Source organism: Anabrus simplex, chromosome 2 (genome assembly GCF_040414725.1).
Source record: "Anabrus simplex isolate iqAnaSimp1 chromosome 2, ASM4041472v1, whole genome shotgun sequence".
Lineage (NCBI taxonomy): Eukaryota > Metazoa > Arthropoda > Insecta > Orthoptera > Tettigoniidae > Anabrus > Anabrus simplex.
Window position 1 is genome coordinate 1,143,289,250 of NC_090266.1, and position 245,195 is coordinate 1,143,534,444.

General features: G+C 40.9%; 1 protein-coding gene across 1 annotated transcript; it reads left to right on the forward strand.

The window, feature by feature from the left end:
• Window positions 1–62,578: 62,578 nt before the first annotated feature.
• On the forward strand, window positions 62,579–184,767 carry LOC136863810 (uncharacterized). The gene is made up of 12 exons (XM_068226099.1): window positions 62,579–62,793; window positions 167,745–167,952; window positions 168,929–169,076; window positions 169,941–170,152; window positions 171,353–172,001; window positions 172,141–172,502; window positions 175,771–176,562; window positions 178,921–179,098; window positions 180,329–180,446; window positions 181,549–181,855; window positions 183,059–183,190; window positions 184,307–184,767. Exons 1-12 carry the CDS (start codon window positions 62,579–62,581, stop codon window positions 184,466–184,468), a joined length of 3,483 nt encoding a protein of 1,160 aa, XP_068082200.1. The 3' UTR covers window positions 184,469–184,767.
• Window positions 184,768–245,195: the final 60,428 nt, after the last annotated feature.

A 245,195-nucleotide genomic window follows, 5' to 3' on the forward strand; every position in this document is an offset into this window, starting at 1 on the left:
GTAAACGGCCCGAAACACAAACAGAATGGAGGCGAGCTGCGCTCCGAGATAATGAACAGCTAAAAAAACCTAAGGGGCTCTAGGCCGATGAAACAGGGGCTATTCCCAAACTACTGAGGTGACTCGTATAAGGTTAAATTAATTAATTACGAAAAGGAAGAAAAACTGTTACAAAACGTAGTCACCTCAAATTAAGATGAAGGGGAGCTCGAGAGGGTAATTAACTCTCTATCCCCGATTTACAGTTAAAGATTTTATGAAGATTTTACATTAGCCGGAAGAAGTTACATTTTAGAAAAGCTGGTTACAGAACTAAAGAGTCGGACCTTTCCCTCGGGTTAAACTGCGGAGTTAGCAAGAAAGAAAGAAAGAAAGAAAGAAAGAAAGAAAGAAAGAAAGAAAGAAAGAAAGAAAGAAAGATGTTATGTGGCCATTACTTTGTAGATGTACTAGCTGCCGACGAAAGAGGCCGCCCGCCTCCTGCTAAGTACACACACACACACACTCAGATGGACGTTGATCAATTGGCCAAAAAAACGTCAAAAGCCGCAGTTTATAAACCCTCAGGGAAGGTTCGAGTTCATTCAAGACTACACCAGCCACACCCACTCAATTTAATTGGTCAGTTCAAAAGGTAACACTCAAAATCGAACTAGAAACCTGTGATAGGTGGAAAATTAATTGCAGAAATTAGGGATTGGCTAGAATCAATACTGGCGGAAAGAAAAAAATAAATATTGCCAACCCAAAAATAAATGAACATCAATTAGTTAAAAAAAACTAGAAATACATAACTTCTTTAAATTATAGGTTCTTTCACTTCGCAACCAGGTTGCATGATCATAGTTTTTAGTGGTGTCATCTGTGGAGGAATGTCCAAACTTCTTGATGGATGTCAAACAAAACAAGTAGAAATTCACTCAGGTTAGGAAACTGCAAAATAACAAAATTACTCAATCTTCTGACATCTTCTGATTAAAGTTCCAAGTTGGTGTAGTTTCAGTTTCACTGTTTCACCAATAGAGGAGTTCATTTAGACGCTAGCTTTGAATGCGCGGCGTTGAGGTTTACCTCCCGGTACACCTCACACAGACGGCCTCACCTGCTATGCTGTACAAGGGCCTTCTAGGGGAATGGGAAGATCGGAAGGGATAGACAAGGAAGAGGGAAGGAAGCGGCCGTGGCCTTAAGTTAGGCACCATCCCGATATTTTCCTGGAGGAGAAGTGGGAAACTACGGAAAAGCACTCCGAGGAAGACTGAGGTGGGAATCGAACCCCCTCTACTCAGTTGACCTACCGAGGCTGAGTGAACCCCGTTCCAGCTCACGTACCACTTTTCAAATTGCGTGGCAGAGCCGGGAATCGAACCCAGGCCTCCGGGGGTGGCAGCTTATCACACTAACCACTGCATCACAGAGGCGGACATGAGCAGAAAATAACAACAATAATAATAACCGTCGTCAGACACTTGAAATATGGTACTACCGTAAAATGTGCCAGAGATAAAAATCTATCTCCCAAGTTCTTGAAAGAATAAAAACCTTCGGAATGGATGCCTTGCATCTTGGTGTCAAACGATGAGCCATTCAGAATCAATGCCAACTATAGAGGAGGGCTTCGCTGAAGGAAGGCAATCAGGAGAAAGGCCTAGAAATTCCCCGTTGAAAAAATAATGCGAAATGTCTTTGAAGAAATGTTCAAGTCACTGAAAGGAAACATAATAAATTGGATGGCCTGGAGAGGTGCATCAACTAATCAGTCTTAAGACAACAAAACAATGAACTAAACAGTATTTATTGTGCCTACCCGATGCTACTATGGCCTCTCTCAAATACCGGTACTAATGACACGATGAGGAGGACATTTGATGTCGTCTGTATTGCTCGCACACGGCCAGGATTCATAGGCACTAAAACAGTTATATATAGGCAGTGACAATAGCTAAAATATTCACGTAAATAGGCACCATCGTGTAAAATAGGCAACTAAATAGGCATGAAAACATACTTATAATTTAATACTACACTGAATGACTTCTTCTTCCAACGCTTTTCCCACAACTGTGGGGCTTCGTGTGCGAAATGCGTCACAAGTACGTGAATTTGGCCCTGTTTTAAGTCCGGATGCCTTTCCTGACGCCAACCCTATATGGAGGGATGTAATTACTATTGCGTGTTTATGTGGTGGTTGGTAGAGTGGTGAGTTGTCTGAATTTGAAGAGGAGAGTGTTGGAACAAACACAAACACCCAGTCACCGAGCCAGGAAAATTAATCAGACGCGCTTAAAAAACCCCACCCGGCCACAAATCGAACCCGGGATCCTCTGAACCGGAGGCCTCAATGCTAACCATTCAGTCAAAGAGTCGGACAGTACACCCACAGACTGAATGAATGAAAACCTACAACCTGTTTTCTAGTCATTGAACGGGCCAGGGATGAAATGAATGAAGCCTCCATCTTGCGGCGAGGATAGGAATTGTGCCAGCTCTGAGGCCTATCGCACTCCTCTGGGGCAATGATTAATGATTGGCAGGTGAAATGAAATGGTAGTGGAGAGTGTTGCTGGAATGAAAGAAGTCAGGGAAAACCGAAGTACGCGGAGAGAAACCTGTCCCGCCTCCACTTAGTCCTGCACAAATCTCACATGGAGTAACCGGGATTTGAGCCACGGAACCGAGAGGTGAGAGGCCAACGGAGCCACGGAGGCACCCACTCAAAGACTATGGAAGGAATGTATAGCTGACAAATTTTCATTATTTCCAGGTAACAGTCGTGGTGGAATTGCAGTATAAAAAATGAGCATGTTATGAGACTAAAATCACACGACCACTTTCACCGAAGTTCATTTTAGGACGGTGTTATACAAAAATAGGTTAACCAACAAACGTAGGACGTCTACAATACAAACGCTCAGTGACTCATACTCCTGTTTAGGTCGGATTTCATATTTAATTAAATTTAGCCTATAACAAATGTTTTAACATTTGAGTTTCATTTTTGTGAATATTTGCGTTTGAAAGTGTTCGCGACTATTACAAGAGAGTACTAAGGAGTATCGTAAAGTTCTAATTATCACTCGGAAGTTTTTATGGTATATTGATGAAATTTTGTCAGTGTTGTCATTGGCCCTTGAGTGCATGATGCTTAGAAAATCAGCTCATTGTGTCCTTACTTTCTTTTACAGTTATTGCCAATAGTGACTGAAGTGTAAGATGGAGCCTTAATTACGGTACAGCTTCGAATTTTGCGCCTGGTGTGCAAATGGGAAGCCACGGAAAACCATCTTCAGGGCTGCCGACAGTGGGGTTCGAACCCACTATCTCCCGAATGTAAGCTCACAGCAGCGCGTCCCTAACCGCAAGGCCAACTCGTTGGGTTTAATATATTTATTTATCAGATATTGTACTACGAGTTTAATTGTGGCTGAGAAATGATATTATGGATGCGGACATTTTCTCACAGAACTGGAGTGTTTATCGCAGAGACACGACAGGAACGACAGGAAGGATGGGGGGGGGGGGGTATTCATACTGGTGAAATAAGATTTTTTTTCTAGTGGCTGTACGTCGCACCGACTCAGATAGGTCTTATGTCGACGATCGGTAGAAAAGGGCTAGGAGTGTGAAGGAAGCGACCGTCCTCTTAATGAAGGTACAGCCCTAGCATTTGCCTGGTGTGAAAATGGGAAACCATGAAACCATCTTCAGAGCTGCCGACAGTGAGGTGCGAACCCCCTATCTCCCGAATGCAAGATGGTAGCTACGTGAACCAAACCGTGCTGCCACTTGCTCGGTAGAACCTTACTAAATAATGTTATTGGCTTTATGGCTTTCTAACTACTTTTACGGTTTTCAGGGGAGCCGAGGTGCAGGAATTTTGCCCTGCGAGAGTTCCATTATATGTAAGTAAATCTACCGGCACGAGGCTGACGTATTTCAGCACCTTCAAATACTACCGGACTGAGCCAGGGTCAAACCTGCCAATTCGAACTTAGAAAGCTAGCGCCTTAACCATCTGAGCCACTCAGTCCGTCAGTACATTATTATTATTATTATTATTATTATTATTATTATTATTATTATTATTATTATTATTATTATTAGTAGTAGTAGTAGTAGTAGTAGTAGTAGTATGTCCGACTCTGCGGTGGTTAGTGTGATTTGCTGCCATCCCCGTAGGTCCGCGTTCGATTCCCGGCCTGGTCAGGGATTTTTACCTGGACCTGAGGGCTGGTTCGAGGTCCACTCAGCCTACGTGATTAGAATTGAGGAGCTAACTGACGGTGAGATAGCGGCTCCGCTCTCGAAAGCCAAGAATAACGGCCGAGAGGATTCGTCGTGCTGACCACACGACACCTCGCAATCTACAGGCCTTCGGGCTGAGCAGCGGTCGCTTGGCAGGCCAAGGCCCTTCAAGGGCTGTAGTGCCATGGGAAAAGAAATATATAATTTCATTTTAAATGTTTTTAATATTAAAAAGAGTTTCAGAATTCCGACTGATATATTGATAAAGTATTGTAAATTCCAGGAAATTCATTAAGAATATTTAACATGCAATTATTTATTATAGAAAAATTCTACTAAGAGGAGATCGCTCGAACCCTGAGCTATTGACCACGAGGTTCAATGTTCCTTGAATGGAACAGTTCTCGATATCAATTTGCTGAGGGACAGATTCGATCTCACTCCCGTGTTGCAGATGTCTGATGTTGAATTCTCTCATTCTGTCCTCAGACCTTGTCTCCAGGAGCCACTCGGCAACGCTGGCTGCTGCTCTCTGACCTTCACCTGCTTTCAAAACACCCGAGCACACCCCGCTCTTCCTGCGTCTTCAAGAAGAGAAGATGCGACTGATGGCTCTAAACATGATATACGGTATTCAGTTTCTCGTTACTCATCACGGAGTACAGAATGCCAGATTGACAGATACAAATGGTCTTTTATTTTTACGTCGCACCGACACAGATAGGTCTTATGGCGACGATGGGACAAGCAAGGGCTGGGAGTGGGGAGGAAGCGGCCGTGGCCTTAATTAAGATGCGAAAATAAGAAACCACGGAAAACCTTCTTCAGGGCTGCCGACATTGGTGTTTGAACCTACTATCTCCCGAATACTGGATACTGGCCGCACGTAAGCGACTGCAGCTATCGAGCTCGGTCAAATGGTCTTTAGCAGACTGATGGATTCAGATTAAGTAGAACGAACTTTTAATGCTGAAGACATTTCTTAGCCGACAAAGTGGGGAGTCCCCATACTACGAAAAACGTAAAATTAGCTATTTCCTCAATTGTGCCGAAAGTTGAAGGGCTAAGGGCACGAAAAGGTTTCAAATTATGAGTCTAAAAAAAACAAATTCCGAAAATCACTTCTAGTCTGAATGCAGGTAGGGAAAACTGCTTAAAATCGCTTCTTTCTTTACTCATTTCCTTTTTTATTCAAATCCTAGAAAAATTAACTTATATACAAAATTCTTTCTGTAATGTGTTCCTTGGTTCAATACCATCAGGCGCTTTTTTATTTTTTGAAAAATGTCCACACCGAATGTAGTTATAAGAGCTTAAGTGAAACTCTGCATTGACTCACATTAATGCTCGTAGTGGTAGAAAAAGGCTAACTAATAATCTATTAGACCTTGGCAGGTTCGATCCTGGCTCAGTCCGGTGGTATTTGAAGGTGCTCAAATACGTCAGCCTCGTGTCGGTAGATTTACTGGCACGTAAAAGAACTCCTGCGGGACTAAATTCCGGCACCTCGGCGTCTCCGAAAACCGTATAAGAGTAGTTAGTGGGACGTAAAACAAATAACATTATTATTATTATTAATCTAATAGACCGGATAAGGATGATTAAGAAAAGGATTGTAATTTTTATGAATAAATAAAGGATATTATCTCATACTTTATTATATTTTTTTACCTAAAAGTCGTAGCTCATATCCCTAGGATGTTTTCAACATTGAGTTGCTGGCCTGAAAGGCTAGAACTGTGGACTTTTTCCATGTGTAACAGACAGTTCCTCCGTCCTCACTCCAGTCCAGTCAAAAATATATCAAAGTCTACAAGACCTAGGAAGCTACAACTTTGCATGAAGGTAGCAGCAATAGGTATTTGATGGATGACTGAAAATTCTCACGGTGTTCAAAGAAAAAGACGAGGTGGAAGGGTGTTGTTTGAAAAGTTGATATTGCAAAAAGAGTCCTTTCCATTATCGGAAATAATATTCATATCTTGTATTTGACATTGGAATCAACAGTTCATTTGAAGGGGAGGGGTTTAAAGAAGTTTAAAATGTGGCAATTTCCGCAAATCTTACACACTTGTTCAATATCTAGTTTGTGCTTGTCGCGTACTATTTTTACACAAAGTCCTTACACTTGTATATTTTTTCTTTCACGCTATAATGTAGGATCTACCTGAGCACAGGGCGAGAGGCCTGACGCAGGACACGAAGACTTACAGGACATCGCCATCGAGCGCGTCCTAATCCACATCCACCAAGATATTTCTTAAATGATCCACAACGATGGTCATCAGTCGATGCCAGGTCAGGACAGAAAGGTTCAGTATCCCTCAATAATAGCTACGTGTAACAACTCACGTGCGTAGTTGGCCAGTCGTTATCGTGCAGCAATATGACTCGTATTCACAGCAACTCAGGTCGCTCCTTTACGATTTTTTTAAGGTGTTCATGTGCTTTTAGAGACAGAAATCTGACCACACTACGCATCTCAGTGTTCAACCATTTTCCGCCAGCCGTGTCATCTTACAGCTGATGTTCGTTCAGTGCTACGGTATCGTATGGTATGGTGTAATGGCCATGAAGAAAATCGCTGGTATAATTACTCTGGTTTTACGGTAAATACGAGTAGAAGATTTGTAATACCACAGTGAATATTTTCCAAAATTGCTAGGTCTTTTCAAAAAATACCTTGTCTCTCAAATGAAATTGGCAGTTCTACTTACAGCAATTTTAGCTGTAAAAAGCAATGACAATTCTTGTTCTCACCCCAAAGTGGTGCAGCTTTTTTCAGGCACACCCCCTATGTAGATGATCTGTATGTGCCGTTTTAACCACACACCAAACCTTCTGAATTTCCTGGAGTAACTGGAGCCGAACCCAGGTTCTCAAGGACGGCAGCTAATGGGGGTAACCGTTACACTACGGAGGTGGACAATGTTAGCTGGTGTGAGCTTGCATTCGGGAGATGGTGGGTTCGAATCCCACCGTCGGCAGCCACGAAAATGGTTTTCATTAATTCCCATTTTTCACTCCAGGCAAATGCTGAAGCTATACCTTAATTCATCCTTGCACCACCGAAACCCTTCGATTTGTTAGCGCGACATTAAACCACTAGGAAAGAAAAAAAATAGCTGTGAATACTTGTGATATGAGGTGCTTTTTTAATATTGTATGACATCAGCTACCGTGTGGAGCATTTTGTTTTGACACCAGTTCGGGCTGCTTGCGTGTCAATTTTGACGTTTCCTTTTACTCTACAAGATGTCAGAGCAATGGATATTTGGAGTTTTAGTTCATTTTATCAGTAAACACCAATTGCCCGACTCCTTGGCTGAATGGTGGTGGCAGCTAATCACACTTAACCACTACACAACAGAGGTAGACTTCGTATTCCTTAAATTTAAAATACTCTACTGTACTCTTTCTTTTTACTGAACAGAGTGTTTAAATATGTACCTTGACTGATTTCATAAGTTATTTTATACTCGACGATGCCGAAATATAAATATTGAAAATGGAAACCTACAACCTGTTTCCCAGTCAATGACCGGGTCAGGGATGGGATGAATGAAGCCCCCAACTTGCGGCGAGGATAGGAACTGTGCCGGCTGCCGAAGCCTGTCGCACTCCTCTGGGGCAATGATTAATGACTGACAGATGAAATGAAATGATATTGGAGAGTGTTGCTGGAATGAAAGATGACAGAGAAAACCAAAATACCCGGAGAAAAACCTGTCCCGCCTCCGCTTTGTCCAGCACAAATCTCACATGGAGTGACCGGAATATGAGCCACGGAACTCAGCGGCGAAAGGCCGGCGCGCTGCCGCCTGAGCCACGGAGGCTAATAATAATAATAATAATAATAATAATAATAATAATAATAATAATAATAATAATAATAATAATAATAATAATAATAATATTTGTTGACAGCCCTGAAGGTGGTTTCATGTTCCCAAACAGGTAAATGCGCGGGCAGTACCTCAATTAAACCCACGGCTTCTCTCTCAGTTCTCTCCTACTCTTTTCCAACGTTGCCGAAAACATGAAGAAATTATTATGATGTTAAGCAAGGAACAGACGAAATGCGATCTGTTCCAAGTTCCTTCAATGTATGTGGCTTTTAAGACATCAGATTGCGATAATTTTGACATGAAAATGTGCTCCTTAGCACGCAAATTAAGTATGCTAATACTCTTGACTGCGCCGCGATTCGATCCTGCAACATTGAACTTGCAGCCGGTCCTCCCACAGAAGAGAAAGGTGTGCAATCAGCACATAGATGGCCACTCTCCCGAGACAATACTTTTCTTATCCTGGGCTTTCAGTTCAATAGAATGAAGGAGGATAATTTCACTTTCTTGCATTCACTTACGCCACTACCCGCCTCCGTAGCGTAACGGCTAGTGTTACTGTATTAGCTGCCGTCCTCGGGGGCCCGGTTTCGATTCCCGGTACTGGCAGGAGGACTGGTGCGTTACGTGGTTGAAATGGTACATGCAGCTCACCTCCATTGGGGGTGTGCCTGAAAAGAGTTGACCGAGCTCGATAGCTGCAGTCGTTCAAGTGCAGCCAGTATCCAGTATTCGGGAGATAGTGGGTTCGAACCCCACTGTCGGCAGCCCTGAAGATGGTTTTCCGTGGTTTCCCATTTTCACGCCAGGCAATTTTTTTTTTGCTAGGGGCTTTACGTCGCACCGACACAGATAGGTCTTATGGCGACGAGACGCCACGCGCCAGGCAAATGCTGGGGCTGTACCGTAATTAAGGCCACGGCCGTTTCCTTCCCATTCCTAGGCCTTTCCTATCCCATCGTTGCCATAAGACCTATCTGTGTCGGTGCGACGTAAAGCAAATAGAAAAAAATTAATAAAAAATTATTTGGTATCATGTCATTTATAATTCTTCGCAGTTGTGTTAATACGAGACTGTGAACTATTAGACTTAATCAAAGCATTTTTTGGATTCTGGTTTTACCACATCCATTTTGTGAGCAGTGCGTTTTTCCGTATTCCTCAATAATGTTTCTGGAGTAGATCTTGTCGTTTCAAGAAATGGTTTTTCATTGTTTTCTTTCTATTTACACTTAATGTTTTTCATAGAACTTCGTTTTTTTCGAACGAGTCGTGCGGCGCAGGAACAGGCCCCCGGTTCGATTCCCGGCTAGTCCAGGGATCCTAATTCTGAACTAGGTCTAAGGGCTAGAACGGGATACTTTCAGCCTCGCGAGATCAACTGAGGAGCTGTCTGATATGAGAGGAAACGGACCGATCACGAAAGCCATGCAATACTGAACAGGATGTTGCAACGCTGACCAGGTGGTTCTTCAAAATCTGCAGGCTATATGGCTAGGCTACAGCTGTCTTGGTAGGCCAAGTTCATTAATAAGGTGTAGTACAGCACGTTTGATTCTTGTCTGTTCAGCTGCAGCAATATGCCAAGAAACAATTATTAAATTTAGTGTGAAAGGACTCCGCAGTATATTGTATTGTATAACTGCAAACAGTGGCGTATGCTGGGTTCAAGATGTAGGCTACCACTAGACTTAAGGTAAAGAAAAAGTCACCTCCGTGCAGGCCATGAAGGCCCTTGGAGGAGTGGAAGGTAAAGGCTTCCACCATTGTTAACCGCGGCACGTGATGGGGTAGAGGGATTAGCTCTACGCCCGGCCGCCTTTGCCCCCAGAAATTAACCTGGTACTCATTTTTGGTGGAGGCTGAGTGAACCTCAGGTCCATGTGCACCTCCGGAAGTGGAAAGCTCGTTTCTTAAATTTTACGACTTCCTGACGGGGATTCGAACCCGCGTCCTTCCGGGAGAACCGAGCACGCCTTTACCGCCTCGGCCAGGCAGCCCCTACCACTAGACTTAGGGTACCACATTTCTGTGGTTGGTTTAGTGAACGTCAAACCTTAAGCGTTTTGAGCAGCAGCCAGTAGCCAACGGAGAAGCCTGCTGTGTTGTGAAGGCTGCTTCACAAGCTACTGCCCTGGCCTCTGCTACTGTCAATACTCAACACCTGATCAGTGGAGATGATAGTCTAAAGGTTAACAAATTAAAGTCTGGCTTTATGGCTAAATGGGTAGAATGCTTGCCATTGGTTCGATGATCTCGGTTCAATTATGAGATTCAACCCCCTCGTACTTTTTATTCACCTAGCTTGGGGAATGGGCATTTATGATGTCGTCGCCATTCATTTTATCCTCATTAGTTCGCCACCAAGCATATATAGAAGCCATGCACCATTATTATTATTATTATTATTATTATTATTATTATTATTATTATTATTATTATTATTATTATTATTATTATTTTGCTATTTGATTTACGTCGCACCGACACAGACACGTCTCATGGCGACGATGGGATAGGGAAGGCCTAGGAGTGGGATGGAAGCGGCCGTGGCCTTAATGAATGTACAGCCCCAGCATTTGCCTGGTGTGAAAATGGGAAACCACGGAAAACCATCTTCAGGGCTGCCGACAGTGGGATTCGAACCCACTATCTCTCGGATGCAAGCTCACAGCTGCGCGACTCTAACTGCACGGCCAACTCGCCCGGTGTTGTGTTATTGTTATTATTATTATTATTATTATTATTATTATTATTATTATTATTATTATTATTATTATTATTATTATTATTTAATACATTTTTTAATTTTTTTTTACAGCGGTCGACCCATCGTTCACAGGTTTATTAGCTTCCTCGGGAGATCAGTGGTAGTGTCCGACCCGTGTTCACGGGTTCGATTCCAGTCAACAAAAGAGAACACTAAACCTGAAAGATTGCATTTCATTTTAGCAGATCTATCTATAAGAAGAAAACTATATTACTGCTATAACAGCAGCCCTGTGGTGTCTTTCTACAAGGGTGTAGAAGTAAACAGGAGTGAAATACCAGCACTCTGTTATCTATGTAATTAAGTCAGAAGTATGATGTGAGGAAGTATATACGATAACGAACACATGGTTGTTCGTTAGCAGTGGCGATCTGATGGAACGAAGCACCTATCGGACATTCAGCAGGAAGCCGCGCGAGATGAGTCGAGGGGGGAGGGACGCAGAGACTGGGCTGCAATATCAGTCTCCGACGTCTTGATCTCAGAAATACGTGCGATGTTCCTTCTCACTGCTTTGAAGTTTTGTAAATGGAACAATGTGTCAGATGCTTACATTATAATGTGCTTTAGATTTTCATCGTTCTCGTGTGAGGTTTGGGCTTCACCTATAGACTTGATAGCCCTCAGTATACGGCATTGACTGCAACTACTTTGCTCACCATGTATAATTATACTGGTTCTACTTGAACTAAATGAAATATACTTACAATAATCTGAAATGTCCATAAGTTGGGTGCCAGAGTTCACCAAACCGGATCGGTCGAATTTACATAGAGCATGATCATTTTCTCTTCTCTCCCAGGTCGTGTATATGAAGTTGTGTGCTGGTACATCCACTACGGGCCTTACCTAATCCTCTGAAAACGATTAAATGGGTTGGAACTACACGAAGAATATCTACCTGAAATAAAACCTTCGTCCGCCTCTGTGGTGTGGTGGTTGGTGTGATTAGCTGCGCCCCCGGAGGCCCGGGTTCGATTCTCGGCTCTGCCACGAAATTTGAAAAGTGGTACGAGGGCTGGGACGGGGTCCACTCAGCCTCGGGAGGCCAAATGAGTAGAGGTGGGTTCGACTCCCACCTCAGCCATCCTAGAAGTGGTTTTCCGTGGTTTCCCACTCCTCCTCCAGGCAAATGCCGGGATGGGACCTAACTTAAGGCCACGGCCGCTTCCTTCCCTCTTCCTTGTCTGTCCCTTACAATCTTCCCATCCCCCACCAAGGCCCCTGTTCAGCATAGCAGGTGAGGCCGCCTGGGCGCGGTACTGGTCATACTCCCCAGTTGTATCCCCAACCCAATGTCTCACGCTCCAGGACACTGCCCTTGAGGCGGTAGAGGTGAGATCCCTCGCTGAGTTCTTAGGAAAAACCAACCCTGGAGGGTAAACAGATTAAGAAAGAAAGAAATAAAACCTTTACAATGGCTTGGAATAAACTAGCTTTATTCCACCATGACATATTCCATGAAGATCTGCTTCATCAAACTTTTTTTTACAATTTGCTTTACGTCACATCAAGACAGATAGGTCTTATGGCGACGATGGGATATGAAAGGGCTACGGACGGGAAGAATGTGACCGTTGCCTTAATTAAGGTAGAGTCCCAGCATTTGCCTGGTGTGGAAATGGAAAGCCACGGAAAATATTCTTCAGGGCTGCCGACAGTCGGGGTTGGAACCCACTATCTACCGAGTGCAAGCTGAGAGTTACGTGATGCAAACCGCTCAGCCACTCGCTCGGTGCTGTTAATTCTAATGAGGGAAACAGAGAGCAGGGAGGATTGGAAGAAATGATACTTAGGAATTATCAATCTGTCCCCATACTCAGCATGCTACCAGACGTTTTTTCGGGGGGGGGGGGGAGGGGGCGAAGCCCGCTCCCTCCGCGTGACCATCGACTCAATCTACATGGCCTCCGACATGCTATTATTTCTAAGAAGAAAGAGATAGCAGGGAAGATGGGAAATGATACAAGGAGTATCTGCCTGTTTCCATGTCAGACACGTTACCAGGCGAGGTTGTGTTGGTTGGATAGTATTAAATTATGGTATTGAAGGGTCAGGGAAAAACCACATAGGCAGAAAAGAGAAATAGCCTACATGTAAAACCTGACATCTTGTGATAGCACATGCAAGGATGTGGGCTGGAAAAGTCCAGTGGTAGTGTTAGTTGGGAATAGGTATCATGCACAAGTTATAAGCCTATTCCTCGCCATTCCATCTGCCAGGGGATCAGTCCGTCTGGGCACTGCCGTGACTAGCGCGGGCCTTGCCGGCTGCGGAGCCATGCGTCGAGTGCCACAGCGCCACCTCCTTGGGGTCCCTGGTACCCAGTCTCCGATTCCGGAGAATGAGGCCAAGCCCGCCGAGGCGGGGCCTCCTGGAAGGGGGTGGGTCATGACGCCGGGCCTCCTTCCTCTCTGCCCGCGCCATGGCCCGGTAAACGGGGCACCTGCGATGGGAGGCCGGGTGGCCCCCCGCGCAGTTCGCGCACACCGGCGCCTCCTTAAGTGCTGCGCAGGCCGTGTAGTGGTGATCACCATCACAACGGTTGCACTTCACTTGGAGCCCACACCTCTCCTGCCGGTGGCCCCACCTCAAACAGCGGAAACACTGCAAGAGATGTTGAGGGGGACGTTTTGATCTCACCTGACTGCCGCTACCCACTGAGGTCCTCTTCTGATTGGCTCCTCGGTAGACTGCTGACCTGGTAGCAGTCCTGCGTTGCGGCTGGGCGGCCCTCTCCTGATGGGCCTGACTGCCGCCACCCGCTGAGGTCCTCTCCTGATTGGCTCCTCGGTAGACTGCTGTCCTGGGAGCAGTCCTGGTTTGCGGCTGGGCGGCCCTCTCCTGGTGGGCCGGCGTCTTCTTCTTCCTGGTCCGGGAGCGGCGTCTTCTTCCCGGGGGTTCACTTCTTGGCAGGGGAAGAGGTCTCGTCCTGGTGGCCCTCCTCCCGGCCTGGCGACCTCGAGGTAGCGGGTGGCCCCGCTGCATCGCCGTCCTCTCCCAGCTCCAGGCTGGCGGTGGTGGCGTCGGTCGGTGCTAACACTCGACTCCATTCCCTGTCCTGTGGGGCACACATCGATGTCTGCAGCTCGACAGACACGCTGGCAGGCTGGACCTGGATTGCAGCCTCCGAACGCCATGGGGCGTCCTCCTCCACTGATGTGCTGGCTGCCATCAGCCGTCAGGGGCGTCTTCCTGGATTGCGCCCTGGTGATGCTACCAGACAGATAAGGTGATGGGTTTACATAGTTGTGGAATCAGGCAGTAAGGGCCAGGGAAAAACTAAATAGGCGGAAATAGAAAGATCCCTGAAGGTAAAACCTGGCATTTTGTATATAGCACATGCACATCTGGGTCTCCACGGGGTCTCTCCAATCCCGGAGAATAAAGCCACGCCCGTCGAGGCGTGGGCCTAAAGGTGGTGGTGGGCACATGGTGGCGAGCCTCCTTCGTCTCTGCCCGTGACCTGTAAACAAAGCAAACTGCGATGAGAGACCGAGTGGCTTCCCACAAAGATATCGCACACAGCCGCCTCTCTAGGTGCCGAGCAAAGCTACGTGCTGGTGGTGGTGGTGGTCACCAGAACAGCAGTTACAGTTTACCGGGAGCTCACAGCTAACCCGACGGTGGCCTCACCTCATACAGCAGAAACACTGCAAGAGCTGTTGAGGGGAACATTTGGATCTCGCCTTATTGCTGCTTCCTGTTGAGGTCCTCTCCTGATTTGTTCCTCATTCGACTGCCACACTGGGTGCAGTTGTGGTTTGCCCCCCTCTTCTGGGTGGCTTGATTCTGGGGGCGACCTCTTATTGGTAACGGTGGTGGAGCATCGTTGTGGTAGTGCTCTTATTTATAGCCCTGGTGCCACGAGGGCACGGGATGTGCTACTGTAGCTTCTTCTTCCTCTTCATCTGATTGGCGACGACAGTGGGAGCTGGCGACCTGATATGATCTCTGTCCTGTTGGGCACATTCAGGTGTCTGCGTTGTGAAGGTGGCACTGACAGACAGAGAGGACGGGGTAGCAGCCTCGGAACGCCAAAGGGCGCCCCCCTCCATCTCCGTGCTGCGGTCCTTAGTCCGTGACGCCGCGCGTCGCTCCATCGCAACGCCTTGATATGTACCCGTCCGGCTCGATGCTCGCGTTCGTGTCCTCCATGATTGTCGACCTACTTGTGTCTCTGCCTCCTGGTAGTCTGCATGGCGGTCATCATCGTCTTTGGCTTGGTGACAGCTGGCGTATCTGGTTCTCCGCCCGCGCCGGTCAGTTGGTCTGTCTGTATGTCGCTGTATTTTCTGCAACAGAGTGTCTTACCTTTGGCTGGAATCCTGATGGTCTGAATCTGCTTGAAGTTTTTTTCGTAGCGTTCGAAATCGTTGGGTTCAACTGGGCGAATGTTTAAGTCCCATGCCAAAAAATCCTCGATGTCCTGGGAGGGGTCTGCGGCATTGGAGTGGATATGTAAGAACAACATATGCCTGATTTTGTTGTCCCTCAGAGATCCTTCCCCCGTCGTCTGGAGCTTATTGTAGTATTCTAGTAGCGCTGGGTTACCCAGGTAGGCGTACCGGACTGCAGCCATCACATTCATGGAGTGAAACAACTTATTTTTTCTTCCTCGGTGGGCTCCCTGTCGCCTGAAAATACTGTTAATATTAATCCTGAAAGAGAAGTAGTACCGAAAAGTACTAGACAATGCTCGTGATTGTACTTAGAAGTACAGGAAGTCCAGGTTGTACTAATAAGTACACTGACACATCGCCCTGATGACGAGGGGGGAGTGGGGGGGGGGGCGGACCGAAAGGTACTTTCACAACTCCTCCCTCGACCATAGACCACCAGACCTCCAGTCAATAGAATCTCCCCATGAACGGAGAGCGCATCTCAATTTCCCAGTGTTGTCACTCATGATTCATCGAACTTCTCGGGTTACAGCTAGACTTGATAAATACAAACAATATCTACCATGACGAAATTTACAGCTTGTATTTAACATACGAAGTGAATAATTCAGCACAGAATATATGTTGAGTGCTCATCCCGGAGGCTGGTTTGGACCTCAACAGCTCAACTAAAGAGGTGTACTAGAGAAATGATGAGTAAGGCAGTTTCCCGCTGCTTTCCTCATTGAGCCAAAAATGTTGCTATTACATCTCAGTCTGCCAAGCCCGCTGAAATATCCGCACCAACCAATCCTATGAGCAACATTTTCACACCATTTATACCATTTGCCTGGGGGACAAGTGGGAAAACACGGAAAACGACTTCGAGGGTGGCTGAGGTGGGAATCTAACCCGCCTCTACTCAGTTAACCACTACACCACAGAGGTAGACATGAAGGTTTATGCCACCTAAAAATCTGGGCCCTAATTGTGAACGATGTGATCTGAGTTTTAACTGAGTCTTGAACAGTGATACTTTTCGTCATTCTGCCAATAGAAAGGAAGTAAGTAACATTTCCTTTCAAAATAACGCTGTGTCAGTGGAAATGTAACAGGCCTTTCACCTTCCCTCAACTCTCACGTGAGGTTGTTTACTCTCAGCGGTGTGAGTGAGCGGCCTTGCACAGATCGTTCGTTGTTGTTTTTGTTATTCCTAGTGTATGCGATGTCTGACTGAACCCCCACTTGTTCGTCAAGAACTAACTTGTTCCTGGCACTGTACTATATTCTGCCCAAAGAATGGGAAATATCGTCGGCTGACGTAGCTCATACACTAAGCGCACTGGTATTCAAAGTGTGGAGTGGTACACGGAGTCGTCTCAAGCGGAGTCGTCTCAAGGAGTAGGCAAATTTATCGTAGCTTCTAACTGTTTTCAGTAAGCTGTTCAAAAAAGAGCCTGCTCGTTTTCAATAAAATATTGTTTTCATTTAGGGCCGGTTGCATAAAAATCGCTAACTGTAGTTCAGTTTTGATCGAAGATCGGAAATGAACTTCGTTCTTTTCTCTGTGTGAGTTGTATAACACTAATCTGAGATCACTGAACCAAGTTCAATTTTGATCTAAGGTCGACGAAACAGAGTTGACAACATCGCTAAACAAGAGAGATAATTGCGATTGTATCGAACATGCGATTTAGATAGAAACGATCGACAATTCTCGACGCCATTCGACATTCATTTGTCTGCGATACGTGAACAAAGCCGCAAAATGGAGAATAAAGATGAGGAACAAGAAGACGCATACTGCAAATTTTAAGAAAGAGGAAAAAGATATGTCCTTCTTACTTCACCCTCTTCAGCAGGCATCTTGATGAATTGAGGTTTTAGAGCTGCAATCTCTCTAGTGACTTTGTGTATAGTCCTACTTGCAGTTCCTTTATTTACATTGAATACATCTCCAATTACTATTTAGAAGCTTCCAGTTGCGTAAAATCTTAGTGTGAGAAGGATCATGAACATTGAATTCAGTGCATGATTTCGTTTAGTTTGTGTCCTTAATTGTAGATGTAATCTTTGTTCTAGTTCTTCAACTACACGTTTTCCTAATCGAAACCGTATTTTAAATTGTCGATCATTTAGTTCTAATAAGGGATTCCTTCTATGTTGAAACACGCGAGGAGCTCTTTGGAGTTCAAACTCTCCATTCTCAGATGAAACGTCAGAGTAATCTGAAATCTGAAAATAGCATAACCTATAGGCCCTAAGCATAAAACAGTGGAGAACAAACAACTTGTTAATAGTAGGATTATTGTTCAAATAATTACAATTAGCATTACTTGCCATTTTACTTTAATCAACAGTAGGCCTATTTATTATTTTCTTTTTATTATGTTATAGACACCTAAACAGATTTATTTCTCACAAAAATAATAATTATATTCCTTCTGCTGAACTTAGTTCAACCAGGTTAATCTGAGAAAATTCACCAGTCAGATTTGATCTTCCATCAAGAAGACATGATCTTGGATTAATGTTTATACAACCAAAATTCTAAGTTCAGCTTGACTGGAGATCAGTTTCAGGTGGTTGAACTTAGATTAACTTTTATGCAACCGGCCCTTAGTGTTTTTATCTACCACTGCACAGTCTCTCCTTTCCGAACTATTATTTCTCAAATATGCGTCAGTGTATATCTCCCATTGACTAGGTACGTAAAAATGCTTACTTAATACTGCATTGTTCTGTTTAATTTTTTTGTTTCGAAATCAATTCATTCACTTATAATTTTTCATCAGTAGTGTAGGCCCTATATAGTACAATAGTAATTGTTGCATTAATAATACTCGTATACATATCGTTGCTAGGCAACTAAAACTTCGGGTATTTCCACTCACGAGAACGCCACGTTTCTCCATCTGTCTTGTGAAGGCTTGTCGCGTTGCCTGAGAAGGAAACAGAAGACTCCAATGGTCGAATAATTGGGCTGTATATACAAGAACATGTCCTGACTGACTGAATTACTGACTGACGGATTCATCATCACCGAGCCAAAACTACTGAACATAAAGAAATGAAATTTTGAGGATACATTTATATTACAATGTAGGTGCTCACTAAGGGACGATTTTTCTGATATTACATCGCTAAGGGGGTGAAAAGGGGGATGAATTTTTAAAATGAGTGTATCTAGACTATATCTCAAAAACTTAACAGTTTAAAGACGTGATAATTGGTATTTGGAATCTTCTTTAAAAATAAGGAAACGCGTATTTTGTTTGTTTTCGAAAAACCCTCTTAAGGGGTGTGAAAAAGGTGAAAAAGGGGTTGAGTACCTTTTTTTTTCTTTTTGCTAGGGGCTTTACGTCGCACCGACACAGATAGGTCTTATGGCGACGATGGGATAGGAAAGGCTTAGGAGTTGGAAGGAAGCGGCCGTGGCCTTAATTAAGGTACAGCCCCAGCATTTGCCTGGTGTGAAAATGGGAAACCACGGAAAACCATTTTCAGGGCTGCCGATAGTGGGATTCGAACCTATTATCTCCCGGATGCAAGCTCACAGCCGCGCGCCTCTACGCGCACGGCCAACTCGCCCGGTTTGAGTACCTTTTATGAGGATACTATTATCTCAAGAAATGAAGATGTTACAGTCTTGAAAATTGATATTTGAAATCTTCTTTAAAAACAAAGAAACACGTATTTTTTTAAAATCTTCTTAAGAGGGGATAAACAGGAGCCACAAAGGGGGTGAATTTTTAATATGAGTATATCTACGATATATTTTAAAAAACGTAACATGTTACACATGTGAAAATTGGTACTTGGAATATCCTGTAAAAGTAAAGGAACACGCATAATTTGTTTCCTGAAAATCCGCTTAAGGGGAAGTGTTAAATAGGGTGAATTTTTAAAATTAGCAATCTGTAGTATATCTCAAAAACTTAACATATTACAGAAGTGAAAATAGGTATTTTTCATGTCATTTAAAATAAATTAACTCGTATTTTTTGTTTTCGGAAAAACCGCTAGGTGGTGGGGGGGAGGTCAAATGACTGAAAAAGTGTTGAATTATTTTATTAGGATGCTGGTATCTCCAAAATTGAAGATGATATACAGACGTGAAAATTGGTATTTGGAATCTCCTTTAAAAACACGTTTTTTGGGGAAAAAACACTTAAGGGGGTTAACATTGAAAAAAGGGGTTGAATTACTTTTGTTATGATACTGGTATCTCCAAAACTGAAGATATTACAGAACTGAAAATTGGTATTTGGAATCTCCTTTAAAAATAAAGAAACATGTATTTTTGTTTTCGAAAAATTCACTTACGGAGCTTGTAAAAAGGACTGAAAATGAGTTGAAACCATTTTATGATGATACTTATATCTCAAAAACTGAAGATGTTACAGGCATGAAAATTTGTATTTGGAATCTTCCTTAAAAATAAAGAAACACGTATTCTTTAGTTTTCGAAAAATCCACTTAAGGGGGTGGGGTGGATGAAAAGAACTAAAGAAGGTGTTGTATTATTTTTATGCGGATACTTATATATCAAATACTGAAGATGTTACAGACGTGAAAATTATTATTTAGATCTCCTGTAAAAGTAAAGGAATGCGCATAATTTGTTTTCTGATAATCCACTTAAGGGTAAGTGTTAATGGGGGTAATTTTTAAAATGAGCATATCTACAGTATGTCAAAAAGTTACCACATATTACAGACATGAAAATTGGTATTTTCAATCTGTTTTAAAAATAAAGTAACACGTATTTTTTAGTTTTCGGAAAAAGCATCTAAAGGGCGGGGGTAAAATGACTGAAAAAGTGTTGAATGATTTTTATTGGTATGCTGGTATCTCTAAAACTGAAGATATTACAGACGTGAAAACTGGTATTTGGAATCTCCTTTAAAAATAAAGAAACACATATTTTTTGTTTTCTGAAAAACACTTAAGGGGGAAAATGACTGAAAAAGTGTTGAATTATTTTTATTAGGATGCTGGTAAGCCTATCTCCAAAACTGAGGACATTACAGACGTGAAAATTGGTATTTGGAATCTCGTTTAAAAATTATGAAACACATATTTTTTGTTTTCTGAAAAACACTTAAGGGGGATAATGACTGAAAAGGTGTTGAATTATTTTTATTTCGATGCTGGTATCTCCAAAACTGAAGATATTACAGACGTGAAAATTGGTATTTAGAATCTCCTTTAAAAATAAATAAACACGTATTTTTTGTTTTCGGAAAAAACACTTAAGGGGAGGGTAAATATGACTAAAAAGGGGTTGAATTATTTTTAATAGGATACTGGTATCTCCAAAACTGGAGATATTACAGACGTAAAAATTGATATTTGGAATATCCTTTAAAAATAAACACGTATTTTTGTTTTCAGAAAACTCACTTAAGGGGGCTGTAGAAAAGGGCTGGAAAGTGAGTTGAACTCTTTTCATGAGGAAACTCATATCTCAAAACTGAAGATGTTACAGACATGAACATTTTTACTTGGAATCTTCTTTAAAAATAAAGAAAACGGTATTCCTTTAGCTATATATCAACTACTGAAGACGTTACAGACGTGAAAATTGGTATCTGGATCTCCTGTAAAAGTAAAGGAACACGCATAATTTGTTTTCTGAAAATCCACTTAATAGCAAGTGTTAAAGGGGGTGAATTTTTAAAATGAGCATATCTACAGTATAACAGAAAATCTTACCACATATTACAGACATGAAAAATAATCATTTTAATCTCTTTTAAGAATAAAGTAACACGTATTTTTTGTTTCTAGAAAAACAATTAAGGGGTGGAGGTTGTAGAAAGGACTGTAAAAGTGGACGATTTCTTTTTATGAGGATACATATATCTCAATTACCGAAGATGACACAGACTGAAAATTTGTGTCTGGAATCTCCTTTTTTAAGAAAAGAAACACGTATTCTTGTGTTTTCGGAAATCCAATTAAGGGGGAGATAAATGAATTGAAAAATTAGTTGAATTATTTGTTTGAGGATACTTATACCTCGAAAACGAAAGATGTTACGGACGAGAAAATTGGTATTTGAAATCTCCTTTAAGAATAAGGACACACGTATTTTGTGGCGGCGGGGGTGCGTGGAATCAACTTAAGGGAGTGTAAAAGGAGTTGAATTATTTTTATGAGGATACAAATAAGAAGTGGACTTAAACCAGTACACCCCTAAGGGGGTTTGGTCTGGGGGTGAGATATGATAACAAAAAAATGTATTTATATGAAACCATTTGAATTATGATGTTAAAATTCCAAATGATATGCTAGGCGTTAAATAACAGAAGTTTGAAACAAATTTAACCGCTCAGAGAGTTAAATTGGGTTTAAGATCCGAAAACAAATATATTAATTCCTTCCTCCGAAACGGTTTAACGTACGAAGATACAATTCCAATTCCAAATCCTAGATGTAGGTAGGTAAGGGTTATTCTGCCTCCGCAGAGGTGTTCGTGAGCCGGAGTTTACGTGCGGTAGGGTGGCCAGTTCCTTTCCGCTCCTCCATTCCCTTACCCCCATCAACAGCGCGTGGCAACCTATCCAAATCCTGACCACGCCCAATGTTGCTTAACTTCGGAGATCTCACGGGATCCGGTGTTTCAACACGGCTACGGCCGTTGGGATCCTAGATGTGAAATAGGAAATATTTTTAACGTTCCAACCCTTAAGTGTTAAATGAGGTTAGCTCCGTAAACGAAATTATTTATCCCTCCAAAACTGTTTTATGTACAAAGTTGTAATTTTACAAGAAGGGTGTTCTGTTATGTCCTAGGTGTAAAATATCGTATACTTCTAAATATTTTTCTCCTAAGGGGTCTAGATGTTTGTTGACCCTCCGAAACCCTTTCAGGCAATAACTTATTTTTTAATGAAAGTTGGTCTTCAATACTCTAGATCAGGGATGGCGAACCTTTTCCAGCTAGTGTGCCATTTTAAGTCTGTTTTATTATTCTCAACTCTTTACTGTGCCACTTGTTATTTTCTCTTAAGGAATGGTTACAAACCCAACTCCCCCGGTATGACTTCCTATTTAATATACACTGACTGAGCAAATGTCATGGGATAGCAGGTGTGTTGTCTGAGCACCACACGCTCCCTGTGCCAGCGGCAGTTGTATAGGAGACCTTGTGAGCTGTGACTGCGCATGTGACAGGTGTAACATGGAACGTCGTCGTGACCTGACACCGTTCAAACGGGGTAAGGTGGTCGGTGCCCGATTGATGGGAAGTGCGATTTCGGAAGTGGTGCGGGAATTCGGCTTCACACGATCAACCGTGTCCAGGGTGTTTCATGAATGGTTGAATGCGAGTGTCACCGTCCACAACAGACGAACGACCGGCCGTCCAGCCACCCTCGATGACCATGATTGGCGACATCTGAGACGGATTGTCAATAGTGACAGACGGGCAACCGTGTAACAAATCACGGCTCAGTTCAACACAGGCCGTGCTAGACATGTCTCCCAGCGGACAATCCGTAGGAACATGGGTTCTATGGGGTATGGGAGCCGGCGCCGCACACGGGTGCCACGGTTAACCCAATGTCATCGGGCACAACGACGCGCATTTGTCGCCAATCACCAGGTATGGACACTGGAACAATGGCGTAACGTGATATGGTCGGACGAATGACGATTTCAACTGCACCAGGCCGATTGGAGGCACCGTGTATGGCGCAGGCCACATGAAGCGATGGATCCCGCCTGCCTCGAAGGTGTGGTCCAGGGCGCTGGTGTCTCTGTTATGGCCTGGGGTGCATTTTCCTGGTATGGAATGGGCCCCCCTAGTTATTCTGGAAGAGACTTTGAATGGTACGCGGTATGTTGAGCTGCTCGGAGACCATCTCCACCCATTTTTGGCCTTCCAGCGCCAGATGGTTCTGCGGTGTTTCAAGATGATAACGCGCCGTCACATCGCTCCCACGTCGCCCGGGAATGGTTCCAGGAACATGCAGCGGAGGTCCAATGACTGCCATGGCCACCCAGGAGCCCTGATATGAACCCTATCGAGCATATCTGGGATCTCCTGGAACGCAGGCTCCGTGCCATGGATCCTGCACCCACGAACAGACCAGCATTGGCGGCCGCTCTGCAAACGATTTGGTGTCAGCTGCGTCCAGAGGACTACCAGGGACTTGTCGACTCACTTCCACTGCGTCTCACTGCAGTTCGCAGGGCCAGAGGAGGCCCCACACGCTATTAGGTGACTATCCCATGACATTTGCTAAGTCAGTGTATATCTTGTAAACACATTTGATTGAATGTTTCGTGGTTGTATTTTTCAAATACATCAAAAATACATTTTTATGTATTTGGAGAACACCTAATATTACTTGTAAAAATATATAATAAGCTCCCATTGAACACACCTCGTCATTAAATATTTTTAGATATAACAATTCAAAATACTAATATTGCTAATGAACTTTAAGTGAAATATCGTTCTCATATTTAGTACCCATGTCATTTATATTAGGTTCATAACTTCTTGTCTTCAATAACACACAAGAAGCACTTTGGTCTGGACCAAGACGGCTTCTAACTGTTGACTTTACAACATTCATTGCAGAAAATAGCTGTTCGCTGGCATATGATGACCCAAACAAAGTATGTAACCATCTCCGAATATTTTAGTGGGAGGCTGTCCCATTGTTCACGTGTTAAGTTATCTGGCTTCTGGAGAGATTATTCACCATCAACAGCACAGTCTATTTTCACCCATGCTTCACCACGTTGTAGGAATTAGTTCACCCACGTACTGCTTTCTTCGCATTTAATCACCTCCAGTTCTAAAAGGTCAGTAAAAAATTGACCTTAATGTCACTCATTTGTGCAATATCAGGTTTTGTAATAAAGTGCAATGTTTTCTTCAAATCTCGAAATTGGGAAAACCTCTTGGAAATTTTTGTTTTGAATTTGTGAGACGACCACATAATTCTTACAAATAGTTTTGTACCTTCAACAGTTTAATTGATTTGCAAAATTTGAGATCAGTTCAAGTTGTACTTTAAATGAAGGGAAATAATTAAATTTCTTTGTTTCAACAACCCTGACGAATACACGATTTCCCTGAAATGATTTTATGATCTCAAACAATCTATCTGCAGTACGTCCCTTTCCGTGCAGCTTCATATTCATATCAATGCATACTGCTGTAAAATCACGGAGAAACATTCATTTGCACAGCCAAATAGGGTCCGCGAGTTCTGGGAATTCTTCGTGCTTTCCTATCATGAAGAAGGGAATTTCGTTCAAGAGCTCGACAAGCCTCTGGATGACTTGCCCACGACTCAGCCAGCGAACATTACTTCGTGTAACATTTTCAAGAATTGGCGATTATTTAGTTCACGTGCAGGTATGAAGTTAACAATTTTAGTTACCACCGAGAGTTCTCTTTCAAATGACTGCATACCTTCTTTCACACATGGTGTAACATGCGATGGAACTGTAAAATAGGGTGTTTACATTTTTCTTTAAGAAATTGCACAAACCCTTTATGAATACCCACCATACTTGAGGCTAATCTGTAAGTCAAACCCCATAAGTTCTTATTTCACATCCTACATTATATCTTTACCTATTGTCGTATTTCGTAAACTCAACAATTTAACTAATTCCTCCCTCCCCTCATCATATTTCCACAAGGAAATCAGACAAAAACAGCAATCCTTTCTTCGAAGGGCACATACGTGCTTTCATCAAGACATACTGAATACATCTGGGAGTTATTCGAATCAGCTTTCAAATGATCTGAAACACCTTTACTCATTATTCTACCCTTGACAGTATTTCGACTGGCTGGCATTTCTTTAATTCTGTTAATTATTTGCTGTTTGTTAGGAAAGTCTTCAATTAATGTATCGGACGTCAATAAGAAAGTCTCTTTCAAGAACTCACCGGCAAAAATCAGCTTCCCATGCTCTGATATGGAGTGAGACAGATGGAAACAACCACACTGATATTTTTCCTTGGTCTGAAAGATGATACAAAACAATTGGTTCGATTTTCTGTGAAACGAGCTCTCTTCTTTCTTCATTTGGCATGGAACGAACATTTAAATGATTCGTCCCGAAATGGCGCTTTAGGCCTACATTAAATGTGTGGGACACGACGGTTTTCAGGAACAGGCAACACAAAGCTTGATTGCTTCCTTCTAGCACTCTGAATTCCGTTGTCTACTGTTCTTGAAGAATCCGGTCACTACTTTTGTTAATCTTCTGTTTTTTCGGCACCGAAAACATGTTTGTGAGGTCCGTATACAAACGATATTCAATAAACAGTAACACACAACGAATAATTACGCGCGCTATTGGGTACCACAAACAAGTTAAACTTCACTCACCGACTAACTGACGGCCAGGTTTTCGATATTTACTTCTTACACGTGAAACACTATGGCTATATGAACCATGAGATGTTGTATAGTCTGTAGCACAAGACGCATATAATAACCGTAATATCTTCATGTGGCGTGTCACCTAGTGACGCGCGTGATATAGGTTCGCCATCCCTGCTCTAGATGTTAATAAATAGTTAAAAACATTCACAACTTAAAAGTATTCATTCTTCAATTACTGTACGATGAACAAAATCAAAATTTCACAGGTTCGTCGCTTTTACATCCCAGAATTTAAATAAGATAGGGTATAAAACATTCAAATTCTTCCGTATGGGGTTCAAATGAGTGTTAGATCAGAAAATAAATAATCATTCCCCCAAAAACTTTTGACGTACGAACTGAGGGGGTATTTTACAAGCTTAGCTGACAGTGGACTCTCCAAAATGTAAAACATTCAATAAATATTTTCAGTTCAAAGCCGTAGCGAAGCACGGGTATCTTGCTTGTCTATATATATAAAAGAACATGTCCTGACTGACTGACTGACTGACTAACTAACTGACTGACTGACTAACTGATTGACTGACAGATTCATCATCGCCGAGCCAAAACTACTGGACATAATGAAATTAAATTTTGAGGATACATTTATATTACAATGTAGGTGCTCGCTAAGGGAGGATTTTTTGATGTTCCGTCGCTAAGGGGGGTGAAAAGGGGGGTGAATTTTTAAAATGAGTGTATCTATATCTCAAAACTTCAAAAGTTTACAGATGTAAAAATTGGTATTTAGAATCTCCTTTAAAAATAAAGACACTCGTATTTTTTGTTTTCGGAAAATTCCACTAGGAGGGGTGAAAAAGGGTGAAAAATGGGTTGAATGCCTTTAATGAGGATACTTATATCTCAGAAACTGAAGATATTACAGACTTTAAAATTGGTATTTGAAACCTCCTTAAAAATAAAGAAACATATATTTTGTTTTTTGTTTGGGGAAAATCCAATTAATGGGGGTTAAACAAGAGTGACAAATGGGGTGAATTTTTAGAAAGACTATATGTAAGTATATCTCAGAAACGTAAAATGTTACAGACGTAATAATTGGTTTTTGGAATCTGCTGTAAATGTAAAGAAACATAGGTGATTCGTTTCGGAAACTCCACATAAAGGGAACTAAAAAGGGGGCGGAACCTTAAAATGAGCATGCCTACAGTATATCTCAAAAACTTAACATGTTACAGAAGTGAAAATGGCATTTTTATCTCTATATAAAATAAATAAACGTATTTTTTTGTTTTTGGAAACACAACTTGAGTGGGAGTAAAAAATGACTGAAATGGGGTTGAATTATTTTTATTACGATACTGACATCTCAAAATTTTTAGATGTTACAGACGTTAAATTTGGTGTTTGGAATCTCCTTTAAAAATAAAGAAATACGTACTTTTTGTTTTCGGAAACCCACTTTAAGAGGGGGGGGGGGAAATTGAAAAATTAGTTGAAATATTTGTATGAAGATACTATTATCTCAAAAACGGAAGATGTTGCAGACGTGAAAATTGGTATTTAGAATCTGCTTTAAAAGTAAAGAAACACGAATTCCCTTGATTTCGGAAAATCCAATTAAGTGGGTGGGTGAACGAATTGAATAATTAATTCAATTAATTGTATGAGGATACTTACATCTAATAGAAACTCAAGTTGTTACAGACGTGAAATTGATATTTGGATCTCCTTTTAAACAAAGAAAAACGCATTTTGGGGGGAAAATCATCTCTGTTTGCGGGGAAAAAGGAGTTAAATTCCTTTTATGAGGACACATATCTCAAAAACTGAAGATTTTACAGTTGTGATAATTGGTATTTAAAAGATCCTTTACTAATAAAGAAACAAGTATTTCCCCCAGAAAATTCACTTAAGGGGGGGAGGAGTGAAAGGAAGTGAAAAAAGTGAATCTTTCGTTTTTGAGATAATAGTATCTTCATACAAATAATTCATTTAATTTTTCAATTCCCCCCCCCCTTAAAGTGGATTTCCGAAAACATAAAGTATGTATTTCTTTATTTTTAAAGGAGATTCCAAACACCATTTTCAACATCTGTAACATCTAAAAATTTTGAGATGTCAGTATCCTAATAAAAAATAATTCAACCCCATCTCAGTCATTTTTACCCCCACTCAAGCAGTGTTTCCAAAAAAATGCATGTTTCTTTATTTTATATAGAGATAAAATGCCATTTTCACTTCTGTAACATGTTAAGTTTTTGAGATATACTGTGGACATGCTCATTTTAAGGTTCCGTCCCCTTTTTAGTTCCCCTTATGTGGAGTTTCCGAAAACGAATCACCTATGTTTCTTTACTTTTACAGCAGAATCCAAATACCAATTTTTACGTCTGTAACATTTTAAGTTTCTGAGATATACTTATATATATAGTCTTTCTAAAATTCACCCCATTTGTCACTCTTGTTTAATCCCATAAATTGGATTTTCCCCAAACAAAAAACAAAATACATGTTTCTTTATTTTTAAAGGAGGTTCCAAATACAAATACATATGTTAAGGTCTGTAATATCTACCGTTTCTGAGATATAAGTATCCTCATTAAAGGCATTCAACCCATTTTTCACCCTTTTTCACCCCTCCTAGTGGAATTTTCCGAAAACAAAAAATACGAGTGTCTTTATTTTTAAAGGAGATTATAAATACCAATTTTTACATCTGTAAACTTTTGAAGTTTTGAGATATAGATATACTCATTTTAAAAATTCACCCCCTTTTTCATCCCCTTAGCGACGGAACATCCAAAAATCCTCCCTTAGCGAGCACCTACATTATAATATAAATGTATCCTCAAAATTTATTTTCATTATGTCCAGTAGTTTTGGCTCGGCGATGATGAATCTGTCAGTCAGTCAGTCAGGACATGTTCTTTTATATATATAGACAAGCAACCTCTATAAACGTTATTTCGAAGGAGTTACGAGGTTTCCTTTGCCCAGAGACGATTACATATAATACATTATTGCTATAATTGGGGAACAAGGTGTTGTAGTAACTTAGTTGCTTGCCTGTTATCCCAGCGACAGTGGTTTGTTTCCTTGTGTTGCTGCGGTGGGATTTGCAGTTGAAAATGCCGTGGTATGACGAAGGGCATGCGACTTTAAATCCCCGGCCACATCTATTTCACCGGGCAAGTTGGCCATGCTGTTAGGGGCGCGCGTCTGTGAGCTTGCATCCGGAAGATAGTGAGTTCGAATCCCACTGTAGGCAGCCCTGAAGATTTTCCCCATGGTTTTCCATTTTCACACCAGGAACATGCTGGGGGATATACCTTAATTAAGGCCACGGCCTTTCCTATCCCATCGTCGCCATAAGACCTGTCTGTGTCGGTGCGACGTAAAGCCACTAGTAAAAATAAAACAACAACATCTGTCTCATGACTCAGCGCGCGCAGGGACCCTGAGCAAGCGGCTGAAGCTGCGGAAGATGATGATGATGATGATTACAGTTAGTATTACTTTGCATCCAGCAACAGTAATTTATTATTTCTGGTATAATCGCAATATACTCGTACTTCGGGGCTACGCAGGTAATACAATTGGATTTTGGGGGTTCGCCAGTGAAAAACTTTGAACACCACTGCACTAATGTGTTAGCCTCGTAAATGAAATTCTCTCAATCTGTTGGTTCGAATCCATCCTAGGACATGGATGCATGTTCTGTCTCTCGTGCGTGTCTGATATGACATATTTATAATCATTGCTAGTGAAAATGATCCATTTATATGCATATGTAAATTTTAATAGGAGAAAAAATGGAAAATAAAAATTTAGATTATTCGATGGCTAATAGGCATCGGCCGGCCCCGTGGTGTGGTGGTAGCGTTTCTGCCTTTTACCCGGAGGCCCCGGGTTTGATTCCTGGCGACGTCAGGGAATTTTTTCCTGCATCTGAGGGCTGATTCGAGGTCCACTCAACCTATGTGTTTACAATAGGGGAGCCGAGAGGATTCGTCGTGCCGACCACAGGACACCTCGTAATGTACAGGCCTTCGGTCTAAGCAGCGGGCGCTTGGTAGGCCATGGCCCTTCGGGGCTGTTGCGCCATGGCGTTTTGCTTTCAGTAGGCATCGACTCCAGAGCCAAAAATAAAAATAAAATATTTTAAAAATAGGGACGTGAAAATCGTAGAGGCTGAGATGGTATATAGTTTTTTCCTCCTGAGCAGCCGAATTCGTATCCCGATCGATCCCGGTTTGCAATATTCACCCGAAAAATCGCATGTCGTCAGGAAGATCATTCAACCATAAACCCCCGGCTAGATCCCAAAATCCGTGCGCGTAGAGGCGCGCGGCTGTGAGCTTGCATCCGGGAGATAGTAGGTTCGAATCCCACTATCGGCAGCCCTGAAAATGGTTTTCCGTGGTTTCCCATTTTCACACCAGGCAAATGCTGGGGCTGTACCTTAATTAAGGCCACGGCCGCTTCCTTCCAACTCCTAGGCCTTTCCTATCCCATCGTCGCCATAAGACCTATCTGTGTCGGTGCGACGTAAAGCCCCTAGCAAAAAAAAAAAGATCCCAAAATACCGGGCGAGATGGCCGTGCGGTTAGAAGCGCGCAGCTGTGAGCTTGCATCCGGGAGATAGTGGGTTCGAATCCCACAATAGGCAGCCCCGAAGATGGTTTTCCGTGGTTTCCCATTTTCACACCAGGCAAATGCTGGAGCTGTACCTTAATTAAGGCCACGGCCGCTTCCTTCCAACTTCTAGCTCTTTCTTATCCCATCATCACCATAAGACCTGTCTGTGTCGGTGCGACGTAAAGCCACTAGCAAAAAAATGATCCTAAAATGCCGACTGAGTGGCTCGGACGGTCGAGGCGCTGGCCTTCTGAACCCAACTAGGCTCAGTCCGGTGGTATTTGAAGGTGCTGAAATACGTCAGCCTCGTGTCGGTACATTTACTGGCACGTAAAAGAACTCCTGCTGGACTAAATTCCGGCACCTCGGCGTCTCCGGACACCGTATTTTCATAGAACAGGCAGTATAGAAAATCAAAGAGGAATTTGGAAGCAGAATCACAATCCAAGGAGAGGAAATCAAAACCCTGAGGTTTGCCGAAGATATTGTTATTTTATTTGACTCTGCAAAAGATCTCGAGAAGTTGCTGAATGGTATGGACAGAGTCTTGGGGAAGGAGCACAAGTTGAAAATAAATAAGCTCAAAACAAAAGTAATGGAGTGTAGTCGAACGAAGGCAGGTGATGCAGGAAATATTAGATTAGGAAATGAAGTCTTAAAGGAAGCAGATGGATATTGTTACTTGGGTAGTAAAATAACTAATGATGCCAGAAGTAAGGACATAAAATGCAGACTAGCACAAGGAAGGAAGAGCTTTCTCAAGAAAAGAAATTTGCTCACTTCAAACATTGATATAGGAATTAGAGAGATGTTTCTGAAGACTTTCATCTGGAGCGTGGCATTGTATGGAAGTGAAACATGGACGATAACCAGCTCAGAAAAAGGGAGGGGTGACAAGCATGAAAATACGGGACACTTTGACTGCCGTTCATTATTAGGCCCTGTTTAAGATTAGAATGTCTTAGCACGAGCCACAGACCTCATAAAATGTACCATTCAGTTTAGAAAACCGGTAATTATTATTATTATTATTATTATTATTATTATTATTATTATTATTATTATTATTATTATTATTATTATTAAAATGGAAATTCCAGTACATACCAAAAACATCCTGTTGCAGAAAAAGAACTATGTTCACTATGCAGAATTATAAGTTGCCATTTTTACATTTTATACACGTGTCTTACTGCTTTATCCCCTGTCGAAGGGGGTGTTAGAATAACACCCACGGTATCCCCTGCTTGTCGTAAGAGGGAACTAAAGAGGCACCTGTGGCTCTTAACTGGGGAGCGTGGGTTGGCAACCATGGGGGTACTTGGCGAAGTCCTGACATTGCTTCCATTTACTTGTGCCAGGCTCATCATTTTCATCTATCCTATCCGACCTCCCTTGGTCAACTCTTGTTCTTTTCCGACCCCGACGTATTAGGTATCGTTGCCCATGGGGGGTCTTTCATTTTCACGCCCTTCGTTGCCCTTGTCTTTATTTGGCCAATATCTTCAATTTTCGAAGTGTCGGACCCTTTCCATTTTCCCCTCTGATTGGTGTTAATAGAGGATGGTTGCCCAGTTGTACTTCCTCTTAAAACAAAAATCACCACTACCACTCCACCACCATCACCACCACGACCACCACGACCACCACCACCACCACCATTTCACTGGCTTGTTAAATTTAGTGCCAACCAAACAAACTGCACACAAGGAGAAATATGCGTCAGAGCTTTGTGGTAAATGGCGTTTAAACACGGTATTTTTAAATATACGGGACGGTTTAGGAAGAAACGAGACGATATGCGTCCCGAATATTTTTGAAGGGACAAGGGTACTCCTTAAAAAAAATATGGGACAATCTCGTAAAATAAGGGACGTCTGGTCACCTTAGCAGTAAGGAGACGAGCTGCTAGACTAAAAGGGATGTTCGGAGCTGTCAGTGGAGAGATGACGTGGAATGGCATTAGTAGATGAATAAGGTTGAGGTAGGAAAGATCACAATATGAAGATAAATTCGGGAATTCAAGAGGACAAATTAGGGCATATATTTATCTGTATGAAGAGGAATTAGCGACTGTAATAATTTGAGTAGGGAAATGTTCGGTACATCTCCAGTTTCTTTGAAATCATTTAGGAAAAGACTGGGTACATAATAATTGATAGGGGTCTTAGCCCTAAGTGCAGATCGATGGCGATTGATGATAGGACCCGCCAATTTGAACTCAGAAGGCCCGCGCTCTACCAACTGAGCTGCTAGGACTACGGAAGTAAACGGCCGTGGCCTAATTCAGATACAGTCACAGTATTTGTCTGGTATGGAAATGGGGAACCACGGGAAATCATCTTTAGCACTGGTGACAGTAGGGTTCGAATCCACAACCTCCCGAATGCAAATTTACGATTAAACGGCACTCGCCGTTACGTGGAATCCGAACAATTAGGACGCCTTTTACGTTACTACGTTTTATAATAACCTCCATAAGCGTGCGTATATGCACGCATATCATAAAAGCGATCGTAGTCAAAATTAAGTGGTTAGAAACCAGACCAAAATCCTGAGTGTGGATTTTTTCCTAGAGAATTTCACTACGTACACCACAATAGGACTTATCCCATCCAAGCGCAAATACATAACAGGTGATCAGACAATATTTGCACACAATGTCGGCCCTTCCCCTGCAATTACAGTGATTTAATTGCTAACTTTCTCCACTCCACCTTGATCACGGAGGGATGTACTGCGGTAGATGGCTCTGCTGCATTCTAATGTTCATACGACTGAGCTCGTGAAATGAGGGCATGGTAGTAAAAGTGATGTGGTCCGTGCACCCACGAGCTGCCCACAACTTCTCAGAAAACTCAGCTCTTGATAGCTCACCTGGGATATCAATATCGTGACCAAAGCCACGGGACTTCCAGATTGATTGATTGATTCATTCATTCATTGATTCATTCATTCATTCTTTCATTCATTTATCCTGATAAGATTAAAGCCAGGTGGCCTTCTCATACATCTAACCAGTTTAATGAAATATTAACACCAAGTTGTTCACGACTATATTTGTATATGCCTACATTATAATAACACGTTAACTGAAATGAAACCTATAAATAAACATGAATATGGTGTCTTACCTACTATCCAATTTACAATGATTATTCATAACAAAATAATAATTAATAGTATAAAATAAGTAATTATTGGTCCGCCACTGTGGCGTAGATGTTAGTGTGATTAGCTGCCACCCCCGGACGCCCGGGTTCGATTTCCGGCTCTGCCACGACATTTGATAGTGGTACGAGGGCTGGAACGGAATCCACTCAGCCTCGGGAGGTCAACTATGTAGAGGGAGGTTCGATTCCCACCTCAGCCGTCCTCGAAGTGGATTTCCGAGGTTTCCCACATCTCCTCCAGGCAAATGCCGGGATGGTACCTAAATTAAGGCCACGGTCGCTTTCCTTCCCTCTTCCTTGTCTATCCCTTCCGATCTTCCCATCTCTTAACAAGGCCCCTATTCAACATAGCAGGTGGGGCCGCCTAAGCGAGATACTGCTCCTCCTCCCCAGTAGTATCCGTCCGACCCAGGCCACTGCCCTTGAGGCGGTAGACGTGGGATCCCTCACTGAGACCGAATTAAAAACCAACCCTGGAGGGTAAACAGATTAAGAAGGAAAGAAAGAATTAAAGTAATTATTGAGTAAGTAATTAATAACTGAATTATTTATACATAACAAAATGTTACAAAAAATAAACAAAGCTATTTGAATTATGACTGAGTAAGGATTTAACAGTTATACTAATAAATAAATAAATAAATAAATAAATAAATAAATAAATAAATAAATAAATAAATAAATAAATAAATGTAAAATAGAAATAGTAATAATTCATAAGCAATGTGAAATAAGCAATTAAGTAATTGATAACTGAATTGTTTATAACTAAATAAACAGAAGCACACCTATCAAAATCATGATTTACTTTAATTTAACAAAAGTCAGGGAGTTACATTAGGAGGATATGTTATCCTTATTCCTGGGATGATTCAAGTATACTGTACAGTCGCTAAAAAAAATGAGTGAGCGTGTTATATTGTATAAGTTTCTCGCATGTACACATTTCACAGAAACAATTGAATCTATTGATATACAGTAATGTGTTTTTGTGGGTGTCCACAGTGATTGTATCCATATGGCTCCCTTCCTTGGTGGGTCGGGGATTTAAACTTTTGTAATAAATTCTGTGAAATATTCTCTTTCTTTTTGTTTGTTTGTTTGTTTGTTTGTTTGTTTGTTTGTTTGTTTGTTTGTTTGTTACTTGTTTAACGTCGCACTTACACAGCGAAAGTTTCCGGCGACGATAGGCCAAGAATGGGCTAGGACTGGGAAGGTAGCGACAGTGGCCTTAATTAAATTCAGCGCGGTGTGAAAATAGGAAACCACGGTAAACCATCTTCCGGGCTGCCGACGGTACGATTTGAACCAACCATCCCCCGAATGCAAGCCCATAGCTGTGAGGCCCTAACCACAAGGCCAACTCGCTCGGTCTGCAAAATAATAATAATAATAATAATAATAATAATAATAATAATAATAATAATAATAATAATAATGGGGCTACCAGGACATACAGCTAGTAGTGGAGTTATAATGCTATGTGAAGATACAATCAATCAATCAATCAATCAATCAATCAATCAATCAATCAATCAATCAATCAATCAATCAATCAATCAATCAATCGATCGATCAATCAATCAATCAATCAATCAATCAATCAATCACCACCGATCTGCATTTAGGGCAGTCGCCCAGGTGGCAGATTCCCTAGCTGTTATTTACCTAGTCTTTTCTTAAATAATTGCAAAGAATTTGGATATTTATTGAACATCCCCCTTGGTAAATTATTCCAGTTCCTAACTCCTCTTCCTATACACGAATATTTGCCTTTGCCCCAATTTGTTCTCTTGAATTCCAACTTTATCTTCATAGTGTGATCTTTCCTAGTTTTAAAAACACCACTCAGATTTCTTCGTCCATTAATGTCATTCCATGCCATCTCTTCACTGACAGTTCGTAACATACCACTTAGTCGAGCAGCTCGTCTCTTTTCTACCAAGTCTTCCCAGCCAAACTTCCCAACATTTTCGTAACGCTACTCTTTTTTCGGAAATCACTCAGAACAAATCGAGCTCCTTTTCTTTGGATTTTTTCCAGTTCTCGAATCAAGTAATCCTAGTAATGGTCCCATACACTGGGAACATACTCTAGTTGGGGTCTTACCAGAGACTTCTATGTCCTCTTCTTTACATCCTTACTACAACCCCTAAATAACCTCATAACCACATGCAGAGATCTGTACCCTTTATTTACAATACCGTTTATGTGATTACCCCAATGAAGCTCTTTCCTTATACTACGTATTAACACCTAGGTACTTACAATGATCCCGATAAGGAACTTTCACCCCACCAACGCAGTAATTAAAACTGAGAGGACTTTTCCAATCTGATATATTGAACCCATAATTCTACGGTGAGAAAATATTTTTTTCTCTCAATATTTATTTGATATCAAGAAACTACTTTTATGTTTGAGGGCAGCCATGTTGCGCTCCTAAGAGCCCCGATGTCGCGTGGGAAGGATCTCACGGCAAGCTCGTGAAATACCGGGACACCTCGGTGGAACTCGAGTGCCCGACAATTCTTTAAATTCATGGAATTCTATACAACGAGGGATTTTGGCAATACAGTAAATAAAGAAATAAATAAGCTAAATTATTCGTACACCCTGCGTGAAGACAGAGCCCCCAGGGAAAAACATAAATGCAGTTAAGCCTAAGTACATGTTAGTGTATCAGATCAGTGAACTAGCTACACGTGCCAAGGTCAGGGGATGAAGAAAACGCGCGAAACGCACGGGCAAAAAAATAATTTATTTCCCCTGTTGTGAGTGTAGTAAAATTATAAGATTAACATCTAAAATAAGTGCAAGCCTGTCCGGAGGTCTGGGACAAGTCTCATCAAAATTGGTCTATTAGACGCAAAATTAGCAGATTACGCAATCAAGCCTCATAGTGGGGATAGCGTCCCTTCTGAGATTATAAAAGAAACACCCCACCGTAGATTTTTCAGTGTCGATCTGGAACTTGAAGCCGCGGGAGCTTGTGCCCGTCGTCATTGGAAATTCGCGCCAGATTGATCGACAAATAATTAAATACATGTCCGTAGCTAAGGTCCACATACTCGGGTAAGAAGAGAAAGTGATTGGAAAAGTTCTGAACGTTTGCCGACGAACTAGGAAAGTGTAGGCTGGTTGAAATATACACAGCAGGTTTTTATTTATATCATCTCATGTACGCTTGAAAGTGAAGAGGGTTTGGGGAAGCTATTCAGAGTAGTTCTGCTCCCTTTATCTGTTGAACACCTGTTTATTGGAGTAACGGAGAGAGACAACTCTGGGAACGAGTCAGACAGTCATAGCCGACTGCAGAACGAGGGAAGTCGTGGTGCAAATTACAGAGAAAGTGCCTGATTTATGTGGTAATTTTAATATCGTGTGTGAGAAGGGTAGTGTTTGTATGAGTGAGATTTTGGAAATGAAAATGTTATCTGTGAAAATGTACGGCTACGCCCTAGGTCTGCTGGTGACGATGTGACCAGAATGCTGGGAATGGTGCCATGTGCAGGTCTGTCTATATTTATATTATGTCGTAGTTAGTTTTAATTGTTCTGTCCCAACAAAATTTTCAAGATGATTGTCGGGTTGATATTCGTAATTATCAGGCGAAAGGTGTTGTAATTTTTGGTCAGCGTGTGAAAATTTCAGTGTGTAAATTTCATGTCAAGAACGGTAAAATGCGACGTTTAAATTTTGGTGTTAAATGTTCGATGAGATAGTGTCCAAAACGTGGATTTTTGGAAAGTTATAAGTGTAAATTAGTCGTGGCGAATATCTTAATCTCAAATGTCAGTTGAATTCAGAAATGTTTGTCGATAATAATAATAATAATGTCTACCGCGGGATAAAGAAATTTTTCTATGTCAAAATTGCATTTAACCAGTATATTTTTTTTACAAGGATCGCAGGTATATTTAGATAATTTCGGCGAAATTTGATAGAGTTACCGTTATTAATGGGAAGGAAATTTTGAGACATCGTGTATATCAATGATACGAAAAGTCGCTGTGTGCTCTTGGATTCTCGAGGTCTGAAAGTCGTAATAATAGTAAAGTAAGAGATGTGTTTAATAATGGTTGTTGTTTTCACCAGCGGATTGAATTATGAAAAAGGGTCTTGGAAATATAAGAGAAAGGGATTGAGAGCGACGAATTTATATGTATGTGGAGATGAGAGAGATAGATGAAATGAAGCTTGGATTTTAAGTGATACCGCTGGAATAAAGCGAGGAGAAGGAGTTTGAGACAAGCTATATTTTTGCACAGGAAGTATTTAGGAAACAGGCTGTGTTGAGGCAGGCTGTATTGTTTTCCGCAATCAATCCGAATTTGAGACGACTACTGTGTGAAGCACCGTAAATTTATAGAAAGATCCCAAGTGAAAACGATTCTAGTAAAAGGTTAAAATCTTGGTAGTAAACGTCCAGTGATTTTGTTACGTAAAGCCTGTATGAATATTAAAATGATGCGACCTCAAGGATAAAAGAGCACTTTGGACACACGGTTGGTGTTGTATTGAATTTGTTCACTGGATAGGTCATTGATAAAAATAGTTGGAAGTGACGATAGGCGATTTGTGAGTTTCGAATGCGGTAGTGATGATTATTATTTTGAAGGCATCCACTAAATGGTAAACGTGTGTTGGGAATTTTCATTTGCTTCCCTAAAACTTCAGTGCACAGGCTGAGATTGTGTTCGAGGTGGAGAATCGTTCGTCACGTATATTTATTTTTGAGTTCACGTATTGTAATGAGGTAGAGACTTACTGTATTTTTTTCGACTTGCATTCGTTTGATAGTAAGAGACGTTGGTTCCGTCGTGCGTTATTTGTCTGACCAGATTTAGTATTAAATGTCAGAGTTGTTTGAAATTGCTAGTTCGCCTGATATGTTAAGGGATGCGTGGTACGACCCACTTTGACGCCCGACGATAGATTTAGGACGTCACATGTTATCCTTGGTGTCACGGATGATGAGACGTCCTAGTTCACGCCCGACGATAGAATTTGGAAGGTGTCATGTATATAGTGATTAGTGTTAGGATGTACAGATTTCAAGTGAGCCCGACGATAGGTCTGGGATGGCAGCTGTACACACTCAAGTCTCAGATTAGATGTTTATTTTTTTTTTTGAAGTGGCCTGGACGAAGGTAGCATCTACAGTATGATATGATTTATGAAGAGGGTCTGTGCGTATCCTTGAGATAACGGGACCGCTATCAGTGAATGAGGGTTGCCCAAATATTGGACCTCGACCTGATGGAGATTTAATATTTTTACTGTGATTCTCCGTGCGTGTTAAGCTTTAATGACTTCGAGATGTTAATTTATTTTTACGGACTTAATTGTTTTATCGTTTTGACGTCCGTTTCGTTTGATAGTGTGCATATTGACACTCAGTGTATTAGTGTGAGACTTGAGTTGCGAATGCGGTTTCGATTCGTCAGCCAGCAACACTATTTTATTTTCAATCCTTGTTGTATTTTCATTTTATTCCTAGTTAAATTTAATTAAGTAATCACTTTACAAGTAGTGTGTTGGGACAGACAATAAATAGATAGATCTGTATGGGTAGCATTGTTTGTCAAGGGACAGAATTCCTTAAAGTTGTAGTAAATTTTAGCGTGGACTGGTAAATTTTATTAAGCATAACAAACCCATTTCTAACCTGAAAATCGGTTCGCTAATAATATTTTTCAAGTGTCTTTCCACTTTTTAATTAACTTCAGTGTTTGGCATTTCTTCTAAATGCATGATTAGTAAGTGTTTCCTGCATTTCGCAGTTTTGTTCCTTTAGAACGACATAACGTAAGATCCTCATGGATCATGTTGTTGTTGGTTCCTTCCGAACAGCTGTTTTGGGTGATGCACATTTAGCATCGGGATTACCTTATCACTTAAGGGTGTCATGAATGACAAATACATGGTGGAATTTTATTTCAATTGTAAATGATGCTGTTAATTCGTAGTGAACACCATGCTTTCACATAATATTTCGCAACCTATCCAAAGCAACTGATAGTCAGTTTGGTTCGATTAAGGGTCCATTCGGCGGGTGTTCCGTATCCGTTAAGGGTATTCGACTGGTGGATAACCTTAATTGAGAGAAAATCAGGCGTTCTACTTGTTGAAAGTCAGATTTTCCACGGATCGTGTGGATTAACTCTCAGTTGTCGTTTGGAATCATAGGTGCCCGGTTTTCAGGTCTTCCCTTTTTCAATTTTTCAGTTTCGCTGTCCACTAATATATTAACTTCTCCGAAGCAACTCTTCGATATTGTAAGAAACAAATCAACGTTATGTAATGTGACTGTGTTTGAAACATTCAAAAATCAATAATTTATAATTTTTTTAATTTCAAGAATGCATATTAAATTAATAATGTTATCGTGCTATTTTCAATTTAATAAAAGTTAGTAAGCACATTTTTCTCCTCATTTCAAGTAGTTAGGCTCTCTTCTGAACCCCATCGTTTGGTTAAGATCGTGACCGAATTTATTCCCGCAACGACCCATGATTTAAGAGTTCTAGATTGTTCTACTGTAGCAGCCGTGGCCGACCAACGATGGAATGGTAAGTTCAAGGGTTGAATATGTTGCTGGAATATTACAAGTTGAGCTTCAGTGTAATAACCTTTACCAAACCCGTGCTGCCTTCTATCTAACCAGTTATTAATTTCGTAAACATGTCTAATATAATCAGAAAGAATGCTTTCCCAAAGCTTACATGTAACACATGTCAAACTGACTGGCCTGTAATTTTCGGCTTTAGGTTTATCACCCATTCCTTTATACAAGGGGCTACTATAGCAACTCTCCATTCATTTGGTATAGCTCCTTCATGCAAGCAGTAATCAAATAAGTACTTCAGATATGGTCCTATATCCCAACCTATTGTCTTTAGTATATCCCCCGAAATATTATCAATTCCAGCTGCTTTACTAGTTTTCAACTTTTGTATCTTATTGTAAAATAATGTCTTTGTTATCGTAGGTATTTTTCAATACTTCGTTAGTAACCTCTTCTATCTGGGCATTCTCCTTGTAATTAACAGATATGGCTAGATAGGTAATAAAATATTGGTTAAAAATTAAGGAGGGGGAAAGGGGAGGGAAATGTCGAATTTAGCATACCAACATCTGCTAAGATATTTCAATGGCGGTTACTGGCTAATGGGAGTAGAAAGTATGCTAGGCAGAATAGGTATGTTGGAATAAATAAACCAAGAACGAAGATAAGAAGATGAGTAAGAATGTAACTATTAGAGTGAAGGCTATCGATAAGCAGATAGATGATTATGGCAGAATGTAAGACCTAAAGAATGTTATTAGAATTCTGCAAAATTATCCAAAGTTTGTCAAGAAAGAAAGAAAGGCTTACGAGTAGAGAAATATGAGGTATGGGGTGGTAGATGTTTGGTGTAAAAAGAACAAGGGTCAAAGAGAGAAACATGACGAAAATCGTTGTTTGTTATGTGGAGAAACAAAGGAATAGACATATCTATTGAGATTATGTGGGGAGACAGACTCTCGTTTAGGGTCAAATATAAAACAAAAATGTAAAGAGAGAAATAATTCCTTACAATTATAAAATTATTAGATAAAGAATGCATCACACAGGGAAGAACAGCAAAATGTTCCTGTATTACATAATATATGGCAGAAATCATGAAGATAATATAAGACAAGCATCAACTTACCCAGTGAAGGGTAGGATACATGATTGTCCTAGAATATATAACACAGTATAACATGCAGGACAAAACAAGGAAACGTGTGACTACTTGTAGAATGGATAAATACACTGTTAGGTATAAGTATAATATGTAATGTAGTAATAGACAGATAGTTGTAACAAGGACAGTGTAATGCATCTGTCAAACAAATTGATTCAATAAATGGATTCTGGAGATGCGGAACTAGTGGATGGGAGTATTTTATTCTATTCGACTAGCTGGGTGTTCCACTGCCGTTTGAAAATGTTGCATATAAGCCCAGCCTAGTTTTTCACCTTTAATGTTATGTGACTAAAGTTACTAAGGACGAACACGCGTTTCTTTTGTTGGTAGTAATTATCCGTATTAACTTACCAAACTACGACTCCGTCTATTTGACAATTATGATGTCAATGTTGCAACAATGTCACCAGCGATGTTTAAGGAGAATTTTGCATATAACCTGGCAAGACGGACGCACAAATGTGAGCGTACTTGAAGAGGCACACACCGCCAGTATAGAAGCCATGGTTTCATGACGTCAGCTACGATGGACAGGGTATGTAATACGCATGCCCGACAATCGCATTACCAAGCAAGTGTTTTACTCTGAGTTAACAGTGGGTAAACGTTGTTTGGGAGGTCAGAGCAAGCGATTTAAGGATGTAATTAAGGCTAACATGAAGTTGTGCCTCATTGATGTCAACAACTGGGAGACCTTAGCCCTCAACCGTTCATCCTGGAGATCTTTAGTTCATCGCGGCACACTACTTTTCGAAGAAAACCGTAAGCGAATAGCGAATGATAAGAGGCAACGAAGGAAGGAAAAAGAACGGAAAAGGAGAACAACGGCTTCTCCACCTGGGATTATCTACCATCTCTGCGAAAAGTTCGCTGCATCCCGTATTGGGCTGTTCAGTCACCTACGGACTCGAAGATGAAGAAGAATTCTGATTGGAAGACCAACCTACTCGCTTTCGATGGTTTGCCGCTGTATTGTACCATAGTGTTTCCGCTGCAGATGACCACTGGCGTATGCCAACAAATTTTCCCCTCTATCAAATAAGTCATCCATGACCTGCTGTCGCCCAGGTGGCTGAATTAAAAAGAACTTGGAAATTTATCGAACACTCCCTTTGATAAATTATTCCAATCCCTTATTCCTCGTCCTATAAATGAAAATTCAACCTAATTTGTCCTCTTGAATTAAAACTTTGTCTTCATAGTTTGATCTTTCCAACTTTTAAACGCTCCACCCACTGTTACTCCTATACTAATATCATTCCACGCCATTTCACCACTGACAGCGTGGAACATACCGCTTGGTCGAGCAGCTTGTATCCTTACTACCAAGTCTTCCCAGCCTAAGGTGTGCAAACACTTTCCTGACCCTACAGTGCATAGTGATTCATAAGTGAATCGTACGATTTTCAACTTTGTTGCTTTAACCTGTTATTGTATGTAATTTTAAGGTACCCATGATACAGCTTCAACTGTACAGCAAAACCAGTACATATACCAGTGATGCTTTGCTTTTTATATACATAACAGGCGACAAAACAGTCCTACAACCAAAGGTACTCCTTCCACACCCTCCACATCCATGCGTACCAACCGCCGTTTATTTTACGTGGGCCCTCGCCATCACGCAGGCTTCAGGAGTACCTCTGGCTAAACCTCAGACATTACCGACCGACGGTCGTGCAAATATACTTGCGCCTTGCAATACGTACCCATGGGCAGTAGGCAGTAATGATCGGCCTTTGAATGGTAAAAGCTTAGCGAAAAATTGCGAAATATCGTATATATATTCCATTGTGGCAAAGCACAACACAATGAGTGTTAAGGTATTAGCCCCACTTAAGAATTGTTTGTAAGTCTAAAAGACATTGAACGCAATTTGAAACTTAACGCTTGAAATTTTCGTCACCAAACGGAAATGAAAACGAATTCATGCAATAAAGGGCTAACACTACTCTTGTCGGAAATCGCCAAGAACAAGTGTTGATTTCCTTTGGATCTTCTCCAGTTCTCGTATCAAGTAATCCGGCTGTGGGTCCCATTTATACTGGAACCATACTCTAATTGGGATCAGTACAATATAAGGTAACTTAGGGAGATCCCGACATGATGGAGAACTCGACACTTTTAAGCTTAGCGCCTCTGGTAACCACAGTACTGCATAGGTCAAACTTGCAACTACAATTACTGGAGCCGTATGGTTTTGTGCTCGTGGTCATCCTGTTAGCTGAAGATTATCGCTATAAATACAAGGCGTATGAATAATTGAAGGTGAGTAAGTAAGTGATATATGATTTAAAAGTAACTTGCTGTAATACGATGAGTAGATTGTGTAACGAAATAGGTAGATATGCGATACTTTTAAGATAATGTTTTAGGTTAGGCGCACAAAGCAAGTTTCGGAGAAGCGGTCATGTCATTTACAAATCGCCAAACCTTCAGCTTGGTAAGTGTTGCGACCTCTTGCCTGCCAATGAAACTCGGGGAAATGTAGACACGACAAGCTGGGATACAATTTTGGGGACAGGGTTTAATGGTGCGTTAATACTACAGTTTAGTAGGAGTAATAAATGATGACAATGTAGTGTATTCGGATATTTATAATATTTTTGCAATGCGATATTTTTATAATAATGTTTGTCGTGTTAAGTTAAACTGAAATTACGAAGGTTGGAGACTGATGATAAAGTAAAAGTTTCGCATTAATAGTTTTGCATCCAAATCGTTATAGGTGGAGGATGCCACGGATATATGTGTACAAAGGTCTGCTTTGACGATGGAATGCAGAAGATATGGTTGCTGCTATTAAGGACGTGAAAGAAAATGGAACTACTTTAGCAACAGCTGCGAAGTATTTCAATATTGCAAGGAATTCACTCAGATCCAGAATACTATCTGGTATATCTATCAATAGGAAACTGGAAAAAGGAGCAACAATTGACAAAGCTACATAGGACCATTTAGTCAACCATATTTTTCATCTCGATTCTAAGGGGTTTGGTCGAACAGTGACCGACTTACGAGAACTGTCTTTTAGGTTCACTCAGAGGAATGGTGTTCAGAAGCATATTTAAAAAACAAAAGGCAATGTTTGGATATGACTGGGTTTTCCAAGAGCCGGGTAATATTTTCAATGCCAATGGAACTGGTGTTCAGCTCATATTTAAAGCAGGGAAGATTATCAGTGAAAAAGGAAAGAAAAACGTGTTTCACAGCACCACGGCAGAAAAGGAATCTACGCTAACAGTAATGGTGTGTGCTAATGCTATTGGATATGATATCCCACCCTTTGTTATAATGAAAGGGGTAAGGCAAAGATACACTCAAAAGGAATGCCCAGTGGATCAGTTGTTAAAATGTCCGAATCAGTGTATATGACCATTGAGGTATTTTCATTATTCCTTGATCACCTAAACCGTTACAAACCTCGGGGCAGGATTCGGTTGATAATCAACGGACACTCAAGGCACTGCAAAGATCCGGATGTGCTTGATCAGGCATCAGCTTTATGAATAGAGATGCGTTACTTCCCCCTCCCCCCCCCCCCCCAACCGCCACGGTGACTTCACAGGATTATCGGGAAAATTTACAGAATAGGAAACGCGAAAATGAAAAGAATCCTTCAAATCGAAGGACAACAACGAGAACTCGGCGTGCGCAACGAGGAAGCTAGTTTCTCAAGCAGCCTTCTTTGCTCTGAGAATTACTACGCGGTATGTGACGACAACTGTAATGAGGCATGGGTCCAATGTAGTGGGGAATGAACGAAATGGTTCCACGAGATGTGTGTTGAAAACGGAAACGATGAACAGTTTATATGTACCCACTGTGTACAATAGTTATGTAACTACTCTGAGGTCCTACCTAGTGCCAGGTTCTCCCTAAGTGCGGGAGAAGTGGACATTATTGCATTCTTTCTTTATTTGATAATTTAACATGTTATGAAATATTATTTTCTGCCATAAATAATAGAAAACATAAACTAACCGTGTACAAAATCACCACGGAAATAATTGAAATATTTTACAAATAAAACATGATCAAAATTACAGGTTTTTGCTTAGCGTGTCGAGATATCCCTAAATTACTATAATTATTAAATTAATGTAGTAATGGTCCACCTTTCAATACTATAATATGAAATATTCTAAATTACATTAATTAGGGACCAGTTTCGGCCGGGGCTGGCCATCTTCAGCCTTAATGTAAAACATCTAATAACTAAACAAATGTACATGCACACAATTGACATAAAACAAATGAAACAAATATATACAAATTGACATTAAAAACTGGGATGAAATTATGATTTTCAAATTCTGGCCACGGCCGCTTCCTTCCCTGTCCTATCGTCGCCATAAGACCTACCTATGTCGGTGCGACGTAAAGCAACTGGCAAAAAAAAAGAAGTTTTAACCAGTGTACATTATTCTGTTCCCACCAAACGATGGCCAAATATTGCAATATACACGGTGGTGGCGCTTACCATTATGTTCCTCCGAGCAGTTATCTGCATTGTCATAACTGGAATAATCAAAATTAGAATGATTTTATCCAACTCTTCAATTCGCAGAGTACAGTGGACATGGAATAAACGCTGAGAAAATGGGATCTCATTTTAATCATAACGTTGAAATTACTCCCACAATTTAAAAGAGCAAAATTCCGTCTTCCCCCCGACAGTCCTCCAATTGCATCAAGTTTAGTCGACGACTCCGGATTGACCGTTTGGAATTTAGGGACTTCTATCAACATTGAATGATCTACCACTCACGGTTGGCACCACTGACTGATCAAAACGTTCAATCTTGAGCGGTCCATAAACCATAATTTCGTAGTAAGAAATGTGGTTAGATTTGAATGAACCATGTAAAAGTTATCTTCGTGACGATCAAATTTCGGGCGTTTATTGATTAAGGAATGACGTAATTGGAATAATCTATAACTGCGAGATCTTCAGTCTTTCAAAAGTAATGAAGGATTAATCAAAGTAGAAAATACCTGATAAAGGTAACGCTTAATAAGAGTTATACCTGAAAATAAATAATTTAATTTAAAAATTACATTTTTAATTTGTACTACTACTTTTTATTTTACGAATTCATGACTATTATGAACAACTCTAAATATATTTATGCTAAAATACTGTGAACATCTTCCTAATAATTATTGAAATGTTTGAACATATCTTAATTATGTACTCCTATTGTGTCTCCTCTCTCCTCACTGGTCCAGCTAGGACTGAAATGTGTCGTCTCTGGCGTATCCCCAGCTAGCTTTCCGTTACGTCATGCTCAGGTGACGTCATCAGCTTTCGCGGAAGTGTACTTGTAGATTATTATTATGAATATGATTATTATTGTTGTAGTTGTTGTATCTTAAATTGTTTTGAAATCATTTAATGGATGTTTCATGGATTAGTGAATTAAAAATTTATAGCCTACAGTTTAATGGATTTTGAATTGTTCTGCTTAAATATTATGTGATTTAATTTAGTAGGTTGAAGAAGAATGGAACATGCAAAAATCTGGTTTTTGCAAGCCAGAATTTAATTATTAGTATAACGTTCATTAATGGAATAACGAATTAGAAGTCACCGAGTTGAGACATAAGTTTCAGTAGTTTATTTCATGGCTGGCGGTACGGATTTAATTCACATATGTTAAAGTACTTTCATGTTATCTATCCCTGTCATTTACACAGAGTGTCTCTCTCTTTCTCTTTCCCACACACCTGTAGCAATTCACAAGGTTACTTTCTCATTTACAACTAGAGTTATGAACAATGTGACCTACAGTCTACACGTGATTTTCTTACTCTCTTGTGGCTGAAATAGCGCGTTTTAATAGGAGAAAGTAGATAAAATATATATATGTTTTGCTTCTGGTTTAAAGTCTCAGCAACTCACATATTTTTGGGGAATGTGAAACCACGGAAACTGTGTAAAAGGTTGCCGGCGGCAGGTTTCAAACCCACGATCTCCAAAATACAAGCTTGCAAGCTCACAGCTACACGCCGATTCACTCATTAGACGATGATGACGGTGTTGTTGATGATGATGGTGTTTTTGATTATGATGATGATGATGATGATGATGATGATGATGACTATTATTATTAAGATGAAGAGTAATATTATTGGTTCTACGTCCTACCAACTACTTTTTGGGTTTTCGGAGACGCGGAGGTGCCGATATTTTGTTCCGCGGGAGTTATTTTACGTGCCGGGATATCTAGCGACACGAGGTGACGTATTTGAGCACCTTCAAATACCACCGGACTGATTATTATTATTATTATTATTATTATTATTATTATTATTATTATTATTATTATGCTACTTGCTTTTCGTCGCACCGACACAGATAAGTCTTATGGTGACGAGCTCAGGAAGCCAGTGCCTTAACTGCCTGAGCCTCTCAGCCCGGCAATTATTATTATTATTATTATTATTATTATTATTATTATTATTATTATTATTATTATTATTAGCCCACCTGGTGGCCATGATCGTCAAGACGTTGAAGTCTAAACGGTCTGACACCGTGGTTAGCCGGATCGAGTCCCGTTGGTCGAAAACATTTTCACCATCAGAATGTTGGCTGGCAGGGTAGGGGAGGTGGTGGTATACAATTTCTAATCACTAAATTGCGTGCCAAAAAACTGGATTAAATTCCAAACCTCTCTGCAATGCTCACATGGAGTGAAGGCACATGACGCTGTTGATGGTGATTCGTCCGTCGGATGGGGACGTCAGGACTTGAGCAGACCGCTTGGTGCCAATCGACAGGAGTAGGCTATGTGCCGGCACCGGGCTCCACCCTCTCCCTTCCTACTTTCATATATCACGTCATTCATTTCAACTCATTAACTCCTCTGATGAGATTGACGTCAGGAAGGGCAACCCGTCATAAAAATCCGCCACGGCAGATTCATCTCACTTCATACCCAACCCCGTAGAGAAACGGGACAAGGAATGGTAAAACATTATTATTATTATTCTTATTATTATTATTATTATTATTATTATTATTATTATTATTATTATTATTATTATTATTATTATTATTATTATTATTATTATTATTATTATTATGCTATTTGCTTTTTGTCGCACCGTCACAGAGAAGACTTATGGCGACGATCGGATAGAAAAGGCCTAGGAGTAGGAAGGAAGCGGCCGTGGTCTTAATTAAGGTACAGCCCCAGCATTCGCCTGGTATGAAAGTGGGAAACCACGGAAAACCATCTTCAGGGCTTCCGACAAAAATTATTATTATTATTATTATTATTATTATTATTATTATTATTATTAGTATTAGTATTAGTATTAGTATTATTGTTACGGCGATACCGTGGTGGACAGAGGTGTAATAAGGTGCGGGCATTAATGGGTGAATAGGGAGAAGATCAAATTTTAATTTAGAACTTTAACAATTGGAATTTTATTTCTTCCCTTTTTTCTTTTCTTTTCTTTTCTTTTCTTTTCTTTTCTTTTCTTTTCTTTTCTTTTCTTTTCTTTTCAGTTCCAATAACAATGGACTAGATCAGGTTAGCTCATGGGCTTAAAACAATTTCGGAAAAACAATCAGACAACAACGATTTAACAAATGAGCTCGAAGCTCTCAAGTTACAAATATTACAAGAGCACCACTGCTCCCTTCAATAAATCCTCAAGGAGACTGAGCTCCAGAATGTACTACATTTACACGGAGCGTCCTTACTTCTCATACTTAACTAGAAGACCATTCTCCAAAATTTACAAATTCCAAGCCTCTCCAATACACAATTTAACTTTTACAAAACAAACAGTATTCACTATATTATCTGCTCAACGGTCAAATTTACGTAGGAAATAGAATAATAGTAGTTAACTTTAACAGGGCTAATAAGTTCCTATTCTACATGGCATTAGTGAAAAAAGAAAAGGTTAAAGTTATTGGCCGAAAATCAAAATGTTAGTAGGCGAACACTTGCACTCCTTTGAAATACACCAGAACATAATTAAAAACCCTATGTGGGCTTATGACCCGACGATACAGAGGCTAAGCCTATACTACGGAGGTGACTAGATAGAGAGAAAATTTAAATTACAAAAGGAAGAGATAAATTTTAAAGTTTACGAAGTCATATTCACCTCAATACCAAGTTGAAAGGGAAAGAAGGAGGGTCCCCACTATGTTTAAAGTTTTACATGGACAGAGTTACACCAAGAACGGATTTTGAGAACTTCCCCTCAAACTAGCTTTCTGAGACTATTACATGATTAAAAGATGTCTGCCATTACCTTGAGCTGGTGGACCTTCCGGAGATGGACGAGGCAAGCCCTCCCCTGCCTCCTCTACGAACACACTCTACTGCTGGAGTGAACCAATCGAAAGACAATATGGCCCGCAAGGTCACAGCTTCTATAGCGGAGAGGAAGGTTCCAGAAACCTCTGCGCCGAAGCCCTGGACACACCCACAATTCTTATTAGTAAATTTAAAAAAATACAAAAATTCATGATTTGTTGATTAAATAAATGTACAAAATTCCCTATTGGCTACAAGTTTAAACGAGCGAGAGGAGATAGAAGTGTTAGAAACCTTAGAACACCAAAAACAATCTACAAACAATTCAGTTTAGGAAACCTCGACACACAAAATTACTTTGAAAATTGATTCTTCATTCTTACAACAGACAGTATAGACATATGACGATAAACATCCAAACTTCTTCCACTAGCAGGTTCAGAGTTTATGTTACAGATGGCACTTGATTTAAATGATCGGAGCGGGTGTACCTCCGGTACAATTATTATTATTATTATTATTATTATTATTATTATTATTATTTTAGGTGTCTTTGCTCTGCTTATCCCAGTTATTTCTGGGGTCGCTGGAGCCACCCAGGCTCATTTTGGGTTTGGCCGGGGTTTAAAGGCTGGATGCCCTTCCTGATGTCACGTGATTTTCTTTAGATGAAAATCTCAAACCAGAATCGACCGGGGTTCGAACCTCAACCTCCTGGGTAGGGAGTCTGCAACGAAGTCACCGAGTTGATTAGGTCAACCATTATTATTATTATATATATATATATTGCGAATGAGCCCATTAGGACTACGCAAAGTACTTAGAGACAGGCATTTGCCTTTCTTTGTGCCCACACTTCCTTCATTCGTTTGCTGTGTGCTTCTTTTCTCTCTTGAGACCATGTTGTTCCGGTCTTCTTCTTTGGTTTTTCCTCTTGGTCAACTTGCCACTTATGAACTTTGGTTCTGAAGATAACCCGGCTTTGGATGTCTTCAGGTGTAATTCCTGCCAGTTTGAGATCTGTTTTAATTTCGCCAATCCATTTTATTGTGTTCGTTTTAGCTTTACTTCGGTTTTCATAAAATTCAACTATTTGCTTGGTAAGTCTATCTGGGTTCATCCTTTTTATATGTCCAAAGAATCTTAATCTGCGTTTTCTGATGTCGCTGTGAATGTTAGAAAATTGTTTGATTTCCTGTTTCCCTCTAAGGCGGTACTGTTCATCTACGAGTTTTGGGCCTAAAATTTTTCTAATGATCTTGCGTTCCTTTTTCTGAATATTTTCTAGATCAGTTTTCCTGTTCAAAATTAGTGTCTCTGATCCATAGAGGCATTCTGGTTTTATAACTGTATTATAGTGTCTTAGTTTAGCATGCTTGGAGAGACACTTTTTGTTATAGATATTTTGGGTGAGTCTATACGCAGTTTCCATTTTTTGGCATCTAACTTCATTGGCTTTTGTTTCCATTCCATTCTCCTGAATTATTTCACCGAGATATTTGAATTGCTGGACCCGTTTTATTTTGCCATATTTTGTCTCCATGAATTTAGGGGCTTCTTTGCTGCAGGTCATGTATTCAGTTTTTTCAAACGATATTTGGAGGCCGACTTTTTCCGCTGTTTCTTTCAGGAGTTCGATCTGGTTTATGGCTGTTGAAACGTCACGAGTTAAGATTGCCAGATCGTCCGCAAATGCCAGGCAGTCTACTGCTAATTTGCCCCTACCAAGAGTGATTGGTTGGTCAATCTTGAGGGCAGACTTCTGTTTGCGCCATTCCTGTATTACCTTTTCAAGGACGCAGTTGAAGAGTAGTGGAGAGAGCCCATCTCCCTGTCTTACTCCTGTTTTGATCGGAAAAGGGTCTGAGATTTCCCCCATGAATTTAACCTTAGATTTTGTGTCTGTCAATGTCTCTTTTACAATTGCGAGTGTTTTCCGGTCTAGACCCTGTTCTTTTAATATCTGAAACAGTGATTGACGATCAACTGAATCATAGGCCTTTTTGAAATCAACAAAAGTACAAACTACATTTTTGCTACAAATTCTCTGATGCCTTAGGATTAACTTTAGGTTCAAAATTTGCTCTGGACATGAACGGCCTGGTCTGAAACCTGCTTGATATTCTCCAATTTTTGGTTCTAGTTGCTGTTGGGCTCTATCGAGAAGGCACTGAGATAAAATTTTGTAGGCAACAGATACCAATGAGATTCCTCTGTAGTTATTTACATCTGTTCTGTCTCCTTTCTTATGTAAAGGATGAATTAGTGCACTTTTCCAATCTTCTGGAATTTGTTCTGTTTCCCAAATCTCTTGGATGATACCGGTGAATTCTTTTATAGTATTTGGGCCTGCTGATTTGAGAATTTCTGCTATGATCCCATCCTCACCTGCAGCTTTATTCATTTTAAGTCGTTTTATCTGTCTGGTAATTTCTTCTTCATCCGGTGGTACTGAATTTGGGTTTGTGAAGTCAGGTTCCTGCGGTGGAAATCTTTGTGTTGGCTCTGGGCAGTTAAGCAGTTCTTCAAAATACCTTGCAAGTTCGGTGCAGTTTTCTTGATTGTTCAGTGCAAATTGCCCATTTACTTTCTTAAAGCAAAGGTTTTGTGGCTGATACCCTGTTAGCTTTGTTTTGAAGTTCTTGTAGAAATTTCGTGTGTGGTTTTTTTCGAAGTCCTTTTCAATTTCCAGTAGTTGATCTTTCTCGAATTTCCTTTTGGTCTGTCGGATTAATTTCGCTGCCTCTTTCCTGACTGCCAAAAACATTTTGTGATTCTTATCGGTCTTTTTGCTGTTCCACTTATTGTATGCATTCTGCCGGGATTGGATGGCTTGTTCACAGTCTGCGTTCCACCAAGGGTGTTTTTTCTTTTCTGCAGAGGAATCAGTGTTTGTGCTGTTTCAATTAGTTTGGTCTTGAGTTGCTGCCAATTGTTGGACTGCTTTTTCTCTAATTCTTCGGTGAGAGATGGCTGGATCCGACTGGTATCAAATTTCGGAATTATTTGCTTCCTTCTTCTGAACCTTTGGGGTATCAACTGTAGTTTGACTCTTGTCAGATAGTGGTCTGAGTCTATGTTTGCACCCTTCCTTACTTGGACATTCATAATTTCTCTGTGGTTTGGGTACGAAATTGCCACGTGGTCAATTTGAAACTCGCCCAAGAGGGAGTTGGGTGATCTCCATGTCATTTGTTTAGAAGGTTTCTTCCTGAAGTGAGTCGACATGACTTTAAGGTTGAATGCCCTGCAGAATTCGACTAATCTCCGTCCATTTTGGTTCGTCCATTTATGTGCTGGGAATTTTCCAACTGTTTTCCTGTATTTCCTTTCCTTGCCTAGCTGAGCGTTGAAATCTCCTAACAGAATTTTGACGTGGTTTTGAGGAATTTTTGATGCTGTTTCTTCTAGTATTTCCCAGGATTTGTCTACCTTCTCGCGATCTGTTTTATTGTCTTCATTGACTGGCATATGTGCATTGATCAGTGTGTATGATTATTATTATTATTATTATTATTATTATTATTATTATTATTATTATTATTATTATTAAACATTCTGAATGATGGTATGGACATGTTGTGATAAGAGAAGATAGATCGGTTACTAAGAGAGCTCTCCGGTACAACCCACAAGCAAATCGACCACGCGGCCGAACGCTGGCATGATCGTCTGAAGGAAGACGTGAAGATCGTGGGTGCCAGACTTGAAAGGTCCAAACAGAGAATGGTGTGAAAATTGGCGGACCCAGCAGTATCGCCGGAAAAACGTTAGGAAGAAGAAACGTATATGTTCTAAAAAAAGAACTGGTTGGGTTATTTAATCTTTCCTATGGGGAGTCAAGAATGAAATTTTGAACTTCTACAATTTAGTTTACTGATTGTGACACTTATAAAAGTGAAATAATCACGAAAATCAGCAGGCTCATTTGCACGTCTGTGGGCCAAATTACATGATTCTAGCTGCCATGTAAGTATGGAAAAAGTGAAAGGAATATGTAGAGACTGTACTCAAATTTCAGCCTAATCAAAGTTTCTAAACCAGTCTAAGGTGTATTCGGTGGGGATACGATAAAAGGTCAAAGAACCAAAATTGTAGATCGTCTCATCCTCGGTGCGCCTGCCAAGTTTCATGACTGGAGCCGTCTGCTAGGTTGGCAAAATAATTTCTCACCTTGTGAAAAACGCACAAAATTTCCTCTAGATCGAAACATTTACCTGTATCTATGGTATAAATAGCCGAGATACGAGAAAATGTCATAGAACCAAACACGTAGACCACAAAAAATAGCCGTCTGGTGGTGCAATCCCTTTGTTTCACCACAGTAATTTTCTAAATGACCACTTCTAACGAAGAGCAACTGGGGATTTGGGGGCGAAGCAAATGCAAAAGCCCCACGTAACTCTAGAGTTGATTTCTTAATTGGTTGCAAAGTTATTGGCAGGTATCTTTTTCATATGTTGCATGGAAAATTCTTCTTGCGGTACACTTTTAAATTTTTGGCCTATAATTGGGCGGACTTGTCGAAAATACTGATATATTTAAGAACAATTCCGGGTTTTGCAGTCAGGTATAAACTATTGGAGATACACCCATGTTCATAAAAAACATAACACCTTGAAAGACTAGAGATAGGAAGTTCATATTCAAAGAACATGTTCATTAGAGTAGAACGCAGCCCAGAAGGCGGTTTGAAGAGGGTTGCGCAGTAACATTCGCGCGCTTTGTAGTATGACGTGTTTTCCGCTGAGCCAATAGAATCATTTCAGTAAGAGGTGCCTGTTTGTGCGGGTCACGAGTGAATGTTTCGAGTTTTATTTGTAAATATCATAAAAAACGAATTTAGGGAATTATTTGCGTGTGTACGATAGATCCAGGAAGAACAAAAAGACAAGTATTCCGTCGACAGGCGAGGAAAATATTAAAGTGTATTTGTATTTGGTAAGCATGCAGCAGCAGGCGTTCATAGGCGGAGAAGGTGAGAAACGCCATGTTGCCACGTTTTAAAAGAAGACAGCACTCGCGTGTGGTATCAGCCTGCAAACAGTACAGAGGATAAAACGAGCTTCGGAAATAAAAATAATGCGGTGTTCAGGTCGCCAGAGAAGAACCCTTAGAGGAAGAAGCCAGTGACGGTCCTCGATGATTTCATTAAAAATGTTCTGCGTACAACAAAATTTGATATGTATAAAAACAGCGAATATCCTACGGCATTGAAACTGGACCGTCCATTTACCTTCCTTAATATCTCGAAAATTTTCCTCAACACTTTCGCGGGGTTTGATGTTAAAAATTAATTTGGACTTTTAGAAAACGTTTAAGCCCACAAAAATATAGGTCTTCGCTTTGGAATTCAAGATATAACTGGATGAAAAATGTTTACACATTCATGTTGTTATGCTCTCTGCCCTTCGCCTTTCATTTCTCTCACCTTACATTTACTTTCCTTAATATCTCGAAAATTTTCCTCAACACTTTCGCGGGGTTTGATGTTAAAAATTAATTTGGACTTTTAGGAAACGTTTAAGCCCACGAAAAATATAGGTCATCGCTTTGGAATTCAAGATATAACTGGATGAAAACATGTTTACACATTAATGCTGTTATGCTCTCTGCCCTTCGCCTACATTTCTCTCAACTTCCATTTAACTTCTTTAATATCTCGAAAATTACCCTCAACACTTTCTCGGGGTTTGATGTTAAAAATTAATTTGGATTTTCAGGAAACTTTTAAGCCAAAAAAATATAGGTCATCGCTTTGGAATTAAAGATATAACTGGATGAAAAAATGTTTACACATACATGCTGTTATGAGTAGCCACAATGGCATCACCGCACCTCATACTTCTGTCTCTCTCTGCGCAAGGAAACCGCTTCCGGGCTGCGTTCTACTCTAGTATGTTCTGGCGAAATGATTAGCATTTCAGTCACCTAGGTTCAGCATGTGTCCTGTTGCCTAGTAGACACTGGGTCTTCCATGGGCACTGATAACGTGTTCAATGCGTGATGGCATCGATGCGTATAGGGCGCGAATTGCGTTCTGGGGTACAGCCATCCATGCTGCATTCACCTGGTTCCACAGTTCATCTTTGGTGGTTGGCATTGGGTCACAGCTCCGCACTCGTTGTTTCACCATATCCCACATATTTTCGATTGGCGACAAGTCCGGTGATCGGGCAGGCCATGGCAACAGTCTGACATCCTGTTACAACAAGAAGGCACGTGTTCGTGCAATAGCATGTGGTCGCGCATTGTCGTGCTGAAATATGGCGACCGGGTTGTCGTGCAGAAGGGGTATAGCTACGGGTCGCAGGATGTCATTCACGTAGGCCAAACTGGTCACAGTGCCCTGGACACGCACCAACTGTGACTTGTGGTTGTACCCAATAGCACCCCCCCCATAAGGCCTTGAGTTGGCGCTGTATGTCTTGTGCGAATGCAGCCAATGTGATGCCGCTCACCCTGTCTCCGGCATTACAAAATGCAGCCATCATTTTCAAACAAACAGAACCTGGATTCATTCGAAAACACAATCTGCTGCCATTCCTGTCCCTAGTGACGTCGTTTCATACACAATTGCAGTCTAGCATATTTATGCACATTAATCAGAGGTAGGCGAAGAAGTGGACGATGCGCCGGTAACCCAGAGCGTAATAAACGGCGACGGACTCTCACTCTTGATAGTGTACGAAGTGTTAAACTGTTCCACTGTTGTGCCAGACGCGAGGAGGACTTTAAACCTGAAGGCCGACATGGTACAAATGCTAATGTTTTCTTCAGAACATACTAATGCACATGTCCTGTGAATATGAACTTCCTATCTCTATTCTTTCAAGGTGTACTGGTTTTTATGATCATGAGAGTATTTTTTTCAAATTTTCATTATTCACTCAATAGGCAAAAATCTAGTTTCGTACTGTTTCAGAAGTAAACAAATGAATGATGTCCACAACCTGTTTGAAAGTAAACAAATGAATGATGTCCACAACCTGTTTCCAGTCATTTGACCGGATCAGGAATGGAATGAAATGAAATGAAGTCCCCTACTAGCGGCGAGGATAGGAATTGTGCTGGCTGCAGAAGCCTGTCGCACTCCTCTGGGGCAATGATTAATGAGTGATTAATGAAGTGTTATTGGAAAGTGTTGCTGGAATGAAAGATGACAGGGAAAACCGGAGTACCCGGAGATAAACCTGTCCGGCCTCCGCTTTGTCCAGCACAAATCTCATATGGAGAGAAAATGATTTGAACTACGGAACCCAGAGGTGAGAGGCCGACGCGCTACCGCTTTAAATCCCGTATTTAGAGATCTAAAATGGCGTTAGAGAAAACTTTTTTTTTGCTAGGGGCTTTACGTCGCACCGACACAGATAGGTCTTATGGCGACGATGGGATAGGAAAGGCCTAGGAGTTGGAAGGAAGCGGCCGTGGCCTTAATTAAAGTACAGCCCCAGCATTCGCCTGGTGTGAAAATGGGAAACCACGGAAAACCATTTTCAGGGCTGCCGATAGTGGGATTCGAACCTACTATCTCCCGGATGCAAGCTCACAGCCGCACGCCTCTACGCGCACGGCCAACTCGCCCGGTTTAGAGAAAACTGATGACGGGATTTGAAAGAGAAAGTATTAGGGGATTTTGTTATAAGGTTAGACGGAAATACATGGATATGATTAGTGAGAAGTTTCGAACAGTAGACAGTAAGCAGGTTCAGGATATAGAAAGTGAATGGGTGGCATACAGGGATGCTGTAGTAGAAACAGCAAGGGAATGCCTAGGAACAACTGTGTGTAAAGATGGGAAAAGGCGAACATCTTGGTGGAATGATGAAGTGAGAGCAGCTTGTAAACGTAAAAAGAAGGCTTATCAGAAATGGCTCCAAACAAGGGCCGAGACAGACAGGGATTAGACGTAGATGAAAGAAACAGAGCGAAACAAATAGTTGTTGAATCCAAAAAGAAGTCGTGGGAAGATTTTGGTAACAACCCGGAAAGGCTAGGTCAAGCAGCAGGGAAACCTTTCTGGACAGTAATAAAGAATCTTAGGAAGGGAGGGAAAAAGGAAATGAACAGTGTTTTGAGTAATTCAGGTGAACTCATAATAGATCCCAGGGAATCACTGGACAGGTGGAGGGAATATTTTGAACATCTTCTCAATGTAAAAGGAAATCATCCTGGTGGTGTTGTGAACAGCCAAGCTCATGGGGAGGAGGAAAATGATGTTGGTGAAATTATGCTTGAGGAAATGGAAAGGATGATAAATAAACTCCATTGTCATAAGGCAGCAGGAATAGATGAAATTAGACCTGAAATGGTGAAGTATAGTGGGAAGGCAGGGATGATATGGCTTCATAGAGTAGTAAAATTAGCATGGAGTGTTGGTAAGGTACCTTCAGATTGGGCAAAAGCAGTAATTGCACCTATCTATAAGCAAGGAAACAGGAAGGATTGCAACAACTATCGAGGTATGTCACTGATTAGTATACCAGGCAAAGTATTCACTGGCATCTTGGAATGGAGGGTGCGATCAGTCGTTGAGAGGAAGCTGGATGAAAACCAGTGTGGTTTCAGACCACAGAAAGGCTGTCAGGATCAGATTTTCAGTATGCGCCAGGTAATTGAAAAATGCTACGAGAAGAATAGGCAGATGTGTTTATGTTTCGTAGATCTAAAGAAAGCATATGACAGGATACCGAGGGAAAATATGTTCGCCATACTGGGGGACTATGGAATTAAAGGCAGATTATTAAAAGCAATCAAAGGCATTTATGTTGACAAATGGGCTTCAGTGAGAATGGATGGTAGAATGAGTTCTTGGTTCAGGGTACTTACAGGGGTTAGACAAGGCTGTAATCTTTCACCTTTGCTGTTTATAGTTTACATGGATCATCTGCTGAAAGGTATAAAATGGCAGGGAGGGATTCAGTTAGGTGGAAATGTAGTAAGCAGTCTGGCCTATGCTGACGACTTGGTCTTAATGGCAGATTGTGCCGAAAGCCTACAGTCTAACATCGTGGAACTTGAAAATAGGTGCAGTGAGTATGGTATGAAAATTAGCCTCTCGAAGACTAAAATGATGTCAGTAGGTAAGAAATTCAACAGAATTGAATGTCAGATTGGTGATACAAAGCTAGAACAGGTTGATAATTTCAAGTATTTAGGTTGTGTGTTCTCCAGGATGGTAATATAGTAAGCGAGATTGAATCAAGGTGTCGTAAAGCTAATGCAGTGAGCTTGCAGCTGCGATCAACAGTATTCTGTAAGAAGGAAGTCAGCTCCCAGACGAAACTATCTTTACATCGGTCTGTTTTCAGACCAACTTTGCTTTACGGGAGTGAAAGCTGGGTGGACTCAGGATATCTTATTCATAAGTTAGAAGTAACAGACATGAAAGTAGCAAGAATGATTGCTGGTACAAAAAGGTGGGAACAATGGCAGGAGGGTAATCGGAATGAGGAGATAAAGGCTAATTTAGGAATGAACTCGATGGATGAAGCTGTACGCACAAACCGGCTTCGATGGTGGGGTCGTGTGAGGCGAATGGAGGAGGATAGGTTACCGAGGAGAATAATGGACTCTGCTATGTAGGGTAAGAGAAGTAGAGGTAGACCAAGACGACGATGGTTAGACTCGGTTTCTAACGATTTAAAGATAAGAGGTATAGAACTAAATGAGGCCACGACACTAGTTTCAAACCGAGGATTGTGGCGACGTTTAGTAAATTCACAGAGGCTTGCAGACTGAACGCTGAAAGGCATAACAGTCTATACTGATAATGTAATGTATGTATGTATGTATGTAAAATTAAAATTCAAAATTCTATTTTTTCGTCAAACACCGGAACATTTCAGTCACGACTCCCCGAAATGAATTTGTGATAGAAAATTAGTGGTCTCCCTTTTATACTGTGCCTGTACTGCGCTGGGTGCACCGCAAAGTATTACTTTCAGCATAGATAGATAACGGAGGAACTGTAAGTATATCGACTACTGGACAAAGTGAAGAAAATCACAATATAAGTAGTTCCTCATGAACAGACATCGTACGGCAAAGAGGACCATCACCTCAAAGAATATGGGTTTCGGGTAAAGAATGGGAAGGGTCATGAAAGGCGGGAGAAATACGTCATTTCTAAGGTCCTGTAATCTGGTACAAGTGGAGGCCGAGCGAGGACAGGCACAATGATGGAAGAGAGGAGACTCACGGCAGTAAGTGGAAGCTAGAGCTCCGTGTCACCAAACCAACTTCTCAAATTACATCCATTTTTCCTTATGCATATTCGAATTGAAGACCTCTTCGGAATAAGGATGTAACCAGTGAGTTTTTGAAAAGTGAGATTTCATTGGAAATGTGGTGTATCATCACGCTTGTATGCTCTGGTGTCATCTTATGTGTTACGTCTGAACTTCAAGCTGGTTCACAGCCAGCAGTATTTTGTCCTCCGTGGTGTAAGGATGAAACATAAGTCAAGATGGTGGATAGTGCTCGTGTTGGTTCATCGCCAGGCGTAATACCCGTAGATCATTTTAAAAATGCCCATAGACAAAATCACATCTATATTTTGAAATATGTTCTTGACATGTGACTGTTGTTAATTTTTTATTACACTAATATTATTTGTTATCATTTTTGTTCCAAGTGCATGTACAGGCTTTTTCTTTCATTTTATACAAACATAAGACATACTTGAAGATTATTTTTCATTGCATTACTTCCAATTCATACATTATTTTTAAAATCTTATAAAAATAAAATATTCTTAGTAGAAGAACTCTTTTGTACACTTGCATATGCAATTGGAAGTAGTGTAGACTCTCCTTGACCGACAATACTCTGCTGCTCCGCATCATGACGTCAAGATCATCCTTGGTCACATGAACGTGAAGTTTGGGGAGGGAGTAGGTGTTCAGACCAGCGATAGGGAAAGAGAGCACACACCCAGAGAGCAATGACAACGGCCTCAGACTAGTGGACTTTGCCATCGACCATCAGATGAGCAATAGCAGCACTCACATTCCGCAGAAGTGGATCCATACGGCAACATGGAAGTCCCCTGACGGCGAGACAAATAAACCAGACCGACCACATCCTCATCAACCGGAGACATAGATCGGATGTTATGGATGTGAGAACGAGGAGTGGTACAGACCTCGACTCGGATCACTATTAGGTTGTCATGAAATACAGAAAACGCATAAACAACATCAGGAAAGCTCACGTCCCGAATGCGAGGAGGTTAGATGTCGGAGTCTTGAAGAATAACGGTGCCATCAAGGATGAGTGCAGAGAGATGGTCCGAGCCAATCTTGTACATCAGAGGGAGATACAAGAAGGTATTACTGTAGAAAATCTATGAGGAGCAATTCAGAACGCCATCATGTACGCGGCGACAGAATTTGTAGGGTTCTAAGAACCAAGGGTAAGATCGGAGTTGTTCGCTGCGGAATAAGAAGAGCCCATCCAAAGGAGAGCAAGGGACAAGACCTTACAAAGACCGACCAAGTCAACAGAAGAAGACTACCCATGTCGAGGGTAGAAGCAAAGAGGGTGCTCCATAGGAAGAAAAGACAGCGAGAGCAGCTCAAAGCCATCGAGGATCAGTATAATAAGAAGGAAGTTTGGGCCATATTCCAGGGAACAAGGTGAATCAAGAATAGGTTCGAGCCCAGAACATCATACTGCAAGGACAAGAAGGGTCTTTTGGTCGGAGAGGAGGAGATCTTGTCACGATGGACGGATCACTTCGAAGAGCTTCTGAACACTGAGTAGGCAGAAACAAGTGTGGCTGATCAGGTGACAGCTGGACACCCACCGACTGAGAACGAGCATGAGCCAGTCCCCGAAGTGACGTGGAAGGAGGTGAAGGAGGCGAACAACTTCAGGCGCAATAACAGAGCGACAGAAGATGACGGCCTACCAGCAGAGCTGATGGAGGGAAGAGCCTGGAGATAGCATGCACGCCCTAATCCGATCTGTATGGGAGAGCGAGGAGATGCCAAGGTACTGGAGTTCGGTCCTTATCTTTCCCTTCTACAAGACAGGTGACAAGGCGGTGTGCAGCAACTACCGAAGAATCTCATTACTCAGCATGGCCTACAAGATCTTTTCAAAGGTGCTGGCTAGGTGACTCGAGCCCTTTGCAGAGAGGCAGCTGGGAGAGTATCAGTGTGCATTTTGGCGCAACATATCAACAACAGACCACATACTAACCCTACGGCTCATCCTTGAAAAGTGTTATGAATACAACGTCAACATGAACCAGCTACTAGGAGGATACGATAATGTGGACAGGTCAAGTTTGCGACAGGTGTTGGAAGAGATGCAGGTTCCGATGAAGATCACCAACCTTGTCCTGATGACTGAGAAGTACCAGAAGCAAAGTGAAGATCCAGGGCCAGTTCTCCAGCGAGTTCGAAGTACAGAGAAGGTTAAGGCAAGGCGGCGCATTGTCAACCATTCTGTTTAACCTCTGTCTGGAGCATGTTATGCGACGAATACCATTGAACCCAGGTGGTACCAGTTGCAACATAACTCCTCCAGTACCTGGCCTTCGCGGACGATGTTGTCCTACTCGGGAGAAGTACGAACTACCTGACGGAAGCTCTGCAGCACATGAGTGAGGGATCATAACATCTAGGCTCACAGATCAAAAACAACAAAACCATGTACATGGTGAACACCCAAGACAAAACAATATTTCACGGCGTGAGAGGCCTGGAATTTGCAGGTAAAGCCTACGAGAGAGTGGCGAAGTTTAAGTACCTGGGAGCCCTCATGACTGAGGACAACATGGTCAGCGAGGAGATAAAGGCTAGGGTGGCAGCTGGGCACAGGTGTTACTTCGCCTTCCAGAAGTTTCCCAAGACTGAAACGCTGCCCAGAAGATTGAAACTCACCATTTACAGGTGTCCTGTATGCATGCGATACGTGGACCCTAAACGAGTGCGACAAGAACTTTCTACGGGTGTGGGAGAGGAAGACCTTGAGGAAGATTTTCGGCATGGTTCACGATGACTGAAAGTGGCGCATCAGGGCCAACGAAAAAGTCTATGCCCTGCATGCTGACCTCGAGATAGTTACAGAGGCCAAAAAGAAGAGACTTCTGTATCTCGGCCACATAGTAAGGATGGACCAGGACCGATCAACGAAGGTGATCCTTAACCAACATCATGGCGGCCAACGAAGGCGGGGGGAGACCAAGGACAAGATGGCTGGACAGCGTCTCGAGAGATATGGAGTTGTAAGGGATCCAGGGCTGGAGAAGGAGAGCTCTGGACCGAAAGGAGTGGGCGAGTGCTATTGGAGAGACCAGGGTCCTTCATGGGCTGTAGCACCAGGAGAGTGAGTGGAGTCAGTGAGTGAGTGAGTGAGTGTATACCATGAAATGAAAACCTACAACCTGTTTTCCAGTCTTTGACCGGGTCAGGGATGTAATTAATGAATCAAATATATGCTGTTATTACGATGGGGTCGCCACTCCCAAAATGATTTATATTAATGAGTGATAGATGCTATGAAATGAGTATGGAGAGTGTTGCTGGAATGAATGATGACAGGGAAAACCGGAGTACCCGGAGAAAAACCTGTCCTGCCTCCGCTTTGTCCAGCACAAATCTCACATGGAGTGTCCGGGATTTGAACCACCGTATCCAGCGGTGAGAGGCCGACGCGCTGCCGTCTGAGCAACGGCGGCTTTCATATACCATGAAATAAACCCCAAAAATAATTTTCCTCTCTCTTGAAAAATTACTGATTTGTTGGTTACATCCTTATTCTGGGGAGGACTTCAATTATTATTAGTAATACGTTATTGCTCGTAAAGGGGCTGCGTGGCAGAGGCGGTAAATGTGTGGTTACCTCATGAACGCAGGTTCGATTTCCCATCCAGTAGTTGAGAGATTTTGGAGACGGGAATTCCACAGTTGGAGAGGGATTAACTCAGTCTGTTCCAGAAATGAGTACCGGGCTAAGATGACCGGGCATAGAACTAAGCATACTTTTCCGCTTGCCGCCGAAGTTACGGACAGTGCAAACCTTTGCCTTCCCAGGGGCGTAACGTTAGGGCCTGTAGGGCCTGCAATGCAGGCGGGCCCGGGCCTTTTAGGGGCCCCGCAGACTTCTCGCTAAAAAATAAAAATAATATATTTCTAGCCTAATATCACACTGCACGTAAATGATCAGGGCGGTTTTGTACTATCAGTCGAAGTTTTTAAAATGTTTTTTCACAATTCGTAAATAGAGGATATGCCACTTGGTTGCATCTTCAGCAGTTTATTGTAATGAGTGTAAACAATGCTTCCTTGCCTTTGCGCAATACCGCGACACGCTTCTCACAAACGACCTGCACCAAATTATTGAAAAATAATTACAGCAATGATAATTGATACCAAAATATCGTATTCCAATCAGAAAATGATAATTTTTGATGTGTAGTGAACGTGAGATCGTATTATGTACAAATTTTGCTGAGCATTTAACATATGTCACTCATTTATTCAAAAACAATGTATAATGCCAATACGAAGTTGGTGTAGTAGCAGTCACTCAACTGAGTATAATAATAATAATAATAATAATAATAATAATAATAATAATAATAATAATAATAATAATAATAATAATAATAGACTAGTCTTATCAATTGTGCGGTTAGATATTTTTCAAACTTTATTTGAACAGTCTTTTAACATTTAATTTTGTTCGTATATTTTTATGTATTGTAATCGAATCAAGTATTATAACTAAGACTTCGATGTCGCCTACAGAGTGTATTTCTGTAGTTACTGAAAAATGTAACCAATTTAAGTTAAGTACGAACAGGTAAGTGTCGCATGATTGGCAATTCAGTAGCTCAGCCGTTAAACCACAGTGAGTAAAACAAAACCAATTCAACATCATTTAATAATAATCTTATAATAACAAATAATGCCTTTGTTTGTATAACTTGACAATATATTACATTACTTCTACCTCTTATAATTAAAGTTATATTAGTTATTCAAAGGTTCCATTTGATTTGAGGGGGGGCCGATTGTTTTATTTTAGCAGGCGGGCCAGTTTCGCTGTGCCTTCCATTCCTCCAGGGGCCTTCAAAGATGGCTCCTTTACTGCTTCTGAACAGACAGAAATTTCATTAATTTTCCTCCTTGAATTCGGATCTTGTCAGTCATGTATGCAGCCATAACAATAAATCTCAAACTAGGCCACCAACCTACGCCTCTTTTAACCTATGTGAGCAGCGTTGGAGTTTTAACATACCTAGAACTACTGTATTTTCTTAGAATGTCGATGAACTTCGAACAGAATGTCTAGCATAATTTAGAGATGCTTTCATTCCCACGTCATTTTTACGTTCAAGTTGAAAGGTGATGAAAGGATGTAGCACAAGCTCACCATGTCTTATACCAAACCGTTCTCTGCCTGCTGTACCGCTGAGATATTCGAGTACTTCACGTCATATCGCTTCCTATTAAGAAATTCGTCACCAGTTCCGCTTTAATCACTTTCTCTTCGACCCACAAAACAGCAGTACGCAAGACATGTCGCAGAGTATGACACAATGAGTACTGGGAAGATCTTACTGGTTCATATCATTTAAGTCACAGAAAGAATAGACTACATTTCAGACAGAGTTCGATCTCCGACTATGAAGTACTAGCTGTCCATGTGAAATGAGGAACAACTATTAAAGCAAACCTTCCTATATAATAACAATGTTCTTAAACATAAAAAGAAAATAGTAGATCTTGTTTCTCAAGCATATTTTGGAACGAGTTTTATGTACGGAGTTTTCAATAATATTCACAAGTAATCAGAAAAATAGAACTTGATTCATAAATATTTTGAAGGAATGTTTTATGTACCAAGCTATTAAAATAATCACAAGTAAAAAAAATAGAACTTGCTTCATAAATACATTTTCTTAATAAATGTACTATTACTGCTTATTGTTCATCTCATGATACGAAATGTGAAAAGCTCTACCACCGGATGTACCACCTGAACAGTCTACATTGGGAAATGTAGTTAATCAAATTTTTTGATATAAAACCATCTACCACCTTCTCCAGTTTTAACGCCTTAGCCGCCTCCGAAGGCTACCAAACTCCGTGTTTTAAGGGCACTTAACATCTGGGAAATGAATTTGGGGGGGGGGGAGGAATGACACTCTGCCCCCTCAGATAATTTTTGGAGGAACAGAAAACGCCTTGCCCCCCCCCCACCCCAAGTCGGCGCCACTGATTTTGGAAGTAATGCCATCTATACTCCGCACGGCCTTACTTCTAAATTGAAGTTTCGCAAAACAAATGAGCATCGCCTTCCCTCTGTTGCCAGCACGCTACGCCTGCGAGAACAGCTGATGCAATATGACCGCGGTAAACAGCCCTTTTAAATTGTAATACATACTCAGAAAAACGAATGAATATGGATTGACAACAAATTCACAAGAACTACACATTCTAACAATATCTGGCACTATAAGAGAATATATTATTAACAATAAAAGAGAATGAGGAAATAATACATCACTAACGGCTAATGGCTGGCACAGAAAGGAGGTTATGGCCTATAAAGGGAACAATCTACTGATCTCAGAGTCACTGGAACCCTCCAACAATATGAAAAACACACTAAATATTGAAGGAAAATGCAAAAGATCGCGAACCGTACCGAATACCACACACGCTGAGCGAGATAGGTTAACCACGTGGCAAATGTAAATATTAGAGTTGGCAACTGGGTTTCGAGATCGTGCTCTGCCGATATAAATCGATATGAATGGCAGCTTGGGATTGGTTGGATGTCTATGCTTCAGCGCATAACCACCAGACAGAGCCAAAATCTGATAAAACGTCAATTTAGAAGTAGAGCCGTACGGAATATAGAAGAGATAAGTGGAGAGAATTCCTATTTAGCGACTCTATATGTCAATAGCTAGCTCATGTTTCGTAAGTAGCGCGAATCGAACAGATCAGTCCTCAGCCGGTAAATGAAGCATGGTTGAATAAATAAGATTTTTTCGAGGAGTACTTATTCGATTCGATTTTCAAAATAATCATGGTGCTGTATTTGTAATGTTTGTAGATTTAAGGCCGTGTGTACAAAATAGTGTGGTACCGTTCAAAAAAGCGAAGTCAGTACCATGATCTCAGAGAAAATATTAACGTCATGACACAGTACCTTAAGTGCGATTATTAGCCCTTTGGTACCATTACAGAAAGTGAAAACAAAATGTCAATATCTTTAACCGTTCGCGAGTTATTTGAGGTGGACAGCATTGCAGAATAACCATGTAGGCCTATATGGGAGGAATCTCGTATTAAGTTCATAAATGTATTATTTTTTGTCATTTTAATTTTAAACCTACTTTAAGTACTGTAAATGATTGGTATCCCGGAGACACGACACGGGTAATCACAATCCGTTTGTTAATTTATTGCTCATCATGTTAACAACATTTTCGCTATGCATTATTAAAATTTCAAATTATAAATGTGAATATTATTTTTCCTCACTTCTAATATCCCGAATCTTTCTAAAAATACTACCTGACATTGTCATCATATCAACTAGAAGTATTTACACACTGGCCGCCCGCGACTAAAGAGCGACCGTGACGATAATCATATGCTCGTGCTTCCTGTAACTGAATCACAGGTAAAAGTCACAGATATTTTTATGTCACAGTTCGCCGGTCATAGGTAACTTTGAAATATCATTTAAGTTCATCTCTATTTGTAAAGTTTTAAAGTTGTCGAGATGGAAATGGTATATCTTTGAACCGAGTACAACTTCATAGCGGTAAATTTAAAGTTTATATTGCTCTTCTAAGTTACAGTTTACATTTATAAAGATGATTATCAGTGGTAATATGCTCCGTAATTTATATTATTGGTTATTTGCACAATTTTTATGATGTAATATAATTTTAGTCCGCCTCTGTGGTGTAGTGGTTAGTGTGATTAGCTGCCACCCCCAAAGGCCGGGGTTCGATTCCCGGCTCTGCCACGAAATTCGAAAAGTGGTACGAGGGCTGTTCATCATAGCAGGTGAGGCCGCCTGGACGAGGTACTGGTCATCCTCCCCAGTTGTATCCCTCGCAACTTTAAACAAAGACCCTCCGATGAGGGTGGGCGGCATCTGCCATGTGTAGGTAAATGCGTGCTGTTGTGGTGGAGGATAACGTAAGGCTTCGATCACATTGGAGGCACGCTTGTGCAAGTAATTTGGTGGCGCGCGCGTGCGCAAGCGTGCACATGTAAACAAAATCTGCAGGAGAGCGACAGAAACAAGTGGTGACTTGTCCATCGCCGCTCACACTGCCCGCCACAAGCAAGTGCACGCTTGCGCAAGCTTGATCCGACTCCACTTCGAAAAAAATTGTTTTGTAGTTGCAAGCGTGCGTGATCTCAGTTGATTTCTGACCTTCGAGGCTTCTCTTCAGGTGATACACACTTTCGGAAATTAGATTGCTTCCTTATTCTAGGTGTAATTTTGTCCAGTATATAGTAGAAAGTGTCTGGTATCATTCTGAACTATTCAAAAAACTTATCAGGCTGTCTAAGCAAATCGTTGAATATTCGTGCATACTCTCCATCTTCCTCTCTGTCCAAAAAATACTCGTTCACCCACTCTTCCCTGATTTCCTGCTCATCCAAAAATAAAAACTTTAAAACACCATTTTACAAAACAATGTCCTCATCGCCTGACATCTCCATTTCGACTGACCTGTTTATAATAATTAACTTGCACCTGCTTGCATTTAGTGTGAGCACATTGTTGTTCACGCCAGCTTGCGCACGCGCGCGCCACCAAATTACTTGCACAAGCGTGCCTCCAACGTGATAGAAGCCTTATGTGTGGTGTGTGAGTTGCAGGGATGTTGGGACAACACAGAGCCATTGGAATTAACCAATGAAGGTTAAAATCCCCGACCCGGCCGGGACCCTGTGAACAACAAACGAGTCAGACACCACTAATGAATGAATAATTCCAAATCAGCGTTTCTTTTTTTCTAAAGTGTTCGAAATACTCTGACCTCTTTCCGGTTGAGAGCATGAATGAAAACCTACAACCTGTTTTCCAGTCAATGACCAGGTCAGGGATGGGATGAATGAAACCCCCCACTTGCGGCGAGGATAGGAATTGTGCCGGCTGCCGAGGTCTGTCGCACTCCTCTGGGGCAATGAATAATGACTGACAGATGAAATGAAATGGAATGAAAGATGACAGGGAAAACCGTAGTACCCGGGGGAAAATCTGTCCCGCCTCCGCTTTGTCCAGCACAAATCTCACATGATTTGACCGGGATTTGAACCACGGTATCCAGCGGTGAGAAGCCGGCGCGCTGCCGCCTGAGCCACGGAGGCTACTTCCGGCTGAGAGCATGTACTGTAGGTTTAAATTTCTGCTGCATTGCAGCGGATATATGTTCCAATACATTACGTTTCCTTATGTATACTGATAGTATAAATTGCCATCTCTTCACTGATATGAATGTTGACATCATCTGGTGAGAATTCTTATAATTCTTTCAACGCCTTGAAACCTCTTAGGAATCGGTTTTACTTAATCCGCTGTCACTTTGATATACGGCATTGCGTGGCGCAGGAGGAGGCCCGGGTTCGATTCCCGGCTCTGCCATAAAATTTGAAAAAGTGGTACGAGGGCTGGAACGGGGTTCACTCAGTCTCGGGAGGTCAACTGAGTAGAGGTAGGTTCAATTCCCACGTCAGCCATCCTGGAAGTGGTTTTCCGTGGTTTCCCCACTTCTCTTCCAGGCAAATGCAGGGATGGTACCTAGCTTAAGGCCACGGCCGCTTCCTCCCCTCTTCCTTGTCTATCCCTTGCAATCTTCCCATCCTTCCGCAAGGCCCCTGTTCAGCATAGCAGGTGAGGCCGCCTGGGCGAGGTACTGGTCATCCTCCCCAGTTGTATCCCCGACCCAGAGTCTGAAGCTCCAGGACACTGCCCTTGAGGCGGTAGAGGCGGGATCCCTCGCTGAGTCCGAGGGAAAAACCGACCCTGGAGGGTAAGCAGATACAGAAGAAGAAAAAGAATGTAAACTGCATTCTATTTAGTCCCACCTGTAAACATTTGAAAATAATTTGAGCTAAACTCTTGCAACAGTGAATTTTTAAAGAGATCGCTGCATTCTCTTAGTGCTCACATCTGAACCACCTCCGTCCGCTGTTTAATTAAATGCCAACATAAAACCAATTTTCCAAAGAACCACTTTAAGACATATGATGCATAAACTATAACGGAGTTGATCTTGGCTGCTAATAGTTCGTAATTCTTCACCGCCTCTAGTGTAATTGCTTACCAGTCAACTGAGTCTAGTGAAGGTTAGTGGTTGTCTTTCAGCGTATATAAATTCTAGTGTGGATTTCTTATAATGTTTTTTTAAAGGAAAGTATGTACTTTCTGTTACTGTACAGTTCTGAATTATTACGTACTCGTATGTGACCGACCAGTCAAACGTGCGTGATTCAGAATTTATGAGGCATATGATGATGATGATGATGATGATGATGATGATGATGATGCTTGTTGTTTAAAGGGGCCTAACAGCGAAGGTCATCGGCCCATGTGGCATATGCATGGCTGCCAAAGTTTTTCTATGTGTTTGTATGAGATACATTCATTTTTACCGAAAAGTATGTAATTTGTAGAATATGACTATCTGATATATATTTGTCTGCTAGAACCTGTTACCCTCATGTATGTATTTATTTTTCTCTAGAGAGTCGACTGATTGTGTCGCAAAGAGTTAATAAAGGGGGTTTCTGTCATATTACGCGCTATTTCCTTTGGTTGTGACATTCAAGAACTTGCACTGAAGAATAATATTACTGCAAAGAAACTGCTGAGTTATACGTATTTTCGTATAACAACGCCAGCAACTGTTTACAAAGTTTTGATACCGGACCATCAGCAGTCAGCAGCTTAACAATTTTACTACCATTCGGACAATTGTCTGAAGATGTCCAGAGTCTTAGACACATAGAATTCAGAAAATGTCGATCGGAATATTCGATGAAAAGTTCAAGAGTAAGTACAAACACTGACATACTCCATAATTTATTGGTATCTGATTACTTCGTTAATGCCAGAAAAAAATTCAGACGAAAAATACTGGATCATGAATGTAAGGAATTGTTAGGGGTATCAGATCAACCATCTACTTCTGTAAACACTAACCAAGAAAACACGAGTTCAGACCATCATCGTTTCACACAATATTCAAGTGACCATGAAAGTAATAAAGTGACAGTCCTGTTTCGGAACATGCATCGAAATCTAGGTTCATGATTAACAGGCGCGCCGACTTGGGGTAATTACTGAGGGGCATGATTAACACGAACACAGGCATGTGAAATGAGGAACAACTATTAATGCAAACAAGCCTACATATTAACAATATTCACAGACAAACAGAAAAAACAGAACAATACTAGAGCTTGTCTCTCAAATATACTGTACTTTTGAACGAGTCTTATATACGGAGTTTTAAATAATGTTCACCACAAGTAAACAGAAGAATAGAACTTGATTCACAAATAAATAATTTGGAATGTTTTATGTACGAAGCAATCAAAAATAATCACAAGTAAAAAAATTAGAACTTGCTTCATAAATACTTTTTTTTCTTAATAAACGTCCTATTACTGTATATTATGTATTTCATGTACCCTCTGAACAGTCTCCATTGGGAAATGTAGTTCTCGGAAGGAATGCCCTCTTTCTAACCTTATTTCCTGATATAAAACCATCTACAAACTTCTCCAGATTTTACACCTTAGCAGCCTCCGAAGACTACCAAATTCCACATTTTAAGGGGACTTAACATCTGGGATCTGGGATCTGGGATCTGGGATCTGGGTGCAAAATAGCATTCTGCCTCCCTAAGATTATTTTGGGGGGTGGACAGTAAACGGCTTGCGCTCCCAAAGTCGGCGCCACTGTGATTAATTATACTTATATTTTAGTTTACTTAAGTTTAGATTAATATTATGACGGGGCGGGAACCAAGATCCCATCAATACAAATGTTATTGTGTAGTATTTTAGCCGCTCCAGAGATAAAGAATACATAAATGTGTAGCTGCTAACAATTTCATTGACTCATTTTTGTTTCATTGCATAAAATAATATTATCGCGCTAGATCACAATCCTGGACGTGTTGAATGAAACTCCTCACATAATACACAAAAGTTAGAGGCAAATGCCACAACCGCAGCCATAACGGGCTTACTAATAAAAATACAACGTAGATCTCAGAGGAATAAGCTGGGGTAAGGTCACGGAGAAATCTCTCATTCCCAGAGCCTTTTCTCCATATGGTTCGCTGAGAAAGCAGCTTCACAGGAATGTGCGTGGAGGCGAAATGAAACTTCTCAGTATCCATGGCGTTCAACTTTCCAAACTTCAGTATCACATTTGGAGATGGAGGGTAGTTTTGATCTTAGGTTCGTAGACAGTTGGGATATTTCCTCCACGCAGCGATGACGGGTCGCGGAGTAGAAAGATGGGATCTGCTAACATTTGTCTAATACAGGTGCAAATATGCTACGTTACATGCGACATTATTATTATTATTATTATTATTATTATTATTATTATTATTATTATTATTATTATTATTATTATTATTATTATTATTTAATCGGTCTGCCGTCCAGGGTTGGCTTTTCCCTCGGACTTAGAGAGGGATTCCGCCTCTACCGCCTCAACGGTAGTGCCCTGGAGCGTGAGACATTTGGTCAGGGATACAACTGGGGTGGAGGAGCAGTACCTCGCAAAGGGGGTCTCACCTGCTATACTGAACAGAAGGCTTGTGGGGGATGGAACTACTGAAAGGGATAGGCAAGGAAGAAGGAAGGAAGCGACCGTGGCCTTAAGTTAAGTACCATCCCGACATTTGCCTGGAGAAGAAGTGGAGGAAACCATTTCGAGGTTGGCTGAGGCGGGAATCGAACCCCTTCTACTCAGTTCACCTCTCGAGGCTGAGTGGACCCCGTTCCAGTCCTCATACCAAATTTAAAATTTCGTGGCAGAGCCGGGAACCGAACCCGGGCCTCCGGCGGTGGCAGTTAATCACACTAACCACTACACCACAGAGGCGGGCATGAGGCGATATATTGGAGAAAATAAATTGCCGTGATACACGATACCACATTTATGTGAAATTTGTGCTGATGTAAACTGAGTTTGGAGAGGTTTTCACTGGAATCTGTGGTTTCCTGTTCAATTTAATTTTTGTAAAACTTAATTTACTGTCACTGATCTTGAAAGGTGCAACAGGCCTCACTAGCCGGCATTTTCATTAATTTGGTACTAGCTGGGACTTCATTATCTGCCGTGTATTTGACTTTCGGTTCACCTGGAAGGACTTGGGTTCGATTGCCCGTCAGGAAGTCATAAAATTAAAAAAACGATATGTCAACTTCCGGAGGTGCACATGGCCCTGAGGTTCACTCAGCCTATACCAAAAATGAGTTCCAGGTCAATTCCTGGGGGCAGAGGTGGCCGGGCATAGAGCTAACACCTCTACCCCATCAAGAGCTGAGGTTACGTATAGTGGAAGTCTTTACCTTCCACCCCTCCAAGGGCCTTAATGGCCTGTACGGAGATAATTTTGCTTCGATTTTGCTTGTTTTGGCATTTGACTTGAATCAGGTTAAGTAGGTTTTTAATAATGTTCCTTTCTTGTCAGTTCTAACTACTAATAGTCTTAGGTTGTTGGCACGTTTACTAGACTAGACGGTAGGGTTCACTCGCAGGCTGACGTCATCTGGACCCACTGCCGGGCTTGCAGTGAACACGATCCATTGTAATTGTACGTTTCTATTAATGATTTACATGTTTTTATTTAACCACTTGCTTAATATTTTTCACTTTTGTCAAATATATTTGTCAGATGTTATGTGTAGATAATTGTGTTGTAATTTATTTCAGTATTTTGCAGAACCTTACAAGTAATATAATAACACTGTGCTTAACACGAACTATTCCAGTAGCTTTCTCAGTACTAAATAATCTTTCGCCATGCAAATAAAGTATTTACGGATCGGTTTTCGTATTTTCTATCCATCCAGTGATTTTAGAACGATTTTATACACAGTTTTACTTCTAAAACCAGTTGATAAAATTAAAGGAACATGACCAATCGCACGGGAAGTTTTTACCGTTGTTTTGGCGGATTGTTGGTGTTAAGTAGTGTTGTAAACACTTAATATTATATTTATGTATAAGTAATCATTTATAAATGTGTATTGGCCGGTGGAATGTCGGTAAAAAGCCTCTGAAGAAACGTCAACTTTTTTCATCTGGACAGTTTTTGCTGTTTACCACATCGCCTGCATTACGGCTTAAAATTAATGATTTAATTCGCTGCGATACAATGGTAAGGAGAGGATGGTCATAAAAGCGACCATTTCCTCAGATATGGGAAAAGTAGCTCTCAATTATGTCCTGGTTACATTTGGCCGCCATTACGTAAGTATAGCCTTCTGATTTTAAACTCTTAAATAGACCACGAAGGCTATTTATAGACATTAGAAAACTTCTTGAAAAGAAGGAGTTTGTTTTTGCCAATTATTCTCATGGTGAAAATTAATTCGAATAATTTGTTGCTCTATACAATTCCTATGGGCACTTTTTGAGCTGTTTGTACCACACACGGAGGCAAGGGAGTTTAGAACGTCAAATCCATTATTAATCGTGATTACAGTCTCTCCTACATAGCTGAGCTCTGGGAAGTTACGGCACAGTTAGTGATAACTGATCAGCGGCTTTCCGTACATTTTGCCCCTCCGTTCCAGTCACAAGAATATGATTCATTGAAAGCTTATGTGCATGTTATAGGTGTTCGCCCTCACTTTGCATTTCGATTGATTTTGTAAATACTTCTTTTGTAACCCATTGTCCACCTTCGGAGTTGATATCCTTCAACAAGAAGGTGATTCCGCAGTAATTTAAGTACCGAGCTCGATAGCTGCAGTCGTTTAAGTGCGGCCAGTATCCAGTATTCGGGAGATCGTGGGTTCGAACCCCACTGTCGGCAGCCCTGAAGATGGTTTTCCGTGGTTTCCCATTTTCACACCAGGCAAATGCTGGGGCTGTACCTTAATTAAGGCCACGGCCGCTTCCTTCCACTCCTAGCCCCTTCCTCCCTCATCGTCGCCATAAGACCTATCCGTGTCGGTGCGACGTAAAGCAAATAATAAAAAAAAGTAATTTAAGTGCATGAGGCACATCGCAAAAAATAATAATGATAATAATAATAATCTTTGCTTAAAGGATTTTCCAGCGACGGTTGGTCCCACGAAATATTCAGATCAGTCATACATGTCCTATTTGAAGGTCCCATGTAACATACAAACTACTCTAACTTTAAATTCGGTGCTTTCTTCTTCTTCTTAATCTGCTTACACTCCAGGTTTGGCTTTTCGCTCGGACTCAGCGAGGGATCCCACCTCTACCACCTCAAGGGCAGTGTCCTGCTGCGTGAGACATTGGGTCGGAGATACAACTGGGGAGAATGACCAGTACCTCGCCCAGGCGGCCTCACCTGCTATGCTGAACAGGGGCCTTGGTGGGGGATGGGAAGAATGGAAAGGATAGGCAAGGAAGAGAGAAGGAAGCGGCCGTGGCCTTAAGTTAGGTACCATCCCGGCATTTGCCTGGAGGAGAAGTAGGAAACCACGGAAAACCACTTCCAGGATGGCTGAGGTGGGAATCGAAGCCACCTCTACTCAGTTGACCTCCCGAGGCTGAGTGGACCTCGTTCCTGCCCTCGTACCACTTTTCAAATTTCGTGGCAGACCCGGGAATCGAACCCGGGCCTCCGAGGGTGGCAGCTAATCACACTAACCACTACACCACAGAGGCGGACTCGGTGCTTTCTACGACATGAATTACCTCTGCTAACAGTTCTCTTGACATCGCTGTATCAATGTTGTAGTAGATAGATTGCATCCACTTTTGAGCTAAACTTCTTATTACAATGACTTGGACATTACCATGGGGTCCTCTAATCATTTCTTCATTTTGATCGAAGCACAAGTAATTTAACCTTCATTTCATCAAAGCTGAATAGAACATCTCTTTCAAAATTAAAAATACTTGATTGTGTTTTTAAGATATTAATGCTCAACTAAATGAATCCAGGAGAAATAAAAAAAACTGTCTTAGCCATCGCTTGATTGTGATTTCGCTAGGAAGAGGGTAATTAATCACGTCTCTAACAAAACACGGTGATTTATATGATATAGACCGTAAGGTGACCGCCTTAGCAATATCCTCAGACGACCAGCTTGAGCATCTGCCTTCTACTAAAGCTTGCTGTTGACTCTTAGAAAAAGTACCCTCAAAAACTTGAACATTATTTTTGAATTTTATTATCTCGGTATTAGCTGCACTAAGACGGTCCTGAAAATCCTTATTTTGCCGTTTTAAGTCACAATTTTATAGTCTAATTAACTCCAATTCTGCAGTCTTACATTACCTATGGCGCGACGGCCCGTTTTCGGGTCATGGCCTCCCCAGTTGCTCTCCGCCAAACTTGTCGATCTCGTACAGCTACTCTCCAATTCCGGATCTTGAGGATATGTGCTGCGTCCTGATGTACACCATCTTCCCATCTGTTACGTGGCCTTCCCACAGGCCTTCCTCCTCCAAAGTCTCCTAAGAATACCTTCTTTGGGATTCGGTGTTCTTCCATCCTAATTAGATGACCTGCCCATTTAAGTCTCTTCATTCGAATGGCATGCGACAGGGGTGCCTCCCCATACAGGGAATATAGTTCATTGTTATATCTAATTCTCCACTCCCCTTGTACGCATAGGGGTCCATAAATTCTCCTCAGGATTTTCCTTTCGAAGGAATCTATCTTCTCCACGGCTTTCTTTGGGAGGGTCCACGTATCACTTCCATACATCACTATACTGCGAATTAGGGTTTTGTGTAGCATAACTTTTAAGCTCTGATTTATATCTCTACTTCTGAAAAGTCCAATTCTGCAGTCACTTCATCAATTTTCTCATCACAGAAACATTGATGTTTACTTTTGTTATCTAATTCCTTCCTCAAGATTGCATTATTAACATTTTCTGCTTCAACTGGTGCCTGCGATTGTAAAATTTGCCGTATCTCCTAACGATCATTTGCTTTTGTGCCCTTATTTCACGATCTTTACAGGACTGGCTCGCTAAATCATTGCTATTCGGTGGCAAATTCAAGCGTGGTGCTGCGTCAGGCCTTAAATCACGACTAATTGGAAGGTTTTTTAACTCTGTCTTCAAGTCCCTTATGTAGTCCGAGTCGTCGAAGTGTACAGAGCGCACACGAGCATTCTCAACAGTAAACGATCCAGCCCGTTTACAGGCATTAATCCACTTTCATTTAATGTCACTGTTCTTTGGAAAACGATGAAATGTAATGTCTAAGTCGTTCTGGTGTCTATCGTGGTTAGAGCAACCGGCCACAGCACAACACACCATGGCACAGCACAGCACAGAAAAATTAAACTCTTACACTGTTGTGAAGGTAAACACCATCACTAGACTAAACTCAGCTGGTCAACACAAAATGCATTCTTGTTAGTTTTCCGTTGCTTAATTATATGTTTCATTTCTTATTAGTGAATGTTTCTTTATTCTTTAATTTGATCACTCGTGATATTAATTTCAAGATACAATATATTGAACGGCCAAAACAGCCCAGTTTAGGTATAGAGTTTTCTCTCATGAATGTGTGGTGAGCAGGACAAATAATAGCTTTCAATAAGGGATATGATGTAAATACAGTACGTCATGAAGTACAAAATATTCGCCATCTTCTTATTCTTATTCTTCGTGGGGTCGATGACTCGATGTTTGGTCCCTAAAGAAAACAACAATCATAATCAACTTCTTATTGTTCTTCTTCTTCTAGCCAGTCCCTCCCTAATCTTATAATCCGCTCTCCAATATTCATCCTGTTCAATGCTCTCCTCTTTTCACCCTCTCATTTTAAGCATCTTCAAATCTGTCTCAGCATCATCCAACCATCGCAGCTTCGGCCTCCTCATACTCCTACTTTCATAAGGTTTCTGAATGTCACTTTCTTGTCATAAGGATCGTCTTCCATTCTGACAGCGTTCCAAGCTCATCCTAGCAGCGAGAACTTTATGGAAGTTCCGACGTCGTGCTCTGTATAAATAGGTATTCTATTGCATAGTTATGAAATCCTCCAAATTCCATTTTTTTGGACTTCAGTCCAAAGACCTTTCTTAAGCATTGTGCAGCTGGCCTTTGATCACAGGGGTTCCGGGTTCGATTCCCGGCAGGGCCGGAAATGTTAACCATCATTGGTTAATTCTGCTAGCACGGGGGCTGGGTGTATGTGTTGTCTTCATCGTCATTTCATCCTCATCACGACGCGCAGGTCGCGTACGAGCGCCAAATCAAAAAACCTGCACCGGGTGAGCCGAACATGTCCTCGGACACTCCCGGCACTAAAAGCCATACGCCATTTCATTTCTGAAGGATTATTTGATCCTGAAACGATTAAGAGGGGAGTCCCGCAAGACAGCATTATTTGACCCAGAGTGAATGAAGTTAACCTACTCACCCTGTTTGACCTTTATGTTTTCTTGGGTACGTATACAAATGGTATAAGTAAAGAACTGGGATCACAGACAAGGCTCTTTTGCAGATGATCTGTAGTAATCAATAAGTTAAAGGATTAAAAGCGACTGCAAAAAAGACCTCGACAGTATTGTGATATGGGGAGCAGATAATGGTATTTTGGATAAAGGGATGAAATGTCAGGTTATTTCACCAAGAGAAAAAGTCCTCTCAGTGTTAATTACTGTGTTGGTGGGGATGACTAACTCACGGGGATCATTGTAACATTTTAGGTGTTAATATAAGGAAAGCCGGGCTGAGTGGCTCAGACGGTTAAGGCGCTGGCCTTCTAACCCCAACTTGGCAGGTACGATCCTGGCTCAGTCCGGTGGTATTTGAAGGTGCTCAAATACGACAGCCCCGTGTCGGTAGATTTACTGGCACGTAAAAGAACTCCTGCGGGACTAAATTCCGGCACCTCGGCGTCTCCGAAGACCTTAAAGTAGTTAGTGGGACGTAAAGATAACATTATTATTATTTTTATTATTATTATGATTATTATGATTATTATTATTATTATTATTATTATTATTATTATTATTATTATTATTATTGTTACCGTATTTTTGTGGTAGGTAGAGGTGAAAGAAGGTGCGGGGGTGAACAGGTCTCAAGCTACGAAATTAAAGTTAATTTAAAATTTAACAAGGTTATATTTTCTTTCCAAAATTCAGAAAAAACACGAATGGCAGGTACAGAGTAGCAAGGTAACAAATTACAAGTACAGTATTCACAAGATTTGGGCTTCGAGCCCCTACCTCACAATTCTTGGGCAATTAGCCCAACTTTACCCCAAAACAGTTTTCAACAGAGCGGCAGAAAACCCCATTCATGCCCAGGAGCACTTGCTCCAAATTACACAGTAAGGCCTCCTTGAGGCGCGCAGAAAACAAAATTTTCAAGAAAGAGCAACTTGCTCTCAAAATTTAAGCCTGTCAAAGGCCACACCAAATTCCACCTTCAAGCTGTCCTCTAAGGACACATACACAGGGGTAAAATACCCAACCTACTGAGGTCTATTAAGTGAGAAAAAGGTTAATTACATGACCTCTAAAATAACAATTTGAGAGGAGGCGATCTGCACTCCTAATACATTTTGTTAAAAACCTAATCTGGCTCTAGGCCGCTAATGCAAGGGCTAATCCCATACTACGGAGGTGACTTTAGAAAAGAACAATTTACATTACATTAAGGAAGAATCGGTTGTGAGAAATAAGTTCACCTCAAAACAATATGAGTGGGAGCTCGAGAGGGTTAAGCACTCTCTATCCCAATATGTAGCTTAAAAGAGAATAGATACTAAAAGTCTTTACATTTTAGGGAAAAGTTACATGGTGGAAAAGCTTCGGACCCGCCCCGAGAGTTAAACTGCTGAGCTAGCAAGAAAAGAAGTTATTATACGGCCATTACCTGGTTGTTGAACTGCTGTCCGAAGAAAGAGGCGCTTCCCGCCCCCTGCTATGTACTTTACACACTGAAAGATGGTAGAGAAGTGGCGCAGAGACCCTAAAATCAGCAGTTTATATACTCTCGCGGAAAGTTCGAGGCGTTTCAGGAAAGGAAACACCCGCCCACAATCATTTATTGGTTAGGGTTAAGCAGCGTATCCAATTTGAAGAAGAAACCCCTTATTGGTCGTAAATGAATTAAGGAAATTCGGGATTGGCTAAATTCAAAACAAGGGGAAAGAAAGGGGAATAAAGCCAACTTAAACAATACCAGAAAGAAATTTAACAAGAAACAAACTTTTGACATGAAAATTTCTCCAAAAAACAGTTCTTTCACCTTGCACTAGGGTGCGCTATTGTAGTTCTTCAGTAGTGTCCTCTAGAAGAGAAAGTTCACACTTCTTACTACAAGCAAAACAAAAATACGTCGAAAACGACCCGGTTCAGAAACTTCAAAATTTCCAAGTAGTGACATCTTCTGGGTAACTTGAAAATTAATACATTAGATAAAGTTCGGACTTCCTCCAGCAGAGGATCTTCAACTGGCGCAAAGTTTGAATTAGCGGCGTGGAGGTGTACCGCCCGGTACAGACCTCCCCCCCCCCCCAAAAAAGTTCCTCCAAGGGGTAACACAGAGGAACATAAACTTTGTTTCAAAATAAGTTCCAAGTTATGATCTTGATATAGACGTTAATTGCAGAAGCATTTATAAAATTTACTAAATTTGGTTTGATCAGTTTCAAAATTCTTGTAGTAACTGTTGAAGTAATGTCTTTATGTTTGTAGAAGTTGAATTCAGAAGGAAAATTTTAGTTTTTTAAGGTTGATGAAAAATTTACTAAGTCCACCAGATATTGCAGGAAATCCAAAAAAAGGTAGTAACGTTGAACTGGAATGTTCATGTAGCTGATTAAATATTTTCAAGGTTGATTAAGTTGGATGGCCAGACCGGCCGCTGCAGCTTGTGTCCAGATGAGGCCGCTCGGACCCCTCAAGTACCCTGAGATACCGCTCGCCCGCACTATGGGAGGAGTAGTGGTGTTGAAGCAAGCCGCGCCCGCGGTGAACATATACAGGCTGCGGGCCGGTAGCAGATCGTGCGCCGCACATCAGCCTTGGCCGGGAGGAGGGCTCCGGCTCGCCGTACACAGGTTGGCCTCGCTGGAGTAGAGGGGGCCCTTCCTCTATCCCAGTCGCGGCACAGCGCCGCGCGGCTGCGGGGGCACTGAAACATTAAAGCTCGACGGCAGAATTTTGTTGAACCAGAATGATAGTAGGGTACATTCATTGTGGTGAGGTTGAGGGGCCAGCGGCGTGGAGAAATTCTTTTCATAAGCAAGCCACTGTGTGAAGTGGAGCAGGAGACGGGAGCGTGGTAATGGCCGTGGCAACGACAGGATGGCAGTTTAACGGTTCGGGGAAGGTTTTACAAAAATGCTTACATATAAAACAAAATATTATAGAAGGGGCAGAAGGCCTTAAAAGTGAAAACCTCAAACAAACAAAAATATATAACCTTCATATTCCTTTCAAGATTATATGAAGCAAGTTAGCACAGAAATTATACAGGTTTTACCTGCGACAGGTGAACCCTAAATATCCTCTCGGTGGCTGGATTACTTAATAACAACGTAACCGGCGTAAGGAAATCGAGAATGATACACGGCCCATGAAATCTGGGGGCAAGCTTGCCCGCGGGAACGAAATTCTTGACCATCACTTGGTCGCCTACCTTCAAATTGGTGGGTCTCCGTCCACGATCATATCTTTCCCTAACCTTTTCATGAGATACTTTAAGATTGGCTTTAGCCTTCTTCCAAAGATCTTTAATGTTGTCCGGGTCTATTGTCTCCGGTAGAATGTCACTCAGAGACCAGAGGTTAGAGAGCGGCGTGTTGGGAACAAACTTGAACATCAAAGACGCTGGAGTAAATTTATGTGATTCATGAACCGCCGAATTCAAAGCAAAAGCTAACTAATGCAGGGACGTGTCCCACCTGGAATGATCTTCATGATGATAGGCAATAAGCGCGGACCTGAGATTACGATTAACCCGTTCAGCCAGAGATGGTTGAGGGTAATAAGCAGAAGTCGTCACATGAGAGATGGACAAGTCAAAACAGAATTTACGAAAAAGATTTGTTGTGAACGCCTTAGCATTATCAGACACAATATATTGGCACGGACCAAAAGAAGCAAAAATAGAATTTAGGCAAGTAATGGTGGACTGAGCGGAACCCAGCTTAGTCGGAAATAACCAGGAAAATCTTGTAAAACCATCTACACATACAAAGATGAACTTGTTGGCATTTCCCTTTGACTGAGGGAAGGGTCCTACATAATCAATATACAGGCGTTCCATGGGGCGCGAAGCCTGATGCGAAGACAAAAGGCCTACCTTGGTGGACATGGTGGGTTTACTAAGCAAACAAGATTTACAAGCTTTTACTAGTTCACGGATTTCACCGTCCATACCCTTCCAGATGAACCTTTCACGAATCTTTTCACGAGTTTTAAAGATTCCAAGATGCCCCCCTAATGGGGTCTCATGATAGTACTTGAAGATCATAGGCACAAGAACAGCTGGAACGACAACCTTCATCATCTTATCATGCCTCGAAGGGCAACATAGAACACCATTCCTCAGTACATAAGGGACAACATGTCCCCCAGAAGAAAGGGTTTCCATTACCGGAGCCAGCGTCGGATCTTCACGTTGGTATCTCTCGATATACCTAAAGAGCATGGGAGCATCTGTTAAGATGGCATTAACCTCAGATAGTATGGACTCGGGAGGAGATGAATTATCGACCGGTTCATGGGTCTCGACGTCGTTGGAAAACATACGGCTGAGTCCATCAGCAACAACATTTTCGGTACCTCTGATATGCCTGACATCGAATTGGAAGGCAGAAATACGGATGGCCCAACGGGCTATGCGACCAGTACGACGCGGCCTACCTAAGACCCAGCTTAAGGCTTGATTATCTGTCTCCAGGTCGAATTTGACATGTTCCAGATAGAGACGGAACTTTTCTAAGGCAAATAAGACTGCCAAACCTTCGAGCTCATAGATGGAATACTTGGCTTCTTGAGCCGATAGAGTCCTAGATGCATAGGCGATGGGTCGCCTCCCTAATTCAGTCTCTTGAAGAAGGATTGCTGCTACTGCTGACGACGACGCGTCAGTTTGGACGATGAATTTCTTTGAGAAATCAGGCATAGCAAGGACAGGGGCATTACAGAGAGCTAATTTAAGATCTTCAAAAGCGGCTTGTTGAGAAGGTCCCCACTCGAATTTGATGCCTTTCCTACGAAGAAGGATTAAGGGCGCCGCTCTATTAGCGAAGTTAGGAATAAACTTCCTGAAGAAATTCACCATACCAATGAACCTGGCGATACCTTTAATGTCCTTGGGAGGTTTAAAATCACGGATGGCCTGTGTTCTAGAATGATCGACTGCAACACCATCGGGTGACACAATATGCCCTAGGAATGACATAGAGGGCTTAGCAAAGGCAACCTTGGACAACTTGACAGTTAACCCCGCCTTACGAAGGCGATTGAGAACTTCTCGCAGATGATCTAGATGTTCTTCAAAGGTCTCCGAAAATACGACGACATCATCCAAGTAGTGATACAAGTACTCAAATTTGATGTCGGAGAAGACCCTATCTAGCAGCCTAGTGAGTACAGCTGCTCCCGTGGGGAGCCCGAAAGGCACGCGGTTGTATTCGTATAAATTCCAATCCGTGGCAAACGCTGTAAGATGTTTAGACTCTTCGGCAAGTGGAATTTGATTATAGGCCTGATTCAAGTCCAAGATAGTAAAGAACTTGGCCTTACGAAACCATGAAAAACAAGAATGAAGGTCAGGAAGGGGCACAGATTGTAACACCACCTTCCGATTGAGAGCCCTATAATCAATGACAGGCCTGAAGCCCCCTTGGGGTTTCGGGACTAGAAAAATAGGTGAAGAATACGCCGACTTAGAGGGCCTAATAATACCATCCTTCAACATCTGATCGATGATTTCTTTCAGAGCCTTCATTTTAGGTGGAGATAGCCTATATGGCGGAAAACGGACAGGAATCGAATCCGTGACCTCAATTTTGTATTCAATAAGGTCAGTAACACCAAGAGTATCAGAGAACACCTCTGGAAACGACTGACACAACTTACGAATACTATCAGCCTGCTCCTCAGGTAGATGTCTAAGGTCTAACAACATCTCATCCTGGGTAGGCGAAATAGATGAACATAATGCAGAATTACTTTTTAACAAGGGGATTTTACAATTGGAAGCAAATTTGAATGTGCACGACTTACTCTGAAGATCGAGCACAAGACCAGAGTGAGAAATGAAGTCCGCTCCCAAGATGATGGGGCAAGACAAGTGCTTAGCCACAAACAGTTTGATTTTCCATGTAAATTTAAAAATACGAATTTTGACCTGTAAAGAACCTGGAATTTCTAATGGAGATGAATTAGCCGAAACATATTGGATCGAAGAGGAACAATAGTCAGGAAGTTTACAAACAGATTTCAATTTTGCATACCATTCAGCCGAAATAATAGAACAAACACTGCCTGAATCTAATAGAGCTGTTATAGGCTCATTATTTAACTCAATTTTGAGAAAGGGGACCGGTGCGGGGGTATCCGCCGCAATCCTAAGACACTCTTTGGGGCATTCAAAAGATGGATTTGCAGATTGAACGTTCCCTGAATCTTCGATCTGTTTACCAGGGGCTGAGCCTCGGAAAGATGGATTAGTCGACTCAGCCGAAGCCACTAGTCATTTTTTATTATTGGCATTGGTGGAATTTGCACCAGAGGTTGAGCAGGAGGGGGTGCTATTTGAATTTGGGCAATTCTTGGTGATATGTGAGAAAGCCCCACATTTAAAACAGCCTTGTGATAAACCAGCTCCATTATTTGCTCTACTAGTTTTGACCAATGGACATTTATTGCGAAGATGGTCAGGCGACCCGCAAGCATAACATTTACGGGGTGTGACTGGTCGGCGAGGTGGAGGCCGAGTATTACTAAACGAAGGAGGGGGTTCTTTCGCGACACGCAAGGAATCGGCGTATCTAACTCCTTCCGCTGAGACGGCCAATGCTTCAAGTTCAGAGAAGGTTTGCGGGCACGCCGCGAAACACAAATATGACCTATAAGATGGTGAAATGCCTTCCACAATAGCTTGTAATATCTGATCCTCAGGGAAGTGAAGCGCAGACACCCTAGTATAGAACTTAATGTCTTGTATGAAATCAGCCAGATTTTCATCCAATCTCTGTACTCGATAATAGTACTTCTGAATCAGAGATGACCTCACGCGAGCAGGAATAAAATTTGCAAGTAGATGTGCATGAAAATCTTCAATAGATGACTGTTCGGCAATGGCTCTTACTATTTTATCTGAGAGAATACCGATTGCATAGGGATAGATGATTTGCAAAATCTGACATGGAGAAAGAGAAAAAACAAGGGCATGATCCTGAAATTCAACTAAAAATCTTAAGAATGAAATTACTTCACTGGTGGTATTAACAGAAAACTTAGAGATGTCTCTGAGCAACATTGCTAATGGATGAGGCAAGCTGCTGAATCCAGGTGACATCGTAGGTAAAGGTTTAAGTGGCAAGGACGTTAATTCAGAACGTACATTATTCAACGAGGTTCGGCGTTCAAACTCGTTGTCCAATGGGGCAGAGGTTGTTTGAGCTGCAACGGTTTTCCTATTGACTTCTCCCTTAGGAGGCTCTTCCTCGCTACCTACATTCACCGTAGCGGGTTGATCAGTTTTGGGAGGAACTTCCCCAGTTAACAATTGAGTGACCTTACTAGATAATTCAGAAATATTTTCAAGCACCGTACTAGCTTCCTTCCTCTGAACGTCATTCAACTTTAGCGACAACAGATCGTTAACTCTATTTGAAAAATGAAATAGCCTGGCTTGCACACGCTTAATTTGATTAGGAGAAGGATCATTTTCGTCAAAAAAACTAACTACAGATGCTAGCCCAGTAATATTCTCGATGATCGTGGAAAGAGAGTCGTCAATTTCTTTCTCTCCCAAAGTGAGGATGGAAATGGGCAAATAAAGGGACTCTCTAAGCTTGTTTGTGTCTACTGCAACCGTGCCTCCAGATTGCACATTTCTAATAGTCAATTCATAGATCAACTCCTCCTTGCGCAAATAGTTAAGATGGAGAACATCGCGAGGGCCGGGCATGATGACAGAACAATTTTGAAACAGAAAAAATCAAAAAATTCCAGCAACTGAGAAAATTGTTAGAGTTCGAATCAAAGCAATGTTTAGCCGTCAAAAGGGGCTAAATTGAGACCCATTCAACCACGCTCTGCTACCACTTGTTACCGTATTTTTGTGGTAGGTAGAGGTGAAAGAAGGTGCGGGGGTGAACAGGTCTCAAGCTACGAAATTAAAGTTAATTTAAAATTTAACAAGGTTATATTTTCTTTCCAAAATTCAGAAAAAACACGAATGGCAGGTACAGAGTAGCAAGGTAACAAATTACAAGTACAGTATTCACAAGATTTGGGCTTCGAGCCCCTACCTCACAATTCTTGGGCAATTAGCCCAACTTTACCCCAAAACAGTTTTCAACAGAGCGGCAGAAAACCCCATTCATGCCCAGGAGCACTTGCTCCAAATTACACAGTAAGGCCTCCTTGAGGCGCGCAGAAAACAAAATTTTCAAGAAAGAGCAACTTGCTCTCAAAATTTAAGCCTGTCAAAGGCCACACCAAATTCCACCTTCAAGCTGTCCTCTAAGGACACATACACAGGGGTAAAATACCCAACCTACTGAGGTCTATTAAGTGAGAAAAAGGTTAATTACATGACCTCTAAAATAACAATTTGAGAGGAGGCGATCTGCACTCCTAATACATTTTGTTAAAAACCTAATCTGGCTCTAGGCCGCTAATGCAAGGGCTAATCCCATACTACGGAGGTGACTTTAGAAAAGAACAATTTACATTACATTAAGGAAGAATCGGTTGTGAGAAATAAGTTCACCTCAAAACAATATGAGTGGGAGCTCGAGAGGGTTAAGCACTCTCTATCCCAATATGTAGCTTAAAAGAGAATAGATACTAAAAGTCTTTACATTTTAGGGAAAAGTTACATGGTGGAAAAGCTTCGGACCCGCCCCGAGAGTTAAACTGCTGAGCTAGCAAGAAAAGAAGTTATTATACGGCCATTACCTGGTTGTTGAACTGCTGTCCGAAGAAAGAGGCGCTTCCCGCCCCCTGCTATGTACTTTACACACTGAAAGATGGTAGAGAAGTGGCGCAGAGACCCTAAAATCAGCAGTTTATATACTCTCGCGGAAAGTTCGAGGCGTTTCAGGAAAGGAAACACCCGCCCACAATCATTTATTGGTTAGGGTTAAGCAGCGTATCCAATTTGAAGAAGAAACCCCTTATTGGTCGTAAATGAATTAAGGAAATTCGGGATTGGCTAAATTCAAAACAAGGGGAAAGAAAGGGGAATAAAGCCAACTTAAACAATACCAGAAAGAAATTTAACAAGAAACAAACTTTTGACATGAAAATTTCTCCAAAAAACAGTTCTTTCACCTTGCACTAGGGTGCGCTATTGTAGTTCTTCAGTAGTGTCCTCTAGAAGAGAAAGTTCACACTTCTTACTACAAGCAAAACAAAAATACGTCGAAAACGACCCGGTTCAGAAACTTCAAAATTTCCAAGTAGTGACATCTTCTGGGTAACTTGAAAATTAATACATTAGATAAAGTTCGGACTTCCTCCAGCAGAGGATCTTCAACTGGCGCAAAGTTTGAATTAGCGGCGTGGAGGTGTACCGCCCGGTACAGACCTCCCCCCCCCAAAAAAAAGTTCCTCCAAGGGGTAACACAGAGGAACATAAACTTTGTTTCAAAATAAGTTCCAAGTTATGATCTTGATATAGACGTTAATTGCAGAAGCATTTATAAAATTTACTAAATTTGGTTTGATCCAGTTTCAAAATTCTTGTAGTAACTGTTGAAGTAATGTCTTTATGTTTTTAGAAGTTGAATTCAGAAGGAAAATTTTAGTTTTTTAAGGTTGATGAAAAATTTACTAAGTCCACCAGATATTGCAGGAAATCCAAAAAAAAGTAGTAACGTTGAACTGGAATGTTCATGTAGCTGATTAAATATTTTCAAGGTTGATTAAGTTGGATGGCCAGACCGGCCGCTGCAGCTTGTGTCCAGATGAGGCCGCTCGGACCCCTCAAGTACCCTGAGATACCGCTCGCCCGCACTATGGGAGGAGTAGTGGTGTTGAAGCACGCCGCGCCCGCGGTGAACATATACAGGCTGCGGGCCGGTAGCAGATCGTGCGCCGCACATCAGCCTTGGCCGGGAGGAGGGCTCCGGCTCGCCGTACACAGGTTGGCCTCGCTGGAGTAGAGGGGGCCCTTCCTCTATCCCAGTCGCGGCACAGCGCCGCGCGGCTGCGGGGGCACTGAAACATTAAAGCTCGACGGCAGAATTTTGTTGAACCAGAATGATAGTAGGGTACATTCATTGTGGTGAGGTTGAGGGGCCAGCGGCGTGGAGAAATTCTTTTCATAAGCAAGCCACTGTGTGAAGTGGAGCAGGAGACGGGAGCGTGGTAATGGCCGTGGCAACGACAGGATGGCAGTTTAACGGTTCGGGGAAGGTTTTACAAAAATGCTTACATATAAAACAAAATATTATAGAAGGGGCAGAAGGCCTTAAAAGTGAAAACCTCAAACAAACAAAAATATATAACCTTCATATTCCTTTCAAGATTATATGAAGCAAGTTAGCACAGAAATTATACAGGTTTTACCTGCGACAGGTGAACCCTAAATATCCTCTCGGTGGCTGGATTACTTAATAACAACGTAACCGGCGTAAGGAAATCGAGAATGATACACGGCCCATGAAATCTGGGGGCAAGCTTGCCCGCGGGAACGAAATTCTTGACCATCACTTGGTCGCCTACCTTCAAATTGGTGGGTCTCCGTCCACGATCATATCTTTCCCTAACCTTTTCATGAGACACTATAAGATTGGCTTTAGCCTTCTTCCAAAGATCTTTAATGTTGTCCGGGTCTATTGTCTCCGGTAGAATGTCACTCAGAGACCAGAGGTTAGAGAGCGGCGTGTTGGGAACAAACTTGAACATCAAAGACGCTGGAGTAAATTTATGTGATTCATGAACCGCCGAATTCAAAGCAAAAGCTAACCAATGCAGGGACGTGTCCCACCTGGAATGATCTTCATGATGATAGGCAATAAGCGCGGACCTGAGATTACGATTAACCCGTTCAGCCAGAGATGGTTGAGGGTAATAAGCAGAAGTCGTCACATGAGAGATGGACAAGTCAAAACAGAATTTACGAAAAAGATTTGATGTGAACGCCTTAGCATTATCAGACACAATATATTGGCACGGACCAAAAGAAGCAAAAATAGAATTTAGGCAAGTAATGGTGGACTGAGCGGAACCCAGCTTAGTCGGAAATAACCAGGAAAATCTTGTAAAACCATCTACACATACAAAGATGAACTTGTTGGCATTTCCCTTTGACTGAGGGAAGGGTCCTACATAATCAATATACAGGCGTTCCATGGGGCGCGAAGCCTGATGCGAAGACAAAAGGCCTACCTTGGTGGACATGGTGGGTTTACTAAGCAAACAAGATTTACAAGCTTTTACTAGTTCACGGATTTCACCGTCCATACCCTTCCAGATGAACCTTTCACGAATCTTTTCACGAGTTTTAAAGATTCCAAGATGCCCCCCTAATGGGGTCTCATGATAGTACTTGAAGATCATAGGCACAAGAACAGCTGGAACGACAACCTTCATCATCTTATCATGCCTCGAAGGGCAACATAGAACACCATTCCTCAGTACATAAGGGACAACATGTCCCCCAGAAGAAAGGGTTTCCATTATGGAGCCAGCGTCGGATCTTCACGTTGGTATCTCTCGATATACCTAAAGAGCATTGGAGCATCTGTTAAGATGGCATTAACCTCAGATAGTATGGACTCGGGAGGAGATGAATTATCGACCGGTTCATGGGTCTCGACGTCGTTGGAAAACATACGGCTGAGTCCATCAGCAACAACATTTTCGGTACCTCTGATATGCCTGACATCGAATTGGAAGGCAGAAATACGGATGGCCCAACGGGCTATGCGACCAGTACGACGCGGCCTACCTAAGACCCAGCTTAAGGCTTGATTATCTGTCTCCAGGTCGAATTTGACATGTTCCAGATAGAGACGGAACTTTTCTAAGGCAAATAAGACTGCCAAACCTTCGAGCTCATAGATGGAATACTTGGCTTCTTGAGCCGATAGAGTCCTAGATGCATAGGCGATGGGTCGCCTCCCTAATTCAGTCTCTTGAAGAAGGATTGCTGCTACTGCTGACGACGACGCGTCAGTTTGGACGATGAATTTCTTTGAGAAATCAGGCATAGCAAGGACAGGGGCATTACAGAGAGCTAATTTAAGATCTTCAAAAGCGGCTTGTTGAGAAGGTCCCCACTCGAATTTGATGCCTTTCCTACGAAGAAGGATTAAGGGCGCCGCTCTATTAGCGAAGTTAGGAATAAACTTCCTGAAGAAATTCACCATACCAATGAACCTGGCGATACCTTTAATGTCCTTGGGAGGTTTAAAATCACGGATGGCCTGTGTTCTAGAATGATCGACTGCAACACCATCGGGTGACACAATATGCCCTAGGAATGACATAGAGGGCTTAGCAAAGGCAACCTTGGACAACTTGACAGTTAACCCCGCCTTACGAAGGCGATTGAGAACTTCTCGCAGATGATCTAGATGTTCTTCAAAGGTCTCCGAAAATACGACGACATCATCCAAGTAGTGATACAAGTACTCAAATTTGATGTCGGAGAAGACCCTATCTAGCAGCCTAGTGAGTACAGCTGCTCCCGTGGGGAGCCCGAAAGGCACGCGGTTGTATTCGTATAAATTCCAATCCGTGGCAAACGCTGTAAGATGTTTAGACTCTTCGGCAAGTGGAATTTGATTATAGGCCTGATTCAAGTCCAAGATAGTAAAGAACTTGGCCTTACGAAACCATGAAAAACAAGAATGAAGGTCAGGAAGGGGCACAGATTGTAACACCACCTTCCGATTGAGAGCCCTATAATCAATGACAGGCCTGAAGCCCCCTTGGGGTTTCGGGACTAGAAAAATAGGTGAAGAATACGCCGACTTAGAGGGCCTAATAATACCATCCTTCAACATCTGATCGATGATTTCTTTCAGAGCCTTCATTTTAGGTGGAGATAGCCTATATGGCGGAAAACGGACAGGAATCGAATCCGTGACCTCAATTTTGTATTCAATAAGGTCAGTAACACCAAGAGTATCAGAGAACACCTCTGGAAACGACTGACACAACTTACGAATACTATCAGCCTGCTCCTCAGGTAGATGTCTAAGGTCTAACAACATCTCATCCTGGGTAGGCGAAATAGATGAACATAATGCAGAATTACTTTTTAACAAGGGGATTTTACAATTGGAAGCAAATTTGAATGTGCACGACTTACTCTGAAGATCGAGCACAAGACCAGAGTGAGAAATGAAGTCCGCTCCCAAGATGATGGGGCAAGACAAGTGCTTAGCCACAAACAGTTTGATTTTCCATGTAAATTTAAAAATACGAATTTTGACCTGTAAAGAACCTGGAATTTCTAATGGAGATGAATTAGCCGAAACATATTGGATCGAAGAGGAACAATAGTCAGGAAGTTTACAAACAGATTTCAATTTTGCATACCATTCAGCCGAAATAATAGAACAAACACTGCCTGAATCTAATAGAGCTGTTATAGGCTCATTATTTAACTCAATTTTGAGAAAGGGGACCGGTGCGGGGGTATCCGCCGCAATCCTAAGACACTCTTTGGGGCATTCAAAAGATGGATTTGCAGATTGAACGTTCCCTGAATCTTCGATCTGTTTACCAGGGGCTGAGCCTCGGAAAGATGGATTAGTCGACTCAGCCGAAGCCACTAGTCATTTTTTATTATTGGCATTGGTGGAATTTGCACCAGAGGTTGAGCAGGAGGGGGTGCTATTTGAATTTGGGCAATTCTTGGTGATATGTGAGAAAGCCCCACATTTAAAACAGCCTTGTGATAAACCAGCTCCATTATTTGCTCTACTAGTTTTGACCAATGGACATTTATTGCGAAGATGGTCAGGCGACCCGCAAGCATAACATTTACGGGGTGTGACTGGTCGGCGAGGTGGAGGCCGAGTATTACTAAACGAAGGAGGGGGTTCTTTCGCGACACGCAAGGAATCGGCGTATCTAACTCCTTCCGCTGAGACGGCCAATGCTTCAAGTTCAGAGAAGGTTTGCGGGCACGCCGCGAAACACAAATATGACCTATAAGATGGTGAAATGCCTTCCACAATAGCTTGTAATATCTGATCCTCAGGGAAGTGAAGCGCAAACACCCTAGTATAGAACTTAATGTCTTGTATGAAATCAGCCAGATTTTCATCCAATCTCTGTACTCGATAATAGTACTTCTGAATCAGAGATGACCTCACGCGAGCAGGAATAAAATTTGCAAGTAGATGTGCATGAAAATCTTCAATAGATGACTGTTCGGCAATGGCTCTTACTATTTTATCTGAGAGAATACCGATTGCATAGGGATAGATGATTTGCAAAATCTGACATGGAGAAAGAGAAAAAACAAGGGCATGATCCTGAAATTCAACTAAAAATCTTAAGAATGAAATTACTTCACTGGTGGTATTAACAGAAAACTTAGAGATGTCTCTGAGCAACATTGCTAATGGATGAGGCAAGCTGCTGAATCCAGGTGACATCGTAGGTAAAGGTTTAAGTGGCAAGGACGTTAATTCAGAACGTACATTATTCAACGAGGTTCGGCGTTCAAACTCGTTGTCCAATGGGGCAGAGGTTGTTTGAGCTGCAACGGTTTTCCTATTGACTTCTCCCTTAGGAGGCTCTTCCTCGCTACCTACATTCACCGTAGCGGGTTGATCAGTTTTGGGAGGAACTTCCCCAGTTAACAATTGAGTGACCTTACTAGATAATTCAGAAATATTTTCAAGCACCGTACTAGCTTCCTTCCTCTGAACGTCATTCAACTTTAGCGACAACAGATCGTTAACTCTATTTGAAAAATGAAATAGCCTGGCTTGCACACGCTTAATTTGATTAGGAGAAGGATCATTTTCGTCAAAAAAAACTAACTACAGATGCTAGCCCAGTAATATTCTCGATGATCGTGGAAAGAGAGTCGTCAATTTCTTTCTCTCCCAAAGTGAGGATGGAAATGGGCAAATAAAGGGACTCTCTAAGCTTGTTTGTGTCTACTGCAACCGTGTCTCCAGATTGCACATTTCTAATAGTCAATTCATAGATCAACTCCTCCTTGCGCAAATAGTTAAGATGGAGAACATCGCGAGGGCCGGGCATGATGACAGAACAATTTTGAAACAGAAAAAATCAAAAAATTCCAGCAACTGAGAAAATTGTTAGAGTTCGAAATCAAAGCAATGTTTAGCCGTGAAAAGGGGCTAAATTGAGACCCATTCAACCACGCTCTGCTACCACTTGTTACCGTATTTTTGTGGTAGGTAGAGGTGAAAGAAGGTGCGGGGGTGAACAGGTCTCAAGCTACGAAATTAAAGTTAATTTAAAATTTAACAAGGTTATATTTTCTTTCCAAAATTCAGAAAAAACACGAATGGCAGGTACAGAGTAGCAAGGTAACAAATTACAAGTACAGTATTCACAAGATTTGGGCTTCGAGCCCCTACCTCACAATTCTTGGGCAATTAGCCCAACTTTACCCCAAAACAGTTTTCAACAGAGCGGCAGAAAACCCCATTCATGCCCAGGAGCACTTGCTCCAAATTACACAGTAAGGCCTCCTTGAGGCGCGCAGAAAACAAAATTTTCAAGAAAGAGCAACTTGCTCTCAAAATTTAAGCCTGTCAAAGGCCACACCAAATTCCACCTTCAAGCTGTCCTCTAAGGACACATACACAGGGGTAAAATACCCAACCTACTGAGGTCTATTAAGTGAGAAAAAGGTTAATTACATGACCTCTAAAATAACAATTTGAGAGGAGGCGATCTGCACTCCTAATACATTTTGTTAAAAACCTAATCTGGCTCTAGGCCGCTAATGCAAGGGCTAATCCCATACTACGGAGGTGACTTTAGAAAAGAACAATTTACATTACATTAAGGAAGAATCGGTTGTGAGAAATAAGTTCACCTCAAAACAATATGAGTGGGAGCTCGAGAGGGTTAAGCACTCTCTATCCCAATATGTAGCTTAAAAGAGAATAGATACTAAAAGTCTTTACATTTTAGGGAAAAGTTACATGGTGGAAAAGCTTCGGACCCGCCCCGAGAGTTAAACTGCTGAGCTAGCAAGAAAGGAAGTTATTATACGGCCATTACCTGGTTGTTGAACTGCTGTCCGAAGAAAGAGGCGCTTCCCGCCCCCTGCTATGTACTTTACACACTGAAAGATGGTAGAGAAGTGGCGCAGAGACCCTAAAATCAGCAGTTTATATACTCTCGCGGAAAGTTCGAGGCGTTTCAGGAAAGGAAACACCCGCCCACAATCATTTATTGGTTAGGGTTAAGCAGCGTATCCAATTTGAAGAAGAAACCCCTTATTGGTCGTAAATGAATTAAGGAAATTCGGGATTGGCTAAATTCAAAACAAGGGGAAAGAAAGGGGAATAAAGCCAACTTAAACAATACCAGAAAGAAATTTAACAAGAAACAAACTTTTGACATGAAAATTTCTCCAAAAAACAGTTCTTTCACCTTGCACTAGGGTGCGCTATTGTAGTTCTTCAGTAGTGTCCTCTAGAAGAGAAAGTTCACACTTCTTACTACAAGCAAAACAAAAATACGTCGAAAACGACCCGGTTCAGAAACTTCAAAATTTCCAAGTAGTGACATCTTCTGGGTAACTTGAAAATTAATACATTAGATAAAGTTCGGACTTCCTCCAGCAGAGGATCTTCAACTGGCGCAAAGTTTGAATTAGCGGCGTGGAGGTGTACCGCCCGGTACAATTATTATTATTATTATTATTATTATTATTATTATTATTATTATTATTATTATTATTATTATTATTATTATTATTATAAGGAAAGATCTCATTGGGGGTAATCACATCCCCAATTAGAGTATGGTTCCAGTATATGGGACCCACAAAGGATTACTTTGTATGAGAACTGGAAAAGATCCAAAGGAAAGGAGCACCATTTTTGTTCTGTGTGATTTACAAAAATGTTGCAAAGTTTGTGCTAGGAAGACTTGGGAGTAAGGAGACGAGTAGCTCGACTAATTGGTATGTTCGGAGTTGTCAGCGGAGAGATGGCGTGGAATGACATTAGTAGACGAATAAGCTTGACTAGGAAAGATTATAATATGAAAGTAAAGCTGGAATTCAAGAGGACAGATTGGGGAAAATTTCATTATAGGAAGAGGAGTTTGGGACTGGGATAATTTATCAATGGAGATAGATCTCCAACTTCTTACAAATCATTTAACAAAAGACTAGGTAAACAATTCGTAGGTAATCTGCCACCTGGGCGACACCCCTAAATGCAGGTCAGTGATGATTGATTGATTGATTGATTGATTGATTGATTGATTGATTGATTGATTGATTGATTGATTGATTGATTGATTGATTGATTATCTTCTTCTCGAAAATTCGAAGGTATTGCTCATGAACAAAATCTTCTTATTCCTCTTATACTTCTTAAGCTTTTCCCTGGCGATGATGAGTGCGAGTTGTATCACACACACACACACCTGCGCACGCGTGCGTGGAATTGACCCTGTTTCACTGGAGGATGTCCTTTTAACACCAACCTTATTCGCAGGGACGTATTCAACTAGTATGTTTTTCTGTGGTGGTTGGGTTGGCAGTACGATGCGTGTTAAGACGACACAAACGTTGTCTAGCTCCATGGTTGGCCTTAGATTCTCGGGGCCCCGAGTTTGATCCCCGGCCAGGTCGGGGGATTTTAACCTTAAACGGTTAATTCTCTTGACTCGGGGACTGGAAGATCGTGCTTTCCAGAGCAACATTTCTGCAACTCACATAACATATACAGCACACTGACACACAGTTCCCCATGCACGGTAGATGTCACCCACCCTCACTGGATGGTCTACACCAGGCTACCAATAGCCACAAGAAATTATTATTAACTTATTATTATAACACAAACATTCAGTCAGAGGAAGTAACGAGACGCGACTAAAATTCTCGACCTAGTGGGAATCGAACTAGTAAAGGTTGAAAGTTATCCAGACTCTGTCCATCAACTGTAAATATCAAGTCTTGAACAACTGAATTAGAGATAGCTGCCGTCGCGTCCTGGGGAAATTGCACTGTATTCGGCCGGCATAGTATAACAGCGAGGTCACCAGGCTTCGTGCAGGACAGCATGAGTAAACTGGCAATAGGATTGGTAAGCCACGAGACCTCAGCGCATTGTTCGCGGCTAGATTGTGGGCACCAGACTCATCTCTGAAGTTTTGCAGGCACTGTGCTTTTCAAGGGCCATCGTATCGAGAGTGAGCCGCGAGTACCACCGCCGCCACTGTCAACGGTCGTGGTGTACGACTTGTTGACAACGGATCGTACGAGCGGATAGACGAACCAAGTGCAGCAATCACTCGACAATTCAATGCCGGAAAACAACGTCCTGTGAGCAGCCATATCTTCCAGAACTATCTCCTTGCCATGGCGTACAGAAGCAAGCGTCCCACAAGGGTACTTCTGGTCAACACCCGTCACAAGGCACAACGACTGACATGGGCAAAGGAACACGGCCGTTGGACGCTCGGCGCTTGGTAAAAGGTCGCCCGGACAGGTTAGTCGAGGTATCAGTTGGTACATGCTGATAGCCGAGTACGAGTGTGTCGTCAACCACATGAGACAATGGATGTATCTTGCCAGCTGAGTACAGTTCGGCATGAACTGTTAACGTGGGACACTGGCACATCTGACAACCTTCACCGGTGAGCATTATAGATCATGTTTACCTCCAGTATCCTGCAGGTGACCTGTACCCACAGCAAGACCCATCGCTCCCGAAATGTGACTGACTGGTTCGCCACGGATGTGAAGATGCGTGCCCGGGTCCCGAGGAATCCCGATCTCAACTCCATTGAGCACAACAGGGATGTTGTCGAGAGGGATGTGAAGTGACCTGGACATTGCTCCGCACAATCTTCGTGGATTATGGGAGGCTGTGCAACGATCATGAATCAGTGTGGCTCCCCGACGTTTGCAATACCTTGTGGAGTATTTGCCACGCCGCAGCGCCGCAGTGTTCAAGGCTAAAGAGGGTGCTACAAGCTACTGACCAGTACCTCATAACTGTGAATTACATCGGGAAGAATAGCTTCTTTTTTTATTTTAAAAGGTATGTCTCCCTGCTGTCAGTCCTTGATGGATACAGTACTTTTGCATCCATCCCTTGGCACAGGCCAGAGCAAAGTGTGGCTTCCCACTGAAGTCTCAGTCTCATCCATGGCTGTGACGATATGGAAGCTGCTGGGGTACGGGTGGTGCTGAGTAATGACATTCAGAGCACAACCCGTACGTCTGAGTGTCATGAAACGTGTTGCTCATAGGACTAGTTGTGCTGCAATGGCCTAGTGAGGAAAGCAATGGCAAACTACCTCACGCCTCGTCTTGCTTAGTACGCCTCATTTTGGTGCTGGTATTGGGTTTTTTGGCTTTCCTGTAGCTGCATAGCCTTTGGTGGTGCTATTTGAGGATCCAACCAGCCTCTGGGGTGATGACCTAACAGACAACATAACAATAACATGTATGTGGCGAAAGGAAATAAGAAAAAACAAGCATTAACGAAAGTAATTAAAGATAAGGATAAGAAGGATAAGAGACATGCTTGTCTTAGAATATACCGTATTACATTCAGGACAAAAAGAAAAAAATGGTGGGGGTAATAACTGAAGAAATATACAACTAGTAGGTTAAAGATAATATTAAACGTAGTAATGTATAAATTGTTACTTGTTGTGTCATTACTTTTTTCCTTATTTTAATTATTAAAGTGCAGTTGAATTGAAGAGAACATTCATTCATCTATGAAACTCTCTCCCCAGTTGGTGGTTATCCGTGTCTGGGAGAAAGGCCTTGCAATCCAGTCCATTCATTCATGCACTCAGTCATTCATCCATTCATTTGGCAGTCAGTATTTCATTCATTCGTAAAAGATTGTTTAATTTAGTCCATCAAGTCATTCACTCAATCGATCATGAATGCTCTCTACCCAGTTAGTGGCTATCCGTGCCGGGTGAGAAGAGTGTTAATCATTCAATTATGAAATCATCCATTCACTAATTCATGCAGTCATTCACTCATTTAATTCAGTTACAATGTGTATTGTAATTGTAATTGTAAGCACTAAATACGCTAGAGAAGGGGAAAATACATGTTGCCCTAGACCAGGGAAGGGAAACCTTTTCCGACTACCGTGTCAAGTAAGGTCTTGTTTATTGCTCTTTACTGTCTAGTGTGCCATCGGTTATTTTGATTTAAAATCATCTGAAAGGCCCTCATTTCACTTCGTTTAGGTATTAGATTGCATTACATATACATCCATTCGAGTGAATGTTTCATTTTATTTTGCAAAAATCACTGAAAATTGCATTTTTTTTAAAAACAGGTAAATTTTATGTCCACCTCTGTGGCGTAGTGGTTAGTGTGATTAGCTGCCATCCCCGGAGGCCCGGGTTCGATTCCCAGCTCTGCCACGAAATTTGAAAAGTGGTACGAGGGCTGGAACGGGGTCCACTCAGCCTCGGGAGGTCAACTGAGTAGAGGTGGGTTCGATTCCCATCTCAGCCAACCTCGAAATGGTTTTCCGTGCTTTCCCCACTTCTCCCCCAGGCAAATGCTGGGATGGTACCTAACTTAAAACCACGGCCGCTTCCTTCCCTCTTTCTTGTCTATCCCTTCCTATCGTCCCATCCCCCACCAAGGCCCCTGTTCAGCATAGCTGGTGAGGCCGCCTGGGCGAGGTACTGGTCATCCTCCTCAGTTGTATCCCCCGATCCAATGTCTGAAGCTCCAGGACACTGCCCATGAGGCGGTAGAGGGGGGTCCCTCGCAGAGTCCGAGGAAAAAACCGACCTTGGAGGGTAAGCAGATTAAGAAAGCAAGGTGAATTTTATGAATAATATATTTTTGCTTTAACCTAATAAAATGTGTGAAAAATATGGCCATAGAATTAATTGTGACATAGTTCTTGATTAATTTTATTAAAGCGTAATGTTAAAATAGGCTATGTTCGCAGATTTTTGACCTGTTTATTACATGTTAAAACATTAAAAAGTATTAGTATATTGTGCGGTGTGCTACAGAAATCATGTTCGCTTGTTTTTTTTTTAATTTTGTGTGGCTATTTCTAGCCAGGTGCAGCCCTTGTAAGGCAGACCCCCTTCCCCCGCCGATGAGTGTGGGCGGCATCTGCCATGTGTAGGTAACTGCGTGTTATTGTGGTGGAGGATAGTGTTATGTGTCGTTTGCAGGGATGTTCGGGACAGCACAAACACCCAGTCCCCGAGCCAAGGGACTTAACCATTTGAGGTCAAAATCTCCGACACGGCCGGGAATCGAACCCGAGACCCCTGTGACCAAAGGCAAGCACGCTAACCATTTAGCCATGGTCCCATGGAGCATTACATGTTCGCTTGTCACCTAGTAGCACGCGTGTCAGAGGTTCGCCATCCCTGCCCTAGACTATCTAACATAGTTAACGTCTGGTACAAAATAAATTATATTTAGTGTAGTTATAGTCAAATGGTTGTAAGAAGGAGAATGTAATGCATGTATCGAATTAGTGAACTGCAATAAACGAATGCTCTCTGCTCAGTTTCAGACGGTCCGGAACTACGGGATGGGAGTATTCTATTCTATACTATTCTATAACTGATACATCAGTAACAGTAAAGTACGAAGGAATGAAAGCAATCTCCTTCTCTTTTAGACATTTACAAATTATTTGGGCTTGGCACTACAGCCGGATTTGACCCAGTTTTCCGGCCGGATGCCCTTCCTGATGCGAAACTTATTGGAGGAATGTGTTCACTACTGCGTGTTTCAGTGGTGATTGGTAGCAAACGACGATCACAGTCCGCCTCTGTGGTGTAGTGGTTAGTGTGATTAGCTGCCACCCTCGGAGGTCCGGGTTCGATTCCCGGTTCTGCCACGAAATTTGAAAAGTGGTACGAGGGCTGGAACGGGATCCACTCAGCCTCGGGAGGTCAAGTGAGTAGAAGGGGGTTCGATTCCCTCCTCAGCCATCCTGGAAGTGGTTTTCCGTGGTTTCCCACTTCTCCTCCAGGCAAATGCCAGGATGGTACCTAACTTAAGGCCACGGCCGCTTCCTTCTATCTTCCTTGTCTATCCCTTCCAATCTTCCCATCCCCCATAAGGCCCCTGTTCAGCATAGCAGGTGAGGCCGCCTGGGCGAGGTACTGGTCGTCCTCCCCAGTTTCATCCCCTGACCCAGAGGCGGTAGAGGTTGGATCCCTCGCTGAGTCCGAGGGAAAAACCGACCCTGGAGGGTAAACAGATTAAGAAGAAGAAAAAGACGATCACAGACACCCAGACCTCGAATGAAAGAAATTAACCAAACGTGCCGAAAATCACTGACCCGATCGGGAATTGTACCCAGGGCCCTCTGAAGAAGACCACCACGCTGACCACTCAGCTAGGAAGCCCGAAAGCAATAGATTGTCATTATAACCGTACAATGCTTCACTGATACTAATCCATAGAGAGAAAATATTGTACTCCTTGAGGTAAGGGTAAGCGTCCTCGCTTTCGTAACTCGGACTATGACAAGTGTCAGTAATGCAATACATGGTAACCTTACCCGCAATGAATCACGTCTATTGTGAAGGAGGCGGCGCTAAACGAACGCGATGAGGCTCGAATAAGAATAAAGAAATGGTCGCGTGTGTTGGAGGGAAGGTTGAGGAGAAAGTGTGGCAAGTGTGGCGTAACCATCAACATCCGGTCCGCACTACCGCCTCTTCAGAGGCTCGGAGTTTCTCCACGAAAACAAGCCTTTGGTTACGCTTCCTCCCTGTGACGTGCCTTCAACCTCGCCTCAGCTTGAAACATATCATACACATAACGAGCCATGCGTAGCGAAGTTCGTTATGTGCTCATCTCTTATGCTCAAGGTAACAGATCGAATTCCGGCCCAGGTGGATAACATTCATGAATATTTGAATGCAAGAGAGCTGTGTGGGTACATTCACTAGTTAAAGTTGTGCCCCTGTACCTCTGAAGTCTTCTCCCTTGACCAAGCGAGTCGGCCGTGTGGTTAGGGTCACTTAACTGCGAGCTTGCATTCGTGAAACCCCACTGTCGGTAGCCCTGAAGATGGTATCCCGTGGTTTCCTCTTTTCACACCGTAATTAAGGCCACGGTCGCTTCCTTCCCACTCCAGCCCTTTCCCTTCTCATCGTCACCATAACAGTAGCGTAGCCGGGATCGGTCGATGGGCGGGGTTTAATGATAGAACACAATGAAGGTGCTTGTGCGTGTGCCGTGCACGCATGCAAGGCTTGTCGTTATAAGGACACGGATACAAGTGAATTATGTTATATTTTGACTGCAGTACACTACAAAATCTTACATTAAAATACAAAACAAGAACAATTCGATCAAGGTCAACAGTTTTACAGTCCGGCTCCATGGCTAAATGGTTAGCGTGCTGGCCTTTGGTCACAGCGGTCCCGGATTCGATTCCCGGCAGGGTCGGGAATTTTAACCATAATTGGTTAATTCCCCTGACACGGGGCTTGGCTGTATGTTTCATCATAACTTCATCCTCATCACAACGCGCAGGTCGCCTATGGGAGTCAAATCAAAAGACCTGCACCTGGCAAGCCGAAGTCTTCGGACGCATCCCGGCACTAAAAGCCATACGCCATTTCCATTTCAACTGTCTTACAGTGAATGGTATGTTCAGTTTATTAAAAAAATCCAACTTTCGAGGCTTCTTAAAAAATATATTCATCAGATCTGTTGGTTCTACAAGTATGTTTCTGAATGTCTATTTAGTTTATTGTTTATTGTGAGCTTCTGTTTATTTTCTTTTTGTAAAATTTCCATGGTGGACTAACCCCCCCCCCCCCCAACTTTCCTCCGCCCTTGCACCATAAGACCTATCTTTGATGCCGCGACGTAAAGCAAATTGTAATAAAAATAAAATGAAAATCCACAGCCTGTTTCCTGTTATTCAATCGGGTCAGGAATGCAATGAATGAAACACCATCTAGCGGTGAGGATGTGAATTGTGCCGGCTGCCGTATCCCGTCGCACTCCTCTGGGGTAATGATTAATGACTGACAGATGAAATGAAATGATACTGGAGAGCCTTCCTGGAGTTAGAGATGACAGGGAAAACTGGAGTACCCGGAGAAAAACGTGTCCCGCATTCGCTTTGTCTAACACAAATCTCACATGGAATGACCGGGATTTGTACCACGGAACCCAGTGGTGAGAGACCGACGCACTGCCGCCTGAGCCATGGAAGCTCAATAAAAATAAATATTCTCCCTTGGCTGAATGGTCAGCGTACTGACCTTCGGTTCAGAGAACTCAGGGTTCGATTCCGAGCAAAATCGGGGATTTTAACAGCGTTTGGTTAATGCTTCTGGCTCGGGGACTGTGTGTTTGTGTTCGTCTTAATGCACTTCTCTTCATGTACATAGATGATGATGCTTGTTGTTTAAAGGGGCCTAACATCTAAGGTCATCGGCCCCCATATACATACAACATATCACACCACCAACAACTACCGAAACACGCAATAGTGAATACATCCCTCCACATAGGATTGGGGTTAGGAAGTGCATTCAACCGTAAAACTGAGCCAAGTCCTCACGTAGCGCCGCCCCAAACATTTGGGATCAGGCTAGGAAGATTAGAATTCATTTTAATTACATCCATTCCTTTCTTTCTTTCTTTCTTTCTTTCTTTCTTTCTTTCTTAATCCATTGACCCTCCAGGGTCGGTTTTTTCCTCGGACTCAGCGGGGAATCCCACCTCTACCGCCTCAAGGGCAGTGTCCTAGAGCGTGAGATATGGGGTCAGGGGATACAACTGGGGAAGAGAACTAGGACCTCGCCCAGGCGGCCTCACCTGCTATGCTGAACAGGGCCTTGCGGGGAGATGGGAAGATCGGAAGGAATAGACAAGGAAGAGGGAAGGAAGCGGCCGTGGCCTTAAGTTAGGTACCATCCCGGCATTTGCCTGGAGGAGAAGTGGGAAACCACGGAAAACCACTTCGAGGATGGCTGAGGTGGGAATCGAACCCGCCTCTACTCAGTTGACCTCCCGAGGCTGAGTGAACCCCGTTAAACTTTTCAAATTTTATGGCAGAGCCGGGAATCGAACCCGGTCTTCCGGGGGTGACAGCTAATCACACTAACCACTACACCACAAAGGCGGACAATACTGAACCCTTGGGAGGTAAGGTCATGGGTTCATATTAATGCTAATATCCCAAAATTAAGTATTATTATGTCATTTAGCGGTCGTGAAAGCCTACGTTTTAATTATTATGTTTGCACTTTATTATTTTTACTGTTGTTTAATATACATTTTAATATTTGTTTTATGTCGCACCAGGGGGGAAGCCAAGGGGGGCATACTGAATTTTTACAAAAGAAAATGAACAGAAACTGACAATATACAAGTGAAAGTCGACTCAATGGATTGACTTTTGTGAACATCACAGAGACACAATTTGTAAAACCAACAGATATCTCGAATCTATTTTCTAAGAAGTCTCGAAAGTTTTATTTTAGATTGTAATCTGAACACACAATTCGCTGTAAAACCGTTGACCTTGATCATTTTTTTCTTTTTCTGTATTTTAACGTAAGATTTTGTTGTGTGGTGCAATCTGAATATCACTTGTATCACTGTCGCTATAAAGACACTCATGTATGCGCGCACCACACCCGCGCAAACACCTTCGTCATGTTCTATCATAATTTTGCAACTCTAACCCGAGGTCTTACGGTGACGATGGGATAGGAAAGGGCTACGACTAGGAAGGAAAAGACCGTGGCCTTAATTAATGTACAGTCCCAGCATTTGCTTGGTGTGAAAATGGGAAACCTCGGAAAACCCTCCTCAGGGCCAAAGTGGGATTCGAGCCCACCTTTTCCCGAACGTAAGCTCACAGCCACGTGACTAAACCGCGCAGCCAACACGCTCAGTTTCACAATTATTATTCTTTTGTCCGGCTCCATGGCCAAATGGTTAGCGTGTTCGCCTTTGGTCACAGGAGTCCCGAGTTCAATTCTCGGCAGGGTCGGGAAATTTAACCATAATTGCTTAATTTCGTTGACACGGGAGCTGGGTGCATGTGTCGTCTCCATCATCATTTCAACCTCATCATGACGCGCAGGTCGCCTACGGAGGTCAAATCTAAAGACCTGCACCTGGCGAGCCGAACATGTCCTCGGACACTCCCGGCACTAAAAGCCGTACGCCATTTCATTATATTACATTTTACTCTTCTTTTTTATAAGTTGATTTATTTCGCAAGATAGGTTTTATGGCAACGATGGGACAGAACATGGCTAGGAGTGGGAAGGAAGCGGCCGTGGCCTTAATTAAGGTACAACCCCAGCATTTTCCTGGCGTGAAAATGGAGAATCACGTAAAAGCATCTTCACGGCTGCCGACGGTGTGATTCGAACCCACTATTTCCCGAATGCAAGCTTACAGCTACGGGACCCTAAGCACGCAGCCAACTCGCTAATCCGTGTATTGTTTGTGTTTATTGATCATCAAGAATAGAAAGCCGGGCTGAGTGGCTCATTCGGTAGAGCGCTGGCCTTCTGACCCCAACTTGGTAGGTTCGATCATGGGCTCAGTCCGGTGGTATTTGAAGGTACTCAGATACGTCAGTCCTGTGTCAGTAGATTTACTAGCACGTGAAAGAACTTCTGCGGATTAAATTCCGGCACCTCGGTGTCTCCGAAAATCGTAAAAAGTAGTTGGTGGGACGTAAAATAAATAGCAATAAAATAATTATTAATAACATAAACACCGGGCGAGTTGGCTGTGCAGTTAGGAGCATGCAGCTGTGAATTCGCATCCGGGAGATACTGGGTTCGAACCCCACTGTCGGCAGCCCTGAGAATTGTTTTCCGTGGCTTCCCATTTTCACATCAGGCAAACGCTGGGGCTGTACCTTAATTAAGGCCACGGCCGCTTCTTTCCTATTCCTAGGCCTTTCCTGTCCCACCGTCGCCATAAGACCTATCTGTGTCAATACGAAGTAAAGCAAAAAAAACCCTTAATATACAGTCTTTGTCAACAGACATTTCCTTCATACTAACAAGTTGGAGATAGTGGGGAGATCGATCGAAGTCGGTCTCAGGGATAAAAAATAAGGTAGTGAGCCTTAGAGGTTGCCCCAAGATGTTGTTGGCTGTTATTTTAAGGCTTTAAGAAAACAGAAAAGTTCACAGACACCATTAGAAGAAAAAAGCTTAAAATTCTATGGTCACCTGATGAGGATGGATAACAATAGGCTAAAAAAGAAAATACTAAATCTCGCAGTATATCTAAAAAATCACAGCAACTAGCTTACAGAAATAAACAAAGATCTTCACGAAACTGGTATAAATGAAGAAATCTTGCAAGACAGAAAAAATTCAGAAATCTCATAAACAAACACATATTTGCTGATCAACCTAGACAAGCTACAGCATGGACGGAAGAACGCATAAAGAAGAATAGCGAAAGTTTGAAGAGATTTTGGAAAGACGAGAAGGAACGTTGTGCTAATTGAGTTCACACGCACTCCTTAGTTGGGCATAACGAATAAAAAAAAGCAGTCTTTGCTAAAAGGAAGTTGAAAAGTAAACATAATAAACAGCAAACATTATAAAATTCTTCTTGTTCTTCTTCTTCTTTATCTGCTTACCCTCCTTCGGTTTTTCCCTCGGACTCAGCGAGGGATCCCACCTCTTACGCCTCAAGGGCAGTGTCCTGGGGCTTCAGACTCTGGGTCGGGGGATACAACAGGGAAGGATGACCAGTACCTCGCCCAGGCGGCCTCACCTGCTTTGCTGAACAGGGGCTTTGCGGGGGGATGGGAAGATTTTAAGGGATAGACAAGGAAGAAAGAAGGAAGCGGCCGTTGCCATCCACGCATTTGCCTGGAGGAGAAGTGGGAAACCACGAAAAACCACTTCGAGGATGGCTGAGGTGGGAATCGAACCCCCCTTCTACTCAGTTGACCTTCCGAGGCTGAGTGGACCCCGTTCCAGCCCTCGTACCACTCTTCAAATTTCGTGCTAGAGCCGAGAAACGTACCCGGGCCTCCGGGGATGGCAGTTAATCACGCTAACCACGACACCACAGAGGCGGACTCGCTACGATGTGTTTGTTGCTGATTTCTCGGTTGCCATCGAATACGTGTAATGCCTGCACTGTACGAACATCACTGAGGCGGCGTGTTCAGGCGATGGTGGACATTTTGAGCACTTCTTGTTTTAGAATGCAGTGTCCCTGCTAGTACACCAACATGGTGACAGCTATTCGACATGGGATGTGCCAGGTAACACTATTACCAAGGTGATGAACGATTCCCTGGATCTTGGGTACCCTGATATTATCAAACCAGAAGAAAACAAAGTGATGAACTACAATGTCTTAAGCCCCTGAAACCGATCAACAGTAACATTACAATGACTGTTGTTAGTTGTGGTGTGACCTGTTTCTTCAGCTGCCAGTCATCCCCACTGGATGCCATAACAGTTTTTACAAAATGAACCAGTCAACTATGGGAAAGATAGTAAATCACTCAGCGCAGGGAATAACAAGATAAGCCCCCAAAAAATTAAGTACTCAGAGAAAGCATTTTTTAAACAATATGAAATCACCGATTCATCAAATGTTATCAAACCGTTCTGCGATATATGAAACAGTTTTCTAAATAATATTTTTTTGTTTTATTTTGTTTTTTATTTGATCATTTATCTGCTGTAGCTCGTGAATGAAACAGACGTGTCCTATATTGTTCTTACTTTCGTTTTTCTTTTGATAGGTCTTATGGCGACGATGGTATAGGAAAGGCGTAGGGGTAGGAAGGAAGCGGCCGTGACCTTGATTAAGGTACAGCCCCAGGTTTTGCCTGGTGTGAAAATGGGTAAACCACAGAAAACCATCTTCAGGATTGCCGACAGCGGGGTTCGAACCCACTATCTCTGCGCGCCCCTAAGCGCACGGCCAACTCGCCCGGTGTTCTTTCTTTCTTTCTTTCTTTCTTTCTTTCTTAATCTGTTTACCGTCCAGGGTTCGTTTTTCGCTTTGACTCAGCGAGGGATCCCACCTCTACAACCTCAAGGGCAGTGCTCTGGAGTGTGTGAGTTTGGGTCGGGGGATACGACTAGGGTGGAGGACCAGTACCTCGCCCAGGCGGCCTCGCCTGCTATGTTGAACAGGGGCTTTGTATGGGGGTAGGAAGATCGGAAGGAATAGACATGGAAGAGCGAAGTTGGCGGCCGTGGCCTTAAGTTAGGTACCAACCCGGAATTTGTCTGGAGGAGAAGTGGGAAACCACGGAAAGCCACTTATAGTCTAGCCGAGGTGGGAATCGAACCCACCTCTACTCACTTGACCTCCCGAGGCAGAGTGGACCCCGTTCCAGCTCTCGTACCACTTTTCAAATTTCGTGACAGAGCCGGGAATCGAACCCGGGTTTCCGGGGGTGGCAGCTAATCACGCTAACCACTACACCACAGAGGTGAACTTGTCCTATATTGACCAGGCATTATCCTTTTATGTGGACCAGTCGAAACCAGAGTGATTTAAGTGAAATTTATGTATTGTTAGTAAGATTTAATAGTTCTCTTTAATAGAAGTAGCTGTGTAAACTCACTTGCCAATAAATGATTTCTTTCTTAATCTGCTTACCCTTCAGGGTTGGCTTTTCCCTCAGACTCATCGAGGGATCCCACCTCTAGCACTTCAAGGGCCGTGCCCTGGAGCGTGAGACATTGGGTCGGGGGATACAACTGGGGAGGATGACCACGACCACTACCTCGCCCAGGCGGCCTCACCTGCTATGCTGAACAGGGGGCTTGGTGGGGGGATGGGGAGAGTGGAAGGGATAGCCAAGAAAGAGGAAAGGAAGCGGCCGTGGCCTTAAGTTAGGTACCATCCCGGCATTTGCCTGGAGGAGAAGTGGGAAACCACGGAAAACCATTTCTAGGATGGCTGAGGTGGGAATCGAACGTACCTCTACTCAGTTGACCTCCCGAGGCTGAGTTGACCCCGTTCCAGCCCTCGTACCACTTTCCAAATTTCGTGACAGAGCCGGGAATCGAAGCCGGGCCTCCGGGGGTGGAAGCTAATCACACTAACCACTACACCACAGAGGCGGACAATAAATTATTTACAAGATAATAATGTCCACGTTCACAGCAACCACTGAATATGTATTACACATAAGACAAACTGACTTATCTGGTTGAGGCTACTTTCATTAACAATATTCAGAATATTAACAAGATAACTCAACTTATCTGCTTCTTATCGGGGACTGTTTTGTATTCCTCAAGTAAAATTTGCCTCTTTCTTCAATATTATGACCTTGTTAGTGTCAAAGGACAGAGAGCATTGACCTTAGTAGGTTACTGCAAAAATGTAAAAAAAAAAAAAGAACAACGAAAATTTGACTTATATGGTTTTTCCCCAGGATGAGTGAAATAATAACACCCCATCAACTATCATCGGTTTGAAGCGACGCCAGTGAGTCTGGATTCTGAATTACAGAAAAGCGCCCTCTCCTGGACACCTCATATACTAAACGTAAAAAATAAAATCTCTGTCTTGGTTGGTATCATTGGCAAGATTAAGTACCTACTAACAATTGACACTCTTCGTCTAATTTATTTCACAATGATACAATCTCGACTTTCTTACTTGTGTTTCATTTGGGGCAAAGCAACACAAAATAACTTAAATACTTTGGAGGTCTTACAAAACAGGGTTATTAGATTTATGTATGGATTTCATCAACTATATTCTCGAAATAAAATGTACTCTGAAACAAATATATTACCTCTTAAGAAATTAATCTCATTAAACGCATCACTTCTTATTCATAAAGTATTGCATAATAAAATGTTCACCAACTCTGAATTTCCTAAAGTCAATGACATCCATTCATATAAGACAAGGCAAAAAAATAAATTACATGTTCATCAAAATTATACAACAAGGTTGGCACCAAGGGAGTGCAACACTTACTAATATCTGAATATAACAGCATTCCTGACAATATAGCAATCATCTCTAAAACCGTGCCATTTCGTTAGGCACTATAAATGTGTAACAGTTATTTCTCTGATATTTTCATTTCCAAATCTTAAAAGTCAAAAAGTTGTTCCTCCTGTATTGTTACTCTGATAATAATACACTTAATATAATCCTGTCAATTAGGTAAATTGTGATACTTAAAGTATATGTAAAACCACTGTTATTACTCTTTCACTTTTAGACCTTATGCGTTAATCCGCCATTGTTGTGATTATCTATGTATTGTTCCTCTTGACAGAGCTCTTGCTCTCTGGAACCCTATTTATCAATCAAATAAAAAAAATACTTCAAATACCAACCAGCTGCGGTGATCCCTGAACCTCGAGCACAGAAGGCGAGAGCCTAACCTACTACGCTACCCAGGTGGCCGTGTTTAAAATCAACCGAGGCTGTGTATCAGATAAAAGTGTCCGGCTCCATGGCTAAATGATTAGCGTGCTGGCCTTTGGCCACAAGGGTCCCGGGTTCGATTCCCGGCAGGGTCGGGAATTTTAACCATCATTGGTTAATTTCTCTGGCACGGGGCTGGGTGTATGTGTTATCTTCATCATCATTTCATCTTCATCACGACGCGCAGGTCACCTACGGGTGTCAAATCAAAAGACTTGCATCTGGCGAGCCGAACATGTCCTCGGACACTCCCGGCACTAAAAGCCATCCGCCATTTCATTTCATCAGATAAAAGGTAAACTAGTGTCCTCTTATTCCTCGATGCGTTGCAACTCTTTTCTAACCACATACCAGCCCTCTTGCCAAGTTTAAAGCTCTGACGGTAGAATACTGGGAAACGAACCCATGCCACCGTGGACGCCAGCCAACAGCGTTAAACTTTAAAGTGTGGAGGTGGATTGTACACCATCTGCTGAAGATAAAGAGTGAAATTATAGAAATTCACTTTCTAGGCCAGCCCAGAAGGGGATTCGAATCCAGGTCAACTGGGTGGGAAAGTGGTCAACTGAATTTATGACCTTGGCTAATAATAATAATGATAATAATAATAATAATAATAATAATAATAATAATAACACCTCGTATTTAACAATTTAGTCCGCCTCTGTGGTGTAGTGGTTAACGTGATTAGCCACCACTCCCGGAGGCCCGGCTACGCCACGAAATTTGAAAAGTGGTACGAGGTACGAGGGCTAGAACGGAACCCATTCATCCTCGGGTGGTCAACTGAGTAGAGGTGGGTTTGATTCCCACCTCAGCCATCCTCAATGTGGTTTTCCGTGGTTTCCCACTTCTCCTCCAGGCGAATGCCGGGATGGCCACGGCCCCTTTCTTCCCTCTTCCTTGTGTATCCCTTCCAATCTTCCCTTCCCTCCACAAGGCCTCTGTTCAGCATAGCAGGTGAGGCAGCCTGGTCGAGGTACTGGTCCTCCTTTCCAGTTGTATCCCCTACCCAAAGTCTCACGCTCCAATACACTGCCCTTGATACGGTAGAGTGGGATCCCTCGCTAAGTCCGAGGGAAAACCAACCCTGGAGGGTAAACAGATTAAGAAAGAAAGAAAGAAAGAAAGAAAGAAAGAAAGAAATAATTTAACACACATTTAACGATGGACTTTAAGAGACGCCAATGAGCCGGAATATGATTCAACAAAGGGAATATGAAAATTAAAAATAGAAAAATTTACGTACATAGATTTTCATTCCATAACGAAGTGTACATTTTTCTGATTAAATTGATGTATATTTGATTAAAAACTCCTTCCAGCATAGCGGGCGAGGTACTTGTCCTCCTTCCCAGTTGTATCCTCCGACCCAGAAACGAGTTTTTTATATCTACTGACAAGGAGGTACCACGGTCTGTATATCAACGATTTATCTGCGTTTTGAAGATATAAAAGGATGCTTCCAATGGTTTAAAGTGATATATAAGCTAGTTTATTGCACCAATAACCCCCGTTTTAGAGATGTTCACGATTACTGAAAATTATGTCGTCATGTCAAGCAGCTATTAGGAAACAACGTTACGTCTGTGTGTTACACCAGGTGAGCGATAAGGAACAGAAATCATAATTTACTGTCCCGGATTCGAAACCCGTTGACCACGAGCATTTTTTGTCTTTAATTTTTATAATGTGTTCGCCTCTGTGGTGTAGTGGTTAGTGTGATTAGCTGCCACCCCCGGAGGCCCGGGTTCGATTCCAAGTTCTGCCACGAAATTTGAAAAGTGGTACGAGGGCTGGAACGGGGTCCACTCAGCCTCGGGAGGTCAACTGACTAGAGGGGGGTTTGATTCCCTCCTCAGCCATCCTTGAAGTGGTTTTCCGTGGTTTCCCACTTCTCCTCCAAGCAAATGCCAGGATGGTACCTAACTTAAGGCCACGGCCGCTTGTTTCCCTCTTCCTTGCCTATCCCTTCCAATCTTCCCATCCCTGCACAAGGACCCTGTTCAGCATAGCAGGTGAAGCCGTCTGGGCGAGGTACTGGTCGTTCTCCCCAGTGGTATCCTCCGACCCAAAGTCTGACGCTCCAGGACACTGTCCTTGAGGCGGTAGAGGTGGGATCCCACGTTGAGTCCGAGGAAAAACCAACCCTGGACGGCAAACGGATTGAGAAGAAGAAGAAGAAGAAGACGAAGAAGAAGAAGAAGAAGAAGACACCGTAGCGTAGCGGTCACCTGGGAAGACGGTATTAAAACCCCTTCCCTGATGAAGTTTTTACTTTGACTGATGCTCTCAAGCCGGTTTTAAGCCACGTACAAGTTTGACAACATCGCTTCGCAAAGCCCATTTAGATTCCCCGCGGAGCGATCTGATTGGCTAACATCAGCAGCTCATAAAAATGACAACGGTGTGAGATATCCAATTATTTTTTTTCAAATTACGCTGATCAACAAAAATGACTTTCCGTGGATATCTTGGTATCCAACACGCGTTCTAAGACAACTGAGACATGTTGATTCAAAATATGCAAACCATTTCTCTATATCACCCACCGGTCTTGAGATTTAGGACATCAAGCATTTACATATGTTTAACATTGTATCAAGGAAACCAACTCGCAGACAGAAGTTTCACTAGAGCATTGATTGCTACATGGTGTGCTAATGGACATGGCTTTAGCTAACAAGGAGAGGCCAGACCCTGCGTCCAACCGATTTCAACGAGCTTCAATGTAAGTACGTGTTGGGGGACACTCAACAGAAGCTCGTGTAGAAGGGTTTAGATGAGCTTGCATCCGGGAGATAGGGGGTTCGAATCCCACTGTCGGCAGCCCTGAAGATGGTTTTCTGCGGTATCCCACTTTCACACCAGGCAAATGCTGGGGCTGTACCTTAATTAATGCCACGGCCGCTTCCTTCCAACTAGTCCTTTCCTATCCCATCGTCGCCATAAGACCTATCTGTGTCGGTGCGACGTAAAACCACTAGCAAAAAAAAAGGAAGGGTTTAGGTCATTACGCTCTCAATTCGAAAAGAATTGAGGTCAAATATCATGATGCAGGATCCACTTCGGATGAAGTGGAAGTGATAGAACACTAAAGGGCGAGCAATTTTTATTTAAACATGTCAGGACCGCAACCTAATAATTTCCAAAAAAATATGAATCCGCGATTCCAATGCTACGCATATATACCTGGAGAGTTAAAATTGCAATGAACGGGAGCGGTGGCCAATTGGTCACCGTATATACTTGCGAACGTCGACGGTACGAGTTCGAGTCTTGTCGCAGTTGTATTTTTTGTACAGGTCACTTTACGTCTTACCGACACAGATATGTCTTATGGTCTTGTGAGAATGTTTAGATTTATATTCACTTCAGGTAGACAATTCAGTGTATGGTAACTGTATGATTAAGAAATAAAAACTGAAATGGCGTATGGCTTTTAGTGCCGGGAGTGTCCGAGGACATATTCAGCTCGCCAGGTGCAGGTCTTTTGATTTGACACCCGTAGGCGACCTGTGCGTCGTGATGAGGATGTAATGATGATGAAGACGACACATACACCCAGCCCCCGTGTCAGAGAAATTAACCAATGGTGGTTAAAATTCCCGACCCTGCCGGCAATTGAATCCGGGACCCCTGTGACCAAACGCCAGCACGCTAACCATTTAGCCATGGAGCGGGACAACGGATTAAGAAAGAAAAAAAGACGGCAAAACTATCGGCTAATGTTATTTACATAGATAAATGCACACAATGACACACTACTCAGGTTGTTGCACAGATAGGAGACTCAGTAAGTGCACAATGCAGCTCAAGCCGCTAACACCAACAATCTGTGAACTCACTTAACAGCCCACCGTTGTTTGAGTTAAGGAGACAGTTTTCACGATTACCAGCCCAGTTAGTCACTTTCCTGTGGATGAATCATGAGGTTTGAGAGGATTGGAACACCGGGTTATCAGTCCCTCGTATGGTGTGAAGTCAGTTTGAAAACCTATATAATCCAGTCTCATGGATATGCAATTTAGACAGAAAGAAGGAAGGATATTGAGAGCATTTCGCATTTCCAGAAACTGAAAAAAAATGAACCGCATAAAATAATTTGAATTATTATGTCTGATGGTTGGATCAAACAGCCGGTCTCTTATCCGGAGGTTCCGGGTTCGATTATCTGTAGGGTCTGGATGATTTTACAAGGATCTGAGGGCTGGCTCGAGATCCATCTAGCCCAGGTGAGAACAATTAAGCAACTATTTTACATTGAGATAGCAGCCCCGGTCTAGAAAGCCAAGAAAACGGCCGAGAGGATTCGTCGCTCTGTGACCACGCGTTACAATAGGGTTATCCTGAACTAGTACCAATAGGACAGCGCGCGTGTACTACTCGGACTTCGCCATTCCACCTTCATTTTTTTCAGGGCCGGGTTACTGTTGTGTGCCATTGTGCAAAAACCGAGGCATGTCATTTTCGTTCTATCAGTTTCCAAAATATGTGAAACTTAGAAAACAGTGGATACCTTCAATCAGAAGGAAGAATCTTAAATTGAGGCAGATTACGAAGAATGATAGAGTCTGTTCAGCACTTTTTAGGAGCGATGATTATAGAACGACGTTATTAGGTACGTAGATAAGTATATAAACGATTACTAGTACGCCTATAGGCTATTTAACGTTAAATGTGTTAAAGTGTGTGTAGAGGTACATGCTACTTGCAGTTATATTATCGTTCGAATGACTATGAATATTTTGATTTTGTAGGTGAAAGGTCGCGGTTGAAATTACATGCAGTGCCATCTGTATTTCCCTGGACTCCTGACACCGGCTCAGATGTAAAGATGAGAGAGGTTAGGGCACGTAACAGAGGAAAGAAGGAGGATGATCTGATGACAAGGCAAGACACAGCTGTGCTTCTGGACACCAATGACTTACCTATAGCAGCGTTTGAAGAGTGTCAGTCATCTAGTGTTAATGAAAATATGAACCTTCCATTATCAAGCGGTGCCGGTAACTTATTTAGGGATGTTGCATGCCAAACCAAAGACAGTGTACTTGATATTGAAAGACTTCTAACAATATCTGGTGCAGTGCAACTCTTCACAGGTTTTGACAACAGAGATCATTTTTATTTAGTGTTTCAAGCCCTGGGAAGGGGTAGATTTAGTCTGCAGATATTTCCAATTTCACCAGAATACTGTTTCTTTTTAACAGTGATGAAATTGAGAATGGCCAAAACAGATAAGGAACTTGCATATGATTTTGGTTTAAATGTAATAACAGTAGGGCTATTTTTTTCTGTATGGATAAATTTTATGTACTGCCAGTTCAAAGAATTAAATATTTGGGTTGATCAGAAGACTGTGAGGGAAAACTCCTCTATGGAATTTAAGAAGCAATATCCTAACACAAGAGTAATTTTAGACTGTACTGAAATTCCAATAATGAAGCCTAAGTGTTCTAGTGCCCAGCAGGAAACATTTTCTACGTACAAAAACTGTAACACTGTGAAGGTACTGATTGGAATAAATCCATCAGGATTTGTGTGTTTCATATCAGATGCATATGGTGGATCAGTTTCAGACAGGCAGTTGTTCATAAAATCTAATATTATTGACTTGTTGGAAGAGGGTGACTCAGTAATGGTTGACCGAGGATTTCAAATTCAAGACCTACTTTGCTCAAAGGTAGTAAGTGTAAATATTCCACCCTTCTTGAAAGGGAAAAGGCAGTTCTCCACCATGGAAAATACCATGACAAGGAGAATTGCTTCCAAAAGAATACACATTGAAAGGGCTATAGGCTTAGAGAAAACATACAAAATTCTACAAACAAAGCTTCACATAAGCAAAGTTACTCTGTCAGGTAGGATTACTTTTGTATGTTACATGTTGTGCAATTTCAGGAGATCAATCATGTGATAGCTAGTATGTATATATTTACAATAAAATGAAGCCTACTAAAGCAAAACATGGTAGGTAGACTACTGTATATTATGTTAAAAGTGAGCAGTTACTGGAAGCATGATATAAAAACAATCTTAATTGTTCATTTATACCAAAGGCTCATGGAACTAGTTCTCCATTAAAGCTCGAATAAAGTACTCATAGTAAAATTTCTCAAGCTGTGGTAGCATTTCTTGAATAAACTCCTCGTTCCTCTCGATGTTTATGATTACCATATCAACAGCTGTGTAGACAGAAAAACTACAGAACTGTCTATTAGTGATAAACAACTGTCCTTGCACTTCAAAATAATAGTTATGTGACTGCTTTAAATGTATGCCATCTTTGTCCTCAATTAAATAAGGTGCAATACTGGCAGATACTTTGTCATATTCATGGCTTGGCACATCTTTCAGTTCCAGCACTCTGTCATTCCCAATGAGTCCATCACAACTTGCTGCTAGATAGTTTTTGGTGCAATGAATAATCAACCCACATTTGGATACACTATGATCTGTAATTTCTTCATACCTCCTCCTTGCCAGACATTCCTTATCCAAACCCCACTTCATAAATTTATTTTGGTATTGACTAACTGCAATTGTTGTATGGGCCAAAGTTTTGGCATCTTTAGTGTGGCATATTCTACAAAGTAACTTGCAGTTAGCCTGTACTTCCTTTCCTTGTACCATAGTGCACATCTGGATTGCCCTCTTGTTTCCCTTTCTATATCTTTTATGGAATCCTCAGAGACAGACACTAACTCAGATAAATAATTTGAGTTTGTGTCTGTTCCATAAAAATGATCATGTGGAACAGACAAGATGTTAACATTTGATTTGGGAAGTGATGAAAAATAAGACAGTTTCATTCCTGAATTTTCAATTAAATGTCTCACATATGATTCATAAACTTCCTCGTTTCTGTGTGAAGTTGGTCTTGGATCAAAACATAACCGTGAACCTGTTGCTATGGGCAGATTTGACACTTTTACGGGACTTCCATGTACTTTCCTTTTTCGTGCAGGCTGGTGAAATGTTTGTAAAACGTCAGTTGGTGTTTCTGAACATTTTATCAAACCAGTTTTGCTGAAGGATTCAAGGGCATAACAAAGGGTAGCAGTATGCATACAACAGGCTTTGGGTCCAATACCTGCTACACACTCACAACTTACTGCTAGAATGCCACAACCACAGCGATCTAGTATCAACTTAACAGTGTACTCTTTGTTTTTGGTGAATTGTGATCTCACAGAAGACAGTACAAATACCCTATCGCTCTCAAACACACACTTAATGATGTTAATGAACTTTTCATTAAATAAATTATATCCGGCATCACATAACGACTTGTAATTCTTCACTGGAGCTCCATCGATCTCGGATTTTCTGAAAACGAAGTAGTCCATCAAGTGAATATGTGATAATTTTACATGAGGCAGAAAGGAGATTGATAAATCTTTAAAGTTCATGTCACTTAGAAATATAGGCCTACTGGTAACCCTATTTTCTGTTGGTGTCTCCGTTGTCCCATGTATTCCCATTTTCATATAAGCCCGCAATCTAAAAAGAACAAACATTCATAGATAATTATAGTACCAGTGTGTACGGTACTGATTATATCACTGTATTTATTATTTAAAATACCTTCGCACAGACAGCGTGTAAAACATCTCTATCGTACCTTTGACAAAGCTCTTGTTTATTACCACCAACTCTCCCTCCTCGCTTCCTCAACTCTTCTTTTAAAGTGATCATATTCATTTTATCTATGTTCGGATAAATATTAAATACGGCACTATTGGCATCATCCATATTCTCATTCATAACTTTACTATGCATATCCTAGGCCTAATCACGTACTACATGTATTGAAAAGCAATCTCATTCTAGTCCGAGTAGTACATTCATGCCATCTAGCGGCAAAAGTTTTCATAGGATAACCCTATTGTAATCTGCAGGACTTCGAGCTGAGCAGCGGTCGCTTGGTACACCAATGTCCATCGGGGGTGTGATGATATGGGGTTTGTTTTTTCTTTGGTTACATCAACCAAGAACCGAGCTCATGGGGAGGAGGAAAATGATGTTGGTGAAATTACGCTTGAAGAAGTGGAAAGGATGGTAAATAAACTTCAGAGAATGGATGAAATTAGACCTGAAATTGTGAAGTATAGTGGGAAGGCAGGTATGAAATGGCTTCATAGAGTAGTAAGATTAGCATGGAGTGTTGGTATGGTACCTTCAGATTGGACAAAAGCAGTAATTGCACTTATCTATAAGCAAGGGAACAGGAAGGATTGCAACAACTATCGAGGTATCTCATTGATTAGTATACCAGGCAAAGTATCCACTGGCATCTTGGAAGGGAGGGTGCGACCAGTGGTTGAGAAGAAATTGGATGAAAACCAGTGTGGTTTCAGACCACAGAGGGGCTGTCAGGATCAGATTTTCAATAAGCGCAAGGTAATTGAAAAATTCTACAAGAGGAATAGACAGTTATGTTTATGTTTCATAGATCTAGAGAAAGCATATGACAGGGTACCGAGGGAAAAGATGTTCACCATATGGGGGACTATAGGATTAAGTGTAGATTATTAAAATCAATCAAAGGTATTTATGTTGACAATTGGGCTGCAGTGAGAATTGATGGTAGAATGAGTTCCTGGTTCAGGATACTTACAGGGGTTAGACAAGGCTGTAAACTTTCACCCTTGCTGTTAATAGTTTACATGGATCATCTGCTGAAAGGTATACAGTGGCAGGGAGCGATTCAGTTAAGTGAAAATGTAGTAAGCTGTCTGGCCTATGCTGACGACTTGGTCTTAATGGAAGATTGTGCCGAAAGAATGCAGTCTAATATTTTGGAATTTGAAAATAAGTACAATGAGTATTGTATATAAATGAGCCTTTCGAAGACTAAATTGATGCCAGTAAGCAAGAAATTCAACAGCATTGAATGTCAGATTGGTGATACAAAGCTGGAACGGGTAGATAATTTCAAATATTTAGGATGTGTGTTCTCCCAGGATGGTAATATAGTAAGTGAGATTGAATCGAGGTGCAGTAAAGCTAATGCAGTAAGCTCGCACTTGCGATCAACAGTATTCTGTAAGAAGGAAGTCAGCTCCCGGACGAAACTGTCTTTACATCGGTGTGTTTTCGGACCAACTTTGCTTTACGGGAGCGAAAGCTGGGTGGACTCAGGATATCTCATTCATAAGTTAGAAGTAACAGACATGAAAGTAGCGAGAATGATTGCTGGTACAAACAGGTGGGAATAATGGCAGGAGGGTACTCGGAATAAGGAGATAATGGGTAAGTTAGGAATGCACTCGATGGATGAAGCTGTACGCATAAACCGGCTTCGGTGGTGGGGTCATGGGAGGCGAATGGAGGAGAATAATGGACTCTTATTGAAGGTAAGAGAAGTAGAGGTAGACCAAGACGACGACGGGTAGACTCAGTTTCTAACGATTAAAAGATAAGAGGTACGGTATAGAACTACATGAGGCCACAGCACTAGTTGCAAATAGAGGCTTGTGGCGTCGTTTAGTAAATTCAAAGAGGCTTGCAGACTGAACGCTAGTTATTTGCTTTACGTCGCACCGACACAGATAGATCTTATGGCGACGACGTGACAGGAAAGGGCTAGGAGTGGGAAGGAAGCGGCCGTGGTCTTAATTAAGGTACAGCCCCAGCATTTGCCTGGTGTGTAAATGGGAAACCACGGAAAACCATTTTCAGGGCTGCCGACAGCGGGGTTCGAACCTACTATCTCCCGAATACTGGATACTGGCCGCACTTAAGCGACTGCAGCTATCGAGCTCGGTCAGACTGAACACTGAAAGGCATAATGGTCTATAATGATGTATGTATGTATTTATGTATGTATGTATGTATGTATGTATGCATGTATCAAATACATTGCATCCGGGAGATAGTGGGTTCGAATCCCACTGTCGGCAGCCCTGAAGATGGTTTTCCGTGGTTTCCCATTTTCACACCAGGCAAATGCTGGGGCTATACCTTAATTAACGCCACGGTCGCTTCCTTCCAACTCCTAGCCCTTTCCTGTCCCATCGTCACCATAAGACCTATCTGTGTCGGTGCGACGTAAAGCCACTAGCAAAAGAAAACATCAAACACACTTGAGTGCAGAATCCTTGGGTGATCCTGGAAACATCGGAAATTTGGAGCGGGAAGGGTAACAAGAAAATCAGGACAAAACTAGTACAACAGAGTTACAGTAAGTACTGTACTCAGACGGTAGTAACTGGCGAGTTCCACCCCGACTTAGTCCATTGGTATTTGAAAGTGCTCCAATACGCAAGTCTCGTGTCGGCAGATTTATTGGGACGTAAAATAACTACTGTGGTACGAGACTGAGGCAGCTCGGTGTCCCCAAAACCTGAACAAGTACAACAATTATTATTATTATTATTATTATTATTATTATTATTATTATCATAACAAGGACACCAAATGTAACAAAACCTAGATATCCCAGGTAAAGTACTAGAACAAAACTAGTATATGAGAGGTAAAAGACTGGAGCAAAACTAAGATATCACCGAGCGAGTTGGCTGTGCGGTTAGGGTCGCATAGCTGTGAGCTTTCATTAGGGAGATACTGGGTTTGAACTCCACTGTCGGCAGCCCTGAAATTGTTTTTCCATGGTTTTCACTTTTCACACCAGGCAAATGCTAGAGTTGTACCTTAATTAAGGCCACGGCCCCTTCCATCCCACTCCCAGCCCCTTCCTGCCATCGTCGCCATAAGACGTACAATACCTGTGTCGGTGAGACGTACAGCAAGAAACAAAACAAAAACTAAGATACCAGAGGTAAATAACTAGAACAACTCTAAGATACCAGAGGTAAAGAACTGGAACAAAACTAACATACCAGAGGTAAAGAACTAGAACAAAACCAAGATATTTTATTTAATTTATTATGCCTTTGTAGGTGGCGAAGTTAGGGCTCTTGGCCCTCTCTTACACTTAACCACTGTAGTGATACATCACTGAGAGCAGAGTTTGAGTACATAATATTATATAGTAAATAATAACCTACACAAAAATACATTACACTTTTCTAACTCACATTCATTCGATCTTCCAGTCATACAAGTTACGTCAGCTGCATTCAGCAGGTAGTCTCGGCAAGCAGTCTTAAAATTTAAGTAATGAGGTGGAATTTCTGACACTGACAGGCAAGGAATTCCAAAGTCTAGAACCCGCCACAACAAAGGAATTGTTGTACATAGAGGATCGGTGAACAGGAATAGAAAGGGAGGAACCAGAGCGGGTATTACTGCAGTGAAAGGAGGACAAATACTTAAGCTGGGATGAAATGTATAGTGGTCTGTCTTCAGAGAGCAGTCTGTATATCTGTATCAGTATGTAATACGTTTGTCGTTTGTCAGGTTTCAGCCATGAAATAGTGTGATAGTATGGGGTGACATGTGTATCATAACTTAGACTATATATAAATCTAAGGCAACAATTTAGCGCTCGCTGAAGTTTCGAAGTCTGTTCTTTTGTTGCGTCTACCAGAATGACGTCACAGTAGTCGAGGACGGGAAGCACTAGCATTTGTATGAGTTGGACTCTCACATTACAAGGTAAAATATCGCTGTTTCTTTTAACCGAATGAAGTATCGAAACTATTTTTTACACACATTCTTAATATATTCAGACCAATTTAAAGTTTCGTTCATTGTCACTCCAAGATTTCTCACAGTTTGGCTGAATGGAATAACTCTACCATTCAGTATAACTGGAGGAATAGTTTCGTATCTTAGTGTGGCCAACAATTTTTGAGAGCCAATAATGATTGCTTGTGTCTTGGAGGGGTTAAGAAGGAGGGAATTTTTCAAGGAGTAAGCATTAAGTCGCTGAAGGTCAGCATTGATGCCTGTAATGGCATGAGGCAAATCAGAGGTCTTACAGTGACAGTAAATTTGTAAGTCGTCCGCATAAAGACGGTAGCTACAATTCTTTAAATTAGATGAAATGTCGTTTATGTACAAGATAAAGAGCAATGGGCCCAAAACACTACCCTGCGGCGGGCCTTCCTTCCAGGTTAGCCAGTGAGAGTTTTGATCAAGAGTTATAATTCGTTGCGTGCGATTTTTGAGGTACGATGAAAAGAAATTAATAGTTCGTTGATAGAAGTAGTAAGATTGCATCTTGTTTAATAGAGTCTGGATATTTATGGTGTCAAATGCGCTACTGAAATCGAGGAGAGTAAGTATTGTCACCAGTCTTTGGTCCATTGCGTGCCGTATGTCATCAGTCACTTTAAGCAGGGCAGTTGCTGTGCTGTGTCTTTCTTGAAGCCAGATTGCAATGGGTCTAGGAGAGAATGGTTGTTTAAGTATTCCAAAAACAGATATCAGAGGTAAAGAACTGGAACAAAACTAAGATATCAGAGGTAAAGAACTAGAACAAATCTAAGATATCAGAGGTAAAGAACTGGAACAGAACTAAGATACCAGAGGTAAATGAAATGAAATGGCATATGGCTTTTAGTGCCTGGAGTGTCCGAGGACATGTTCGGCTCTCCAGGTGCAGGTCTTGTGATTTGACTCCCATAGGCGACCTGCGTGTCGTGATGAGGGTGAAATGATGATGCAGACGACACATACACCCAGCCCCCGTGTCAGCGAAATTAAAAATCTCGACCCTGCCAGAAATCGAACCCGGGACTCCTGTGACCAAAGGCCAGCAGCCTAACCATTTAGGCATGGAGCCGGAAGATACCAAAGGTAAATAACTAGAACAAATCTAAGGTACCAGAAGTGGAGAACTAGAACAAATCTAAGGTACCAGAGGTAAAGAACCAGAACAAAACTAAGATATCAGAGGTAAAGAACTGGAACAAAATTAAGATACACCGAGCTCGATAGCTGCAGTCGCTTAAGTGTGGCCAGTATCCAGTAATCGGGTGATAGTGGGTTCGAACCCCACTGTCGGCAGCCCTGAAGATGGTTTTCCGTGGTTTCCCATTTTCACACCAGGAAAATGCTGGGGCTGTACCTTAATTAAGGCCACGGCCGCTTCCTTCAGATTCCTAGGCCTTTCCTATCCCATCGTCGCCAAAAGACCTATCTGTGTCGGTGCGACGTAAAGCAAGTAGCAGCAAAACTAAGATACCAGAGGTAAAGAACTAGAATAAATTTTAAGTACCAGAGGTAAAGAACAAGAACAAAACTAAGATACCAGAGGTAAAGAACTGGCACAAAACTAAGATATCACAGGTAAAGAACTGGAACAAAACTAAGATACCAGAAGTAAAAAACTAGAACAGATCTAAGGTACCAGAGGTAAAGAACCAGAACAACACTAAGATATCAGAGGTAAAGAATTGAAACAAAACTAAGATACCAGAGGTAAAAAAAATAGAACAGATCTATTTTACCAGAGGTAAAGAACTAGAACAAATCTAAGTTACCAGAACTAGAACAAATCTAAGATACCAGAGGTAAAGAAACAGAACTAATCTAAGACATCCGAGGTAAAGAACTGGAACAATCTAAGGTACCAGAGGTAAAGAACTAGAATAAAACTAAGATATCATGGGTAAAGAACTGGAACAAAACTAAGATACCAGAGGTAAAAAACTAGAACAGATCTAAGGTGCCAGAGGTAAAGAACCAGAACAAAACTAAGATACCAAGGTAGAGAATTGGAACAAAACTAAGATAACAGACGTGAAGAACTAGAACAAATCTAAGTTACCAGAGGTAAGGAACTAGAACAAATCAAAGTTACCAGAGGTAAAGAACTAGAACAAATCTAAGATACCAGAGGTAAAGAAACAGAACTAATCGAAGATATCAGAGGTAAAGAACTGGAACAAAACTAAGGTACCAGAGGTAAAGAACTAGAACAAAACTAAGATACCAGAGGTAAAGAAACAGAACTAATCTAAAATATCAGAGGTAAAGAACTGGAACAAATCTAAGGTACCAGAGGTAAAGAACAAGAACAAAACTAAGATACCAGAGGTAACGAACAAGAACAAAACTAAGATAACAGAGGTAAAGAACAAGAAAAGAACTAGGAGACCAGAGGTAAAGAAACAGAACTAATATAAGATATCAGACGTAAACAACAAGAAAAAACTAAGATACCAGAGGTATAATAAATAATAATAATTTCGTCTGACTATTTCTAGCCGAATGCAGCCCTTGTAAGGCAGACCCTCCGAAGAGGGTCTGCGGCATCTGCCATGTGTAGGTAACTGCGTGTTACTGTGGTGGAGGGTAGTGTCATGTGTGGTTTGTGAGTTGCAAGAATGTTGGGGACAGCACAATCACCCAGCCCCCGAGCCATTGGAATTAACCAATGAAGGTTAAAAGCCCCGACCCGGCCGGGAATCGAACCCGGGACCCTTTGAACCGAAGGCCAGTACGCTGACCATACAGCCAACGAGCCGGCCGATACCAGAGGTAAAGAACGAGAACAAATCTAATGTACCAGAGGTGAAGAACAAGAACAAAACTAAGATACCAATGGTAAAGAACTGGCACAAAACCAAGATATCAGAGGTAAAGAACTGGAACAAAACTAAGATACCAAAGGTAAAGGACTAGAACAACTCTAAGATACCAGAGGTAAAGAACTGGAACAGAACTAAGATACCAGAGGTAAATGAAATGAAATGGCGTATGGCTTTTAGTGCCGGGAGTGTCCGAGGACAGGTTTGGCTCGCTAGGTGTAGGTCTTTTGATTTGACTCCCATAGGCGACCTGCGCGTCGTGATGAGGGTGAAATGATGAGGAAGACGACACATACACCCAGCCCCCGTGTCAGCGAAATTAACCAATGATGGTTAAAATTCTCGACCCTGCCGGAAATCGAACCCGGGATTCCTGTGACCAAAGGCCAGAAGCCTAACCATTTAGGCATGGAGCCGGACGATACCAGAGGCAAAGAACTAGAACAAATCTAAGATACGAGTGGTAAAGAGCCAGAACAAAACTAAGATATCAGAGGTAAAGAACTGAAACAAATCTAAGTTATCAGACGTAAAGAACTAGAACAAAACTAAGATACCAAAGGTAAAGGACTAGAACAACTCTAAGATATCAGAGGTAAAGCACCTGAACAAATCTAAGATATCAGAGGTAAAGAACTGGAACAAAACTAAGATAACAGAGGTAAAGAACTAGAACAAATCTAAGATATCGGAGCTAAAGAACTAGAACAAATCTAAGGTACCAGAGGTAAAAACTAGAACAAATCTAATGTACCAGAGGTAAAGAACTAGAACAAATCTAAGATATCAGAGCTAAAGAACTAGAACAAATCTAAGGTACCAGAGCTAAAGAACTAGAACAAAACTAAGATACCTGAGGTAAAGAACTGGAACAAAACTAACATATCAGAGGTAAAGAACTAGAACAAATCTAAGGTACCAGAGGTTAGGAACCAGAACAAAACTAAGATATCAGAGCTAAAGAACTAGAACAAATCTAAGGTACCAGAGGCAAAGAACCAGAAAAAAAACTAAGATATCAGAGGTAAAGAACTAGAACAAATCTAAGTTACCAGAGGTAAAGAAACAGAACTAATCTAAGATGTCAGAGGTAAAGAACTGGAACAAATCTAAGGTACCAGAGGTAAAGAACTAGAACAAAACTAAGATACCTGAGGTAAAGAAACAGAACTAATCTAAGATATCAGACGTAAAGAACAAGAAAAAAACTAAGATACCAGAGGTATGATAAATAATAATAATAATTTCGTCTGGCTACTTCTAGCCGAATGCAGCCCTTGTAAGGCAGACCCTCCGATGAGGGTGGGCGGCATCTGCCATGTGTAGGTAATTGCGTGTTACTGTGGTGGAGGGTAGTGTTATGTATGGTTTGTGAGTTGCAGGAATGTTGGGGACAGCACAACAACCCAGCCCCCGAGCCATTGGGATTAACCAATGAAGGTTAAAATTCCCGACCCGGCCGGGAATCAAACCCGCGACTCTCTGAACCGAAGGCCAGTACGCTGACCATACAGCCAACGAGCCGGACGATACCAGAGGTAAAAAACCAGAACAAATCTAATGTACCAGACGTAAAGAACAAGAACAAATCTAAGATACCAAAGGTAAAGAACTGGCACAAAACGAAGATATCAGAAGTAAAGAACTGGAACAAAACTAAGATACCAAAGCTAAAGGACTAGAACAACTCTAAGACACCAGAGGTAAAGAACTGCAACAAATCTAAGGTACCAGAGGTAAAGAACTAGAACAAAACTAAGATACCAAAGGTAAAGGACTAGAACAAATCTAATATATCAGAGCTAAAGAACTAGAACAAATCTAAGGTACCAGAGGTAAAAAACTAGAACAAATCTATTGTACCAGAGGTAAAGAACTAGAACAAATCTAAGATATCAGAGCTAAAGAACTAGAACAAATCTAAGGTACCAGAGGTAAAGAACTAGAACAAATCTAAGGTACCAGAGGTTAAGAACCAGAACAAAACTATCAGAGCTAAAGAACTAGAACAAATCTAAGGTACCAGAGGTAAAGAACCAGAACAAAACTAAGATATCAGAGGTAAAGAACTAGAACAAATCTAAGTTACCAGAGGTAAAGAAACAGAACTAATCTAAGATATCAGAGGTAAAGAACTGGAACAAATCTAAGGTACCAGAGGTAAAGAACAAGAACAAAACGAAGATACCAGAGGTAAAGAAACAGAACTAATATAAGATATCAGACGTAAAGAACAAGAAAAAAACTAAGATACCAGAGGTATGATAAATAATAATAATAATTTCGTCTGGCTACTTCTAGCCGAATGCAGCCCTTGTAAGGCAGACCCTCCGAAGAGGGTGGGCGGCATCTGCCATGTGTAGGTAATTGCGTGTTACTGTGGTGGATGGTAGTGTTATGTATGGTTTGTGAGTTGCAGGAATGTTGGAGACAGCACAACAACCCAGCTCCCGAGCCATTGGGATTAACCAATGAAGGTTAAAATTCCCGACCCGGCCGGGAATCAAACCCGCGACTCTCTGAACCGAAGGCCAGTACACTGATCATACAGCCAACGAGCCGAACGATACCAGAGGTAAAGAACTAGAACAAATCTAATGTACCAGAGGTAAAGAACAAGAACAAATCTAAGATACCAAAGGTAAAGAACTGGCACAAAACTAAGATATCAGAGGTAAAGAACTGGAACAAAACTAAGATACCAAAGCTAAAGGACTAGAACAACTCTAAGACACCAGAGGTAAAGAACTGCAACAAATCTAAGGTACCAGAGGTAAAGAACTAGAACAAAACTAAGATACCAAAGGTAAAGGACTAGAACTACTCTAAGATACCAGAGGTAAAGCACTGGAACAAATCTCAGATATCAGAGGTAAAGAACTGGCACAAAACTAAGATATCAGTGGTAAAGAAATATAACAAAACTAAGATACCAAAAGTAAAGGACTAGAACAACTCTAAGATATCACAGGTGAAGAACCAGAACAAAACTAACATACCAGAGGTAAGGAACTAGAACAAATCTAAGATATCAGAGGTAAAGAACTGAAACAAAACTAAGATATCACAGGTAAAGAACTAAAACAAATCTAAGATATCAGAGGTAAAGAACTGGAACAGAACTAAGATACCAGATGTAAATGAAATGAAATGGCGTATGGCTTTTAGTGCCGGGAGTGTCCGAGGACATGTTCGGCTTGCCAGGTGTAGGTCTTTTGATTTGACTCCCGTAGGCGACCTGCGCGTCGTGATGAGGGTGAAATGATGATGAAGACGACACATACACCGAGCCCCCGTGTCAGCGAAATTAACCAATGATGGTTAAAATTCTCGACCCTGCCGGAAATCGAACCCGGGATTCCTGTGACCAAAGGCCAGAAGCCTAACCATTTAGGCATGGAGCCGGACGATACCAGAGGCAAAGAACTAGAACAAATCTAAGATACGAGTGGTAAAGAGCCAGAACAAAACTAAGATATCAGAGGTAAAGAACTGAAACAAATCTAAGTTATCAGAGGTAAAGAACTAGAACAAAACTAAGATACCAAAGGTAAAGGACTAGAACAACTCTAAGATATCATAGGTAAAGCACCTGAACAAATCTAAGATATCAGAGGTAAAGAACTGGAACAAAACTAAGATAACAGAGGTAAAGAACTAGAACAAAACTAAGATATCAGAGGTAAAGAACTAGAACAAATATAAGTTACCAGAGGTAAAGAAATAGAACAAATGTAAGTTACCAGAGGTGTAGAACTAGAACGAATCTAAGTTACCAGAGGTAAAGAAATAAAACAAATCTAAGTTACCAGAGGTAAAGAACTGGAACAAATCTAAGGTACCAGAGGTAAAGAACTAGAACAAAACTAAGATACCAGAGGTAAAGAAACAGAACTACTCTAAGATATCACAGGTAAAGAACTGGAACAAATCTAAGGTACCAGAGTTAAAGAAATAGAACAAAACTAAGATACCAGAGGTAAAGAACTAGAACAAATCTAAGGTACCAGAGGTAAAGAACAAGAACAAAACTAAGATACCAGAGGTAAAGAACTGGCATAAAACTAAGATATCAGAGGTAAAGAACTAGAACAAAACTAAAATACCAGAGGTAAAGAACTAGAACAAATCTAAGATATCAGATGTGAAGAACTAGAACAAATCTAGGATACCAGAGGTAAAGAACTAGAACAAATCTAAGGTAACAAAGGTAAAGAACTAGAACAAATTTAAGGTACCAGAAGTAAAGAACTGGAACAAAACTGAGATACCAGAGGTAAAGAACTAGAACAAAAGTAAGATACCAGAGGGAAGAACTAGAACATAACTAAGATACCAAAGGTAAAGAAATAGAACAAATCTAAGATATCAAGAGTAAAGAACTAGAACAAATCTAAGATACCAGAGGGAAGAACTAGAAGAAAACTAGGATACCAGAGATAAAGAACTGGTACAAAACTAAGATGCCAGAGGTAAATAGAGCCAAAATAGTACTTCAGAGGTAAAGAACTAAAACGCATCAAAATTACCAATGACTTTAAAGTATGCTCTGGCTGGAAGGTTCCATCCAATCGCCTATCGTCTTCCTCCATACGAAATGTATTGAATTGTAACTATCAGATTATCCTAGCAAGCAATGCCTTAGAATAAATTCTAATCGGAGCCAGCAAAAGTGAGTCCACACTGAATGAGCCGGCAAGAACACCGATCTTCTCTTCACCATTACGTGACTTCCTCCCTCCCCGTCCAACAAGCGAGCACTGCTATTTTCACAGCGACTTCACATCGTATAGCTGAAGTAATCAACTCTCGCTTATATAGTGGTGAATTCGGAGCGGATCATGAAAGACAGGTCCATAAGGACAATAGACCCGCAGCAATGGCTACTCAGGAACGTTCAGGACAATTTAAATACGTGTATGTTTGAGTCGTACCCTTTCAAAACACATGCTGTTAACGAAATTACATTTAACTGTTGGCCAAGTTTTGTTGTGACTACCTTTGGTTGTGCTGTTGAACTGAACAGACACAGTTTATTGTTTGTTGGTCGTCATCTTTGTAGAAATGCATTAATATATGTTACCTTCAATGTTTCCATATGACCGTAGCTATCAGCTTGCATTCGGGAGATAGTGGGTTTGAACACCACTGTACGGCAGCCCTGAAGATGGTTTTTCCGTGGTTTTCCATTTTCACACCGGGCAAATGCTGGGGCTGTACCTTAATTAAGGCCACGGTAGCTTACTTCTCAGTCCTAGTCCTTTCCTATCCCATCGTGCGTATCTTCTCAGAACTCACGAGCACCAAAATTCACTAAATGCAAGAAGAAGATAAGTAAGAGTAAGGTTTCTTTACCTGGGCCAGTCTCAAAACTCAGGAGCCGGGTCAGTTCTTCTTTGAAAATATAAACCCCACCCTACCCACATAACAACTTCAGAAATTCGAAAATGGAATCGGAATTGTGCGAAAAGGTCCATTGTTAGCGCCAGCCGGATGTGTGTGCCCTCTTTCAATTGGCACCTCTCTTATCAAGAGGTGGGCCTGTCGTGTAGACTCGCACAAATACACGTGGCTGGGGGTTGAGAAACCCACGGACATGAGGTACACCTTGGTGGGCTGTTTCACTTAAAACGCTATTGTCACTTGCAATTATAACTTTACCGACACACGCGGGTGACAGTCTTTTATGACAAAACTCTACTATTTCGTCCTGTCTTTTTTCTCTCTGCTTATAAAACCTATAACCGTCGTACATTAAGTTTGGCTAACCCTTTTTCGAAGTAATGAATTCCATGTTGTGCACTGCCCGATGACACCAAGCAGAATAACTTAGTAAAGATCAGTGTTATACTTGGAAAATTTGGTCTGTGGTAGGGTGACAATTCCTGTTAACAATACATGGGATATCCCATTCTAAACATGGGTGGACAAACATGGGTTGAAGGGCAGCGTGAGTCATTGCATGCACCTGCTCTCCGGAGTCGTGAATTTTGGGACTCATTGGAATATCAGTTTATCTACTTGTTTGTAGTCGTGAGTTTTGATACTATTTTCTACTAATTTTAGCTCGTGAATTTGGAGACTCTTGAGTTTTGAGACGTAAACCCCATCGTCACCATAAGACCTATGTGTGTCGGTGCGACGTAAAGCAAATTGTTTCCATATGAATGTATTACATCTTGCTTACAGAGGGGGTAATTTACTACATTTCTCTGTTTCTTTGAAAAAAGTAAAAAGAAATACTGGGCTGTCGTTGATGATGATGATGATGATGATGATTGTTCTTTAAAGGGGCGAAAGATCTAGGTCATCGGCCCCTAGGGGCTGTCATTCAGTACACTGTCTCTGTAATTGCACAATTCATGTAGTCAGTGGTTTGCTTATTTGTTAAGAAGACTTCCAGTTCTTTGTGATCAATTCATAGTTTCTAAGTTACGCATTTCTATAAACTATTTGTATATTATTGACGATGTTTTAAGCATAAGGAGTATTCACCTTGTAAATTCTCTGTCACTATAGCGAAACTACAACAGGTTCCGATTTCTATTGAGTACGTGTGGACGCTGGCCAGATTCCGACATCGATAGTGAGGAATACATTTCACTTCCGGATATGTGTCACGCCAAATGTTAATGTTGCTGATGATTCTGTAAGATTCCTCAGTCTGCCAAAACTAAGTTTGAATAAATACATTTATAAAGTATCTGGAAAAGAAAATACATGGCAACAGAATTATGCCTGAAAAAAGAAACAACTTAATTCTTTCTCAGCTATAATTTTGTTATCATGTGTTTTCTTTTGCAGATACAGCAAATTCTCGATTATCCGGGGTAATCACCGGACAAATTCGCATGGATAGCTGAAAACACGGATAGTACAATTTTGTGCATTTTAATGCACAACGAAACTTTTAATAATACAGAACATACAATACAGTTTGAAAATGCAATAATGTCATACAATTAACACATTCAACAACCACTTTTATCAATAAAGTAGACCAATATAAAAATTACATACAACGTCTAATTCGAGTTTCTGTTTGCTAATTTTAATGTCTCTTACTGTCTGAACACCAATCCTATAATCATTCGCTAATTTCTTTACCGTTTCTCCTTTCTCGAACTTGTCAGTTAATTCAAGCTTTTCTTTTAAAGTTAAAAGCACTTTCTTTCACTTCGTAGCCATGACTGCTATCACAGAACACCAACAAAGAACTGCTATACTGTACATCGCTTAGTGTTTAGTTTTTTAACAAAGCATGCCATCAACATACTTGAAGTCGAGAGCGCACTCGAATTTCATGCGCACACTTCGCATTATTCAATATGCCGTGACATATATTATTATTATTATTATTATTATTATTATTATTATTATTATTATTATTATTATTATTATTATTATTATTATTATTATTATTATTATTATTATTATTATTATTATTATTCGTTGGGGCCATCTAGGACTACGTTAAGTCTTGTTGAATTTGGCAGTTTACTTCACTTTCTTTTGAACCCAGAATTCCCTCATTCTCCGTGAGTGGGCCAGCTTGCGTTCCTCTGTCCAGGCAGTACCTTGTCTTCTTTTCGGTTGTTTGTCTCGGTTTAGCCCATTCGTCAGTGTCTTTTTGCGGAATAGATTTCTATTGAAGGCGTCTTCGGGTTTGGCATTTTGGTTTGGAGTCGAAAAGTGAAAGATGTGTTTAGTCAGCCTGTTTCCGTCCATTAGTTTGAGATGACCGTAATACCGTGCCTGTCTCTTACGGATTGTTTCTGTAATTTTCTCTATTTTACTGTACACTTGTTTGTTAACCCGTTTGGGCTGCGGGTTAGAATTCACCCACGGTAACCTCTGCCTGTCGTAAAAGGCGACTTAAAGGGGACCGAGCGGCCGCCGGTATGAGTGGCCCCCTCAATGTCGTCAACAGCCTCCTCCGAGGGTGGAAAAACGAATTGAGGTCAGGGCACTCTCTTGTCCTTGGGGTGAGAAATTGCCCCTAAAAGCGGATGAACCTATACATATTGGTCAACGGCATAGAATGGAGAAGGCAACGGGAAACCACTCCATTAAAGATCCTAAGGATATCCCAAGTAGAATGCAACCATGGAAGCTGACATTAATGAGAAAACGTTAATTACTGATCATGGATTTCGGAACCCAGGATCTGGCAGGAGAGGTAAGAGGGCTTCTCAGGTCATTAGCAAGCGAAACCCCTCTAAAACCGCCATGAAGATGGGAATATGGAATGTACGTACGCTATTGAAAGCGGGAAAACTGGATGAAGTGAAAGACCAGATGAGGAAGAATGAGATAGATATATTAGGTATGTGTGAGACAAGATGGGAAGGAAATGGAGACTTCTACAGTGATGAGTTTAGAGTAATTTATAGCGGTGGAGAGAAAAGAGGAAAGAATGGAGTGGCAGTTATAATAAGAGGAAAATGGTCAAATAATGTTTGCAGTACCTACCATGTCAGCGACCGGTTAATGATGGTGAAAATTAATAGTGCACCTGCGGACTTAGTAATAATTCAGACATATTTCCCAACATCGGCTCATGACTTGGAAGAAGTGGAGACTATGTATGAAGATATTGAAGAACTATTAAAACTAACTAAAGAAAAAGATAATGTCGCAATAATGGGCGATTTTAATGCAATAGTGGGATCCCATACAGGCAATAAGACAGTAGGAAATTTTGGTCTGGGGGAAACAAATGAAAGAGGTGAAACTTTGTTAGATTTCTGCAGTCAACATAATATGGTTATTACAAACACATTATTTGAAGTTCCTCTTAGAAGAAGGTACACGTGGGAGGCGCCAGACAAAAGACGATTTCAGTTAGATTATATATTAATGAAGCAAAGATACAGGAATCAGATAAAATCATGCCACAGCTACCCAGGTTCTGATATAGGCCTAGATAGTGACCATACACTTGTGTTAGCCAAGTGCAACATTAGATTTAAAAGAACCAAAAGATCTATCAAAAAGAAGTGGAGACTAGAAGGACTGAATGAAGCAGTAACAAAGGTGGCTTTTGAAGAACGAACCAATAAAGTAGATAATGGAAGTGATGAGCCAATGCAGTGGAATAACATCAAGATAAGGATAATTGAAGTAACAAATGAGCTTTTAGGAAAAAGGAAATTGGAGCCCAGAAAACCTTGGATGACAGAAGAAATACTAAACCCAATTCAAGAAAGGAATAAGCTCAGGAAGGAAAAGAATGTAGATGACTACAAAAGGATTAAAAATCAGATCACAACCAAATGCAGAGAAGAAAAAGAGAAATGGACCAAAAACATTGCTGAAGAGATAGAAGAAGAAGATATAAAGAAGGGAAAACAGGATCAAGTTTATAAGAAAATCAGTGCTCTTCAGTACAAAAATAGAACCAAATCTGCAGTAGTAAAAAACAAAGAAGGAATATTACTGGCAGACAACGATAAGATATGTGCTCGATGGAAAGAATACATAGAAGAACTGTACGATGATAAGGACTTCAAGAATGACAATCTAATTGAAGACATCAATGAGTGTGGAAGAGAAATGCAAGGCCCTCCAATCATGAGACAGGAATTTGAACATGCCCTTCAGAGTCTGAAAGAAGGAAAAGCAACCGGTGTAGATGACATCTCAGCAGAATCACGGAAAAATTTTAGGTATCAACATGAAAGACCAATTATTCAGAGTAATAAATGAATGTTACGAAAGAGGAATCGTGCCAGAAGACTTTACACAATGCAGAACCATTACCATACCTAAAATAGGAAGGGCAGTTAACTGCACCAATTATAAAACACTATCAATATTAACACATGCCTCCAAGACACTCCTTAACATAGTTAAGAACAGAATAAAAGGAAAAATAGATAAGTATGTCGGAGAAGACCAGTTTGGATTTAGAGAAGGCAGAGGAGCAAGAGAAGCAATTCTGGCCTTACGCATGTTATTGGAGAGAAGGATGGAAATGAATAGAACGACTTATCTTACCTTCATTGACTTAGAAAAAGCTTTTGACAATGTGAACTGGGAACTACTGTTTATAACTATGAGGAAAATAGGACTGGACTGGAAGGATAGAAGAATGATTAATCAACTGTATCTGAATCAAAGCACAAAAATAATCATCAATCAGACAGAAGAGGCCAGGATTAGGAAAGGAGTTAGACAAGGTTGTCCCCTATCACCGTATTTATTTAATATGTTCATTGAGGAAGCTATTCAGATCATGAACGAGAAGACAAAGGGAATAAAAGTCAGAAAAAGAAATGAATAGAATGCTGAAAGTCTTCTCAGGCACTCTTAAACTATAGAAATTAAAAGTAAACAAACGGAAAACGAAAGTAATGGTAGTACGGAAAAGTATGGAGGAAATTAAAACCAATATAAAAATTGATTACGTCAGAATTGATCAGGTGAAACAATTCTGTTATCTTGGTAGTATGATAACAGAGGATAATATATGCTTCCTGGAAGTAAAGAGAAGAATAGCATTGGCAAAACAGGCATTTATGACTAAGAAAAACATTTTAACCATCACACACATGAATATAGATGTCAGACAATCCTTTGCAAAATCATATGTATGGAGTACACTTCAGTACGGAAGTGAGAGTTGGACTCTGTGTAAATTAGAAAGGAATCGACTTGAAGCTGCTGAAATGTGGATATGGCGGAAAATGACCAGAACGAGCTGGACGGAAAGAAAAACCAACCTGGAAGTCTTAAGGGAAGTTAAAGAAGAGAGAAGATTCTTAAGGGAAATGGAAAACAGGAAAATAAAATTGATTGGACATGTCATCAGACACAATACTTTCATCACTAACATACTTGAAGGGAAAGTGATGGGAAAGAAAGGGAGAGGAACACCTAGGATGAAGTATTTGGACGACATCAAGAAGAGTTTAGGTTGTGTCAATTACATGGAACTGAAACGAACAGCCAATGAAAGAGAAGAGTGTTTGCATCGACAAGGCATTAGCCTTTAGAATATTGATTGATTGACTTGTTTGTTGGATTTTTTTTTATAATGGATGCCATTCTTGTAACTGGATCCCATGATACTTCTGATGATTTTGCGCTTCATTTTCTTCAGTTCTTCGAGGAGTCCTTTATTAGCATTTAGGGATAGAGTTCCAGCTGCATACATAACTACTTGCTTCAGAACGGTTTCATAATAATGTAGTTTAGTATTTTGGCACAGGCATTTTTTGTTGTAGATTGAGCGCGACGTTTTATAGGCCATTTCAAGTTTGTGCATTCGTTCCTTAAGTGCTTCTTTGTCCAGTCCATATTTCATTATGACCTCACCCAGATACTTACATTTTTCTACTCGGTTGATCTTCCCGTATTTTGTCTGGAGGTTTGCAGGGGCATCTTTGATGTTAGTCGTTACTTCGTTTTTTTCAAATGATATCTGCAAGCCAGTTTGTTCAGCGATTTATTTCAGAAGGTCGATTTGTATCCTAGCAGTTTCTACATCGTTTGACTGAATGGCGACGTCATCAGCAAACGTTAGACAGTCGATCATGATCCCCTTAGATTTTGTTCCCATTCTCAGAGGACTATTGTCAGCTTCTAATAATTTTGTTCGCCAGGTCCTCATGATCTTTTCGAGCACGCAGTTGAAAAGCATCGCAGTTGAAGTATATATATCTCAGGGGCGCACGGATAACCCGCAAAACGGATAATCCGCACCCGGATAATCGGGCGTTTGCTGTAGTTTATTAATGTATTTATGTAAAATTAGTTTCAACAGACTGAGGAACCTGACAGCTACCGGTATAAATGAACCGAGTCGAAACTAGAAAGGGATGGCTTCAGATATTTAAAAGCTTCTGTAAGGGACTTGAAACATCATGGTTAACAATCCTCCTATACAGTGAGAGCGAAGTCCGTCTAATGACCTCTGTGTCTGTAGTCCCGGTACTAGTGTGATCATTTTTAATACACAAGTCTTGAATGTATATTGAATCATCACGCCATAAAAAGCTAAGGCATCAATCAAAAATGAAATCAAAATCAATCACTATTGATCTGCATGTAGGGCAGTCGCCGAGGTGGCAAATTCCCTATCTGTTGTTTTCCTACCATTTTCTTAAATGATTGCAAAGAAATTGGAAGTTATTCTAATCCCTAACTCCCCTTCCTATAAACGAATATTTCCCCCAATTTGTCCTCTTGAAATCCAACTTTATCTTCATATTGTGATCTTTCCTACTTTTAAAGACACCACTCAAACTTATTCGTCTACTAATGTCATTCCACGCCATCTCTCCACTGACAGCTCGGAACATAACACTTAGTCGAGCAGCTCGTCTCCTTTCTCCCAAGGCTTCCCAGCCCAAACATTTTTCGGAAAGCTCCCAGAATTAATCACTCCGTACAGGCCATGAAGGCCCTGGCAGGAAGGCTTCCACTACCCGTAACCTCGGCGCTTGGTGGGGTAGAGTGGTTAGCTTTGCGCTCGGCCACCTTTGCCCCTAGGAATTAACCTGGCACTCATTTTTGGTATAGGCTGAGTGAACCTCAGGGCCATGCACATCTCCGGAAGTCGAAATCTCCTGTCTTCGACTTCTTAGTCAGGGATCGAGCCCACGTCCTTCCGGGTGAAGCCCGCTTTGGCCAAGCAAACCCTGGGCCTATGCTATACAGGGTGTATCCGTGATGATGGAGGACGGCCAATGGATCAATCTGAGATAAGGGACAGTAGTCCGGAAACGTTCCAGCCAAGGGTTAAGCAAAATTTTCTGCAAGTTCCGTAACCGGGAACAACTCCATTTGGATAGGGCTGATCAACGTATCACTTCAACCCGTAAACACAGACTGAAGCCTACAGTACAGACATCGCACACCGATCACGTCAGTACACAGTACGTCATCTGCATTGGAGTCGTTGAGTTATTATACTAGCCTCTTCTGCTCGTCGGGATTGTCTCCCGTATTGTAGTGTACAGTACAGTCGGAGATATCAGACGGATTTTTGCTTTAACTTTTGACTGCCGGCCGCAGTAGTGTAGTGGACACGGCTTTAGCCTACTAATCCCAAGTTAACGGGTTCAAACCGGACTGAGGCCGGTGGCTTCTAAGGGTGTTTAAAGGTGACAACCCCATGTCGTTGGTTTCAGGCACGCCAAAGAACTACTGCAGGATGTAATTCTGAGATCCCGGCGTCTGTTAAGAACGTACGGACGTTAAACAACTTGGATTATAAATAACTTTTGACACAAATGAAGTTTATAACCATATTGGGAAAGCTGGGCTAGGCCTAGGAGACACAAATTGTTGCCATAAGAAACCAACACATACGGTTAATACACATTCACTTACAATTCGAGCTTCAACGAAAAGTAACCAAGCTCACTCAGCCCTAACACATATGAACTGAACAGGTTTTTCTTTTTTACGTCTGATCGACACATATAGGTCTTATGGCGACGATGGGCTAGGAGTGGTAAGGAAGCTACCGTGGCCTTAGTTAAGGTGCAAACCCAGCATTTGCCTGGTGTGAAAATGGAAAACCACAGAAAATCATCTTCAAGGCTGTCGACAGCGGGATTCGAACCCAGTATCTCCCAGATGTAAGAACTGGAAAGTGTTACGGTGTAACATTCATTCTAGGGTCGGCCGAATAATAAGTAGTATGTGAACCTTCACAGTTGTAGAATTCGGCCGGAATGTCGTGGCACCAAAATGCGCGCACAGAGCGATTTAGGCTAGCAGGGTAGAAGGTGTGAGGCAGCAAACTCGGCATTCTACAGTGAAGTTACTAGCTGAACAGCTTGTTACAGACTGACCTGTGACGGACGGAACAGACGAGTCCATTACACAGACCGAAACTAAGCTCGGCTGGTGATCTCTACGCCCCTATCCTGACACACGAGAAAACATCTGCTAACTATGACAGAAGACACCGAAACAAACGTGTTTGGGTAAATAACCATGCGTCTGAAACGAATTATTGACTCACAAAATCAGAAACTGTACTGTAAACATGCCGTAACATCAGCATGTAATGTCTGTGCGGTAGTGGCGTGCGGTGAACATCTTCATTCTTCTTCTTCTTTTCCTACCGCTTTTCCCCACACCTGTGGGGTCGCGGGTGCGATCTGTGTCGCACATGTGGTTTTGGCCCTGTTTTACGGCCGGATGCCCTTCCTGACGCCAACCCTATATGGAGGGATGTAAGTGTAGTGTAGTGTGTTGTGTGAATATGTAGAGGAGAGTGTTGGGACGGACACAAACACCCAGTCCCCGAGCCAGAAGAATTAATCAGAAGCGATTAAAATCCCCGACCCGGCCGGGAATCGAACCCGGGACCCTCTGAACCGAACGTCAGTACGCTGACCATTCAGCCAACGAGTCGGACGTTGAACATCTTCATTACCCCAGTTAAATATAAACAATCGTAGCCCCACTACACTCTCTGAAGTCAACATTACCATTTTATACGGCTGCATTTTTCGCGGAAAGGTCTACCTGAGAAAGATCTTACACGAATATTTTCAACCACACGCTCGCACATCCTTCCAAATTGATATTCACGGCAGTGACGACACCATCATAACTTAATCCATAGCAGATTTTAAGCAATATACTTACAGTTTCTTCCGGTGACGCTTCCTGATAGTATAGTCATGGTTTTCACAAAAATACACTTGGACTATTTGTTTTTTACTTAAAAAGTCTAATCTAAACTAATCAGAAAAATTTAACTGGTATTTTGCCGTCCTTGAAGTTTCATAGTTTCATTCGCATACTGAGTGTACATGCATCAACGACAAACGAGGGGAAATATTTGCCACGACGTATAACAGACGTCATATTCATGAAGAATGCCACAGCACTTGCGAAACCTTCACCTATAATCCGAGAGGAACACTAAAAAAATTCACTATATACCACCATCACAGACAACCATTCGCGCTTAACCCTGTATTCATGCTGGGCAACCTAAATATTTCTCTGCAGCTATCGGAACACATACTCTACACGCGCCATCTATGAATTGCTCGAAAAAACCTGTATACATGGCGAAACCCAAGAATAAAATATATTCTATATCACAATTGATTTCATATACTGGCTCTATTTGTATTAGCAAGATGATGTGCAAGTGGCTATACTGTTAAGATGTTATTTTTCTTGCAGTCTCTAGTGTGTCGCACTGAAGACTTCTAGTGTCAAGTATTAAAAATAACACCCCTTGCCTAAGCTAGCTGGCCTGTCGCCGCAAATTGCTGTCGGGGGAGGCTCCATGGCTAAATGGTTAGCGTGCTGGCCTTTGGTCACAGGAGTCTCGGATTCGATTCCAGGCAGGATCGGGTATTTTAACCATAATTGGTTATTTCTCCTGGCACGGGGACTGGGTGTATGTGTCGTCTTCATCATCATTTCATCCTCATCACGACATGCAGGTCGCCTACGGGCATCAAATCAAAAGACCTGCACCTGGCGAGCCGAAGTCCTCGGGCACATCCCGGCACTAAAAGCCATACGCCATTTCACTTCATTTTGCTGTCGGAGGAGGGGACACAGCTCCGCCTCGAGGAAGCTTCAAGTGCATGCGTCACCCAAACATAAATGTTGAAAAATCAAAGATTACATTAAGCGGGGGCTACTCCACCACATACTTTATGAACATGCGAGATTTCTTGCACGGTTCCCCTAATTATTATTATTATTATTATTATTATTATTATTATTATTATTATTATTATTATTATTATCATCATCATCATCATCATCTGTTTACCCTCCAGGTTCGGTTTTTCCCTCGAACTTAGCGAGGGATCCCACCTCTACCGCCTCAAGGGCAGTGTCCTGGAGCTTCAGACTCTTGGTCGGGGATACAACTGGGGAGTATGACCAGTACCTCGCCCAGGCGGCCTCACCTGCTATGCTGAACAGGGGCCTTGTGGAGGGATGGGAAGATTGGAAGGGATAGGCAAGGAAGAGGGAAGGAAGCGGCCGTGGCCTTAAGTTAGGTACCATCCCGGCATTCGCCTGGAGGAGAAGTGGGAAACCACGGAAAACCACTTCCAGGATGGCTGAGGTGGGAATCGAACCCACCTCTACTCAGTTGACCTCCCGAGGCTGAGTGGACCCCGTTCCAGCCCTCATACCACTTTTCAAATTTCGTGGCAGAGCCGGGAATCGAACCCGGACCTCCGGGGGTGGCAGCTAATCACGCTAACCACTACACCACAGAGGCGGATTATTATTATTATTATTATTATTATTATTATTATTATTATTATTATTATTATTATTATTATTATGCTAGTGGCTTAATGTCGCACTAACACATCGAAAGCATCCGGGAGATAGTAGGTTCGAATCCCACTATCGGCAGCCCTGAAAATGGTTTTCCGTGGTTTCCCATTTTCACATCAGGCAAATGCTGGGGCTGTACCTTAATTAAGGCCACGGCCGCTTCCTTCCAACTCCTTGGCCGTTCCTATCCCATCGTCGCCATAAGACCTATCTGTGTCGGTGCGACGTAAAGCCCCAAGCAAAAAAAAACACATCGAAGGTTGTCGGCGATGCAAGGTACAAGGGTAGGAAAGGGTTAGGACTGGGAAGGAAGCGGACGTGGCCTTTGTGAAAATGGGAAACCGCGGAAAACCATCTTCAGGGCTGTCGACGGTGGGATTCGAACCCACCATCTCTCGAATTCAAGCTCACAGCTACGCGACCCTAATCGCACGGCCGAATCGCTCGGTGGAGTGAGTGAAGTAGGGTAATAAAATATTATAAATGAAATTATATTTATATATTTATGTTATTTCATTCGTATAAAAGCTTATTATAGGGATGATGTTTTCATTGTTTTAATGTTTATATTCGGTATGCAATTAAAAGTCCTCTTTCAGTGTACAGGTGACCAGCGTTATGGGAGCTGCTGGGTTCGGTGAGAGAAGGCAGACGCACAGTCTGGAGAGGAAACAAGTGAGAATGGTAAGGACGAGGCCGTTCCGAGTGCATGGCGAGATTAACCCCCGCCAAGGGCGCAGGGATATAGGGGGCGCAAAAAACTGACCATAGAAAACAAGAAAGAAACAAGTTTTAAGAGTTAGACAGGTACTACCTGCTGTGTAAATAAAAAAGAAGGAAAGCTCTGTATTTTAACTTGAAAAATGTACCGCTGATTTTGGTGCCAAATATAGCAGAGATATTGACAGAGCAGAGCTAGTTAACGGGTTGTGTAGCTGTAAACTTTCATTCGTGAAATGGTGGATTTGAACGTCATCATCGGCCGCCCGGAACATACTCATTGTCAATATAAATTAAAAATAAATAAAAGTTCACTCCGGTATAATTGCAATTCCAGTTCTCTTTCCTTCTGACACACAAGCCGAGTAATTTAGAAAACACTCTAATGCATTCATTTCTCTTGTTCCTGAACACGAGAAAGCTGACTTGCACTTTGCTCTACGTCGCACCGACACAGATACGTCTTATGGCGACGATGGGATAAGAAAGGGCTAGGAGTGGGAAGGAAGCGACCGTGGCTTTAATTAACGTACAGCCCCGCCATTTACCTGGTGTCAACATGAGAAACCACGGAAAACCATTTTCAGGGCTGCCTACAGTGAGGTTCGAACGCACTATCTCCCTGTCCGACTCGTTGGCTGAACGGTCAGCATACTAGCCTTCGGTTCAGAGGGTCCCGGGTTCGATTCCCGGCCGGGTCGAGGATTTTAACCTTAACTGGTTAATTCCAATGGCACGGGGGCTGGGTGTATGTGTTGTCTTCTTCATCATTTCATCCTCATCACGACGCGCAGGTCGCCTACGGGAGTCAAATCAAAAGACCTGCACCTGGCGAGCCGAACCCGTCCTGGGATATCCCGGCACTAAAAGCCATACGACATTTCATTTCATTTCACTATCTCCCGAATACAAGCTGATAGCTACTTGACCCAAACCGCAGAGCCACTTGCTCGGTCGAGAAAGTTGAAAAGAAGAGAATAGAGTAATTCTATTAGCCGCTGAACAACGTAAGTTGAAAATAACAAAGTCGATCACAACGAAAGATAATTGAAAACATTATATACATGTTAATAAATTCACGTCTTACACCTTGGCTGAATAGAGAGCATTGAGGCCTTCAGTTCAGTGGGTCCCGGGTTCGATTCCCGGCCGGGTCGGGGATTTTAATCGAGTTTGATGAATTCTTCTGGCTCGAGGACTGGGTTTTTCTCTCTCTTCTCCCCTCTTCATATTCAAACAACACAACACACCACACTACCAACCACTACAGAAACACGCAATAGTGCTTACGTCCCTTCACATAGGTTGCGTCAGGAAGGGCATCCGGCCGTAAAACAAGGCCAAATCCATATCCGCGATCCGACAGGTGTGGGAAGAGCTGTAGTAGAATAAGAATAATAAATTTACGTCTTACTATACATCAGTACTGTAAACTATGGTCTACTAGTTAGTGTGTTGTCTTGAAGCTATTATTGTATGATCACGCTTACCGGGTGGATATCATGACGGACAACACAGGAAACTCGTGGTGATACAATACTGTTTGCTGTTGAAATGTGGTTCGAGGAAATGGCCAGAGAGGAGTACAAGAACAGCCTAAAGCAGTAAATGAGAAGTTGAAAGAATTAGAATCAGTGTGAGTAAACAAACGTTTCTTTTTTTGCTAGTTGCTTTACGTCGCACCGACACAGATAGGTTTTATGGCGACGATGGGACAGGGAAGGCCTGGGAATGGGAAGGAAGCAGCCGTGGCCTTAACTAAGGTACAGCCCCAGCATTTGCCGACAGTGAGGTTCGAACCCACTATCTCCCTAATGTAAGATGATAGCTGCCAGTGCTTTAGCATTGCACGAACTGAAATGCGTTCTCGGCGACAGTGAGATGGAGACGGCCAGGATCACGGCCCCGCTTAAAGTACAGCTCCAGCATTTATCGGAAACGACGGAAAAACATCTTCAAGGCTCCCGATTATGATGATGTTGTTTGTTGTTTAATGGGTCTACCAACTCTCGAATACAAGCTTACAGCCACTGGGTGCGTACCACGCAGCCAACCCGCTCCATTTGATGTTTTCTACTACTCAGTTTGGTACTAAGTAATTTTGTTATTAAATAATTTTTTTAGTAGGAAATGTCGACTATCCCGCTCTAACGTAATGTAGTGGGAGTAACATAAATCCTAGGGGTTCTAATGGTCCGAACTCCTAATGTTTATGCAAACCTCATAGCATTACCGTCGTGCAGGTAGACTCTACTTATAACACGCTTCAGTAAGTTTGCATTCTAACCTATTACTGCATAAACATCCGGGCCCTTAAATTATAAACATTGAAAAGGAGAGGGGACAAACTGCAGTCTTGCTTCACTCCTTTCTAGATTGCTGCTTCTTTTACATAGACTATGATTCTTAACACTGTGGACTGATTTTTCGTACAGATTGTAGATAATTCTTCTTTCTCGGTATCTGATCCCGATCTGATCAGAATCTCAAATAGCCTGGTCCAATCAACATCATCGAATGTCTTTTCTAGTGGATCTACGACTGTCGTGTATATGGGCTTGTCTTTCTTAATCCGAAAGAATTCGTAATAACCAGTTAATTTTGACTATCACCGGTTCAAAGAGCATTTAATTGCTGATATTGTCTGTGGAGAAAGTGTCTGATGATGAGCTTCCCAGTGGTCCCTTTATTTATTGTTTTACGTGACTTGATACCACAATGAAGTAATTTTTCCCGGTATACGCTCAGCACACTTTCTTATTTAAGGGCACTTGCTGGGAAACTCCAAACCGTTATGACACTAATGATTCATTCACTTGGACAAAATTGCAGTGCCGTATTGAGGTGAGATGACGTAAGAACCTACCTTAGTGGTATGAATGAAGTCTGTTATGTAACTGGGGATTTCTGTCCACGCTGAATTTACATAGGGTCAAGGTTACTTGAGTTATCGAATAGGTAAATAAGAAATTCAAGGTACTCTAACTTGAAATTTACCTCCTGAGAGTGTCTGTGTCGTATATGATCCATGAATTCCTTACCTCTTTTCACCACCGATGTAGTCCGGCTCCATGGCTAAATAGTTAGCGTGCTGGCCTTTGGCCAAAGGGGTTCCGGGTTCGATTCCCGGCAGGGTCTGGAATTTTAACCTTAATTGGTTAATTTCGCTGGCACGGGGGCTGGGTGTGTGTGTCGTCTTCATCATCATTTCATACTCATCACGACGCGCAGATTGCCTAAGGGAGTCAAACCAAAAGACCTGCATCTGGCGAGCCGTACTTGTCCTCGGACACTCCCGGCACTAAAAGCCATACGCCATTTCATTTCATTTACCACTGATGTAGGCTTCTTTCCCTATGCAGTGCCAGTGGTTTTACAAGCTCTCCACATACAAGCAGGCAATCAAACAAACTTCTTCTTACCGAGCGAGATTGTCATGCGGTTAGGGTCACGCAGCAGTGAGCCTATATTCGGAAGATAGTGGGCTCGAACCCCACTATCGGCATCCCTGAAGATAGTTTTCCGTAGCTTCCCATTTTCACACCAAGCAAATGCTGGGGCTGTACATTAACTAAGGCCACGGGATTTCCTTCCCACTTCTTGCCCTTTCCTACCCCATCGCCGCCATAAGATTTATCCGTGTCGATGCGACGTTAAGTAAAATTGTAAAAATAAATAATTAAACAAATAAGTGTAATTTGTAAACAAACCTAACGTGGTGTATCATTGTATTGAGCCCATGACCTTTGATCACCAAGGGTTCAGTATTTTATGTTGAGCGTGAATTAATTTGGTGGCATTGTTTTAAATTCAGAGTATACTGAAGATATTTTATGTGTTATAGTTTAAGAACCATTCCCGGAGGTCCGGGTTCGATTCCCGGCTCTGCCACGAAATTTGAAAAGTGGTACGAGGGCTGGAACGGAATCCACTCGGCTGCGGGAGGTCAACTGAGTAGAGGTGGATTCGATTCCCACCTCAGCCATCCGTGGTTTTCCACTTCTCCTACAGGCAAATGCCGGGATTGTACCTAACTTTAAGACCACGGTCGCTTCCTTGCCTATCCCTTCTGATCTTCCCATCCCCCCCATAAGGCCCCTGTTCAGCATAGCAGGTGAGGACGCCTAGGCGAGGTACTGGTCCTCCTCTCCAGTTATATCCCCGACCCAAAGTCTCACGCTCCAGGACACTGCCCTTGAGGCGGTAGAGATGGGATCTCTCGCTGAGTCCCAGGGAAAAACCAACCCTGGAGGGTAAACAGACTAACAAAGAAAAAAAGTTTAAGAAATTAACTTATACGCTCTTCGGTATCCTGGAACGACATTAATTTACGGCAAGGGTGAGCTTTCTCATGAGCAGTATAATAGCGAAAATTCACATCGTCTTTAAGGTCATTCTCCGTTTGTATTTTTCAAATTTCAGTAGTTTAAAAGTGTTTTGATTGTGTTATTTTACGTTTCACAAGTACGGCAACCTCAACTGAAGCTACCAGATACCAAAACATTGCTGTGTTCGCTCTTGCTCCAGCTGCTATGATTATAATCAAGAAGGATACATTTCAGTGTTAAGATTCCCTAAGGATGATGCAGTGAAAGCTTCATGGTGAAATGTATTCCCAGAGACAACTGGAACCCTATTTCATCTAGTATAGTCTGTGTGAAACACTTCACTTCTTTTTCTTCTTCTTGGTCTTTCCCCAATTATTTCGGGTCGATATTTAATGTGGATTTGGCTCCGTTTTACGGGTGAATGGCCTTCCTGACGCTAGCCCTATATTAACAATTTTTTGTGAGGTTGTAGACAGTGTGATGTGCTGTATACGCACAGGGGCACCGACTCCGGGTGTGCTACGGTGATTGAGCACACCCACAAATAGGGAGAAGAGACATAAAACAGAGGTAATAACAGAAGAAAAGGAAATGAAAAGGGGGAACTTAATTTTTCGTCGTAGTTCTTAATCTTAGAAATACCAAGGCAATTTTGTCCCTATATTACTAACGGCGCGGCTGAGGAGCCCACTTCCTTCATGTTCCGCAGAATATCTTTTACCATAACTAACATTAGAGCACGGCACTCGGTAGCTATTCGCTCTCGCAAATGGTTTCTATCCCTGACCTACATAGGCTCTACTGTACAGTGACTCTTTAAGGTAGCCCCATACAGCAAAATTGTTTGGATATAAGTCCGGGGGTTGAGGAAACCATTCCTCACGCTCTTCAATAATCACTTTTTTTTTTACGTGCAACAAATAATATTAACTATTATGCACAATATAGCGTCTTTTCCTATAGTGCGAAACTTTAGGACCATCCTGTAGAAATAATCATACGTCAACAAAGTGTCAATATAAAGCTGCAGCATCAAATCCAAACTTCTGGCCTAAGGAGTAGGTTAAATAAATATGTAACACAATTAATCTTTCTTTCTTTCTTTCTTTCTTTCTTTCTTTCTTTCTTTCTTTCTTAATCCTTTTTCCCTCCCGGGTTGGTTTTTCCCTCGGACTGAGCGAGGGATCCCACCTCTACCACTTCAACGGCAGTGTCCTGGAGCGTGAGACTTTGGATCGGGGGATACAACCGGGGAGGAGGACCAGTACCTCGCGCAGGCGGGCTCACCTGCTATGCTGAACAGGGTTCTTGTGGGAGAATGGAAAAATTGGAAGGGATAGACAAGGAAGAGGGAAGAAAGCGGCCGTGGCCTTAAGTTAGGTACCATCCTGGCATTTGCCTGGAGGAGAAGTGGCAAACCACGGAAAACCACTTCGAGGATGGCTGAAGTGGGAATCGAACCCACCGCTACTCATTTGACCTCCCGAGGCTGAGTAGACTCCGTTCCAGCCCTAGTACCACTTTCCAGATGTCCACTCAGAATAATTACCTGACGTTTTTAAAGACAAAAAGCGACCTTTGAGAATTGAAGTAGTGCTTCAGTGTACAGACGCTGAAATACAAAACTAGGAGAGACATGTTAGGAGAATGGACCGAAAAGGGCGTGTTACAAAACGATGACAAAAACCCAGCCCCAGAGCTAGAGAAGTAAACCAAACGTGGTAAAAATCTCCGGCCCGGTCAAAAATCGAACCGAGGGCCCTATGAACCCAACGTCACTCCACTGACCATTCAGACAAGGAGCCAGACAAGAAATTAAAATAAATAAATAAATAAATAAATAAATAAATAAATAAATAAAACCTAAAAAACCAAACCCCATGGCGCAACAGCCCCGAAGGGCCAGGTCATGCCAAGAGACCGCTACTCAGCCCGATGAATCCTCTCGGTCGTTATTCTTGGCTTTCTAGACCGGGGCCGCTATCTCAACGTCAGATAGCTCCTCAACTGAATCACGTAGGCTGAGTGGACCTCGAGTCAGCCGTGAGATCCAGGTAAAAATTCCTGACCTGGCCGGTAATCGAACCCGGTGCTTGCGGGTAAGGCAGGAACGCTACCCCTATACTCCGGGGCCAGCAAAAATAAATAAATAAATAAATAAATAAATAAATAAATAAATAAATAAATAAACAAATAAATAACATATGTAAGACAGTCACAGTCGTTTGTGATTCTCCAGTAGTAACCCTTGCCGACTGCTCTTCGGATAATTCCACGACCAAGAAAGATTCGCAGGTGGAATGAATTAGCTGTGCTCTTCAGTTGGCTGAAATGAGACACATATCGCCCTTGCGTCTGCAAAAACCACTATCTGAAATATTTTAGCTTAGAACTTTGGCCGGTAAGGTTCTGGCATTTAAAATGCAATATTATACGAATATTGTCAAGGAATTCTCGTACTTCGTACTATGGCACCTTGGGAAGAAGAAAGCTACAAGTGCAAAAATGATACTTTGCAATGTAGGAATGTAAAAAATGTATTAAAATATATAAATACATAAAGATATATTGAAAACTGAATTTACTAGAGTTTTTAAAATCTTAATTTGCAATTATCTCAGAATTATCATTTTTGCATTTGGGGCCCTCTTCTTCACAAGGGGCGGTACATGTGCTGCGGGTCAGTATTTCTCTAAAGATGCTATCACATAGCAGTTTTTGCAGGCGCAACGACGGTATATAGGGTGGCCAAAATAAAACTGTCCCGGTAAATATTTATGAGACCGGCGCGGAAATGACTTGTTAATAAACAGAAGAACTGCAATCACATGAAATGCTGGAAACCGTGATTTCAATGCACAAATCTGTTGCTGTCACATGTCTACGCGTTCGCTATGTCATTACGTGTGAGTGAGTGAGAGGAGCAGATATGTTTACTGACCAGTTGAATGCAACACAAAATGGTGCCCACGATAAAACAGCGCGTGTTCATTGTGGAGTGTTATGCGATGCACGATCCGTGGAAAACCTGTTTGCCCCAGGGTTTAAGACTGGAAGTGTTCTAGCAAAACCTCCAGCAAAGTCTACAATGCAAACCTTAGTGGCAAAATGGCGCGAATCGGCCTCTGTTTGCAAATAAAAACCGTAACTATCCGAAAAGAGTTTGAACAGTAGAAAACATTGCTCCAGTGAAGGAAAGCCTGGAACAAAGTCCGAGAAATCTCAAGCCATTTATCTGTGCAAGTGGGAATTAAAAGAGCGTCGTGTCGAGAGATTATAAAAAATGACCAGCATTTGTATGCTTATTTTTTTTATTATTTTTTTTTTTGCTAGGGGCTTTACGTCGCGCCGACACAGTTAGGTCTTATGGCGACGAGCTTATAAATTTACTGTTGTGCATGCGTTAAAGCGTGTTGAGCATGTCCGAGATACGGACGCGCATACATGTGACACCAACCACTTGGTGTCCGACTCGTTGGCTGAATGGCCAGCGTACTGGCCTTCGGTTCAGAGGGTCCCGGGTTCGATTCCCGGCCGGGTCGGGGAGTTTAACCTTAATTGGTTGATTCCAGTGGCCCAGGGGCTGGGTGTTTGTGCTGTCCCCAACATTCCTGCAACTCACACATCACACTTAACACTATCCTCCACCACAATAACACGCAGTTAACTACACATGACAGATGCCGCCCACCCTCATCGGAGGGTCTGCCTTACAAGGGCTGCACTCGGCTAGAAATAGCCACACGAAATTATTAACCACTTGGTGCATCGAAATCACGGTTCCCAGCAATTCCTGTGATGGGCAGTTCTTCTGTTCATTAACAAGGGTGAATTCCGCGTCAGTCTTATAAATATTTCCCGGCCCAGTTCCATTTTTCCCACCTGGTACTTTCGTCAGAGCAATTGGAATGATGTTGGACGTAAGATGTTGTGCCACTGGTCGCGAAGCTGAGATTAACAGGCGACGATGTTATTGGATAGGCCAGACATTCACCGTAATCCCTATTTTGTGAGCTGAGCGATAGTAACATTGGAAAAGAACTTGCCAAAGTTTTGAATTCTGTATAATTTCATACATCGTATTTTGAAACGTATATTCCAGTTACACACTGGCACGTCATCGTCAATGTTCAGTATCTTTCTGCATGACGGAGCGTGGAAGTTCAATGACATTGTGGCTAGCTTCTCACCCAAGCGACTACGGTTCATATCCGGGTGAGAATGTGTCGTATCTTTGAAATGGTAAATGACTGTCCTGCGGTTCATATTTCACGTCAAGGTATAGATCCCATTGATTAAACCAACAAGAATTACAGTGAGATAATGAACACAGAGGTGTAAGTTACTAACGATATTGCATCCACTGTGCATTCTATTCAAGACCACACTGATCGAAATCTGTCAACATAACGCTTAGCTACAAAACGGGAATTAGGCGAATAAAGAAGCTGTAAAATTCAATACAGGGTCGCCTAGTCGAGGTGGTAAATGCTTGCTCATTTGGCCCAGCGATCCTCAAAGTGGAGGGCCGCAGAGAGTGATAAAGGGGGCGCCGGCTCTAATCGAAACATTTGTTTCATATTCTGTAACAAATATTGCAATCCTCAGATTCTCACATAGGCAGGAAGCTCTTCCACTGCCATTCGAGACTAATAAACTCGTACTTTTGCTGTCTTATTTCACAAGAACTGACCATTAGATCCTGCCATCACGTATTCTGACAAAAAGGTGCGAGTAGCATTTCCCACACAGCACCCATTCACCCGCCACCCGCAGCGGTATCACCTTACCAAACACTAATTACAATAAGCCGCTTGACTATGTGACCGTCACCTTCTTACAAGAACAGATTTTTCTCTTTCTGCCATTGTCGACTCGATTTCAGCCAGGCCTCTGCAGTGGAGGTGGTTACCCCGATTTACAATGAACTGATACAGTGCAGGTATCGCCATACCCATGGATAAGTGGCTTATTAGCAGTGGTATAAAAATACACCCCATGGAAATGATTTATCGAGTGCTTACCCTCTTTCAAAAATATTCAGTCGTAATAAAGAACAAGATTCGAATTGAATCAAAGTACATTGTTCTTCCGCTTCTCTTTCTCCTCCCACCAGCAACACTAATTATACACCTAAAAGCAAATTGTGTAAATATCAAGACGATTATTTGAAATGAGGCTTTACCAGCATTCCTTTGAATAACAGACAGAAGCAAAAACTGTAGATCTCGTGATCCGTTTTTTCGCGAAGTAGCTAGGAGAAGTGCTAAGAAAGAAAAGGAGAATGTGGAGCTGCGGGGGTGGGGTAGATATTTCATGTTTCAGAACGGGGACGCGACCGTAAATGTTTGAGAACCCCTGATTTGGCCCAAAAGAACGTGGGTTTAATTATTCATGAAATCGAGGAAAGGAAATTAGAAACGAGATTCTCAATTCTGGAAAGGCACATGGACCTGGGTTTCACTCAGTCTACGTAAGAAATGAGCACCAGGTTAAAGACGGCCACTCTAGCCCACTTAATGACGGGAAATCTCTACCTTCTACTCCTCTAAGGCGAACATGGTTGTAGGTTTACAGTATAGCTGCAGTCGCTTATGTACGGGCAGTATCCAGTATTCGGGAGATTGTGGGTTCGAGCCGCACTGTCGGCAACCCTGAAGATGGTTTTCCGTGGTTTCCTATTTTCACACCAGGCAAATGCTGGGGCTGCACCTTAATTAAGGCCACGGACGCTTCCTTCCCACTCCTAGGCCTTTCCTGTCCCATCGTCGCCATAAGACCTCTCTGTGTCGGTGCGACGTAAAGCAACTTGTACAATTGTTTATTTCAAGATTATGACTATCTACAAAAGTCATTCAATACGATTACAATATAAGTGATAAGTGATAATCATATATATAGGCCGAAATATATATTTTGGAAAACAGAAATTATAAAATACGTAAATGGTAAATGCTTGTTGGAAAACTTCGAGAATTCAAAAATATTTTCAATTAAGACATTTCCATTCAAGTAGAGTATTTGCACAAAAAATCAGAATTACGTATGATATGATATTATGCAGACTATTATAATCTGGAAATTGATCTATTCTAATATAGTACAGTATTAACTTTCCATTATTCACATTATTTCGTATTGCCCATTTTGTAGCTAAGCGTTATGATAACGGATTCAGTACATGTACTCTTTATTGGGACCCGGACACTACAGAACAGCCAAAATGATCATTTTTCATTGTTATTGCCTATGTGAACAGTAAACCTTCCTGGTATAAACATAGGCCTAGGTATTATCTTCCTCCGAAGTTAATTTAAAATGCTTTATGTTAAGTCAATTACTAATGGATAAATACTGATCTAAATTTTCCCTTTGTTTTTCAATAAAATGAATATTTTGAAAACTAAGGTACTTTTATCTCCGAAGTATTCCTGAAGAAGAAATACAAATTTCCAGAAAGGTACATAGACTAAGGTATTTTCTATTGTATCTTTCTTTTTTCTTAATGTTTACTCTCGAGGGTTGGTTTTTCCATCGGACTATACGAGGGATCCCACCTCTACCGCCTCAAGGGCAGTGCCCTGGAGCGTGAGAATCTGAGCCGGGGGATACAACTGGGGAGGAGGACCAGTACCTAGACAGGCGGTCGCACCTGCTATGCTGAACAGAGGCCTTGTGGTGGGGGGATGGGAAAATCGGAAATGATGGACAAGAGGGAAGGAAGCGGCCGTGGCCTTAAGTTAGTTACCATCCCGACATATGCCTGGAGGATAAGTGGGAAACCACGAAAAACCACTTTGAGGATGGCTGAAGTGGGAATCGAAACCCCCTCTACTCAGTTGACCTCCCGAGGCTGAGTGGACCCTGTTTCAGCCCTCGTACCACTTTTCAAATTTCGTGGCAGAGCCTGGAATCGAACCCGGTCCTCCGGGGGTGGCAGCTAATCACACTAACCACTACACCACAGAGGCGGACTTTATTGTATCTACCAATATAAATTGATTTTATTGAAAACCAAACCAGATGGCGCAACAGCCTCGAAGGGACTTGGCCTACCAAGCGACCGCTGCTCAGTCCGAATGCCTACAGATTATGAGGTATCATGTGATTAGCACGACGAATTCTCTCTTGGCTTTCAAGCCCGGGGCCGTCTTCTCACCCTCAGATAGCTCTTCAATTGTAAACACGTAGGCTGAGTGGACCTCAAACCAGCCTTCAGATCCAGGTAAATATCCCTGACCTGGCCGGGAATCGAACCCGGGTACTCCGGGTAAGAGGCAGGCACGCTTCCCCTACACCGCGGGACCGGTTTTGACTGAAAATATTCTATTATATTATAAATATTTGCATAAAATTGCAATACTTTTAGGGTATAAAACTTTTTAATGAAATTATTCATTACTTATTAAATCAATATGAATAGAAAAGTGCAATTATGCGCATATGATAGTATACAGTGAGAAATTTGGTCATGCTTCATGCAAAACTTTCCAAAAAATATGTACCCAAAAATGCTTCCGTAAATTGACATCATATTTTCTTCATCTGTATACTGTAATTTAAGTCAGCATTATTATGAATAATAACGTTCTTAGCTATTTCCGGCTACGTAGCTGAATGGTCCGCGAATTGCCCTTAGGTTCAGAGGGCCGGGGATTTCAGTTGTGCAAAATTAATTCCTCTCACTGTGCCGCCACTTTTGAAGAAGCCCAGATGGCCTATAGTTCATCCCACAGGAGTTCTTTTACATGTTGGTAAATCTACCGACATGAGGCTGTCGTATCTGATCACCTTCAATTACCATCGGACTGAACAGGAATCGAACCCGTAATCTTGCTCTCTACTTTCTGAGCCACACAGACCGGCTTAATAGTATTTAACACGGAGGTTTTAAACACATTTCATAATACAAGTGCAAAATTTCTGGAAAATCAAGTAAAATGTTTTAAAGAAAATTCACCTGAAAATAATTCATTTTTTAGTAAGTACTCATGCGTAGGTCCCCTAACAAAATGTGCATTTCATGCAATATCCCTTATACAACTGTTTATTCCTCGTTGGTTCCTTTATAATTGACATCTGGTTTCAAAATTGGCACAGATGCTATGTGTCCAATTTATTGATGTGCTCTTCGCAAAATTTGGAGAAATAGGTTTTACTAAAGTTGTACTGGAAGCGAACGCCTTGTGCTGTTGTCCTTACTTTCGTAAAGAGTTCGCATGAAAAACGTTCAGTCTAAAAGGATTACAAAATCGGCTAATCTAACGACATTGTGTCAAGGAGGGTCATGTTGTTATTAAATGCTGGGAAATTACTTGTTTCTTCATAACTGAGGCAGGCAGCCAGGCAGGCCTTCGGGGAAAGTGGAGACAGTAGGAGCATCCTGGAGTCGCCCAGCACGGGGGGTGGGAGTTAGTATAAGAGAGACCGCTAACCAACAGCAGCCACACATTCGCCGCGCCGCATCGCACACTTCTATCAGAGCAGCAGTGCACGTGAGTACTTTCACTTGTTTTCTTTATATCACACTTGATTTGTCTGGGCATCGTGGAGGTAAAGTTCCAACTAACTTGAACATTCAACCAGATAAATGTTTCGCATATTTTGATAAATAAACTTAGTGGCTGAACGTCGCATTAACTCAGCTTCACGGCGACTATGTGATACAAAACGGCTACGACTGGAAAGAAAGTGACCATGGCTTCATTAGGACAGAAACCCAGCAGTTGTCTGGTGTTAAAATTAGAAATCAAGGAAAACCATCTTCAGAGCTGCCGAGTGCAAGCTTACAATTATGCAGCCAAGTCTCGGGTGTTAACAAATGACTTTCTAGCGTTAAAGTTTGTGTAGAATATTGGTAGATGTTGGGAAATCAATGTGTAATCGTGCTAGTGGCTTTACGTCGCACCGACACAGATAGGTCTTATGGCGACGACGGGATAGGAAAGGCCTAAGAGTTGGAAGGAAGCGGCCGTGGCTTTACTTAAGGTACAACCCCAGCATTTGCCTGGTGTGAAACTGGGAAACCACGGAAAACCATCTTCAGGGCTGCCGACAGTGGGATGAAACCCACTATCTCCCGGATGGAATCTAACAGCCGCGCTCCTCTAACCGCACGGCCAACTCTCCCGGAAATCAATGTGTAAAATCGTGGTTTTTTTTACAAGTTTCTTTACGTCGCACCGACACAGAGAGGTCTTATGGCGACGATGGGACAGGAAAGGGATAGGAGTAGGAAGGAAGCGGCCATGGCCTTAATTAAGGTACAGCCCCAGCCAGCATTTGCCTGGTGTTAATATGGGAAACCACGGAAAACCATCTTCAGGACGGCCGACAATGAGGTACTCCCGAGTACTGGATACTGGCCGAACTGCAGCTATAGAACGCGGTCCGTGAACTCGTGTCCTCATCCCGAGGAGGTGCAACTATTTTCAGGCACACCCCCAATGAAGGTGAGGTGCATGGATCTCTTTAACATACCAGCCCTGCTGCCAATCGATCCCGGGTCTCCGAGGATGACAACTAATAGCGCTAACTACATTAAGAAGGTGGATGAAACGCCAACACGTTGTGCAGGATAAGTGACCTATAGTAGACTAGCTTCTCACATTTAAAAAATCTCTCGTGGTGCTTCGTATCGGGAATGATTTGGTTATTTTGGACTTTAACACTAAAACCACAGAAAACCAAACCATCTTCAGAGATGCTGACGGTGGGGTTCGAATCCGCCTTCTCTCGAATACAAGCTAACACCTACACGCCTTGAACCATGTAGGCAACTCACATGGTGTCGGAAGTTAGGCCCTAAGAAGCTCCTTAGTCTGCTAGAAGCCAAAACAAGAATTCCTAAGACTAACCTAGAATATCACTGAGGTCGGTTCTTATGGTACTATGAGAGTCTAGGAGAGAACTGGCAGTCGGGATTGTGTACACCACTGGTACCTTCCTTGATCCTCAGGAGAAGTGAGAAAAATCATAATATAATACATGCCAGGTGTCATTGAGCACGTTCGTAGCAAGGGATAGATTCTGGAGGTCATTAGTTCGAATGTCTCTAAGAGAGACTTTGTCTTGTTTACTCTCTTACTGAGTAGTAGTACCAAATAGCCCAAATCTTCTATTAATCAGAGTAAACAACTTGATTCACAATGGAAGAAGGACAGGTGTACTCCCGATGTTTTACGAGAATTGTAGTACGTAAATGATCTTGTAAAACTCCAGTTTCCAGAATATGTTTATATATGATTACCATACTTTGATTCATTGAACTGATAAATTCTTTCCTGAAAATCTATAAATAGATTGATATTCTGTGATAGTAAAGGAAAGCGTTGCAAAACCATCTCATTACAGGACATAAAGACCCATAAAGAAGTGGAAGGTGAAATTAAATGGCGTATGGCTTTTAGTGCCGGGAGTGTCCGAGGACATGTTCGGATCGCCAGGTGCAGGTCTTTTGATTTGACTCCCGTAGGCGACCTGCGCGTCATGCCAGCGAAATTAACCAACGATGGTTAAAATTCCCGACTCTGCCGGGAATCCAACCCGGGACCCCTGTGACCAAAGGCCAGCACGCTAATCATTTAGCCATGGAGCCGGACAAGTGGAAGGGGTCCTTAACCAGGGCACTAAGTGGGATGGAGCGGTTAGCTCTACGCTCGGCCACCTTCTTCCCCAGAATAAATCTGACTCGTTTCAGTTGCAGGATAAGTGAACCATAGGGTTATGTGCTCATTCAAAAATGAATTCTCGTGTCTAAATTGAACCTATGTCCTTCTAAGGAGGCAAGTAAGTAGGTTTACGTGACTGTATATCATGACCATAGCCTCGCAGTTTTACTGTGGAGTGTAAACCACAAGGGAGTGACTTTTCATTTCAAAAATCCCTCGCGGGATTCGAACTAGAACTACCTTGATGAGAAGCCAATGACATAGCTCTTGGTTATCACGCCCTCAGTTATGTCCTTCTGATTAACATTAAATGTAGGTGCGGTTTATATTTACTTTAAAGGGCGTTAATATCGATTTTGTCGTTCCTCTAAATTTATTTCACTTATTCGAAAAATCTGTAAACAAATTTGTGAACATTTCAAATTGTTTTAGACGATCAGTCGTACATTCAAAATGTTTGTTACGTCTGCAAATATGACAGCCCCTATTTGAGGAAATTCGTGTGAAGTTTTTGACATGAAAATCTGTTTACGTTGTTCCTATGGAAGGTTCACCTAACTGTGTTTAGACACTTTTGCAATGCACATTTCGACAGTACAGTAAGTTCGACACTTGCACTGAATGTACACCGTGATTCACTCTACAAGCAGTCCGCCTCCGAAGCGAAACTAACTCCATGGCACTGCAGCCCTGAGGAGCCTTGGCCTACCAAGCGACCGCTGTTCAGCCCGAATGCCTGCAGATTACGAGGTGTCGTGTCGTCAGCACGACGAGTCATCTCAGCCGTTATTCTTGGCTTTCTAGACCGGGGCCGCTATCTCACCGTCAGATAGCTCCTCACTTCTAACCACGTAGGCTGAGTGGACCTCGAATCAGCCCTGAGGTACAGGTAAAAATCCCTGGCCTGTCTGAGAATCGAACCCGGAGCCTCCAGGTAAGAGGCAGGCACGCTACCCCTACACCACGGGGCAGGTTTCCGTAGCGAAACGGTTAGTGTTATTAGCTGGTGTCCTCCGAGACTCGGGTTCGATTCCCGGTACTGCCAATGATTTAAGAATGGCAGGAGGACTGGTATGTGCAAAGGCAATACTCAGAGAGTAGTGAACTATCGTTTCTCAAATCATGGGCTGTATGTTAACTTGTGAGCGAGTAGCATGGCGAAGTAGAACTACAATACTGTAAGAAGCATCTATAAAAGAAAGTGGCTAGAAGTGTATTTGCCAGTCTTTTCTTTCCGAGAGTTCATGTGGCCGTGATGCGACAGTTGATGACGATGTTTGATAACTCTGTAGAAAGCTTATAATAACTGACTTAAGCATGAGGTTGTCAAATAATAATTTATGTAAGTCGAAGATGTAGTTTTACTAACACACACTACAGATCAGAGTTGAAGAACATGACTAGCTGTGACAGGAATTCGTTCGTACGCAGACCTACAGTACAAGTGTTTTTCGCTAGTCTTTTGCTTCAGAGAGTTCAGGTGGCCGTTAAGCAGCTTTTGATGAACAAGTGCGCTTCTTCCTCCACATTATGCATGTTTACTTCAGCATGAGGTTCTCTCCAGGCAGTGCCTCCCCACTTTCTCAAACCTCACCTTTCACTTTCAAACTACAACCGTTACAACTCAAGAATATTGACGGTATTTCGATGATCCACAAAAACAAAAGGCTACGTATAATTGGGAAACAACCAGGTTATATGGTCCGAAAATTCTCTTCATAATGGTAATTCACTGATACACTAGCATTTCAACTTATAAACCATCACTGCTCGTTTTGTCCGACTCGTTGGCTGAATGGTCAGCGTACTGGCCTTCCGTTCAGAGGGTCCCGGGTTCGATTCACGGCCGGGTAGGGAATTTTAACCTTAATTGGTTAATTCCAGTGGCCCGGGGGCTGGGTGTTTCTGCTGTCCCCGACATCCCTGCAACTCAGACATAACACTATCCTCCACCACAATAATGACGCGTCCAAGGGTCTTTACAAATCTGATGCTTTACTTCTAACATTTTCTCTCCTTTTCTCTCACATGGCAGATGCCGCCCATCCTCATCGGAGGGTCTGCCTTACAAGGGCTGCACTCGGCTAGAAATAGCCATACGAAAGGTTACCGCTCGTTTTCACGAAGTTTCTGTCTACATGTCAACTGAAGAGCTCAGAATATGCACAATTAATTTTTCATTTATCATTCTGTTCATGACATTTATTGTAACTGCAGTCAGCAACAACGTGTATTTAAGGAACTGAAATGATAATTCCAGGACGTCCATTAAACCAGTTAGTAATGAAAACTCGGAAATTAACAGATGTTTTCCTGTGAGTTATGGACCTTTAGAAATACTGGAAGGTATCTTAGGGGCGAAAGATTTTCTGTAACTAGTAACCAAAATTAGTGTTTATATGAGGTCACAGAAAATGAACGAGTTTACTTCGAATCCTACTCGGTCCTTCATAATCTATGCGGAGATTAGTTGGCTATGCAAAGAAGTAGGCTACATATAAACTAAATTAGACCGTTTTGGGTAATACTGCACCATTGATTATTATTATTATTATTATTATTAGACCTATTATTATTATTATTATTATTATTATTATTATTATTATTATTATTATTATTATTATTATTATTATTATTATTTCCACTTCTGTGATGTAGTGGTTAGTGTGATAAGCTACCATTCCTGGAGGCCCGGGTTCGATTTCCGGCTCTGCCACGATATTTGAAAGGTGGTAGGAGGACTGGAATGGGGTCCACTGAGCCTCGGGAGGTCAATTGAGTACGGGTTCGATTCCCGGCAGGATCGGGGATTTTAACTTTAATGACTTAATTCCTATAGCTCGAGGGCTGCATGTTTGTGCCGTCTTCATCATTACAAATCAACCTAGGTAGGGCCTCATCCTCACAGACATGCAGGTCTACCCGAAAGACCTACACCAGGCCTCCCCGGAGGCCACACGCCATTATTATACTCTTCTTTATCATAGAAATTCCTTCTTGCTGTGAAAGAACATTCGTTCTTCTCTTGCGCACACTCACTCTCCTCTAGTAACAAAGAGAATCGGACACTCCAAGAATAGTGCAAGTGACCATGTACAGTACCGCACTGTATTTTTCAGTTTTCTGCTGGTCTGAAAGTTGAATTATAGGCAAAATTCATGGCCATTGGTAGGGGAACGGGGTAATCATCTTAAAAATGGTAAAATTGCATTGGTCTTATGAGATTATCATTCCGTGTTGGATAAAAGTGGTCGAGAATAGGGGTGGCTGTCTTAAAGGGGTAGTCATCTGGAGAAGTTTTTTTACGTGTCGCTATGAGGCTGGCGTATTTTAGCACGGGACTGAACCCACCAACAGTCAGTGGAGGGAAGGCGTTAAATGGCATTAGTAGACGAATAAGTTTGAGTGGTGTTTCTAAAAGTAGAAAAGATCACAATATAGAGTTGGAATTCAAGAGAACAAATTGGGGAAAATATTTGTTTATAGGTAGGGGAGTTAGGGATTTTTGCCAGCCCCGTGGTGTAGGGATAGTGTGCCTGCCCCTTAAACGGAGGCCCCGGGTTCAATTCCCGGCCACGTCAGGGATTTTTACCTGGATCTGAGGGCTGGTTTAAGGTCCACTCAGCCTACGTGATTAGAATTGAGGAGCTATCTGACGGTGAGACAGCGGCCCCGGTCTAGAAAGCCAAGAATAACGGCCGAGAGGATTCATCATGTTGACCACACGACACCTCGTAATGTGCAGGCCTTCGGGCTGGGCAGCGGTCGCTTGGTAGTCCAAGGCCCTTCAAGGGCTGTAGTGCCATGGGGTTTGGTTTTTGATCTGGAGTTAGGGACTGGAATGATTTACCAAGGGAGATGTTCAATAAATGCCCAAATTCTTTGCAATGCTAGGAAAACAAATAGGGAATCTGCTACCTGGGCGAATTCCCTAAATGCAGATCAATGTTTATTGATTGATTGATTGATTGATCGATTGATTGATTGATTGATTGATTGATTGATTGATTGATTGATTGATTGATTGATTGATTGATTGATTGATTGATTGATTGATTGATTGATTGATTGATTGATTGATTGATTGATTGATTGATTGATTGATTGATTGTCTGCCTGGCGACCATGTTCGTGATCTTGCGTATGATTTATCTTCAACGCCGTCATGGACCCTCAGGCAACTCGGAGACAACCGAAGAGCTTTGAGCGTTCGATGATGGTTTTACTGAAAGGAAGGACATGAGCATGGCTCGTTCTGCGAAATGTAGAGGCAAGTGTTACAGTGCAGTGTTGGGCGTATACATTTCCATTAATCCTTCTAAGAACTAGGTGAAGTTTTTGGAGTTTCGCCAGAGGCACCAAAATGGTGAAATCAAGATTTTGCACACCCACCTTCCAGAACAGGAATATTTCGAGAGTGTCAGTCATTTAATTTCACTTCTCTTCCGACTTTATGAGAGAGAGCTGAACTGTGTTTTCTTACGAACCGACGATTCACAACCTCTCACAACGCTCTTAGTAGAACACAGTTTGAAACAAGTACAAGCTAATTAGAAACAGATTGATCGCAATCTATGAGAAGAGAGTTACAAGGTGAGGGCATTGCCCTTCAGAAGAGCAGCGAGCTCTTTGTTTAGCTGCAATCAGTGTGCCAAGGAGAATGAGTGGGCCTGTGGGGAGGTGACGCACCGCACTAGGGAAAGTTGTTGACCGCTATTCCTTTCCATTTCACTCCGGACTTTCACTAGCCACTGAAGAACATCGTGACATCAGGCCACAGATGCGATAATTTATTCTTCTGTAAGCTACTGCACACTATGTAACCGTGTCTCATTAGCAAAGAAGTAGCGGAAGATAGACTTACCTTCAAACTCAGAACTGACGTCTACTACCAGCTTATAATGTTAACACACGATACGAACATTCCTTAAGCAGCAAGTCCCTGTGATAAATGACATGAAAGAATGGCTTTAGATATTCGGTTGGTGTATAGGCTATATTCCAGAACACATTCTAGCCCAGTGAGGAAAGTAGCGGGAAAATACGTCACTCCTTATTTCCCTATCTCCACGAACGATCGGGCCCTGTATGGCACCTATTGCTGGAACTGTTGGGATCCAATCAACCTTCAGGCAGCGATTTCGACCTTCATGTACGAGCAATTATTCGCTTTTAACGAAGTTAGGTTGCCATAACAACTCGTAACAGTTTTTATTCTTTTTTAAAACTTGTTTTACGTCGCACCGACACAGATATGTCTTACGGCGACGATGGGATAGGAAAGGCCTAAAAATGAGAAGGAAGCGGCCGTGGCCTTAATTAAGGTACAGTCCCCAGCTTTTCTAAATAGATATAATGTGTCATAATACTGTTCTTTCTTGAAGAATTTAATCAATATTTTTTCTTCACGCCTTATCGTTTCTTTAGACTTGATCGGTGGGCTGTATGGCAATCCTTGCCTCGAGGGTATCTTTCTTAAACTGTAGATTAGCCACCTCACAGAATGGTGGGAGTCCATTAATACCATTCTCTTTTAAAGGGTCCAGTCTTCTCATTCTTCTTCTTCTTCTCCCTGGTCTTTTTACCAATGTATTCGTGTCGACAGGAGATATGGATTTGACCCACTTTTACGGCCAGATGTCCTTCTTGACGCCAACCCTCCTGTTCCCTATTGTGTGTTTCTGTGGCGGTTGTAAGTGCAGTATGGAGTACGTAGATGAAGATAAGTATATGAAGACGAGTACAAACGCCCAATCCCCAAGCCAGGGTAGTTAAACATCCGCAGTTAATACCCTCGACCACGCCGGGAATCGAACTCGCGGCCCTCCGAACAGAACCTTGAACATCCATCGAGGAGCTGGACCTTCCAGAGGGTCCAGTGAACAGCAGAGCAGCTTTGGCCTTGCTCGGAGTTCGAATACACTTTCACCAGAACAGGTATCTGTGCGGACGTACTGAGAGTGTTCCATGACAATGAACTCTGTACCTTATTCTCACGGACGCCTAGCTTATTACCGAGCACCTTAAGACACGCTCCATGATGGAACTTGTAAGTCCAAGTTGGATGTTGTGATCCAGAGTCTAGGAAATTTTACACAGTTGTTCTGTGTGTAGTTATTCGCACTTAGCCTGGATCAGAATGATGTTTAATTTCATATTCGAAAGTAGCAGTCACAATTCCGGGCCTTAAAAGTTACAGTTAAGCACCTCACAAGAACATAGGTTAACAAATATCAAACAAATAGCTCATTATTATTATTCTTATTATTATTAACAAATATGTCGCAATTGGGAAATATCCCGGTGTCAATGGTCACTTACAGTACTTTTAAGGTTTTCAGAGACGCCGAGGTGCCGGAATTTTGTCCCGCAGGAGTTCTTGTATGTGCCAGCAAATATCCCGACACGAGGCTGACGTATCTGAGCACCTTCAAATACCACCGGACTGAGCCAGGATCGAACCTGCCATGTTGGGGTCAGAAGGCCCGCGCCTCAACCGTCTGAGCCAATAGCCTGTCGCTAATAACAAATCCTGTGCAACAGTTGCCATACACAGGAGTTCAACTGGAAGATTATCCTGTACAAGTTAACTTAGAACAGGTTCAAGTCACTGGAGATTGTTTGAGGGCGGAGAATTCGAAATTTGGTCCGTCCCGTCTCACTAGTGTCACATTTTAATAAGTTAAAAGGAGTGTAATGGGAATAAGTACTTCTCTTTGTTGCTCGGCTCGGCTCGGCTCGGCTCGGCTCGGCTCGGCTCGGCTCGGAATGAACTGTTACTGAGGGTAGTGAATATAGAGAAAGAACTGTTACTCCGGGTACCGAATATAGAGAATGAACTGTTCCTTAGTGTAGTGCATCTAGAGAATGATATGTTACTCCGGGTGCTGAATATAGAGAATGAACTGTTATTACAGGTTGCGAATATGAGAATGAACTGTTACCACGGGTAGTGAATGTAGAGAATGAATTCTTACTCCGGGTAATGAATATAGAGAATGAACTGTTACTCCGGGTAGCGAATATAGAGAATGAACTGTTCCTCAGTTTAGTGCACCTGGAGAATGTTACTCTGGGTAGTGAATATAGACAATGGACTATTTCTCAAACTGGTGCACAAGGAACTGAGGTAGCATATCTTCAAAATAAACCACTCCTCAGATTGGCAAATACATTTAGTTATACCCTCTTAGTCTAACGTATATAGAAAATGAGCTGTTCCTTTCCTATTCTAAGTAGCGATGAAGGGAATAACACACGTTTCCTAGTGAGAGATGTAGGGAATAAACTGATTCGCACAGCAACAGATATCAGGAAACAAGCAGATGGGAATAATTCCTCCAAGTGGTGGAAATAAGTAAAGAAGTTGGTCCTCCCGGTGGTTTATAAGGAGAGACTGGACTGCAGCAGATAGCGGATGTAGAGAGTCAAATATTCGTTACAGAAGCGGGCAGAACTAGTGATGGGATAATCGAATAATTTTAATAATCGAATAACCTCTATCCGATTATTTAGATAATCGAATAAATAATCGAATGAGTTTCAAATATCATTCAGTTGTATCGCTCGGATGGATAATCGATTGAAATGAGCGAATAGACGAACTCTTATGAAAAACAGAAATACGCCTTTTTGAAAACGTATCTCCAAACGTTGAAACTAAATGAGTGAATTAACTGTCTTAATAACTTTTCATTCTATTATTTCGAAAGCATTCACTATTCGATTGTCTCATTGATTCGAATGGAGTTTCGGACGGATAATGAAAAAACTAATCGAAAAATAATCGAATAGGAGAATATTCAATATTCTATATTCGATTGACTCGTTCATTTGTGTGGAGTTTCGAATGAATAATCGAAAAAATAATCGGATGTAAAATATAATCGAATAATCAAATAAAATGAAATAATCGAATAAGCGATTATTTTGTAATCGATTATCCCATCACTAGGCAGAACGTAGTATCCAGAGACTCCCACTCCATACTCGTTTGAATCTGACTTCAAATTCTTGAAAAATTGGTGAAACGGCGTTTTAGTGACACCGAAATTGTCTCACGGTGGTGGATGTCGTGTCGACATGTTCCGGTGTGGAAGTAGAACGCCGTCTTGAGTAACGCACGTCCTTTGTTCTTCCAGACGAGGTCCTGTTGTCATACCGGAATCAGTTTGTTCTGCAGCCACTCAACGTCACAGAATGCAAGGCAATGATCTCCTCTTCAGCGAGAAAGTTCTGTCCATTATAAGAGAAATATTCTCCACAACCAGTCTTGCTCTTCACGCAACATAATGGGTTAATTGCAGTTCCATACGGTGATCCGTGATTGCCATTTACTAAGTCCGTGCTCTCATAATCACCATCGCGTGGCTCTGAAAATAAAATACTCGTATAAAAGTAGGTAATTGGGTTTGTAAGGAGATTTCCAGGGTGAATGTGAAGTAAGTTCGTACCTTTTATTAACAATTTAGACCTGCTATTCCCCTTGGAAAATACGAGAATCTTTTTTATTCAGCAGTAGTTTACAAGTAAAAGGAAATGTATCTCATATTTGAAACTTTATATTACAAGAAAAGGACCGGTTGGATCAAACTCACTACATTTTTTGCCAGAATTTAATTACCTATTGAAATAATCTCCAATAAAGTTCTTGATAATTTCTTAACAAATGAAACGGAAGACATCATGATGAAATTAAAGGCCTACGCCTGCGTTTCTGACTCTATTTCTTAAAAAATAGTTGACAACCTCGTGATGCAGTCGGTAGTTTTTGACACGTATAATTCATATCAAGTACACGATGATGCTGACCACGATGTCCCAAGGTGAATGAGCATCATTGTTATAAAATACTTTTTTTAAGAAACCGTGGCACATACAGCCCATGTTAACATTCTAAGACGACTGCTGTCGAGTCAGATGGCGGTGCTTGGCCCACTTGACCCGATCAATAAGATTGGTATCTCTTTTTTTAATGCCTCCAAGAATGAGCTAAGGCCTTCATAAAGGTATATTTTCTTATCAAAGTATATTTCTCACGTCTTTTCCGAGGATTTATCGGTCAGCAAAATAGAACCGGAACGATGACTTTCCAAAAACATCAAATTAAAATAATTGTTGAAAGCTATTTCGAGTATGTATATATCTTTCAAAAAGAATTCTAACATAGACCGTCAAATAGTTTGGTCTCTAACGATTTAGAGGTCAATTGGTGAGTTTGTAAGTCCAAGCTTACTGAGCAAAAGAGAAGGCAAATATCTCGGAACATGTCTAAGCTAACCTCGCAGTTATCAGCGATCTGCACGACTACGTTGTGATGCGGGTCAGTATCTTGCAGGAGTCCTTCTGTACGTTTACACCTCTGCCGAGTGAACTGAGCGACAACGTTCAGTTCTTTTACATAATATCCACCTTAAAACTTAGATTATCCTAATATCATTGAATAACGATGAGTAGCACTCAAAATAAATTAGTTACATACCTTGGGACATATTTCCGATTGTTGGCAGCATTTTATATTTAAATGTGATTATGTAGGTATGTAATTTTTATTGCAAAAATAATTCAGAATTATCCGATTTAACAAAGTTCCAGCATAGCCAGGTAATTCCCGCTCATGTGATTTTCACAGAACTACTTAAACAAATCCAATTTATTCATTGTATTTGTTTAAACTTGAAGATTGCTATTAGGTTATCAGAACATTTGCAGCGATTTAAATATACAATGAACTTTCCGTTTCAATTTATGACATTGCTACCACAAAGAATTAAAGTACCTGGCAATATCAATAATCAGATACCAAGCAGTATTTTGTCCATGGCCCTTAACAGTCTCCTCTTTCTTGGCGAATTTTGCCAAGAAACTTCGCAAATTGATGGAAAGATAATTTCACTAGTTAAGAAAGGTATGGTTAACAATATAAGTTTACGACAAACTTCTTTTAATAACGTTTGATAGTTGGTCTTTCATTTTAGACCTGCACTGTGTGGATAAAGATGATTAAAAACCCTGGGTTCCGTCTTAGTTGATAGGATTTGTGGCACGCGTAGATTCATCTGTGTTTTTTTTTTCAACTTAGCAATTAAATCAGCAGAATTATGGGCCTGTCCATATATTTTTATCTAACATCACATCAGAAACTATTGAATACATTCGTTAATCCAAAGCATGCGTTGCACTGAAAAACATAATAATAACTAAACTGAGTTTAATATTAGTGTAAAACATCGGGGCACTAAGCCGTTTAATAGGCAATACAATGATTTAATATCGACACTACATTCTTAACATTTAGAACAAATACGAGTAAATGATATGTTTTAAAGGCACAGAGCTATTTTCATTAAGCAAAATGAACAGTCTCAAGTATGTGGCCAGAGAATCAATTGAAGAGAGGACTGTAAAATGAATAATAATAATGTTATTTGCTTTACGTCCCACTAACTACTCTTTTACGGTTTTCGGAGACGCCGAGGTGCCGGAATTTAGTCCCGCAGGAGTTCTTTTACGTGCCAGTAAATCTACCGACACGAGGCTGACGTATTTGAGCACCTTCAAATACCACCGGACTGAGCCAGGATCGAACCTGCCAAGTTGGAGCCAGAAGGCCAGCGCCTTAACCATCTGAGCCACTGAGCCCGGCAACTGTAAAATGATAAATATAGCTTTTCCCCTGAAAACTACTACAAAATAGTATATATAATAACATTATTGTGGTTGTCATCTAAACCATTTTGTGCGTACATATCTTAGAAGGAGAAATATTTATTGGTATTTTCAAACTTATTCGAAAGGGAGCAAGTTTGCAGTTTTACATGAGTGTTTATATCGTGATCATAGCCACGGGACCTCCAGTTTTACGTGTAATCCGGCCAACTTGACTATGTCACTCGGCTATTACGCCCGCAAACATATTTTAAGTTTCTTTTACGAGAGGGTGCTAGATTCTCAGCAGCATAACTCCTCTTCTGAACTGAGATTATTATTTTCAACTGAGTATGTTTCAAAATTCCCCTGCTTCTCTACCATAAATGATTACTTGTAGGGCTGAGATCACAACAGAGTATAATGTGAAACCTCTTCATCAACAAAACGGTATACCACTCCACGTTGTGGTGTAGACAGAGAAGAACACATGTAAGGAAGGTGAAAGGTGTGGACGGCATTGTCTTCATAGATCACGCCTCACAATATCAACGCCCTACTTTCCAGTGTTAAGTCAATGCTCGTTCCTTCCTTGGTTCGTTCAGTGACTTTCCCAGATAGCTCTTACTTTCTTCTCGTTTCCTGCCTGCGCCAAGCCTCACCCTGATCCGCCCACCGCCCTGGCCACTTCACTCTCCTCTAAACTTCGAGGAACGAAATTCCACATCGTTGGTCGTATTTCAGAGAGTTCTATCATGCAAACTCGGGTACGTATTTGAACTCCAAGAGGTTTCAACTATATTCATGGAATCAATAATTTGGAGATTGTCAACATCCTCAAGCAACCTGTTCTAGGCTGACGTTCAGTGTGGCAGGGTGAACATGTTTTCTACTACATATCTAATTTCTTGTTTAATTACAATGCTGGATTAATTTGCCAAACAAATCGGTAGTTTGTTCCTTGACTCCTCTGTAATAAACATGAACGACATGGCGCCCGAACCGCTGCCACAAACATTCTCGGAGTTAACTGGCTGATTTATTTCAAAATATTGACCTAAAAGTATATTATTTGTGAAATTACTGGTAAAAGATGGCGTAACAGCTTATAATGAGATGGTGTCCACATAAGTGGAAAAATGACGCGTCCAAGGGTCTTTACAAAGCTGATACTTTACTTCTGACATTTTCTCTCCTTAGAGAGAAGTTGACTGTTAATTTTGATATCAAAGAGGTTGACCCACCAAGTACACTGTGGAGGAGTTGCGAAGAGAAACCAGCCTTTGAAATACCAGCTGGTGGTGAGGAATTGAAGGGTTCCATCTCTTACTCGATCAGAAGCATTCCATCACCAGAATGTGAACAAGACGAACTTTACTTTACATGGCAAGAATACGGACACCAGCTAGTTCTAGGTACAAGTCTTAATTGAGGAAACTTTCATTGAAATAAATAAAAACACAAGCTGTTGAAAACGGAAGAGTGTGTCCTCGGGTTAAATTTCTCTCTCACCAGCGGAGTTTCTAAGTGTGACGAGTTGGTGTCTCCTACGCATAAAACTAACATGGGACGACGCAGTGGGCAGTGTCCTCGTTAAGCGTATCTTGTTTCCTACATTAGGACATTCGTATGTGACTGATCTTCTTCTTTCTGGGTTTTTCCAGTTTCTTGGGATCGGCACTTTGAGGGTCACTTGGCCCAGATTTACGGCCAGATACCCTTCCTGACGCCATCCTATGTGGAGGATATATTCACTATTACGTGTTTGTTGGTAGTATGTGTTGTTTGTAGATGAAGAGATGCGTATTAAGACTAGCACAAATACCCAGTCCCCGAGTTAGAGAAATAAACCACACGTAGTTAAAATACCCGGTCCCACCTGGGAATTGAATTCGAAGCCCTCTGAACCAAAGGCCACTACGCTGAGGATTCAGCCAAGGAGGCAGACTCGTTTTTTTTTACTTTGATACATTCTATTATTACACAAAATTCAAGATTTCTAGTATCAGAGGACTTTCTCAGCAAAGAACGGGATGGGTTCACTCGTGAAACGTACTACAGAAAACACAAGTGGATATATTTTGTCCCTATAATGCCCAATTCTTTGCAAGGAACAAAGAATTCTTCAGACATATTTACCCGATTCCTTGTAGCTACTGCCATTTATTCCTAATTTAGTGACTAAGAACGCCATTATCAGAAGTCCCGATGTCTATATCTGTGGGAAGTTTTGAATGCTATCTGATTTTGCCACTTTGTGCGAAATGAATCTTCACTAGGAACTCTGGGTGTGGGTGGAACAACTCCACATTGCTTATTATTTAGGCTACTGCTATCTTTGGTGAATCATAATATATAAAAACAAATTTTGTGTTTTGTTGCAGACATACGGAAACATGCGGTTGGAAGCGCTCGTGATTCTCGCGCTGGCGATTACCTGTTCAGCAGAAAGCAATGACTGGGCTTGGGGCAAAGGCAGTAGGACTGCCGAGACCACTACTCAAGACAGTCTTCAATTCTCGGCGCCTGAAGGTAATACTTCCAATATGCACACATTTCATTACATGAAAAACCCATAGATGACTGAGAAAGGATCATGGGGGGTTACATGGGTGAAGCACTGACGAAAACTGAGTCTTTACACATCTGCTTTGTGATGATGCTGATAAGGATGGTTGTTTTAAAGGGGCAAGCATCGAGGTCATCGGCCCCAAAGTACCACATTTTTATTGCACATAACAGTAAAGTATAACATAATCTACCAAAACTTATGTTTAAATAACTAAGCTTCTTCACTCAGGAAAAAGCATCATTACTCTCATTAGGTATAATCAACGTAAGTGCGCATTATATGACACGTAATATTAAAACACCTACTATTCAGGAATTGGTTTTCTTTCATCACTCAAAATTTATAAAATACTACTTAGTGTATGAAAAGAATGTATTACTAAAATATAACAGTTCATCAGTATTTTGTCATGAAGAGAGAGTCTTCATACAATTGCTCGAATTCAAATTTAACTTTAAAAATCAGTTGTAAGTACTAGACGATCAAATATCAGATTTTTTCGTTTCTTTAATGGAGTACATCATTTAGATGTTTAGATTATAAAAAATTCTACTTATGGTGTGAAAGTAAATCGCTACTAAGACATCACATTTCACGTAATCAACATTTTATCTTGAAGATATAATCACTACAGAACTGCTTGGATTTACACATTAAGAGGCTGAGTGGACCCCGTTCCTATCCTCGTGCCTCTTTTCAAATTTCGTGGCAGAGTCGGGAATCGAACCCGGGCCTCCGCGGGTGGCAACTAATCTCACTAACCATCACACCACAGAGGCGGACAGAAAGGAAAAGCTAATATTAAACGGTATTGTCTGTTTCAGGTCTGTTCGAAGCTGACACGACAGGGCCAGGCAACTACAGCGAAGAGCTTGTGATAGACAATATACTGGCATCCAGCCGTCAAGGTCGAAATCTGCAGGGATTTGACGAAGTCTACAGTGACCCGAACGTCCAAGAAGCATTGCAGACTGGCAATGACTCGCAAGCCAGACACTACATCAAGGAGAGACTGTGCAATCTGGGTCTTATGGCGGTAAGTAACTCCCACACTACCCAGGTAGATCAACATAAAACAATACACAGGACAGTGATAGCCCTCCAAAGCTCAGGTGATTAGACCGCTGCCCCCCGATGTGAAATATATCATAGAAAAGGAAGCTTCCATCTGTCACTTTCATAGGAAATCAGCGCGATTTGATCGGGGTGATTTCCGGCCAAAATGCAGTGTTACAAAAATGTTGCAAACTTTGGCCAGGGAAGACTTGGGAGTAAGGAGACGAGCTGCTCGACTAAGCAGTATGTTCCGAGCTGTAAGTGGAGAGATGGCGTGGAATGACATTAGTAGACGAATAAGCTTCAGTGGAGTTTTTTAAAAGTAGTAAAGATCATAATATGAAGATAAATTTGGAATTCAGGAGGACAAATAGGAAACATCATTAGGGATTGAAATAATTAACCAAGGTAGATGTTTGATAAAAATTCCAACTTCATTTAAATCATTTCGGAAAATCTAGGCAAACAACTGGTTGAGAATCTGCCACCTGGGGGACAGCCTTAAATGCAGATCAGTGGTGATTGGCTGAAATTAACCACCAACTAGGAGTTACGCAACAAGCCTTGCAGTATAAGTAGACTTAGATCCAATTTTTAACAAACCTTCGGAAACCAAATTCAATGGATATTAATGCACTGAGAAAATTAATTTCCTTAATATTTCACACTTTCACCGTATACAATATCAAATATGAGTTACTCAAGTAAGTATGAATTTCAAAGCGTGTATAAACTTTCACATTCATCAAATGCATGAGTAAAAGCTCATGTGCTCAAAATATTACTACCATACCATAGGAACATCTTCCCAAACGCCCATGAGAGGCGAGAGTCTATACAGCTAAAGTTAGAAATAAGACTTTTAGTGCTCTCAAACAATAAGTTCTAGAGGTACCAGTATTCCCCTTACTTTCTCCACATTTACAATTGTTTCAAACCGTCAATAATCCACTATTTCTTATCAAACAACAATGAATTTAAAAATAATGTAGAACAAAGTCTGTCAGTATGCCTTGCCAGCTGAGGAATCCGTCAATGACCCGAGCACCACAAAACATACAAATATATGTGTCCATGTCCAGGTGGTTGAGTTATCAAAGTAGTACACTCAGTATGAGAGAAAGTTTAGTTTCAATGAGATAATGCACATCAAATGTTAAAATATTATGACTCTTTGCAGTGTGAAGGTATCGAACCAAAGCGTCCCTACCTGCAGCCGCACGACCTCATCTACGCTCAGCCCGTACACATCAAGCCAGTAGGACAGCCGATCCCAGCAGTGCCAATACGTGGCCCACCTCATCGACCAGGATACGTTCCCAGCCGTCCAGGTCCTCCATACCCCCCTCGGCCTCATGGACCTCCTCCCCCAGTCCACATTCCCCGACCTTACCCTCCTGTCCCAGGTCCTATTTACGGGTCTCCTAAGCCCGTGCCTCCTCCGGTGTACGAATCCTTCGAGCATGATCTGACTCATCTCAGCCCGCCCCACAACAAGGGTCCTGTTGAGGTAGTGGTGAACGCTCAGGGCAATGGTGCAGGGTCCCTGCAGCAGCATGTCCACCACCACTACCATCACACAGACGGTGGTGTGAATGTTAAACCTGTGCCTGTTCCTGTACCCGTACCAGAGATCATCCACCATCGCCCTGAGCATGGCCTCTTGACAGAGCCAGGAGTGAGCTACGGCGGCTCCGGTTCCGTGTACGGCAACCCTGGTCCGGTATACGGCAGCCCTGGTCCAGTCTATGGCGGCTTTGGACCAGCTTCTTTCGGGAGCCAATCGCCTTTCTACAAGAAGGAACTCTCCATTAAAGGACCTCTCTCAGGTAACATTTGCTTATGTTAGCTATTCCATCTGTATAATACGTATACTTTGCCAACCTCAGCCATGAAGTTAATATTCTTGTCGCCCTAAACTACCCAATAAAATGTCAATAAATTCAATTTCCAACTTATTTTTTCCAGGAAATTCTCTAGCTTCTTCCTCTAATTCATACGCCGAACGGTATCCAAACTATGAAACTCCACGAGCTGATGACTGTTATTGTGTTCCTTACGATCAGTGTCTCCCCCACGAGGTGGGACGAAAAGAAGATGGTTTCCTGATTGACCCTAGGAATTTAGGCTCCAACATCGAGGCTATATCCCAGGATGATGTCGTTATCACGGACGAAAATGGTACTGTTATATCCCACCATAACAAACGAGAGAATGGAGCGAACACAACAGTAGAAGCTGAGGAAGGGAAGTCTACTGTGGAGGAGAATGGAGAAGGAACGCGAGTCAGAAGAGAAGTTAGCAATGCTGACGACAAACAAGTGAGCCCGGTAAGTAGGCAACACTTTCTGCATGCATTGGCCGCATGACATTCCTTCAATAGCACTTCCATACCACACGCAGCTTTCTCAAGAACAATAATCTTTTAGTCGTACTCTTATTATCGAACATATATCAATCATGGGAATGAAACTCGTGGTCGGTTTGCAATCTTTTAGTTGTAGTGTTGTCGAGGCCAGTGAACGGAAAGATATCTAACTTCGAGCGGTAATACTACAGGACAAGCGTCTTCGTGGCCCTTAAACCCACAATCTTCACACTTGCACTCATAAACACGATTTCAGTCTAAGGTTGAGGAATATAGATGTGCTTGCTGGTGAGTTCTGTCGTACAACTCCAGAACGATAACAACTGGATAACGGTGAATTATTACTGGAATGAAAGCGACAGGGAAAACTGAAAAATAACAGTCGCTTTTCTACTATATGCTGTACAGACTTCACATACATTTACCAATGTCTTATCTCGCGATTCAGTGGTAAAATGCCGACGTCACACCGTCTGATTCAAGAACGAGCTATGCACTGAAAGACAAATATGAACATCTCAGCATAGAGCGCAACATTCCACTACGAAGTACTTCCATTCAGTTTTCTGCTGTCCAACCTGAAAACTTCACTTGAATAATAACATCTGAATCGCAGAAAAAAAAAGATAGGTGAGCCTGAGCTATTTTTAAGCTCTTCCCTTACCTGCCCTCTAAGAATTAAAAAAATCATGCCATATTAATTGTTCCTGAAAATATTTCCCTGTATTCATTAATCAACTTATTTCACCACTAAATCGAACAAAGAATATTGCATGACGCTATAACTAGATCAGTTCTAACAGTTTCTCATGACTTTTTGTCGAAAGTATAATAGTAGTGCTATAGATTTCCAGTACTCAAAACCAGCTAAACACTTATTAACTCAATACCACGAATTTCAATCTGATAACTGAGTAAGATTGTTCAGATTCCCGTCCTTATCCCATTATAAATATCCACAAATAAAAGTGAGTAGTTCGCATTAATTAACATACCAAATTCATTGCTTAATACTGACCCCAAATAACTGATTACTCGACCATAGCTTCATTTACTGACTCCTGCACAAGTGCATGTCTTCAACTAAAAAACAAACAAAAATGCGGGTATACATAGAGTGGTCAAACTACAAACTATCTGAAACCATCACTCTATGATGCAGTATAATATGCCAAGCTTTACAAACTCAAATGTGAAGAGAATGCTTTGAATTCTTACTCCAAGTTATACACTTATCTTAGAAAGTGTTAAAAATAAAAATGAGTGATTTGAATGTCATAGGAAATAAAACATGCTATAATTAAAAAGATATTGTAATAAGCTAAGACATTTCATTCATAATTTTTCATTCGAACGCGTATCACTCAGGCGGTGAGGAATGCTCACCTCAAAGTGAAGACAATGAGTAAATCCGCATTCAACCTAACGCCATCTGGACTCAAATCATTCCACTCCAAATGAAAAATACTTTCAAAATTTCTTTAAGAGTAGTGACCAATGATGCCAGTGCAGAAAGTGAAGGGATACGTTGCATCTATGGATACTTTGCTTCTTTGGAATGTTATGGATTATAAGAATTAGCACAAAGACACGCATGAATCGAATGCAGACCAGAAAAGCAATAATGAATAACTTCTCAACCGACTCTAGTGCACTTGCAATCCTTTGTATCAATGTGCAATTGCGCACTAATTCCAATAACATTGGTGGAATCATGTAAAACTTTGCCATGCATGAAACGAATCCTTTCCCTTGGACATAAGGCACTGACAGAGACTCCGTACTCAACATCTGCTAAATTTCTGGTGGCAAGGTGAAGCTGTGTTCTGGCCTGTCCCTCTCTTTCCATCCTTGTCGAACACATGCACTCCCTCCAACGAGGGCTGTTTATGGAATTTGGTGAAAGTAGAAAGGTAATGTAGCGGGCTAACAAAGTAGTAGATATTTAACCTGAAATCAGGGCATTCGGAAATTACTGTATAAGATTACCACCACGTAAATCCTTGGAATATTACAAGTTTATTTACATTGCTTAAAATTTTGTAATAGCTCGATGTATCAGATTACACTTAAACGTCAGGCAACATCACATGCTAGAACTGAGACTCTTCTTGCTACAGGAAGATGCCGACTCCCCACGACTGTAAGAACACAGCAATAAAGCTTTCGTTTCTCCTCTTCTCTCTGTCAGTATGATTCGAGGTCAAAATATTAAAAACGGTATTATTTTACAGTTCTTTTATCACGGCTTTACAGGCGATATTTTGTATTTATTCTCTCATTACATATCTGCTTGAACGCAGACATCAATCGAAAAACAAAATTAATCATAAATAATACGAGTCGATAGAGAAAACTCATAAAAGGTGATACATTGTAACTTAATGTAAACGATACTAAATCAATTAAAATTAAATTTTTATCTAAATGAAAGAGAACTGAGAACCATGAGCATGCTTGTAAGTGTAAAAAAGAAAGAAAATCCGAAAGCTTTACTGCTGTGTTAAGACAATAAGGAAAGCTGGACTCTCTATGCAGTTAAAATAGTACCAAGTAATGTTATGTGATAGCGTCAAAGGCTCAAATTTTATCAAATTTCTGACATTTGTCGCCATTTTAGACGAGATAGGTGGACTTTTAAACTTCTAAGCATTTACGTGGTGGAGCTGTTATACGTCAATTTCCGGACAACCTATTTAACGTGATACCGATACTAACTGTAGCAAGAGAGACTGATTAAACAACTAATTGCAGATACTTCATTACATTCAAATATATAGTTACAGATAATTATTCTGAATATGATAACAGTTTCACTAGGTTCTTTGCGTCGTACGGTTCCAGAATTCCCTGCGACCGAAGACTAAAAGCACATGTAACAGGGAGGGAAGCAGTAAACGGAATTGTAAAAGCTGGTAGTATATACTTCAATTAGTAGTGTTAGTATTCCTCCCTTCTGTTAGATGAAGACACTAGTTCTGACAGCACTTTCTGAATGTAAATAATTATATTTTTTTTCGTTTAAATCTTCGATTTGTTATGAGCAAGCTTCATAAATGCATACGCGAAGAGAGTAGCAACAAATAGTGTAAACTGGGACCGTAGAAAATGAACTCTTTCGCACAGTAATTGTTCATTAAAGTCAGTCTCTTCTTACCCTGAATATATGTTATGCTAAGGGATAATGTTACGTTTGTAGATATTGAGGACGTGGTCGCTTTTCTTTGCAGCGACTTCTGGGCGATTCCAATAAGTTCAAAGTGAATCCCACATTTGGAGTGTCTTTCGGCCTCCCTCAAGGTGGAACAGGAGGAGGTTATCCTTTAAATCCTTTCGGACCTGTTCCCGCCCTTAACCCCTATGGCGGAGCAGTGGGTGGGCCAGGGGGGATCGACCTGGGACTAGTCAGTGTAAATCCTCTACTCTCTGTCCAGGTTACTAAGGACGAATACGGTGAAAAAGTCGTCAAACCGTTAGTAAATTTACATGTTACACCGAACCAAGGACTCTTCCATAAAATCGGTAGTCTATTTCATGGACATAAACCATTTTATGGTTCCCACCCTCCTGTTTACCACCATCATGTACATAAATATCCCTCGCCTGGTCCTTACCGTCCTCACTACCACCACAAACCATTCTATGGCCCACCCAGACCAAGTTACTACGCTCCTGATTATTTCGACTACCGTTCAAATGACGATGTAAGTGAAACTAATCATTATGGCAATATAGCCCACAGTGAGCCAGCTGATAGCTATATATCGGATGATGAAGACCTCCAAGAGGGGTATGGGTATAATTCCGAGGACAGCCCTTATTCATCCTATTACCGCAATGCCCGCAATATGAATGGGTCACTCCCTTCCAGTCCTGAATCCTCCTCCTCCAGTTCTGGAGGCTCGAAAGTACAATTCCCGAGTAACAGACGCAGCTTCATTACGCCATCAGTGACCAGAACTAGGCGACAAGTGGAGACCCAAGACGATGCTGCCAACAATGAGGTGGTACGCCCACAGGAGGTAAGACAGCCTCAAACTATAAGACATGTTGACAATAATAAGATGACGATTCTCTGTGTGACTTGAATGACAATAGTTCCCGTCAACTGAAACAAATATTCTATCTCGTAATTGATCATCTCTTAAATTTCAATTCACAGTTCATTATACCCATGGAAATAAATTAACTCTTCAATAATGAACTTCTAAACCATGTAATTATTATATGTGTATGTAAGTTATTTACTCTTTAAGAATTTTCTTAATCAAACTTTGAGTTACAATATTCATTATTAATTTTATTACTACATTTCATTGAGTTTTCAGCTTGAAGATGGTCAGGAGAAAGAGACTTGGACGAGACGGATGCCACACAAAATAGACCTGCATACTACAGAACGTTGAGACTACTGCTTAAACAGTGACAACTTACTGAAACTTGTTCCTTCCCTTTACTATCATATACTTTGCTTTAAACTTAACCAATGCTTCTTCAGACTATTACTTTCTCATGAATACTTCCCTTTCTGACTTTTCTGAGCATGTACATATTTACTTTAAAGCCTTAATATTAAGTTTTGCAACGGTTATTATTGATGTTCTGAGAAATATCCCAATGAAATCAAATGAAATGATTGCAAAATGCACTCTTGAATATAGACGATCCGACAGCCAATAACTCAAGAGGAATAACATTATGAAATATAGCGACAACTAACTTGATACTGCATATTTAAATTAATTTACACCAAGAATTAAACGTAATGTTACAGCTAATCTGTTTCACAATGTTCAGTTTTGAAATATGTTTTTCAGTCTTAGAATTCATCATCATGAAAGGAAAACTAGAATATCTCTAAATGTGTTGATAAGAAGTCAGTTGGACATTTATACATTGCAACATGTTTTGCGAGCCGGTTCCTTGGTGTAGGAGTAGCGTACCTGTCTCTTACCCGGAGACTCCCCCGGTTCGATTCCCGGCCAGGTCAGGGATTTTCTACCTGTATCTGACAGCTGGTTCGAGGTCCACTCAGCCTACATGATTACAATTGAGGAGTTATGTGACGGCGAGATAACGGACCCGGTCTAGAAAGCCAAGAATAACGGCCGAGAGGATTCATCGTGCCAAAACGTCACCTCGCAATCTGCAGGCCTCCGGGCTCAGCAGCGGTCGCTTGGTAGGCCAAGTCCCCTTGGAGCTATTATGCAACAGGGGTTTGGTTTGGTTTTAACATGTTTTATAATTCAAGAATGTTTCAATGGTTTGCCACAGATCAATAACTTCCTCGAACCGCAAATTTAAATTTCACGTGCATCAACTTGCCTTCAACAGCAGAGGTGGTCGTTTTATTTCTACCCCCTTAGTATTTCTTGAGAAAATACACAGCAAAAGAACTTTTAGGCCCAATAACATTATGTAATTGTTAATAATTTTCCGTGTGCCATATTGCGGGGTGTCAATACTTCTGTATTCATCAGTAGAATAACCTCTTTATAAGTCACTAGCCGAGTTCTACAGCTGGCAGTACAGACGAGGGATTACAAGCCTGAGTCTACTCGGTTCAAAGGAACTAACAATCGTATTCTCTACTGCGGGTCGAGGAAATTTAAAAGCATATCAATGACTAGCCCTTTCCACGCTAACTTATAGTTTTAAATGACTCTTGATATCGTGATATTAGCTATGGGACCTCCACATTCACGTGGAATCCGAACCACTGGGACGGACCTTTCATTACATAGATACCATGCGCATTGGCCAGCAACTATGCCATTCCTTCACATTGCATGGCCTGTCCGGACGACCTGTATCTCCCATTATCACGAGTAATTTTTTGTGAACGTCACACCTACTGACCAGCTCCTTTTGATTCGGGAACTTAAATTCAGTCAGCATGAAGCCATTTTCTTTTCTACAGCATGAATTTGTTAATTATAGTATGCTGATCATTCACTTAATATTGTTCAAAAGAAGCATATAAATTAATGTCAAGCTTCCCTTCAAAGCCTGAAGACGTAACTTTGCATGACTTCACTTTTCGTTCGCTAAAATTTATTCCATATAGATTTCTAAAGACCTACCGGCAGCTTGTGCGCTTCCTCAGCATTTAATAACAGATGCCTGTACTTCTTGAATGGAATATTGTGTATTGATTAGGCAACAGCCAGCCATATAAGAGAGAAAAAAGTTACTCAGACTGATGATCTTAAAAAGATCTCTTTAAATTTTAACTGTACCATAGAATTTCGATAAAATATTCGGGATGAATTCTTGGGGTGCTGAAGGTGTTGTCGATTCTCCTGAGTTACGTCATATATAATACATTTCATATGTCACTTTATTTGAGACTTAACAATAATCTCGAGATCTTTGTTCAGCGTCAAGCTCCCTTCGGCGGCAATGGCCGCTGTGGACCACGTCAGGTGTGTTGTCGCCGGCCGGGCCGTCTACCAAATATCAACCGTCCCCAGTATGGCCAGTGTGGAAGGAGAAATGCCCAAGGGATCAACGGACGCATCAAGAATCCTGTCTACGTGGACGGAGATAGCGAATTCGGTAAGTTCACTTCAAAATCCTGCCCAGTCTCCTCAACATACTCTACCACTGCATCTCTCGATCTTTGTGCGACCAGGGTTATAACTCAAGAATAATACAATCCCTACTGATCTGCACTTAGGGCAGTCACCCAGGTGACAAGATTCCCTATCTGTTGTTTTCCTAGCCTTTTCTTAAATGACTGCAAAGAAATTGGAAATTTATTGAACATCTCCCTTGGTAAATTATTCTAATCCCTAAATCCCCTTTCTACAAATGAATATTTGCCTCAGTTTGTCCTCTTGAATTACAAACTTATCTTTATATAGTGATCTTTCCTACCTTTAAAGACACCACTCAAACTTATTCTTCTACTAATGTCATTCCACGCCATCTCTCCAAGGACAGCTCGGAACATACCACTTAGTTGAGCAGCTCATCTCCTTTCTCCCAAGTCTTCCCAGCCCAAATTTTGCAACATATTTGTAGCACTACTCTTCTGTCGGAAACAATGATGGTGTAATACTATACATTATATTTATAATTTACACCTACCACTACAAACATGAATGAAGGGCCATGTACCATACCAAGAAAGGATATGATCAGATGATTACTATTTCAATGAACAGCTATTACATCGAGATTTGCTATGCTACAATTGTCCTGAGAATAGTTTCTTGTTGTATTTCTCCATATAAACTCATTGCAAACAACGGGGAGAGTATTACATTTCAACTCCCTGGACACTTTTCTCGCCGGTCCGGCGATCTAGGGGTAGCCTGAGGCCCCAGGTTCGACTGGCATCCAGTTCAGGGATGTTTTTCCCCTGATCTGAGGGTTGGTTCGAGGTCCATTCAGCCTACGTGAGTACAATTGACGAGCTATATGACCCTGGTCTAGAAAGCCAATAATAACGGCCACCCGAGGGGATTCTTCACACTGACAAAGCGTCAATTCGTAATGTGCAGGCTTGTGGACCGAGCAACAGCCGTTTGATATGCCATGTCCTATTTGGATATCTTTCTCATACTTATCCCCTCTCACTTGCTGAAAAATTCTTAGCTGGCTCTTGCATAGACAAATCTCATCCTGTGGTTTCCAAGAGAACTTCAGCTAACATTTTGTAGTAGGGGACGGTACTAAGATGTTTTGTATCCTCTTCTAGTACTAAGTTGCAGATAAATTTGTCACATTCTGATAAAAGAAACCAAGAACTGAAACTAATGAATGAGTTTTCTACTCTTTTAGGTGAATATCCATGGCAAGTGGCTATCCTGAAGAAGGATACCCATGAGAGTGTGTACGTGTGCGGTGGCACACTGATAGACAGCCTGCACGTCCTAACCGCTGCCCACTGTATCAAAACGTGAGTACATCTAATCATTCAACAAAAACAAACATCATGAATGGTGATGTCAAACATCAGTGTTATATTCCAGTAAATATACAGTAATTCATTTTGATGTCCAAGATGTATTATTATCATTAATAGCGTTGATACAATACACTACCTAAAATTAGTTAAAATACTACCAGTAAAGTGCAGCTTAGGGGTTTTTGTTCAAAATATTTACAAATAACCATAAATAATCAAAGACTTTCCTAATTAGGAAACTAGATAATTACACAAAATTTGTATTGACTTAAATTATATGAGGTACAGTTAACATGAATGCTGACGATATAGTATATTGTCATTCCTTCCAGTACCAGTAAGGGACAATTTCAGAACTAATAGCTTCATTAACAGTGGTTTTGTGGGTCTAAGAGGGAAATACTCCTCTCCTGTAGGAATAGAATTTGCAATTTACAGCCCAAAGAAACGTTTTTAGAAAGTAAAGAAATTCTTCTTGTATTTCAAATTGATTTCTCATTTATCCTGTGATATCTCCAAAACAAGAGATTATTCCAATAGCAGTTTAGCATTTAAAGGGTTGGTTGGGAGTTGCACATGATTTTACATAGGGCATTTGTAAATGAGTATAAAAAATTATATTTATATTCAGTTCTATTTGGCATCAGCCCCATATGGTATAAACTATTTGGATTACATTTCTTAGGAAATTAACCTGTTGAAACTTAAAAGAAAAAGAGGAAAAAGGACACTCCTTTCAAAGGAAAAGGGTGTACAGAAAGTGTGAGGCAGAAATGAAAGAGAATATTTTTATCACAGATAACGTAACATACACTGAGCATTGAAGTTAATGTGCATGAATGCACAGTTGAAAGTAAAAGGGTGCTCTGAGTGAAGCATCTACTTGTCATAGGTATATGTGTACCTCAAATACTCTCTTTAAATGTATCAAAGTGTTGGAATTTCCCTAATACATCAAAGATTACTCTTTCAGATTGTCTAAAAGGAAACTCTCTTTCATCTGTTAAATATTTTCATTAAACCAGCAGTCCTTATAGCTGATGAGCCAGCTCATTGAAAATGCTGTATTTAATGTCTTGATATCTTTTGACAGGCATTCCAACCATGATCTCCGTGTGCGCCTTGGAGAATGGGATGTGAATCACGACGTGGAATTCTATCCATACCTAGAGCGAGATGTAGCAGCTGTTCACATTCATCCCGAATTCTATGCTGGAACTCTTTACAACGACATGGCTATTCTACGCCTCGTAAGCCCAGTGGACTTCCAGACATCTCCACACATCAGTCCCGCATGTCTACCTCAGGCCCACACCGACTATACTGGAAGCCGCTGCTGGACCACAGGCTGGGGCAAAGATGCCTTTGGAGACTATGGCAAATACCAGAACATTCTCAAGGTATGTTGCTGTGTACACACACATTGTGAAGTTGCTGTCCTTATAACCATAATTAATGAAGCATGCTTCAATAGACAAACTCTGGGATGGTGCAATTTCTGAGGTTCTGAAAGTTTTCTTCCTATTTTCTTGTCCAGCTCATCATTCTTTGTCTTCATCATTGCAATGTTGTGAGATGGACAGCAGGCAATGGTATGTTGATAAACGGGGTTAAAAGTCAGGTTGTGAGTTTCACAAATAGGAAATGTCCTCTCAGTTTTAATTACTGCGTTGACGGGGTGAAAGTTCCTTTTGGGGATCATTGTAAGTACCTAGGTGTTAATATAAGGAAAGATCTTCATTGGGGTAATCACATAAATATGATTGTAAATAAAGGATACAGATCTCTGCACATGGTTATGAGGGTGTTTAGGGGTTGTAGTAAGGATGTAAAGGAGAGGGCATATAAGTCTCTGGTAAGACTCCAACTGCTATGGTTCCAGTGTTTGGGACCCTTACCAGGATTACCTGATTCAAGAACTGGAAAATATCCAAAGAAAAGCAGCTTGATTTGTTCTGGGTGATTTTCACCAAAAGAGTAGTGTTAAAAAATGTTGCAAAGTTTGGGCTGGGAAGAATCGGGAGAAATAAGGCGAGCTACTCGACTACGTGGAATGTTCCGACCTGTCAGTGGAGAGATGGCATGGAATGACATTAGTAGAAGAATAAGTTTGAGTGGCGTCTTTAAAAGTAGGAAAAGTCATAATATGAAGATAAAGTTGGAATTCAAGAGGACAAACTGAGGCAATATATTCATTTGTAGAAAGGGGAGTTAGGGATTAGAATAATTTACCAAGGGAGATGTTCAATAATTTCCAATTTCTTTGAATGCCCTAAATGCAGATCAGGATTGATTTATTTATTTATTTATTTATTTATTTATTGATTGATTGATTGATTGATTGATTGATTGATTGATTGATTGATTGATTGATTGATTGATTGATTGATTGATTGATTGATTGATTGATTGATTGATTGATTGATTGATTGATTGATTGATTGATTGAACCATCATACTTGTCAGGGTAATACAATTAAAGCAGACCAATCTCTTTCTTGTTGTACCACATTTCACCTGGTATGAATACAGCAGTCTTGAGTATATAACTGGTGGTTGTAAAAACAGAATCTAGATAATGTGAATGTGGATACTGTTTTCAGGAGGTGGATGTCCCTATTGTTTCCCACCACCAGTGTCAAGCACAGCTTCAGCAAACTCGATTGGGATATGACTTCAAGCTGCACCCTGGCATGATCTGTGCTGGAGGAGAAGAAGGCAAGGATGCCTGCAAGGTAAGGTAGTCACTTGATGTCATTATATAAATCGATAAGTTGATATTAAGATCCCATAGTTTAATATGATCTACAAGAGGTCAGATGGCAAGGCATTAGTTGCCCAAATGAAAAGACTCAAGTTCATGCTCCGGTAGTGACAGGGATTTTTGTAAAAGATGTATGGAGCCATTTTCTTTATACCCCTCATTAGCCATCAGCCTCACAAGGTCCTTTACCCACAATTTTCCTTAAGCTTCATACCCATAAGCAGGTTGTACATTAGTAATGTTTGCCAGATAAAAATCGAAAGCAAACAAAGTAAGTACATGTAGTTCTTCAATTGTATGGAGAATTATTTCCATAGAAATATTCTAAAACTTCTAGTCTAGGTTAAAATCCAAAACCAGCAGTACAATTTTTGACAGAATTATGGCATTATATTAGCAGCATTTAAAGTCAATTTTAAATAAATGTGCCAAGTTTAATTCAAAATTAGTGGTAAAATGGAAATATACATGTATTTCAACACAGGTCTGGAATGAATAAACAAAAGTTTTATGATTAGAAGTAGTAGTCTCAGACAGTAAACCTTTTAAGGATCCATATTTTTTCAAGTCAGAGAGCATAATTAGATATGGAAGATTCAGAGGCACCGAGCTCGATAGCTGCAGTCGTTTAAGTGCGGCCAGTATCCAGTATTTGGGAGATAGTAGGTTCGAACCCCACTGTCGGCAGCCCTGAAAATGGTTTTCCGTGGTTTCCCATTTTCACACCAGGCAAATGCTGGGGCTGTACCTTAATTAAGGCCACGGCCGCTTCCTTCCCACCCCAAGCCCTTTCCTGTTCCATCGTCGCCGTTAGACCTATCTGTGTCGGTGCGACGTAAAACAACTAGCAAAGATTCAGAGGCAATAAATTCCATAAAACTTAATTTGAAAGATCTTTTCTGTAGGTATTAAAGTAACAATTGCTAAGGAGAATCTCAAAATGTAAAGTAGAATCATTTGGTTTTAGGCAGTAATTCCTTAAAATAGAGCATTTTAACACTTGATCTATACATACAAAATATTGTTGTGAATTTCATTATTTAAAGGACAATGCATTATACATACTGGATCTACTAACAATTTCCAGGGTGATGGAGGTGGCCCAATGGTATGCGAGAGAGGTGGTGTCTGGCATGTGGTTGGTATTGTCAGCTGGGGAATTGGCTGTGGTCAATATGGTGTTCCTGGTGTCTACGTCAAAGTCGCTCACTACTTGGACTGGATTCGACAGATCACCCATCAATTTTAGATCAAGATCAAATCTTATTCCATAAGCCTGCTCATTGTTTTAAATGTTTGTGAAGTATGGGAAGATCAGATTTCTATAACTGTAATCCTAAGTCATTACAGAAAAAGGCAAACCATCATCTTTGTGACTCCATTAGCTCTTACCAGTATAGGGAGATAAAATTAAAGTATATGTGCTGAGTGTAAGAGAATTTAAATTTAACATTATGCTGTTCCATAGTTAAGAATATTATACTTATTTAATGCATAAATGTAAGTTTAATTGGAAATGAATGAGCCTAATGTAGGATGATGCCAATGAATGGCAAAAAGAAAATTAATTTATTTGTTACCGTAAGGTGAAATCTAGTATATGTTCATCACATAGGCCTTTTATATTTTTAGTTTAACAAAGAATAAACTTTGGGATTTTTGGTCATGCTCATTGTAATGTAATAAGCAATGCCCTGCCCAAAGATTCTGGAGCTGTGGTAATGCATGTTTTATGCACTAGTAATAATGTATGTGTTTTGTGAAAACTTGAGAAATAAACGCATAACCAAAATTTCTTAAAAACTTCTTGTTATTTCCCCTTCCTCTATCACTTCTTTGCTATAAAGGTGACTGTGGATACTTTGCAAGATTTTGTTTCAGAATCTTCAGTTGCTTTATGGCTCAAAATTCTGAAATACCTGTCTATTGAGCAAGACAGCACAAAAATTTTCTGAAGAACACTCTAGCGGTAAGAACAAGTCTCTGCACTGTATCTTGACAGTGAATTGTCTCACCAAGAAATCTCTCTAAAAATTGCCTTCACACCTCTGTACGCACGCTTGTTAATCACACATCTTACACAAAAGTTCTCTGAACTAGTGTTAACATTTCAATATACTTCACTAACACATTAATTAATGACACTGATACACCAATAGGCTGTGATAACTAGAGATGAGACTTTCATGCAAATGCATGTTTTTATAGGAACTTAGGACATAGTTATCAAACTGAGTACTTACTAACTTTATTATTTTTCAGTTCCAAATATATGCACTTTTCCAATGACCAACATCTGACCTGTTCCTAAATTTCCTTCTCCTTAAAAATCTGCTGATTTCAGACCAATCTGTATTTTGTCTATCTTAGGTAAAGGGTTAGAAAATATTGGTTACCAACAGCTCACTTCGTATTTAAGCTTAAATACTCATTCTATTCTTAACACGTTTCAGTCTGGTTTTCAAAAAGGTCATTGCGGCACTTCTCAAAGCCACCGATGATATCAAGTTTGCAATGGATAGAAAGGAACTAACACTTCTGGTACTATTCATTTTAAGCAGGGCATTTGATAGAGTTCATCATGACCTCCTTGTGAATAAATTAAACACAATGGGCATATCTCTATCAGCCGTCTTTTGGTCTGAAGCCTTCCTGAAGGGGAGGTCTCAGTCTGTAGTATACTGGACAAACATATTTCTCTAAATGGTCTAGTGTACATTCTGGGAACCCACAGAGTTCCAGTGTTGGACCTGGAGTTTTACGCCACATGAGATATCATATGTATAATTTACGAACTTCATCATATGCCGATGATTTACAGATATATTGCCATTTTACTGTAAATCATGTTAATGAATGCATTAGTAAAGTATATCTAGATACAGAAAGACTACATCAATAAACAAGGGGCTGCCTGGCTGAGGCGGTAAAGGTGTGCTCGGTTTGATCGGAAGGACGTGGGTTCGCATCCCCGTCAGGAATCCCTATAGAACACTTTTCTGCCTTGTCAATACTTTACATATTTTATTATACTTAATTACCGTACATGTTTCAAGAGCCAACTACTCCCTTCTTCAGCGGTGGCAAAACATCAATTAATCTTTGGACTTGGTACATTGGTACAAATAGAACAATTATGTATAAATCTTGAAATTGTTAAAATATTTCTCTGTGTTTCACTTACTTATAATGTCACTCTTTACAGACTTTAAACTAGAAATTTTCAAATCATAAATAATAACACCTGTTAAAATAATCACTATATGCTAATTCGTATCGCCAGAAATCCTGCACACTTGCCTACGTGCGACAATGGTGCTGGTCACATTGTCAACAATGACAATGGCAACAGATGTAATTTACCGCCAAGTAGCGGTCTTACATCTTGCTGTGGGGTCCAGAACATCTATAATAATAATAATAATAATAATAATAATAATAATAATAATAATAATAATAATAATAATAATAATAATAATAATAATAATAATAATAATAATAATAATAATAATAATAATGTTCTGCACCATCGTCAAATGTGCGGACCGCGCTGTAAACGGGTCCTGGATGGGTAATGACTAAGAATGCAGTCCGGCCGCGGGTTCAGTACCGCCAAGGCACCCAAAACGACACCACGCCGGATCTCCTAAAGGATTTGATCCATATTAAAAATGCTTATAGGAAAAGATGGCAAAGGTTTAGGGACCCAACTGACCGGGTGGAATACCTGGACCTAGCCCGGGAGGTACGAAATCGATTGCTGGAAAGAAAGATTGAAAAATGGGAGGAAATTTGCTGTAATCTATTAGAAAACGAGTCAGATCGCGAATTTTGGCGGATTTTCGCAGAAAACGAGTTAGATCGCGAGTTTCGGCTGATTGTATGTATAAAAAAATAAGCTTTCAATTATAAATTTCAGTATAATACCGTAGCGAAGCACGGGTATCTTGCTAGTCTATATATATAAAATAACTTGTCCTGACTAACTGACTGACTGATTCATCATCGCCGAGCCAAAACTACTGGACATACAGAAATGAAATTTTGGGAATACATTCATATTAAGATGTAGGTGCTCGCTAAGAGAGGATTCTTGAATATTCTGTCGCTAAGGGGGTGAAAGGGGGGTGAAATTTTAAAATGAGTGTATCTATATCTCAAAAAGTTTACAGATGTAAAAACTGGTATTTAGAATCTTCTTTAAAAATAAGGAAACACGTATTTTTTATTTTCGGGAAATCCCAATAACAGGGGTGGAAAAAGGTGAAAAATGGTTTGAATGCCTTTAATCAGGATACAGGTACTTATATCTCAGAAACTGAAGATATTACAGACCTGAAAGTTGGTACTTATGATCTCTTTTAAAAATAAAGGAGCACGTATTTTTGTTTTTGGAAAATCCAATTAATGGGAGGGTGAAAAGAGGGGTGAATTTTTAAAATGAGTGTATCTATATCTCAAAACTTTGAAAGTTTACACATGTAAAAATTGGTATTTAGAATCTCCATTAAAAATAAAGAATCACGTCTTTTTGTTTTGGGAAAATCCCAATAGGAGGGTTGAAAAAAGGGTTGAATGCCTTTAACCCTGTAATGGCAACGCGGGGTGCTGCTAGACCCCCACGGTCAGTTCTCGAACTACTGCGTTTATGTTTAGTTGGCTGAACTGCTAATGCTTTGTCTACCTTCATTCATATGTTCGCTTTACACGTTACTGCATGTGTCTCGAGAGTTCCCCGTCTTGGAAGAAGTAAACAGCTAGTTAAAGTGACTGGGATGCTCGTGGACCCCCACGTTACCGTTTGTGAAACATTTTTGTGTACATAATTTTGCATTGCTGTGCGTTGTTGTGCACTTGTTTGTGGGTAAGTAATATTCCCAGTACTAAATAATGAGGTTGTATGTGCATTGATGTGTGTCACTGTTGATATTATACCTGTTGTATTCTTACTATGTGTATCTTTGTCATTCCTTAGAAGAGAAGTGCAGAAGGAATTTGTTGCGCAGAAAAGAACACCTAATTCCTCACTATTTGGGTTGTGGCAAAATAGGACACTTGTGTCTTATGCCCCAAAGAAAAATAAGGCTGTGCTAATGTTGTCAACCATGCACTTGGAAGATAATAGCATAGATTTGTCTACAGGTGGCCACAACAAATCGAATATAACTACCTTTTACAACCTCACCAAGTGTGGTGAGGATGTCGTTGATGAGTTAAGCACCTCCTACACCACGTCTAGAAAATGTAAACGCTGGCCATTGGTAATCTTCTTCAGAGTTCTGGATACTGCGGGAATAAATAGCAATGTACTGTAATTTACAACTGTAACATGCCAGATAAGAAGATGAAGCGCAGTAAATTTCTGGTAGAAATTGGTATCAAACTTGTTGAAGATCAACTCAGAAAAAGAGCACTGAAACCCGAAATACCTACGCATATCCACCAGAAAGGAGCCAAGCGAATGAAGATTGAACTAAATGATGGTTCACAAGCAGGTCCCAGTGGTAAGTCAAGATGCACTATTTGTCCTGGGAGTAAGGACATAAAGACTAGGTCATTCTGCAGTAAGTGTTTACGATATATGTGTATAAAGCACATGAAAAATGTTTGTGAAACTTGCATTGATGTTGGTGAACACACAACAAGTAAATCTGAATGAGACTTACAATGAAAGGAATTTCAAAAGAAATTAGTACGATTGCAAACTGAATTAACGTTGCATCAGAGATGTGTATCTGTTTGTTGATTTGCCAATAACATACCTTAGACTATATTGTAGTCTTATTCTCTGTTAAAACCACTCTTACTGTTTATTTATGAAATTATAACTTTGCGTTATCTCCAGTAACACAGACGACTGGAAACTGCTGGGGGTCCGAGAACACCCCGCGTTACCATTAACGTTACAAAAATCCACGTTTCCACTCCCGGGTTAATGAGGATACTTATATCTCAGAAACTGAAGATATTACATACCTGAAAATTGGTGTTTGGGATCTCCTTTAAAAATAAAGAAACACATACATTTTGTTTTGTAAAATCCAGATAATGGGGGGGGGGGGGATGAAAAGGGGTGAATTTTTTAAATGAGTGTATCTATATCTCAAAACTTTTAAAGTTTGTAGATGTAAAAATTGGTATTTGAATCTCCTTTAAAAATAAAGAAACACGTATTTTTTTGTTTTCGGAAAATCACAATAGGAAGGGTGAAAAAGGGGTTGATTGCCTTTAATGAGGATACTCATTTCTCAGAAACTGAAGATATTACGGACCTGAAAATTGGTATTTGGGATCTCCTTTAAAAATAAAGAAACACATATTTTTGTTTTTGGAAAATCCAATAAATGGGGTTTTGAAAATGGGGGTGAATTTTTAAAGTGAGTGTATATATATCTCAAAACTTTTAAAGTGTACAGATGTAAAAATTGGTATTTAGAATGCCCTCTAAAAATAACGAAACACATATTTTTTTGTTTTCGGAAAATCCCAATAGGAGGGGTGAAAAAGGGTGAAAAATGGGTTGAATGCCTTAAATGAAGATACTTATATCTCAGAAACAGAAGATATTACAGATCTGAAAATTGGTATTTGGGATCTCCTTTGAAAATAAAGAAACCCGTATTTTTTTGTTTTTGGAAAATCTAATTAATGGGGGTAAGCAGGAGTGACAAATTGGGGTGAATTTTTAGAAAGACTATATCTACAGTATATCTCAGAAACGTAAAATGTTACAGACGTAAAAATTGGTATTTGGAATCTCCTGTAAAAGTAAAGAAACATAGGTGGTTTATTTTTGGAAACTGCACTTAAGGGGAACTAAAAAGGGGGTGAAATTATAAAATGAGCATTTCTACAGTATATCTCAAAAACTTAACATGTAACTGAAGTGAAAAATAGTATTTTTTATCTTTATTGAAAATAAAGAAACATGTATTTTTGTTTTCTGAAAAAACCTTTGTTTGGAGGGGTAAAAGTGACTGAAAATCCTTTAATTAGGATACTGATATCTCAAAAGCTGAAAATGTTACAGACGTGAAAATTGGTATTTGGAATTTCCTTTAAAAATAAAGGAATACGTATTTTTTGTTTTCGGAAATCCACCTAAAGGGAAGAGAGAAATTGAAAAATTAGTTGAATTATTTGTATGAGGATACTAGTATCTCAAAAACGAAAGATTTTGTAGACGTGAAAATTGGTATTTGGAATCTGCTTTCAAATTAAACAAACACGTATTCTCGGAAAATCCAATGAAGGAGGGGGGTGAAAAATTGAAAAATGAATTGAATTAATTGTATGAGGATACTTACATCTAATAAAAACTAAAGTTGTTACAGACGTAAAAATGGATATTTCCATCTCGTTTAAAAACAAAGAGAAAAAGCGTTTTTGGGCGAAATGATTTTGGGGGCGGGTGTGAAAAGGAGTTGAATTCCTTTTATGTGGACACATATCTCAAAACTGAAGATGTTAGAGTCGTGATAATTGGTATTTAGAAGATCCTTTACTATTAAGGAGACAAGTATTTTTAACGGGAAATTCACTTAGGGGGGGGGGGGGAGTGTGAAAGGAAGTGAATAAAGTGAACTCTTTTACGAGGATACTTATATCTCTGAACTGAAGGTAACAGACGTGAACATTGGTATTTGGAATCTCCTTTAAACATAAGGAAACACGCCTTCTTTTTTGGGGGGGGAGGGGGGTAAATCAACTTAACGGCCGTGGGGTGAAAAAGGAGTTGAGACCAATTGATTTTTACTATTCATAATGTACTTATTCTGATCATAAACTGATCATTTTCAATCTTTCCTGGGTTCGTTTTCAAGAACCATCTTTTCCTTTGGAGTACATAAAGTTAGAGAACAGTAGATTCTCCTGCCATATAAATAAAATTTCAAACACCTTTGAAATAAACGATATGAATGATATTGACCGTGCAATTGTTCACCTCTATAATAAGGTTAATAATGCACGGAAGTATATCATTCGCGTCGCCAGAAATCTCGCGCACTTCCCTACGCGCGATGATGGTGCTGGTCACATTGTCAGCAATGATAATGCCAGTAGACGTAATTTACCACCAAGTAGCGGTCTTGCATCTTGCTGTGGGTCCCAGACCATCAATGATAACAATAATAATAATAATAATAATAATAATAATAATAATAATAATAATAATAATAATAATAATAACCTAAATTCAACTAATATCACCCACCTTAATAATAATAATAATAATAATAATAATAATAATAATAATAATAATAATAATGCACTAGCCAGCGTATTGGTAGGTGTGCTAGGTACCAACTGATGAGCCCACCCTAGCACATGAGGGCGAAATGCTGGCAACCAAGAATGAGTTAGCTGGAAAATTTATAATGTCCAATAACGGACCATTTATATTGGAATTATAAATTTACTCATTCAGGACAAATATTTCAGATTCCCTATGGGAATCAACATCTATATCATCTGATGGCCAAGCAGGCATCAATGTTTGATGATGAGACAAAGTCTCCTAGTGCATTGGCACTGCTGGTGGCTCCAGTTAGCCTACGCAGTGTCCTCCACGGTATGCACTAGCCAGCGTATTGGTAGGTGTGCTAGGTACCAACTGATGAGCCCACCCTAGCACACGAGGGCGAAACGCTGGCAACCAAGAATGAGTTAGCTTGAAAATTTATAATGTCCAATAACGGACCATTTATATTGGTGAAAGTAGAGGCAAAAGATCTACAGACGTCAACACCACGAACAAATATCATTTAAAAAAAGGAGAATGACGAAGTGTAGTCCAGTGCATTTCCTGTAGCTTGGAGACAGACAGAGCTGCAGTATGGGGCCGCGCATTGTCGTGGAAGAGGATGACCTGTCGAATCGGTTGGTCTCGTCTTTCGCAGCGATATGCAACCCTTGCCTTGTTCAACAGCTCGAGTAGTAAGCAGTATTGATTGTGCGTCGCTCATGCAAAAGATCAATCACCAAAAATGTCTTTAACTGCACAAATGTTTTTGTCTATAATGCGATCGTGTTGCTGATTTTCCACATGTTCTCGTCCTACCTTGAACTTTTTATGCCAGGCAAACACACACGTCCTTGACATTGTTTGATTACCAAAGTGTGCAGTCAATCTCTGGCAAATTTCTGCTGCTGTAACTCCTTCACAAGCAAGAAATTTTATAATTATGCGTTGTGCAATGGAGGGGTGCACCTCTTGATCCAACATCGTGAGGGTTACTGACGAAACGGCAGGAAATATCAAACAGCATGCTCTCCCCACTCCTAACAGTCCCGCCTAAGCAGAGCAGAAGCACGGGTCCAGTCCTACAAACTGTTGATGTTCAGGAACAAAAATCCTGTTTATATTTGATCGACCTTCGTATATGGAATTACTTCACTAAATATTTACCCCATTGACCGTTGCCATCTCTTCACTAATATTAATATTCACATCATCTGGTGCGAGTTCCTATAATTCTTTCAATGTCTTGCAACCTCTTATGACTCAATTACTTGACTCGCTGTCACTTTGGTATATGATATCATGTGGCACAGAAGCATGGCACAGTGCAGTTTGAAAGAAGGAGAAGTAATTAAATTTTAATAAATCAGACGATAATAGCACTACACTAGACTGCACTGAGTGAAATGACAGTGAACCCATAATATACGGAATGGGAGGACATGTCGTGCTTGACCAAGTAATGGACGAAAAAATACGCAAAAGTATATGCCCTCTTTCTCATGAACTAATCGTCCCATTAACCTGAGATTTGTGCTAAATGAATCTTTGAACTATTGTTCCCGCTTCTGCTCAAAGTTCCCGAGGCAACGATTACGCTAACTTTCATTGCATGGTGAAACAACCCATGCAAATACAAGAACAACACTTTCATTTCGTATACAATGTGGAAGGTCTCTTCTCCATTACTAAACTATAAGGTAAATATAAAGTCAATGAATGTAAACTAAATTTTTTGAGTCTCTCTCGTAAACATTTGAAAATAATCTGAGCTAAACTGTTGTAACAGTGAATTTTTAAAGAGATCTCTACATTTTCTTAATGTTCACATCTGAACCACCCCCATCTGCTGCGTAAAGTAGCACTCAATTGTTCCCCGTTGCTGAGAAGTTAAAAACTTCTGGAGGTGAGGGAACTCATGAAGTTTTCTTTTTCCGTATATATTAACCGAGTTTAATCATCGCACTATGATCTTCGTGCTCCTTGCCACTCACATCCGTTAAATTAAAAGGCATCCGATATTTAACCACAGTTATTATAAATACAATATTGCCTTTAAAATCCAGCACTTCATCCGGCCGGCCCTCCCAGTAACCCAGCGTTTTTACACAGGCAGCCACTGAGTGTGAATTAAAGACAAGTCATTGTTAGTTGCAGCTAGTTCAAGAGCACGAATGACCACAGTGGCAGGGTGATAATGCTTTGTCCGCCCTCAATTAGTCTGTTCCACGCCAGAATATTGACTGTACAAGTCTACATTCACTTCCTAACGTGCTGTATTTCATCAGTGTATTTTTTATTTGTATGTGAAGCACTGCGAGTTAAACATGTCTGCAGTGTAAACGTAAGCATAAAACTTTATCTCTTGTGGATAAACACACGATTTTAAAAACGTTTGAAAAAAGTGATACGTTAGTTAGTCATGACATAAGGAAGAACAGTTGAAGATAACCTCTATTTTTGGTTTTTGGCAAGAATGTAGTAGGCACACACCTATTTGTGGTGACAGCCTCAAGGAAAGAGCTAGATTTTTCTACCTTAAAATTATGAATAAAGGTGACTTTCAGGCCACTGAGGACTGGTGGGAAAAATTTAAAAGAAGTTTTGATAGTCCACCGTTGAGTACAAGTGAAGAGTTGTCACGTGACAACCATAGAAAGAAAAGTTTCCGAAAGTGATTCAAGAACTGGCTCTCTGACCACGTGTACAGTGCAGATGAGAGTGGTTTGTTTGGCAGCTTTTACAAAAAAAAAGCTGACAGTACATTTACCATGCTAAAGCTAATACTCATGAATGAAAACTAGGTAAGAAAAGGGGCACATTTATGCCATGTTCAAATGCAAGTGATACTAAAAGATGAACAGGTTAGTTATTGGTACGGCAAAAAAAGCTAGAGCCTTTAAGAATGTTAATCTTCTTGTTGATTACAAAAACCAAAGCAAAGGATGGATGAATAAGTTTGTGTTCGCTGAATGGTTTTATGAACTGTTTGTACCGTGAGTTAGAACATTTCTGAAGAAACTGAAACTGCCACACAATTCTTTAATTATTTTGGACAACTGCTCAGGTTACACTGATAAAAGGGATTTCAATTCCAAAGACAGTTTTATCTGTGTTATGTTCCTACTGTGGCGGCATCAGGAAGAATGAACTCGCCCCACATACAGAACGCACCCCTGAGCACGATGCAACATTGCATCAGGGTATAGCTTGCAAAACTAGCGTCATTCGGCTGCGTGGAGTGAGCATGAGCATCACGGCTGTTTGTGTCTTGTTGGTGTAATCAGTGTAACCTATCTCACATGCAAAGGTGTACTAAAACTGTGTGTGGTGTAAATAAATCTTATTATCCATGAGGACTGGTTTATTTATGAACGATGTGGAGCTGTCTACAACCAAGACTCCATAAATGGTGACCCCGAGTATGCAGAACACGCTCATACCATAACCTATCTTGGACCACGTGCTTCACCACAGATCACGGTATGTTACCACACTTTATTTCAAAGAGGCATTAGACTGTTTACTTCATTGGAACTACCACCTCTTCCGAGTATGAAACCAATTCGACAAACGACAAAAACAGTCGCCAGAATCCTAACGGCCGTCGGTGATACGCATCGCTTCAGTCCGCACGCGGCAACTTTACGCCAGTTCTCTTTGTTACGCCGCATCTGCTACTCTTCAAGAACGCAACATATCATCTAAAAACTTGTATGTATATAACCTACGTTTTACTTGTTACGGAATATTGCAAATTATTCACAACATAAATTCGTTGTGAAGTTGTACGGACATCACAAAGAAATGTATAGGCCTACAGTGGACAGTACCTAGTTTTCTAACCATAGTTACAATCTTGGTGTTAAATTGATGTACGTAATCCAGCAATCTTCTGTGCAATTTTCTTTCTCTTTTTGCTAATTAAGGCCTAAGATACAGACTACTCCACAACATAGGCCTACCTTATTTGCTGTTCAAACAAGTAAAATTACTTTAAAATAACCTACTTCTCATGCATTACTACTGCTTGAAGTGTTGTACTATACATATATATATATAAATCGTAATCGTGCCTTTTAGTGGTTTCTAAGTTGTTACATTACAGGTATAACATACAGTTGCATTATATGGACATTCCTCAAGACTTAAAATGGACATTGGAACCCACGGTTTATGCTTAATATTTTCATTTATAACCAAAATCAGTGTGTAACATCTGCAAGATTATTTTGTTAACTTATAGTTTATATGTTTGTGAATCTCTTATTATATGCTAGGCCTACCTGCATAATATTTCTTTTCCAGCTAACCTATAAGATTGTTTCAAACCATTTGTAAATTTGTGCTTGTGTTGCTCATCCTCACATCTTCATTCACTTACACACACAACTACACATCGTACCTCTGACTACTTCTTTGTCACCTTGTCCGGTATTTTCAGAATTCTTTTTCTCCTTGCCCTTGTGTTGTGTACCCATCTTGATTATGGCGGAGGATCGATTAAAAGCTTTGGAGGAACAAAATAACAACTTGCAGAACCAACTCCAACAACTTATTGCTTTGACGAAGCCTTTGCAAGAGCAGAACGAAGCATTACTAGCCCGGCTCTAGGAGCATGAGTCTACTGGTACCGATGCTACATCTAGCAATGTTGGCCAAGTTGCCAAAATCTCTGCAAAGCTACCACCGTTTTGGTATGACAGACCAACTGTTTGGTTCGCCCAGGTTGAGACTCAATTCAGGCTCGCAGGCATCACGGCCGACCAGACTAAATTTGATAATGTAATTTCACAGCTTGACACCAAGGTCATAGCCGAGGTAGAAGACATTGTCATTAACCCTCCTACCACAGGACGTTACGAAAAACTAAAATCTGAACTAGTCCGTCGTCTTTCCGTATCCGAAGAGCAACGAGTTCGCCAACTTCTTGGTGACGAAGAACTCGGCGATAGGAAACCATCACAATTTTTACGTCACTTAAAGTCATTAGCCGGTAGCTCACTTCATGACGAAAGTATATTAAAACAACTTTTCATGCGTCGACTACCCCAGCACTTGCAGGCTATATTAGCGGCCCAGTTAATTCCTCTAGCTGATATAGCAGAGCTTGCAGACAAGATCTTGGAATTTTCACCTACTGTCACACCACCATATAGCCACTTGGCCGTACATGCTACAGCTGCGCCGAACACTTTAGCTGCCCAGATGGAGGAATTGACACGTAAAGTCGATGCCCTGGCCCGTAACCAGCCCCGAGGCAGGAGTCACAGTAAAAGGAGATCTAAAAGCCATGACCGTTCCCTTACTCCACAGAGCCGGCTTTGTTGGTACCACAAAAAGTTCCAAGATAAAGCTGTAAAATGTACTAGTCCCTGTTCCTGGCAGGCGGAAAACGGAACGAACAGCCAGTGAAGACGGCAACTGTCTGTTCTACTTCGGGCCGCCGTCTATTTATTTTTGATCAGAATACCAAAGCAAAATTTCTGATTGACACCGGATCTGACCTTTGCTGTTTCCCGCGTAAGCTTCTGGAAAGCACTTGCAAAGCTTCTGGGTATGAGCTGAGCGCTGCAAACGGTAGTACAATCAGGACATACGGTAGCCTTTCCATGAACCTCAACCTTGGTTTACGTCGTGACTTTCGTTGGCAATTTGTTATTGCTGATGTTAGCACAGCCATCATTGGTTCTGATTTTCTGGCTTACTATAACTTACTCCCTGACTGCCGTAACAGATGCCTCCTCGACGGCACCACCGGCCTACACGTTAAGGCATCTGTAGCCTCTATCGAACAGGCCAGCGTAAAGACTGCTGCAGTATCCACCGACTCACCTTTCAGCATGTTGCTCGCTGAGTTTCAGTCCATTACTCGCCCACCTGGGATCCAACATGATATTAAACATAATACTGTACATCACATTAGGACAACCGAAGGCCCACCAGTCTCTTGTCGACCTCGTCGTCTAGGACCCCAAAAATTGCAGATAGCGAAGAAAGAATTCGAGGACATGGTAAGGTGTGGTACAGCGAGACCTTCTAATAGTCCCTGGTCCTCACCCTTGCACCTTGCACCTAAGCGGGACAACTCATGGCGTCCATGTGGCGATTACCGGGCATTGAATGCAAGAACAATACCCGACCGCTACCCGGTACGACACATAGGAGATTTTTGCCATAACATTGCTGGGTCAACCATTTTCAGTACATTTGACCTTATCAAGGCCTACCAACAGATTCCAATTCACCCCAGTGACATTTGCAAAACAGCCATAACAACCCCTTTTGGGCTGTTTGAATTTCCCTATATGTCGTTTGGGTTACGAAATGCTGGACAAACTTTCCAGCGTTTTATGGATGAGGTCACTAGAGATTTAAACTTCTGTTTCCCGTATATCGACGATATCCTGGTGTTCACACGGGATGCTGAAGAGCATATGCACCATCTCCGCATACTTTTCCAGAGATTAGCTGATTACGGTGTAGTCATAAATCCATCCAAGTGCGTATTAGGTGCAAGTGAGGTAACCTTCTTGGGCTATCGGCTCTCAAAGGACGGTACAAAACCTCCACCAGAGAGAATCCAGTCTCTCTTGGAATAGCCTCTACCGAAGACTGTCCAGGGCCTCCGCCGGTTCCTGGGCATGGTCAACTTCTACAGACGTTTCCTACCACATGCGGCTGAATTGCAGGCGCCGTTGGTGAACGTCCTAGCCAATTCTAAGCTTAAGGGTTCTAAACCTGTCCCCTGGACTCCAGAATTGCAACGTGCTTTCCACGAATGCAAAGAAAGCCTAGCGCAAACCACTCAACTCGCTCATCCATTGCCAGATGCGCCTCTAGGTCCCTTTACCGATGCATCAAATACTCAAGTTGGAGCGTGTTTGCAACAGAAAGTTGGACACCATTGGCAGCCCCTAGCATTTTTCAGTAAGAAGCTTTCAGCGCGTCAAACAACGTGGCCGGCCTATTACAGGGAACTGTTAGCTGTGTACGAGGCTGTCCAGCATTTCCGCTATATACTGGAAGCACAACACTGCACCATATATACGGACCACAAGCCTCTGCTTTATGCATTTTCTCAACGCAGAGAAAAACTACCCCCAGCCCAACTAAATCAGCTGTCCTTCATATCCCAGTTCACAACTGATATTCAGCATATAAAGGGAGCAGATAACGTTGTCGCTGATACAATGTCTCGTGTTGAAGCCATCTCACTAGAGGATGACTACGCTGCGCTGGCTCGATCCCAAGCGGACGATGACGAACTCAAAGCCTTATTGCATGGTGGTACGTCGCTGACATTAGAAAAAGTAACCCTTCCGGGCACCACGACTACCATTGTATGCGATACATCAACAGGAAAACCTCGTCCGTTCCTGACACTTCCTTTTCGACGCAAGTTCTTTGACAAGCTCCATAACTTAAGCCACCCAGGTATTCGAGCCACCTCTCGTCTAGTCTCAGATAGATTTGTTTGGTCATCTATTCAGAAAGACACTCGTGCCTGGACTCGTGCTTGTTTGTCCTGTCAACGCAATAAAGTGACGAGGCATAATATATCTCCTTTGGGGAATTTCGGAGCACCCACAGGCCGTTTCAGCCACATTCACTTGGATATTGTTGGTCCACTGCCTGTCTGCGAAGGCTATAATTATATCCTCACTGCTGTTGACAGATTTACTCGCTGGCCAGAGGCATGGTAGATGCGCAGCATCACTGCCGAAAAAACAGCCGATACGCTAATAAGTGGTTGGATCTCCCGATTTGGTCTCCCAACTCGTATAACTACTGACCAAGGAAGACAATTCGAGTCTACACTCTTTCGCAGACTTATGACACAATTTGGTACAACAAAAATCCGTACAACCAGCTACCACCCATCCGCTAACGGTATGGTGGAGCGTCTTCATAGACAGCTAAAAGCTTCTCTGATGTGTCATAGTGCAACGTGGATAAAAGCCTTACCCCTAGTATTACTTGGCATGCGTGCGGTTCTTAAGGAAGATCTGAAAGCTTCCCCCGCCGAACTAGTTTTTGGGGAGCCTCTACGCCTCCCTGGGGAAATGGTTACTTCTTCGCCCAGTTCTCCTACTCCACTTGACCCTGCGGATTTTGTAAATCACCTAAGGAAGGTAATGGCCGAACTAAGACCTGTTCCTGCCTCCCGCCATAGTCAAGAGAAAATATTCGTCTTCAAAGACTTGGCAACTGCCTCCCATGTTTTCCTGAGAGTTGATCATGTGAAGCCCCCCTTGCAACCCCCATACTCTGGTCCTTACCCTGTAGTCAGCCGTAATGAGAAGACTTTGACGCTAATGATCGGAAACAAAGAAGTAGTAGTGAGTACAGACCGTGTTAAACCTGCATACATAGAAACAAACCTTGCTCTTCCTACCCGCACCAACACACCTGACACATCTGCTACCCCCATTTCATCCGGTCAACCTAGCACTTCTTTTACACCTGACTTACCTGATGCGTCATCACCACCCAGAAAGTACACAACACGATCAGGACGCAGAGTTCGCTTTGCCCGTCCATTCGATTTGTGAACTTTCCTTCTCCGTGGGGGGGTGATGTGGCGGCATCAGGAAGAATGAACTCGCCCCACATACAGAACGCACCCTTGTGCACGATGCAACATTGCATCAGGGTATAGCTTGCAAAACTAGCGTCATTCGGCTGCGTGGAGTGAGCATGAGCATCACGGCTGTTTGTGTCTTGTTGGTGTAATCAGTGTAACCTATCTCACATGCAAAGGTGTACTAAAACTGTGTGTGGTGTAAATAAATCTTATTATCCATGAGGACTGGTTTATTTATGAACGATGTGGAGCTGTCTACAACCAAGACTCCATACTACCTCTCAAAGTAATGCCTCTCTTGTAGCCTATGAACTAGAATGTCATCCAAGCAATTAAAATGCAGGCCAAAACGAGTCTTCTGTACATGGTTTCGTCTAACGACGACAGTGAGATTAAATCCTTAAAAGAAATTAACCTGAAAAACATGGTATATTCACTTGCTAATGCATAGGTAAATATCAATGAAAAAGAGATTGTTAGTGGGGAAATTGGTGATCTAACGTGAAATTGTTAGAACAACACAAAAATTAGCAAAACAAAACAGCCATTGTTGATATCAATAAAAGTGACTTAAATCACCTGCAAGGCGGGGTTAATGAAAAGCTTGCGAATACAGCTGATAATGTTTTGACAATATACGACATAAGCAAGTGGCTGACCAGTGACGACGAGGAAAACAACCACTTTCTGATGGATGTTAACATAATAGAGGATGTGACCACATTGGAAGAAGATGCAGAGGGGGATGGGGGAGGGGAAGCGACACCAGCTTTTCAAACAATACCTCATAACGCTGCCACTGATTCCTTTGCTACATCCATTGCCTGGGCAGAAGAAAATGGGGTCTCTGCAAATGGCATTCTAGTGTTAAAGCGATTTCAAGGACAAGTGTTGAAAATTACATTGAAAGTGAAAAAACAGAATCAAATTATTTTATGCCTTCTACTTCGATGGTATAATGTAGGCTATCAATATAGAACAACACAGTACTGCACTATAATTTTATTCTTTCTTGCTGCTTGTTTAACATCGCACTAACACATCAAAGGTTTTCTGTGACAGAAGGATGGGAAAGTGCTAGTAAAGAGAAGGTAATGGCCGTGGCCTTAGTTAAGGTACAGCCCCATCATTTGCCTGGTGTGAAACCATCTTCGGGGCTGCCAACAGTGGGATTCGAACCCACTATCTCGCAAATGGAAGATCAGAGACGTGCAACCCTAATGGTATAGTCAACTTCCTTGGTAATTTTTTCCTTGGTTTTAGTTATTTCAATATAAAATACAGTATTACTGTATGTCTGACACTATCAGTGCATATTCTGTACTGTATTTCATACATTAATACAAGACAGTCATAACTTTTGCTGTTTAAGTGCATTATTATTAGTAATTTCCAGTAATCTGGTGGTGCTCTGATAAGATATCTGTCAGATTATCGAGTGACTACTATACTGGTATAAAATTTGCTGAGTTCTGCTTGTCAAATCACACTCCCCTTTAACATAAAACTGTCTGGTAACCATATCTTTAACTTTTAGAATGCCAAATATGACATGATCGTATTTCAGAAAAATGGCCAAAAGTGCCAGATACAATCTAATCGTATTGTCAGATTTTTAAACTTTGCGTTCTACTTAGAAGGCAGATGAGACTGCATCTGTGTCACAACCAACTAGATAGTTCAAGCTAACTTTTCTTTGACAATATCGGTTGTTCCGAAGGCTATGGATATAAACAAATGAATATTCTTCGACTCTCTGCGCACATCGAATGTAAACAAACAATGGCAGATTATGAGGTAACGCATGGTCAGTGTGACAAATCCTCTTGGCCGTTATTCTTGGTTTTCTAGACAGGGTTCGCCATCTCACCGTAAGATAGCTCCTCAATTGTAATCACGTTGGCTGAGTGAACCTTGAACCAACCCTCAGGTCTAGGTAAAAATTCCTGTTATGTTCAGGAATTGAACCCGGGGTCTCCGGGTGAGAGGCACGCATGCTACCACTAGACCGCGGGGCCGACTGATTTTTGGTAGGACAAACCTTCTGCTTGAAAAAAAAATAAACCAGGCAGATATATCAAATATATCTCAAGTTACTTTTTTTTAAAAAAACCTGCATTTTCAGGCAAAATAGCTTGGCAATTTATATATGGAAATCTACAAGAAAGCCTGGCACTCTAAGGGTTAACCATAATGCACTTTTTTGCTATACAAGTAGAGAACTTCAATGTCAAAAGTGTAAATATATTTCACAGCTGTTCATATACTTTATGGTACACTACAATCATCTTTCAGTATCAACCAAAGCATTCCTCTTCATTACGCTCTCCATATTTATACAGGACAAACTGAAAACACTGTAGCTCAAGGATATCACAACAAAATATAGAAGGCTCAGCAAGAAAGGCAACTGATGCATAACCTCCGATTGAGGAAATGTATAGGCCTACTGATGTATATGTGGTTACCATTTCAGCTGAGTGACATTCCAAAATTAACAGTGTAGTAAATTAAACAAGCTGAATCAGAAATTATAAATACACTTAATTAAAATGACTCAACAACGTATTTTTTTTAAAGATGTCTATCTATGTCAGTGGCAGCCGGTCAATACGTGCTACCGGGCTCCAGCACGTAGCTTAGAACTGTAAGGAATTAATTATCAGTACAATTATCCTGGTGCATTTTCTTTGTTTTCGGTATGAATTTGTGTTTTGTGAAAATCAGGACGAGATCTGTCGAACACCTAGCTCTGTTCTCCCGAGGAACTCCTCTTGTGCTCATGTGAAATGAGCTCTGGCCTGTAGCCTGGAGGAAGCAATACGCAGGCGCAGCCAAGCTTGCAACACTCCCCGTAGCCGGTAGAGTATACCATCAACCGGGATCAACTTCCACTGATCCCGTCTATAGTTAGTTGTCCTCCCGCAAGGGGGTAGAAGTGCTCCATGCTTCCTGCTACCCTGATGTTGGATGTGATAAGCGATTCTGCCACTAGAGAGCAGCATCGTCTGGGCTCAAAGGAAAGGGAAATGTAGAATAGAGCATAGGAAAAGACAGGTGGAACAGGGTCATGGGAAGGAGAAAAGGGAGGAGGAAGTAGCTTCTGCAGCTATCAGGAAAGATAGGGCTGACCAGGAGGGGAGAGGATCAAATGAGGTGGGTAGGGTTGAGGCTCTGGTCATGGGGGATTCCATCGTTAGACACGTGGGAAAAGTGTATGGAGGAAAGGGAACCAGGGTAGAATGTTATCCAGGAATTAGGTTGAGGCAGATGTTGAGGAAAGTAGAAGAGAGGGAGGAGGGGAAGGAGAAGGTGGTAGTGTTTCACGTTGGTACCAACAACGTAAGGCAAGCTGATATAAGTTCCAAAATAGTTGGAGATGTGTGGGATCTGGTAAATGCAGCACGGGTGAAGTTTAAGAAAGCGGAGATTGTTATTAGTGGAATACTGTGTAGGAGGGATACTGACTGGAGGGTGATTGGGGATTTAAATGAGACTATGGAGTGGGTATGTGGGAAACTGGGAGTGAAATTTCTAGATCCTAATGGGTGGGTAGGAGATAGGGATCTGCGCTCGGATGGCCTTCATTTAAACCGCAGTGGTACGTATAAGTCAGGAAATTTGTTTGGAAGGGTAATAGGGAGGTACATTCAGGGAAACGGGATGGCCTAGGGAGCGGTGATAAGGGAACAGGGAACTGGAAATCAAGTAGGGATGACATAAAATTGTTAGTGTTGAACTGTAGAAGAATTGTAAAGAAAGGAATAGAATTAAGTAATTTAATAGATATATATTTACCAGATATAGTAATAGGAGTTGAATCATGGCTGAGAAATGATATAATGGATGCAGAAATTTTCTCAAGGCACTGGAGTGTGTATCGTAGAGATAGGATAGGAATGGTGGGAGGGGGAGTGTTCATTCTGGTGAAAGAAGAATTTGTAAGCTACAAAAAAGTTAAAGATGAGACACATGAAATTCTAGGTGTAAGGCTCATTTCTAAAGATAATAGGCAACTTGATATATTTGGAGTGTACAGATCGGGAAAGGGTAGCACTGAAGCAGATTCGGAATTATTTGATAGGATAGTCAGTTATGTGGGAAACGACATGGAAAGAAATGTGATTGTAGCGGGAGATCTGAATTTGCCAGATGTCAATTGGGAAGGAAATGCGAACGACAGGAAGCATGACCAACAAATGCCAAATAAGTTAATATGGGAAGGACAGCTGATTCAGAAAGTGATGGAACCAACCAGAGGGAAAAATATCCTGGATGTGGTGCTGATAAAACCAGATGAGCTCTATAGGGAAACTGAAGTAATAGATGGTATTAGTGATCATGAAGCTGTTTTTGTCGTAGTTAAAAATAAATGTGATGGAAAGGAAGGTCTTAAAAGTAGGACTGTGAGGCAGTACCATATGGCTGATAAAGCAGGTATGAGGCAGTTTCTAAAAAGTAACTATGATCGGTGGAAAACGGTAAATAAAAATGTAAACAGACTCTGGGATGGGTTTAAAGAAATTGTTGAGGAATGCGAAAACAGGTTTGTACCTTTAAGGGTGGTAAGGAATGGTAAAGACCCACCTTATTATAATAGAGAAATAAAGAGACTAAGAAGGAGGTGCAGACTGGAAAGAAATAGAGTTAGAAATGGCTGTGGAAGTAAGGAGAAATTGAAGGAACTTACTAGAAAATTGAACCTAGCAAAGAAGGCAGCTAAGGATAACATGATGGCAAGCATAACTGGCAGACATAATGGAAGGGTATGTATAGGTATTTTAAGGCAGAAACAGGTTCCAAGAAGGACATTCCAGGAATAATTAATGAACAAGGGGAGTGTGTATGTGAGGATCTTCAAAAGGCAGAAGTATTCAGTCAGTAGTATGTAAAGATTGTTGGTTACAAGGATGATGCTGAGATAGAGGAGGAGACTAAGGCCAAAGAAGTAATAAAATTTACATATGATAACAATGACATTTACAATAAGATACAAAAGTTGAAAACTAGAAAAGCGGCTGGAATTGATCAGATTTCTGGGGATATACTAAAGACAATGGGTTGGGATATAGTATCATATCTGAAGTTCTTATTTGATTATTGTTTGTTAGGAGGAGCTATACCAGATGAATGGAGAGTTGCTATAGTAGCTCCTGTGTATAAAGGAAAGGGTGATAGACATAAAGCTGAAAATTACCGGCCAGTAAGTTTGACATGCATTGTATGTAAGCTTTGGGAAGGCATTCTTTCTGATTATATTAGACATGTTTGTGAAATTAATAACTGGTTCGATCGAAGACAATTCGGTTTTAGGAAAGTTTATTCCACTGAAGCTCAACTTATAGGATTCCAGCAAGATATAGCAGATATCTTGGATCCTGGAGGTCAAATGGACTGTATCGCGATTGACCTATCTAAAGCATTTGATAGGGTGGATCATGGGAGACTACTGGCAAAAATGAGTGCAATTGGACTAGACAAAAGAGTGACTGAATGGGTTGCTATATTTCTAGAAAATAGATCTCAGAGAATTAGAGTAGGCAAAGCTTTATCTGACCCTGTAATAATTAAGAGGGGAATTCCTCAAGGCAGTATTATCGGACCTTTATGTTTTCTTATATATATAAATGATATGAGTAAAGGAGTGGAATCGGAGGTAAGGCTTTTTGCGGATGATGTTATTCTCTATAGAGTGATAAATAAGTTACAAGATTGTGAGCAACTGCAGCGTGACTTCGAAAATGTTGTGAGATGGACAGCAGGCAATGGTATGTTGATAAATGGGGTTAAAAGTCAGGCTGTGAGTTTCACAAATAGGAAAAGTCCTCTCAGTTTTAATTACTGCGTTGATGGGGTGAAAGCTCCTTTTGGGGATCATTGTAAGTATCTAGGTGTTAATATAAGGAATGATCTTCATTGGGGTAATCACATAAATGGGATTGTAAATAAAGGGTACAGATCTCTGCACATGGTTATGAGGGTGTTTAGGGGTTGTAGTAAGGATGTAAAGGAGAGTGCATATAAGTCTTTGGTAAGACCCCAACTAGAGTATGGTTCCAGTGTATGGGACCCTCACCAGGATTACTTGATTCAAGAACTGGAAAAAATCCAAAGAAAAGCAGCTCGATTTGTTCTGGGTGATTTCCGACAAAAGAGTAGCGTTACAAAAATGTTGCAATGTTTGGGTTGGAAAGAATTGAGAGAAAGAAGAAGAGCTGCTCGACTAAGTGGTATGTAATACCAATATAACGGTCCGTTATTGGACATTATAAATTTACCAGCTAACTCATTCTTGGTTGCCTGTGTTTCGCCCTCGTGTGCTAAGTTAGGCTCATCAGTTGGGACTTAGCACACCACCCAAGACGCAAGGCTAGTGCATACCATGGAGGCCACTGCATAGGCTACTTGTAGCCACCAGCAGTGCCAATGCACTATGAGAGCTATGTCTCATTTCCAAAAAGTTGATGCCTGCCTGGCCATTGACTCATTCAGGACAAATATTTTAGGTTCCTTATGGGAATCAACATCTACATCATTTGATGGCCAGGCAGGCATCAATTTTTTTGGAAATGAGACATAGCTCTCATAGTGCATTGGCACTGCTGGTGGCTACAAGTAGCCTATGCAGTGGCCTCCACGGTATGCACTAGCCTTGCGTCTTGTGTGGTGTGCTAAGTCCCAACTGACGAGCCTAACTTAGCATACGAGGGTGAAACGCAGGCAACCAAGAATGAGTTAGCTGGAAAATTTATAATGTCCAATAACGGATCATTATATTGGTATTATAAATTTACTCATTCAGGACAAATATTTTAGGTTCCTTATGGGAATCAACATCTACATCATAAGTGGTATGTTCCGAGCTGTCAGCGGAGAGATGGCGTGGAATGACATTAGTAGACGAATAAGTTTGAATGGCGTTTATAAAAGTAGGAAAGATCACAATATGAAGATAAAGTTGGAATTCAAGAGGACAAACTGGGGCAAATATTCATTTATAGGAAGGGGAGTTAGGGATTGGAATAACTTACCAAGGGAGATGTTCAATAAATTTCCAATTTCTTTGAAATCATTTAGGAAAAGGCTAGGAAAGCAACAGATAGGGAATCTGCCACCCGGGCGACTGCCCTAAATGCAGATCAGTATTGATTGATTGATTCAGTTGTCTGCCCGGTTAACACTGCTATGGTAATGAGTAGACAGTACAGATAGCATCTCAATGTTGAGTGTTGGGTGGCAGTAAATAACCCGATACCCAAAGCTAACCAATGGCTTTGTGCAGATGAGTTTCATTAGGTGGAGTGATGGTCTCCTCAGTATAGGACACGACACTGGAACACATCGAGTAGCATCAGGCCCCAGCTTAGGGGCAGCTGGGTAAGGCGTCTGTATTCCATGTTAGGAGTGGCCTGATCACCTGCTGGCAGTAATGCTATAATGTGTTTAAGAATGGTGAACCCATTGTAATAACAGCCTAAAATGAAAACGGCACTTTTAAAACAGCCTCGGGAAAGGCTAGGGCATTCCCTGGAAGCAACACACAGTTTTTATGCAGGCGGAACTGTGAAAAGTGGGGCAACCAGTAGAGAACCTTATGAAAGTGGCAAAAATCAACCTCATGTCTTCTTCTTCTTCTTCTTCTTCTTCTTCTTCTTCTTCTTCTTCTTCTTCTTCTTCTTCTTTTCTAGCCTATTTCAATCCACTGCTGGATATAGGCCTCTTCCATGTGCTTCCATCGTCTTCGGTCTTGAGCCACTTGGAACCTCATGTCACTGACTGGAAAGTCAGATGAGGTGACTGATTTCTCTAAGGAGGAGAATATAACTATGATGAGATTGAGTGAGGTTAAGTGGAGAGGAAAAGGAAAGAAGAAGTTGTGGAAGGGATACACTCTATACTGGAATGGAGGACATAAGCCAAAGAATAAAGTGGGGATAATAACCAACAAGATCTTAGATGAGTATGTAAATAAAATAGACTATTTAAGTGATAGAATAATAAAGATGCAGTTAAGGACAGAAAATAGAGTAAAGAATTTCATCCAAGTGTATACACCCCAGTCTGGATGCAAAAAAGAAGATATGGACAAATTACTGGAAACACTGGAGAGAGAAATAGATGATGTGGAAGTGACAGTCATGGGATTATAATACAATGGTGGGATGTGACAGAAAAGAAATGGAAGAATTAATTGGATCTTTTGCATATGGAAAGAGGATTGAAAAGGGAGAGAAACTGATGGATTTTTATATGAGAAATGGGGTAAGTGTGGGCAGAACGTAGTTCAGGAAGACGAATAGTAGTAGAAAGATTACAATATATGGATAGCAAAACCCAAGGACACAGACAGTAATTTATTACCTACTTCTTGGCAGAGAAAGCAAACTGTAGACAGTTGTTAGATGTAACAGCCTTGCCAGAAGTAGCCTTTGATGAAGACCACAGAGTAATGGCAGCAAAATTGAAAGTAGGACAAATAGTCAAAAGGAAAGAAATAAGAGAAGAAAAGTATGGAATTAAATGATCTTGAAGTAAAAGAAAAATTCCAATATAAAACAAAACAACACTTGCCAGAACTGAGGTGGAGGGTGTGGAAGTGGATTAGAACATGATCAAGAAGGCATTTGTAAGCTGGGCAGTGTGTGTTTGTGGCAGAATTGTTAAAGGAGTGAAAGACAAAGAGACCCCATGGTGAAACGAGAGGGTACAGGAACAGTGAAAAATAAGAAGCAAGCAAGGCAATTATGGAATGGGGATAAAACAAAAGAAAGTAGAAGAAATATCAGTAAATGAAGCTGCAAGAAAGTAGTAAGTGAAGAAAAGCTGGGAAAGATTAAACCTACACAAGAGTTGGAAGAAGATGTGTATAGCATTAAAAGGATGCTATATGGACTTGTAAGGAGGAAAAAAAAAGAAAGAAAGAAAGAGTCTACACAAAGCAAGTGAAAGGGGGTAAGAGAGAGAGTGAGAGACAGAGTGAGGGGGGGGGGGGGGTAATGATACAACCAGAGGAGTTAAGGCGACACTCCAGAGATAAAAACAAATATTTTGATCATTTTGGTGAAATTGTTTTTATGACTGAAATTGAAAGGATTGAGTTTCTTTTTTTCTTGTGATGAAGTTATTCCACTGAATTCAAACAATTTATCACTGTAATAATGCTTTGTTTGCCAATTGTAATTTTACATTTAAATCCCATTTTTCTCCCATAATATTCTCTATGGTATGGTATATGTACCACAGCTATATAAAGAAACCTGCACATGGAATTTATGATTGCAGAATTTTTCAAGTAGTGGGGATTTTTAAGTCCAACAAACTTTAGTATGATATATCTCCTTATATAAATTATGTACATAAAAATCAATACATAGTGCTTTTAAAATAAGTATTATCTACCTGATTACGAATTTACATTAACATGTTAATTAAATTTCATGAAAAAAATGGAATTAAAATTTCAAAAGAAGTTTTTTTTTGGAAAAACTATTAATTGTATATAAAAGAAATGTTTGTGATATCTCTACTTTTATGTAGGTGACATTCCCACAAAGTTTGGTGAAAATCCATGCATAGGTAAAAATATCTTTTTATCTCCAGAGTGTTGCCTTAAGGAAAATATGGAGGGAGTGCTTCAATGAACTCCAGAATGTGAGAAGGGTATAGATGAGATGATAGAGGCAGAGTGTGAGGAGAGAGAATCCAGGAGTGAAATCACAATGGAAGAGGTGGAAACTGCTGTTGAACAAATTAAAGTGGGAATAGAAGCAGGATTGGATGAACTGTGTGTGGAAATGATCAGAGCAGCAGGACCTGTTGGTCTACAATGGCTGCATAGGCTATTTAGATGTATTTGGAAAGAAAGATCAGTACCAAATGACTGGAGTAGAGAGATAGATAGATAGATAGATATGGTTTATTTTAACTGGCAAAGTTAGGGACACGTGTCCCTGTCTTACACTTAACCAGTGAAATACATAAATAAAATAAAAATATATAAAATACTGAATAAATGAAAAAAGTGACTGAAAAAAATTATTATGGTACTATGCTATCCTGCTGTACATAAAAATAACTATTATAATACACAATATAAATAAACATTTTGCTTCCTACGAAGAAATTGACATACAACATAAAACGAATTACAGTTTCAATAATAATAATAATAATAATAATAATAATAATAATAATAATAATATAGATAAACCTACTAAAATTTACAATTAATTTGTCCAATTTCAGAAAAATATCACATTGACGAATGTTACAGTTTTCGTGTGTTTACTGTGGGTGAAAACCATTGCAAAATGGGGATAGGGATAAGGATAACTATGCAGGAAAACCACAGCTGAGTACTTTCTAACACTATTGATGAATAATAATAATAATAAGAAGAAGAAGAAGAACAATGAGGAGAAGAAGAAGAAGAAGGAGAAGACGAAGAAGAAGAAGAAGAAGAAGAAGAAGAAGAAGAAGAAGAAGAAGAAGAAGAAGAAGAAGACTGTCACACTACGAGCTCGTTTCATAGAGATATTTTGAACACATACTTTTAAATCTTCCATGGTTTGATATCCCTCTGACCTCCTGCGGAAGGAAGTTCCATTCACGGCTGGCCACAACAGTGAAGGAATTGTTGTAGGTTGAGGATTTATGCTTAGGAATAGCGAGCAATGTCGAGCTCAGCGCTCTGGTGTTTTTATCGTGGTGTTCAGAAAGGCTATGAAATCGTTCATACAGGTAAGGTGGGGATTGTAAGGTAAGGATTCGGTGCAATGAAGTCAGGGTATGCAGCTTGCGTCTGTCTTCAAGGCGTAGCCATCCAAGGTCGACGTAAGACTGGGTAACATGATCTGAAAATTTCAGATTACATATAAATCTTACACAGGCATTCTGTGCACGTTCTAGTTTATCTCGAAGCTCGGTTTTCACATCTTTGTAAACTACGTCACAATAGTCGAATATTGGAAGAACGAGGGTTTCAACTAGTTTCTTCTTTAAACTGAACGGAAACGTAAATTTGAAATTGTTTAATGTGTGCAACGTAGCAAAAACTCGTCTACTCACAGATATTATCTGATCCGTCCACGAGAGGTGCTGGTCAATGGTTACTCCGAGATGTTTTACGCTCTTGCAAAAGGGCAAAGCTTGATTTTGAAGTTGTACGTCAGGGATGGACATGCGGTAATTACTGGAAATAAGTCTTGGGTGGGCAATTACTATAGTTTGGGACTTTTTTGGGTTCAAAGTAAGTCCATGCTGGGAAGACCATTTACTTATGGCCTCTAGATCCATGTTAATTTGCTCGATTGCTGTCGAAACGTCTGCTGGTTTTGCATGGATGTACAATTGTACGTCGTCAGCATAGATGTGACGTTTACAATGTGTCAGCTGTTTAGCTGGGTCGTTGATATAGACAGAAAATAGCAAAGGAGCAAGGGTTGACCCTTGTGGGACACCTCTTTTCACATATTGCCACGAAGAAAATGTACCTTGATTGATGACACGTTGTTGACGTTCGTGTAAATAAGCTCCCAACCATCTCAGAGTACTGTAGGAGAACCCTAGGTGATAAAGTTTGGATAGGAGCAACTCGTGGTCTACAGAGTCAAATGCTTTGCTGAAGTCCAATAATACTAGGATAGTCAGTTTTTGCTCATCAATAGCCTGTCTTATATCGTCAGCCACGTTTAGTAAGGCAGTACATGTACTGTGATTGCGTCGGAAACCTGACTGGTTTGGGTCTAATATGTCGTGGTCGATGAGATAGTTGGTGATTTGATTATGCACAATGTGTTCGAGTCCCTTGGCTACTACTGACAGTATATGTATAGGTCTGTAGTCACTGTTTAGTCTAGGAGATTTTGTCTTCGGTAAAGGATGCACCAGGGCCATTTTCCAGACAGTTGGAAATACACTATTTTGAAGGGAGAAATTGTATATGAATGTCAATACTGGAATAATAGCGTGGATAATTTTCTTTAGCACTATAATACATATATTGTCCACCCCTGTGGACCACTTGAAGGGGTGAGACATAACTAAAATAAAATTTGTCTCTGCCTACGGGTGGTGTGTTATAACTTGCACACAAAAGATTTTCTTTTGTTTCTTCGTTTAATTGTACATGGGAGGATACGAAGTGATTATTCAATTCATCAAGAGAACCAAATCGTCTACCTTGTCCGGTTTATTTAATCCAAAATGGCGGATTGACTTCCATAAAGTAGCAGGTCTTACGTCAGGTTATATAAGGTCATGGGCGTACCGCAGTCGAGCGTTTCTTACTGTCTGAGTCGTTTTATTACGTAGTCGTTTGTAATAGATAAAGTTTTCCTCTGTCGGGTAATGTTTATATTTCCTATGAGCTGCATCCCGCTTAGCCATCATTGCTCTAATATCATAATTTAGCCACGGGGAGAGTCTTTTACAGACGCGTGCTGTTCGTATAGGGGCATGTTTGTCAAAAATATGTAGTATCATGTTATTGAAAGTGGTGACCATGTCGTCAATATTAGTTTTATGAGTTATCTCCTGCCACGGCATCGAAAAAGCGTCTTCCAATAATTTTTCGTTGTTAATACGGCTATAGTCTCGGTAAGTCACGTACTTAGGTTTATGTTTGGAGCATTGCAGTGCGTAAGACATGAAGATGATGCCATGGGCTGACAGTCCGGGAGCAGATGTCTGGCCGTGATGTAATACTCTGTCAGGGTTGTTCGTTACTATTAGGTCCAGTAGTGTGTGTGAAGTTTTAGTGTGGTGAGTGGGAGAAAGTGGGAGGACCGCCACGCTGCATGCCTGAAACGTATTCAATAGATGGGTGCCTTCGGAAGAATCTGGATCTAGAAGGTTTGTATTGAAATCTCCCATCATTATAAAATGTTCGTACATAGCTAACAGTCTGTTAACATCCGTCTCTTAAGTCGTTCAGACGGCGAGCTTTAGGCGGTTTGTATACAACACCTACCAAGCATTTCACAGTAGCGACCTGTATCTCTGTGAACATGTACTCAGGTTTACGCTTGTACTGTTGAGGCGACTGACAGATAATTTGAGGTTTCAAGCGCGAAGAGACAAAAGCACAGACCCCACCTACCCCTTTGCCAAGTCTGTTATTTCTCAGAAGGCAGTAGCCAGGTAATTCCAGATTCTTAGCCTGATGTTTGGCTTTCAACAACTTTCACTTCATAAGATGATATCAAAGGACAGTGGAATGAAAATCGCTTTTAGTTCATCTATACGAGTTTGAGAAACTAAACTCTGGGCATTAAGGTGACATATGTGAAGTGCGCTTTTATGTCTAGTTAGGGCTGACTGGAGAATGTGTGTTGTAGCTTCAAGGGGTGGGGTTCGGGTCAATGGACTAGCAGGTAGACAGGTTGAAGGGATGGGTGGGGAAGGGGAAGTGTGACAAGGAAAAGTATTGCTATGGTCAGAGGGATTACTGCTGTTAGTGGTATGCACTGCCAATTGCTAAAATGAAAACTAACTTGAAGCAGAACACAGCATGCGAATACATCCAATGAATAACCAGCAGTTTACGTATTTTAGACGGCTAAATTGTCTATAATAATAATAATAATAATAATAATAATAATAATAATAATAATAATAATAATAATAATAATAATAACGTGCAACAGCAGATTAGGCGTACAGAATAACTCGAGTAGGAGCTTATTCTATGTAGTGTTGATGTTAGATCTATGTAGACTTAAATACGGGGGCCTGACTTAAATTATAACCAGTTAGGAAAATGATTAGAGAGTAAGTCAATCGACAGATGGTAGGATAAGAAGACAGATAAGCTCATGGATATTTAGATCAATTAATACGGTAAATGGATGGATAGGTAGATAGACAGATGATAGATAGATAGATAGATAGATAGATAGATAGATAGATAGATAGATAGATAGATGGAAGGATAGATATATAGAGTTTCTTAAACTAAATAGAAAGATAGCTTCTCGGCTGTGACTTATGGTAAAGGATGGGAGTAGACTCACATTGTCAAGTGATAAAGCAGCACTGCAACAGAACCTTATGCCATAGGAAGTTCCTTTAACTGGCAAACTCTTAATTTCATCCCGTCCGCCTTCTTGATTATGATGTCTCCTGAATCAGTCCAAGTGTTTGTAAGTCCAAAACGCTGGATTGCTGTCTTCAAGATGGACATTCTGATAGCCGTAAGATCTTCACGGATTATTGTAGATGATCCTTTCAGTTTCCTTTTCTTCGTGAAGACGTCCAGCCGTGAGCGATAAGACACAAATTTCACTAGAATAGGTCGTGTTTTTCCTGGAGATCGAGGTCCTACTCTGTGACACCTATCGATGTCATTAAGTCTCACATCTGCACCTACTGCTTTGCACACGCTGAGCACTAGTTCATTGCAGTTTTCGTTCGGACTTTCAGGAATGCCGAAAATTCTTACATTATTTCTCCTGCTATATTGCTCCAGTGAATCACACTTAGCGTCCATATCCTCCTTCAGCTTGCGGATTTCCGCCTCCTTCTTATCAAGTTTTTCAGTTAACTCTGACAACGCTTCGATATTAAATTTTAAACTTTTTTAAAGTTCTTTTATGACCACTTCTGTTATGCGGGTCGAAAAGGCCTGCACAATTTTTTCAAGGAAGCTGTCCGAGTTACTGAAGTCGTCCAGCGCGCACTTCACGAGGCGGTCTACGTTGGCAGCACTGGTAATGGCTGGGCTTCCAACTCCGTTGTTTCGGCGACCCATTTTCTTTACAATGCAAATTTGGAAGAACAATAAGATCAGTACCAACAAAACGTGTGTGTATATTGATTGGTAAATACAAATGTAACACTTCCGCAAATTTTTGTCACTTTCACTGCTGTATAACACCTTCAAATCACTTGATTACTGTGGAGCCTCACTCACTCACGTCCGTCACCAAGCATCAATGGGAGTAAAGGAGTACTAATACCTATATTCACCGAGGGAACAAAAAGATATGTGATAATTAAAGACTGTAACTCAAGAACCTGCTAAGTGCCATTTTTTAAATATTTAATCTTTGTATCAAAACCGGCGTGCGATGATTTGTATGTTGATTTTTATAGTAAATATCTATTATTAAAATCAGTTGACTACTTATTCTCATCTTAATACCTGCTGTCCATTGTTCAAAATTAATATATTTATCAACTACTTAAAATCAGTTTGCTTGCTTGTGGTCTATTGGGTGGCGCATTGGTACCCAACCCGCATGCTTGGAATTGTAGGAAAACGATGTTTTATAATACCTGAAGTAGCGGAGAGGGGAGGTCATTACTTTATGCTTGCCAAGGATTCAGCAGCCCATTAAAGGAGTTTTCTTACTAAAACAGAAGAATCAAACGTGAGGCAGCATACTACATTACCCACGAGTAATTATCAAATGTTTCCTCTTCCCCATTCTTAAATATTCTATGTGATAATAAGATCGAACTAATGTGGATGTAAATTGAGGTCGAGTGCAAGCAGTGGTTAGTTGGAAATGACACTAAGTTTGAAAAGCCTAATTATAGCCTGCCTTCATCCAACTGTGATAAAAAATGCATGGCAATAAAATTGGACGAATAATGAATGAAAAGTGAGATGGTGCATTATAAGCAGTAATCACAGCTCAGGATATAAAGCGATGACAATAGTTGTAGGCAATAGTTTATAATATGTTATCTAACTCACAGGGAAATGTTTTTTACGATAGTAAGATTGAGCGAAGTGTGAATGAAAGTTGAGGTTGTGTCATTAAATCCCCCAAGTGGCGAGTGTAGTAAATAATACTAGTTTTGCACTGGTTGGTGACTATGAGACAAACTTTAAATTTAAAGTAAAAGAATATGAAAAGTTTCACACAACTCGTCATCATCCTGCTCCTGGCTTCATCCAGATCAGAAATGTTCTATTCTCAATTGTTCAGTTTGCCCTACGTTGACTTACCAGTTCCTCTGCGTTCCTGCAGGTAAACTACCACGGCGGTTCTTGAAGATGCTGATAAACTTGTTAAAGAGTGTGACGTGAATATGGCAACTAATATTTATTTGGCATAATGGAATTACAACATGAAAACATCTACGAGTAATTATTTATTTATCTGGCATGTCTACTTGTGAATCGAGACGTTATCTATCGTTCATTGTTTGGAACTGCTGCCTAGTTGTGGAATTTACCATGCTCATTTAATTCAAAACTATATCTCCTATTGTTACGTATTTGCTGGATTTATCTGATTCGCTCGATTTTAATCGAGGGCCGTACGGAAATGCGCAGTGAGCGCTTGGAATGCTGGGAGCTGTGGACTTCCGCCTTCTCTGTGTGAGAGCGAGGCAGTCTGTCTGTTGCGTTGGAGCTTTCAACATGGCTGCGTTAAGTGGTGCTCTTAAAGAGACATCTTTGCGTAATGGGAGAGCCTTAGTAATAGACCCTGAATCTGGTGGATAACTCCGAGGACGTTAGGGCTATGCCCTTTACTTTTTAAATGTTTCTCAGTGTGCTCCAACCTTAAGTTTTTCATAGGTGTAAGAAGAAAACATTGTGTGTGTATTAACCGTTAAACAACATGGCAAGTATCAGTATTGGATAACTACTAAAGTAAGTACTGGAAAGTCTATATTATGCAAGTGATCTCGTACAGCCAAGGACCACATCCTTCGAAACTAAAACTGTAAACGTCTGCAAGCAAGATTCATTGTATCTGTTATGCAGTAAATTAGTAAAAGTATGTAACTATATTATGTGGGAATTTGGAATCGCTAGTTATGCGTCCATGAGGTTGTATTTTGTGTGAGTTGTTTAATCTTACTGTGTTGTGATTCGTACCTTGTTCGCCTACCCATTCTTTGTGGGGTTTATTATTATTATTGTACCGGGCGGTACACCTCCACGCCGCTAATTCAAACTTTGCGCCAGTTGAAACTCCTCTGCTGGAGGAAGTCTGAACTTTATCTACTGTATTTATTTTCAAGTTTCTCAGAAGATGTCACTACTTGGAAATGTTGAAGTTTCTGAACAAATGCATTAGGAGTGCAGATCGCCTCCTCTCAAGTTGGTATTTTAGAGGCCATGTAATTAACCTTTTCTCACTTAATAGGCCTCAGTAGGTTGGGTATTTTACCCCTGTGTTTATGTCCTTAGAGGACAGCTTGAAGGTGGAATTTGGTGTGGCCTTTGACAGGCTTAAATTTTGAGAGCGAGTTGCTCTTTCTTGAAAATTTTGTTTTCTGCGCGCCTCAAGGAGGCTTTACTGTGTAATTTGGAGCAAGTGCTCCTGGGTATGAATGGGGTTTTCTGCCCCTCTGTTGAAACTTGAGTTGGGGTAAAACTGGGCTAATTGCTCAAGAATTGTGAGTTCGGGGCTCGAAGCCCAAATCCTGTAAATACTGTAATTGTACTTTTGTTGCCTTGCTACTCTGTACCTGCCATTCTTGTTATTTCTGAATTTTGAAAAGAAAATATAACCTTGTTAAATTTTAAATTAACTTTAATTTCGTAGCCTGAGACCTGTTCACCCCCGCACTTTCTTTCACCTCTGCTGTCCCACAGATACCTCGGAACAATTATTATTATTATTATTATTATTATTATTATTATTATTATTATTATTATTATTATTATTATTATTATCGTCGTGATTATTATTTTTTCTTTCTGTTATTTAATTTAGGCGTTGATTTTCCTCCCTAATTTTTCTTCGTCGTTTGTATTTTCCTTCTAACCGTTGCCGTTGCCTTTGCCGGTTAATTATTTGGATGTGATCGTTATTTGCATTGTTCAGTCTTTAATTAATGACGCCTCATGTACGTATCCTAGCGTAATCCAAATCCCCCTTCTTTCTGAATTATCTAAGCTGTAGGCTAACTGCTTAGCAAAGAAAATGTCATTTCTAACCTCTTGCATAAATAATAATAATTATTATTATTAATTTTAACAACGTCAAATCTGTGAAAAATTGAAATTTGCTGGTCGATATTTAACTTTATTTATCCCATTCTCTTTACGTTTTCTTGTCACATTCTCCCCATTGTTTGGAGTTCCTTGCCTTCGTTATTATTACGTAATGGTCATCCCTTTCTTATCTTATCTGATGGACATGTTATTCATTTTGGTGGCTTTGATGATTATGATGAGATGATGGCTTGGCGTCGGTAAAGGTCACTCCGGTGGTGTGCTTCCGAGTTCTGTTATTATGTGGGAACGTATATTGTACTTTTTCCATTGATATTTTTTTATTTAGTTGGGATTGTTTTCCTCCTTTGTTTATTATAATTTAATATGGTTTATTTATTTAATTTTAATTCGCGGTTTGGAGCCACTGACTTATTGTACGTGTGTTCTTGTGTGTGCCTTTGCGTGTGACTTATTATTCGTTGGTAGTGTAGCAAATTTCAATTTTAAAAGGTATTTATAGTCGCGGGCCCACATACTGATCATCCTCTGACTATTTTATTTTTAAAAAATAAAAATGAATTTCAATGAAGTAAATACCTACTGTTTATCGTTCCAAAAATTCTGGTTGCAACCAATTTTTTAAAAGAAAAAATATTTTAATCTTTCTGTACATTAAGGTAACGTAATTGACTATTTTATTTTATGGTGCCAGTTATGAGTTATCCAACTTGGTTGTTCATTTCATCTTAATTTAAATTTCATTTTAAAATACTGTTTCCCCCTATAGTTTTAATTGCGTTTTGGTTTTTAAAAGAATATATATATTGCAACCTTTCCACCCACGCCATTTGCCCCATAGAACCACATGACGGCGTGATAATCCCCATAATATCGTGATACCGCCATATAGCACCATACTCCAAGGCGTTCGATGGTAAGGGAGCTTTTTAGTCTAGAGTCAAATGCCATCTCATCTAGAAAGAACAAAAAGGATAATCTTCAGAATGATGGTTGAGCAAAGGCTCTTCCGAACTTGCAAGGATCAACTGCACCCCTCCGTTCCATAGAATCAAACCACCGGCCTCCCAGTGCCATGGTGCGTTCGCGGCATAAGATCAAAGAAAATAACACATAACTAACTTAAAGGCATAAATAAACGGAAGGAAATTTGGGATGCAATGTTTTCCGGCAAAATGACATGCAGATAAAAGTTTAATTACCTATTTATTAATCCTTTATAAATCAAATTAATTAAAATTTACCCTGAATACTTATAATATAATCATAATAGAATATGCAATGTCCGATGGACTAAATACAAAATTTTAACATATCGAAGTTGATTTCTCCTTTCACTCTTTCTGACATGACGATAAATATTACATTAAAATTTGTATAACATATATATATTTTTTAAATAAAAAATATCCTTCTAAATGCGATGGTTATCATTAAGAACTTTCTTCACTATCAGAAGAAACAATTATCTATACAACAACAAAAATGAAGATAACTTGGAGTGGTTGCATAGCTAAATTAATTATATTACAAATAAGTAAACAAAAGAATAAGTGAATACTAGTCGATAAAATAATAACCGTAAAATAAAAAATAACTATGTCGGGTCCAGAAATCGAACCCACATCCCAATGAATTCAATGACAAAATAAGGAAATAGAGCTCGTTTTGTCATCCAAAATAGAAATGTAAAACACAACTAAAAGAACGTATTTAAAAGAAAATGTGTACACATATTTTAAAAGGAACAATAAACAATATATGCATGCAACTGGCTGTATAATGAAAAAGAAATCGTGTGACAACGAAAATCCATGGTTGCCTCAGAGTTCGAACCGATGATATATAGGATGGCATCGACAAACGGGTCTATAAAAACTCCCTTTTTCATTTAATCATAAGGACAAAAAATCAATAATAATAATAATAATACTGGCGTTCCAGTTATTTAATTTCATTATAGAATTAAACATGAAAAAGTTAAAAGAATCCTTTAAAATATAATCATATTCCAAAGCTCCACTGGCTTATTAATTCACTGCCCTATCACAATTCTTTCATTCAATATCAAGCCACTATTCATCTTCTCATATTCACATCTTTAGACTTAGAATGACCGGGTTCGCATCCATCCGATTACAGAAATTATCACAGCCTAAGTTTTCCTACATTTTAAACTCAAACAAAAAAATATCAAATATGGATTTTAAACATATCCATAATGTTATTCTCATATACAGAAAGGGGAAAATATTTGACATTAAAAGAAAACGCTAATCTCAATGGGAGGGCTTTTGTCCGTTGTCCAGGCTTGTCACAAGTTATGCATATAATTAATACAGCCATCTACAAATATTATCATGCAAATTACGTGAAAATAAGAATGCCTTCCTATCTTGATGGTAAAAGCCGATAGACCATTTTTAAAACATAGTCACCATGCATTATCACAGTAAGTTTGAATATCTCGTAAATAAAATATACATATCACGGTTTGGGATCAGTACTAATACAAATCTGCATTTTCCCACCAAATCTAAGCACTCCCAGACTAACTAACATTTCTCATTAAATCACTTACATGCATTACATTAGATATATTTTGAAGCCCATGTAATAGACTTTTAATTCCATCTAGATGAATATAAACGATATGAAGACCACTCACACGTTCTCTCTCTAATTCAAGAATACATGCAATTTACATTTCTAACCTAATTTATGTGATCTACACATTAGATAACCGCACATTTATTTAGATAAATTATTACATTTTAGTACTTATCATAAAGTCGTAAAATCTTTGGTTCGGGCCTAGGAAAAGGCCCCCATCGTCGTCTAAGCTCCCTTGGCGCTGACGTTGGTCACAGATTCGTATCCACTGCTATTCCTGCTGAGCACGTTCATAATCCAGGGCCCTCTTCTGCACTATAACAACTTTAATGATGTTGACATATGTTGCGTCACTTTAAAAAATACTGTAACACTTTAATGATGTTGACATATGTTGCGTCACTTTAAGAAAAATACTGTATCACAGTTCTTGCGGTCACATTACTTCAACACTTTCAATACTATCATTTGTATTTAATTATAATAGTTTCGAAGAAGAAAATGTACATTTTTACTCTCAAATACAAGTAAAGTCAGAACACCAGCAAACCGTGGTTCTGCCTTGAATCCTTTACGTCAAGTGGCTGTTGTGTCATCACGGCCATCCCTTTTTAAAACCTTACCCCTACACACACAATAGACAGTGGTTAGTCCCCACTACTTTTTTAATTAATAGTTTTACATGTATGACATCGGTAATGCGCTCAAATGCGTGACTCAGACTCTTAAGTAGTCTTGTTATGTGCGGAACCTGCATCGATCGGCCGTTTGTTTAAAATTAATTATCAAAATAATGCCCCTACAGAATCCCCCTTGAGGGTTCTGCGTACATAGTGAGCGTGCTGACGCTAAAGATGTTATATAATCCAAATGATCGCGTATTTTTCCACACGTTAATATTTTATAACTTACTGGAATTTTGTCAGAGGTCTATTATGAAACCATATGACATCCCGAGGTTTCCCATACTAATTGTTATGCATATCTAAAATCTTATCATACAAATGAAGCTTGCAAGTTGGCATCGCCGCATTTCGGCCATTTTTTCAGCGGGTGGAGGTATCATTATTGATTTTCCTTCCTTGACATTTTTCTTCTCTCTCTTTCTATGTGGGGATTCTTTTAGTTACGACGGAATCGTGTTTACCAAGTTAGAAGGGTTGTGTAAGCATGTGTAACCTAATGCAACCTTCTGTAATATGTACAAAGGAGCTTAACAAAAGTTTTTCACTGCCTAAAATAATTAATAAATACATATGTCCATGACCGATACGGTCACATCATATATATTTAACTGTTCTATACTATTTTAACATTTCATATTTATTTATTAAATATTCCTAATTTTAAATTTAATCTTGTCTATTATTTAGTAGTTAGTAATATTGACCTGCCAACCTGTCAATGTTAATGTAAGACCCTGGACTTTCTCCTTCATATTTTTGCCCCCCACGCTTCGTACTTTGTGCTACTGCCCTTACGGTAAGTATTGCATTTGGTTTTCATTTTGATGTTTGTGCCATTTGCATTGTTTTCTAATTGTTTTGTGTACTTCGTAGTGAGGTTGCAAAGAGTACACTAAAGGAGATCTCATCCCTTCCCACTGACACTCCGAATGCTATGATTTACTCAGATCAACGGTAAAAAGTGTTAGGTATTGTTAGGGCAAGCTGGAAAGCCTTGCTTCAGAATATAAACAGCTGCAACATTCTGAAATGGGAAGGGAACCAATATGATGAAGCCACTAGAAATATAGATGAAGAAATGAACAGATGCTTATCTGAGCTAAATGTAAATGAGGATATGAAGAGCAGGCAGAATGAGTTATGACATCAAGAAACTCAGAAATAAATGACGAGAATCTGAATTTGAGAAATGGTGCCAGTTGAGAAGCAAACGTCAGGGAGTGTGTGCGTACAAGAAGTTCCCTCCTGCAAACCACTAGGTTAGAAACCACGATGGCCTTTCTAGCACGGAGCGGAGACGCGCTGAAAATGGCACGTAACGTTGCACCTGTAAGAGCTGTACCGGGAAGGTCCCTTTATGGTAACCGCTGCAGAAGATGCAGTGAAACTGAAACATTACCTCACATCTTGGGTTCCTGTGCTTCGGTGAAGCTCTTCGAAACATCAGCCATCACAGATGCTCCATGAGAAAAGGATTTCAAGTGCATGAGGAAGTCCATGGTATCGGAGTAAATGGCAGCACGAGGATAGACATGATCGCTATTAAAGGGAGGAAAGGATATACTATATATCAGACCGTACAGGAACATTTGAAACGCAGTCTGACCAACCAGACGAAATAGATAGAGAAAACAAGTCTATCTATATGCCTGCAGTGCTGTATTATATAAATAAATACGAGCTGGAAGATGTTGAAGTGAGGAGACTCATGATCGGTGCAAGAGGGACGGTCTCTAAGAAGATGATAGAGCTGAAGAAGACCTTCAAGATCAGTTCCAAGGAGTTCATTGACTGAGGCTGAAAGCGCTCAAGTGTTCTCTTTTGATACTCAGACACCACTTATATTTCCCAGACTGAGACATAATTTACTTTGTTTTATTTTTGAATAAAAATGTTTTTGTGTATTCCTTATCTTAGGCAGCCTCTCAGTGGAGGAAGATTTTCAAAATAAATAAAAACATCCTGAATACCCAAACAAAGACTGACTACCAACTTAATTATGCTAAATTACTAAATATTAACAAGAAAGAAACCCGTTATAATAAGCTAATTCACTGGCTGGCAAGAATACTGTCGCACACAAATAAATAGAGAAGAGTTCTTCCCGCACGTGGATCGGGTGTTAGTTAAATGAATCTACCCATAGTTGCTTCCGTGGTTGACTTTAATGCACAAGTATTGATTAAGAATTGAAACTTAACTGCGTTTTGAAGTGAAAAGTGAAGTCAAATGGCATTAGATGATGTACACTTCACGTTTATGTTTATTTACACATATGAAATACTAGCTGTTACCCGCGGCTTTGCTCCCGTGGATTTCGTAATTTGATAAAAGTAATCGTTCCTCGGTACGGTACTAAGACATTATCTGAAAATCCCTAACATATAAAAACTCACCGAAAAACTTGAGTTTCATTTACCCCAGAAGTCTTTGTAAACCATGTTTGTGGTATTGCCTTTTGTGGCTAAGATGACCATGCGACATAGAACAGTACATGTGAGAAACAGTCTTCCCTCAAGTTGAAAAAATGTACATGTTCCTTTATTTTTAAAGGAGATTCCAAATACCTATTTCCACGTCTGTGTAACATCTTTAGATTTTGATATATAAGTACATACATACATACATACATACATACATACATACATACATACATACATACCCCACGTCGTTCCATCTTAAGCGATGGGTCGGCGAACGAGGCTTCTCCACCAGTTGCGATCTCCGAACTTCTCTCCTTCTTCGATCCTTTCCAAAGTATGTCCTCTCTGTTGAATGTCAATATTCACCATGTCCTTGTACCTGAGTCTTGGTCGCCCTCTTGGACTTTTGTGTTCAAATTTCAGATCGTACATTTTTTTGTAATCTGTTATCACCCATGCGTCGCATATGCCCATACAATCTCAGTCGCCGCACTGTTATTCTGTCCTGCAGTCTTACAACTTGAGCCTGCCTGCGGATTTCCTCATTACGGACTCTGTCCCTCCGTGTTTTACTGATCATGCTACGGACAAATTTCATTTCTCCTGCCTGGATTCTACGAACATCTTTATTTCTCATGGTCCATGTTTCGCAACCATAGGTCAGGATTGGTACGTAATAGGTTTCATATATGACTCTCTTACATTTTGCTGGTATTTTCTTGTTCCATATTATGTCTTTAACTATTTTGTATAAGTTGCTACCTGCCTGAATTCTGTGGGAAATTGCCTTGTCAATAGAACCAGTATCAGAGATAACACTTCCAAGATATTTGAATTGATGGTTCATCTGTAGCTGTTTCCCCTCCATTTCAGTGTGTCCCATTGGTTGTCCGTATCTCTTCATGACTATAACCTCACTTTTCTCTTGGCTGAAGATGAGTCCATATTCTTTAGCAGCTTCTGTCCAGGAGTTTATTTGTCCTTGAAGGTCTGATGATGATGATGATGATGATGCTTGTTGTTTTAAGGGGCCTAACATCGAAGGTCATCGGCCTCTAATGGTACGAAATGAAAGAACAAAAATTTCAAAGGCATCCACTGACCAAAATAAAAATAAAATATGTCATGAAGAATGAATGGATGGACAGGAACCCAACAAAACACAAAACAAACAAACAAAAACCAGTGGATCAGACTCAAAACAGATCGAAATAACATTATTACCGACCAAGGAACCACTTATAAAGCACAATGATGCTTGGTGTCTAAACGGGGTGCAAAATCCACGTCTAAGGCCCCACAAAATGGTACATGTTGCGAGTAAAATAGAACCATGGTATGTGTCATTTTGGGGTATTAATCAGAAGCAGCGAAGACTCACGGTGTTCCACAAAAGATGGTACTACTCACAAGTATTGCAATACGTACAAGTAACGCAGACCTATGGTGTGTCTCCAACAATGGCGCAACTCATACCCAACGCAAACCGAGAAGGTACCCCACCTAGGTGTAGTGATGGGCAACGCTCTCGCTCGAGACTCTCGAGACTGACGTCGCATATCTCGAGACCGATCCTCCTGTAGTGCAAGCTGTGCGACGTACCAGTAACTACGACTGTAAACTTGATAGTGTATCATTGGCAGTTATTGCGTGAAATAACGTTCTCATATGAAAGTAGAAGAGAGGGAGGAGGGGAAGGAGAAGGTGGTAGTGTTTCACGTTGGTACCAACAACGTAAGGCAAGCTGATATAAGTACCAACATAGTTGGAGATGTGTGGGATCTGGTAAATGCAGCACGGGTGAAGTTTAAGAAAGCGGAGATTGTTATTAGTGGAATACTGTGTAGAAGGGATACTGACTGGAGGGTGATTGGGGATTTAAATGAGACTATGGAGTGGGTATGTGGGAAACTGGGAGTGAAATTTCTAGATCCAAATGGGTGGGTAGGAGATAGGGATCTGCGCTCAGATGGCCTTCATTTAAACCGCAGTGGTACGTATAAGTTAGGAAATTTGTTTGGAAGGGTAATAGGGAGGTACATTAAGGGAAACGGGATGGCCTAGGGAGTGGTGATAAGGGAACAGGGAACTGGAAATCAAGTAGGGATGACATAAAATTGTTAGTGTTGAACTGTAGAAGTATTGTAAGGAAAGGAATAGAATTAAGTAATTTAATAGATATATATTTACCAGATATTGTAATAGGAGTTGAATCATGGCTGAGAAATGATATAATGGATGCAGAAATTTTCTCACGGCACTGGAGCGTGTATCGTAGAGATAGGATAGGAATGGTGGGAGGGGGAGTGTTCATTCTGGTGAAAGAAGAATTTGTAAGCTACGAAAAAGTTAAAGATGAGACACATGAAATTCTAGGTGTAAGGCTCATTTCTAAAGATAATAGACAACTTGATATATTTGGATTGTACAGATCGGGACTCTGGGATGGGTTTAAAGAAACTGTTGAGGAATGCGAAAACAGGTTTGTACCATTAAGGGTGGTAAGGAATGGTAAAGACCCACCTTATTATAATAGAGAAATAAAGAGACTAAGAAGGAGGTGCAGACTGGAAAGAAATAGAGTTAGAAAAGGCTGCGGAAGTAAGGAGAAATTGAAGGAACTTACTAGAAAATTGAATCTAGCAAAGAAGGCAGCTAAGGATAACATGATGGCAAGCATAATTGGCAGTCATACTAATTTTAGTGAAAAATGGAAGGGTATGTATAGGTATTTTAAGGCAGAAACAGGTTCCAAGAAGGACATTCCAGGAATAATTAATGAACAAGGGGAGTGTGTATGTGAGGATCTTCAAAAGGCAGAAGTATTCAGTCAGCAGTACGTAAAGATTGTTGGTTACAAGGATGATGCTGAGACAGAGGAGGAGACTAAGGCCAAAGAAGTAATAAAATTTACATATGATAACAATGATATTTACAATAAGATACAAAAGTTGAAAACTAGAAAAGCGGCTGGAATTGATCAGATTTCTGGGGATATACTAAAGACAATGGGTTGGGATATAGTACCATATCTGAAGTACTTATTTGATTATTGTTTGGTCGGAGGAGCTATACCAGATGAATGGAGAGTTGCTATAGTAGCCCCTGTGTATAAAGGAAAGGGTGATAGACATAAAGCTGAAAATTACAGGCCAGTAAGTTTGACATGCACTGCATGTAAGCTTTGGGAAGGCATTCTTTCTGATTATATTAGACATGTTTGCGAAATTAATAACTGGTTCGATAGAAGGCAATTCGGTTTTAGGAAAGGTTATTCCACTGAAGCTCAACTTGTAGGATTCCAGCAAGATATAGCAGATATCTTGGATTCTGGAGGTCAAATGGACTGTATTGCGATTGACCTGTCTAAAGCATTCGATAGAGTGGATCAAGGGAGACTACTGGCAAAAATGAGTGCAATTGGACTAGACAAAAGAGTGACTGAATGGGTTGCTATATTTTTAGAAAATAGATCTCAGAGAATTAGAGTAGGAGAAGCTTTATCTGACCCTGTAATAATTAAGAGGGGAATTCCTCAAGGCAGTATTATCGGACCTTTATGTTTTCTTATATATATAAATGATATGAGTAAAGGAGTGGAATCGGAGGTAAGGCTTTTTGCGGATGATGTTATTCTCTACTTAGTAATAAATAAGTTACAAGATTGTGAGCAACTGCAGCGTGACCTCGAAAATGTTGTGAGATGGACAGCAAGCAATGGTATGTTGATAAATGGGGTTAAAAGTCAGGTTGTGAGTTTCACAAATAGGAAAAGTCCTCTCAGTTTTAATTACTGCGTTGATGGGGTGAAAGTTCCGTTTGGGGATCATTGTAAGTATCTAGGTGTTAATATAAGGAAAGATCTTCATTGGGGTAAACACATAAATGGGATTGTAAATAAAGGGTACAGATCTCTGCACATGGTTATGAGGGTGTTTAGGGGTTGTAGTAAGGATGTAAAGGAGAGTGCATATAAGTCTCTGGTAAGACCCCAACTAGAGTATGGTTCCAGTGTATGGGACCCTCACCAGGATTACCTGATTCAAGAACTGGAAAAAATCCAAAGAAAAGCAGCTCGATTTGTTCTGGGTGATTTCCGACAAAAGAGTAGCGTTACAAAAATATTGCAATGTTTTGGTTGGGAAGAATTGAGAGAAAGAAGAAGAGCTGCTCGACTAAGTGGTATGTTCCGAGCTGTCAGCGGAGAGTTGGCGTGGAATGACATTAGTAGACGAATAAGTTTGAATGGCGTTTATAAAAGTAGGAAAGATCACAATATGAAGTTGGAATTCAAGAGGACAAACTGGGACAAATATTAATTTATATGAAGGGGAGTTAGGGATTGGAATAACTTACCAAGGGAGACGTTCAATAAATTTCCAATTTTTTGAAATCATTTAGGAAAAGGCTAGGAAAGCAACAGATAGGGAATCTGCCACCTGGGCGACTGCCCTAAATGCAGATCAGTATTGATTGATTGAATGATTGATTGATTGATTGAACCTACCTGGATGCCTCACAATCGTTGTCGGCAGGGTGTCTTCTTGTGATTCACACCGGGCCGGAGGTGTTCTGTGACGATTCCTCCTCACTGATATTATGCGTTTGTAAGTGTCCGATCATCCCGGAAGTATTTCTGCAGACGTATTTTACTTCTTTTGAATAAGCAACACAGCGGGCTGTGCTATGTGACATCTCTTCAAAATAATCGACATCCACGACTTATGTTGCGTTTCAGACATCGTCTTCAAGTTGTCGCATACAACTAGACACAATTTCACATTGCACCGTCATAATATCGAAGTACCTAATTATGACGCAAATACTCAATAACATTGTAAGGAATTATTTCCTTCGTCACCAAAATATCGGTAAACACGAGCAGTGGTCATATGTTATTGAATGTGGGGTCTGATAACGATGTACGCCTACCTGTCGAAAGAATTGGAGCAACTGAAGCATTTTAGATTACACATTCCACTCATGCGTAATGGTGGTTGCATATGCAGCAAGGCGCATCTTGCCTCGTCTCGAGTTCGAATAATGCACGCCTCTAGTATTCAGGTACGTGTACCTACACAGTAGCAGTCGTGTACCTACCAGTGCATACAATGCCAGAATGCGTTTCCTTTATAATTATGTTATACTGCGTCAAAATAGACGTCGGTAGAAATGAACGCCCTCGTCGCTTGTTGACACGTATTTACGAAATTGAGAAGGCCTGTGGTTGGCTATTCGCATACTCGGCACAAACAACATTCAGCTTCGACTACCTGTAGGCCTTCGACACGCTGCTCGCCGCACAATGTAGGGACAACGCTCTCGAGATCTCTCGAAATTTCTCGCGAGAAATAGTGCCTGCGCTAGTCTCGAGAAATCCCGAGAAATCTCGAGACCTCGTCTCAGACTGCCCATCACTACCTAGGTGTACTAAACACGGGCGCCGGCATTCCCGTGGTGTTCCTCACATAGTGGGTACTAATCACAGGCAACGCAGACCCACGGTGCTGCTCATATAGTGGTACAACTCACAGGCTACGCCCAGACCCGCGGTGTTGCTCACATGGGTACGGCGCACGGGTACTGGAATCCACCAGGCCAGGCTTTTACAGCTACTAATCACAAACCTATTTCGTACCAAATTTAGTGGTACTACTCGCAAGTACAGGCAACCTATGGTGTTCCCCGCGTGATGGTACGATTCAAAATTAGTTTCATGGTTCTAATTCAGTCAGCCCTTGGTCACCCCTTTCAGTTGCCTCTTACGACAGGCAGGGGATACCGCGGGTGTATTCTACATGTGCGTCCCCCACCCGCAGGGGGTAGTGTGTTTGGTCCGTGAGAGGTATTTTATTATCCTCAAGTCCACCGGCAAGCCGGTTAGGACCCCCCTATCCGCCACCTGGGACGCGCCACGTGGGAGTATCACCTCTCCCCCTGCTGCGCCATCGTAGTAGGTTCGTGGCCTTGAAGGTCTTCTTTAGAGTCTCCCTACAAGCATACATCATCCGCGAACAAGATAACTTTCATTTTCCTACCTCCAATGGTTTGGTGAACTTTTCTCTGAATCTCGTTCATCACAGTGATGAAAAGAAGAGGAGACAAAACACCACTCTGTCTTAACAAAGATTTTATATCATAGGTTTCAGTCATTCCTACAGGTGTTTTGACTTTACTTCGGGTATCTTCATACAAATTTTTGATCCGGTGTATCATGTCATCCCATATTCCAATTTTCTTCAGTGTTTCCCACACCTTCTCTCTGTTCACTGCATCAAATGCTTTCTTGATATCCAGAAAGGCTAACCACAAATCTCGGTTGTGTCCGTAGTATTCTTCCATTAACTGACGGGCTGTAAAGATTAAATCAGTTGTTGATCTCCCCTTCCTGAATCCATACTGTTCTTCGAAGAGGTTCTCTTCAAAAAGGGGTCTGATTTTACGTTCTATAATTCTTTCATAAAGTTTACCAACTTGACATGTTAAAGTGATGCCTGTTCTTCTTCTTGCGTTCCGGCCTTCTAAGGACTACGTTACAATTTCAATTCTTCCTCCTTAGTTCTTTCCTTTTCTTCCAGTATTCTTTCATTGTTTCACTGTGCTTCTTTTTCCTGTCTTCAGTCCACTTTGTGCCTGTTTTCTTTTCCTTCCCCCCTTGGAATCCTTCCATTTCTTCCTAAAAATCCTTTCCAATAATTCTTCTTCTCGTATGTTGTTTCTTTCCAGGTCTTTCTTGACTTCTTGAATCCAGGTGGTAGTTGATTTCTTTTCCCAAAGGTACCGGTACTTGATTCGTTTAGTTAGTCTATTGTCATCCATTCTGTAAATGTGTCCAAGAAATAGCAATCTCCTTTTTCTTATTGTTTCTGCTATGTACCGGTAAATTTCATTGTTACTTCTTAATTTCCAAAACTCTGCAATTCTTAGAGGACCTAATATTTTCCTTATAATTCTCCTTTCCAATATTTCTAATTTATCAAGCTTGTAGTTCAGTGCTAGACATTCGCTGGCATAAAGGCATTCTGGTTTCACTACTGTGTTGTAGTGCTTTATTTTAAGTTTTTTAAGCACTTTTTGTTATAAGTATTCATAGTTATACCGTAGCTCTTTCCATCTTTTGTATCCTCTCCTCTATAGCAGATTTTTCTAAACCATTTTCTTGAATTGTTTCACCCAAATATTTGAATTTCTTTACCTATTCTATTTGACCAATATCCGTTACTAAACACTTTGGGGCACTTTTTATATTCGTCAAAAATTTTGTTTTCTCGGCAGAGATTCTCAAGCCTGTCATGTTGGCTGTCTTTTCAAGGAGATTGAATTGCATTGCTGCATCTATAAGGCTTTCTGAAAGTATGGCAAAGTCATCTGCAAATGCTAGGCAATTTATTGCAACACCTTTGTTCTTCTTCCCCAGCATGAGTGGCAATATTTTGGATTCTTTCAGTTTTTCATTCCAAATTATTACAATTTTCTCCATGACAATTGAAAAGGAGTGGAGATAGACCATCGCCCTGCCTGACACCTGTATTTATTTTGAAAGGTCGAGATATTTCACCCATAAATTTTACTTTCGAGATAGTGTCTGTAAGTGTTTCACGAATTAGGTTTGCCAATTTAGTTTTAACTCCAAATTCCCGGATTACTTTATCTAGGGTTTCCCTATCGACAGAGTCAAAAGCTTTTTTAAAGTCAATAAATGTTACAACTATGTGTTTGGAGTTTATTAATCTGTATCGAATTATAGATTTAAGGTTGAAAATATGTTCAGAGCAAGATCTTCCCCTCTAAATCCACCTTGATATTCACCTTATTGACTGTCCAGTGTCGATTTTACTCTGTTTAGTAGTATTGTTGAAAATATCTTGTAAGCAACTGGCAAGAGAGATATACCTCTGTAGTTGTTGACATCTTGCTTGTTACCCTTCTTGTGTAATGGATGTATTAGAGCCACTTTCCAATCCTCTGGGATCTTTTGTTTCCCAAATTTCTTCAGAGATTATTTGTAGATCTTCTATAATTTTTGGTTCAGCCCATTTTAAGAGTTCAGCTGTTATGGAGTCTTCCCCACTAGCTTTGTTATTTTTAAGATTTTTTAAAGCTTCCATAATTTCTTCCGCTGTTGGAGGTGAATCAGCTTCTAGATTTTCGTGAATTTCTGAAAATTCTAATTTATGATTTGGCTCTATAATTGGAACATTTCTTTCTATCTCCTTTCTTGAAGATTGGAATTATGATGCCTGTTTTCCTGGTATGTCCCCTTCTTTCCAGATCTTACGAAAGAGTCTGTAGATCCAATGTTTTCCAGAAATGCCCATAGCCTTGATCATTTCTCCATTAATTTCATCAGCACCAGCTGATTTTCCAGTTTTCATGTATTTCCAGGCATATTCTACATCACTGCATGTTAAGTCTAACCCATTGTCAGAGGCAGACTTGCAGGAGGTAGTACCAGTACTGTCTTTTTATGTAGGCTGCATGCAATTCACATTTAGCAATTCATCAAAGTCCTCCAAGTCTCTTTGATCTTCTCACCTTCAGTGATCAGGTTTTCATTATCATCTCTTAGGTATTTGGAGTGTTCTTTATCTCTTTTTCTATTTTTCATCATCCCATATAACATTTTCTTATTACCATTAACATCCTCTTTCAATTCATCACTCCACTTGTTCAACCACTTCTCTCATTCTTCTGTAACAACTTTGCTTGTTTTTTAGCAACCCTGTATCGTTCCTTATTATGATCAGTCCAGTCCTTGAAATATTTTCTGAACATGTTGTTATTGTTCAGGACAGCAGTTCTTGTTCTGTCATTCCACCATGGAGTTTCCTTCCATCTTCTTGTGCCATTGGTTCATCCACAAACCTTCTCAGTTACCATTACTAAATTTTCTTTCAGATCCTTCCATTCCTCTTCAACTGTTCTTTCATCTGTCTTTGGTATTAATGTTTTGATGTTTTCTTGGAACTCTATTATTCTATCATTGTCCTTCAGTTTCCAAGTCTTGAGTTTCTTTACCTGTGTGGTTCTTACTTCTTTTACTTGTTAAACTTGAAGTATCCAATGAGGAGTCTGATCACTTTCCAGGGAGACACTAGGAATCACTTTTACGTCTAAAAGTCTATTTTGTAGTTGTTTCTTGACCAAAAAGAAATCTATAAAAGATTCACTTTTCCCATCCCATCCATATCTTGTGACCTTATGGCTTTTTTGTTTTTGATACCATGAGTTCCCTATTATAAGGTTGTTCCTCAGACAGAGATCAAGTAGTCTAGTTCCTTCTGGATTTCGTGGGCCCCATCCATGTGCTCCTAGAATACTTTCATATCCATCTCTCACAGTTCCTACTTGAGAATTCATATCCCCTATGATAATCGTTCCATCTCCTCTTATTCTTTCCTCTGTCTTCTTCAAAATGTTCTTTTTCTTCACCTTCACAACCAATCTGTGGTGCATAGCACTGAATGATGTTGATGTTCTGGGAAGAATCCAATTTCAGCATTATGTGAAGAATCCGATCAGAAACATATTTTACTTCTACTACATGATCTTTTATTTGATGATCCATAACAACACCAACTCCATTTTTTGCTTGATCTCCACCTGACCAAAATAGATGATATCCCTCTCTGAGTTCCTTTGATCATTTTCCCTTCCAATTGGTTTCACTGAGACCCAGTATGTTTATGTTCCTTGTTTTCATTAAGTCTACACATTCCTCTATTTTGCCCGTTAGTGTCAGAATGTTTAGCGTGGCAATTTTGATTACAGTCTCATATCGAGTTTTGTGTGTTATCCTCTTTGGTTGTGATGGAGCATCGGGTATTGAACCGTCATTAATATCATTACCAATGAGGGAACTAGAGTCATTATTCTGGTGATTACAATATCTCCATCCGCGGCCTCGTTTAGTTTTGAAAGCAATTCCAAATTATTCAGAAGCTGACTTGCTGGGCCTATCACTTCCAAAGATTTTTCTGTCAGGGTTATCTCCCTTAGCCTTTAATAGTCCCCTATCAACCTGCAAGGCAGCAGGCCCTGAGTCAGATCTCAGGGGTCAGATATTGCCTCTTCCGCCAGATCTGCCGTACCAGTGATTTTCAGTTCTGCCTTCACTGCCATTGAGGTCTTCACCTGTATCCCTGGGCATGGGTTCTGTGTTATACCCCACAGGACTGGGTCCCCGACTGAACTCAGCCATCCTATCACTCCGGGCTACTGAAGTGTAAGGTGCCAACCCCCGCGATGTGGACGTACGAGACAGGAATTACTCAAATGGGGGAATAGGGATGACCCTATCTCCCTTGAGCTGAGTTAATGGTTCTGTATGGTGCCACAACCAAAGATATAAGTATCCCCATAAAAATAATGCAACACCTTTATCAGTCCTTCCCCCATCCCACCTACGTGGATTTTCCAAAAACAAAAAAATACATGTTTCTTTATTTTAAAGGAGATTCCAAATACCAATTTTCACGTATGTAACATCTTCAGTTTTTGGGATATAAGTATCCTCATAAAAATCATTCAACTCTGTTTTTCACTATTCTTCACCTCTGGTAAGTGCCTTTTCCGAAAACGAAACGAAAATATTTGTTCCTGTGTTTTTAACGGACTTTCCAATGACCAAGTTTCATGTCTGTAATGATCTCTTACAAATATTTTCAACATGTTCATTAAATGATAGGTTATAACTGAAGAAAACACCAAGGTTGTTAACTTGTGAAACAGGAGATAGAATGTTATTACTAAATTTGTACTGAAATTATATTTTCTTCTTGTTTTTAAAAAACAATATTATTTTACATTTTTCATGATTAAGTTTCAATGCATTTTGAATACAGTACTTTTCCAGATGTAAATTTTCTTGAAGTTTTAAACAATTAACAAATTTTTACATTGTCAGCATATAAAATTGTGGCACAACAGATTCAATCCATGCTGCACGGCTGTTAGTTGAGAAATACCATGAAAAACATAAGCCTCTTCATCTCGCTTTTCTGGATCTTGAGAAGAACTTTGATCGGTTAGCACTACAAGAACATAGCATTCCAGAGCACCTTGTTAAGTGGGTACAGATGCTCTACGTAGAACCAAGGAGTTATGTCCAAGCTGCCGCAGGAGTGTCTCATGATTTCCGCATCACTGTAGGAGTGCATCAAGGCTCTGCCTTATCACCACCACTGTTCATTCTTGTGATGGACACTGTTACATCAGACCTGCACAAGCCAATACCATGGACACTTCTCTATGCTGATGTCATGTTGGCTGCTGAGAATAAGTATGATCTCCAGCGCCAAACAAAAGATTGGAACAACTGACTAGCGCAATACGGCCTGCGCCTCAACAAAAAGAAGACAGAGTATATGACATTAGATCCTCGAGAAGTTGGAACTATCCACGTTGATGGTGAAGATCCACCACGAGTAGAGAAATTTAAATATCTTGGCTCCACACTCTCTGACGATGGCAAACTTACTGATGAGGTCAACACAAGGATACACGCAGCCTGGCTGAAGTGGCGAATGACAACGGGCGTCACCTGCGACCGTCGGATGAAGGACCATCTGAAATCTAAGATCTACCGGACTGTTATCCGTCCCGTCGCTCTCTATGGCACTGAGTGTTGGCCTGCTACGAAGGAGGTAGAACATCGACTAAGCGTCATGGGGACAAAGATGCTTAGGTGGAGAGCTGGCATCACTAGACTGGATCATATTTCAAACGACAATATTAGGAAACGCTTTGGCGTTGCACCGATCCAGAAGAAAATGCAGGAAAACCGTCTACGCTGGTTTGGACATGTGTTGCGTGCAGAAGACAATACACTGGCAAAGTCAACGTATACATTGGAAGTCGCTGGAAGGGGCCCAAGGGACGACCAAGACAGCGATGGATCGATACAGTGCACAACGACCTGAAAGCTGTAAGACTACATCCTGACATGGCCTGTGACCGTATTAAATGGAGACCAAAAATTAGATGTATGGCTTTTCAGGTGTTTGCTCTATTAACCAACGTTTTGTCTTAGGTCTGACACTAGACTCTTCAGAGTGGGATGTGTCAGACCCTACCCACTGTTGCTGGGTGTATGCGGGTGAACTTATCAGAAGCCTATTTAAGTGGCACAGTCTGATAACTGCATACGGGAGATAAAACTCCACAATGGAATTAATGCCCGCCTAGCAACTTAGAATTTCCATTAAATGGAGACAACGAATCCACACAGCGGACCATGCCACCAGGCGGGACAAACGCTAAAGAAGAAGAAGATGTCTGTAACATGTTATGTTTTTGACATATACTATAGATATACCGGTAACCATTTTAAAAATTCATCCGCTTTTTCAATTCTTTTCAACCCCTTAAGCGGATTTTCTGAAAATAAACAAGTTTTTATTTAATTTTTAGAGGAGATTCAAAATACCAACTTTCATGTCTGTAATACTTTATGAATGGTAATACCACTTTACATACAATAGAAAAAAATAAACAAAGTAGAACACACTAAAAACAAAGGTTATAGTACAAGTAAGCACAGAAAATTAATAGTTACTTATGGAGATTGTGTGATTTCTAAATTTTGACAATGGGCAGTTAAATATATCAATATCCACTTTGTTTAAAAATCTTGACATTCATTCAATTGGCTCAATGAATGCATAGTTCGTTCCATGCCAATTTGTAAACAATGCATTCTTAAATCTTGTGCGTCTGTCTGGTACATGTAAGTTAATTTTTTTAAGGAGTTGTAGGCAATTCACTAAGGAGTGAAGCAATTTAAAAATAAAAGTGTATCCAAGGAATTCACGGCGCTGTGACTGACCATGCAGATTTAAAGACTGTTGTAGGGCTGTATAATCAACATTTTCATATGGGAATCCTGCTCTAAATGAATACGAGTATAAACAACAAAATTTATGTTGTACTGAATCTAATCTACGGATCGAGGTCTGATGAGAAGCATTCCATATAGGTGTGCAGTATTCGTATAGGGCGTACCATAGATACATTCAGCAACGATAGGTAGCTAAGTTTGAAAATTCTCTGGAATATCTAGTAATGCAACTCAGTCTTTGTAATGATTTCTTACAAATATTTTCAAAATGTTCATTAAATGATAGGTTATAACTGAAGAAAACACCAAGGTCATTAACTTGTGAAACAGGAGATAGAATGTTATTACTAAATTTCTACTGAAATTATATTTCCTTCTTGTTTTTAAAAAACAATATTATTTTTACATTTTTCATGATTAAGTTTCAACCCATTTTGAATACAGTACTTTTCCAGATGATGTAAATCTTCTTGAAGTTTTAAACAATTAACAAATTTTTGCATCGTCGGCAAATAAAATCAATTCAGAATTCTTAAGTGTATTTTTAATTTCATTTATGTAGACTAAAAATTAAGGGCACAAGATGAGACCCTTGAGGAACTCCACTAGCAACAATAGTAGGCGCAGAAAAATTATTCCTTACTTTAACAATCTGCAGGCGATTTTTAATGATTCAAACCAGGAGTGGAGAGCCCCATTAATTCCATAACCTGTTAGTTTTTGCAGGAAGATATTGTGGTCAACAGTGTCAAAAGCTTTTGAGAAGTATGTATAAATGCAGTCCACCTGAGAGTGGTTCTCTATTTCATCCAAGAGGAACTGATAAAATAAAAGAAGATTGCTATAGGTTGACTGTCCTGAAAAGAATCCATATTGCTCATCAATGATGATGTTTCTAAAGAGAGGTATGATCTTGTCAAGAATTATTGAGTAAAAAATTTTGGAAATATGAGAAGAACTGTAACTGGTCTATATTGTTTTATGTCAGTTTTATCACCATTTTTGAAAACTGGACTAAAAAATCCTTTCTTCCATCCTCTGGGAAAACACCTTGGTTTAATGATAAGTTGAACAGATAAAAAGAGTGCTTCACATAAAATAAATGAACAGTACTTGAGCAGATATGTTGAAACACCATCAGGTCCTACAGTTTTCTTTAATTCCAAGAGATATCAGTTTGTTGTAAATTTCTGCCTTACTAATGTTTATAACTCACAGATTGACAGAGAAAGGGTAATCATATGACATACTATTACTATTCTGATAAGAAGAATAAACAGATGAAAAGTGTTTAAGCAAAAAGATTGACAATGTTTTCTCCAGTATCTGCTGTAACTTCATTAAGATGCACTGTTGAAAGAATATTATTACATGACCTTTTAGAACTTAGATATTGCCAGAATTTCTGTGTATTGGAAGTAATACTTTGTTCATAGTTGGAGACATAGATTGTATAGTAAGAATTGGATTCAAACTTGCATTCATTTCTTAATTTTGAGAAATGCTGATAATCACTATTGAGACGTGATATTTTGTACCGCTTATGTGCTTTCTTCTTTCCTCAGCGACTTCAATTTATGATTATACCCCTTTGGGAATTTGGGAGTCGTAAAATTCCGTATAGGGATGTAAAATTCCATGCCATAATATAGTACTGAATAGAAGGTTACTACTGTTTTATCAATTGATACATTCTGAAACATCACCTTCCAACTGAACTGTGACAGGTAATAATGGACCATTATATTGGTATTATAAACTGACTCATTCAGGACAAATATTTTAAGTTCCCTAAGGGAATCAACATCTATATCAGCAATGCAATGTTCGAAATATTTTTGGAGAGGAGACCTGGGTGGAATGTATACAGCACCAATGATTAATTTTGTGGTGTTAAAAGTCAGGAACACAAACAACTGTTAAACTGTGCTAACGATCCGTATCAGAGTAGGTTTAAACCTCTTGCTAATACAAATCATTACAACCCCATGGGATGCCTTCATACTCGTTAAAGTAGACCTATCACATCTGAAAATTGAATATATTTCGAGTCCGAGTTTCTCATCACTAATTTCATCATTTATGTTTGTTTCAGTTAACATAATGAAGTCGTAGTCAGCTAAACATGAAGAAATTCTAAGTTCAGTTAGTTTGCTTCGAAGTCCATTTACACTGACTGACAGAGCAAATGCAACACCAAGAAGGAGTGGTCAGAACTTTATGCCAATTGCAGGGTAGACTGACGTCACTGAGGTATGCTCATGATGTGAAATGCACCGCTGTGCTGCGCACGTAGCGAACGATAAATGGGACATCGCGTTGGCGAATGGCCCACTTCGTACCGTGATTTCTCAGCCGACAGTCATTGTAGAACGTGTTGTCGTGTGCCACAGGACACGTGTATAGCTAAGAATGCCAGGCCGCCGTCAACGGAGGCATTTCCAGCAGACAGACGACTTTACGAGGGGGATGGTGATCGGGCTGAGAAGGGCAGGTTGGTCACTTCGTCAAATCGCAGCCGATACCCATAGGGATGTGTCCACGGTGCAGCGCCTGTGGCGAAGATGGTTGGCGCAGGGACATGTGGCACGTGCGAGGGGTCCAGGCGCAGCCCGAGTGACGTCAGCACGCGAGGATCGGCGCATCCGCCGCCAAGCGGTGGCAGCCCCGCACGCCACGTCAACCGCCATTCTTCAGCATGTGCAAGACACCCTGGCTGTTCCAATATCGACCAGAACAATTTCCCGTCAATTGGTTGAAGGAGGCCTGCACTCCCGGCGTCCGCTCAGAAGACTACCATTGACTCCACAGCATAGACGTGCACGCCTGGCATGGTGCCGGGCTAGAGCGACTTGGATGAGGGAATGGCGGAACGTCGTGTTCTCCCATGAGTCACGCTTCTGTTCTGTCAGTGATAGTCACCGCAGACGAGTGTGGCGTCGGCGTGGAGAAAGGTCAAATCCGGCAGTAACTGTGGAGCGCCCTACCGCTAGACAACGCGGCATCATGGTTTGGGGCGCTATTGCGTATGATTCCACGTCACCTCTAGTGCGTATTCAAGGCACGTTAAATGCCCACCGCTACGTGCAGCATGTGCTGCGGCCGGTGGCACTCCCGTACCTTCAGGGGCTGCCCAATGCTCTGTTTCAGCAGGATAATGCCCGCCCACACACTGCTCGCATCTCCCAACAGGCTCTACGAGGTGTACAGATGCTTCCGTGGCCAGCGTACTCTCCGGATCTCTCACCAATCGAACACGTGTGGGATCTCATTGGACGCCGTTTGCAAACTCTGCCCCAGCCTCGTACGGACGACCAACTGTGGCAAATGGTTGACAGAGAATGGAGAACCATCCCTCAGGACACCATCCGCACTCTTACTGACTCTGTACCTCGACGTGTTTCTGCGTGCATCGCCGCTCGCGGTGGTCCTACATCCTACTGAGTCGATGCCGTGCGCATTATGTAACCTGCATATCGGTTTGAAATAAACATCAATTATTCGTCCGTGCCGTCTCTGTTTTCTCCCCAACTTTCATCCCTTTCGAACCACTCCTTCTTGGTGTTGCATTTGCTCTGTCAGTCAGTGTACATTTGATAGTATCCTCCAAAGTGTTCAACTAACCTTTTTATTTATGATTTTGGAGCTTTCTTAGGATTGTGCATCTGGCCTCTATGAACGACAGACCGCCGTTTATATCTACATATTTTACATTCTTGAGGTACCTACATATTTTCAAAAGTTGTTCATTAACCTTGTTTACCTCCTTGTTAACACAAAACCATGCCGGAAGATTGTGTCTGTGAGAAACAAAAAAAAAAAAACAACATTGGTGTGCTGCAACACCTGTAGTCTTGATCTGAAGGAAGAGATCCTTCCTCTTGCATTATTTCTTCCCACATCGTCAGTCCCTGCTAGATAAACAGTAACCCCCGTAGCTCCTAAATGTTCACAGTATTTTTAACTTTCCGAGGTTATGTAATTAAAATTTGCACAAGCTTTATCACAGCAAAAACATCATGTTTAGTGTTTCTAATTAGTTCTGTAGCAATATTCCTCCCCTGACTATCGGCAAAAAGTCTTATCTTCACAGATTTCCGTGAGGTTTTGCAACTTGGTTTTACAAGATTCATGTTACTTTCACTTCAACCTTCCAACAAATTTACTTCAGAGCTGTTATCTACAGATTTATGAGTACGGGTACCACTTGCAAAGGGTTCAAACCTATTCTTTAAAACAGGAAAGTGACAATCGTCCCTTATCCACTTTCTGAAGCCCGCATATTTCGCTGGCACCGATTCCCATCATCTACAGTTTTTACGCCTAATTGTTTCACTTTGCACAGGGTCATAATTCGAATCCACTTCAAGCTCTAACCCACAGTTCAAATACTTACTCTCCATCACATTAATTTTATCTTTAAGTAAGTCATTTTTAGTTTTAAGATCCTCAATGTCATTTCGCAGAATATTTACATTTCCAACGCATTTTCATACTCTCTATCTTTAGATTTCGAGCCACCATCACCGATAACATTCACAACGCACTGTTCACAAAACCAGTCTTCATTTACATTCATTTTTTCCTCCCTGGACCTCTTCCCGCACTTAAAATGCCACTAACGATCGCACAAATCACGCAGGATGCCGTTTCTAACTATTTCACGGCATTTACCACACTTAACATCAAGTTTTACACTTACTTTCTCGGGAGTAGACATAACCGTGTTCACATTATCGGACTCCATTCCGCCATTCTCTGTAACATCCTCAGTATTTAAGACATAAGTAACCTCATACAAAATAATTCAACTTCTTCTTCACTTCTTTCCACCCCCCTCCCATTCTTAAGTGGACTTTTCGAAAACAAGAAGTAGGTGTTTCTTTGTTTTTAAAGGAGATTCAAAATATCAACTTCCACGCCTGTAACATCTTCAGTTTTTGAGATGAAAGTATTCACATAAAAATAATTCAACTCCATTTCAGCTCACCCCATTAAGTTGATTTACCCCCCAAAAAGTGTGTTTCTTTATTTTTAAAGGAGATTCCAGTTACCAATGTTCACGTCTGCAATCATCTTCAGTTTTTGAGATGTAAGTATTCTCATAAAAAGAATTCAAATTCATTTTCAGACCCCTCTCCCCACCCCCATCATTAAGTTGATCCCCCCTCCCCCAAAATGTGTGTTTATTTACTTTTAAAGAAGATTCCAAATACCAATTACCACGATTGTAACATCTTCAGTTTTTGAGATATATGTTTCCTCATAATAGGAATTCAAATCCTTTCCCCCCAGTCGATTTCCCCCCAAAAATGTGTGTTTATTTCTTTTTAAAGGAGATTCTAAATACCAATTTTCACGTCTGCAACATCTTTAGCTTTTGAAATATAACTATCCTCATACAAAGAATTCAACTAAAATTTTCAAACCTTTCACCCCCCACCTTACGTGGATTTTCCGAAAACAAAAAATCATATTACTTTAGTTTTTAAGGAGACTCAAAATACCAATGTTATGTCCGTAACATTCAGTTTTTGAGATATCAGTATCCAAATAAAAATAATTCAACTCCCGTTTCTGTCCTTTTTACCCCCCTTTAGGTGTTTTTTTCCAAAAACAAAAGATACATGTTTCTTTCTTAAAGAGATTAAAAATACCAATTTTCATGTCTATAAGATGAGAAGTTTCTGAGATATACTGTAGATATAGTCTTTTTATAAATGTCACTCCTGTTCACCCCCCATTAACTGGATTTTCCAAAAACAAAAAATGCATTTCTTTATTTTTAAAGGAGATTCTATATACCAATTTTCATGTCTGTAACACCTTCAGCTTTTTTGAGATGTAAGTATCCTCATAAAAGGTATTCAACCCATTTTTAACCTTTCTTCACCCCCCTTAAGAGGATTTTCCTAAAACAGAAAAATATGTGTTTCCTTATTTTTAAAGGAGATTCTAAATACCAATGTTCACGTCTTTAAACTATTAAGTTTTTGAGATAAACTCATTTTTAAAATTCACCCCCCTTTTCACCCCCTTAGCAACAATGTATCCAAAAAGCCTCTCTTAGTGAGCATCTACATTATAATATAAATGTATCCCCAAAATTTTATTTCTTTATGTCCAGTAGTTTTGGTTCGGCGATGATGAATCAGTCAGTCAGTCAGTGGGGAGTTGCTATGGAAATTATCTTGGCAATGTCTAAAGGTTTTGCACATCTGTCTGCAGTCAACTTTTTGAATAATAGCCTGATACTTTGTTTTTATAACAGAAGGAAGAGACCAAATGAAGATCAGCAATAATGAAACAAAAGATCAAACTGCAAAGGGTCGCAGAGCCAGGAAGCAAGGGGCCTACGTAGACAAAAAGCTGCTAACAGTTAATGTGCGCATGCATGTGACTTTCCTCGTATTTTTTAATATTTCTTAAGTTCTACATGTTATGTCAGCATAAGCTAAATTATGCTTCTGAGATGACTATTCACACAGTAGAAGTACAAGACCATTTATTTACCCACTAGCAAGATAACCGTGCTTCGTTACGGTATTATACTGAAATTTATAATTGAATGTTATTTGTATATATAATCTGCCAAAATTTGCGGTCTGACAGCAGAGTTCCTCCCGTTTTTCCATCTTCCTTTCCAGCAATCGATTTTGTACTTCCCGGGCTAGCTCCAGGTATTCCGCCTGGTCAGATGGGTCCCTAAATATTTGCCATCTTTTCCTATAAGCATTTTTAATATGGATGAAATCCTTGAGGAGATCCGACATGGTGTCGTCTTGGGTGCCTTGGCGGTATACTAAACACGTGGCCGGACTGCATTCGTAGTCATTCCCAGCCAGGACCCGTTTCCAGTGCGATGTCCACACATTCTGATGACGGTCCAGAACATTACTATTATTATTATTATTATTATCATCATCATCATCATCATCATTAGGGTGGGTGATATTAGTTGAATTTAGATTATTATTATTGTTATTAGTGTTCTAGACTACTTGGCAGTAAATTACATCTCCTGCCATTGTCATTGCTGACAATGAGACCAGGACCATTCTCGCGTGCAGGCAAGTGCGTAGGATTTCTGGCGATACGAATTATATACTTCCGTGCATTATTGACCTTATTATAGAGGTGAACAAGTGCATGGTCAATAGCATTCCTATCGTTTATTTCAAATGTGTTTTCATTTTTATTTATATGCCAGGAGAATCTACTGTAATCTAACTAAGTTCTCCAAAGGAAAAGATCGCTCTTGAAAACGAATCCCGGAAAGATTTAAAATGATCGGTTTATGATCAGAATCAAGTACATTATGAATAGCAAAATCAATTGGTCTCAACTCATTTTTCACCTCACCGCCATTAAGTTGATTGCCCCCCACCCCCCCAAAAAAGAAAGTGTGTTTCTTTATGTTTAAAGGAGATTCAAAATACCAATATTCATGTCTGTTACCTTCAGTTCTGAGATATAAGTATCCCTATAAAAAGAATTCACTTTTTTCACTTCCTTTCACAACCCCCACCCTTAAGTGAATTTTCCGCAAAAATATACTTGTTTCTTTATTAGTAAAGTATCTTCTAAATACCAATTATCACAACCATAACATTTTCAGTTTTTGGAGATGTTTCCTCATAAAAGTAATTCAACTCCTTTTCACCCTGACCCCAAGGATGATTTTCCCCCAAAAATGTGTTTTTCTTTGTTTTTAAAGGAGATCCAAATACCAATGTTTACATCTGTAACAACTTTAGTTTTTATTAGATGTAAGTATCCTCATACAATTAATTAAAATAATTTTTCAATCCTTTCACCCCCCCCCCCCCTTCATTCGATTTTCCAAAATCAAAGGAATATGGGGTTTCTTTACTTTCAAAGCAGATTCCAAATACCAATTTTCACTTCTGCAACATCCGAAAACAAAAATATAAGTATTTCTTAATTTTTAAGAGAGATTTTAAGTACCAAATTTCACGTTTGTAACATCTTCAGATTTTGAGATATCAGTATCCTAATAAAAAGAATTCAACCCCATTTTCAGTCATTTTTACCCCCACCCAAGTGGTTTTTCAGAAAACAAAAAGTACATGTTTCTTTATTTTTAATAGAGATAAAAAATACCACTCTTCACTTCTGTAACTTGTAAAGTTTTTGAGATATACCGTAGACATGCTCATTTTAAAATTGTACCCACTTTTTAGTTCCCCTTAAGTGGAGTTTCCGAAAACAAATCACCTATGTTTCTTTACTTTTACAGGAGATTCCAAATACCAATTTTAATGTCTGTAACATTTTACATTTCTGAGATATACTGTAGATACACTCTTTCTAAAAATTCACCCCATTAGTCACTCCTGTTTAACCCCCATTAATTGGATTTTCCAAAAAAAAGTGTTTATTTTTAAAGGGGATTCCAAATACCAATTTTCAGGTCTGTAATATATTCCGTTTCTGAGTATCCTCATCAAAGGCATTCACCCCCCTTTTTCACCCTTTTCATCCCTCCTAGTGGGACTTTCCGAAAACAAAAAAATACACGTTTATTTTTAAAGGAGATTATAAATACCAATTTTTAAAGTTTTGAGATATAGATACACTCATTTTAAAAATTCACCCCCCTTAGTGACGGAATATCCAAAAATCCTCCCTTAGCAAGCATCTACA

Excerpts from the sequence above, each read along its gene's own strand:
- LOC136863810 (XM_068226099.1), top strand. The coding sequence starts at position 62,579 with ATGGACCAGGACCGATCAACGAAGGTGATCCTTAACCAACATCATGGC. Across the intron at positions 62,794-167,744 it reads TGGGCTGTAGCACCAGGAGA|AGAGAAGTTGACTGTTAATT; the intron begins GTGAGTGGAGTC and ends TTCTCTCCTTAG. Across the intron at positions 176,563-178,920 it reads AGGTGGTACGCCCACAGGAG|CGTCAAGCTCCCTTCGGCGG; the intron begins GTAAGACAGCCT and ends ATCTTTGTTCAG.